Below are 288,358 nucleotides of genomic sequence, written 5' to 3'. Positions count from 1 at the left end.
AACTCTGTCGGATCCAAACGTAGTCAGGCTGTTAAATACAACTGCTCAATTAAACCAGCTGCCAACCCTCAGCCACGTAGTACAAAATAGGCAGTGGCGTAGCCAGATATTAGTGAGTGGGGACTCAAGATTATGAAGGTTTGTGTGTGACTAAAAAACAAACAAAACAAAACAAAAAGTTAATTTGAGTTAAATTGAAGATACTTACACATTAACAAAACACATCCCACTCCGGTTTTTTTTTTTACAAGTAATAGTGTGTCATGACAATCAGTTACAACGTTTACAAGTAATAGTGTGTCATGACAATCAGTTACAACGTTTACAAGTAATAGTATGTCATGACAATCAGTTACAACTTTTACAAGTAATAGTGTGTCATGACAATCAGTTACAACTTTTACAAGTAATAGTGTGTCATGACAATCAGTTACAACTTTTACAAGTAATAGTGTGTCATGACAATCAGTTACAACTTTTACAAGTAATAGTGTGTCATGACAATCTGTTACAACTTTTACAAGTAATAGTGTGTCATGACAATCTGTTACAACTTTTACAAGTAATAGTGTGTCATGACAATCAATTCAGTTACAACGTTTACAAGTAATAGTGTGTCATGACACTCAATTCAGTTACAACTTTTACAAGTAATAGTATGTCATGACACTCAATTCAGTTACAACTTTTACAAGTAATAGTGTGTCATGACACTCAATTCAGTTACAACTTTTACAAGTAATAGTGTGTCATGACACTCAATTCAGTTACAACGTTTACAAGTAATAGTGTGTCATGACACTCAATTCAGTTACAACTTTTACAAGTAATAGTATGTCATGACACTCAATTCAGTTACAACTTTTACAAGTAATAGTGTGTCATGACACTCAATTCAGTTACAACTTTTACAAGTAATAGTGTGTCATGACACTCAATTCAGTTACAACTTTTACAATTAGTAATGTCATGACACCTAAAAGTAAAACTTCCCTCTCCAGACCTTGTGGCAGATGATGTAAAGGTCATCTGTTTCTGTGGCCTAGGTTAACGAGGGTTTCATGTGGCCAGCACAACGACCAACCACCTTTACTTGTCAGGTACCCAATAGAGCTGGGTGGACCCAGAGGCGCCCAAAGATCCCGGAATTAAAAATCCCAGTCTTCACCTGGATTCGAACCCGGAAAACCCGCTTCAGAAGCCAAGCGCTTTACCGCTCAGTCAAGGCGCCTCCCGTGACACCTAACGATTGTTCAATTTTTAAGAGCTATTAACGACCATCTGATATTTCATGTTCTAAGTGCATTCATATATAATCTTTTGGTCCAGCCAGCGAGCTTAGGGTCAAAGAACTTCTTTATGAAATGAGTCGCAACTTTGAAATTCTGATGAAGAAACTGTCAACTATGGATCCACACAAGATCTTGCTACTTCTGTAGCCTCAATTTTCTATATGGATGTGAGATATAGGCACTATACAAAAAGCAATTAAGGCTTATTGAACGCTTTCAACAAAGGTGTCTACGCTCCATCATGTTGGCATAACAGTACACAAAATAGCGATCTTCTGGAGCGGTAGCTGAGTGGTTAAGCGCTTGAATTCTGAACCTTGGGTTCGAATCTCGAAGAAGACTTGAATTTTGAACTTCGGGATTTTTAGGGCGCCTTTAAGTCTACCCAACTCTAATGGGGTACCTGACTTTAGTTGGGTAAAGTAAAGGTGGTTAGTCGTTGTGCTGGCGACATTACACCCTGCTTGTAAACCATTTGCCAAAATAATATCAAATGACCTTAACATCATCTGTTCTATGGACCGCATGTTCTGAAAGAGGAACTTTACTTTTTTTTAACTTTACTGGCAAATGACAGTATTGTTCTAATATGTTAATATTGCGTCATTATTTGTTGTGAATGTTTTTGTGAGGGGTTTGGGGGAAGATTATATATATACATATATATTTGTGGGTATGGGTGCGTGTGTGTACATAATTGATCTTTATTACATTCTGACCACTCATTCTTTTCGGAAGACGAATAGATTCTTCCTGGAGTTAGTGGAAAAATTCTGGGGAAGAGAAGTAAGCTCCCCCAATGGAGTTTTGGGCGAAACCCCGCCACCAAGAACGGTATTAAAAGCCAACAAAAGCTAACAAAATGCATATATGCTGTGGTACCTTACGCAGTAACTGAGGGGGGGGGGACTGCTGTGTGGGCGACATCGTTCCGACCATAAACAATGCACAGGCTTCCATCTCACTTATTCCATTCCCTAACACCAAAAACTTGAGAGGACCAGCTTCGCCTTTGGCGTCGGCCAAAATCGGGAAGTGATAATCACCGGTTATAAGCTCAAATGCTCAATTGACGTAGAGAAGGGCGCCAGGGGCCACTTTCGTCGGTGGGAGGGGTCCTAGGATTCCAATGGACAGCTACCGCCCGTCTCAAGCTGGGCAGCCCACAGCCAATAAGGTGCTGTCCCGTCATGCCTGTCTTCCTCGTTTGGGTATACGAGGATAGGACAAAATCTGAAAAACAGACACAAAGCCAATGTACCAGTCGACCTTACACAGTGCATTATCCTGCTATTAAAAGTTTTATTTCAAAAACCTAGTCTGCTATTCTTACTTACTAAGATACTCGCGCGCCGTTCGGTGCTTTGGGCGGCAAGCTGCTTCCACAAAAATCTGTCACTGGCAATGTCTGAAGCCTCTTTCCATTTGCTCTGAGAACCTGCATGAAAGTGTGGCGCCAAGTTGTACATGTCATCGCAAATCTTGGTATGCGTAATTTATTTTGTCGGAGAACATGTGCAGCAAACCTCATGCGACAACCTTACAAAGGGGTCGACTCCTAATTTGGCATAGGATTTCCTTGATTGAGACTCGATCTAAAAATCCGTCTTAGCCATCATTTGTTGAGTCACATATAGTTCTTTTCAATTTCACTGCACTTTATTAATGGAGCACAGCCACTGGTAGAAATTTGTAACCTCTCTTGTCTACGGTCTTGGAAATAGGTGACTGTAGTTTTCTTGAAATTTTATATCGAAAAGGGAAGTTTCATCGTCAAAATCATCTGTTGGTTTTTTTTTAACTAAAAAATCTCTGGAATTTTTTTAACGAATTCAAAAGCCCTTTAGCTACGCTCATAGAATTTGGTGAATGTAGTTTGCTTTAGAATAATATAATAAGATTTTCAACCTCAAAACTCTTTGTAGGGGAATTTTAAACTCAAAACCATCTGGAGGGGTTTTAAACTTTTAAAAAAGCCCTCTAGTGGAGGGGAATTTAAACTCTAAACCCCCTTGGCTTGGCTACGCTCATAGCTTCATTTAAGGTTTAAGCTATAAAAAGGGTGTATTTGATGTTCCTGCAGTTAATAAATTATTGTTTACAGAAAATAAATTGACTAAAACTACTGAATATTGACATATCTCGCTAATCAGATTCCCATTATAAACAGAAAAACATTACCTTACCACCTAGTGAGTGATTCAGAAAAAAATTTGGAACAACCCCATTCATAATAAGCTTTTGGCAAAAAATATTTAGTAACATTTTATAATACTGCTACTTTCAAGTGGAGATATTGACTCCCATAATTTCTACTTTACCCTCTTCAAAGCAGACTGAAAAAATAGTTGTCAAAAGGTTGTTGATATCACATGACCAGAAAACAGAAATGTGCGTTTCATACGCTACCACATGTTGAAATTTTTATAATTTTTAATTAAACTTATTAGTTTGTAACTAAAAAAATATTAAACTACGATTTTAACTAAACTATTTTTTTCTAGCTAAAATTTGGCCTTAATTAATTTTTTAAAAGTTTTTAACTTTTTAGTTAACTTTTGCCCATCACTAGTGGAGCACAGTTTGGGAAACATTGCTCTAGGAATTTAAGTTTTTTTTTCCTAACATGACTGAGTGTTGGATTAATATCAACAAATGACAAGTATAGCAGTAAATAATCATAAAAGATTGATAACTGAAGAGCTTTAAATTAAGACTTTTTCATATCTATACAAAATAAATCTTATCTTATCTTATATAACATAGACGTTACCTAAAAAATAACTGGTAGCTTGAGCTGTCCGTAATTATGCAGAGACATGCTGACACTGGTGACACATGCTCTTTCTATGAATTGCTTCCATGTGCCTATAGCCCAACTTACCAGACTACAGCGCCGCTAAGATCACCCGATGGTTCTACCCTATTAACTAGCCAGGCGAACCTACTAAATCGCTGGACAGAACATTACAGCCTGCTATTTGGTGATAAAAAGCACATATCGAGGGAATCGCTGGCAAAAGTCCATCAGAAAATTATGAGGAGCTCCCGACATTTGAGGAAAACACAAAGCACCTGACTTTGATGGGCTTCCGGCTAAAATATTTAAAATGGGTGGTGTCACCCTAACCGAGAGGCTAAAAGGTGGTTGATGTAACACAGAGGCGCCCCACGGAAACGCTTCAAAGACCAGCATAGGCGCCAACTTGCCTTGGCTGACATAAAAGAGAGCACCTGGTGGGATGGGTCCTCAGAACGAGAGAGCTAGAGGTCACTCGCAAAGACCGCGTGATACACATTTGAGACCAAAAGAAGATGCCAAGGACAAACGCAGACGGCGAAAAGAAAATCTAAATCGACCACCTGCGAACAATGGTTATGCTTGCCCTGGATATGGCAAAATATGTAGGTCACAGCTGGGGCTGCGCATCCACATGAAATACTGCATTCCTCACTACTCTTCGAACTCGAAGACAATCCTTACAAACCTTATTATTATTCAAAGAAGAAGATGATTACGTCCTACGCGTGTTTCTAGATCCTAGGTCAATATACCGTCATGCAACATTAGACTTAAAAAACAGGCAACTAATTAACTGTAATAAATGAGCTTTTATACGAATATAAACTGCCACGCATTAAGATCATAAATCCCCCCCCCCACCAGGTAGAAGAAGTGACTGATTGTTTGATTTGATTCTGTTTATTTTAGGTAAGATTTTAATACTAAACCATCATTTGAAACAGCGCAGCCAATGATGTTTTGACTTCAAAACCCCTACAAAGGGGTTTTGCGGTTAAAACCCCTCTTTATAAAAAAAAATAATAAAAAGGACTACTATCGCCGAATTCCAAGAGCATAGCTAAGGAAGATTTTGATTTAAAAAAAACCCTCTTAAATTTGTTTATGCTAAAACCCCCTCTTCAATATAAGACTAAAGCATACATCAGGCACTAGATTCTATGAGAGTAGACAATAGCGGTTTTGTGTTTAAACCTCCCTCCAGCAGGGTTTGAAGCTAAAAACTACCTCTTCAATATAAAAAAAAAGCAAATTACACACTCAAAATTCTATGAGCGTAGCCAAGAGAGATTTTGAGAGCCCCCCTCCCCCTGAGGGCTTTTAATTTAAAACCCCTCCGGATGGTTTTGAGTTAACCCCCCCCCCCTCTCCAGCGGGGTTTGAAACTAAAAATAATCTCTTCTATTTAAAAAAAAAGCAAATTACACATTCGAAATTCTATGAGCGTAACCAAATGAATTTTTGAGTTTAAATCCCTTTCCTCCAAAGGGCTTTAAGGTTAAAGTTTAAACCCCTCCAGATGGTTTTGAGTTTAAAATCCCCCTACAGATAGTTTTGAGGTTGAAAACCCCTCTCTTCGATATTATTCTAAGCAAACTACAGTAACAAATTCTATGAGCGTAGCTTAAGGGGTTTTGAATTTGTAATTTAGTTTAAATCCCCCCAGCAGATAATTACGTCCAACATGTTTAACAAATGACTTGAATTCCCCAAGTCATTGGTTTTCCTAGCTGCCTCAGGCAACCCATTCCATGCTCTAATAGCACTAGGGAAGAAGGAGCATTTGTACAAATTTGTCCTAGAATATGGAACGAGGAATGTGCCTTTATCTTTGTGTCTTTCTGAGTATTTTATTAGATTTTGTTTTTGTATTTGAAGATTATGGTTCAGTGTTTATGTCATCCCCGGTCACTTCATCCCTGGTCATTTCATCCCCTGGTCACTTCATCCCCCTGGTCACTTCATCCCCGGTCATTTCATCCCCAATGAAATATTTTATATACAAATATGATTATGTAGAATGCTTTTTGACATTTTATGACTTGTTACTAATCCATTTATTTTGTTTCCTCTTCCACTTTGTTTTCTTAATAAGAAATCTTATATTATATTGTAAATCTGGGTGTGTACTTAGCTAAAGCGCTTCTATTGGATGTGGGGGTTTTAATATCATAATATTATCCGGATTGAAGGCCAAGGTTTGGTGGAAGTAGTGAAAATCATTTGAGAGATAGAAGTGCGAATACAATAATTATGACCGTGACGCTGATAACTTATCATCAATGGCCAAGGTGTGGTGCAAGTAGTGAAAATCATTTGAGATATGGAACTGCGATTACAATTATTATGACTATGCCACTGATAACTTATCAAAGGCCAAGGTGTGGTGAACGTACGACCGTGTTTCACTTTATTTTATTTTTCAATCGCTCGTTCTTGAAAATGGGCGCGTCATTTTAGCCTTGAAATAAGATTTTATTTTGTTCTAATAAAGGCGGAGTTCACCCATCCTCGTGATATCATGTCGCCTGTATAAGTTTTGCTTTAATTCCTTTTAAACATTAACCTGTTACAATTTTGTCATTTAAATAAAAAATGAATACATGAAATATTGCTTATTTCATGATTTTTTAAAATCACAATTTGTTAGATAAAAATGATCAGATGATGAAAATATCAGGGGATGAAGTGACCAGGGGATGAAGTGACCAGGGGATGAAGTGACCAGGGGATGAAATGACCGGGGATGAAGTGACCGGGGATGAAATGACCCGGAACCGTTTTATGTATAATTGCTACTTTATTTTTAAGTCTTTCTAAATTTAGTGATTTTACTAAAGGTGTTACTCTAGTCAAATGTGAATATTCGCTTGTTATGAATCTCACTGCTCTATTTTGTGTCTGTTCCAGTTTCTTAATGTTTTCTTGAGTTGAGGGGTCCCAAACAGAGAATGCATATTCCATTATTGACCTAACCAAGGTTAAATAACATTTTAATTTTATGTTCTTATTTGATTTATAAAAATTTCTTTTAAAATACCCTAATGCTTTGTTTGATAGTTTCATCAATATGGTGATTCCATGACAAATTTTCATTTATTATAACACCTAAGTATTTTGCGTTTTAGTTAATGTTACTTGTTTCCCTTGAACAAGATAAGTGGATTTAATTTTAGTTTTTTGTTACTCTTAATAACTGACATTTTTCTTGTTGGAAAGACATGCTCCAATTTGATTCCCATTTCTGTAACTCATCTATCTATTTCACTTTGTAAAATGTCTGTTGTATCTTGTGTTCTTTTTATTGTTCTATATATTGTTAGATACTTAGTATTTTTAGTTTATTAAAGACGCACCATAATTGACGGACTTTGAAAGCGACTAGTGACATTTTATGTTTGAGATGGGTTGGAGGCTACCTAGAGACATAAAGTAGTTGGAATTTTATAAAGGTAAGACGTATGCTTATTTATCGACGGAAACTCGACTGTGGCTTTTTGTTGGATTAAACCTTCATATGAATTGTTCAACGGTGTTTGGACTTGTCTCTCCACTTGTTAAAATTGTATGTGTCTATTTTTCTTGTTGGTTATTCGCATTGAAATACACCCGTACAAGAAACCCAGACATCTCCAGAGTAATCTGTCGAAATCAGACAGGTATCAGTTTACCACAAGACAGGTAGGCATCATCACAGTATATATTAATCTTATCTTATCTTATATAATACAGACGCTACTTCAAAGAAGATGATTAAGTCCTACACATCATGCATTTAGTCATGCATATTGACCAATAACTTCAATTCTGCCAAGTCACTGGTTTTCCTGGCTAGCTCAGGCAACCCATTCCATGCTCTAATAGCACTAGGGAAGAAGGAGCATTTGTACAAATTTAAAAATTTAAATAGTGATAAATAGTGACTTATTTTGTGTTATAATAAATTAGTCAGTTGGAGGAATGAAAAATAAGAAATACATTTCAGTTTATTGGCACAAACATATTCAAATGAAACAAAAAATACACAGTGAAAATTATTTTGATAACAATAATTTAGTTCTTCACATAACTTCAAATCTAAAAGTATCAATGGCAAGAAATACAAATATATCCTGAAAGTTTATAAATAGTATTTTCAAAAATGTACAAATAGTGAAAACAAAAAGTTTGATACTCTTGATAATGACATTGTTCATTAAAGCATCCTCAGCACTTTCCATTACATATATAGTCTAATATCTACAATAACTCAGAAATGCTGTGTAACAAGGCTATGTCTTACTATACATCATTTCTGTAATCGGTCACTTTCAAATTTGCTCTTTTGATGATGCGCTGAAAAAATGGTTCCGGCTGGTAAATATCTTCTTGAGAATTCAAACTGTTGTCAGGGCTGATGAGTTTGCTACTGCGTTGGCTGTCATTCTTTTTGACTGAAATGAGAAATGTAAAGATTGTCATTGAATGAATTGCATAAATAAAGGAGCAAAAAGTAGCTTCCAAACAACTGGTTTTTGTTCTGGTACTTTATATTGATATCTGGAGGTAGCGCTTGATGCTTTGTAACAAATTTTGTGCTAGACTTGGCATCCTAATGTTTTGATGCTAGACAATGTGGGAACAAAGTTTTGTTTGTAAGTCATTTTGGCAATGTTCATAGTTGGGCTCATTATAAGTCTTTTTTTATCTCCTGTGCTCACTAATTTATTTTAAATTTAATTTAACAAGGAAGTCTATGAAAAAAACAATAACTTTAGTAAAAAAAAAATATTTTCATTCCAAATAATTAGGTTTCATAGAGAAAAAAGGTATTACTGTTTAAAACTTAGAATCTGTATTAAATATTTTAATCATGTAGATTGACAATCACAACAGCAATGTTGTGACTTAACGTATTGGTTTGAAATCTTTTAGTTGTATATAGACAATAGGCCAGTAACACATCAAGAGATATGTAGCTATGAGTGACTACAGAGCAATCTAAAGCAAAACTAACATCTCTTATTCCATGTAAAAGTAGACTTCAAATTATTTCGCTCATTCAATTCATACTATTCAATAACTTATAGGTAGTTAACCATACAAATCAAAATGTGCCTAACTCCTTCTCTCCTAACTGACGTTACCAGCATTGATTCCACCAGAATGTGGTAAATAATTATGGACAGAAAGAGTTAATAAGTAAACAAGATTAGGTCAAGCTTTTTGTTCAGAAAGTAATTGTTGAATTTGCATGTAATTAAAACCAGCAAATGAAAGGCTAAAATTCATAAATATTAGATTTAACTGCAACAAAAAAAGTTGGTGAGTCTATGAATATGTTTTTAGAAAGCAAATGAAGAAAATATATTTACTGGAAGACTCTATAGTGGATTTCTCATAATATTTCACCTTCCGGTTGTAGAATATTACAATGATGGTAATAGTCAGTGCGATGCCTGCAATAACACCTACACCAATGCCAAGTCCAAGGTAATCAAAAATGTTGCCTTCTAATAATGAGGCTGAACTCAATCTGAAAATAAGCAAAATATAAAATACTTTAAAAAAACATACTTAAGGAGAGGAACTCCACATTTACAGCTATATATCTATATAAGGTAGAATTTATTTCCCCTTTTCAATATCAAACAAAATAATTAATAACAAGTAATTAATTGACTAATTAGTTAATTTTTAATTGATTCATGTTCTGTTTATTGCAGTAAATAATCCTGCAAAGTTTCAACTTTATCCCAGAATGGATGTGTGAAAAATAGCATGCATAATTATCTAAGGGGACAAAATCCCACATATTTAGCCATATCTCTTTCTACAGAAGGATTAATTTCCATTTTTGGTATCAAATAGTCAGACAAAATAATTAATTACCAGGAATAAATTGATTAATTGTTTTTATTAATTCATGTCTTGTTAAAATAAATAACTGTGTAAAGATTCAACTTGATTCTAGAATGAGTGTGGGAAAAATAACATATTCAAATTTGTACCAGACAGACAGAGTGAGTTGATATAAGCTTTGTAAAAAAAAAAAAGATTTCAAAGCTAATCTAAACATAAGATATAAATAGAGTACTTGACAGTCATAAGGCAGCATAATTAATTGTAGTCTTCTATGTGTTAGAACTCTTTCTCTACAAGAATATGAAAATCCAATCTATTTGTGTGTGTGTGTTATATCAAATGACAGATAAACAATCATCAGAATAATTTTCTATTCAAACTGGAACATTCATAATCTATAGCTAACATACTAGAGAGGAATGAAGAAAGACAGTCAACAAATCTTGCATGGTGCCCCAACGGTCCAACAGACTAAGGGATAGGCGAAAGGGTAAGACGCCTCTGAGTCCACCCAGCTCTAATGACACATTAGTTTGGGAAACATAAAGGTGGTTGGTCGTTGTGCTGGCCACATGACACCTTCATTAACTGTGGGCCACAGAAACAGATGACCTTTACATCATCTGCCCTATAAACTGAAAGTGGAACTTTAACATACTAGTATATAGAACAACTTTATTTTTCTCATCCTTTTGTTAATATATATTTAATTAAAGTTTGAACTTGTTAGGTCTTAACTTGTACTTTTACAGTTTACTTTTCCTATAAAACTGTTAGTAAGACAGATTTTTTTTTATTGTTTATACTACTGACTTTTAAATTTATCTCATTTTATACTGTTTTTTGTGATGGGTATTCATGTGATAGAAGTTGCACATTGAATGTGTTTAGGATGTCATAAAGGTGTCATCAACTAAGTCACACTTTAAATAGTCTTCAACTATTCACTTTTTTAAGGCCCCACCAAAATTAAAATAAAATATCAGATGCATGTCTTTGCCTTGATTTCAATGTATCTGAGATGTCTAGGGATCACCATTCAATGTCTTTCTAATCAGTCCAAACAAACTTAAGACAACAGAAAACTTACATCTGTATCTGGCAGTAGGAGATGCCTTCATCATCAACATTACAATTTTCATTACTTTCACATGGGTCAATGAGTGCCCTTAGATCACATTGTGGTGTATCTCTTTGGACACCTAGTAATAGTTGAGAACATAATGATAAGTAAACATTTCATCTAATCAAGATAGTCTGTGTCTAAATCTTTGCTTTGCAGTATAGTTTCTCTTTCAACTTATGCATTTTTATGTACTTCAATTATAAGTTAAACTAAATATGAAGGCTATGTATGTACATAAGAGAAAGCTTAACAATAAAAACATGTTCTATTTTTTTTGCCAGTCAGCAGGGAATATCTTCTAAAATAGATGGAGAACTCATACAGCACATAACTTTCCTACTTAAAGACAGAGAAATTTTAAATGCACAGCCAGCAAGCTATAGGCTTCTGCGTTTTTATCAGCTGTGGCAAAATCTCCAGGTATAAGTCTGTGTCTCTAAGTAAAATTCACACAAAAGAAAATGATTTTTATATATCAAGGAAATTGAAAGGCCTTCTATATGACAATTAGCAGAGACATTCCAATCTATAAGTCACACCCTTCATCATTTCTCATACTCTGCAGCTGAAAAAGTTTTATACAACCCATTCTCACCTAATCCTCATCACCTCTAGGGAACACATCTAAAGTGACTAGAAAACAACAGAAAATTTCTGAAACAAGAGTATCCCCAAATTTATTTTAATTTAATTAAGTGAAATGCTTGCCAGAAAGAAATGTATGTATACTTACGTAAAGACTTCACAAAGATGTAAGCGTCAGGCTGTCTAGTTTCATTGATGGTTAATTCTGACATATTCATCATAGTTAAAGCTTTAGTTAAGTAACCACCAAGATTTGTGTAAGCATCTTTGTTCATGTTCACAGTTATCGTAGCTACTAGACTGCCTTTTCTGTGGGATAATATCAAAGTGATTTATTATTATGATTATACATACTGTATTCATGTAGGTAAAATCATTATTTCTTCCTTTGAGTCCTAATAAATCAAATAATAAAACGACTTTCTTTTTGAAAATATAATTTTTTGTGGCCCCCAAAAGGGGAAAAGATGCTATAAGTTTTGTGTGGCCTGTCTGTCCATCCGCCCCCTTTAGATCTCAGAAACTACAAGAGAAAATAAAAATCATAACATCATAATATTTTAGTCCATTCAAAGTTCTGATGCAACGGCTACATTTTTCTTTTCTGTAAGCGAAAAATCTAATTTTTTAAATCAAGTATGCAAGCAGTTTTTTCATAAAAATACACCATTTTTACAACTATTCACTATTAATTTTCATATTAAAGCATGAACTGCAAAGGTTTTCAATAAGAGATTGACCCTTTACAAAACAATTAGAACAATTAGATATTATAAGACATCAGATAGGCCAGGTTCACATCTAACTTCACATTCACTTTCACCTATCCCTTGGTCTGCTCGACCTTTGAGGCACCACACAGGATCTGTCAACCTTCTTTCTCCATTCTTCTCTGCCATTTGCCTTTGAGAGAATTTCATTATGATATTCTTTCTGAAAATATTGAAACCTGCCTTTTTACGTGCCTAGGGGGCCAATTTTGAGTTTGTGTTTCCACACAAACTGTCTTTGTAATCTTGTTATTTTTTTTATTGTATATAATACTTATATTTTTTCAAAAGAGATTTCTAAAGGAAAAAGAAAGTATATAAATTTATCCAAATCAATAATGAAAAATTGATATAATGTTTAAAATAAAATAGAATTAATAAAAAACTGAAATCATAAAGAACATGGCAAAGTGTAGTTTTAAGGTTTGATGTTTTGCAGAGTCTTGTTGAGTTAGACTTAACTTTGCACATAGTCACATACAAAGATATGAAAGTAAACAACCCATTTCTAAAATAAACTATTCTATTTACAAACCTTAGATTTGAAGCACTACAGTCCAAGTAACCTTTTGCAAGTAATTGCAGTTGTCTATTAATCTGAGGAAATAAAATAAATTTTGAGACAATAGTAAATAACATTACTGAATGCATTTCTCACTTACATGTTAGCACACATGATATTGTTTTATGATCTAATATTCTGGCATATGACATTACAAATTAAATTAATAGAATTGCAGTGGCTGAGAGGTAAAGTGCTGGGCTTCCAAAATGGGGATCCCAGGTTCAAGCCCTGGTGAAGACTGGGATTTTTAATTTCGGATCTTCAGATGCCTCTGAGTCCACCCAGCTCACAAGGGTACCTGACATTTGTTGGGGAAAAGTAAAGACGGTAGGTCATTGTGCTAGCCATATGACACCCTCATTCACCGTAGGTCACAGAAACAGATGACATTAACATCATCTGCCTTATAGACCACAAGCTCTGAAAGGGGGAACTTTACTAACTTTTTACTATCAACTCTTGACATAGGCTTTATGTACAGATAAATGCTAAGACTAGATCTATCTATCCTGACATGGATGTTTTGGATAAACAAGACTACATCTATCAATCCTGACATAGGCTTTCTACTGTTTTGTTCAGGATTGATTGAAAGTATATCTATCTAAAAGCATATCATCTATTTAAACAAAAGACATTTTATAGATGAAAGATGAGAATATTCTATGTCATAATGGCTACTCCACACAAGGAGACAGCAATGGAAGACATGAGTTCAGTCATCAGCATCCTTCTGTTTACCTCTATGCCAGTTATGGCAAAATTGCACCTCAGTTGCTTCCAGTGGAGGGGGTGAGACCTCTTTTATTCTTCTTTTTTTAAGTCCACCAAAAATTGTATTCCTGATGTAATGTTTATATGCTTAGGTGTCACAATTTGAGACTGTGACCTATTTCGACCACTTTCTAGAAGCCTGAGGTCAAGCCAGTGCTGTCCAGCGTAAACAATTTAATTTTAGGCATCCAGTTAAGAAAGAGGTTAAGGAAAAAAATAGTAGACGTCAGCTTCTAGAAGGTCAAAGCTACTAAAATAATTAGGGGAGAAGTTTCCATGATTCTGGAATGTACAATCAAGAAAAGTATAAATTAGGGGAAAGTGAGTTAGTCAGGGGTCCTCGCATAGTAATAGTTTTGTAGAGTAATAATTCTTTGTTTAGTAATGGTTATGTGTTTCAATATTTGCGGGTCCATTAGTTAAAGCGATATTAGTTGATGTGACATTAGTTGAAGTTTTATTAGTTGAAATTATAATAAGTGAAGTTTTGTTATATCTTTTAAGTTTCATTTTATGAAGAAGTTGTAATTGAATTGAGAAATTACTAATATGTGAAAGTTGAAGAAGTATTATTTAAGAAGTTTTAGAGACAATACAGATGTTTTTTCTTTGAATTAGCCTATTAAGTTATTAATACAATGTAATGTTTCTGTTTGATCAACACTTAATATAAGAATAATTGACCAGAATTAGATAAATAGATAACGTCACATTAGCCTATTCCTCAATAACCTCCTCACTATAGTGTTTTTTACAGACAGGTACATCTTGTTAAAGACATGTTCAATATACATATATTAGATACAACATTAATTAATCAAAATTTTAAATCAAATCAATTTTTAAAAAAATTATAATAGCCCTTTAACAAATCTACTCACTGTGTTGTATATTTCACCTTGAGTGTTATTATATTCCAAAGAGTTTAAGGTCAAAACATTATCTGATGGTGAAACTGATGGATAGTGAATTTCAAACTCACGTCTGAAGACAGCTGCATAAAAAGGACAATGAGTTATAGCTCTTGACATACCAAGAAAGGTCAGTTAGAAACCCTAGAGATTGATTTTTCTTCACCCCATTCTAAACATAACAGCTAATTTTCTTTTGATTTTTCTGTGTCTGTATTTTCTTAAGTAAAATAATAAATATAATAATAATAATTTTATTTATAAAGCGCTGTTAACAAACAAAATGTAGGCTCAAGGCGCTGTGATCACATTACAAACACAAACAAAAGAGCTAACCTGACAAACTAATCTAAAAAATTTTTTAACAGGTAGGTCTTAATGCTCTTTCTGAAAAATGAGTAGCATGTTGTCTGTCTGAGATCAATGGGGAGTGAGTTCCAAACCTTTGGTCTGTGAACTTAAAAAGCCTGCAGACCATAGCTTTTGAGGGAGAAACCTGGCACCACTAGAAGCGTTGAGTCCATTGAGTGCAGAGCTCTCTGAGGGACATATGGAGTGATCAGTTCACTAAGGTATAGGGACATTTCATTGTTATAAGATGATAAAATGTGGCCACCTTGTAGTCGATTCTTGCTTTCAGGGGAAGCCAATGGAGCAAAGTGCAAAAGTGTAGTAGCAGAATCTTGTCTTGTTTTTCTAAAAAATTTTAAGGACTATTCAAACAGCATTGTTCTGTATACGTTGCAGCTTGGCTATTTTGTCATCAGGTATACCTGCTATCAAGGCAGGAGAGTATGAATGTCACAACTAGCTTTTTTGTTGACTGTGTTGTCAGATATGGTCGGATCTGGCCTAATCTGTGCAGCTGGAGATAAAGACCCTTGCAGAGCTGACTTATGTGTGGGTCGAAAGATAGCGTTGAGTCAAAGAAAACTCTCTTATTCTGTACTACATGGACATAAGGAACCTGGCAGTTTGTGAAAAAAAAATTTGTGCTCTCGACTTTTGCTTGTTGTTCCGAGTGCCAATCTTAATTATTTCTGTCTAGTCTTCGTTCATCTTGAGCTTATTTTCAACCATCCAATTGCTCACCCTTGCAATGGTACCACTGATTTTCTCTCCCAGATGCAACACCTCTGAGGGTACTGAGGAATTTTATAACTGTGAGTCATTGGCAAAGAAGTGATATAAGATACCAGTTGGCCGTATGACACAGCTGAGTGGGTATGTATACATAGTAAACAGTACTGGGCCTAGAACTGATCCTTGGGGTACTCTGTACTTCAAGAGTAAGCTTGTTGATTCTTTCCCATTAACAACGACACTTTGGGACGTTCAGTCAGGTAGGATCCAAGCCACTTTAGAACAATTCTTGCTAAACCAAAAGTTTAGTCAGGTAGGATCCAAGCCACTTTAGAACAATTCTTGCTAAACCAAAAGTGGCAGAGAATCTGGCCATCATAAGTTCATGGTCTAGCATATCAAAGGCTGCGGACAAGTCCAGCATGGAAAGTATTGATATGTGGCCTATGTAGGAATTGTGAATTAAGTCATTTAGTACCCTGATCACTGCTGTCTCTGTGCTACGGCACTTCCTATATGCATATTGAAATTCTTCCAAGAGACATTACTGTATATATAATATATGATTACAGTTACAAAAAGCTTTCTTGAAACAAGTAAAACATTAAAAAATACTTTTTAAAAAAACTTATACTAAGTGTGATTGTTTCAATAGGTTTGGATCAGTCACGTTATTAAATTTTGTGATTGATCATGATCAACAACAATAAATCTGTGCAATTTAGAAATACTTTTATTGCTTGTTTTTGTTTAGTGCTATTTCATGCTTTTAGCTTTCTCAATATGAGCGCTATTTGTATATTTATTTATTGTTTGTTTAAAGCTTACTATACAGTGGCGACCTATAAAGGGGTCTAATTCAGCATATACCATCCTTCAAGATACCAAACAAAATGATTAATTACCAATAGTTAACTAATAAGTTTTTTTTCAAATTTATTCTAGTTTTCTCAGGTAATTGAGCAAAATTTCAGCTTGATCCCAAATTAGGTGTTGGTGAAATAACATGTACAAACCTTTTACCAGACAGACAGACTGAGTGAATTGATTAATATTAGCTTTGTAAAAAAAAATTTAAAAGACCCTTGGGTTTCAAGAGACCCTGCTATTGCTTGTTATGCTATGTCATAAACAATTTTCTGTAAATTTTTTTACAGAAATTTAGTTACATTAACCCACAGAAAAAAAGAACTAGATTGAGTTGTCTATCACAAATAGTAAATACAGAATTGTTTTAAGAAAAAACATTGGGGTACCTATAGGACACTAAGCTTGGTAAAAAAACACAAACTTAAATGCTTGTTATGTTAAGGATTTAAAAGATGGGTAGATTTATTTCTGTAATTTGGAATTTATATAAAGTTTATGTTCAAAATCCAATGCCAGAAAAGCTCCAACAGTCAACCAATTATATAACTACTTGCAATAATTTAGTTGACTGTATATCTAGCCATATGTTTAAATTTAAATGTCTTTCATGCTATACAATATGAAAATTATACATACAAACACATTTCTTGTTTTGGTCAAACATGTAGCCATCTGAACAGCTGCAGATGTAGCCACCTAAAACATTGTGACATGTTTGTGCACATGGATTAGACTGACTGCTGCACTCGTCTATATCTGTCAAATAGAGCAATCACAGTTAAAGAAAAGATGCAATGTAAAATAGATTGATGGAGCTGAAATGACTAATTGTAGCTCAAAATTCTAATTTTTTTTTTTGTACCAAGTAGATCAGAATTGGTAAAATATTTATTTTCTAGAATCGTCTTCTGGGTTTTTCTCTTTTAATAGCTCCAGCCTAAAGCTAATATTTCACAAAGATGTTTAGTGAGTTTTAATATGTAGGGTATATTTTTTCTCAAAGTTCAATTTTAGAGTAATTATTTGAAAAAAGGAAAAGACCCTCCCCCTCCACAAGATGTGAACTATTATCTCCATTCCTTATCACCATAAAACCACCATGTTTCTAATAATAGAGGCATACATCATCAGCTTCAGTTGCCTATGTTTTACAAGCACCTCAGTGCCATCTATTTTTGTTTTTCTCATATATTTTCAAAGTTAAGATTTTCATAAGTATTGAAACCAAGCATTCTACAGTTTAACAAAGTAGTGAACCAAATGTGCCAAAAAATGGCCAATTATTACTATAATAACCAATTGCTAAAGCTTTCTATTCTCAGCCTACTTACCTATGCAGTCACCTCCTGATGATGTCCCCTGATAACCTGGTTTGCAAGAACAGCTGTAGGAACCATTGGTATTAAGACATGCTTCAGTTGCCTTACAAGGGTTAGTTAGACACTCATCTATGTCTGGAGAAAGATTTACACACATTCCAAATTTACAAGTTAGAACAGATGATATAACCCTTTCAATTTTGAAAGATTATGAAAAGTGACATTTACAGTTCAATTAACTGGTTTTATTTTTAAGAACAATGTCTTGTAAATTATCATGATCCACTTATTAGTCAAAATACAAACATGAGAACATACCTTCACAAGCCTTGCCAGATGTGGCATTGATAAATCCTTTTGGACAGGAGCACATGAAGCTTCCAATTGTGTTGATGCAGTTGGAAGCATTTTTACAGAAATCTAGATCTGTTCAAATCAAAGTTATGTAACATTTTTTTTTATGTCTAAGATAAAACATTGAAATAATTATTTAGGTTCACACCACTAATTCATAACATGCTAAATTTCAATCAAACTAAAAAAAATGTATGTTTTAAATGTATAACATCATACCGCTATGTATAGTAAATATATGCCTTTAAAAATGTGTGTATGCAACAAATGGAATAACTCTGATTGATGATATGAACACAGTCAAGTCTGATTTCCCAATCATTTTTGTAGTATATTTTTTGTGTCCTGTCATGTCTCTTTCACATATATTTACACTTACTTGAATTACATTCATTGATGTCAGAGTCACAGGTGGGTCCCTCCCATCCAGTGCTGCACTGACAATTGCCAGTGACACTGTCACACATGGCAGTGTTGTTGACATTACATGCACATGTAAAGGCACAACCTTCTCCATAATGGTTGCTATCACACACTGAAAATCAGTAAAGCGTAATTACCTAACATAATACTGTATTAGATAAATACAACAGATTTATTCTTATGTCATTTACATTGTTTTTGTTTTTTTACAATTTTAATGTATGTTGGTATTGTTTATCTAGCTTAAGCTTATCATCAGAAGGTTGCATAGTCCAGTAGTTTGCACTCTTGACAGCTGACTCAGTGGTCCAGGTTTGAATCTTGCCTGCCTAAACATCTGCCCTCTCTCTCCAGTTAAATGGGATCAACTTTTGTAAGCATAGCTCAGAGGTTATAAACATTTAAATTAAGCATAGCTCAGTGTTTATAAAAATATCATTTATAAATAATTTTCATGCTGGGAAAACGAGTCAACATAAAAAGTTTGAGTCAACCTTTTAGAGGCTATACAAATAAAAAAAAATATACATCTAGTGATACAAACTGAACTCTGACCTCCACATGTCTTCCCATCATTGTTGAGTGAAAAACCTGGCAAACAGGAACAGTTGAAATTTGTCCCCAAATCATTTTCTTTACAATTCTGTTCACATGGGTTGTTACTGCACTGACCCACATCTGTGGTGAAACATTAAGAGATACCAATTACTAAGAAGTCCATACTTTTAATTTAAAAATAAGCTTGAAGACAAGAATGCTTTCCTATTTTCATATACCTCTGCCCTGCAGGGCTGGCCTTAGGCATAGGCAAACTATGAAGACTAAAAACATTTTTTTAGAGAACAAATACCAAAACTTGTGCCAAATGTTAGTGTTGGAGTCACTAGGTTTAAAAAAAAATTACATACTTGTTATTTTTTTGCTGTTTATTTTTTATTTTTAAATTTCATTTGGGGCCACCAAATTCACTTTGCCCTGGATATAAATCCAGAATTCTGTCTGATATATGTTTGTCCTATAACAGTCAATATTTTTTTACTGTGCTCTATAACAAAGCAAATCATATCAGACTACAAATTTGGACACCAAAAGCTAGTGAACATTAAATTAGCTTTCTTTTAGAAAGAATTTAGTGAAAATTACTAAAAAAAAAAAAGGAATTATCTTAGGAGTTACCTTGAAATAAATGTATTAAGTTACATTTTTTTCTTTACAAAAAAAATGGTCATTTTAAACACTGCAACATAAACGTACATTTTATTTATATTAATACAAATACATTAATGTGATCTAGCACCTCAAAACTTACATATAATATCACTAGCAGTTGTAAGATCAGAGAGGCCAAGACTACTTTCTATTCTACACATGTAACTTCCAGCATCATTGGCAGAGATTGACGGGATGGTATAATTGAAGACAGCCTGCCCTCCTTCATCAAAGTAACCATCTGTTGTGTTGTAAAAATTGACGTTGTTTTTATAAAACAATGCCTTGAAAGCTGTGGTGCTGGGAGCCACGCAGCTAATGACACCTGGGGAGCCTCGTTCAGAGAGATTATCTCCTACAATGTCTGGAGTTGCCGGTTTGGTGCCATCTGGAAAAAAATAGTTATCTCTCCCTTTATAAACATCAGGTATTAGTCATTCAACAAAAATGGCTGAGATGGATTTTACTAATTATTTACATGGATCAGGCCTCAAACAAGGAAATCCTATGAGGAACTGTGAGTTAATCACTTGGTGAGGTTGTGACAGAGCGCACGGGACATATTCTCAGACAAAATGAATTGCGCATACCAAGAGTTGCGATGACATGGAGGCCAATACTAGGAAAGCGCAAACAGAGACATCCTAGTATAACTTGGCACCACACTTTCATGGAGGACCTCAGAACAGTTGACAACAGACTTCAGACATTGCTAGTGACAGATCTTTGTGGAAACAGCTTGTCACCTAGTGTGCCTAACAGCGTGAGAGGATCTAAGTCTAATTAAGTAAATTAATTAATTAAGTAAAACATTAGAACAAAAGGAAGACCTTGAAAAACTGTAGGAAAAAAAGGGTGAAGTTAAAATTCAAGGCAGAGAATGTATCTCTCCTGTTAAACCTCAACATTTTATGACTGGCCAGTAGAATAATTTTCCTAGAGCTACAATTAGGCCTAGTTTTTCTTGGAAGAAGAAATGGTTCTGGCTTTATGAATTTCCAGTTGATTCTTTCAGATAAGGAGTGATAAACTTTCTTCATATCTGATTTTTAGGTGAAAGCTTTTCCACAATGTTTTAAGAAACCTAAGCGATTTTTTGATACCCTTATAAATGGCTGGAAAGGGCACTTGTTCTCCCCAAAAATTGTATTAAAAAGAATTATGGTTAGAGACACCTCAGAAAAAGTCTGTTAAATGAACAAGCGGAAATGAATGTTAAGGATCTCCTGAAATCTGATTTGTGTTCACTCAAATGGATGAAGATTATCTATCACTAGCCCAATGGTTTGTAAGTCAAAAATATATTGTCCAAATATTCATTAACTCAGTGGAAGATGAATTTTGAATTTGGGAAATGCTACACTGAGCAACCCTTCACAGAAAAACTCAGGCTGTTTTCACTTCTACCCAGAAACAAAGACCAAAAAGATAATCAAGTTCAAAAGCAAATTTATGAAAATGAAATTAATATTATAACTTTGTTAAATACACAAATCATTTAACAAAAGACCAATGTTTCAATCTTAGTATTTCCTAATCTAAAACATTTTCTCTCCTAAGAAATTCAAGCTTAACAGCTCTCTTCTCCATTCAAGTTTCATTGCCTGTGGAAATCTCTACTACTATTGTTACAAATTTACATACATATAGTTACATACATACATATAGTTATACATTTATTGTGCTACTAAGAACTTGCTTGAGTGCTTAAATCATTGTTCTTAAACTTACAAGCCAGAGCCAATTTTTCACTAGTAGCTAGATAGTATGGTCCAGCTTGCTGTCGACATGAGTAGGTGCCTTCATCTGCCTGTGAAAAATTGGGCATGTTGAGTGTGGTAGACCTCTCTCTGAGGTAGATATTGTTTTTCTTCCAGATGATATCAAAACCATTGCTTGCTTGCTGAACGATACATTGTAATGTTCTTGAGGACGCACTCTGTATGCTCTGGTACAGTATAGGACGAGCTGAAATCACATTTCAGGTAACAGAATTTAATGAACTATTACAGAATGATATTTTAAAAATATAAATGTTTGTTGCATGTTAAAATGAGTTCATATAAACTATAGGCCTACTAGTATATAAACTAGGTAACATTTTTGTCAAAATCATTCACAAAGAAATTTAAGTACAATTAAAATCTTTTTTTTTTTAAAGAAGGACAAATAGAACATTTATATATTTTTTTCTTGAGCTGTGATAGACATTATTTTTTTAAATATTTTATTCAGGAATTATAATTGTTTAATAAATGGAATGTCAATTAAAATCACAACATAATAATGACCTAATTATGGTTTATAAATAGGTTGTATGTTGTAAAAGTGTTTTTTTTTGACAGACTGAAATAGTAAGATGAAATTGTCTATAACAATGAGATTTCTAAATAATGAGCAATCTATACATTTCTCAAGTACAAAGTCTTTACAGTTAAAGCGATCTATTAAACTATAATGTTGGATTATACAGATGCTAGACAATTCTAAAATGTAAGGTTCTGCACCACTCTTTGAAAACAGATAATTAAGACTTCTAAAAACTAAGGCTATAAATTCTATTAACAGTAAAAGCTTACGTGCTACTCTGACAAATAGAGGATAACTCTGATTGGATTGAGAACCACTGCCTTCAGCCAGACAGGTATATGTATAATTGCCTGCAGCAAGATTAGAAATAGCAAAATCCCCACCAATACTGGAATCTACAAGAATATTGTTAGAGATAAGTCGGTAGGTGTACTTTGAGGTCAGTTTCTTGTTTTTCCAGTCTGTAACACTGATGTGCGGAACTTGAGAAAAACATCTGAAGTAAAAAAATTTAATCTTTTGTTTTGAAAAATGTAAACTAATGTAGTAACTTAAATTTAAAAAATTGGCCTACAAATACCGAAAGAAAACAAAGAAACTAACAATTTATACAATATAAATCACAAGGGAATGAACTTTATTATAATTAATTACTTGACAGGTTTGTCTAAAGCAAAATTGACAACGTGAAAAAAATTAATTTAATTAAATAAATACATATACTGCTTTAAAAAAATATCTTGACACAAAAACAATTATAAAGAAATAAACAAATTTATCTTGTTACAATTTGTAGCCTCTGAGTCAGTAATTAAAGGTGTAATAAAAAGTTTTTTTAAAAATAGAATGGAAAGTGGAATTATTACAGAGCAGCAAGAGTATTGTGAAAATTAGACAGTTGTTTCTTTACACCTTCATTATATGTTGACTGTGACAAGTAACTGACAAGAATTGTAAACACTTTGTTTTAAGCACAAACAAAGCAATTATAGCCTCAGCCTTATATTATCACAAGCAGACAGATGCCTAATAATCCTTCATAGATCTACTTAGAATTCTAGCCTCTATGTTTTTTATTACAATTACCACATCATTGTTAGCCTTATATATTATGAGACAAATGTAGATTAACTTCCTTTCCAATTTAAATATATAGTTTGATAAAAAAGCAGAAATTTCTAAAACCAAGTTATGTAACTAAGTAAATAAATTAAGAAAGTAAATTGAATAAGATTTCATTTTAAGAGTTTGTTGTTTTTTTTTAAGAGAAATCTGTATCTTCTTATCTTATCTTACAAAATACAGAAGTTACTTTTAAAAAAAGAAGATGATTACATCCTAAGTATGAACAGTCAAAATATATTTAAAAAACAAACAACAACAAAAAAAAACTGTTTGACCAAACTTTCATGACAGAACAACTACATCAAATTTTTTGACAGAACAGCAAGATTAAATTTCTGAACAGAGGCACAGACCTTATTAATTGACAAAAACTATATATTCTTTGCTGTGTCTTAGGTAGAGTGTTGACTATGTTTAGGTGGAGGTATCAACTAATTCCAATTAACCAATTGAACTCTGGAAAAAGGCCCACAATGAAATGAGGCAATCAATAGTGTTGATTCAAACATTTAATTCAGTAATGAAGGGAATCTGTCTAAGTTGTTGCTATTGCTATCCAAATAACTAAGTCCAAAACTTCTCGATTGACTAAAGTTGACTGTCTCCAAAGATGCTAACATATGAACTGTTTTTATTTGTATACCCAATCCAGTCTTTTTTTTTTAATCATGTTGCTATTATGATGAACCCGAAGTACACAAAATAAAATGAATCTAACTTTTAGGTGCCTAATTACTATTGTAAATTAGCATAACCTAACAATATAGGCCATGTGATTGACAAAAACAACTAAACAAGCTTTTTTTATGTAAACATGTAAATGAACCTCCTTAGCATAGACACCTAGATCAGTCATTAGAAAGTGACTAACTTTCTTCAAGATAGACACTTGATATGACAAATTCTTACTTGACATGGACAATTTCTCCTTGACCAAACACATAATACATTGGTCCATCTCCTAAGTCATAAGTGTCTCTATCAAATTCTAAGTAAGCAGGATCTAAAAGAAGGGATGGCTGCAGAGGTGTGCGTACTGAAACAAAATACATCAAAATCACATTACATAATCCTAATAATTGGATTTGATGAATGTAGATTAAAGAGCAGACAACTGTTAGCTATTGGTCTGGTACATTCCAGGTCGCAAAATATTCTTACATGTGGTAAAATGTAAAGTAAAGTTCCCCTTTCAGACCATCCTGTCTATAGGGCAGATGATGTTAAGGTCATCTGTTTCTTTGGCCAATGGTTAAGGAGCAGGGTGTCATGTGGCTAGCGCAACAACCTATTAGGTACCTATTAGAGTTGTAAAATCCCAGTCTTCACCAAGATATGATCGCAGGACCTCCAGGTTGGGAATCCAAGTGCTTAACCATTCAGCCAAAACATTTGGTAGGGAACATTAATGACTTAATTTTCATTGCCTCCTTTATAAACAAAATGCTTTTGTCTAGAAAGATATCAACATTACAAAAAATTCACAGGAAAAAATTCTTGTTCTATTAGAAGTATGCATTTGTTTTTGAACTGATTGGTCAAATGTGGTCATTACAATAATAGTTATTAATTTATTACTAAAAAAGCTTCAAAACCCTTAAAACTTACATGAAATGTAAAATGCATCAGAGGTTAAGATATTGGTGACCCCTTGATACTGAAACTGGTAGTTACAAACATAGTAACCATCATCCTCTACACCTAAAGAGGTCAAGGCCAATATTCTGCTATTTGCGATGATTGGTTTAAAATCCTTCTGCCAAGTAAACTGATAATCTAATGCAGAAGAGTTGGTAACACTGCATGTCAGTATTACAGAAGAGCCCATTGAAGGATTGGGAACACTTGTTGTTATAACTGGCACTGTGAATGCTGAGAGAAGACACATTCAATAAATATAATAAAATGTATTTCTTTTTAGATCATTTTGATTAACTGTACCAAGAACCCAACAAATACATTTTTGTGACTGCATTTTTTCCATTTCTTATATATATATTAGTCCTAATGAATGATCCAGTTAAACTTTTCCTGTGTTATGAGATGGTATCAATTTCTTTTGGATTCTGTCCCAATAACTGGTTCAATTAAAACAAATATTGATATATACAAATATGATATCCATAATTCATAATTCTTATCTTATCTACCCAAATAAGTGGCTGATCAGTTATTCAGATAAAACAGGATGTGTCCTGAATAATAAAAATGGTATGAATACTTTAGGATTATGTTTGTAAAAAGCACCTGGATACAATAAAGTACTACTCACAAATATGAATTCTTTCTATATTTTTTATCACATATAATAAAAATAAAAATATAAAAAAAAATAGTTATATATGTACTAAGTAATTAAACACTCGAAATTCAATCAATTTAGTAAAATCACATTTTTTAAAAATAATAACTTCAACATCCTGTAATATATATCAAGTATTTTTAGATGAAATATTATATATATATTTTTAATTAAGTGCACATTTAATCCAGGATTATCCCCCCTCCCCCCCCCCCAAAAAAAAAATTATGAAAATACAATAACATATTTGTTTGGTAGCAAATAGTTCATTGATTGTTATATATTACAGACCTTACTTCAAAAAAGAAGATAATTACACCCTGTGCATTTTATGTGTCAATCTAGCCATGCATGTTAATCAATGACATAAACTCTGCCAAGTCATTGGTTTTCCTGGCTAATTCATGCAACCCATTCCATTCTCTAATGGCACTCGGAAGGAATGAGCATTTGTACAAATTTGTTCTAGCATATGGAATAAGAGATGTACCTCTATCTTTGTGTCTTTCAGAGTATTTTATTAGGTTTTGTTTTTCTATTTGTTCTGCTGGTGTAGTGTTTTATCACTAAGCTTCAGTTTTAAACTTCTTAAAGGAAAATTTGACTTGTCAATTAAAATATCCACACAATTACCTGTTGTGTAAGAAACAGAGACTGTCTTGCTTTGTGGTGATTCCCCATTGAAATTCAAAGCAGTACAAGAGTAGTTCCCTTGATTGGCCTGTATGCTAGTGTCTATGGTATAGTAGCGCCAAAAATTAAAACCGTTGTTGAAGCTGCGCACATCTTCATAGGGGACATTTTTTGTCAAATTCCCATTCTGGTAGAGCCTGTTGGAAACATTTTGATCCTTGAAAGCAGATGATTCAATACTAGTGTCATTGCAATTTGAAAACAATACAAAGACTTAGAATGTTTTAGATATGTTAAGATAAATGGTTGCATTTAGAAAACAAGCAAATTACACAAAAATACTTTTAAAAAAAAACAACAAAGCTTATATTAAGTGTATCAATTAGTTTGGATCAGTCAGGTAATAAAATTTTTAATAGATCTAGACCAGCGATGCCCAAACTACAGCCCGCGGGCCAGATCCGGCCCGCGACGTGCTTCTATCCGGCCTGCCAAAACATTGGGAAAAAATGTACAAAATAAATTTAAAAAATTAGAATGTTGCAAAAATATTCTCTTTAAGTTAGGATTCTCACTCATTCTTTGATGAATTCCATCTTTAGGTTTGTTATTCTAATATTCATAGTAAATATTTTTTTATTGTAAAAACACATGAGTTGTTTTTTCAATGACGATAAAACTTGACAGCTATTTTTAATTCTTGGAAAATTCCGCTACTGTCTTGAGCTAGCCGTGTAGTTAACACCTTGTGTGTGCAACACAGAGCATCTTTAGAGCATCATTTTGGGTCGTTTTATTTTTATATCAAAGCGATTGGTACCGTAGTGTTTAATGTTTGTGATTTAATGAAATGAGAGAGCCTAAGAAATGAAAAGTGAACTCTGAATGTAGAAACTTTCAGGAAAAGTGGACAGCTCTTTACTTTTTTGTAAAATATGATAGTAAGCCAATATGTTTGATTTGTAAAGAAAGTGTGGCTGTTTTTTCAAGAACATAACATTCAAAGGCATTATGAAACCAAACACATAAACACATATAGTGGCATACTTGGTGGTTTGAGCCGTGAAGACAAGATTGCCAAGTTAGGACCAGAGATTGGGGAATGGACGAGAATATTTCACTAAAAGAGACTTGAAAATAAGTCGTCGATACGTTCCAGCTACAGAGTTACTCACATCTTAAGTAGAGCAATGAAGACTTCTTCCGATGGCCAAAGGTTTAAAAAAGTGCTTGTTAGCAGGGTTGGAAGAAATGTGTCCTGAAAAGAAGAATGCAGTAGAAGTTGTCATCCTTTCTCGCATGACAATTACAAGGCGAGTGGAAGTTTTGGGTGAAAATCTGCTATCACAATTAAAAGACAGAGCAGCAGAATTGGAAATGTTTTCTATTGCTGCTGACGAGTCCATTGACATCAACTGATACCGCGCAACTCTTGGTATTTATTCGGGGTACAAACAGCAACTGTACCTGACCCTAACCCTATACCAGAAGAGTTAGCAGCTATGAGGAGCATGAATGGGACTACAACTGGAGAAGACCTGTTCATAGAAGTGTCAGCCATCATAGAGGACCTTGCTCTTCCTTGGGAAGACAAATTGATTTCGCATGTGTCTGCAGACATATGTGCTTTCCAAACAAAATTGCAACTCTTCATTGAACAGGTGGAAAGTGTGCATCTTGTCCACTTTCCAACCTGTACCATTCTACGAAATGATCAGCAGCTAAATATGTCTTTCCCAAAACAAAGAATGATCCAACTTCTGAGGCTCTTGGTGAATAATTTCAGTGAAAGATTTGTGGATTTTTAGAATTAAAAAAATGAAATCCGTCTTTTTGAAAATCCGATTGCTGCCGATGTGTCAAGTTCTTCGACAGATCTGCAACTGGAACTGATTGAATTTCAAAGCCAGACATTCCTGCTTGACAAATTTCAAGTGATGCAGACCATTGACTTCTACTCAGTGTTACCTGCAGAAACTTTTCCAAATCTTCGAAAACAAGCGCTAAGGATGATCACAATGTTTTCAAGCACTTATTTGTGTGAACAAACTTTCTCAATGATGAAACAGGCAGAAACTATGTTACTTAATCGCCTCACGAATGAACATCTAGATTCAGTGCTCCGACTTACTGTTTCATCTATGCAGCCTGATATTCAGAAGATGGTTTAGGATAAACTTCATGCATTACATTAATTTAGGTCAGTAGGTCCACAAATAAAACTTTTAAAAATAGCTTATTGTATTTTTTTTTTTTTTGGTGATATGGCCCGCGACACGAATGCCGAAAATTAAAATGGCCCGCAGACCAAATAAGGTTGGGCATCACTGATCTAGACTATCAATAATAAATCTGTGTGTTTAGAAATATTTTTTTTACTAATTGTTTTTGTTTAGTGCTATTGCTCAATACGCTTATCATCCTATCACTTGTCTTGACCAGTTGGAAAGGGGTAGGGGAAGAAAGAATGAGGTATCTGGGTGATAGCTTTTTAAATGTATTTTAAAAAAGGGAATGACCTGGATTTGAACTTATGGCCTAAAGCCTTCTCAGGCTTCTAAAGCAAACAAGGTAACCACTCTACTAGACAACAATCCATAAAGGGGACTAATTCAGCTTATACCACCACTTCAATCAAGTAAAAATTCTTTCCCTTGTTTAAGATACCAAACAAAATAATTTATAACCAATAGTTACTTAACTAATTGGTTAATTTTTTTAAATTGATTCTTGCGTTGTCAGGTAAAAGAAATAGTTGTGTGAAATTTCCAAGATTGAGTGTTGGAGAAATAACATGTACGAACTAAGAGTTGATACAAGCTTTGTAATAACACTCCTTGTTTATAGAGTGAAGTTAGTTTGTACATGTAAAGTTCTTACTTGAACGTTTTTTGCACATCAATAAATAAACTTTGAATGAAGCACTGAACTTGAGCTGTGGCTGATGTCGATGAAGTAATCAGAAGTATGTCAGGCGCAGGTGGTCTATCAACTACAAGGGGAAAATAAAATAAATTAAATCTTCTAATTAATCATTAGTACTATAGATATTACTATATATATTTTGAAATAATTTTTCCGTTTAATTTGTTTTAGTAAAATTTATAACTTAAAATATTTTTAGCCAATGACTCTATCCATATAGATCTAGATCAAAAAAAAAGGTGAAGAAAAATTTAAACATTCTTTTAGTAGTTCTTAGTAATAAACTTCAATGGAATTTGAAGTAAAAATGTGAACTATTTTTTTTTTAATGTAATAACTTTTTAGCAATTTTACCATCTCTTTAAATATAATAAAGTCTGAATATCTCATAATAAAACCTTTGACAAGGAGTAGTCTATCAATGTAAAATCTCAGTCCCATGGCTATATAATGTTAGCAAGTGGATCTTCAAAAAATTATATTAAAAATTCAAACTTGTACAGCTTTACCAATTAGGAAAATGCTCAATTTCATTAAACATTTATTGAAAGAAAAAAATTTATTGATCTTTTATTTATTACTATATAAAAAAATTCCTCTAAAGGTAAACAACCTGACACACATAGTGATATCTTTTACTAATTTTTTTTTTTCACATATTCTCTGGTATGTGTATCTTATCTTATCTTATATAATACAGACGTTACTTCAAAAAAGAAGATGATTACGTCCTACGCGTCATGCATTTAGTCATGCATATTAACCAATGACTTAAATTCTGCCAAGTCACTGGTTTTCCTGGCTAGCTCAGGCAACCCATTCCATGCTCTAATAGCACTAGGGAAGAAGGAGTATTTGTACAAATTTGTCCTAGCATATGGGACGAGGAATGTGCCTTTATCTTTGTGTCTTTCAGAGTATTTTATTAAATTTTGTTTTTGTATTTGAAGATTATGGTTCAGTGTTTTATGTATGATTGCTACTTTACTTTTGAGCCTTCTGTCCTGAAGGCTTTCTAAATTTAGTGATTTTACTAAAGGTGTTACTCTAGTCAAATGTGAATATTCGTTTGTTATGAATCTCACTGCTCTATTTTGTGTCTGTTCCAGTTTCTTAATGTTTTCTTGAGTTGAGGGGTCCCAAACGGAGGATGCATATTCTATTATTGGCCTAACCAAGGTTAAGTAACATTTTAGTTTTATGTTCTTATTTGATTTATAGAAATTTCTTTTAATAAATCCTAATGCTTTGTTTGATTTTTTTGTAGTTTCATCAATATGTGGATTCCATGATAGTTTTTCATTTATTATAACACCTAGGTATTTTGCGTTTTTAGTCTGTGATACTGGTTTGCCATGAATAAGATAAGTGGAATTAATTTGTTTTAGTTTTTTTGTTACTCTTAACAACTGACATTTTTCTGGGTGGAAAGACATGCTCCAATTTGATTCCCATTTCTGTAATTCATCTAATTCTCTTTGTAAAATATCTGTGTCTTGTGTTGTTTTTATTGTTCTATATATTATGCAATCGTCTGCAAATAATCTGACTTTTGTTCCTGAACTAATGCAATTTGGTAAATCATTTATGTAAATTAAAAATAGTAGTGGACCCAAGACTGTACCTTGAGGTACACCTGAGTTTACTGTTATCGGTGTTGATTTAGAGCCATTTATTATTACAGTTTGTTCTCTCCCTATCAGAAAGTCTTTAATCCACTGATGCAGTGGATCATTAATGCCGAAATATTTTAATTTTTTAAGCAAACTATGGTGGTGAACTTTGTCAAAAGCCTTAGAAAAATCTAGTAAGATAGCATCTATTTGTTCACTATTATCTAAACCTTTTGAAAAATCATCAATTAGTCCTATTAGTTGTGTTTCACATGATCTATATTTCCTAAAGCCATGTTGGTATGGTGTGAGGACATTATGTTTGTCTAAGTGGTTTATGATGTTGCTACATATTATGTGTTCTAGGATTTTACATGTGATGCTGGTAAGTGATACTGGTCTGTAGTTCCCTGGGTCAGATTTTTCTCCTTTTTTAAATAGGGGGGTGACATTAGCTTCTTTCCAGTCCTTTGGTACTCTGCCCTGGTTAAGTGAAGCCTGAAAGAGTATTTTGAACACTGGGGCTAGCTCATTACTTAGTTCTTTGAGTAATCTAGCTGGAATACCATCAGGTCCAGAAGCTTTATTTGGTTTGGTGTTGGCTAATAGTTTTTGAATTCCATTTTCTTGTACTACTATATCTTCTATGTTGTCTACTTGGTTCAAATTCAGTAATATGTCTTTGTCTCCTGGGGCTGAGAATGCTGATGCAAAGTATTTGTTTAGAATGTTTGCTTTAGTTTCATTATCATTATGCATTATGTTATGTTCATCTTTTAATGGCGCTACGCCTGTTGTTTCCATTTTCTTAGACTTAATGTATGACCATAGGTTTTTGTTGTTATCTTTAGATATTACATTGTTTATGTATTCACTCTGCAGCTGTCTGCTTACTTTTTGGGTTAAGTGTTTAATTTTTATATACTTTTTGTAAACTCTTTCTGCATTAGTTTCTTTAAATTTTCTATAGAGGTTTTCCTTCTGTTTACAAAGCTTCTTTAGTCTATTATTAAACCAGCATTTATTTATTTTGTTTGATGTGTATTTAGTTGGTATATGATTTTCTATTATGCTTTTAAGATGGTTTTTAATGAAATTCCAGAGGTCATCGACTGGTTGGTTAATGTCTTTTTCTAATAAGAATGTTTGTTGAAAGTTTAGTGCAGCTTGGTGTAGTTGTGTTAGGTTACATTTATTCCAGAGTAAGATTTTTCTTTTGGGTTTTGTATTGGCTACTGCTTTTATCTGACTGTATTTTTATGATCTCATGGTCTGATAGACCAGGGATAATTTCATAATCAACTACTAATCCAGGTCTGTTGGTTAAGAAGAGATCTAATGTGTTGTTTAATCTAGTTGGCTTTTTAATGATTTGATCTAAACTTAGGTTGTGTAAAGTTTCTATGAAAAGCTCATTTATGTCCTTAAGGTTTTGGTGTTTATCTATGGTTAGTGTTTTCCAATTTATATCAGGTAGGTTGAAATCACCCATAATCCAAAAAACTGCATTTTTATTTGTCTCTTTAAGTGTAGTAATCTGATTACATAGTTCCTGCATGTATTCTAAACTAGAATTTGGTGGTCTGTAAATGCTGCCTATTATTAGGGATGTTGAGGTGGTATTAATTTTACAAAATGTTGATTCTACATTTTTTGAGTTAGGTAAGGTAATTTCTTCTGCTATAAGAGTGTTTTTTATTGCTAAAAGAACTCCTCCATGATTATCAGCCCTATCTTTTCTAAAAATTTCATAATTACTATTGAAAATTTCTGCATTATAAATTTCAGGATGCAGCCAAGTTTCTGTTCCTGCAATTATGTCTGATTTCTCACATTCTAATAAAATTTCTAGGTCTGCTGTTTTGTTCCTAATGCTTTGAAAATTTATAACTAAGGTTTTAAGGTATTTTGGTATTACTTCTTTAGTAGGTTTGTTTAGTGAGGCTGTTGTATTAATTTTAGTAGATTTAGGTTTAACAGGAGTGGATCTGGCTAGTGGTTGGTGAGTTTGGTTCGGGATGGTGTTTAGGATGTTGTATGGGTTAGAAGTGTCCGCATCAAAGGAATCAAACAGTCCTGATGTAAACTGAGGTAACCCACACGGTACACAGTGCCATGATGCGTCTTTGTTGCCTAAGGCATAATACATAGGTGTATTCATATGGAGACATGATGCATGGTACCATTCATCGCAGGTGTCACATTGAATGGCTTTCTGTTTCAGGGTGCATATTTTTTTGCAGATGTTGCATCTATCTTTAGATCTAGGCCCTGGATTTGACTCTACATCTCCTGCCATTAATATTAACAGTGATAGGTATTTATTTCTGCTGTGTCTGATTGAGAACTTCCATTTGTGATGGGTAATCTTCTTTAATGTTATAGACAATATAGATGTGTATGTTAGGTTATTTTTGAAGTTGCATTGTTCTAAAGTGTGATGATTGATTATGACTGTTGTTTCCTTTTTAAGTTTAGTGTTGACAAAGGTAGATCTAGTTCTGTGTTCAGCTAGTGTGCATTTGGTGATTATTAGGATAAATAGCCAGAGCAATTTCATGATGACTGTCCTTGATTTTAGTTTTTAAAGGAGTCTAGTCTAAATCTAGTTTAAGGTTTACAATGCCTAAGTTAAGTCTAAATCTAAAGTGAAAGCTAGTTTACAATGACAATTAAATCAAATCAAATGGTTTATTAAATTCAAAATGTGGACCTAGACTAGATCTAGATTCTAGATCTAATTCTAGATCAATATATTTACGTGTATAACTAACTACATAGAATATTACTATTAGTTATTATTAGTAGTATTAGTAGATGATTAGTAGATCTAAAGCCTTAATTAAAGTCTAAGTCTAACACTAGACAGACTAGATCTAAAATCTTAGGATATAATAATAAATATAGACTAGATCTAGATCTAATAAATTATAAGGATTAGTGAGACAAAATAGTCCTAAGCTAAGAATTGTTAATTTGAATTAATTAGTAGAAAAAATGCTGAATTAAGTTAAATATATAATTTAAAGATATTAGTTTATTAGTTAAATAGCTTTTTTAATGAATTTGGTGTAACGCTGTTTGTATATAAACCTATTAACTGATCTTCACATATATCAATAGTAAGCATTGTGGGTATACATGTTCTTTATGCTTTGTTATGTATCACTATTTAGGATACTTTTCATCATTTTAAACTTAACTCTAATTGTGATGATATTTGATGACATAATATTCATTTTGATATGTATAGTTTATTTACAAAACCTACATTTACATTAATTTATTTAAAACATTGTCCTGGTTACTGATTGTTAAATTATGAAACACAAAAAATGAAACACAAGAAATATAGTTCTAATAGATTTTTGTCTAATTCAATATTGTTCTAATAAAGATTTAAATTACATGATGAGATAAAAATATTTAACAGTAAAAAATCAAAATGGCAACTTTTATGTAACAAAATAATTGCAACCAATACAAAGTTTAGAACTAAACTATGTGTCTGCTTAAAACAGAATTGTAAAGTTAACCATAAGACAGAAATAGGACAAATTATATCAGTGTCACTTATAATGATACTACATGAAATTTTTTGTTGGTAAGAAAGTGTTAGATCACTCTTGTTTTATATATATACTTAAAGGGTTTGAATGGATTACAAAGAATGGATTCAATGAAAATGATGCCACACATATTGTAAGTAAGTTAAGTTAATTTTTCATTTGGCTTTTAATTAATAGTTATGTCTAGCATCCAGTAACATGAGTTAGGGTATATTGTGTAGTAACTATAGATTATAATTGACATCAGAATTGGAAGTGAAAAGCTGACAGTATCAGTAGTTTTAAATACCTTGGAGCTATCATTTCTGAAGTAGAACCCAAACCTGAACTACTGGATAGAATTGAAGAGTGCACAACAGCACTTGCAAAGCTCAATAAAAATTTGGAAAGTCAAAGGTATAGCCCTCAACACTAAAACCAGACTGATGAACATGGTCATGGTGACATTATTGTCTGCTTGCAAATCTTGGATGTTAATTGCAGAACTAGACAAGAGGATCCAAGCAATGGAACTGAGATGATATAGATCCTAGGTATCACCTACAAAGTCTGCATCACAAATGAGGAGATTCGTAACAGGGTAGCAATGTCAATTTGGCCTCATGATGAACTAAAGACAACTGTCAAAAAAATGCAAGCTATAATGTTATGGCCCTATCACAAGGTCGTCAAGGCTTGCAAAGATCTTCCTTTAGGAAACAGGACAAGAAAAAAGAAGAAAATGCAGACTAAGAAAGTGATGGGAAGACAACATAGAAAGAGCAAACAGGTTTATCACTGGAAGAGATTATTACTTAAGACAAAAGAAAGAAATGGAGGAAAGATGGTCAACAGATCATGTGTGATCACCCAATGGTTCAACAGACAAAGAGATAAATGAAGTTGATCTATTGATTACAATTTTTATGTATAAAGATGAATTAAAGATATACAAATGTACATGTTAGCCTAACTATTTGTTATAGGATATGTAGTTTTGCAAGTCTGTGTTGCCATTAGATGCAGATGAAGATGCTCTCTTTTATTAGAGAGCAGTCTTTTTTTGGGGGGGTCTGAAAGCCAGTAGCTGCCTAATGTTTTAATCTTTGCTAGTAAGAATAAGCTTACAAGTAAGTTTGGATCACATTCCTTATAGGTGAAAGGGAAAAACAGATTACATGTGGATTGCAATCATCCGTCGTCGTATGTGATGTGTCCCAACCAGCATAGCTCAACACACAGAAATATATTCAGACATTATCTTTTTTATGTGTATTTACTGTATTTATTTTACTGTGTATTTATTGCTTCAATTTAAAGTGTAGGTATAAAAATATAATTGTACTTACAAGTGATTAAATAGTAGTTATCTGCACGGATGATCTGCCCATTGATATTAATCTGACAAGAGTACAAGCCCTTGTCACTATCAGCTAATGACAGCAAAGGTAATGTCTGTGAATTGGATAACACAGAGTAACCAGAGACCCTGAAATTATAGTTGGAAAAAAAAATATTATAAATGGCTGCCTGGTTATAAAGCTTGGGCTCCAGAATGACATCTCAATGGTCAAAGTTTGAGCCCAGTCCTCCACCACGCATTGACAATGACATTTAAAACTTACATTATTTACTCAAGAATTGTTTCTATTTCTGCCTTTTTTAAAACAAAAATTGTATAGTACACCAGCAAAACACATTTATTTCTAAGAAGATAAAAAATTTTATCAATCATAATAATGCCAAATTTGGTGATTTACTTTTGCCAGGTAAACATCACAGTTATGTGGATTAGGCAGCATCCTAAAATCTTCACAGAAATTCAAAACCAAGACCCATCAGTTTTGAAACCAAGTGTTCAGCCGCTTCGCCCTCAATAAAGAGAATATTGGTATGAAATTCTTTTCACCCTTTAAGTTATACTAATACATTTAGGCTTACTTATGAATTGACAAAGCAATGATTAAAAGCTGCACAAATTTATACAAGGTTTTGATTTCAGAGCCTTGGATGAGCACACTAAGTGTGACATTTGTTCCTATTCTGGTGTCATCATCATAATTCTTGAACCAGTACATAGGGCCAGTAATATCCTGGATATGTGTAGAACTGATCTGATGTAGGTGGCCCTGCTGATACTGCCAGTGCAGTAGTTCTGTCTGTAAATGACTTAGCAGAGTTTAAATCTCTAACATACTCTATGCAACATGTTAAAGTTTATATTGTAGAAAGAACTTTACTTGTATATATTCCAAGTATATGTAACGCCTGCTGGTGGATTTTTCATGGAGCAGTCCAGTTTCAGTTGCTGACCAATAGTTTGTGACAGATTGCTTGCAGTAATGTACAGCTGATCTAAAAACATTTTAAAATATTGAAATTAATTAAAGTTTTGTCAAATGTTCAAATTGCAGAAGGGAAAAGCTATGTTATCTCTCTAAAAAAAAATAAGTATATACAATTAAGTAAGTTCCCCATTCAGACTTCAGACCATATGATCTATGGGGTAGATGATGTAAATGTCATCTGTTTCTATGGCCCACAGTTAATGAGGGTGTAATGTGTCCAAAACAACCACCAACAGCCTTTACTTTCTCCAACTAATGTCAGGTACCCATTAGAGCTGGGTGGACTTACAGGTGCCCTAAGATCCTGAAAATTAAAATTCCAGTCTTCACCAGCATTCAAACCTGGAGCCCCCGGTTCAAAAGCCAACAACTTTACCATTCAGCCACCACACCACCAGTATTACAGAACTATAGGCTGGATATGGTTAGAGGGTAGGAGAGAATGAACATTAAAGATTAATTGAAAATATAAATTTAAATAAAATATATAAATATAAATAATTTAATCCAGTCTGATCTTGATTAAAAAAAAAATACTGAATGTTTAAATTTTTTTTTCAAAGAAGGCTTACTTAATCCAGGCACGTAGAGAGAGTTGCTTTGCATTGATTCACCAAAAGCATTTGTGGTTGTGCAAGTGTAAAAAGCTCCATTCTTTCCAATCTTGGTAACAAATGTAACAGTACCATTGCCAGGTTTTTCAAACACTCGCATCCCATCACGATATAACGAGAACGTCTCCCCTGACTCTGTACTGGAGCATGTAAATTTGGTGACGTCTTTGTTTCTGAGGAAAGTGTCTCCCCTATCCATTGTCAAGGTCGGCGTCACTGGTAGAGACGCTAAATATCAATAAAAAAAACCAAAAGCATGAAACGGTTGGTAGGAAGATTATTTATGATTCCCTAACAGAAAACAGGAATAGCATGTAATATAGCATGTAAAACCTTAATAAAACCGTTGAGTAAAGGAAAAAGTAAAGGTACCACCTTTCAGACCTTGCAATCTATGGGAGAAAATGATATCAAATTAAGATATAAAGCCAAGGATTAACAAAACTGTCTTGTGGCTAGCTCAATGACCAACTGCCCTTACTTCCACAACATTTATACATTAGAGTTGGCTGAACTAAGAAGAATCTGAAAAAATTCAGAAAGGTGAAATCCTAATCTTCACAGGGATTAATACTCGATAACCCTGTTTAGGAAGCCAACCCTTTAAGCACTCACCCTCTGGTGTCATCATGACATGTAATGTGTTTCAAAATGTTACAAGACTGCATTTCAAGGCTAGATCTCTAGGCTTGACAAATACTTACAAAATACAGTATAATAGGCGCTTGAGATTTTGAATGTGTAATAGGTCACAACACATTTATACAAGTTTTTTATCTCAGAGCTTCGGATGAACACACTGAGTGTATTGTTTGTTCCTATACTGGTGACATCATCATAGTTCTTGAACCAGTTGATGGGGCCATTAATATCCTGGATACACTGTAAAGCGTAGAACTGATTTGGTATAGGTGGCACTGTTGACACTGGTAGTACAGTTGGTTCATCTGTAAATGAATATTTAATGGAAGTAATATCTTAAAGATAGGATAAATTGGCTATAAAAGTTTATGAAATGATGTTAATGATTACCGCAATGATGTCTATTAGATGTGACTAGAGTTGCCTAATATATGCACCAACATGTACTGGTCGACTTTGACAGGAGGAGCATAGAGGAGCAGACAATTCTATGTATTAATTTTTAAACCTCTTTGTAGTGTTGTGTAATAAAAAAAAATAATTAAAAAACCGGTTGCCATGAGTAGATCATACAGGCAGTGTAAAGCTGACTGGACAACATATAGATTCAAAATAGAATGGCAGAACTTAACACTGCTTCTGATGGGGAGAATGGCAAAACTTATTTACTCTTATATCTTAGCTTATTATCTTATATATGACTGACGTTACTTCAAAAAAAGAAGATAATTATGTCCAACGTATCTCATGTGTCATCTAATCATGCATGTTAATCAATGACCTAAACTCTGCTAAGTCGTTGGTTTTCCTGGCTGATTCAGACAACCCATTCCATTCTCTAATGGCGTTAGGGAAGAAGGAGCTTTTGTACGCATTTGTTCTAGTGTATACCACCAGAGTGCACCTAAAGCACATCCAATGATAAACTATGATGATGATGTGGTGTGTTGGAATCACTTCACCAACGGATGGACTAACTTCTTTATCCGAGTTCTCAATTTTTTCCCCACTAAGCTGCATCAAAGTTTACAAGCTAAATAACGTTTAAGTTTGAAATATCATTAATTAATTCAGAGACATTAAACACTCTAAATGCATTTTTATGATGGTAACCGACTGATTATTTTACAAAGGATGTCTACTTTAATTAAAGGTAAGTCTACTCACCAAAAAACGTGATAGTGTTGTAAGGACTGAATTGTGACGTGCTGGTCAGTGATGACACGGTGCAGTTAAAAGACCCAGTGATACCATGAGGGATCGGGAACACGCAGTCAGCATCTTCAGCATATCTGGAAGCAGAGTAAAATCTTTGAGTTCCTATGTATATTTAATACGTTCAACTTATGTGCTCTATTTTGTGTCTGTTCCAGTTTCTTAATGTTTTCTTGAGTTGAGGGGTTCTAATCAGAAGATGCATACCGGTATTTTATTATTGGCCTAACCAAGGTTAAATAACATTTTAATTCTATGTTCTTCTATAAATCAAATAGGAACATATGGTTCGAGATGACCGCATCCCTTTCATGAACCATGTGACCAGGGAAAGGATTTTATCCCGTGGCAAGGATGAGAAACTGGCCCTTCACCAACCCCCCTGTCTGGAGTCCCCATGCAACTAGATGATTATTTGATCGCATCCGTTTGGTCATGGGACATGGTCACTTAAGCCAACGCAAGGGGTTCCTCCTTCCCATGCGAGGCCAGAGGCCGAGCCCAAATGGGGCCCTCCATATGCCTATAATGTGCCATTGCTTCCCGTAGGAGAGTCATCACCACCCGTATGACCCCCGCTGGGGAACTGTGCAATGGGTGTAGGATGGGGTAGTAAGCCTTTCTCACATCCCCACCACATGCAAGTACACTTGCTAGAGCATAACTGTGGTAGCCTACAGGGTGCCCTGTTTGCTCTCATTCTTAGCCTTTCCACTTCCCTGGGTGGACGTTTCCACTGGGGTGCCACGCAGAGGCGAAGGTAGCATTTCCTCTGTGCGAAATTTCCAAACTTTTGTTTGGTGCAGTGAAGTGTTGGATACATTTATATTTACTTTAGTAATGGATGGGTGAGAAAAATTGTGTAAAAAAATTTAAACTATAGACTTTTTTTAGACTGTAAAAACTTCTGTTTTATAATTTTTTGTATAGCTCTGTGGCTAACCTATACCTAGGCTACATCATAAGTAACTTACTGTTTTTTGTTGAGATACAGTGAGCAATAAAAAATTTGGTTTGTGTCGAAACTTGTGCTACAGGTTACACTTGTGGAGAAAATCCTGGCCACTGCACTGGCTGTGGCGGATATTGTTGGTGCATTTAGAACCAAATCTGTCAAAAAAAGAAATCGTCATAATAAATTTCTATTTTATAAAATTCATTTTTCATTAAGAAATTACATTTAAGATAAGAAAATATTTTAACTTTCAAGTTTTAAATATAAGATTGTTATTAAACTATAAACTACTGTTTAATGAGATAGTTAATTTGATATTGTTTTGTTGCTATCTTCTTGTTATTGTTCACTATGTTTTTTTTGTATGTAAAGTTGTTGATATCTAGTCACAAAACCGATCTTAATCATGATTATTTTGCACGGTGTAGTGTGTATTGTCATTTATCATATCATAAAACTTCACTTCAATTGGAAGTTCTAAACAAGCAATCTGCGAACTTTTATGTGCACCATTCTTTTTTGTGGACCAGTTGGGATGGGGGGAGGAGAGATATCTGAGAGAAGGTTTCCGTGCTGCACTTTAAATATATATATATATATATATATAGCCTATATATATTGCTCGAGTCTGAATTTGAACTCGGGGTCTTGAGCCTCCATGAAAGAAGGCTGACATGTTAGCCACTGAGCAAAACAGCATCTTATAAAAGTAAAAGTTTCTATAGTCTAAAAAAAAATGCCTATAGCTTAATTTTTTGTACACAAGCTTTCTCACCTTAGCTTAGTACATTTCTATATAAAACAAACGTATTTAATTACAACTAATTGGTTAAATAATTGTTTAATTTTTTAAAATGATTCATGTATTGTTAACAACAATGAATAATTGTGCACAGTTTCAACTTGATCCGATAATGGGAGAAATAACATGTACAAGAGTCCACCCTGACAGACAGATTGGCTGAGTAAGTTAATATTTCAGCATCGATCACATCTTTCTTCAAAGTAATAAATAAGTCTCTGAAGCCATGATACTCTTGTTTGTCGAAGTGCACATATAGCCCTATAACTTTTGGTAAGTCCACATGAATTGATCCAAGGCCTTAGAGTTATGATCCATGTCATTAAAATTTGCTGCTATATGTTCACTGTTTGGCCCTTTCAAAACAGACTTATATAGCATGTGGAATGAATGTTGACTACTTACTATTGACTGTAATTGTAATAGGCAAGCTCTGTGGAGACTCTCCTCTGAAGTTAGAGTAGCTACACGTGTAGCTTCCACCCGTCCTGGTCAGAGACACTTCACTGAAGGTTGTTGTTGTAGAGGTCGCTGCTTGCTGGGCAACCCTAACACCGTTTTTAAACAGCTGCGCCCTGAAAGATTCAATCAAGTTTATAAGCTTATATTTCACAGTATCAAATGGTTTCAAAGCTGTTAGAGCCAGAATGGTGTGTGAGGTCATCTCCCACTGCATCTAAGGTATTCATAAATGGTATGTTTCTAAAAAAAAGACTATAAAACTAGTGCCATCGGATAGCATGCTTGATTGTTGTCTCTAAACATGTCATACAATAAGTATAAGACAAGTGATGAACATATTTAGATTAGTAAAAGCAATTATTAGCAGGGTAGATGATGTAAAGGTCATCTGTTTCTGCGGCCCACAGTTAACGAGGGTTTTATGTAGCCAGCACAAAGACTAACAGATTTTACTTTTCCCCAACTAAAGTCAGGTACCCAACAGAGCTGGGTAGACTCAGAGGCACCTTGGAGATCCCGAAATTAAAAATGTCAGGATTCGAACCAGGAGGACCCCCCTTGTTTGTAGGCAAAGCTATTTATCACTCAGCCATAGCGCCTCCTAATACCAAATGGTGCAGTCTATTTTTTAAATATATTTTAAGGGATACTAAAATAATTATGATTAGATTCCAAACGCCAACCTGGCAGCTGTTTGGTGAATACAGATGTAAGAGCCATTACACTAATTAATGTTTACATATCAGTCGACATTGTCAGACACACATGCCACGCAATGTAAGCTGTTTTTAAACACGTTTCACGCATCACGCAATGCAAGCTGTTTTTAAACATGTTTCACGCATCATGCTACAAGCTGTTTTTAAACATGTTTCACGCTTCACGCAATGCAAGCTGTTTTTAAACATGTTTCACGCATCACGCAATGCAAGCTGTTTTTAAACATGTTTCACGCATCACGCAATGCAAGCTGTTTTTAAACATGTTTCACGCATCACGCAATGCAAGCTGTTTTTAAACATGTTTCACGCATCACGCAATGCAAGCTGTTTTTAAAAGATGTTTCACGCATCATGCAATGCAAGCTGTTTTTAAACATGTTTCACGCATCACGCAATGCAAGCTGTTTTTAAACATGTTTCACGCATCACGCAATGCAAGCTGTTTTTAAACATGCTTCACGCATCACGCATTGCAAGCTGTTTTTAAAACATGTTTCACGCATCACGCAATGCAAGCTGTTTTTAAACATGTTTCACGCATCACGAAATGTAAGCTGTTTTTAAACATGTTTCACGCATCACGCAATGCAAGCTGTTTTTAAACATGTTTCACGCATCACGCAATGCAAGCTGTTTTTAAACATGTTTCACGCATCACGCATTGCAAGCTGTTTTTAAACATGTTTCACGCTTCACGCTGTTTCTTAACATACGTAACGCTAAGTAAACTGTCTTTAAACCTGTCACGCAATTTAAGTTGGATCTATTTCCATAAATGAAGTTTATGGTGTAACCGGTCTACATAATACCAAAGTATTGATAAACAATGTAATTTGAAAAGCTGATGATAGTAACATTTGACATAGTTATCGCGCATTTTTCAGCACCTAGCAGGATCAAATTTCCAAACTACTTCGCTTTTAGCACGACTTAATTGTTATTTTCCATTAGGCTAAAGTGATGTTTGAATACAACGTCATTGACACTTTTTCAAAAGCTCTTGAAATTTCGATTTCATCGTGTTCAATAAAATTGCGAACCAGACTTCACATCTTTCTCTTCTACAATATTTCATTGCTTTTGAAAACTGGGGCTTCGTAATCAAAGAATGAAAATCCTAAGTACATTTCTCTACATATCTATGTTATGGCAGTCAATCTGGCCTACAAAAATTGTCAATAGACTACAGACTAGTATAGAGTCTACAGACCAAAGCACACAATGGAATCTGCTAACATAACATAACATAATATTTTTTATATATTTAATTTTAGAAAACAAAAGTTAATATAAGGTAAAGAACTCCGCACTAACAACTATATATGTCAATAATGTAGATGTTATTTCCCTTATTTTATATCAAACAAAAAATAATCACCTCCAATAATTAATTGACTAACTGGTTATTTTAAAAAATGAATTCATTTTTTTGTTAGGTACAATATAATTGTTTAAAGTTTCAACTTGAATCGAGAATGGGTGTGGGAGAAACTTTTTACCAGACTGACAGAGTGAGTTGATATAAGCTTTGTAAAAATACTTAATAATTGAAGTTGTTTATTTATTCATACAGGGGCGGCCTTAGCAGTGCGCGGGGCATTGTGCGAGCGTCATGCGCGGGGCCCTTAGCCGTAGGGATAGACTATATATATACGTAAACTCATCATGCTAACGGGCTCATCCGTCTCTAACGCTTTATCAATACAGTGTGTCCGCCTTTAAGCCTTATTTTTACTACAAAGCATAGAACATTACGTAGCTACATTACGTAAGTACATTATATACTGTAGTGTACTTGTTGTAATTGTTCTGCAGTAACAGAAGCAAATAAAAAGGAACACACTCTCTCACTCTGAAAATTGAAGCCAAACGGACGTTCTATGAGAACAAAGTGGGCTATAAGAGCTACAGTGGTCCCTACACTTTCGCAGACCCGACCTTTTTGGAAGGGCTATACCACGGGTTTTAAAAAAATTGATTAAAAAAAAATACTCCCGCGTTTTTTTTTTGTTTTTTTTTTTTGTTGTTGTTTTTTTAATGTGACACGGATTTTCTCAAGGCAACACGATGTCTATGCACAGTAGCCCATTGGAAAAAAAAAACTACTTAATACGTCATCGCCAAACTTTCTCGAAGCTGATTGGCCGAACTAGCTGTACAAGCACATCAATTGGTTCAATACAGGCTAGGTTACAGTACCAGATAAGGAATCCTTCTCATACACCCTCAACTCTTTTTTTTTCATTGCAGACTAAAGTAACAGTATATTTAATGCATACGTTCCAATTCTTTTTATAATGTAATGCGACATAACAGTGATGCAGGACACCATGACACTTAAAAATTACTGAACATTTAAAGAGTTTTTAAAAGAACATCATGAATAGGTTATTAATGAAATGGGAAATGGTAATCTAGAGGTTTTAAGTGTTTGAGTATGTCCTGTATTACTGTTCATATCCAAAAATAGTGTACGTATATGAAATTAAATACCACACACTCTGACCTTCGCGTGCGGTCTTAGAACTTATCACCAGCGAAAGTCAAGAAAACAATGCATAATTTGTTTATTAATTTTCATTTAAAAAAAATATTTTTTTTCAAAAAGTTACTTTTATGTTACTACAAATGTTATAAATGACTCTTTCATATACAATTTTCATAATTCAAAGAGTAGTTTAAACTTTATCACTACGAATTTTCCTAATAAAATTCGTTTGAACTTCAATGTTTAAATACGAAATATACGATTTGGTTTGGTTGCTTCCACCTACGTGTTTTTAGTGTGAATTGTTAAACGATGATAGCCTCTAAGAATCGGCAGGTCATTAGATGCAGTGTTTGCCGAAACTGAATGGTATTTCGAAACTAAAAATGTCTGTTAAGAGCTTTAAATGGTAATTGGTATCATAAAGATACTGGGAAAATATAGAGTAACAAGCCTAGTTTATGACTAATGATTTGGTTTTCGAAGTTAGTGACAATAAAATCTACGATCGCAGGGCCCCCCTTAGGCGCGGGACCTGGGGCGGTTTCCCCACTTGCCACCTCCTAAGGCCGCTACTGTATAAATATATGTCGGACAATGGAAGTTGTGTCTCTTGAAATGCTGTTCCTCATAAGCTGTCTATATACACAAGATGTTAATCAGGTTATGTCCAACTTACCACACAAGATCATAGGCTGTTGCTTGAGTGATGGTACATTGTAGTACAATAGAGGAACCGTATTTAGAATCATATCCAGCTTGCGTTGTCAATGATGGCCTCGTAGGTGCGTTGACTGGTAATGATACATAGGTAAGGTAATGTTAAACATTTCGTTTGCGTTATGAATAGCATTTTAATGTAATCAATATTACTGTTTTGAAAAAGTTAACGACCCAAATACATGAATTCATAATGAAAATCATGGAGAATAACTGAAGCAACAACAACAAAAATAAATTGCAGACCTTTATCAACAGATGTCTGAGAAATATCTTGAAAATAAACTGGTACGACAAAAAAGAAAACACCAAACTGTGAGAGATGGGCGGACAGAGAAATATAGAGGTGCAGAGAGAGAAAGTGGAGATGGATTGGTCACTTCCTTAGAAAAGATACCAACAACAGAGCTAGACATGCCTTAGACTGGAACCCCCCCAGGGAACAAGGCGTAGAGGAAGACCTAAAAGAACCTGGCTAAGCAGTGTACTAGATGAAGCTGAGATGACGTGAAAGAGCCATTAAAAAACTAGCAATAGACCGTGAAGAGTAGCGTGATTTTACTGAGGCCTTATGTTCCACGAGGAACGCAAAGGTAAGATTACAATAAAGAATAATGAAAATCATTATAAGCTACATTTTTTGTTCGTTTTATTAGAGCTTCTCATCTATGGCGGAAATACTATTTAAACAAGTTAACATTTTGGTGTATGCGGTGTACAGAATCAAAGAACTGTTGTTAATGAATCATTAACTTTAGCAATGAATATAACGTAAACGTATTCAACAAATAGACTTCCTTCAATGTATCAGTTTGTCTGGGTGTTCTAGAAGCAAGTACTGCGTTAAGTAATGACAAATAGACTTCCTTCAATGTATCAGTTTGTCTGGGTGTTCTAGAAGCAAGTACTGCGTTAAGTAATGACAAATAGACTTCCTTCAATGTATCAGTTTGTCTGGGTGTTCTAGAAGCAAGTATTGCGTTAAGTAATGACAACTTCGACCGAAGAGACTTCTTGTAAGTTTGTATATCAAGAGTATCTTCAACAACAAAATCAATCAACATACATTTTACATAAACATGCATACACATGCATCAAATATACATCAACATAACTTCGAATCCGAGGCATTGGAGTGAGGTATGTTACGTGGGTAGTGACCTTCATATTTTGAAACATCTGAAGCAGACAAAGCTACACAGTGATGCATCATGCACATACACAAAATACATTCACGTACGTACACATACATATGGTCAGTCTACTTATAAACTACAATGATGTAATGGTTGTTCTGACGTACATAGAGACAGTCTACTTACAAGCCACAATGACGTAATTGCTGTCCTGACTTGTAAACGTGCCAACTTGTATTCTACATTTATAAGCTCCAGCGTCACTTGAAAGTAAGCCTGTCTTTAAGTATGTTGAAGACGAACTGCTTTGCAAAACTGTGTTATAACTGTGTAGACAAAGTGAAAAGTGATATCATTCATTGGCTAACTTTAAATCATGAGCAGAATAGATGAGAGACACTACACACATCTTTAGTACACTCTTACTCTATTTAAAATATCACTAAAGTTAAGCACAAGTTTCCCTTTCAGACATTGAGATCTATGAGGCAGATGATGGCCCACGGTTAACGAGGGTGTCATGTGGCCGGCACAACGACCAACCGCCTTAACTTTTCCCCGACTAATATCTGGGACCCATTAGAACCCGGTTCGGAAGCCAAGTGCTTTACCGCTCAGCCGCCAAGCCTCACAGATTCGTACTAAAAACACTACCAGCACTCTAGTAGCACACCACCAACAAACAACTAACATACAGTGGCGTAGCTTGGGATTTGGAGGACCGGGAGGCTTGACCTTTTTAGGGGCCCCTGCATTTTGACATTCGACATCTTGGCATGAGATAATGTACTAATAATATCATATTGGTACAGTATATAAGTAAAATTAACCAAAAAACAATCATTAAGATTCTTTTAATAATACAGTTGTTTATTGGCGAGTTAATGCACAAGTGACAAATCTCAATTCATATCGCCTCACGTACTGCTTTCTGTGCAGCAAAGGCATTATAAAATTATCTAGATCAGTGATGCCCAAAATATGGCCCGCGGGCCAGGTCCGGCCCGCAACGTGGTTCCATCCAACCCGCCGAAACGTCGGCACAAAGAATACAAAATCCCCCCCACACACACACTTTTTTTTTCCAAAAAAAAATAATTTTGACAAATTTTATCTTAGCTACGTTAGGGCCCTCTGATGGATTGGCACCACGACCTTAAACATTTATACGTTTATGAAATGGGCGAGTTGAAGTGGAATGTAGAATCTACCAGCAAAAGTGAACTTATATATTTTTTTTGGAATATGATAATAAGCCAACGTATTTGATTTTTAAATAAGTGTGAAACAAATATGACATCATTCTTGGTTTGAGCTGCGAATAAAAAGTTGTTTAATCTACGTCTACTTCTTCTTCCGCGTTCTCATTGTTATGATGGAGCGTTCAGATGACTAGACCAATATATGAGATGAACTGTTGGAGTGTTCAGATGACTAGACCAATATATGAGATGAACTGTTGGAGTGTTCAGATGACTAGACCAATACGTGAGATGAACTGCGCAGTGGTTTCCAAATCAGGGAGCTCTCCATATAGTTTTCTTTCTATTGGGGTGTTTTGGGGCCACTGTCTTGTACGGCCTCGTGGTAAAGAGAAAAGTTTTGAAGGACATGGTCGGCATTCTCTGGTGACACTCCACATGGGAAGATTTCACTGGCTCCAATTTATTGCTTCCGGTACATATGTTGTCTCATTCTGTTGTGTCCGGTCTTGAGTCGAAAGATTAGACGTTGATCTTGTCGGGATTTGGACTATTTGGACTAGCCAAGCCATTGGACTCGAGACAAAAATACACCTTCTCAACACAATCGTCATTCCAACTGCTACATATGCATGTGAGACGTGGAAGTCATCTGTCAAAATTGAGAAAAGACTAAATGTGGCTCAACAGAGATGGCTGAGACGGATTTTAAGAGTCAGATACACAGACCGGATCTCAAACAAGGAAATCCTTTGCCGAACTGGGAGTCGAACACTTAGTGAGGTTGTGACTGAGCGTCGCATGAGGTTTGCGGGACATGTTCTACGTCAAAATGAATTACGCACACCAAGAGTTGCGATAACATGGAAGCCAAAACGAGGAAAGCGCAAACAGGGACGTCCTCGTATTACCTGGCGACACACCTTCATGGAGGACCTCAGAACAGTGGACACCAGATGGGAAGAGGCTTCAGACATTGCCAGTGACAGATCATTATGGAGACAGCTTGCCGCCCAATGCGCCGAACGGCGCGGGAGGACCTAAGTCTAAGTAAGTAAGTCTTGTCGGGATAGCTTATAACAGGCATCATCTTTCTTGTGATTCGGATGAGAGCTTGTCCATTTTTAATGTATTTTATTTACTATTAGTTTCTTCATATCTTTTGGATAGAGTGCAATGTTTAATTGTGAGTTTGTTCTCCCTCTCTTGGCGAGTGTGCCAGTCTTCTCATTTCCTTCTAGTTCTATATGTGCTGGTATCCATTGGATAACAGTCTTTTTGGCTGATGCTGTTGAGCTTTTTAAGTGTTGTCCTGAGACTTTTTATATAAGAGAAATCAGAGTTTTTCAAGCTTTGGAAGATCCACAGATTGCTAGGACAATGAGTTTCATTGAGCTCTGTCGGAATGTAGTCAGATTTTTTAAAGTTATATTTTCAATAGGGTCTCTTATAGTACGTCTAGATATCGGAGGATCGATGGAAATATTTACCAAAAAGAGACAAGAAAATGAGTCATTAATGTCATTAATTAATGTTAGTACTGTAAGTAGTAGGTCTAAGTATTCGATCCACAAGTTTCTATTAAAATTGTTTTAGGTCAAATTCTTTTTTGTTTTTGTACCTTTTCAGTCATGTGGCCCGCGACACGAGTGTCGGAAATTAAATTGGCCCGCAGGTTGAATTAGTTTGGGCATCACTGATCTAGATCAATTTTGTCTTGTATTTTTGACTCCAGTAAATGGCAAGATTACATGACAATGGCGTAATATTTAATGTAAAAAAAAATAGGACATTCATTTTGGGTCCCCCTTAAGTGGAGGTACTGGGGGAACTTTCGAATTCGGACCCCACCTCAGATCACCTAAGCTACATCACTACTAACATACTTTTAACATGCACTCAACAAACAATCGACAAACAAACAAATTGCTTACTTATTATCTTATCTTATGGTATTAGCGACGCATCACAAAGTAACTGAACTAGCAGTATATTATCACGAGCTTCCAACCTAACGTCACCCATTCAAGGCTTTACTCTAACGCCACCTATCCAAAGCTCAACCTAGCTTCACCCATTTAACGTTCAACCTTGCATAATCCACAAAAACTAGAAATTATAAGAATATAACCTCACTTGCGCATATACATTTGCTCAATAATATTCGTGTACTATGACAACAAAAGAAAATCACCAAACATTTGCAATAAGGCCTCTTATCACATCTTGGAGCTATAGTCTCAGATGAAGGAACCGAACCTGAACTACTGGCCAGAATTGCACAGTCCACAGCAGCAAAACTCAAAACATTCTGGACCAACAAAGGCATGGCCTCGACACTAATATCAGACTGATGCACTCCCATGTCACGGCTACATTCTTATATGCATGGGAATCTTGGACGCTGACTGCAGATCTCGAGAAGAGGATCCTATCAATAGAACTAAGATGCTACAGAAAGATCCTAGATGTCACTTACAAAGACTGCATCACGAATGAAGAAATAAGAAGCAGGATTAATACAGCAATAGGATACCACGATGATCTGCTAACCACTGTCAAAAAAAAACTAAAACTATACGGCCATATCATAGGGTCCTATGGGCTCGCAAAGACCTTCCTTCGGGGAACAGTATCAGGAAGAAGAAAGATAGAAAGAGAAAGCGATGGGAAGACAACATCAAAGAATGGACGGGTCTGCCAGTGAACGAAATTCTATCTAAGGCAGAATGGAAAGGAGAAAGATTTGACAGTGCCTGTGTGGTGCCCCAACGGTTCAACAGACTAAGGGATAGGTGAAAGTGGTCTCAACAGAACACTCTGCACAAACGAGACATTAGTCTTAATCATTTACTTGTAGCAGATGTCATTAAATAAATATCCTCCATTATTGTTGCTAATGGTACCAATGGGGGATTTTGCGTGTGCAAAATTGTATTTAATGTAACCACACCGATCTCCTCAATCAAACGTATTGTTTTATTTTATGCCTTTTTTTTTTTAATGAAAGTAGACAGGAACTTACTTGAAGAAGATATATAGGCCAGGATTTTGAATATCTGTAGTACAAGTCAAAATTAAACTTCCACCAAGGGCAGGAAGAGAGTTACTGGACGTAATTGTTGGAGGACCTGTGGCGAAAGAAATTGTACAAACAATAAATTAAGTTTCTTAAAACATGATTATCATTGCTGTGATTGTGATTTTAGAGTAGGCCTATCAATGCTAGCATGAGAGGAGCCTGTTCACGGTAGTAAGAATGAAGGTATGATTTGTAATGTAAAGGAAGAAATGAAGGATTCTCAAAGGGTTGAATGAAGTAGCTGCAGTTGGATTGCATCCTATATGCTTGAATACATGAGAAAAGTGGTATTGACTTAAATGAAAGGAGCACAATGGACCTCATTCACCAATCGTAAACAAACAACATTTAGCCACGTGGTTCTCCATCTCTTCTATACAAATTACGTAATACACAGTCTGTCACGCGACACTTTTTTTTTCATTCTTTTATCAATATTTTCACGTGGCACTCTTCCATTTGCGTGTAGCTCATAGAGTCAGGTCGCTTGTACGGCTTGAGATACGAAGAGAGACATTGAAGCTTTCAAATTGCATCGTGGCGATAAAATGGTCATACGGCACTATGAATCAGCCGCGTCTTGCAGCGAAGCTCAACGGTTGCAGTACGGCGCTTTAAACTCAATAACTTAAGTGACTAAATGCATGCTTTCACACTAAAAGTTTTTTTTTTTATTTTTAATCGTACGCCTTGAGAGATGAACCAATCATCAAACAGTACTTTGAAATGTAATGAACAAAATATGTAGCTACAATTACTGACTAAGCTAGATACGGCAAAGCAAAAATCCAGTCCAATGTGAAAGCTTTAATATGTAAGTACCGTATTGCCAGACTTAGATTGAAGAAAGCTCATTCTAGAGAGAAAAAATCTTTTCTTATTTTTAATCTTTCCTGGTGAGCTGCTAACGTCTTCACTTCGTATTGGTTCTAATTGGATCCGCCTTGTTGACAAGACAGGTAGACCAAATATGAATAATTTTACTCTTAACACTAAGTTTAATTGATTGATAAGGTTGTATGCTACAATAATGTACACACACACACACATACAATGTAGGCCTACTCATCCAATAATTTAAATAATATCAAGCCTTCAGAAACGTTTTTCTAAGATAGATCTCGAAAAGGTCTCGCTTCTCTCTCTCTCTCTGAAATATGCTGCACGTGTATTTTCGGTCATTGTAAATTAATTTCAAAGTGTAGTCCGTTGATTGAAAACTGTTCTTATGGAAAACTGTATAATATGTAAAAGTACCTTTAGTGGCTGCGAACTTATCTATCAAGCAACTATTTCTATGTTGGAGAAGTACCTGATTGGAGGCTTATTAGGAGCTTCCAATTATTGAAAATTACAATCTACATTCAGATCTTTGGTTTTATCGACACCTGCAACAAACAACTGTGATCGACATTTCTAGCATCACATTCCTCAATGGTTGTTGATTTTTCAAGCCAAGTGAACGAATACTGTTGATGGAATCGATTACACACACAGAATCGTCGAGAAACAAATGGAACGACAACATGCCAAAAGTCGAAAACAAAAAAAAAACATGCTGACGTCAGTTTCTAAGAAGAAGGCGTAAACACTCAGGGTCGCAGTGGGCCTCACACTTGCATAGGCCCCGCGCTAAATCTAGGTGTAAATTATTAAATTAAACCTTTATAACATTTGTGTATATAATAACAGGGTTTCCGCGGCCTCCTGGAAATTTCCTAAAATTATTAAAATCTCCTGAGAACTAAAAAAAATCTCCTGAAAAATAGACTAAATTGTCAACTTTGGGGTGCCATTCTAACGTGCGATGAAAAAACATGGCAAAGATGAATGTATTTTCTAATACAAAATCTTAATTATCTTTTGATATTATGCTTATCCCTACCCAGACTGGGCCCCGCACTATCCGTTTCGCATTGGGCCCGGCATTCGTTAAGGCCGGCACTGTGAACACTGACCTGCAACATCACAAACTGTGGGCAATTTAGCTCAATAGCTCGTTGCCACGTCGTACAGGCCTATGGTCTCGCTTTCACTCAGGAGCCTGCTAAGCAAGGATATGAAATAAGGATCAAGAAGAAAACGCCGCAAGGCAGTACTTCTTAATTCTTTCTCTCCTAACTGACGATACCAACGTTGATTCTACCAGAATGTGGTAAATAATTACGGAGAGAAAGAGTTAAGATGAAAGATTCTAAAATAAAAGCGTGACATTGAACATTTTTTTTTTATGAAAGCAGGACATTGGCCTTCCCGCCCCAACATTTTATGAAAAGCGTGGCAGACGGTCCAAATAGGGACTGTCACTTCTATGTCTGGACGTCTGGTCACCTTAACTACAATCAAGATTTTCTAAACACTGTCAGATTGTGGTGTTTAACTAGATTTTACCATCTACTTCAATCAAGATTTTCTAAACACTGTCAGATTGTGGTGTTTAACTAGATTTTACCATCTACTTCAATCAAGAATTTCTAAACACTGTCAGATTGTGGTGTTTAACTAGATTTTACCATCTACTTCAATCAAGATTTTCTAAACACTGTCAGATTGTGGTGTTTAACTAGATTTTACTATCTACTTAAATCAAGATTTTCTAAACACTGTCAGATTGTGGTGTTTAACTAGATTTTACCATCTACTTCAATCAAGATTTTCTAAACACTGTCAGATTGTGGTGTTTAACTAGATTTTACCATCTACTTCAATCAAGATTTTCTAAACACTGTCAGATTGTGGTGTTTAACTAGATTTTACCATCTACTTCAATCAAGATTTTCTAAACACTGTCAGATTGTGGTGTTTAACTAGATTTTACCATCTACTTCAATCAAGATTTTCTAAACACTGTCAGATTGTGGTGTTTAACTAGATTTTACCATCTACTTCAATCAAGATTTTCTAAACACTGTCAGATTGTGGTGTTTAATTAAATTTTACCATCTACTTCAATCAAGATTTTCTAAACACTGTCAGATTGTGGTGTTTAACTAGATTTTACCATCTACTTAAATCAAGATTTTCTAAACACTGTCAGATTGTGGTGTTTAACTAGATTTTACCATCTACTTCAATCAAGATTTTCTAAACACTGTCAGATTGTGGTGTTTAACTAGATTTTACCATCTACTTCAATCAAGATTTTCTAAACACTGTCAGATTGTGGTGTTTAACTAGATTTTACCATCTACTTCAATCAAGAATTTCTAAACACTGTCAGATTGTGGTGTTTAACTAGATTTTACCATCTACTTCAATCAAGATTTTCTAAACACTGTCAGATTGTGGTGTTTAACTAGATTTTACTATCTACTTAAATCAAGATTTTCTAAACACTGTCAGATTGTGGTGTTTAACTAGATTTTACCATCTACTTCAATCAAGATTTTCTAAACACTGTCAGATTGTGGTGTTTAACTAGATTTTACCATCTACTTCAATCAAGATTTTCTAAACACTGTCAGATTGTGGTGTTTAACTAGATTTTACCATCTACTTCAATCAAGATTTTCTAAACACTGTCAGATTGTGGTGTTTAACTAGATTTTACCATCTACTTCAATCAAGATTTTCTAAACACTGTCAGATTGTGGTGTTTAACTAGATTTTACCATCTACTTCAATCAAGATTTTCTAAACACTGTCAGATTGTGGTGTTTAATTAAATTTTACCATCTACTTCAATCAAGATTTTCTAAACACTGTCAGATTGTGGTGTTTAACTAGATTTTACCATCTACTTCAATCAAGATTTTCTAAACACTGTCAGATTGTGGTGTTTAACTAGATTTTACCATCTACTTCAATCAAGATTTTCTAAACACTGTCAGATTGTGGTGTTTAACTAGATTTTACCATCTACTTCAATCAAGATTTTCTAAACACTGTCAGATTGTGGTGTTTAACTAGATTTTACCATCTACTTCAATCAAGATTTTCTAAACACTGTCAGATTGTGGTGTTTAATTAAATTTTACCATCTACTTCAATCAAGATTTTCTAAACACTGTCAGATTGTGGTGTTTAACTAGATTTTACCATCTACTTAAATCAAGATTTTCTAAACACTGTCAGATTGTGGTGTTTAACTAGATTTTACCATCTACTTCAATCAAGATTTTCTAAACACTGTCAGATTGTGGTGTTTAACTAGATTTTACCATCTACTTCAATCAAGATTTTCTAAACACTGTCAGATTGTGGTGTTTAACTAGATTTTACCATCTACTTCAATCAAGATTTTCTAAACACTGTCAGATTGTGGTGTTTAACTAGATTTTACCATCTACTTCAATCAAGATTTTCTAAACACTGTCAGATTGTGGTGTTTAACTAGATTTTACCATCTACTTCAATCAAGATTTTCTAAACACTGTCAGATTGTGGTGTTTAACTAGATTTTACCATCTACTTCAATCAAGATTTTCTAAACACTGTCAGATTGTGGTGTTTAATTAAATTTTACCATCTACTTCAATCAAGATTTTCTAAACACTGTCAGATTGTGGTGTTTAACTAGATTTTACCATCTACTTAAATCAAGATTTTCTAAACACTGTCAGATTGTGGTGTTTAACTAGATTTTACCATCTACTTCAATCAAGATTTTCTAAACACTGTCAGATTGTGGTGTTTAACTAGATTTTACCATCTACTTCAATCAAGATTTTCTAAACACTGTCAGATTGTGGTGTTTAACTAGATTTTACCATCTACTTCAATCAAGATTTTCTAAACACTGTCAGATTGTGGTGTTTAACTAGATTTTATCATCTACTTCAATCAAGATTTTCTAAACACTGTCAGATTGTGGTGTTTAATTAAATTTTACCATCTACTTCAATCAAGATTTTCTAAACACTGTCAGATTGTGGTGTTTAACTAGATTTTACCATCTACTTAAATCAAGATTTTCTAAACACTGTCAGATTGTGGTGTTTAACTAGATTTTACCATCTACTTCAATCAAGATTTTCTAAACACTGTCAGATTGTGGTGTTTAACTAGATTTTACCATCTACTTCAATCAAGATTTTCTAAACACTGTCAGATTGTGGTGTTTAACTAGATTTTACCATCTACTTCAATCAAGATTTTCTAAACACTGTCAGATTGTGGTGTTTAATTAAATTTTACCATCTACTTCAATCAAGATTTTCTAAACACTGTCAGATTGTGGTGTTTAACTAGATTTTACCATCTACTTAAATCAAGATTTTCTAAACACTGTCAGATTGTGGTGTTTAACTAGATTTTACCATCTACTTCAATCAAGATTTTCTAAACACTGTCAGATTGTGGTGTTTAACTAGATTTTACCATCTACTTCAATCAAGATTTTCTAAACACTGTCAGATTGTGGTGTTTAACTAGATTTTACCATCTACTTCAATCAAGATTTTCTAAACACTGTCAGATTGTGGTGTTTAACTAGATTTTACCATCTACTTCAATCAAGATTTTCTAAACACTGTCAGATTGTGGTGTTTAACTAGATTTTACCATCTACTTCAATCAAGATTTTCTAAACACTGTCAGATTGTGGTGTTTAACTAGATTTTACCATCTACTTCAATCAAGATTTTCTAAACACTGTCAGATTGTGGTGTTTAATTAAATTTTACCATCTACTTCAATCAAGATTTTCTAAACACTGTCAGATTGTGGTGTTTAACTAGATTTTACCATCTACTTAAATCAAGATTTTCTAAACACTGTCAGATTGTGGTGTTTAACTAGATTTTACCATCTACTTCAATCAAGATTTTCTAAACACTGTCAGATTGTGGTGTTTAACTAGATTTTACCATCTACTTCAATCAAGATTTTCTAAACACTGTCAGATTGTGGTGTTTAACTAGATTTTACCATCTACTTCAATCAAGATTTTCTAAACACTGTCAGATTGTGGTGTTTAATTAGATTTTACCATCTACTTCAATCATGATTTTCTAAACACTGTCAGATTGTGGACCTTAACTAGATTTTACAATCTACTTCAATCAAGATTTATTTTGAGCAGCAATTAAATTCATTGTGAACTCATGAGTGCTAGATTTACATGTAGGTATGATGTAGGCAACGTAAAATATAGCTTAAGGCTCCAATTTCCTTGTTGCCCCTAATATGGTTGCAGTGACATTTTCAATCCTTCTGAAGAAAGAGCAAAGAAAAGTAGCTTATGTTGATTACAAAGGCTCCTATATTTCAACTAGGGCCTTATCAAGTCTAAAACCGGTCTCGTAAGTCACAGAAAATACTGATTGTTGTATTGCTAAGTAAAACTAGTCGTAGATTGACATTTTTTTTAAGTCTAGCGTTACAAATTTTTGGTTTTGAAGATAAAAATATGTTATTCCGAAAGGGGGTGGGGAATTAGAGGTTTCCTAAGTGGAGTTGTTTTCTAGGTAGAGTTATTGTCTTAGAGTTGGGTTTATTATCAAAAAAGCATCAATCAATGTTGCCTGCTTGAGCAGACGCCCAATAGATCAACGCGTTTGATAAGATTTGTTTACGTGTATTGCGTTACCACGTGTCTGTGTTCGTAAACAACTAACCGGATCTACATGCATTTCTTTGTTTCTATTTCTGCTATGAGAAAACACAAGGAAATTAATGCGCAGAAAGCGGTTAAAACGTTGGTTTACTTCATTCGATTGTAACGTTACTATAAAAAAAAAGTTCCCCTTTCAGGCCATGCGATCTATAAGGTAATCTGCTTCTTTGGCCGACCGTTAACGAGCAGGATATCATGTGGCCAGCACAATGACCAGCCGCATTTACTTTCTTCAACTAAAGTCAGTTACTAACTAAAGTTGGTTGGACTAAGTGGCGCCCTAAAAATCTCAAATTTAAAATCCCAGTCTTCACCGAGATTCGAAGCCAGGATCCCTGGCTCGGAAGCCAAGCGCTTAACCACACAACCACCCGCGCTCCTTAACATTACATAAATATGGCTCAACAAAAATGGCTAAGACGGCTTTCAGGAGTCAGTTATAGAGATCGGGACAAACAAAGAAATCCTTGTGCCTAACTGGGACTCAACCACTCAATAAGGTTGTGAACGAGTGTCGCATGAAGTTTGCGGGACATGTCCTCTGACAGAATGAGTAACGCATAGCAAGAATTGAAATGATATGGAGACCAACTACGACGACAGCGCAAACAAGGACATCCTCGTATAACTTGGCGCCACACTTTCGTGGAGGACCTCAGAACAGTGGACAGCAGGTGAGAAGAGGCTGAAAACATTGCCAGTGAAAGATCTTTAGGAAGACAGCTTGCTGACCAATGCTCAGAACTGCGCAGGAGGAATTAAATAAGTAAGACGTGGACAAACTGAGACGCTTGCGGATGGCCCAAGCCGCCCAAGGTACCCAAAGGGTAATTGTCATACGTTTTAATAATTTAAATGTACATTTTTGCAACATTTTATATTGTGAAAAGATAACAAACATAACCATTTATCCTTCGTAAAAACAAATAACTGGCAATAACAAAGTAAGATGTCGGGAAAAAAATTCTTAATGGATACCTTTTGTTGAAATAAACTCTTGAATTTCACATTACAAACACTTTCATAATGTAAACAAGGTTCTTTCTTCAGCCATGTTGGCTTCCACTAGATGCCCCGTATGTACGAGCATAACTCTTCATATCATATATCTAAAAGGGGGATAACACACAATATTAAGGGAATTAATGCCCCGTGTTTATGAGCATAACTCTTCAGATAATATATCTAAAAGGGGGATAACACACAATATTAGGTTAATTTAAAGCCCCATATTAATGGGCATACCTCTTCATATAATATATCTGGAAGGGGGATAACACACAATATTAGACGAAATAATGTCCTCTTGACACACATCCGTGGTATTTAATATGAGAGGAACAAAGCCAATGTCTCATTACCGCAATTGTTTTTATGTCAAGTGTGATAGTTTTATGTGATGTGGTAATATGATATGCAGACTTTATTGTCACGTTTAAAAGTCAACGAGTATTTCTTAGCTTCACCACAACATGTCCTAAAATGAGGAAGACCAATGACCAGTGTCTGCAAAGCAGGCACTTGATTGGAATCCGTAAGGAAAATGTGCAGACCCAAGCAAAAAAGTTTTAAGGGGACATGTCTTTTATCAGTCACTGTCAACACTTTTAGTTAACAGATATATGATCATTTTTTTAAATTATTATAAATATTGACTTTGTTTAGCGTGGCTACAAGCTTCTATAACATGCTAAGTGCTCTCTAGTCCAATTTCTACTGCGGACTTGAGTGGAGAGTTTTTTTTTTTCAGAGACGGTTTCATTACTACCTTTGATCAAAAAGCAAAAAACTTCAAAGGTCGAGACGAATTTCGGATTTTTTTCTACTTCAGAATTCGATATCAAACAATCGCAAGCTGTTTACTCCACGCACTCAGACTGAACCACTAAAAACTTCTCAAATTATTTTTTGGGTACATGCACCATTTCTATGGGAAGAATTTAATACAACATCACAACCTATGCACAATATAGAGTAGCGGTTCTCAACCTTTTAAGCTCGGCGACCCCTTTTTACAATATACAACTCAACCGCGACCCCCCCCCCCCCAATAGACACACACAGCAATAGAAGAATAGACAATAGCAATCCTAATTTTTGATGGTCTTAGGCGACCCCTGGCAAATCGTCAATCGACCCCCAAGGCGGTCGCGACCCACAGGTTGAGAATCCCTGGTTTAGAGTCCAATAGCTCGTTGCCACGTCATATGTCTGTACTGCCCACAGGTTGCGTTGTGACAATGCAGGTCAGTATTTAGGTCTTCTATGACGAATGGCCTCGCTTGGGTCGAGTGTTGTGTATAGGCGACGCAAGTCAATTACTTAGTTACTAACGCAATACTAATTCTGCAGTCAAAACTAGTATGGAGAAATAAAAGTTTAAATAGTAGCTAAAAATAAATGCATTGGGAGGAGTCGTATTTCTTGGTTGACACTATTTGGACACGCATCTGAGATAAAAATCTAGGTTATTCTGGGGAGAAAAAGGTTACATTTGACTATGTCATTAGGTAGATATCTATTACTCTGGCAAGTATCTGGTAATTCCATATTACTGCCTTTAGTTTATCCTCCTAGAGATAGTTAACAGCGGTCATTATCTGTGTCGAATGAATTAAACAAGGGCCATGCTGTTGATCGGGTGGAATAAGGCATCAGGTGGGCTATTTTCTGTACAGACGATTTCACTAACTAGCCTGCAAGATCGGCAGTATGATGAGATGGCGATGGCTTATCAGGGGAGGCTCTATATTACCTTTAGTTTAACTGTATAGCAAAGGCGGATCTATCTATCTATTTATCTATCTATCTATCTATCTATCTATCTATCTATCTATCTATCTATCTATCTATCTATCTATCTATCTATCTATCTATCTATCTATCTATCTATCTATCTATCTATCTATCTATCTATCTATATCTATCTATCTATATCTATCTATATCTATCTATATCTATCTATCTATATCTATCTATCTATATCTAGCTAGCTAGCTAGCTAGCTATCTAATCTGCTGAATTCTGGCACCCATTGTATTACAAGAAGTTTTCAAACTGCAGTGATAAAGGTAAAGAGAAGTTCTTTTAAAACTTTCCCCCACCTTCAGAAAAAAAAAATATATTCCACCAAGATTTGACTTTTAAAAGTGTGTTAGAAGACTCAATTCTATTCTAAAACTGTTAGCGATGGGCGCAAAATCATGAACACACAAAAATTTAATCGTAAATAGTGAAACGAGTGGAAGGTCGTAGGGAGGGGGGAGGGTGCTGTTATTTACTAGGAACTTAAACAATAAACCTCTACATCTTAAATACAATCTCAGCGAACATTGCTAGTTAGAAGCACTACATTTGAACTATCACTACGTCCATGGCATGAAGTGAAGTGAGGAAAACGCTAAAATCAATTACTCCCCCCCCCCCCAAAAAAAAAAAAAAAAAACTTTTTTCCATTTTATACATATGATTCCTAGAAATATGATTTCCATTGTTTGAATTTGTAAATTAAGGATAGAGGGTGAGAGAGAGAGAGAGAGAGAGAGAGAAGGGGAGAGAGGAAGAGAAAAAGAAAGAGAGAAAGAGAAAGAGACCAGAAAGAAAAAGAGAAAGAGAAGAAGAGAGAGAGATGGAGAGAGAAAAGAAGAGAGAGAACGATAAACAGAGGGAGAATGAAAGAGAGAGAAAGAAAGACAGTTGGAGAAAAAGAGAGAGAAAGAGAGAAAGAAAAAGGGAGAAAAAGAGAGAGAAGGGGAGATAGAGAAAGGGAGAGAGGAAGAGAGAGAGAGGAGAGAGGGAGAGAAAGAGAGAGAGAAGGAAAAAAAAGAAAGAGAGAGAGAGAGAGAAAAAACACAGAAAGAGAGAAAAGAAGAGAGAGAAAGATAAAGAGAGGGAGAATGAAAGAGAGAGAAAGAAAGACACAGAGAAGGAGAAAGAGAGAGAGAGAGAAGGAGAGAAAGAGAGAGGATAGAAAAAGAGAGAAAGAGAAAGGAGAGAAAATGAGAGAAAGGATTAAGAATAGATTTGAACGTCTCAATAAGTAGTATACTTCATTGAAATCAACTCAAGTTGAAGAACTCTTCCACACACACAAAATCAACAACATCCGCTTACATAGCTGGGCTGGGGGTGGAGTGTGCTAGAGAAATTTAAGTAGTAAATGTAGACATATTGTGTGTCACGAGTCTGCTCAGATTGGTGACTAGATCAAGACGATAATCAGATAAGAGACTCAAGAAGTGCTATCTTGAGATGCCTCAATGGTTTATGAGGGTAAAACATGTCAAGGAGATTTGGAACAGGATTAACTTACGCAACTAGGGCTCAGCATTTTCCGATCTTCGGGCCTTATACAATTTCCCACAAGCAGGTCACCTCAACTCAAAGTCGAGTCCAATACAAGTTCTGGAACTGGTTTCATTATGCAGTTGGGAATAGTTTAATAGGGGGTCAGACAAGCGTCACGGGTCAGATATGGACCCCGGGGTCGTAATTTGGGGATCACTGGCTTAATTTTTAGTCCCTTAACTCTCTTTCATCATTTAATACTATGTAAGGCACAGAATCTCCAAGTACTTGAACACATGATAAACCCAAACTAGCTTGCTTAATGTCCCTACCAAGTGCGTGGCAATGGGCCTTTGTTCTTCACGTGAAATCAAGCGTTCTGCTTGAGTTAGTCAACAAATAAGTTCACCGTAACATAAAGAATATTTCAAAAATATATATACTGACCAACGATATTGATAGGTGTAGCACTACTGTTTGAAATCACACTTCCAGCAGTGGAATATGTGCACATGTAATTGCCAGAGACTCCTCCGATTCTGTTACGTTGAGAGACACAAAAAGACAAAAAAAATAAAATACTTCAACAAACAAAGCTTATATTAAGTGTAGTTGTTTAATTTAGTTAAGATCAGTCATGTCATTAAAGTTGTAATAGATGTAGTGTAAATATAATAGATATGTGCGATTAGAAATATTTTTACCAATTGTTTTTTTTTAACGCATTAATTTCATGCTTTAGCTTTCACAATACGCTATCACTTATCTGGGCCAGTTAGAAAAGGGTGAAGGGAGAAAGTAAAGGTTTCTTATCAATGTTACAGTGATCGCTATTTTTTAAAATTAATTTTTGTTTAAATGTTCTACGACTTGAATTCGAACTCGAGGACTCAAGCCGACACGTTAACCACTCTGCTAGCGTAAGTGCTTATGAAAATAGAAAAATTGTATATTTATCTATTGCTAGTTTCAAACTTTTAAGAGACGAATTAAAAAAACAAATGTAAATTCGACTAATTCAACTTATGCCACCACACCTGACAAGTACAAATTCTTTCCCTTGTTCGATACCAAACAAAATAATTAATTACCACAAGATAATTAAATAATTGGTTAATTTATTTTTATTGATTTTATTTATTTTAGGCAAAAAAAAATTATTGTGAGAAATTTCAATTTAATCGGAGACACGGTGTGGGAGAAATAACGTGTACAAACTTTTGGCCACACAGACAGACACACAGACAGATTAAGTTGATATAAACTTTGTAAAAAAATTGGAAGACAATCTGCCAACGAATAAAAGAAAGTAGTCCTAAATGTAATTCCAAAGCATCCTTTTTAAATGCGCTGCCTAGCGAAGGTAGACAATTATTCACTTCACTGCGGAGTGATACTTAAAACTATATTTATGTAGTTTTAAAATTCTTTAACAATCTAGTAGATATTAATAATATTAAATACTATATCTAAAATAAATTTATTAGAATTATAATTTAAAAATAATAATAATTCGGAAACTAAATTCTTATGAGTATTTATACAATTTTAAAAAATGTTTTTCTGTTTATATAAGTTTATCTATAGTGAATATAAAAAAGGATTAGTTGGATGTTTTTATTCAGCAGTAGTTAAAAGTGTATTAGGCGAAACATAAATGTTTAATACTTGGATGTGTATTAAGCATTTGTTGTATATTTATTGCACTAGATTGTATGTCTGAATGACCATATTTTAAATGTATAAAACAACCGTCAGGTGTCACTAACGCGATACTTTCAAGTGCAAGTATTGCTTTTTGTATGTGTATTGCTTGAGTTGTAAATTTGTATGTTCTACTAGTAGTATAGATTAATTTAACACCAACAGATATAGTGGGCAGTTGAATAGTCAATTTCTAGACTTTCTACCTTTATTTTTATCATATCATACAGAAAACTAATGATTGAAGTTGGACATACAGAGAATAAATTCCAGCCTGTTGAACTGCCAGCAGAGTGCTGCCCACATAGAAGCGAAAGACTCCAGCGTTAGTGGCTCCGGGATAGCTGCATATTAATGAGATGTTCTGAACGGAACTGAAGTACTGACCACTCGGGGAAACTTGCAGTGTTACTGGGAAACAAAGAGCAATATTAATCGATTTTGAATAAGGTTATCAGATTTCTATTGAATAAGGTTATAAGATTTCTATTGAATAAGGTTATACGATTTCTATTGAATAAGGTTATAAGATTTCTATTGAATAAGGTTACAAGATTTCTATTGAATAAAATTATAAGATTTCTATTGAATAAGATTATAAGATTCTTTTAATTAGTATTATTTTTGTTCGCAAGACATGCGAGTGTTTTCCATTGATAAATCCTTGTAGCAAACAATGTAGAGTAAAGGAGTTTAACAAATGTTTATAAACTGAATAAAACAAAAGGATAATCAAAGGAGTTTGAGTTACACAGAAACTCGTAAGTGGCTACTGTGGGTCAATCGTAGGTTTTTTTTGTTTTTTTTTGTTGGTTTTTTTTTTCGAAAGATCTTAAATACCTGTAGTAGTAGCATATTTCAAATTTAAGTTTTTAGTTTTATATCGAAACATAATAGTATGTGTTAAGGATAACAAAACAATCTGCTTATTGCACTTTATATTATCCGCGCCTTTAAAATATTGCTGTAAATGGTGTGTGTATAAAAGAAATTGCACATTAAATTTAAATTAAAAAAAAAACAAAAAGCTTTCGCTTTCAAAGGCTAGAATTTATCCAATTTTAAGCAAGTTTCTTGCGCTAGTAAAATCAAAATTTCAATAACCCGATTAACTTTTTAGACCAAAGCGTAACAAACAGAAGTTTAGCTAAACGGATAGGAAGAGAGATGGACAGACGGACAGCACAAAACATAAAAGCAACTTTTCCTTTTGGAGGTCACTAAAAAATATTAAGAAATTGTTTTTAAAAAATACATTTTATTAGTAATTATCTTATTTTTATAGCAACGTCTGTAACTTATAAGATAAGATTTTAAACAGATTTAATATTTGAAAAGTTTAGTTTTTTTAAATTGTTACCTTGTTGACTTTCAGTATTTTGGACAATGAAAAATACCAAATACAAAATCCAAAGTAATCCCATTCTAATGCAAACTGTTGGCTTGAACTCATATAAATTGTCAATAACTTAAAATATATAGCTTATAAATTCTCGAGAAGCAGTTCTTGTGTTTCCATGACTTTAAAAACAAGAAAATAAACCAAACACTGTACAATCTGTACGTCTATAGTGAATGAGCTAATACATATACTAAAATTTTAATTTTGGTTTCAATTTAAAAAAAAAGACTTATTGGATTATTATTTTAATTAAAAAAATATCGGGCAACTTTTTAATGTTTACAAAAGGAATCGAATCTTAAAGTTCAAACCAAACAAAAGCTGGACTACATCAAACATTGTACACTGACCAGTTAAAAGAATGTGGACAATTTATATGTACATATAAGAACTAGACTCCTTTTATGTTTGTGGGGAAAAAGCTTGGCGGGGGGGGGAGGTGTATTTGGAAAGGGGAGTAAAAAGGGAGGATACTTTTAAAAAAACTTAAAAATCTGTTAGTTTAAAAAGAACAGCGCGTAATTTAGAGAGTAATCTGTGACATGCGCAGTCACTCCCTTGATGTCATGACTCCCTAAAAAGGTTTAAGCCACTTTAAGCGATATAAATTTACATGCACATGAAGATAGTTTTTTGTGTGTTTCTCTAAACTCTACGTATCTGATATTCGAGTCCGGGTGGGAGCATAATCTCAGGTCTATCTGTTACATCTACATCTATCGTAGAGAGTCGCATCGACGTCACATGTTGGTGTAGTTTTGAATGTGTGTGCTGTTTCTATTTTGGAATGCTTTTGACATTTTCTACACCTTACATCTATAGACATTGACATTAACATTAATGGTCATAGTTATGAAAGTGAAAATGTGCCATGGACCTCATTCACCAATCGTAAACAAACAACATTTAGCCACGTGATTCTATATATCTTCTATACAAATTATGTAATCCATAAAGGCTTTCACGTGATACGTATTTTTCATTGTTTTATCAATATTATGACGTGGCTAAATGTGTTTATTTACGATTAGGGAATGAGGTCCATTCCAATAGGGACTAGTTAGTAAAACTTTGTGAAATGAGTGTTAGAGTTGATCAGAAAGCGTTTCAATAAGTTTAGTTATTGATGGCTGCTTGGTCGGTTTTGGGTTCGAACCCTGCCTTCTGCCACCACCCGTCGTCCTGTGGGTTAAGATGTTATTGTCTTCAAATCCGACAAACACATCGAAACATGTAAAACATTTTACTATCATTCATTCTACAATTGGAACATATTTAGGAAAACCATTTCCAAAAAGGCTTTGAGTAGCAGTGAATGGGGTTGTTCCCTGTCTCTGACCTACTTTAAGCTACGTCATCGGGTCTTACAAAGTAAACTAAAAGAAAAATATCTTCCAATGATTAGATGAGGACCTAGATCTAGAAATTTACTTTAACAATCATGTTAATTAGTGAATTATTGTAACATTATGTTTTAATTAAAGATTTATAGATCTAGAGTAATCTAAACTATTAGTATTTTCATATTGAAATAACTATGAATGACGGGGCTAGATTTAAAACGTATAATTATCATGGTGGTGACGTAATGTTTGGCCTCCCCCCCCCCTATGGAAAACATTCCAACTGTATGCATAAGAGAATATATGTGCTAGCATCGAAGTAGTCGACATGAAAACCTAGGCCTCAACAACAATTAAAGGTCATCTCAAAGTTATTCTTTTTGTGTGTAATTATTTAATTAACCCTTAAAAGTGCTGAACTGTTTTACAATGAGTGCATACGCAATTCTGATGTTTAGAGGCTAAACTACCAAACGCGTTTTAAGGGTTAATAGAAACGTCCTAGTTTAGATGTTTTGAAACTGGCCAACATGCACAGCATGCTCTTCTGACACTGGGAAGACTAAGCTGAGTGACTTGACAAAATAGCGCCGACAAAATAGCGCCAACAAGCTAAGGGGAGATAAGTACTGTATAGAGAATTAGATCGTTCTCTAAAAATGTAAAACTATAGACTTTTTTTTATAGAAAATAAACCCTCTTTTTAAAATAAGTTCTTAAATAGCTTAGTGGTTAGCACGTCGGTCTTCCATCCTGGAGGTTCATAAACTCTTGGCTGAATTCAAACTAAGAAAAGTAGCAGCAAGGAAACTTTTTCCTAGTACCCCGCCCGCCAGGCAAATGGTTCACATTGGACCGTAGCGCCCTGAGCATGCTATAAACATAAACATTGTGTTCAAAAACAAAACAAAACAAAAAAACATTCATAAATAAATAAATCTTCTTCTTATATAATACAGACGTTACTTCAAAAAAAGAAGATGATTACGTCCTAAGCGTCATGCATTCAGTCATGCATATTAACCAATGACTTAAATTCTGCCAAGTCACTGGTTTTCCTGGCTAGCTCAGGCAACCCATTCCATGCTCTAATAGCACTAGGGAAGAAGGAGTATTTGTACAAATTTGTCCTAGCATATGGAACGAGGAATGTGCCTTTATCTTTGTGTCTTTCAGAGTATTTCCAATCTCACAAATTTATTATTGTAAGTCTAGTTCTATTAGCTTGCATAATGATATTACATTTTTTTTTAAACAACAAAGCTTATCTAGAGAAAGAACACTTACATTTATAAATAAATAATGTAGAAGTTGTTTACCTTATTCGATATCAAACAAAATAATTAATTACCGATAACAAATTGACTAATTGGTTCTTTTAAGTGATTTATGTTTGTTAGGTACAGTAAATGATTGTTTAAAGTTTCAACTTGAGGTGCTGTGGGTGAGCGGTAAACCCTTTGGTTTCTGAACCTGGAGTCCCGGGTTCGAATATCGGTAAAGACTGGGATTTTTTATTTCGGGGATGTTTGGGCGCCTCTGAGTCCACCCAACTCTAATGGGTACCCGACATTAGTTAGGGAAAAGTAAAAGCGGTTGGGTGTTGTGGTGGCCTCATGACACTCTCGGTAATCATGAGACAGAAAATCAGATGACCTTTACATCATCTGCCCCATAGATCTCAAGGTCTGAAAGGGGAACTTTACTAAATTTAGCCTTATCTGTAAATACCAAAAGGATTAATCTCCCTTGTCTGTATCAAACAAAACATTTAATTACTAGTATTTAAGGGATTAATTGGTTAATTTTTGTATTGAGCCATTCACGAAAAAATGATGCAACGTTTCAACTTCATCTTTTACCTGACAACACAAGAATCAATGAAAAAAAGTACAGAATTAGTTGACTAACTATTGGTAATTAATTATTTTGTTTGGTATCCCGAATAAGGGAAAGAAATTGTACTTGACTTAGGTGGTGGTATAAGCTGAATTAGTCCCTTTTATGGGTCGCAGCTTTAAAGCGATTTTGAAACAAACGAAATTGTACTTGACTTAGGTGGTGGTATAAGCTGAATTAGTCCCTTTTATGGGTCGCAGCTTTAAAGCGATTTTGAAACAAACAAAACATAACTATAAAATCATCTTTTATTTTAATACACATCTGAGATGCAGAGTGGTTAGAATGTTGGCTTGAGGAGGCTTGAAACATGAGTTCGAGTTTTTCTTAATACATGATTTTAAACAACGACTACGGTGAAATTCACCCTGATATCACTTTCTTTCTCCCCCCAATTTTCCCAACTGATGCAGAGAAGTGATAGGATCATAGCGTAGTAAGAAAGCTAAAAGAGTGAAATAGTGCTAAACAAAAACAATTGGTAAAAATATTTCTAAACGCAAAGATTATTGTAGTTGGTCTACATTTATAACAAACTTAATAACAAGACTGATTCAAACTAATTAATACAACAGCACTTCGTATAAGCTTTTGTTTTTTTTTTTATGTATTTATTATGATTTTCTTGTTAGTTGTTAATTTTTAATGTCAACATGGTTTTAAATTTCACAGACAAAAAAACCTGAAATAAGCTCTAAGTTGTCAAACCTAACTGGGCGTTACTAAGTCTAAAGTCTCCATGTCAAAATAAGTTGTTTTTTAATACCATGAAATGCTATCAGATACAAAAGAAGGGAAATGGTAGATTTTAGATCTAGATGACACTCGCACTATCACTGGCCAGAACAAAAGAAACAACTTACGACCATCAAAAGATATTTGATCACTAGAGGCTTAGGTCGTTGGTCGTTCCCATGTTTACAAAGCTGATAGAAAGTCACTCTGTCTGGTACACATTTTGAACACGATATTTCTCGTAAAAACCCAGTCTCGGATCAAGGTGAAACAGTGAAACATTTAAAAAATTATTTCGTGTATCGAACAAAGCATGAAATTATTAAAAACTACTACTTACCAAATGGTCAATTAATTACTGGTGGTTAATTATTTTGTTTCATATAAAAAGGGAAATAACAAATACATTATTGAGAAATATATAGTTGTAAATGTGGAGTTAGATAAGCTTTTTTTTACGTATTATAAGTATTTTTATAATTATATAATTATATTTTGTATTTATATATATATATATATATATATATATATATATATATATATATATATGTACGATATATATGTATATACGATAAAAGTCAACTGCCGTGACTCTAATTTTTGTTCAGTTTCAGTTTCTCCTTTAGTTTTGTTTTGCCCACGTGACTAAATCCTGTTATGATGACTGGATTTATAACAAGTAACTAAGAAAAAGATTAATTTAAAATATTGATTCCTCCTTTGTGATGCTGATGCCTGATGGTGGTCTATAATTTCTTAATCAGTGTATTTCTTTGCAATGCTTCAATATTGGGAAGTGTCTTTCAAGTTAATTTTACACACTCAAGTTTTTCTATAGTAGGACAACCAATTTCTATATAAAATACTCGAAATGTTCATGTAATTTTCTTTTTTAGCGGCCCCCGAAAGGGTAAAAGACGCTATTAGTTTTGTGTGGAATGTCTGTCCGTCCGTCCCGTTTAGATCTCGTAAACTAGAAAAGAGAGTGAATATCCGACATCATAATATTTTAGACCATTCAAAGTTCTGAAGCAACGTTTACTTTTTTCTCTTCTGAAAGCAAAACATTTTTTAAATCATTTATGCAAGAAGTTTTTTCATAAAAATACAACTATTCACTATTAATAGTAACAAACAATTAGAGCAATTATACATTCATTATAAGACATTAGTTAGGCCAGGTTCACATCTAACTTCACATTCACTTTCACCTATCCTTTGGTCTGTGGACCGCTTGGGCACCACACAAGATCCGTCAACCTCCTTTCTCCATTCTTCTCTCTCATTTGTCTTTGATAGAATTTCATTCTGATGTTCTTTCTGAAAATATTGAAACCTGCCGCTTTACCTGCCTAGGTGGACCACTTCGGGGGCCGATTTTGAGTTTTTCTCTCCACACAAACTGTCTTTCTAACCTGAATGAAACATTTAAGTTGAGTTCGGGAATACCCAGAGAAAGCGTGCTAAAAATACTATAATTTAATTTAATTTAATTTTAAGATGATTATATTTTGAAAATTAAAACGGTCAAACTAGAGTTTTCACTGTGTGACCAATTAAGTTTTATTTTTTTTTTTACTAAAGGCTTATTCAAGCTGTCAAATTTCTACTAAAATCCTTAAAGCAGACCACCTTTCAGCTCGTGAAACAAAATTGTCTTTGGCATATGGTTGTCCCCATACGGGGTATATGCCTTACACAGCGTAATTGTCGAATAATAAGTAGTCCCTCTATCCTGACTGGCATTCGGTAGAGAGCATAGCTACTTGTGCTGAAGTCATGCCAGCGTATGAACATGATGGAGAGCAAACATCTTTGGTGAATCCGTTCAAGGGGTCATAGCTGCTTTCTGTGTAGTATCCATGTCTCAGATTCATATAGTAGGGTTGAGAGTACAGGTCAGATAACAGATTTTTTGTGTAGAATGGCGAAGCGATTTATTCTGCCAAACTTTTGAAGGCATCAGGTCCAAAACCGCTACTGGCCTTAACCACATGGATATCGACTTCTCTTGAAAGTGATGTGTCGTAGGATATCTCTCGTCCCAGATACGTGAGGTGGTCTACCACGTCGAAGGAGTGTCCATTCATGCTGATCTATGGTGCTGATTAGATTTGGACAATCTAAAACAAACATGTAGGAATGGCTGCTTTTTCTCCAATAACGAAACACATTGGATAGACAAGCTAAATTTTAACTTTGTTTGTAGTAAGTGTTTGTAGCTTACGACCGCCTCACGACCCAAACATCCTCTGTGTTTTAATTGGTCCACCACGTTTTCCTATACAGTTGTTCACCCTTGCAGCAATAAGTCTTTATTTCAGTCCAATATCTAGACTAGTAAAAAGTGTGGACATTTGTTGAACGAAATAAGATTTAGGAAGCTTTTTTTTAAAAAAAATAATTAACAGGTTCATTATAATGATTACCCCCTAACAAACGAATGTCAATATAAAACAGTCAAATGTTTTAATGTGTACTTGTATGTGTAGTTTGTATTCTTGTGTAGTGAGTTAGTAAACTGAGACCATTGCGAATGGAGGTTTCAAATTTGAGGCGTTACTCGCGGGTGTCAACGTCTAGTGTTGCCGTACGCCCCATCAATCTCCTTCAGGGATGATCAACATAGGGGTGGGCTATCGTGGGGGATATCTCTTCCTGTCTCTTGATTTGACATTACACATATCCTTGAAGTTTACATGAAGTTAGCGGTAAGGATAAAATAGTGGATCCCTATATCTGAAGGATACTAAATGATAAACAACAACGTCGATGTTTCATTATTACGGATGTTCCTTCAGAAGATAATCTACATCCTCGCTTAAACTTCACGCAGGACGACGGGGAAATTCAGTGGGCTGGGTATAAACCCGGGGCCATCGAGAAAACCGAAAGACAGTCCAGCGCGTAATCCGCTCGACCAGGAACTATCTAATAAATACTAACGAGATTTTTATTATAGAGCTGAGAGTTGAGAGTTAAAGCTCTTGAGCTTATGTTGGCTCAGAAGATCATCCGAAGACTACCTCCCCTTGCCAAGGAGCGTCTTCTAAAGTGATTTTAAGTTGTTTTTTTCATTTCTTATTTTTAAAGTATTTTACTTTACACTAGCTATTGACAACAATAATAATTAACTTAAAACGCGAATCTGAATCAAATTAACATCATTTCCAAATACTTATATCATCTAAAGGAGTGGTGACAACTGGAATTTTACATATCTTTGAGACCCTGAACATAAAACAGAAATCTCATTCCTACTGCTGAAGATCTTAGCATCAAAAGATTTCTCAGAGCACTGATTCCCTTTCACGAATCTTAATCTGGGCGGTGCTAGAGAATGACTAAGCTTATCTGTTTCATTTTAAATAATAAAACTAATCAAAATTAACTAGAAAACTAGTAACCAATTTTTGCTGTCTGCATCCCAAAAAGTTAGTAAAGTTTCCCCTTTCAGACCAGTTTTAAACAGACCAGTTTAAAACAGATAGGTCTTAATGTTCTTCTTGAAAGCATGTCTGTGATCAATGGGGATTGAGTTCCAAACCTTTGGTCCGTGCACTGAAAAAGCCCGCAGACCGTAGTTTTTGAGGGAGAAACGTGGCACCACTAGAGGCGTTGAGTCCATTGAGCGCAGGGCTCTTTTAGGGACACATGGAGTGATCAGTTCGCTAAGGTACTAGGGCATTTCTCTATTATAGATACACTGACGACAAAGTGTGGCCACCTTGTAGTCACAACGACCAAACCCTTTACTTTTCCCCAACTAAAGTCAGGTACCCATTAGAATTGGGTGGACTCAGAGGAGCCCTAAAAATCGCTAAATTCAAAATCCCAGTCTTCACCTAGATTTGAACCCAGGACCCCAGGTTCGAAAGACAAGCGTTTAACCACCGCCCCCCACCCCCCCTGCACCGTCAATCTTCAATTATAAGGAAAAATGGGGGGGGGCTTTAGACTGCAAACCATTTGCAAATTTTAAATATCAATTCCGAACTGCTTTCCACATTTAATGTTGTAGTTTTCTTCTTTACAAATATAACTCTTGGCAAATATAACTCTTGGCAAATATAACTCTTGGCAAATATAACTCTTGGCAAATATAACTCTTACAAATATAACTCTTGGCAAATATAACTCTTGGCAAATATAACTCTTGGCAAATATAACTCTTGGCAAATATAACTCTTGGCAAATATAACTCTTGGCAAATAAAACTCTTGGCAAATATAACTCTTGGTAAATATAACTCTTGGCAAATATAACTCTTGGCAAATATAACTCTTGGCAAATATAACTCTTGGCATATATAACTCTTGGCAAATATAACTCTTGGCAAATATAACTCTTGGCAAATATAACTCTTGGCAAATATGATTCTTTCACACTTGGCAAAAAGGACTCTGAAGAAAATACAGATGCTGATTTTGGTTTAGAATAGTTTAGATGACAGGTCGTGAGATACGCCAATAGAAAGCACCGAACGGAAAACTAGCTTGATTATAGCGAGATCGGATTACACAAGCTGCATTCTTAATGTGGTTAGAGGATGGACACATTAACCCCATTGTAAACGTATTTTTCCCCATAATTTAATGTCGAGAAATCAGGAGGTAGTAGTAAAGCGCTTGGCTTCCGAACCGAAGAGTCCAGGGTTCGCATCCTGATGATGACTGGGATTTTTAATTTCGCGCCTCTGAGTCCACCCAGTTTTAATGGGAAAAGTAAAGGCGTTTGGTTGTTGTGCTGGCCACATGACAACCTCGTTAACTATCGGCCACAAAAAAAGATGACCTTTAACTCATCTACCCTATAGACCGCTAGGTCTGAAACTGAACCTTATCAGGACTTTACAAAAAGCAGATCGTAAAACTGGATGTTATTGACAAATGTTCAAATTGTATTAATTAGTGGAGCTTTATTAAAGCTTTCAAAAGCCTCCACAAAAATCTGGCCCAGGGGCCTCCCCATACTTAAATCCGGCCCTGGGTAGAGACCTGGTAAAAGTTTGAGAAACACTGATTTTCTTTATTTCTGGCGAACGTCTTTCGAATCCTCGTACAAGGGAGATAATCGATAAAAGAAAAGCACTTGTTAGTGTTATCTCTCTTCAATTTAATTACTGCGACTCATTGAAAGGCAGATTATTTTACTTGTGGTTGTTTTGATTGTTCCTATTAGAGTGATTGGGCTATTTCAGTGCACCTTTAAGGTCTAGGGCTATGTCTTACCAGTAGTCACCATCTATCCCCATAAAGTAGTGACCTCCGCTCTGGAAGACTAGAGTGACAAACAAAAAAAACGGCAGGTTCCTCCACCACCAAACCGAATGCCACCCTCAACAGTGGGAATGACTTTCCAGAATAATGTTCCACAGTGACGTGAAAATAGTGCTCTACGAGATGAACCATAGTCGTTGACGAAAGGAGGCCAACATTTCTGAGTTGGCAGGAATCCTAAAAGCAGAGCAACAAACTAAACTTTGTATTCATGCCTTTCATTTCTCTCTTACATACTCTGGGAACTGAGACCATGAGTGAGAAACATTTTTTATTTGTTGGAATGTTTAAAATATAAACTTATCTTGAAACCGAGAACACAGGACAGAAATACACATTGTTGGCAAGCTACACTATATAATAGAAAAATAATTTTACTGACGTAAAAAAAACTAAGATAAATAGAATTTTGTCATACTGTTGATTGAATTTTGATTTAGTCATTTTTTAAATGCGGGTTTTCCAATACTAAAAATGTCCTACATAATTAGAGCCTTGTAGAAAAAATGGAAATATTTGTGAAAACATAATTGAAGACTTGACATCAGTAAAGAAATTTGATTCTTTCAATCTTTAACACCGCCAACTAAGGTAAGATTGTCTTCTGTATTGAAATAATGATCAAGATTAAAACTGGAATTTGCTGAAACTGATGTGAACGTTAAAATTTCATTTTTTAAATATAATTAATGACATTGTAATAACTTTTAGTAATTCGCAAATTTCGGCCTTTTTCTAACAGTGATATGCGATTGGCCTGTGTGGAGTGTTATAGTTTAATGATCACATTTATGATTAAATAAATGGTCACCTTATTGCTTTTTTTTATAACAAAGTGTAAGAAAGAATTAACTAAATATTAAAGCAAAAAATAAAAATTAACACTACATATATGCTATCTAATAATTTCTATAGAATTAAAAAAGCCTTCAGGGTCGAAGGCAGAGTCGCTGGCAACTTCAGACGCTTCGTCTAAATATTGGTCAAGGAAATCATCACTATTTGTGTCTACTGTTGAACACATTTCTTCTTGGCATTCTTTCATATTATTTGTCTTCTGATTGTTAACATCCATTATTTCTTGCAATGCTGTGACAGACTCATCTTGTGCATTGGTCGCTAGGTCTTCCTCTGCTGTCATACTTTCCACAGACTCAAGTCCACTGTCCCATAATTCATTGTTGTCTTCTAATTTATCGTCTGAATATTTTTGACGCTTAGAACCACTTTCATTTATAGTTTCCTCTCCAAATGTGAACGAATATTTTCTTTTCGTTTTTAAAAATTCAGATTCCTCGAGCTTTTTCTTGGAAAAACAAACAACGTTTTGAGATTGGATATTAGTTTCAACAGATGGTACTGGATTCGAAGGAGTAGAAGTGCTCTGTGCTATACTGTCATATTCTTGTCTAACTGCTGGTTCATGTGTTTGTTTACAAAGTAAATCTTGACTTAAATCACAATCTGATGTTATTAATAAAGTTTCTTGTATTCTTAAATTTTGTGACAATTTAGCCAACTCGGTTTTTAGTTCATTTTGAAGCTCGGGAAGAACTCGATACATTTCGGGGACAAGGAATTTATTTTTCTGTAGATCTTCATTTATTTTTCTCAAAGTTTTCAACTGTTGCTGTCCTTTGATGCAAGCTGCCATTTTGTTATCGTTATTTTCATCGAAAATCTCGAAACGTTTCTTTAATTCATCCGAAAGTAGTTTGCGTTTTTCTGTCTGGGATCTCAACCAACTCAATTTCTTTTCTAATTCCTCCATGGTGTCTTTCGGTGTAGATGTTGGGTTTTTCCATTTCCAATCAGAAGGCCAATCTTCTGGCGTTTTGTTTTTCCCTGACCATACAGTTTGTCCGTTGGTTTTGCCAACGAGAACTCTTGAAAGTTTTGCAACCTGTTTTTGCAAAAATGTTTTTCGATCAAACTGCAAAAAACAGTTGATAAAATCTGCCATTTTGTGACGCGCGACAAGGATGCTTTGTCGTGGCGCTGGTAAGATTTGTTATAAATGAAAGAAGATTTATTTTCGCTGAGAAAATATATAGAAATATCGCTTCTCTGTAAACCTTCATCCGCATCCGCCAGCCATACAGAGAAACGTTTGGCCATGAAGCCGGCAGACATTTTCCATCCCATATTGGCACCAGCCATCCTCCTTACTGCATCATTCCCATCAACATTTGCGACTTCCGGTCTCATTCTGAGGATGGCTGGTGTACTCTGGTGATGACGTAATGACATCCCGGCGTGCCTACGTGTCCCCATCGACACTAAAAGAAAAAAATAATTTAAAGTTACAGTAAAATGGCGTTTAATTTATTTTACAAACAAATTGGTTTAAAAACTTCTAAGAAAAATAATTTATGATTAGGTTGTTAAATAGTGAAATAATGATGTTGTTATACATTGTTTTCTGAGAATATGTAAATTACTGTGTGAGCTCTTGACGAAAAAACATTTAAAGTACCCTGCAATTGTCTATCTTTCTATCTATCTATCTATCTATCTATCTATCTTTCTATCTTATCTCTCTATCTATCTATTTACTATCTATCTATCTCTCTATGTCTCTCTGTTTGATTGTCTGTCTGTTTGTCTGTCTAGTGGAGATCTAAAACAGACTTTAGTTGATATCTTTAATGCAGTCAATGTCTATGATTAATGTACATCTATGTACGCATAGGCTAATACACTTTAAAACTTAAATTACCTAGTACACAAACGATGTCAACAAGTCTAATGTCCACTTAATTTAATCAACAGTTTTAAAAAAAAAACTATCAAAAATCAAAATGTCCTTCACCTTCGTCTTAGGCCTTTGCCAGAGTTTCACTTCATTGTAGGTTCATGGCAGGTTTCTTCCTGGCTGAAATATTTGAAAAAAAAACAACAAAAAAAAACTATTAGTTCAAGTCAATTTTATGATAGAGACTCTTTTTTTCAATAGAATAATTTAGTTTTAAAAAATGCTATCATAAATAGAAAGCCTATAAATGGAAGCTTCTTATCAGAAGTTTTTCATGTGTGAAGCGAACTGCCCAGATAAGGCGGTTATTTGTTTATGGCAATATACGTTTAAAACTTTGATGGGCATTGAATTAGTTATATACAACACTATTCACAGCTAATAGCAAGTTGCTGTCATGTAAGGAAATAGAAAAGCCAGTAGCTGGCAAATGTTTGTAGTGTTGGCCACTGCCTTCACTCATTTTCTAAAGTGAAATATAGAAACCCCAAAATAATTCTCTATTTTTTTATATAAAAGATTCCACCATGTTTCTTGGATAGGTCGTAATTGACGTTTTGAAGTACAGCTGCGTTACAGAAATTGAAACAGGGTTTAAAATTAAAGGAAAGATAATCATCGACTATATCTTTAAAATATTGTTGGTCTCCCGTCATTTAAAAATTGGGTTTCTTGCCTTCATTTTATTTTATTCATATATTTTTTTAAATAACCAAAATGATAATTATTATTCGACGTTCTTTATTAATCAATTGACTTTAAATTTTAATCAATCGAACTTGATGATTATTCCGTCAAAATTGTTGGCTCATCAAGCTGACTTGATAACACTTCATTGGATTAAGTTGTTCGTCATTTGACTAACTTGTTCACTTATATATATATATATATATATATATATATATATAAGTTGTTCATTAATTGAAAAGATGTTTATAAACTTATAAGTTGTTCATTAATTGATAAGTTGTTCACCAATAAATTAGGTTATACATTAATCGAATTCTTCGTACGAAAAAACTATAGATTTTAAATTACTGCCTTTGGATTCAAGGTTGAAAAGGAAAACAGGTAGCAAATCTTGTATTAACTCAGGAAACTTGGGACAGTGAGATACTGTGAACTAAAAAAATCACAAATCAAGACTGTGTGAAAAGCCAATGTTGAACCAGAGTTTTACTATAAAGGAAAAGGCAAGGATGATATTTTTATAATTCATTATATTTTTGTTGTTGTTAATCACCTCTTGAGCACTTCAAATATATTCACTTCTTTTATTTTTTGAGCGCTAATTTTAGATAAAAGTGCAAACACTTTCATGGAAGACCACAGGCTGGGAAGAGTGAGACCAATGGTCATAGAAGGCCTGATAACACTGACCTGCAACGTCACAACCTGTGGAAAGTTTAGACCAATACCGTGTTGCCACGTCACAGGCCTATACGTCGTGACAACGAGCTATTGGTCTCCACAGCCCACATGTTGCGATGTCGCAGGTCAGTGGTGAGGTCTTCTCTAACGATTGGTCCCAGAAAGAGGCTTCAGACGTTGCCAGTGACAGATGTCTATGGAGACAGCTTGCTGCCCAAATGCGCAGAACGGCGCTGGAGGTACTAAATCAGGTCTAATTTTAATACAGCAACCTATATGACTTAGTCAGTATTGCGCCCTTAGCCAGTATTGAGCCCTAATATCTATGTCCCAGACTTCAAGTAACGTGGACAGCGTTCAATCTTCCAGCACTTTCTACATGCTGTTTTGTCAAAAAAAAACAACATTTCAGGCTCAAGAGATCCAGCAAAGAATAAGAACGAACATGAAATAGACTATTACAAATAAAACGTCACACTTGAGATTAAATGTTCCAATTTCTAGATGCTCAGGAAAACGTGCGGACATTTACATAGTAATTAATGTCTACTTTTTCAAAGCACGGTATAGAGCAGGCTCAGTGCGCTGTGATCTTTTTGGACATGTTGGGAGTGGGGATGACTTATCTGAAAGAAGGCTTTCTGTGCAGCCTAAATTTGGCGTTTTGGCAAACACAAGTCAACTTGACCTTTCCTTGATTGTTAGCTAGACAGTTGCCACTCAGTTAAGTGAAGTAAGTTCCCCTTTCAGACCTTGTGGTTTATAGGGCAGATGATATAAAGGTCACCTTTTTCTGTGGCCTAGGAGGTGCGGTGGCTGAGCGGTAAAGCGCTAGGCTTCCGTACCGTGGACCACAGAAACAGATGACCTTTACATCATCTGCCCTATAGACCACAAGGTCGGAAAGTAGTACTTTACTTTTTTTTTCATTGGCCTACGGTTAACCAGGGTCTATGTGGCCAGGACAACGATCAATTACCTTTACTTTTCCCCAACTAATCTCATGTAACAATTAGAGCTGGGTGGACTCAGAGGCGCCCTTAAGATCCTGAAATTAAAAATCCCAGTCTTCACCAGGATTCGAACTCGGGACCCTCCGGGTAAAACAGCCAAGCGCTTTCCCACTCAGCCACCGCCCCTCCTACGCCACTCAGCTTGACATTATAAAGATAATTTCGTCCTAGAAAAGATGTAGTGATGTAGCGATATAACTATAAGAAATAAGAACTATGTAAGAAATATGCAGATTGATGATAGCTGTTTCATGATACATATATAGTATATATTATATACATACGTTTTATAATTATAGACGCATAACTCACACCTATAATAGTTACACTAGGACTATAAAGTTTTTACCTGTTGATTTTGCGGAAACGAAAGTTGTTTTCTAATGTCACTTTTAATACAATGTCAAGGTATGAGCTTGATGTTTCATTCGATAACCTTATATAGCCTGCTAAGCTCGGCTTAAGCCAGTAATCGGACACAGTGCTGCCAACTATCTCATTTTTTAATATACTAACGCATTTTGTAAATTTCAGCTTTAATTAAGGGAAGTTAGTTTTGAAGTTAGTTATATATATATTTTTTATGATATTTTCAGAGTCAATTTCACGTCTAAAGACCAAAGATGACAAATTAGAATAAAATTAAATCTAAAGACCGCAATAACTAGAATCTTACAAACAAATAAATTTTGATGTTGATCTATATGTCTGCCTGGTCGTGCTTTGTTTCGCTGGACTGTCGTTCGGTCGTCTGGATTGTCAAGAGCTCATACCCTACCCACTGTCGTCCTGCGGGAGGTTAGGACTTCGAAGTATATTATCTTCAACTCTTAAGGAACATCGGAAACATATAAAACATATTACAAACAAAAGTATTGAGTGTGATAAATCTCGTTATATCAGTTGCTTAGTTTTTCGTTACAACATTTCATAGATTAGTAAATCTGTTTTGCTTCTACCAAGAATCAAAATAATGTAGAATATAAAAAAAGGATCACCAGAGACTTTATCTTTCGTAAGAGTAAACATTAAAGCTTTCTGCTTCCCAGGTTCCGGCGAAACTGTTATCACTGATAGGAGAAGGGTCAGATGCGAGCAACTAGGGCACCCACCATGACAGAATGAGCTCGTTAGACTTGGCTGGCTACCCATAAGACAAAAAGAACTCTGAATTCAAAACTCTGCTGCTCAAACAGTAAGCTTATGATAACATTTAACTCTAAAAACAAGCAAACATTTTTTTTTATTTAAATGCTTTTAAACAAAGCTTATATTAAGTGTATTTATTAGTTTGGATCAGTCATCTAATTAAATGTATGATCTAGACTAACATTAATAAATCTGAGAGATTAGAAATATTGTTTTACCTATTGTTTTTGTTTAGAGCAATTTCATGCTTTTAGCTTTCCAAGTACGCTATGATCCTATCACATTTAGGTCCTATGCAGGGGGATGCAACGTCCTGACAATTTTTTTGGGGGGTGGGATGGGGGACGAGCCGACAATTTCTTTTCAAGGGGAAAAACGTTGCAGAAGCAATGTAATTGTGAATCCAAGTTTGTTATGTTATTAATCAAGTAAAATGGCATTATTACCAAATGTTTAACATATAAAAATACTTTAAAAGTTGTTTCATCTTCTAATATAGTCCTTTTGACATGTATGTATATTTTAACGTTTATCTATATGCATCTACAATCTAAACCTTTTTTTAAAATTTTATTTCATTTTGTTTTTTTAATATCAGCGGGACAATGTCGCACCGGATGACAGCAACATTAGCGACACTTCTGCAAGGATCTGAAGAGAAAAGTAAAGTCCCCCTTACCGACCTTAGGCAGATGTTGTAAAGGTCATCTGTTTTTGTGGCCCACGGTTAACGAGGGTGTCATGTGGCACAACTAGCAACCGCCCCAACTAACGCCAGGTTGGACTCACAGGCGCCCTAAGATCCCGCAGTTAAAAATCCCATTCTTCACCAGGATGCGAACCCGGGACCTCGGTTCGGAAACCAAGTGCTTTACCGCTAAACCACCGCGCCTCCAGATGATCTGATTATCTCGCTGTATGTTTGTGTCATAGAAATTTTAAAATTCTTTATGTGCGTGGCACATTGTGTCACCACTATAATGGCCGAAGTAGTTAATAGTTTTAAATTTAATTTCACGGGTAATGACCGACAAGTTGACAACTATGGTGACGTCGGATGTTGTATTGTCTTCGGATTTTCCCGATAGTATTACTCACGTACACAACGTTACGAAAATAATATAGACAATTCTTAGTATTATGTGTGTACGTGGACTTAAGACCAATTTGTTTTACTTTTGTTTTTAACTACCCACTTCCATTTTTTTTTCATATACCTCTTACTCTGAGTGCCGCACGACAACATTAGCCACGTGGAGCTGAAATAGTACAGCAGATAATTGTATCATTATCAAAAGTTTACTTTTTAAGTAAATTTTAAGAAACAAGGAAGAAGAAATAATTTTCGGGAAAACATTTTTTGTTTTTGTTTACATTTCGTGTCCTTGACATAAAGATAACATTCCAATGTTTCTATTTCTTTGTAACGTAAAAGTGAAACTGAAAGTTGACATATTCCAGGAAATCATTAGCCACCATCATCCTTATCACCCCCTTTCTCCCTCTCTTTAAAAACAATCATTTATAACACTTTAAAAAATTATTTTTTTTTAAATCTATATGTTACCCGCAAAGAACGAAATCCTTAACATATTTACAGACAAGAATTTTAATTTTTTTTTTTTCAGACAAGGGCGAGTAAGATTAAATCTTCTGGCAATTTAGGTTTAACTTGTTTTAACTCCCTTGTTCACTCATTTCAATTTTATAACCCGAGAGGGGGTGGGTGTGTCCAGACTACTGTGTACTTGTTATTAAGAGTTAGATAAATGGAATTATATGTCACTTACAACACTACCAATAAAGTACAGATTTTAGACCGATGAATTCAGTCATTGTTCTGATAATCAGTGCCTACGGTTGTATACAAGCTTGGAAATATGCACTTCTAACCTTGGGCGCCCGCAGGAATTTTGCAGGGGGGTGCAAGTAACCACCTATGGCTCAAAGTCGTAGCTTCAACTTTTTTTTATTATAGAGAATATTAAAGAAAAGAACTGTTGCCCCCTCGCCCCCCTCCCCCATACCTATGCGATATTAAATTTACTGTAAATACTTGTTTCAGGAAAAAAATAATAGTAACAAACATGTGAACAAACTATTTACTGAACACATTGGTCAGTTTATCCGTGAGGCCAGTGTATTCCAACGGAGATCGAACAAAAAAAACGCAAACGCTGCCAAAACTGTCAATAACTTTACTACTGATCTAGATTGCTTCGTGGCGATGGACAAGCCGGCGATGAACGCTTATCTGGTAGTCTGATATTGTTCTGTACGTTGTAATTCTTGAATCGTTTTAGGGTGTAAACAAAACAGGATTAAACTGAGCATTAGTATTGTTTGAAAAGCGATACGTTATAATGAAGAAACGAACGAATCAGGATACGGAATGATAAGTCACGTGTTCTGTAATTATCCCAAAATCCAAACTTGTGGATTTAGCTCTGTCGACTGCAAATTCTCAGCAACTCATTACCAAGTTTGTCTGCCAGCAGTGTCACCTTACTCAGGATGCCATCCCTGAAGTGTTCCTCAGCATGGTCAAGTTGGTTTTTGATTATGTCATTAATGTGCCTGCTGATGTGCTGTTGATCGGTCACTTATGCTAAGATGGACAGACTGCAACATCACGGAAACTGGTTCAAGAACAGACGAATAATTAACGACAATGACAAGACAATGCGGTGTGGCCAGCACAAAGACGAATAGTCTTGAAACCAGAAACTCTAGTAAAGTCCAGTGAAGCTCTTGACATCGAACCAAGTCTCAAGTCTATCATGAATATCTCCAGACCTCAAACTGGATTTGAACCTTTACCCTTCAGATAAGCATCCAAGCGTTGAATGAATAAATGTTATCTTAAGAACTTTTTTTTCAGGCTTTGCTTTCCTAAAATAGAATGGAATCTCGTTAAATGATTTCGAAATGTCAAAACTATTTGCAATTGTAATGAAATATACATAGTGTCATCATATTTCATGGACCAATGGGAAACCACATGATCAGCTAACCATGTGATCTGTCAACTATGTGATCAGCTAACCACGTGATCTGTCAACTACGTGATCAGCTAACCACGTGATCTGTCAACTACGTGATCATCTAACAACGTGATCTCTTAACTACATGATCAGTTAACCACGTGATCTCTTAACTACATGATCAGTTAACCACTTGATCTGTTAACTACGTGATCAGCTAACCAGATGAACTGTCAACCAACGTCCCCTTATTCCTCTTTGTTTCCCGCCTTGAATTCCTCATCCAATGCTATTTGATAGTAGGGTCTATACAATTCTTGATGTTATCGTTACAAAATTTCTTTGGCCTGCCTCTCTTCTTTTTTCCTGGTTCTGCTCCTTGCAGGAAGGTTTTGACAAGGATTTTAAAAAGTCATACTACTTGAGTTTATACTTTGTTTTCAACAATGTTCGTGATTTCCTTGTGAGGCCCAATCGTTTTTGTCAGTACTGCCCAACATTTTTCATTTGGGAGGGGGAGAAAATAACAACGGAAAAAAAGGCGACTATTACGGAAGTGAGCCTCTGAGGTTTCATTTTGCACTGAGGTCAGGAGTTTTATGGTCGGATAGCAACGCACCAAGAGCTTTGGCCGCCTGAGGATTGTAGTTCGGGGCATCACTGAAGTACAATGTAGAATTTCAGCATCGTGTGTTGATGAAACAAAGATCTCTTACTCTTTGTACCGATTCTACGATGTTATTCCTTGTTATCTCCCTTATTCTTAGTTGCACTTTAAATCACCAATACATTTTATTTGTCAACGTTATTTTAGCAATGTTTCCTAACGTAATACTACAGAAGTGTTGTTTGTTTTTACAATGACAAATTCACAATATATCAATTTTGAAATAACAAATGAATTACCATCCCCCCCTTCTCCCTTCCTTCTTTCCCTGGTTGACTTTTATTCATAATTTATAGAAGATTCTTTAATTCTAATACATTTTTAAAAATCTTTTCATACATTTATAATTTTTCCTATTAGCAGAAGGATTTATTTTTTGTTAACGTTTTATTTGTGTTACTTCCTACTATAACCAGTGATTCTAAATCTTGTGATCTTGACGCTCCCGAAAAAAAATAAAATCTTTCTGGCATCTACGGCGTGGAAGCGCGGAGGCTGAACGGTAAAGCGCTTGGCTTCGGAACCTGGGGATCCCGGGTTCAAATCCTGATGATGACTGGGATTTTGTATTTCAGGGCGCCTCTGAGTCCGCCCAACTCTAATGGGTACCTCATACCTGACATTATTGGGTAAAAGTAAATGCGGTTGGTCGTTGTGCTGGCCACATGACACCCTGGTTAACCACAGAAACAGATGATCTTTACATTAAGGTCTGAAAGGAAAACTTTCTGCTTACACTCCATTATAGTAAATAAAGCGCATGTCAAATAAATAATGTGAGAGAAAGAAAGATTCTGAAGTGCGAGATATCTGTGATGTCAAATGATCTTTATCTTAAAACACACATAAGGGACCTGTCACTAAAAAGACGTTAAATTAACTATGATATCAGAAATTCGACCATTCTGACGTGAAAAAAATACTGCGAGAATCACATTGGCGGAGACGTTTTCTGAATCTCTTATGTAACAAAACATTGTGTAAGGACCAACTTTGAAGGTTGAGAAACGCTGTCCTAGACCTTGGAATTTTCACTCAATAAAAGACTCTTTTACGTGACAGAACGGATTTATTTCAGCTTTCATTGAAACGTGAACCAAATAAATACAAACTTTTTTTTTCATTCTGTAGATTTTTTAAAAAATTTAATCCAGACCGTGTAATAGAATGTACACTCTGAAGTTGTTCACCCATGCGAATGTCTCTGGTGAGATCGAGACGAAGTAGTCAACAATAAAAGAACTAGTTTGTCAGCATTCGAAGAAAAGAGGCTTTCAAATGTGGAATGAAAACCAAAGTAGAGTTAGAATGTTGTAGATAAAAGTACACAATTGCTTTCAGGTGCACAGCGTTTCAAAGTAAACTTGGCAAGGTTAGAGGGAAAAAAGTTTAGTCGACATAGGCATTATCGTATTAATATCCCAGCTGTGTCGGCAAGACGTCAGTGTTATTTGGCGAGAAAAGAAAAGTAATTTCTACCTCTATTTGGTTACAACTTCGAGTGTACTGGTATATGGACAAATGGTGTGTTGAAATACATATACATTGCCACTAAAACTAACAAACTAACGAATACCTTTTTATTTGTTTCAAAAACTTTCTAAATAAACTCAAATTACTATTTTTAGCGACTCCAGAAGATAGAATAGACTCCATTAGTTTTGTGTGGTCTGTCTGTCCGTCCCGTTTAGATCTCTTACACTAGAAAAAATAATGAAAATCCGACATCATGATATTTTCACCTTTCAAAGCTCTGATGCAACGGGTACTTTTTTCTTTTCCGAAAGCGAAAAATGTAATTTTTAAAAACAACTATGCAAACAGTTTTTTCATAAAAATACACCATTTTTACAATTATTCTTTGTTAATAGCTGCAAACACCGGAGGGAGAAGACTATTTATCATAGTATTAACACATTTATACAAACGGTTTTAGATTTTTGTAATAATTATAATTATTTTTAACAATTGTATTGCTAAGCTAGTTAAGTTCTCTCATTCCGACTACTACGTTTACAAAACAAATGTTTACTTTTTGTGAAAGAGAAAAAAATTAAAATATCATTCCGTGAACTGGAAATCATAACACTGTACGAGGAACACAACTAAAGGAAAATAGGAAATAATTTTTTTGTATTGTTACAAATATTTTTTTCTTGAGGCTTTGAATAAGGGATTGACCCTTTACAAAACAATTATATCATTTAGATAATCATTATATGATATCAGTTAGGCCAGGTGCAATCTAACTTTCACTTTCACCTATCCTTTGGTCTGATGGACCGTTGGGGGGCACCACACAAGATCTGTCAACCTTCTTTCTCCATTCTTCTCTGTCATTTGCCTTTAATAGAATTTCATTCTGATGTTCTTACTGAAAATTTTAAAAACCTGCCTTTTTACCTGCCTGGGTAAACCATTTCGGGGGCCTATCTTGAGTTTGTGTTTCTACACAAACTGTCTTTGTAGCCTTTTTATGTTATAATTTTATCAGTATTCGTAGGATACAAAGACAAAATTGTCGATGTTTTATTTACTTTAAATTCTGTTGACAAACAAAAGCAATGAAGTTTTCTTTGAAGATTGCCCTGTCAAGAAGGAAGATGAAGTCAAGATCTATTGCAATGACCAGTGGTTAATAAGTCCAACGTGACCAGCTAAACAGCCAACCACTTTTCTAATTTACAATCAATGACATAATATGTTACAAAAAATGTCTTACGTCGATTAGACTTGTGTATTAAGAACACAAAAGACTAGTATGTTTAGAACTAAATCAATAATGATAATGCTTTACTCAAATAATCTTGCCGATACGTTTTATTAAAAAATAAGTTGATGATCCGGTTGATTATCAAAATCATTCAAAGGAGCTATTTTGTGTAGTTCCATTTTCTAGCAAGTCTCCAGAATACTTTATAGAAGCTCACATGTATTAAAACAAACTCTTTGGTGCAATTTCATACACATTTTGTGTTGACGTCATGTAGCTGTTGAAATGACTTTAGGCTTAGTCGTACATCCTCCTCGCCGTTCTGCGCTTTGGACAGCAAGCTGACTCCAAAGTAATCTCCAGCAATGTGTGCACCCTCTTCACAACCTAGGTCCACTGAAATGACATCCTGCGCGAGGGTACTTTTAAACTCCGTCAAGGCCGGTCCTCAGAGCGCAAGAAGTTTTGCTAAGGGGCTAGCGACAGTATAACGCCAGTTGTTACAGAAAAGTCAAACATTGTAGCTGTTAGAGCCTAAATTTGAGGTGACAACGTTATTTTAAAAATCCATCAAATTTGTACCTTTCGTCTAGAATCTAGAACAATTAAGTCATTTTCATGATCAAAACCACAGCGCTTAAATTGAACAGAAACTAATTTTTTTATTCGTAATTTTGCCTTATTATGTTTCTTTAAACACTTTTATTTGGCAACATCTAGTTCTAGATAACAGTCAATTTTTTGTTGTTGAGATTGCTGAATATCTATAGGAAGTCTTTAGCATCTGAAGTATCTGGATTTTGTTGTGGCTCTTCCGCGGTGTCGAATCCAATCAATGAAATAAACAGGAGATAACCTTCAAACTAATTCAGGAACACCGGCGAAATGTCAAAACAATCATGCGTTAATATGTATTATGGAAATGTTACATATAATGAATGAATGTCCATCATTATCATAGTAGTTCCCCCTTTCAGATCATGTGGTCTATAAAACTGATGATGTAAGGTTCATCTGTTTCTGTGGCCCACGGTTAACGAGGGTGTCATGCTGCCAGCACAACGACCAACCGCCTTTACTTTTTCCCATCTGATGTCAGGTACCCAATAGAGCTGGGTGGACTCAGAGGCGCCCTAATGATCTCAAAAGTGGAAATCCCAGTCTTCAGTAGGATTTGAACCCGGGCAGGGCCGGTCCTAGCAATTGCGGGGCCCTATGCGAAACGGATTTCGCGGGGCCTATTCTGGGTAGGGATAAGGATAATAAGTGAAAATTAAGATTTCGTATTAAAAGATAAATTCGTCTTTGCATGTTATACATTCTTAACTAAGTACAAAATCACGATCAAATTAACTTTACTTTACGAGCATTGTGTGTAGCGAAGTCATACAGTAGATCATCAAAATTCTGTTTCCTACATAGATCACGCTCAATAGCAAGAATTGCCACATTGTTCAATCTCTCTTCGTGAAGTGTTGACCTCAAGTAATTCTTGATTAGTTTAAGGCGCGAGAAACTTCAGCTGCAAGGAGTAAATTGCAGTGTTCACAATTCTGTTGAAGCATTTTTTCCTGTAGCCATCTTCAGCTTTTCGATGTGTGAAGTTTTTCACAGATTTATCATACTGCCTTTTCCTTTGACTTTTGGCTGGAAAGATTGCAACAACTTCCATGTTTCCAGCCAACTTTTTTTCGCTGTCACAAGAAGAAACAACAGGAAGAAACTTAAAACGTTCATACACAACCACAAGCTCTTTCATATTAACCCTTATCTGAGAGATACCGATAACATCTGCTCGTTGTGACTCAAGTCTGGAGTACAATCCAATACCACTGCATTCTTGATGTCTCGAAGGACAAAAGCTTCAGCTACTATAGTAATAAGTTCGTTTTGAATCTTCCCAGGTAACGATCATGAATTTCTGCATTGGTAGACAGTAGAAACAATAGATCTTGTCTGCTGACACAGAATATATCAGCCAAGGACGCAAAACACTTTCACCATTTTTCAGGTTTGGTTTGCAATGCACTTAAGAGAAATGTCTACCATCCTTATTTTTCGGAAAATTCTCCAAAGTAATCTCAGGTGGACCTTTTTGTAATAAATAGTCAATACAAGATCTTTCCATTTTTTCTAGACACATGGCAGGATAATCCAGATTTCTCAATGAATCGACCACATTTAGCTCATTATCTATAACTACATGTTGATCAGTTATTACATTATTGCCTTCACTTCATACAACATGTTGATCAGTTGTTAGTGCTACATCATTTTCTTCTTCTCTTACGACATTCACCTCTGCAGTCTTTGCATTCTTCATAGAATCTGTTTCAGCTGTCTCACTAGAAGTGATTCTGTTCTCATTTTTGGGTTTTGATGGTTTTAAAAAGCATTCTAGTTCTAATGAAACTTTCGTTTCGTTTAAAATTGGCACTATTATTATATTTTTATTTAAATATGAAAGCTGACGATGCTTTTTTTATTCGCGTAAGATTTGTGTTTTTCATATAACAATTTCGTCTAATTTTCAGGAGATTTTAAAAATAATGTCCACGACTTTTTCGTATATTTTGCACCATTATGCAAGTACAGATACACTTAGCGCGGGGCCTATGAAAGCGCGAGGCCCACTGCGGGCGCATAGATTGCAGTGGCTTAAGACCGGCCCTGAACCCGGGACCCCTGTTCCGAAGCCAAGCGCTTTACCACTCAGCCACCGCGCCTCCCATCATATATTTAAATGTTGTATTTAAAATCGTCATGGCTTTCTTTGTTATCTGTCAACATAAGCTCTTAGTTTATACAAGTCTTAGCTCCGACCTTTTGACATAGTTTTATTTTATAAGGTGAAAACTAATTCCGTTCACGCCCATAAAAATAAACATTTTTGCACATACTTAGTGTAAAAATTTAGCCCGAAAACTCCGGCCCACTAGGTTAAGGTCATATTGATTTCTTGTTAATATTCCTACTCTACTTAACCCGTGGTCTCCTGTTGTGTCTCTTTGGTCTCTATTTATTGATATTGGAGGGGGGGGAGTGTAGTTTACAAAGTATTGAAAACTATTTTGGTGTTAAAATACCTAGGCTGTTTTTTTTTTTCGTTCAATAAACTCACTCATGCGTACGCGTAGACGAAACAATTTTATAGGAAGAAATGGCCGTGAAAAACTTAGACGAGCGTTTCTTCAACTGATATTATGCAGCTAGGTGGGCGCGACGTCCTTTCAAGAGAAAGGGGAAGGGGGCGGCCTGGCAAAACAAAAAGGGGGATGAATCCTGTCAATTTATATTTTAGGTGGCAATTTTCAATTTTACTGTAACTGTCAGTCTTAATTTGAATATTAACCTTGTAAATGACATTAAAATTTTTTTTTAAAGTTTATGTATGTTTCTTTATTGTATTTAATAACAATAATAATAAAATTAATAATAATAATAATAATAATAATATTTGTATTTGTATTTATTATATTTGTTATGTTTCAGACTTTCTTTCGGATAGGACGATTAACGGGCTACGTCCTGGGACGGCAGGGGACGGAGGCAGGCAGGGTTTGAACTAGGGTCCAACGCGAGAGCAGTTTGAAGCGCATACAACTCGACCAGACAGCTAGCCTTTTTTTTCCTAGGCTTATTTATAACGTTAAGTATGAGTATACACCGTTTAAAGCTGGTCTTGAGCTTGGTCCAAGCCGTTTAATACCTAAAGTAAAAAATAAATTTTGGGTCTCTCCTCCCTTTTCCTGTAACATTGTCAAGGCCAGAGTTAGACTTGATCAGACCCTTAGCTAATTGAGAAACGGGGCCCCTTGTAATCAACATGAGGCAATTTTTCGCTAGCTCTTCAAAGTGATTGAAAATATCCCACGAACCATTTTGGGGGCCCCAAGCAAGTGGTGGCAAAGCTATAGCTTGTGTTGCCTACAGATAAATCCAGCACTGAACATAATTATGTCATAGCGGATCAATTCTCACAAGCTTTCATTGTATAAAGAGCTACATTTGATTCGGGGACATCAGTTAACAATAATAAATACGCAGAGAAATAATTGGCCAATAATCCATAGCTGTCGATACTGTTTAATTTAAAAATGCAATATTAAAATAATGTTATGGAGTGTATGTGTGTGTTTCCAGAGTTACGTCGAAGAAAGAGGGGTGATAGTTCTTGCTAGTGTCGAATGATAAAATCTTGTGCTGGTCTGTTATATTTTACGTTAAGTAGTCACTTGGGCGAGGGTTGGACGAGTGACTGATCAGACGCAAAAGAGTAAAGACGTGTTTTTGTAGTGAGTTATATTTTCGTCTTTTGTATCTTTATTGCATCTCAAGTTAAATTTTTGAATATTGTTAATAAAAGTTTGTATTGAGTTCTTCGCTCACCAAAAAGTTTGTTCAAGCTAATTAAAGTTCTAGATTAAAAAAATATAATATGCCTACATGGGTTTAGCTATACTAGTTGTCTGGAGCTACAAACCAACGACCAAACATCAACAAATGTATATAGTGTTAGAAGTAGATTTTAAAAAGCAAAAAAAAAAGAAAAACAAATCAGACAAAAAGAGCCATCAAAAATATATGAATTATATTTTCCTGAGCGTTGATCCGCTTATTGCAAGAACCCAAAAGACGTGCAAACAGCACAGATACAATAACAGCTCCATCCTATAGGAAATATAATTAAAATTACATAAATTAAATGATAGCTTTTTAAATTCCATACATTAAAAGTTGTTGAATAAATGAATAAATGATTATCTAGACTATAAAGAATTGTGTCTATTTATCTATTATTAGGAAAACTTGTTAAAGATTCTGATGTATATTAGTTACAAAATGTAAATGTATATCTTTTCTTTTGCGTTATTTACTTTGATGTAGTCTCATAATTCTTAAAAATCACATCATTCTTACCTGAAAAGTTTAGTCACAATTTCTCTGAACGTCCTCTTTCAACATCTCAAACATCTTAATTCCTCTTTCAACATATCAAACATCTTAGTTCCTCTTTCAACATCTCAAACATCTTAGTTCCTCTTTTCAACATCTCAAACATCTTAGTTCCTCTTTCAACATCTCAAACATCTTAGTTCCTCTTTCAACATCTCAAACATCTTAGTTCCTCTTTCAACATCTCAAACATCTTAGTTCCTCTTTCAACAACTCAAACATCGTAGTTCCTCTTTCAACAACTCAAACATCGTTCCTCTTTCAATATCTCAAACATGTCGGGCAATGAACAGAACGTCTAATTAAGGGTTGGGGAGGAAGTAAAAGTTGAATTCCCGTTTCATACCTTGCGATCTATAGGGCAGATGATATAAAGGTCAGTTGTTTTGTTGATAAACGGTTAACGAGCAGGTTGTCAAGAGGCCAGCACTTCGACCAACCACCTTTACTTTCCTCAACTAAAGTCAGGCACTCATTAGAGTTGGGTGGACTAATGGGGGCTATAAAAATCCCAAAATTCAAAATCCCAGACTTCACCAAGATTCGAACACAGGACCCCAGGCCAGGCTTGTAAGTCAAGCTCTTAACTACTCAGCCACCGAGTGAAGAGGAAGTAACAGAGGGAAAAAGCTAACACTTGTCTCTCTTTGTTCCCAATTTTCTCTTCTTTGTTCTCTCAATCTATCACTTTCTTTCCATTTTTTTTTTGTAGGCTCTCACTTCCTCAATCTCTCTCTCTCTCTTTTTTTCACGTTGAGTGGACAAGGTTCAGAGCTATTCAATTCAGCTCAAAATTTTGTTCTATTAAGTTGTCCTCGTGCTCAGCCAACCGTGACCGGCATTAATACGTAAGCCGTGGAACTATTTGAAGACAGGAACAAATCAAACAACTAACAGACTTCTGCACAAATCTTTGGAGTAGTTTTGTATTTATTAACTGGCTCATAGATCTGTGACAGTATTACGAGAAACGAGTTCTTGCGTTTTTTTTTTGTTTGACTATGTCACTGGTTTAGACCCAAAGGTACAGTTTGTGATTATACATCCTTTACAATTTGTCTCTATGTGTTCATTACATGACTGTATCAATATTATTTTTTTCTACATGTTATGTTAAATATTGTATATTAGGAAATTAGAAAATAAAATTTGAACTAAAAAATAATTTTTTAGAAAAAAAACAACAAAGCTGATCAAAGGGGAAAACTCCGCCCGTTAGAACTTTGTCTATCGATAATGTAGAAGTTAGTTCTCTTACTGAATATCAAAACAAAATAATTAATAACCAATAATTAATTGACTAATTCCTTAACTTTTTTTTTTAACATTTTTAACTATTTTTTTTATTCGTGTTTTGTTGGCTATATTCCGTGTCGTGACCTTTGCTATGTGTGTAGTTATTTTCGTCATTCACTGTAATAAAGCTTTAGATGTTAACACTTTTTGAGATATTAAAGTACGGCAGTTTGGTTATAATAAATAGTGAGCTATGATATAAACACGATCGCAGATCGCCTGGTCGTGCGGTTTGCACGCTGGAATGTCGTTCAGATTTATCGATGGTCCAGGGTTCAAACCCTGCCCGCTCCCACCCCCCGTCGTCCTGCGGGAGGTTTGGATTAGGAAGTAAATTATCTTCAACTTTGAAGGAACATCCGAAACATGTCAAACATTTGACAAACAAGCAGAATGCGTGTAGGAGAAATAGCGTTAACATTTATTTAAGGGGACTAGACTCTACAAATTTAGCCATATCTCTGAATACTGAACGATTAGTTTTCCTTGTTGGTATAAAAAAATAATTAATTACCAGTAATTGAGTATTTTTTTTATTGATTCATATATTTTCTAAGCAAATGAATAATTGTGCAAAGTTTCAACTTGATCCGAGAATGGGTGTGGGAAAAATAACATATACACACTTTGACAGATAGACAGACAAACAGACAGACAGAGTGAGTAGATATAAACTTTGTAAAAATACTTTTTAAGAACAACAAAAGGGAAAAATACTTCTTTTTAAAAAAGACAATACCTCCTTATTACATTAATGTTCTCTCTTAATAAACATTCGTGGTTAAGCTAATGTATAAATTTACTAGACTTTATAATATTCCGATGAAAGCCCTTTTATAAGATAGGGTAAGTAAATCAGATCTTGACTTTGCGCAATTTATAAAACTTTTGAATGAATGCGGAAATTCCCGAAGACATATAGTCCGTTCAAGATACATATTTTCTAGTTCTCTAGCTAAATTAAAATGTATTTAATTAATAGGTTGCAATCTCTTTTTGTATTAGGGTGGGTGGACAAGGACCTCGAAAAGGGCTGTAATTTTCCTAGACCGTTATAATCTTCCAAAATATTATCTTCTAAAATTAAATTTGGTCTGGAGGTCTTTGTGGAGACAGCTTGCCGCCCGATGCGACGAACGCTGCGGTCTGCAAGTCCAGACAACCGTTAAAAAACACGTCAGCGGGTATTCCCGCATGTATTCATCGAAGAGTTAAATTTAAAAAAAAATAGACATTTCAGAACGTTTTGAGCGCCGTCTTCTAAGTCAGACTCTATAGAACTATCACTAAAACTAGAATATTCTACTCCATATTTCTAAATCCATTATTGTAGTCTAGACTACCGTCTTTTAATGTTGCCATATCTGGATCTATATCACCAAACTAGAATTCTACATACTCTGAGTACCTTTATTCATGAGCGTAATAATAATAATAATAATAATGTACTGGGATAGGCCTATTCTGACCGACAAAACGGTAGATTTCAATCGCCCGGATCTGCTGTTCATCGATAAAAAAGAAAAAACCGCTATCATTATCGATATCGCCGTACCACTGTCTCATAATTTAAGAAAAACTGAGATAGAAAAACAAAGAAAATATGGGAACCTTGGCTTGGAGATTAAGCGTCTATGGAAATTGTCCAAAATAACAATATACCCCATTGTTATATCAACCGAGGGGATAATAACAACTGACCTCACAGACACCTTCAAGGCCCTTAACATTCCTAGGAACATCTTCGTTGCCTGTCAGAGGGCGGTACTGCTGCAGACCTGCCACATCACCAGAAAATTCCTCAGTGGAAACTGTTAAAGGGACTACGATGAATTTTGTTTCTCTTTAGCGAAACTCTACCCTGGCAGCGCCAGAGAATGACTACTCGTTCATTTCTAACATAATAATAATGATAATAATTTTTATTATCCATAAGAAAATTCGTCTTACAATTTTTGCCTTTCACAAAACAAAACATGATAACTATAATCTTTAAAGTAATCAAAATATATATTCACACCAGACTTACTGGTACTTTAGAGTTTAGATCAACCTGACAGCAAGAACTGAAATGAGAAAACACCTTACTATATTTAGTTTAAACAATATTTTTTACAACGCCTCTATTGAAGTCACAAGTTCGTGGATTGTGAAGTGTGGCTCTAAAGATTTTCTTAAAAATTTAAATTGTTGATGTATACCGCTGAGAAAAGAATTATGAGCTCGTTGGCCGCACGGGGAAAGTTCTAATGCGACCGTTATATTTTTTCAAAGTAAAAAAAATACATTTAAATTTGGCTAGAGAACTAGGTCTAGATTTAGATCCAACATCGGTTTTGAAAGGACTATCTCTTTCGGGAATTTTCGAATGGCATTATAGATTCAAGAGTTTAATAAATTAATGTTCAGGAAAATTTTGCGAATTCGTCTTCTAAATCTAGATCGAATTTGCTAAAGGCCTATAACTGGAAAATTATAAAATTTTAGTAGATCTATACATTCGCTTAACCAGTATTCTTTCTCGAGAGAGAGGGGGGGGGGAGAGTAGATGAAAAACGTTTCATTGTTTTTTATCGAAGATTCCTTATTATAGTTATTAAGAGAAAAATAATTGCAATATAAGTTGTATAAAGGAGGTATTATCTTTCTAATACAGTATTTTTTATGTTTTCTTGTTTCTAACATAGCTCATAAAGTTGATGATAAAATATAATATGAAACATAAAACTTGTTTTCAAATATCATTACATGAAAATGTTTGAAAATCTTATAAACCAAGATCTAGTAGTTTCTCCGTAGGCCTCGTATTTAGGCCTACTTTGATTACGTATAATTCTTTTCTTGCATCTTTCAATATATATGAACTATGTACGTAGCACAAGAAAGTTGTACACAGCATACACATGTAGACAGTCGTAATTAAACATGGGCCTACTCCACACTTTAAAGATCAGAGAATTATTGAAATTACTGGCGAATAGAAATAATATTTCCGAGAGACTTAGATTATTAATAAAAATACTTTAAAACAAGATTTCACACTTTGCCTGAAACGTACGTCATTTGTTACAACGTCTGGGAGAAGTAGGAAATGGACAAGTCATTTCTACCTTTGCCTGAAAGCGACAAACATTCTATAGAATGCCTAGGCATCTAGGCATGACGGATTTTGTACTTTGCTGGTAACACAAACGCACACAAACATACATATCATACGCACAAGATTATATATATATATATATATATATATGATACCGTTACGGATGGCCATTTTTTTTACCGGGACAATTTTTTTCCCGATCTTTCAATGGTTGGCAAGCATTGCAACACACACAAAACTACTCTTTTTTTACCCTTGAACTATAGAAGTGCTCACCTTTTGTTTTGGGGGGGGGCGTGAGGGGTCTGTCATCTTGAAATCAAGCGACCCACTACTCACTAATTTAGACTCTTCAGACTTACTTCTTAGACCTATCAGTTGTAGTCCTTAATAGATTGCTAGCATTCTATCGCCCCCACACTGGCATTACACATGGTTGATTTTTTTAGCATCCACTGTAACGCATCTCCTCCCACGTCAAACACTTGTTTGGCCTTGCGCATTAATACACACACAGATAATTATTTTTCCCGTTAGTCATACTCAGTAAGCTAAGGGCAGGAGGGTCACGTTAGCTTTGGTTGACTAGCCACCTAGAAGAATAAAATCTCAATCTACAATAGCGAGTTAGCAAGTTACGCAACAATGAGTTTAAACATAACAACAACAAAAGTTTCAATGTTACTTAAAACGGAAGAAAGTATAATCTTGTACTTTTGATATGTTGACTATAAAACAAAAAAAAAAGATTAGAATGGGTTGCCTGAATCAGCCAGGAAAACCAAAGACTTAGCAGAGTTTAAGTCACTGACTAACATGCAAGACTAGATTGGCACATGAAGTAGTGTCTCTAATTTATAAGATAAGATAAGACGTCTTGTAACTTCTGTTTATGCAAAAAGACGACAGAACGATGTTACTTTACTCGGGCGAAATGTGTGTCAGTTTGACGTAAGAATGAAGTACAATCGACAATTGTCTTGAAAATGTCTTCTTATGTGGTGGTTTAGGCACTGAAATCAATGACGAAGACTTGTAGGCCAATTTAAATTGTTTTCTTGTAGACTAAAGACCTGGATATAGCAAATAAAATAACTTAAAATACAGTCTCAGCTTCCATATGAAGTAGAGTTCACATTATAAATAATTAGAACAACTTGTAAACACGACATCGAAGTCTAACTACAAAAAAAGGCAAGTTTAAGAATGTAGACTATTATAATGGCAATGTCTTTGATTCGAAGATTAAGGATGAGTACAGTGTTTCACATGACTACGCAAACCCAGTTGCCACCCCCATATTTTCCCGCATCATAGCAGACAAAGTCGTTGTCCGCTGGTGGTCTATTTATCTTTTGGTTCCGTCTTCTGCGCCTGTCTTCAATAATGGCTTTTCTTTGAGTCTCAAATATTTATCCCCCAGCCTTTTTGAGGGCTCTCAAACTGTCTCTTTCAGAGGCCATCTACTGCCAGTTACTTTCCTCTATGCCAGTGAGGGCAAAAAGGCGCCTGGGCAGATCTTAATAGCGCTTACTTGGGGCACTTCTGTTACACTGTCTTTCTTTAAGCTCGCCAAAGAAGATCGCCTTTGGCATGCGATCGTCTCCCATGTGGGATAAGTGTCCGACCCAGCGCAGCTGTCGAATGGTAATTAGTGCTTCTATACTGCCCACGCCGACCTCCAGCAGAACATAGTTATTTGTAAAGTATACTTGCCAGCGTATGCCCATCATGAGGCGCAGGCACTTTTGATGGGAGCGAAGACCATACATATCTCTTATAAGAGCATAAGAGAAATGTGGAACACGTGAAATGAAATAGACGTATAATATTAAAGAAAAGGTAATTCTTTTTAGAAATCAATAATTAGATTTTTAAAAAATATATATTTTAAGTATTCATTCTCAGACATGAAAATCTTAATGACGTTAAATTAACCCAACTACGATTGTAAATGCTGGATTAAAAAAAAATACCTTTACAAAATGACCATATATTCCCCATATATTTTAATCAGACTACTTGTAATTCATTTAAGTAGCACAATAACAAAAAAAATTATTTGCCTGCAGCCATACTTGCAAAGGCAATAATGGGATTCAAACAAAGTGTTAGTTGTTCTAAATGCCTCGGAGTTATCTTCTCAGGGGAGGGAACCAAACCTGAACTACTGGCCCGAATTGCACAGCCCACAGCAGCAGTTACAAAACTCAACATAATACGGAAAGACAAAGGCATAGCACTCGACATGAAAATCAAACTAATGCGCTCCCTGGTCATGGCCACATTCTTGTATGCTTGCGTGTCTTGAGCGCTGACTGTAGAGCTAGAGGGAAGGTTCCTAGTAATGGTATTAAGGATGTTACAGAAGCAAAAGATCCGCCATCAGCAAAAAAATAACAGAAGCAATGACATCAACCTAGCTCGTCCTTAGGAATTAGCGCACAAGCCTATATGATGCATAAAAGAAAACATCACACAAGAAGCAACTCTGGATGCGCACGACACTAGCTACTGTCGAAAAACGCAAACTTAAACTCTATGGTCAAATTACAAGGTCTTCAGGACTCGCAGAAACCTCAGAAGCCTTCCTTCAGGGAAGAGTACCAGGAATAAAAAGAAAGGGCAGACAGAAAAAGCAATTGGAAGACAACATAAAAGAATGGAAAGGCCTGCCATTGAAAGAGAGGAATGGAGAAAGACTGTTGACAAATCTTGTGTGTTGTCCCAATGGTCCAAAAGACTAAGGGATAAGTGAAGGATTTAGGTTTAACGACCTGCAGTAGCAGGAGATGCCGAACAGAAACAGTGACCGCGTACCCGATTGACACGCCGTTTTATGTGCGGGGCCTTACTGGCCAGTCCGGAGCAAGGGTCAACTGGCGATCAGCTGGCCAGGAGAACCCTCAAAATGTAAGCCTACTCTCCTCACAACATTTAAAAGAACTCGATGGAGGAGAGGTTCTTATTTATTTATTTAATTTCGTTGTGGTAATAATGTCGTTTTTACTTCATTAATATTCAGATATGGTATGTAACAACCTGTAGTTTTACATTGGCTTTTACACTTCAAATTGAATTGATTATCAATAATATCATCTACCTTGACTTCGCCTTCAATTCACTAGTCCTACTCACTAGACAGTGACACAATAAAAAAAAATTTATGAAAAATATATTAAGTCCTTCATTCAAATATTTTTGAGTAAAAACAAATATCTCTCCATGACAAGAACATAAATCTAGAAATATGAATAAGTGTAGACATAGGCCTATTCAATACAATTTTCCTAATCTACTTTCACACCAAAAAAACTACGATATACTCTCAAGATATTATATTTGGAAATTCATCAACTTCAAAATCGAAAAATAACTGTATCCTCATCAACAATCGTCACTCTCTCTAGCTATACCACAATGCCCCTCCTCTCTTTCTCTGGGTCTACCTGAAACAAAACCTTAAATCAATCATGCCTTTCAATCATTATTAGCGTAATATTTTGTTAGAGTGCAGTCCCTTTGTTCCATTAATGAATTCATATTGTGTACCAAACTATTTCATAGTCCACTGTGTTGTGTCACCATTGTCACGTGGTATAACTCGCTTTACAAAGTAAATAAAACCATTTTATTTTTGTCCTATAACAAAAGACATACTTCACACACACGCCGTGACACCGTTACCAGCAAATGACGTTTCTGGATAACTGTATAAATAATAATACTAAAATATATACAGATCTAGACTCATATTAAATGTGCATAAGCATTTTTAGATGGGTATCTAGCTACATAATATCTTTGTTTTAAAGTTGTCACTTGGTGTGGCATGGATTCCCGCCCCGCCCCCCATTAATAAAGATCAATATCGACAAAATAAATAACAGATCAATTTAGACATAAATAAGTTGACTTTACCTAAACATTAATGAATCTCAGTATAGACTTTTTAAGATCAATCGACACTATAAAGATCAATCTATAATATTGAATGTACAAGATATATTACAATTAACAATCTATCATTCCCTAATCTTCATCAAACGTTTTTTACACAAATGTTATTGGTGTACAAGTTTGTATTAATGTGACTTAAATATTTTATTTGTTTAATAACTATAAGGTCACTTTATCATATTATAACCCTATAAGCATTACTCTAAAATAAAATTCTCCATAACTTTATATATAATCCATTGAGAGTGTTATTACTAAGCTTATATCAACTCGCTCTGTCTCTGTCTGTCTGGTACAAATCTTGTACACACCATTTCGTCCCTTTCCCATTCTCATGTCAAGGTGACATTTTGCACAATTATTTATTATTGATGACAACACATGAATCAATATAAAAAAGCAAGTCAATTTATTAACCATAATTAATTAACTTTGTTTAACATAAAAAGAGAGATAAGTATTTAGAGATATAGCAATAATTGTGGGACTCTTTCCTATATATAAGCTTTTGTTGTTTTTTCTCCTAAGTATTTTATTTTTGCTTGTTTTGTATGTTATTTCAGCTTGACTGCTACTAAAGCCAACCAGCGAGGACATGGGGACTGCCAGCCTGATCATCCTGATTTGTTATTTGCTGGTGTTTCCAATTCAGATCTTGGCTTGGGATGGCACGGAAATATTCCACAGACACTGTAAGTATAAATTTACTGTTTCTTATAGCCTCAGTTGGTCATTTGGTCCTTCAGTAAATGTAGTATTATTCACGGCTGGGAAGCACTAGTTCTCAATCGCTCCTCATGGCGTGAAGTTGTGAGTTTCGGAGTCTCGAGATTTGAAGCAAGAAGAGTGGCCAGGGTGAAAAAGCGCCGAACCAACGAAAACCTGAGAGAACAATGATCCATCTTACACCCACGTACAAACCGGTTTTAAAAACAACAAAACCCGAAGTACAGTCCATCCAGTCATGGTCTGACGACGCCGTTTTACAGCTACAAAGTTGTCTGGAGCAAACAGATTGGGACATGTTTGTAAACAACTGCCCAGACAGATGAACTTAACACAACTGTTAATTCGTAGATCTAGTTCTGTGAAAACATGATTGTACCAAAGAAGAAAATTAAAACATTCAGTAATAATAGACCCTGGATGACCAACATTAAAAATTAACATTGTATCGTCATCGAGAAGTACATAGAAGTCTATTTATAAGCGCTGGTTATGAGTGTGTATGTGTTTTTCGTGTGTGAATGTCGTTCGTATGTGCATCTTTATTGTGCATCTATATTGTTATTATACAGTAGTTACGCTGAGGTTGTCAATCGTAGTCAAACCTAATTTCCATATGATTGGATCAATAAAGTTATCTTACCTAATCTTAACAAGCAGGCCTATCAGCAACGTACCAAACCCACCCAAGCCACGTATGCGGCCGGCTTTTTAAAGCGAGGATTGGACTTTACAGTCATCTTCGAGTCTATAGGAAATGAGAAATGTGCTCATCTTCGATCACGAAGGAGGATATATATATATATAAATGTAGTAGTTCTCAAAACGTACACAGAACAAATGTTTACCTAACCATGTATATGGTACGAATGAAAGAAATATTATTAAAGGAATTTGCGTCTTTAGGGTCTATGTGTATTACTGTCGGAAGCACGGTGGCTGAGTGGTAAAGTACTAGGCTTCCGAACCGCGATGTTCCAGGTTCGATTCCTGTGGAAGGCTGGGATTATTAATTTCTGGGTCTTTCGAAGGCGTCTGAGGCTACCCAGCTCTAATGGGTACCTCACATTAGTTGCGGAAAAGTAAGTGCGGTTGGTCGTTGTTTGTGCTGACAACATGACACCCTCGTTAACCGTGGGCCAGAGAAAAACATGACCGTTACATCATCTTTCTCATACATCACAAGGTTCGAGAGAGGGGAAACTGTATTAGGCCTGTATTTCTAAATGCCATGTAGACAGTAGAGAGCTTTCTAACGTTACGTTTGTTTGTACTGTTCATTCAAAAGATTACGATTAATGACGTATATATTTCTTAACTTTTTCGGGCGACTTTTCTGATGTGCAATAACTTAAATAAAATAAAAATTCCACACATTTTAATCCTTTCTTCTCTTGTCTGCTTATTTTGGAGTAAACCTATTGAGCCAGTGCTTAATTTATTTCTATTAAGCAAAACAAAATACAATACATAGGCCACAAATAAACGAATCAATTAACACTAAAAAGGCTGTTAGCTAACTAACCTGTCCGATGTTGTTGGTAGGGCTATCAAATACGAGAATACTTCTTACTTATTATTTCTATATCACCAGATTATGTGAGAGTGACTTTCTACGATCCTGACTACGCAGAGGCTGACAATATTATACAAGTGCTAAAAGACTCAATCTTCTTCATTTATGGAGACGGCGCCTTCTCTACAAATACAAGTCTTTTGCAGACGTAATTAAGATTTTATTTATAATTCTGTATGTAATATGTTATCATCCTTGAGGTAATGTGTCTACACGTGTGCTTCTCACATAGCATCACATTTGAAGAGCAAACGAAGTCATTTATAGCATTCAATACGTTCATACGACATTTTAAATATTACATATTTAATTTACGCCATAAAGTAAGATTTTATTCAAAAGTCTATAAACCCAAACTACTGTAAGAAAGAACAAATGTAATCGGCTCGGAGTGTAACCCTTTTAACGGCCAAATGCTATAAGCATGACCCATTGAGTATTTTTTGTGTTAAAATTCTTCATAACATTCTTAATTAAGAATGTTTTTTCTAGACTATGTGTTAGGCAGGCTTGAAGTCATGTGTTAGGCATGCTTGAAGTCATGTGTTAGGCAGGCTTGAAGTCATGTGTTAGGCAGGCTTGAAGTCATGTGTTAGGCATGCTTGAAGTCATGTGTTAGGCAGGCTTGAAGTCATGTGTTAGGCAGGCTTGAAGTCATGTGTTAGGCAGGCTTGAAGTCAATCGTCTTACATCAGCTCTTACATTACAAAGAAAGTTGTTAATTGTTCAGACTTAGAACTCCGTTCCAGACCGCACTGGTGGAGCTGGCAGCGATCATTCCACTACAGAAAGAACTTACTGTAGGATAACTGAAAAGAGCTCCTTAAAAATTTAGCGGACTTTCTGTAATGAACATTCATTTCATACATTTAGAGTATAAATATCTTGTCTTATAAAATAAAGACGTGACTTCAAAAAGAAGATCATTACGTCCTATGAGTGTCCCCTAAGTCAATCTAGTCATTCTTGTAAACCCATGACTTTAATTCTGCCAAGTCATTGGTTTTCCTAGCTGACTCAGGCAACCCATTCCATTCTCTAATAGCATTAGGGAAGAAGGAGCATTGGTACAAATTTGTCCTAGCATATGAAACAAGCAATGTATATATATATGTATATATATATTTATAAATATATATTTACACACACATACTGTGTTATATTATTATAACAATAATAATAGTATTATTATTGTGATTATGTAAAGAAAAAAAAAGTATGTTAGCCCCCCCCCCCCCAACCCCTTACCTTCCGATAAAAAACCTTGGCTACAAATGCAGAAAAATAAAAAGCAGCAACATCCACACACATAAAATAACGAATACAGACAAACAACAGCTTCAGCATCAATACAATGGAAATAACAACGACCAACGTGAACATATAACAAGAAAACATTTATATTTTTTTTACCTTTTCCATAGTTGTTCACTTCAAATATAGCTGTGGGCACTAAGAAATATTCCGTTTTTGAACAGTAAAATGTAGAGTTTTCACAGGATTATACACTTGAATTTTAAAATTCTTGAAGCACTAAAACTAAATATATTCTTTTTTTATATTCTCTGCGAATTTTTTTTTAAATTGACTTCTACAGAGCACAAAACCTATTGTGTCATGGACACATTATAGTATCCCAATGCAATAATTCATGTGAACTATAAGGCTAAATTCGCATATGACGTAATTGTTAATATATGTTATATTTGAGTTATATTCCTTTGTCATTGTTAGTTATGCGTCCTTTGTTATGAACAAGCAGTTTGCCCAAGATGGCGTCGTCGTAGGATACATGAATTAAAATGTGTTGTTTTGATGCTTCAATCCCAAACATCATGGTGGCAGCGGCAAGTGAACCATTTAAGTGTTATCGCCATTTCTATGATTAAAGGACTAAACGCCAGGAAAGAGAATACAGATTCATAGAGATCCACGTCGTGTAGCCTACACCCCAAGGTCACATACGCTCAGGTTCATCAGGGAAGGTAGCCAATAGATTAAAGTGTCAGACAGTAGTGACATGGTTACACAAAGAAAGTTGTCAGAAAATCGACTTACCACCCGATAGCCTAGAACTAACAGAGGGAGAATGTAAGAGAAAACTTAGATAGAAATCTATATGAGACAGGAGCCTACGGAAGGCCCTAAGAAGGTCATCGTACTGCATTGTGCCTGTTCGCAGGCCATAGAAGTCAGTGACCACATACCAGGAGGAGTGGACGACCCAGACTCATTAATGAAAAAGCTGCACAATTATTGCAACCCAAGAGACAATGAGGTACTAAAAACTTTCTTCTTTTAGAAGTTACCTATCTGCTCCCCGTTTGAGACCTTCCTAACACAACTAAAGTCTCAGGCAAACAAATGTAACTTCACAGAGCCAGACAGAATGATTCGGGACAAAATAGTATTCTCATCAGACAGAAAAAGTGCAGGAAAAACTCCTGTCATGCTCAGAGTTGTCCCTTAAAAGAACCATAGAGATTTGCAGAGCTTTTGAGCAATCAACTAACAGTGTTGAAGAAACCCGAGGAGAAGCTCAGGCTCGCATAGATAAAATGGACAGAATAATACAGAAAGCAGCAGCAACAACCCAAGAATGTCGATTTTGTGGACGACACCACGCTTTTAACAAGACATCACGTCCAGCTTTGGGGACAGACATGCAATCGATGCAGAGAGAAAAACCATTTTGCAAGGAAGTGTAACAGAACAAGGGAAATCACAAATGTACACAAGGCATCAAGATACGAATCAGAGTGGAAACACAATCAATGCACTCTATTCAAAAAGAGACAAGCTCACAGCTGAATTCGTGGTGGACTGTGAAAGCGTCTAATTCCAGTTAGACACAGGAGCTGACGTCAATATTATTTGTAAAAGATTTGTCAAGAGATGTCAAGCAGTGGAGACCACACAAACACTAAGAATGTGGAACATGACTGAACAGAAGCGAGAAGGAGTTGCTGATTTACTAATGACCAACCCAAGTACTGGAAACAGCGCTATTAGAGCATGGAATGGGTTGCCTGAGCTAGCCAGGAAAACCAGTGACGTGGCAGAATTTAAGTCATTGGTTAATATGCATGACTAAATGCATGACGCGTAGGACGTAATCATCTTCTTTTTTGAAGTAACGTCTGTATTATATAAGATAAGATAAACAATCGTAGTGAAATGCATCGTCGTTGGAAATAATTTTCAATGCCTCCTAGGCTTGAAAACGTGTCAAGAAATGGACCTCATTTCACTCAACGACAACAATTTCGTCTCTCTAGTAGAGTGACCTAGGAGAAGTGAAACTAACCATCGACACAAGCAAATCTCCAGTAGTGTCGACGTGCCGCCATGTTCCTTTCGCATACAGAGACAAAGTCAAGAAAGCGCTTGATGTACTCGTGAAGAGGAAAATACTGGTCCCGGTAGAGGCGCCAACGGATTGGATCTGTCATTTGCCATTGTTCAGAAAAAAATATTCATAAATGAGCATAAATATAGAAAGACAGATAGGAAGTCTTATAATAAAGCTTGTCTTCGAGTCCGAAGATTAGTGAGGAATACAGTATTTCCCGTGGCTGCGCAGCCCCAGCTGTGACCTACATATTTTGCCACATCCAGGGCAAGCATAACCATTGTCCGCAGGTGGTCGATTTAAATTTTCTTTTCGTCGTCAGCGTTTGTCATCGGCAGCAGAAAGGAAGTCTATAAATAACTGAGAGGGGTTGTCACCACTTGGCCTTATGTCAGGTTCTCCCGCTCCTTCTTAAGATAGACTCTGCTCCGTGAGCCAAGGGTTGGGTCCCATCAGGGCCAGTGTACTAGACACACTAAAACATCATGAGCTTCAAGAAACACAATGATTTTATTCGTCTCTATTTATGTTCTCTACTCCAGCCTCTTGTTCTCTAAACTGACCTCCTTTTACACACAGTCCTGACACACTGCGATTCACTCAACCATGTACACTCGAGGTCCACTGGTCATTTCATACAAAGCACACACACTGCACTACCAGCCACTCAAAACACATACACTTACTATCACAGCCAGCGCTGGGCTCTAAGGCAGGTCGTTGTTTTGTTATGTCTGTAGATGATGCATACACGGGTGCCTCGCGGATTACTGCTTCTATCTTACTATCTACTGTTAAAAAGGAACGTCTGTAAATTATAAGATAAGATAAATCAAATAAGAAATTAAAAAAATATATATATAAATATTATAATTCGGCTATTTTCAAATGCATATGACTTTTTGTTTCTATTAGATGGCCAAGCAAAGTTATAATATTTGATGTAGCCAGCAATGTGGACTCTGTGTGTCCCAATGACATCTATGCACAATCATTCCCACATTACTTAGCGTTGACGACAAAGGAAAATTACAAGAAAGATTGGCTCTTCAAAGTTTTCAATACTTTTGAAAATGCTCAACAAGATAAGGACGCTTACAGTATGTAAACACAAGTTGTTGTTGTTGTTTTTTTTAGAATAATATTTATAATAGTATGTTTCCTTGTTTTATTGCCGTGTTCGCGTCCTGTATGTCCGCTGGCTGCCTTGTTTGGGCGCTCTTCATTTCTGTGAAATTGGAATAGTTGTATAGTATCTATTAAGAATTCTTTGTAGGTATGTTATTTATTTTTGTTAAAACATTATGCTAGTCATTGTAAGTGTCATATACTAATATATATGTAATATAGGCTAGATCTTGTTACTTGTTACGGTTTGAATTACAGTTTAGCTTTATTCTTTTTTTTAAATGAAAGAGTTTCACATCAAAGAAAGACTATACATAATACTTTATAAAGTTAATGTACCACTATGTTATTTAAAAAAAAAGATTCTATTAGGAAAATTGTTGAAAGACTCTTTTGTTGTTGTTTTTTTTATTTTATTATAATTAATATCTAAAAATAATTTTGTTTGTTTGTTTTTGAACAGTAAATATGTAAGTTATAAATACATTTTTAAACGCTTGAAACAACACATTTTTTCTAAACCTTTGACGTTTTGACTTGATATTCTTCCTCCTACATTAATGATCAATTCGCTTCTCTTATATATAGAGCTGAATGTGTGTTCCTTGGGTAATTATTGGATGGATCAACTTATAATAGATGCTATTGTACAAAAATGTGTGAATTCATACTTTCTACCGTCTTTTCAAGGTTAGTGTGAATTCATATTTTGTAATATAAATTATTAAATTAGTTGAATACGTTTCTGACCTATACATTATTTCATCATCATCATCAAACTCCATTAGAGTGAGGGCTTGAGAGGCTCAAATCCTCTCTTGCAAAAGCCCTGGACAGAAACCCTGCTGTCTTGCGTAGTGCATGAATGTCGCCATACAGGTCGAGAATTTTGGGTTTCCCAGACCTGTCGAGACGGAGATCAGCAAGTCTGGGGCAGTCAAACAGAATATGAGGCACGGTTTCCTCTTCTTCCCCGCAGCGAGGGCACCGTGAATCGAAATTTGGCCATAGCCGCGAGAAATATGAGCCAACAGGACAGTGGCCTGTCCTGCACTGTGCTATAATAGCTTGCTCAGGCCTGGACAGCCTCCACCACGGGGAAGTGCGGTCAGGGCGCCTCATGCGCTCCCAGACTCCACGGGCTTTTTGGGACTTGTCCCAGCACTCAAACCACTTTTCCATTTCTGTTATTTGTATTATAGCCAGGGCTTGATGAAAGCTTACAGCCTGATCAGTGGGTGGAATTTGCCCTCCCTGGTGGGCCAAAGAGTCTGCGATTGTGTTGCCAGTCACACCTATGTGACTCGGTACCCACTGCATTATTACAGGGGTGCCATAGCGTTGTTTGATGTTATGTGAAGCCATGATGACAGTGTTGATATTGGGGGGCCATGGTCCGGGGCTTTGCAAAGCATGTAGTACAGATTATTTCATAGAGGTACCCTCATAACACGGAGGTAAACATTTCATAAAGGCACTCTTATAACATTGAGGTAGACATTACGTGAGGTATTCTCATAATACTGAAGTAGACATTTCATAGAGAAAGTCTCACAACATCGTTTCCCTTATTCAATTATTTAAAAAAAAAATAAATGGAAAAAAAAGATGTCTTAATAAATATATTGTTTACAGTTTCTGACCAACCCATCATTATTATGACTAATTTAACCCTTGTCAAAGTAGTTCGGACTAGGATTCTAATTCATGTGATTAAAAAAAGTGTGCCCATCTGTATAAATATGTGTGTATTCTAACTATTGGATAACTTTTTCCCCCATTAATGATTAGGCTATAATCCATAATTACTTTCATTTAAATGTTGACATTTGTCCAATTTGATACCATCGTTTAAAGGTCCTCTCGAAAGCCAAAATACTGGAGCCGCAGTAGATCGGTTCCATTGGACTCAACCATTTAACAAAACAAGACTATGGCTTGAATATTCCTGGTCCATTGGACTCAACTATTTAACAAAACAAGACTATTGCTTGAATATTCTTGGTCCATTGGACTCAACCATTTAACAAAACAAGACTATGGCTTAAATATTCTTGGTCCATTGGTGAATTAATGAGGCCGCCTCTTTGTAATATTGTTTTGTTTTGTTTTTTTTTTTGGTCCTGTCGCGACACGTGTGTCGGAAATTTATTTGGCCCCTAAGTAGAACACGTTTGACTACCGCTAGGCTAAGAGAGAAGAAAATACTTCCAAAATAACTTCCCAACCTGTATCAGAAGGCACAATTTTGTAATAAATGCTGCAAACAAAAATGTTAGTATGTTTTTAAACGCAATCGCCCACAGCTAATTTTTTTCTATGCTGATAAAACTTTAAATTTGGGTATTTTGTCAGAGTACTGTCAAGAAGGCTACCAGGCGACCAATGCAAGCTGTGAGCCCTGTGAGCAAGGGAAGACAACTCTTTTAACAGACATAAACATTCTCCAAATTTGTGTTGGTAAGTCCAACTGCCGAGCGATTTTTATTCATGTGATTAACCGGTCTATGTGAATTAACAGAAACTGTTTTGGGATTCGTTCATTCTCCCTCGTATTCGTGTTGTTAAATACAAGGTACAATTGACGAGTGCAAACTGAAGTGGGTTCCATTGTATGACTATTAGTTTGGAAACATTCTCATTAAACTATTATCAACAAATATGTATGGCCGCCTACAATCGTGAAGCAACTTCAGATCATTTCATAGACATGAGATGAACACCTGGGTGTTAGCTATGGTTGGAACAATGTCTCCCACACTGCAGTCGACTCTACTCTCCACCAGATTTTGTGCCAAATAAAATGTGTCCATTTGGGATCAGCGGCGTCACAGGTTTAGCCAGGATGTAGATTTTGTGATTAAAGCTGCCTGGGGGGTCACAGGCTCCAGCAAAAAAAAAAATTAAAATAGTAAAAACGATTAAAAATGGATGTCGATTATCATTTTTATTTTTATTTAAAATAAAAGAAACTATTAGTCCATTGCCAGGATTGAAATCAACTGAAAGAAACACATTTTTATTGTAGTCTCTTAACAGGGTCCAGTAAGGAATTTTCAGGTCCTCTGACAGGTCAAGAGAATCTTTCTAGAAATAGGCTATATCTTTAAGAGGATAGTGAATATAAGTGGAAGGCCCATTCAAGACAAAATCTATGTGTTACTTGTTCTGTCATGAAATGGCGGAGAGAGTCGCGAATGTTGTTCGTGGTTTTCTGGCTGTGGTACGTAGGCTATTGAAGCGAGACCAATCTGTACCACGTGGCATCGAGCTATTGGTCTAAACTGCCCTCAGGTTGTGACGTTGCAGGTCAGTGTTGAGGCCTTCTATGACGAAGGGTCTCGATTGAAGTCACAGTAAGTGTAGACCTCCATTTTGTGTAAGTGCGTGTATGTGTGCGAGTGTGTGTATGTTTTGATTTACTGATTTTCCAAAACTCGTCTGCTAAGTCAATCGAAAGTTCAGGGTTGCGTTCCCTTTGCGCTTTTTGATATCCTCTTGTATGGACAGGCAGGGCCGGTCCTAACAATTGCGAGGCACTATGCGAAACTCATTGTGCGGGGCCTCGTCTGGGTGGGAATAAGGATAATATGTGAAAATTAAGATTTTGTATTAGAAAAAAAATTCGACTTTGAATTTTATTCATTCTTTTCTAAGCACAAAATTGCGATCAAATTAATTTTACTTTACGAACCTAGCAACCTATGGCATATTTATATGCCAGTGACTAAAGAAGAAAGTATTGGACCTTCCGATCTAGATGAAAATTCGCCCGATTATTACATTTTATTACATGAAAGCTGACAATGTCTTTTTTCTTTTATCGTGTAGGATTGACGTTTTCCGCAATGAATGACACCCACAAATGACAATTTTGTCTATTTTCCAGGAGCGTATTGTACGTTTTCAGGAGATTTTAATAAATTCATGAGATTTACAGGAATTTTTCATATACATTTTGCAATTTAATAATTATACCTAGAATTCGCGCGGGGCCTATGAAAGCGCGGAGCCCACTGCGACCGCATAGGTTGCAGTGGCCTAAGACCGGCCCTGTGGACAGGTCATCTTGGATTGAAACCCAGGTAACAGATTGGTCGTCAATTTGTATATGCCAGTCAGTCGCACACCCAATATCATATAAACCTGTGATGCCCAATCCAATTCGACCTTCGTAACATTTTCTTTTCCGACGATCGAGTCACGGGCTACATTACCGAAAAGGTAAAAGAAAAGGAAATTGATCTGAATTCATTTTTTTGAGAAACACGTGGGTCTACTACTTACATTAATAAATGGGATGTTTGAAGTTTAGCTTTTTTCTTTTACGCAGCGAAAAATGGCTTCATTTCACTACTTAAAATGTGAGCAACCTTCCAGCTAGCTTTACCACCAACTCATTTTCTTGTCTCTTTTTGGTAAACATTCTCATCAATGCCGCTATATTTATTTCATCATGCTGTTTATATGTTGTTATTTTTTAAACAGTCACCCTTCTGTACCAAACAAATATGACGCTTATTACCATGCCCAAAAAAAAATAGATGGTAGATTTTATATTTAAAGTGTTAAAGGTCATGAGAAGGTCGTACACAGAACTAAAAGCATATTTTAGAGACGAAATAGTGAAACCTGTGTCCAATGGTACTGTTGTAGTACATGTGTGTTATGGTACTGTTGTAGTACATGTGTCCAATGGTACTGTTGTAGTACATGTGTCCAATAGTACTGTTGTGGTACATGTGTCCAATAGTACTGTTGTGGTACCTGTGTCCAATGGTACTGTTGTGGTACCTGTGTCCGATGATACTGTTGTAGTACATGTGTCCAATGGTATTGTTGTAGTACATGTGTCCAATAGTACTGTTGTGGTACCTGTGTCCAATGGTACTGTTGTACTATATGTGTCCGATGATACTGTTGTAGTACATGTGTCCAATGGTACTGTTGTAGTAGATGTGAACAATGGTACTGTTGTAGTACACTAGCCTGACTTGGTTTTAATCAAATTGCGTACTTTTATTTCTTTCGCTCCTTTTTTTATTTTTATTTTTCTATTTCATTTGGGGCCACCAAATTCACTTTGCATAGGGTCTCCAATTATCTAAGGCCGGCCTTGATTGCACCAAAGCATCAGAGAAAAAGTAAGGACCCTTATAGAGGCAAAGATACATTTTTCACCTTTTTTGTTTCGCGGGATAGGGTTTCTTCGTTTTGTGCAGACGTTAGGGCAGGCCGAGTGGTCGGATCTGGCCCGCGAACCGTATTTTGTGCACCACTGATATAAACTTTGAATAAATGCTCTTCTATCCTCCTCAAACCCCCTCCACTTTATTAGAAAAAAAATTCATCCGAACACAAAAAAGAAAAAACCTAAGGACATTCTCTCATACATACACACTCAATTGAATGATATATACACAATTGGTAAAATTGAGTTTCTCCGTGGATGTTATTAATTTTTGTTCATAGTGGACGGACGTCTGCATGTGTTCAAGGACGTGTAACTTATAATGTGTTGGGGTTACACAATGTGACAGTGTTCATAGTCATTCAGAGCTACACTCACTCTTGTTAATCTTCTATTCGTAGACAAAAAAAAACTCACAGCGCATGACGGTTCTAAAATGAGTCCGTTCTTTGCACTACACTGAGCCCAGGTGCTTGGATTTAGTTTTCACAGCGCTTCCTCTACTTCGCTGACCGTCACATGTCCAGTTCACAACTGGACTGTTGCTACACTTTGTCTTCCAGTGATTTCTACCAACTTTGTTGTCATGATGTCCGTCTTGCTTAACCCTTAAAACGTGTGTGGTAGTTTAGCCTCTAAACATCAGAATTGTGTATGCACTCATTGTAAAACAGTTCAGCACTTGAAAGGTTAAAAACAAAAGAAAGGAAATTATCGCTGATGTTGAGTCGTGATTTTTTTCAATGAAGGTTAGTAAATGTGCACTTTATATTTTATACAAGAGGCCCTGTCCCTCCTCTAGACACTTTCGATATAGAGGTCACGGAGGTCACCCTCCACCCCTCCCAAAATAAAAAGGATAAGACTGTTAGGACATCTTATATCAGTGGTTCTCAAGCTTTTCTACCCAGTAACCCCTTTAAATAGTCAAAACTTGTCCACGGACCCCTAAGTGAAAAAGGTACATAAATGAATAGTATAATTAGTATGTGCTACAAATGTAAACAAAAACATTGTATTGTAAAAGCATTAATTAAGATTAACTTCTTTTGTTTAAAATTAAAATGTGAAAGATTAACTTTGATGTGGCTGATGAGATGTTGAGAAGTAGCAACCTCAAACCTCAACGTGTACACATTTCTAGTCGATTTCTTTTATTTCATTACTGCAATGAATTCAAGTTGTACCTGGGAAAACAGTCAACAAACTTGTGGCCAATAATCCACAATGCACGAGTTAAAGTTGAGATCTGTTTTTGTAACAAAAATGTATTATCCTTCTTAGGTCCTCAACTGTGGATATTTCAATACTCTGCGACTCTATTATTATGGACTGTGTTTGAGAGCTGAGTTTGCCCACGCACAAAAGAGTTCCATTCCCATCTGGGAATATCCTAGTCAACAATACTCCCAAATCTCTGGTTTAAGTCGTCATAGAATACTACGTAAAAGACATAGTAAACAGTAGAGAGGGTTGAGTTAGTTATTATTAACAGATCAGATAAACTGACTTTTAGCGAAGACGATATTTTAATAGTATACAATTTTCCCCTTTCGTCTGGAAAACCATGGGGGTCCGCGGACCACAGTTTGAGAACCACCGCCAAATCTTTTGGTCTTGAGAGTTTACACATGTATGTATGTACAATGCGAGAAAAAGAGGGAGATGTCACAGTTCATAATTTATAAAAAGTGAAAAATAATATTTAACAAAATAGGGTCGGAGAAAAGAGTCTCAGAACCGAAGTTCGGGTTAGCTATGCTGGACATTGAACGAAGCGGACATCTGCGCACAAAGACGTACTTGTGTACTTGCAACTATAGTTTTTCGATTATCTCAGTACCCCACAATCTGAATGGTCTATGACCCGATCCGATATTTCATTTTCTTACAAATCAGCATACAGATATCTCATCTAAAAACAAAAGACTTAAACTATAAGTTATTGGTTTTCCTGGCTGATTCAGGCAACCCATTCCATGTTCTAATGGCACTAAGGAAAAAGGAGCACTCGTACACATCTTTCCTAAAATAGATTAAGAAATTTATATAATCCATGTGTCTTTCTGAGTATTTTATTATGTTGTTTTTTGTTGTTGTTGTTGTTTTTTTTGTATGAAAAATTATGGTTTAGTGTTAAATGTATTCATGCCATTAAAATATTTCTGCATAGTGAAGTCTAATCACAAAGTTCATTGAAGTAGACAATTATCAGCATACCCGTAAGTAGTTCAAGTAATTAGGAGTTTCCTTCAAATGACTGTACTACGGTCCCGTCATATCAACCATGTATATACATTCTGTTATTTGAAAATTACAATTTTGTTACAGACGACTGCAGTCCTGGCTACTTCTATAGTCTTCAAACTCTAAGTTGTCAACAATGTCCACGTGGAACATATTGGAGTTCTTTTGACAAATTGTGTCATCTGTGTCCAGACACTACATCCATCAACTACAACCCATCACTATGTCCGAACAACACGTAAGATACTTTTAAGCAAGTATAAAATCACTCCCTTCTGTCTGGTCAAAATCTTCTACACATTCTTTCTCCCGCTTCCCATTCTCGGATCAAGTTGAAATTTTACACACTTATACATTATCGATGACAACTAATGAATCAATAAAAAAACAACATTTTGTTGTCTTAGATCTGAATGAAATATCTTTAAATTTTAAAATTATTGTAACTTTTAATTTTGAAATGTAAAAAAGAATTGCTTTGGCTATTGCTCGACTAGGACCTATGATAATGTGAGATGTAATAGAATTTACACTAGAACACGGATTGTCTATGGACTTCCTTCAGTCGCAAAAGCGTCTAGGTTCATCTCTTAGAAAGAGATTACAGTCTATACATCAGCTATGGTCGTAACGATGTCACCCACACAGCAGCCCGCCTTCTTCTCCATACAGGTGATGTGTCCAAAGAAACGGCAGTATTCAAAGCATTTTTAGATCAGCAGAGTCGCTGGTTCTGCAATATTCCTCAGGGTCTCCTTCTCCTTCAGGGTTAACTCCTAAAGTTTTTTTTCCTTGTTTTTGGTAGAGTCGAAAGGCAGCAGAGGTTTGGATTCCACTCTACTAGTGGGGTGGTAGCCAAATAAGGCTAATGACCCTCTCATGGCTGAAGAGAGAAAGACTATACAGCTGTGAATGCAATAATGGGAAAAGTTTGAAGAATACAACCAGAACCATCACAAGTTTTCTTTGTCCTTGATAAAAACAACGCCAAAACTAACGACCAAAACAAAAATTAAAAGATTGTAAAATTACATTTTAGCTCTACGTAAAATCCACGCATACATTTGACATTTCTTTTAGAGAGGTGATCACAAATAGTTTGGTGAACATTGAAGTTGACGTCTCTATCAAGACCACGTACTGCCTTCAGGCTGGAGGATACCCGACAGCAGCAGAAGCAGAAAAGGAAACAAAATCTTACTGGGATCAACTGATGGGATGGTTCCGTGTATCTCGGTACGCTTTTATTAATTTCCGAGATATAAGAAACTTGTTACAAATGCATAGGATAAATTTAGCGTTCGATCATAAATTAACAGTAACAGTGCCACTCTGATGTCTTGTAATATCTATATAGAGAAATCTGCCCCTGGGCTCACTGTTATCAAAAACATGTGTTCGCAATCTCAAATGAAACCTGTACGCCAGACCCCAGCTGTACAAATGGAGCACCTTGTAATCTTTTTCGAATACGGTACCGAATAGGTCTTTATCATGTGAGGTACGTACACGGAGCATAGTAATGAGTACTAGGTCACTTTGAAATGTTATGTTGCATGTAATGTATAGATATTATAAGCTTTGAAACAATAAAATATCACACACACTGTATTTTACGTTTACTTATAACTTCACATGAAGAAAAATAAATAGTTGTAATTCAATACAGATACAGATCTATATATAATGATTGTTTTGCGTTGTCTTATAACTCAATTAACAATTAATTAACGATAGTGCAGACACTTCACGTACAATTGCAGTTCTGGCATATTTTCCTTCATTCATTAAAAAGTTTTTTCAAAACTATTGTAACACTGCCTGTACTTTAAATATAAATGTCAAATATATTGATTGTCATACTGTACATTGATTTCAGACTTTATGAGAATGCATCGAATGGGCACATAATGGTCAACACTTTAGACTATTTATTACAGTTTTTTACTGCTATCGCTACTTTGTATCCCCAGTGGGTAAGTCTAATAAAGAAAATCTGCATGCTGTTTGTATTCCTTCTTTGGCGTAAGGGATGTATAGGCTGAGTGGTGAGGCGCTTTACTTCCGAACCGAGGGTTCTTGGGTGCGAATCCTGGTTTGAATTTTTTTTTTATTTTTAGGACGCCCCTGAGTTCACCCTACACTAACGGGTAACTGACATTAATTGAGGAAAGTTAAGACGGTTGGTTGTTGTGCTGGCCATATGACACCCATGTTCAACGTTGGTCATAGAAACAATTGACCTTTACATCATGTGCCTTATAGATCGCAAGGTCTTAAAATGGTTTTTCTTTTGCTTAGTTTGTGTAAGTTATTGTCTTTTGTTGTTGCTTGAAGATGTCATTTGTTTGTAAATGTTGTTTGTTGTTTGCTGTTTTTGTATTAGGCTGCTTTTATTTGCTTGTTGTTCATCCACGCAGCTGTAAATTAATAAGTAAATTTCATCCTAATTCTAGCAATTTATATTTATTTAAGGCCAAAAGCCCTGGCTCTCTGGACCAATCACCGCTTTTTTACCGTTACCTATCCCTTAGTCTGTTGGACCGTTGGGGCATCATGAAAGATTTGAAGACCGCCTTTGTTAGAATCTCTTTCAATGACAGGCCTGTCCATTCTTTTATGTTGTCTTCCCATCGCTTTCTCTGTCTGCCTCTTCTTTTTTTCTGGTACTGTTCCCTGAAGGAAGGTTTTTGCGATCCACGAAGACCTTTTAATATGGGCAATACATTTTTAGTTTGCGTTTTTTTTTTTTTTACAATAGTTAGCAGGTCATCGTGGCATTCGTGAGGTCCAATCGCTGCAGTGATAAAATTAACTAATTTTTATCCATCTTGTAATATTTCAAAAACAAAAAAAAATAATTTTGTGTTGGTTTGTTTTTTTAATAAGAAAGGTGGGGGGTCAAGAAGCAGGTAAAGTTTTCTTTTCTTGGGGGGGGGGGAGGGATGGCAGTGCTACAACTTAGAGTAGAGTGTATAATATCTTTCCGATTTTCTCTTTCACGAGAGAAGCAAAGCAAAGGTTGTTTTTTTTTTTTCTAAAGGTCTCGTTCGAAATAATATGCAAATACCATCATTTCCAATGTAGAAAAACACGGGTTTAACTGTTGGTTAAAATTGTAATGCATAAGTATAATAAGATGTACCTAGTTATTAAATACTGTTTGGCAATGTCGACCCTGGGAAAATACTGGGCTTTATCAGGGAGGTTGGGGCTTACTACAAAACTTTGATTTGTGATAGAGCAAAGAAATTGTGAACAAATAATAATTGCAACAGACTTTTATTAAATTAATAAATTTTTACTATTTTTGCCATCCGAACTGTGAAGGGACCTTGTTTTTAAAACTGGGAAAATACTGGGCTTTATCAGGGAGGTTGGGGCTTACTACAAAACTTTGATTTGTGATAGAGCAAAGAAATTGTGAACAAATAATATTTGCAACAGACTTTTATTACATTAATAAATTTTTACTATTTTTGCCATCCGAACTGTGAAGGGACCTTGTTTTTAATTAGTTGTAATATAGCTCTTGAGATTGAAAGGGGGAATAACCCTTGTGGGATTAGGGGAACGACATGGCCTAAATTTTGCCAACGTGCCAAAATCCCAAGTACCAAATATCTAGTTGTTGATTCTACTGAGTTTTTATAAATCAAAATTGTTTGTGTGATAATTACGTGCTGTTTCTTTTGGTCTACCGGAAATGAATTAAAGCAATCTTTAATGAATTAAAGTAATCTTATCTGATGCACAATGTATTTACTTATGATGAATTAAAGCAATCTTTAATGAATTAGTCATCTTATCTGATGCACTATGTATGTGCCAGTGATACCTTGTAGTTATCTTATCTTATATAATACAAACGTTACTTCAAAAAAAAGAAGATGATTACGTCCTACACTTCATGCATCTAGTCATACATTGTAACCAATGACTTAAATTCTGCCAAGTCACTGGTTTTCCTGGCTGACTCAGAAGAAGAAACAAGTCCTTTTAAGTATAAACTGCCTTTTATTGTGCAGCATTCAAACATAACAAGGTGAACATTATCTACAGATAACCAACTCCACTAGACAGACTTCCTTCTGCATATCTTAACACACTCGTCACGTCCCCCAAGTCCCCTAACTCTGCGATACCCAACACCTGACCGTGTGTCACGGTTGACCACACACAGTAACCGTGTCACACCACCATTCCGTGCTCTAATAGCACTAGGGAAAAAGGAGAATTCGTACAACTTTGTCCTAGCATACGGAATGAGGAATGTGCCTATATCTTTGTGTCTTTTTTTGGTATTTTATTAGATTCTTATAAGAATTATGTAGCCTTGTAATAATATTTAACAAGAGATTGAGATTAATCTTTGTATTTTCTGCAACAGGAATATGAACAAAACATATTGGAGCTTCCATTTCATCCAACTGTATCATTTGTTGGTAAGTAAACCCTAACTTTTTTGTAAAGTAGTTTGTCTTTTTATACGCTTTAAAGGCCAGCTTAGGTGCCATCTTGCCTTAGCTCACATAGAAGAGAGCACCTGGTTGCATGCGGCTTCAGAACGAGACAGCTGGAGGTCACTCACAAAGGCCGCAGGATACACATTTTAGACCAAAATAATATCCTCTGCCTAGGACAGACGCAAACGGCGAAAAGAAAAATTTAATCGACCATCGGCGGACAGTGGTTATGCTTGCCCTGGATGGGGCAAAATATGTAGGTAACAGCTGAGGCTGCGAAGCCACGGGAAATACTGCACTCCTCATTAATCTTCGGACTCGAAGACAAACCTTATTATTATTATTATTATAATTATTATTGTCTTTTTATAGAAATGTTACTATAAATAACAGAAACGTTGATTTACAGTTAGATAAGTCAAATACTTTAGATATCAACCGAACCGCTTATTGTTATGTGAATGAATGCTTAAACACGTCTTCGGATTGACAATATAGGTTTGTGTGACTATATATTAGAGAGTTTCATTAATAGTTTAAAAACTATAAATAGCTATCTTTTTTTTTGGTGTATCCGGTGTACAAAAAATCAAGATGGAGTTGATAAGCTAGGCTTTTTTTTGTAAAGTTATATCATTTTTTTTTGCACTATACAGGGCCTCAGAGAGGCGCGCTAAAAATCCCGAAATTGAAAATCCCAGTCTTCACCAAAATTCGAACACAGGACCCCAGGTTCAGAAGTCAAGCGCTCTACCTCTTAGCCACCACACCCCTCATTTCTTAGACATTCGTCTCTATTGACTACACGAATGTCATTTGATCAGTAGCTATTGAATTTGCTTTAGCGTTTGCTTTGAATAAGCGGCTTAACTTATAAGGATGGCTGCCTGGTCGTGCGGTTTACACGCTGGACTGTCGTTCAGATTTATCGATGGTCCAGGGTTCAAACCCTGCCCGCTCCCATCCCCCGTCGTCCTGCGGGAGGTTTGGACTAGGAAGTAATTATCTTCAACTCTGAAGGAACATCCGAAACATGTAAAAAAACATTTTACAAAACACATTTTACAAGTTACTAATCATTTTACTCAGGCGCCATTTTGTCTTACTTGTGTAGAGGACAGTAGCAGGCAGCATATGGCATCTGAATGAGACAGTTGGAAAACTTTTACACATTCGAGACCAATCGAAACCCAAAGAAAAGTTTTAGTTGAAGACGAAAAAAAAACTTAAATAGACCGTCGGCGGACAACGTGATGTTTTGGCGCCGCCGTTTTGGTCCCGCCGTTTTGGCGCGAGACGTTTATGCGCTGGGGACGTTTTGGCGAGAGATATAATTTGACGATAATTTAATAAGCACGTAGCGTTTATAACGTATTTATAGCGTATTTATTTCACTCTACCATAATACAGAATGTATAGTATGAATTCTAACACTCCAGCGACTTGTTTTTTTTTTATAAATATAAAGGTTTTGCTTATTTCATGAATATAGACCTATAATAAGTCAGATTCCTGAATGGTAATGATATACTATCCCCTCCCCTTTATTTATATGCGAGTTCTGCTAATTGCACTGGATGACATTTTTCGATTTCTTTCCAATAGACAATCTTTTTATTTGACATTAGTGTAATACTTTCATATAATAAAAACCATGTTAACATCTAAAGCTCTATTACGCTGAATGACGACAATAACTCCACACATAGTAAAGATCAAGACACGGAATGTGGTCAGTACAAACTCTGACGTGAATCCACCAATGTAAACAAACACAAGGGGCGACAATTGATAGAAACAAATTCACGACACTAAGATACTTTAAAAAGATATATTTTGAGAAGTTGGGTAGGGGTGATTTGGGTGACACATCTCGCATTGACGCAGGTAGAGTTAAACAAATGAAGACAAGACCAGCACCGAGCACTGGTCGTTGGTTTCATGCGTTTAGCGATCATTCCTTGGGACTGGTCATTACCTGTGACACCTATCCCGCCCCCTCTCTTCTGGGCACATTTCACTCCTCGTATATACTCTTTCCTCCACCCCTCCCCTCTCTCACGCGTAAGACGATAATCTGTTTCTAGCACTCCACTTGACATCCCTAGGTGCGAATTTATAATCCTTAATCTTAAATTCTGAGAGCGGCCCAAGAGAAATTAAATCAGCTGAATATACAATTGCAAGGAAAGGAAAACCCATCCTATGTTTTAGTAGAAGAATTGGTTTGTTTTGAAGAAAAAAAAATTCTTTTTGAAGAAAATATTCAGAGCGGTCAATACATCATATTGAATATATAAAGCAGTATCGCGATAAAATCAGTGCAACTTTTGACACGCATTACTCAGCATTTATAAAAATTTAAAAAAAGATGAATTTCTTGACAGATTTGAGCAGTTCAAAACCAACAAAGCCTTTTTAGCATTCCTAGTACACCATCTCAACACAAAATATAACGAAATCCACATTGATTCATTTGGAATTGATACTGGATCTTTCGATATATACTTGATCGATTCAAAAAGTAAAGCTTTATGGGGTGGAGAATTTACAGAGCAAGTTGCAATAGTTGGAAGTCCAGTAATGTACGTAACGAGACAAAAGTGGAGAGCTTTCAAAGAAATGTCGCGAGATGATTCGGCGCATGCAATAATCTTCCAGATTGGCTACAGTGAGGTGAAGAAGTTGGCATTATGAGTACTCTCTTCGGATCGACATATTTGTGTGAGAAAGAGTTGTCATACATGAATTTTATTAGAAGTAAGAAGCCATCATACATGAATTTTATTAGAAGTAAGAAGCCAACTAACAAATGAAAATTTAGAGTCGTGTTTGAAACTAAAAACAAACTATGAGCTAAATGTATCTAAACTTCCTAAAACCAAAGCAATCGCTCCATTGAATTAGTTTGCTCAAATTTGTGTTATTGAAGTACAAGTTAGTGTTGTATGTAAATGTTTAACTGCTATAGTTGTTACGAAATGAAAAATAATTATCTAATAATGCCATATTCATATATTATTTAATTTGTTGTGAAAAACACTACCTAAATATGAATTCTTTTTTTTTTCCATAAAAAAAATATTGTGTGAGAACTATTTATAGTTGGGAAGAAAACACTTTGTGGCTCTTTAAAAACTTCGAAATTTTGTAAATTGTAAATTTTTGGCTCTTCCGACTCAAAAGGTTGCCGACCCTGTAAATGAACGTTGAATATTAGAGACTGATTGAATGGTGTAATACTGGGTTCTTACTTCCTGAAGTACTCTAGACACGTGACGAGACAAACACTATACGACTGACTCAAGTCCGTTCAGCAGACAACATGAAGTTTATTTACAACATAATAATAATATACTGCACTCCTTGTTAGTGCTACAAGTCAAGAAATAATAATCCTATCCGCATAACAGCGGTATCAAAAGTATCAATCACGTCCGCATCTCAGCGGGTAACAATAAGAACAATTACTACTAGTGACACTGGAGCTTCAACTATAGATATCCATTGAAATACGAATAATACCTTAATATCCAATAAGCACATTATGAAATCAACTCTCAAATATTATTAATCAACAATGACTAGTCCATCGACTTTCATGCTATATGCATATATAGTGTCCAGGAAGAAACGTCCAACCTTCCTGGACCGGGAGCAAGACCTTACTGACTTGACTTGACTTGACTGAACTCAAAGTCAACTCTATTCACTCTACTTCCTGTTTTCTACATCAGGAATTCCACGTGTCTTTTAAACTCTTAACATGACGTGAACTTTAGATCATGCAATGTCAACTAAGCCTGTGACAGACCCCTGTGCTAGGACAACCTAGTACAATCTTCTGCTATTAGAGTATGGAATGGGTTGCTTGAATCGACCAAATAAACCAAAGACTTGGAGGAGTTTAAGTCACTTATTAATATGAATCACTAGATTGACCTAGGGATTCGCGTAGGACGTAATATTGTTTGGTATTTTTTAATTAACGTCTGTATTTTTAAAGATAATATAAGAATTGCGCATTTGCTTTGGGCAACCTCGTTAACAATGGTCTATAGAAACAGATGACCTTTACATCATCTGGTCCATAAATTGCAAAGTCTGAAAAGGAATCCTTTAATGAACTGTAATCCGTGATAAAGCTAGAGTTTATGATGACGGCTATATTTGTGCTGTAAATGATTTTCAGATGACGTCAATAAAAGAATAGTGTATGCTTCAATCTACACCAATCATTTGTATCCGATAGATACGGTATGTGATTTTTTTTTTCAATTTAATAAATTTGTAATTTATTTGAGCTGATTGTAAAGTAGATTTAGTTGTTTTTTATCTGATATTTCGTAATGCGGCCTTCTACTGCGTTTTTAGATCAAACACCGGACTGGTATCGTAATGATAATAATTAATAACATTTTTCAAATTCTGATGCTTCACATGTTAGACATCTGAACACCATCCACGTTAACACCAAGCAACTGTATGTCTAGTCTTGTCTGCCTTTAACAATAAAGTTTTTCCAGACGATTGAAACCTTGGAATGTCAACATTTCCAGGGTAAAGTTTGCCTTCTAATTCTCACAGGTCTGACGTGACGACCTGTGAAGAGGCAACGAGCTATTGGTCTAAACTGCCTACAGGCTGCGACGTTGCAGGTTAATGTTCAGGTCTTCTATAACGATCGGTCTCGGTAGATATCAGAGAAACTAGAAATAAAAGTATAAGAACTTCCCATAAGAACTTCCCGCTTATCTTGCTTGTAAAACTGCTTATAATTATGCACCTACAAAAATCATTCTTACTTTTCTCAAATACAAATATTAGTATTTAGTAAACTTTCGTAGCTGTTATATAAAAGAGAACACATCCTTTAGTAATGTATTTTTTTTTATATAAATGAGATAATTGTATGCATAAATGCCCTTTCGAGGGACTACTATCAGGGACCACCCCTTATATATATTATATATATAATTGAAAAAAATGCATTATCGGTTTCAGTACAATTATGCAATAGCCAAGAACATGCCAGAATTCATACCAGTTCTGTAAGTATTTAAGTCAGTCACTAACGTATAGGCCTACTAAGTATCTAATAAGCATTTTTTTTTTCTGGGGACGACTCCTAACCTCTATCTTTCTTGAATGTTAATATTAGCCAATCCTTTAATCTTTCACTATATTTTTAATTGGTTATGCTTGCCCTGGATCATGCTAGATGTGGTAAAGTATTTGGATCACAGCTGGGGCTGCGTAGCCGGGGGAAATACTGCATTCCTCATAAATCGTCGGACTCGAACACAAGCCTTATTATTATATTTTTAATGTCGAAAATATCGATTTTAATCAGTTGTATTGAACATTCAAAAATCATGCGTATCTACATACATAATGTATACTCATACAAAGTGCATTCTTAGTTGTTATTTTTTAACTAAATAAATTTTATTTGTAAACTTTTACTAGCTAATACTTAAACGAACACATAAATACATTGTAATCAATTTTTTTTTCCAATGTTTGGTATAAATGTTAACAAAAATAGTATTCTCTCTTTCTGGACGTTGTGGTTCCGGTCATAATTATTATTAATAGTCCTACATAATAGTCATTCAAGTTATGTGTTAAAAATGGTTTATTTTGTATTTTAATAGCTTTTCTAGTTTTCGAGATCTATCTAAACGAGACAGACGGAGAGACAAACGGACCACACTACACTAATAACGGCCTTTCCGCTATCGGGACTTGTTAGCTCTTACGTTATCTCATTAGAGTCTCAAACATGTTGTGACACTTTAATTACTCTTGGGAACATTCTAGAGAAATGCCAACTGCAATGAACACATCGATGTGGTTCAAGAAAGATGTCAATGATGATTTGCTTTACCGCTTCCTGGAAACGGAACTCAACATAGACCTGGATAGTAACATTCCATATAGCATGTTTTATATAATACTTTACAGAAATATACAACATACACAAGGTAAATTGTATTTTTTTGTATATTTTTTGTAAAAAAGAAAGTTAAATACTAAGTAATTTGGTTGTTCGTTTTATTTTCTAACAAGAGATAAGCTTTCTTTCATCGTGTTACAATAAGTTATACCCATTTACTTATCTTGATCTCATTTTTGAAACATCTTTGAATATAGTTCTGAACATAGATGTATGTGCCGTGGCCAATCAGTTGAGGCGTTCTTCAAGAATATGTACAACAGGAAATGTTTGTATTCAACAAATCAATGGGACATTTTCGTGTTATGATGATACTGGTACTTGAATTATTTAGATAGTTAGATAGCATTTTATTTTATATATATATATATATATTTATTTATTTATTTATATCCACCCATTTATATTATTTATTACTTTCTAATAGCACTATAGCCTAAAACCAAAATCAGATAATGATTTAATATCAACATAGTAGGCCCATGATGTAAAGTAATATCCAGATCAAGCACTATTCTAGCCAAACAAAGAAAATACTTTTGGTGGCTTACCAAAAAAAAAAATTACCTGTCACAATATCGTTTTGGAGGAACGTCTGTAATTTATAAGACAAGATAAATAAATTTTCAAATGTTTTACATATTATATTGTTTTCTTACTAATAATTGTATCTTCTCGTGATATTTACATTTTTAAAAATTGTATACGAAATAGTTTATTATTGAGTACTGTGAACAAAGTATCATTGCAATATGCTTAGAAAGCATAGAGTCTTACAAAAAATGTTTACCTTAATTTACCTTTCTGTGTTGTTCACGTGTCCGGTGTTACCCAAAGTTACGATTAACAAAGCGCGGCCACAGCTGTACAAAGTGTTTCCCTACAGTGTTCAAATGACATAGCACTTGTTTTTTCGAGCTTCCCACATTTATTCCTTTACTGGAAGCTCCGATCCAGTGTTTCGCACTGCCATGATGTTTGCTGATTTTGGCCGAGTATTGCTAATTCAGCCTTTTCCCCGTGTAATTATCATTATGGTATTCTAGCTGGTTTGGACAAGGTTTTGTCATCCTTATCGTCCAGTTATTTTCTGGTTAGAGCAGGGCATGGATTTTGTATTCTTGAGTTATGTACTGTCGTGTTCTATAGGTTTCTGGTGGGTTCTGCATCAGTTTGCCGTTTGAAATCGTTCGTATCAACTCATGCTCAAGAACCGATGTAAGAAATAGTCGACAATATCTAGTTATTTTTAGAACTGTCTTGTTCTTTCGTAACACTTTAATTTAAAAAAAAAAACATTTAAATTTTGGTTATATTCAAACAGAATGTGGTAACTGGAACTGGGGAACTAACTGTTCGACTCCGTGCGACTGCTACAGAAATGGCACTCAACGGTGTGGGAAAACGTACGGTACCTGTATCTGCAAACCTGGATTTCATACAACTGTGAACTGTGACAAGGACATCGATGAATGCCAAGCATGCTGGGTGGGAACAAGATGCGTTAACTTTGAAGGCGGTTATGAATGTGTTCCCTGCGACTGGAGATACGGAATTGATTGCTCACACAAGTGTCTTTGTAACCAGACCAACACTGAGCAATGTAACGGAGATGGCTCGTGCAGGTGTAAGACAAACTTCAGGGGGACTTACTGTGACGAGATTATCGATTTCTGCTACCAGCAATGCCAAGGTGATCACGAGTTCTGCATGGCGAAAGAATCCGGCTTCGAGTGTGGCTGCTATACTGGCTACATCTTTAACTCCAGCGCTGAGCCCAGATATTGTCAAGGTAACCTTAAACATAGTGTACTTTATTGAAACAGTTTTCTATTATAGATACATTAGCCATCATAATGCCCTTTTTTTTCGCGGATCATAAATCAATCTATGTGCCAAAAGACTGAACATGCAAAAGTCCAGATGTATTATTTGAGACACTTTAGGCTATAGGAGGCTGCCAAAGTATCACTAGATGCTTCTAACCATATATTTGGTGCCTAGGTGCGAGACCATTCTTCATACAGACCTGTGACGTGTCAACGAGCTATTAGTCTCCACTGCCCTCAGGTTGCGACGTTGCAAGTAAGTGTTCAGGCCTTCTTTGACGGTTGGTCTCGCTCGGTGTATGGTAACGAGAAGCTATGCCCTTTGCCATTATGATGTGTTTATAGGCCTACTTTTTAACTCTACAAATTTTACCGCTGGTAATTTGAACGTAAAGATCTAATACGGCAGTACAACTGGTTTCATCATGAAAGACTACTCAGTGGCATATACCATTATGGCTTCTGAATGTTTTAAACAGGGTTCGTTATTGTACTGTTTTCTCTGAATATTTTTTTAAATTCCTTAAGATTCGGGACGCTATATTGATGCATGCAAGATAGTTAAATAAAATTAACTTGACAATTTAAAAATTAAAACAGATAACGTGACTTTTTAAAAATCTTCTTCAAGCCTGTCCAAATTGGACATGGAACACTGACTGTACAAGTCCATGTGAATGCAATATAAATACTACACTGGAATGTAACACTGTGACTGGGACATGCCTATGTCAACCTGGGTTTCAAGATACGCAGTGCGACATGGACATAGATGAATGTGCTGTACCCCACGCCTGTGCTGATAACTCAGAATGTGTCAATACATACGGCAGCTATAAATGTAAGTTGAAAATAACTTTATTTATAAAGCACTTATGTTAGGAGTATGCCTATATACTTATGTAGGTGTGTTTTGCCTTAATAGGAACATTCCAGATTATTACCGAGGCCGTAAGGACCCCTCACCCCTTTTTTTTTCCACAAGGCTGGAAACTACACTATGGTTTCAAATGCAAATAGATCAAATTAATTCAATTGTACTGGCTTGTTTTGATTCCCATTTAAGGATTTTGTAGGTTTACTTATATAGGCCTATATACAGAATCATTATTTGTGTAATCAATGTCCTTTCTATTAGTTCTTTATTGAGATGAAATCTATTTTTTAAAAGACAAGAAAAAAGAATTTGAAGCTATACTAACTAAGTGCAAATAGACACATTTTCGCACCTGGAGGCGCGGTGGCTGAGTGGTAAAGCGCTTTGCTTGGCTTCTGAATCGGGGTACTGAGTTTGATTCCTGGTGAAGACTGGGATTTTTTATTTCGGGTTCCGTAGGGCGACTCCTCTGAGTCCACTCTGCTCTAATGGGTATGTCAGGTCTTAAGATTTAATTTACTAAATTATTAAATTGTCTTGGTATAAAAAATAATATTAATTGCAATGTGTGTGTGTGTGTTATAATTAATTTATAATTTATTATTACTTTTAGTTCCAAGGTTCAGCCCAACAGACACACCATACACACCGAGTTGTACATAAACTAATAAACGATGTGTATGATGATTTAAATTAAAAGTATAAATTTAATCTAATGATATTTATACAATGAAATGACATATATGATTAATGGTAATGGTAAATCAATACAAGTACATATAGATTTAATATGATATGAGAAATTACTAAATCATAATCTAGTTCCATTAACTGTATAGCTCCTCCTTCGTGGTCGAAGATGAGCACATTTCTCATTTCCTATGGACTCGAAGATGGCTGTAAAGTCCAATCCTCGCTTGAAAAGCCGGCCGCATATGTGGCATGGGTGGGTTATGTCAGTTGCAGATAGGCCTGCTTCTTCTCTCAGCTTTTTTTGTTGATCCGGCGCTCTTTCGCCCTGGCCACTCTTCTTGCTTCAAATCTTGAGACTCCGAGACTCACAGCTTCTCGCTTTGAGAAGCGATCAAGAGCTAGTGCTTCCCAGCCATGGATGTCGATATCGCATTCCTTGAAGGAGCTCTTGAGAGTGTCTTTGTAGCGCTTGCATTGCAGTCCTTGGGAGCGCTTTCCTGCACACAACTCTCCGTACAGAAGTCGCTTGGGAAGGCGATTGTCTGGCATGCGGACTGCGTGTCCATCGAAGTTGGGACCTTTTTACTGTCGCATTGAAACTGTGCATGTTGGACAGCTTTAAGATTTCTGTGTCTGGTAGGTGGTCAGACCAACACTCCTTAGACAGCGTAGATGGAAGGAGTTTAGCTTTTTGGTGTGGCGGGAGTATAGGGTCCAAGTCTCTGACGCATATAGGAGTGAAGGGAGAACTACAGCACTGTAGACTTTCCGTTGCCACACTTGTTCTTGAAGTCTGCCAAAAGCAGCACTGGCACGAGCAATATAGAAGTCTAGGTTGGCGTTTGCTGATATGGTGCTTCCCAGATAGACAAACTTTTTGACATTAACTACTGAATTACTATTTCAAATACAATGATAACCACCTTGTGATATGGTATCCGATAGTATTGTCCTCACAATATTTCATTCCAAGACAAAGATTCTGTAAGAGGACGATTCACTTCAATAAGCCGATCAAGGTATCACAGGTGTCTTCTAGCCAAAACAAATGTTCACCACGATGAAGAATGTCAAAGTTAAGAGTAGCACCGAAACTCACAACGTCACAATGTAACATCAAGTCTGGATATAGAAATCTGAAATCTGGATACTGGAACCTCAGACTCGAAACCTAATACTTGGAACCTCAGACGAAAAATCTGAGACGAAAACCTGTCCTGAAACCCGAGACCCTATAGAAAGACAAATAACAGATTCTTCTAATCCTCTAATCTTCTAATCTAATTATAAAATACGAATACGACCGAATATATATTAAGAATAACTTTACAATTTGAAAATAAAACTCACCCTAAACAGGGGTCAAATAATCCTTCAAGAATATATACCAAGGCCAACGATAAGGCTATCCGATAATGAAGACACAAGTATAATTCAGGAACTCCTAAGATACAACCCGCTTCAGTCTAGCAACATGGCCTGAATGCACCAAACGATCAAAAAAGAAAAATTTGACGTCATAATAGAATTTACGCCGAATCGACAAGGGGAGAGCAACTAGTACACAAGAACAAAATAACGCTAATGACGTCATCACCTATTGATGAAAGCGGCGCTATTAAATTGTCAACAAATTAACTATGCAACTAAATAGATAGTTGCGACAGGGTACTCACATAAGTTTGAGAAAGGTGAAGGCGGTTGGCCTTTGTGCTGGCCACATGACATCCTTGTTAAACGTGGGCCACAGAAACACGATCATCTTCCAACTAGGTCTCGAAAAAAGGGGAACTCTTTGCGCCCCTGGTTGGTACGTTTCTTCCCCGTTGGATAATCGCGCCACTCTTGGGAGGTGAAAATTGAAAAATATCATAGAGAACAATAGTGGAATTATGTTTTTACTAAAGAAATATGGCAATGGTAACGTACCGAATTGTTTTTACTACAACAAATGGATTGACCTTCCCCCCGTCCTTTTCGTGGTCGAAGATGATCATAATCTTGAAGGTAGCTTTTAGTACCACATTGACTTTGAAGATTTTTTTTTAAAGTGTAACCTATAAAACTGTAAGACGAAATTATTTAGGCACTTTTATTTCAACTCTAACCTTAACTTGAAAAACAATTTATAGTAGGTAAAACACATCAGTTCAGTGCTGTGTTACATGGTTACGTTTACTTTATTTAGCTTACTTTTTCGACTTCGTAATTGCAGGTTTAAGCCCTGAAGGTAAGAACTTTCTTTTTTTTTTTACAAAGCTTTTATCAACTCTGTCTGTGCACCCATTCTCGGATCAAGATGAAACTTTGCACAATTATTCATTGGTATAAAAAAGATATGCATCAATAAAAAAAAAAACAAATAAGTCAATTAATTATTAATAAGCAATAATTTTGTTTGAAATTAATCCTTCAGTATTCACAGATATAGGAACATTTGTAGGGTTTTGTTCCATTAGATAATTAATGTTATTTCTCCCAAAAGCTTTATCGGATGGAGTAGAAACTTTAAACAATTACTTATTGTAATAAACAAAACATAAATCAATCAACAAATTAACCAATTAGCCAATTAATTATTAGTAATTAATTATTTTGTTTGATATTGAATAGGGAAATACCTTCTACATAATTGGGATATAAGAGCTGTAAAGGCGGAGTTCTTCCCCTTAAATAATCTTTATTTTTATTTGTTCCTTGTTGTTACCCTGTTAACTGAATGCAAAGACACACACACACACACACATCACACACCACTCACACACACCACTCACACACACACCACTCACACACACTACTCACACACACCACTCACACACACCACACACACTCGCGTTTCGACTAACGTTTGTTACCTTTGCATATGACATACGATTTAAGGCAGTTCAATTTAAAGAATTTCAGTTTATCGTCAAGTTGTTTTTCTTAAATTGAACACATCTTCAGTAGGGACACAACATTTTGGTGACATTCCTTTAAAAATGACTAAAGCTCAGGACATATCCAGAAAATACGTTTTCAAATACTTTTATTCATTAATCTAGCAAGATTAATCACACAAGATTTATTAGAGTGTATCCCTTTTCTTTTTCAATTTCATCTCATCTTAGTTTTTTTTTTATTAGCTTTATTTTACAACAGTTTTAAATACGAAACTTGATAGAGATGTACATTGTTTTACTGGATAGAATTGTAATGCATTAAATTTTTCTTGTCTGTTTCAATGGGAGAAAAGTATATATGAAAGTATCTATTCTGCAAACCATTCCCGAGGAAAACATTCAACTACTACTTGATGGCCTTAAAGGGAGAGTACAAGAAGTTAGCGATTACTATTCTTACAGTTCTATTGACAACACATTGAAACTGACATTTTCCTTACATAGAGCCAAATATGAGTAAGTGAACTTTAAATAATTTTAAAGTATATGAATAACATGATCACATTTAACTCTTTCCCTCCTAATTAACGACACCATTGTTGATTTGACACCATTAAATAAAATTGTTTGTTTTTATAAACTTTAATTTGTGTTATATAAAAAGAGCATTCTCCTATAATTCTATACTAACAGTAACGTTTTCTGATTACATACAAAAAATGTTATTGGAGTTTAATCATAACAGGGTAGAATGTACAAATGTGAAAAAATGAACAATTCTGTCAGAACGTGGAAATAATTAAGGAGAGGAAGAGTTAAATAATACAATTTAAATACGTGACTAAGGAAGCAAATTATTGATAAACATCGCTCTCCATATTTGATTTATTCATTTTTTATTTTTCGTGTAATCTTTTTCTCCTATAGTGAGGGTATTATTTTCTCTAAGGGTAGCCATTTCGCCACAATAGGAGATTTCCATGGACGCTAAATTGTTCATTATTGCCAACTAAATAAAAGCTACAAACAGTAGACCTTGGTTTGATTTTTCAGTGCTAGAAAATAACTCAATATTAGTATAGAAGTTTTCACAACAAAAAAAAATGTGTATCTACACTTTCTTTATTTTTTTTTTTATTTTTATGGATTTTCCGCCTCATATAAAAACCTCCAATATCTATCTGCATCATAAAATTTTTGCTCCTCGTCGATCATTCATTCATTCACTCACTAATTATCCCTCTTGCCGTGGACAATAAATTACGGTTTTTGAAGATGGATAATTCTGAAAATTCTGAATAAGGTGCCCCTCTCTAGATCAAGACCCATGACTAACTAAATAAACATAAACAAATAAATAGTGGCCATGGACTTGAATGCAAATAGTGATGTTTAATCTTTCAAACTTCGTTTGTAGGATGAAAGGGACCCCAAAAAAGGGACCTAGAATTTTGGGTTAGAAATTTGTTTTGTGGTTGGGGAGGGGGGAGGGGATAGTTGTAATGCTGGCCGTTTTATTGACGGGTTTAAGAATTTCCGGGCAAAATAAACATATATAGCCTACTTACTATTTTAACCGTAGCGTAGCACGGGTATCAGCTAGTTAAAATATAAATTTAATTATGCAGGACTCTTTTTCTGATTTCTATGCAAACTATGTCCGTATCTTATGAAATGGCGGTATAGCTCTTTGGATGTTTATTTCATACTTTAGTTTTTGCTAGATGATATAAGATAAAAATATCACTTACGAACTAGATCTAAATTTTAGCTAGTCTAATTGATACGTAAATTGTCTTTATTTTATAAAAAAAGGTTGTTTATTTCTCTACCTTATCAGCATGACTGGAACAGATGTCATTGTAATAATCAGCCTCGCCCAATCAGGTGTAATAAAAAGTGATATGTTGGTGATGGATTTCTTGGACAGTTTTCAAGCTTCAAAGAGAGTGACGTCGAATGAAGTAGCGTTTGAAATTGAGTCCATTAGAGTGTATAAGAGCTTGACTGATGCTGATCTTGATGTATATCCGATAAGTGAGTAACACTTGTATTCCTTTAAAACAAAACAAACTATACGTATATATCTCATTTTATAAATTACTTTCGTTACATCGAAAGAGAAGATAATTGCACAATGCGTGTATTAACCATGCTAATTTAGTCCTGGGAGTAAAACCCTGCTAAGTCATTGATTTTTATGGCTGGTTTATAGCAACCTGTTCCTTGCTCTAAACACTCTAGAAGGCGATAAAGAAGAAGGAGCACTTGCACAAATTTGTAACGCCTATAGTAAAATCAATAAATTTAGAAAGCCTCCAGAATAGAAGACTTAAAAGTAAAGTAGTAATAATACATAAAACACTGAACCCTAATCTTCAAATACAGAAACAAAACCTAATAAAATACTCAGAAAGACACAAAGATAAAGACACATTCCTTGTTCCATATGCTAGGACAAAATTGTACAAATGCTCCTCAATTCTTCACAAGTACTATTAGAGCATGGAATGAGTTGCCAGAACCAGCCAGGAAAACCAGTGATATGGCAGAATTGGTTAACATGCATGACTAGAAGCATGACGCGTAGGACGTATTCATCTTCTTTTTTTGAAGTAACGTCTGTATTTTATAAGATAAGATTTCTCTTAGAGTGCATTTATCTATATGTCTTCCAGAGTATATTAGGTTGTGTTTTTGTATTTGTAAGCTGTTTCTTTTAGAACGGTCATGTTAAAGGTCAAAGTAGCAGTGATGGTGACGCACATGGATTGGGGACACAGCATTTTCACTTATAATAGATTTTATAGAGAAGTATTGATCTAGATCTACTTATAACAGCGCAAGAATTCCCAAAGTATAGAATGAGTGCACTTTGGACATATTTACACCGTTATAAATTGGTTCGGTAAAGCATACAATAAAAAATAATAATTTTAAAGGTAAATATCCTATTTTAAGATAATTTTGCCGAGATGGCCATAGCTCAGCTCTTCTCAACCTGTGGACCCATGAGTCGCAATGTGCTGACTAGAAGTGACGCGAAGCTCTTTTTTTTTTCAACAAGATCGACTCTAAACTTTCTTTTGAAGAATACATTTTATTAGGCCTACGTCTTTGTCAATGTTCTAGAGCTAGAGACTTCTCGTCTTAGTTACGTCAGAACGGTCAAAGTTTCTTCCGAATGTCGTAGCATTGTTCTATTGATGCCATCTGCATGGAAAAGCTACCCAAGTACCTTGGTGTAACTTTAGATCGCAAACTAAAAATGTGTGAGCACATCCAAGAAGTTGTAAGAAAGGCCTCAGGGAAACTTTGCATTGTGCGGGAGCTGGCATCCACGATGTGAGGAGCCCTAGAAGACATGCTCCGATCGCTGTATTTAGGAGCAGTCCGATCACTAGCGGATTCAGAACTTTGGAGTGGGGAGGGTGATTTTTTTCCAAACCCTAACCCTAATGCCCCCTAAACCCTAACCCTATGCATAAACGTGCATACAACATATCTCTCTCTCTCTCTTTCTCACTGCAGAAACGCATCCTCCTGAAATCTACAGCTCATTATTTATCAGTGGGGTTCGGGGCGAGGCCCCTACGCCAAAGGCGTTTTCTTGCATTTTTAACTGCAGAAACGCATCCTCCTGACATTTTCGGCTCATTAATTATTAGTGGGTTCGGGGCGAAGCCCCGACGCCAAAAGCGTTTTCTTGTATTCTTCACTGAAAAAAACGCATTCTCCTGACATTTATAGGTCATTATTCATCAGTTGAATTCAAAAGCGTTTTCTTGCATTCTTCATTGCAGAAACGCATTCTCCTAACATCTAGAGGTCATTATTCATTAGCGGGGTTCGGGTCGAAGCCCCGATGCCAAAAGCGTTCTCTTGCATTCTTCACTGAATAAACGCATTCTCCTCACCTAAAGCTCATTATTCTTCCTATTATAAAGTACCTTTTGAATAATGTTGAAAAATATGAATTTATAGGCCCTTAATACATTGCAAATAAAACCGATTTGTTCATTGAAAAGATAAGATACCCCACATATTTAGATTAAGGCTTTGAGGATCGCCGCCGATAAAAAAAATATTCGATAAATAATACTCAGGAAAATTCAAGCATAAATTGTGAGTTACAGTCCCAAATTTATTTAACTAGAAAAATATCATATTGAGTAAAGGTTAAAAAGGCGACTAGGAAAAGATCATCTGGGTATAGAACTCATCTTAATCGTGACTCTTATACTGAAAAATTTCGTTTGAATTATAACTTTTCAAAAGCTAAGTCTTTTCCATTTTATATTTACTAATCATAAAATTTGAGATTAGATTGTGGTGCGACATAATTTACAGTGGATTCACATATCAATACGTAGTTTATATTATATAGATATTTGCAGTGGCGTAGCTAGAGTATATGATGCCTGGTGCGGTACCTCATCTTGATGCCCCCCCCTCCCAAAAAAAAAAACAACTAACTAATTAATAACATTGCAAAACCTGTTCAAAATAATATGTATTCATTAATCAAATATTGTTAATTCAAAAAAAAAAATCACTTTTATATAAACTTACTACAAATGAATTTTACGCGCTTTCTTGCTGGCCAAAGTATCAATAATTTTATCGAAATCCATTTTTTTCCACCAGCTCTTGTTCAATGGACAAAATGGCCAAATTAGTGAGTCGTAAATTTGTCATCGTTGATCGCAAGTAATTCTTGATCAGTTTAAGTTTGGAAAAACGTCTCTCGCATGTATCTACGCTTACCGCAATAGTCAAAAATATGCGAATCATGATGACGATATTCGGGACTGAATCATCTAGGTGATATTTGTTTTGGAAATTCGGAGGCTTCTGATGAAACTGTTGAAGCCTCTTTCACTCCAGCAGAAATTCGTTTTTATCAATGTCGCTAGGAGTACTATTGAGATAGATTTCGACCTGAGGATTTAATAGATGGGAAGGCGACAAAAATTCATATCTATCTGCTACATTATGAAGTTGTTCGAATCGGGTGATTATTTCTTGAACAATCCTGTCCAAGGTAGAATAAATTCCCCTTCGTAGCTCTTCTTTGTGTGTAATCACTTTTCTCACCAGGCATCTTTTTCTTATGGCCCATACGTTTTTGAGGTTCTGTACTGATTTTCAGATCTGAGAACACGCTTTCGGCAGAGGTAATGCTGGCTTCAGCGATGTCCTCTCGATTACTACTTTAAAATGTCTCTAGTGTTTTTAGTTTGAGTGAGCAGTCTCGAATAGACAATCCTTGTTTTTGAAGGTAGAATTGCGCATCATTAATTTCAGTTAATACAGGAGCCCAAAATCCAAGACAGGTGACAAAATGAAAAGACTGAACAGCAACCAATAATCCACCTGCTTCAGATCTAGTCGATGAATTTTCATCTCTGCTAGTTAATGTCTCCAGAGTTTGAGCAGGCAATGAATAGTGACTTCTAGAATACGTTTTTGGACACCGTAGTTTTGACCTTTCATTGTCGTAGCATTTTATAGCCTTGACCTCTGCAGTCCATTATGTCTAAGCCATCCAAACGCAATTTCTCTAGAATCATCTCAGCGATTCCAGCAGCATGCGTGTCCTTTGTGTCGATGAAGTCAACAAAAGACTCACGAACCTGCAACCCGTCATTCTTCATGACAACATACCGTAAAATTTGGGAAGTTGATCCAGCTTTAAGATGTCAGGTGTACTGTCAAAAATAATACAGAAATATTTGGCTTGTTTTACTTATCTTATCTTATATAATACAGACGTTACTTCAAAAAAGAAGATGATTACGTCCTACGCGTCATGCATTTAGTCATGCATATTAACCAATGACTTAAATTCTGCCAAGTCACTGGTTTTCCTGGCTAGCTCAGGCAACCCATTCCATGCTCTAATAGCACTAGGGAAGAAGGAGTATTTGTACAAATTTGTCCTAGCATATGGGACGAGGAATGTGCCTTTATCTTTGTGTCTTTCAGAGTATTTTATTAAATTTTGTTTTTGTATTTGAAGATTATGGTTCAGTGTTTTATGTATTATTGCTACTTTACTTTTGAGCCTTCTGTCCTGAAGGCTTTCTAAATTTAGTGATTTTACTAAAGGTGTTACTCTAGTCAAATGTGAATATTCGTTTGTTATGAATCTCACTGCTCTATTTTGTGTCTGTTCCAGTTTCTTAATGTTTTCTTGAGTTGAGGGGTCCCAAACGGAGGATGCATATTCTATTATTGGCCTAACCAAGGTTAAGTAACATTTTAGTTTTATGTTCTTATTTGATTTATAGAAATTTCTTTTAATAAATCCTAATGCTTTGTTTGATTTTTTTGTAGTTTCATCAATATGTGGATTCCATGATAGTTTTTCATTTATTATAACACCTAGGTATTTTGCGTTTTTAGTCTGTGATACTGGTTTGCCATGAATAAGATAAGTGGAATTAATTTGTTTTAGTTTTTTTGTTACTCTTAACAACTGACATTTTCTGGGTGGAAAGACATGCTCCAATTTGATTCCCATTTCTGTAATTCATCTAATTCTCTTTGTAAAATATCTGTGTCTTGTGTTGTTTTTATTGTTCTATATATTATGCAATCGTCTGCAAATAATCTGACTTTTGTTCCTGAACTAATGCAATTTGGTAAATCATTTATGTAAATTAAAAATAGTAGTGGACCCAAGACTGTACCTTGAGGTACACCTGAGTTTACTGTTATCGGTGTTGATTTAGAGCCATTTATTATTACAGTTTGTTCTCTCCTTATTAGAAAGTCTTTAATCCACTGATGCAGTGGACCATTAATGCCGAAATATTTTAATTTTTTAAGCAAACTATGGTGGTGAACTTTGTCAAAAGCCTTAGAAAAATCTAGTAAGATAGCATCTATTTGTTCACTATTATCTAAACCTTTTGAAAAATCATCAATTAGTCCTATTAGTTGTGTTTCACATGATCTATATTTCCTAAAGCCATGTTGGTATGGTGTGAGGACATTATGTTTGTCTAAGTGGTTTATGATGTTGCTACATATTATGTGTTCTAGGATTTTACATGTGATGCTGGTAAGTGATACTGGTCTGTAGTTCCCTGGGTCAGATTTTTCTCCTTTTTTAAATAGGGGGGTGACATTAGCTTCTTTCCAGTCCTTTGGTACTCTGCCCTGGTTAAGTGAAGCCTGAAAGAGTATTTTGAACACTGGGGCTAGCTCATTACTTAGTTCTTTGAGTAATCTAGCTGGAATACCATCAGGTCCAGAAGCTTTATTTGGTTTGGTGTTGGCTAATAGTTTTTGAATTCCATTTTCTTGTACTACTATATCTTCTATGTTGTCTACTTGGTTCAAATTCAGTAGTATGTCTTTGTCTCCTGGGGCTGAGAATGCTGATGCTAAGTATTTGTTTAGAATGTTTGCTTTAGTTTCATTATCATTATGTATTATGTTATGTTCATCTTTTAATGGCGCTACGCCTGTTGTTTCCATTTTCTTAGACTTAATGTATGACCATAGGTTTTTGTTGTTATCTTTAGATATTACATTGTTTATGTATTCACTCTGCAGCTGTCTGCTTACTTTTTGGGTTAAGTGTTTAATTTTTATATACTTTTTGTAAACTCTTTCTGCATTAGTTTCTTTAAATTTTCTATAGAGGTTTTCCTTCTGTTTACAAAGCTTCTTTAGTCTATTATTAAACCAGCATTTATTTATTTTGTTTGATGTGTATTTAGTTGGTATATGATTTTCTATTATGCTTTTAAGATGGTTTTTAATGAAATTCCAGAGGTCATCGACTGGTTGGTTAATGTCTTTTTCTAATAAGAATGTTTGTTGAAAGTTTAGTGCAGCTTGGTGTAGTTGTGTTAGGTTACATTTATTCCAGAGTAAGATTTTTCTTTTGGGTTTTGTATTGGCTACTGCTTTTATCTGACTGTGTATTTTTATGATCTCATGGTCTGATAGACCAGGGATAATTTCATAATCAACTACTAATCCAGGTCTGTTGGTTAAGAAGAGATCTAATGTGTTGTTTAATCTAGTTGGCTTTTTAATGATTTGATCTAAACTTAGGTTGTGTAAAGTTTCTATGAAAAGCTCATTTATGTCCTTAAGGTTTTGGTGTTTATCTATGGTTAGTGTTTTCCAATTTATATCAGGTAGGTTAAAATCACCCATAATCCAAAAAACTGCATTTTTATTTGTCTCTTTAAGTGTAGTAATCTGATTACATAGTTCCTGCATGTATTCTAAACTAGAATTTGGTGGTCTGTAAATGCTGCCTATTATTAGGGATGTTGAGGTGGTATTAATTTTACAAAATGTTGATTCTACATTTTTTGAGTTAGGTAAGGTAATTTCTTCTGCTATAAGAGTGTTTTTATTGCTAAAAGAACTCCTCCATGATTATCAGCCCTATCTTTTCTAAAAATTTCATAATTACTATTGAAAATTTCTGCATTATAAATTTCAGGATGCAGCCAAGTTTCTGTTCCTGCAATTATGTCTGGTTTCTCACATTCTAATAAAATTTCTAAGTCTGCTGTTTTGTTCCTAATGCTTTGAAAATTTATAACTAAGGTTTTAAGGTATTTTGGTATTACTTCTTTAGTAGGTTTGTTTAGTGAGGCTGTTGTATTAATTTTAGTAGATTTAGGTTTAACAGGAGTGGATCTGGCTAGTGGTTGGTGAGTTTGGTTCGGGATGGTGTTTAGGATGTTGTATGGGTTAGAAGTGTCCGCATCAAAGGAATCAAACAGTCCTGATGTAAACTGAGGTAACCCACACGGTACACAGTGCCATGATGCGTCTTTGTTGCCTAAGGCATAATACACAGGTGTGTTCATATGGAGACATGATGCATGGTACCATTCATCGCAGGTGTCACATTGAATGGCTTTCTGTTTCAGGGTGCATATTTTTTTGCAGATGTTGCATCTATCTTTAGATCTAGGCCCTGGATTTGACTCTACATCTCCTGCCATTAATATTAACAGTGATAGGTATTTATTTCTGCTGTGTCTGATTGAGAACTTCCATTTGTGATGGGTAATCTTCTTTAATGTTATAGATGTGTATGTTAGGTTATTTTTGAAGTTGCATTGTTCTAAAGTGTGATGATTGATTATGACTGTTGTTTCCTTTTTAAGTTTAGTGTTGACAAAGGTAGATCTAGTTCTGTGTTCAGCTAGTGTGCATTTGGTGATTATTAGGATAAATAGCCAGAGCAATTTCATGATGACTGTTCTTGATTTTAGTTTTTAAAGGAGTCTAGTCTAAATCTAGTTTAAGGTTTACAATGCCTAAGTTAAGTCTAAATCTAAAGTGAAAGCTAGTTTACAATGACAATTAAATCAAATCAAATGGTTTATTAAATTCAAAATGTGGACCTAGACTAGATCTAGTATTCTAGATTCTAGATCTAATTCTAGATCAATATATTTACGTGTATAACTAACTACATAGAATATTACTTATTATATTAGTTATTATTAGTAGTATTGGTAGATGATTAGTAGATCTAAAGCCTTAATTAAAGTCTAAGTCTAACACTAGACAGACTAGATCTAAAATCTAAGGATATAATAATAAATATAGACTAGATCTAGGATTTAATAAATTATAAGGATTAGTGAGACAAAATAGTCCTAAGCTAAGAATTGTTAATTTGAATTAATTAGTAGAAAAAATGCTGAATTAAGTTAAATATATAATTTAAAGATATTAGTTTATTAGTTAAATAGCTTTTTTAATGAATTTGGTTTGATTTAATACAACAAAACGAAAAATTTAACTCATCTCTGATTACAGTAAACAGGGAGCAGCCATCTTGCCAAGAGCGCGTAACTCTTGCTGTATGATTTGTTTTTTTAGCGTGATCCCCCAATTTTGTAATAAATTCATTTTGTATTTGTGGAGACATGTATATATTCGGTCTGGAACAAAGCTTAGTTCGAAGCACATGCTCCCTCAAGAGTGGATCGTATGTTGATAGTAATTTTACTAACTCTCCAGGTTTTCGTCTCTTGTTTAATCAAATCTTGGGCCTTGTTGTCAATACTGTTCCCTACTCTCAGGCACACTTCATGTTCCCTCCAAGCAAGCGATGACTGAATGTGAGCTCTGCTGGTCTCATGTTATTCTATTTTCGGGGATAACCTCCACCACTCATTGAATCCATCTTTGAATTTAAATGAAGATGATGAAATCTTAACAAACGAGGCCCCTTTACTTTTAAGGAGGAAGAGGGCGGTACTTACGGCCTACGAGCGCTACAAAAGGGGCGACTCTAGGCTACCCACCACAATCTTAGTGCAACAGTGGAGAGAGAGGAACCGCATGAAAATGCAATCGTTCCTCCACATTGCGGCCAATTTGTCAAAATCATCTGGGCTCTCCACTGATAGAATTCCTATTAGAAGAATTAGTACTTGCCCTCCGTGGAGGAGAATGCCGGCCCCACCAATAAGCATGTCACTTATAGGGCAAGAGGGAGCTACCAAGAGGCGATTAACACCTGCCATACTCCAAAACGTGGCATCAGATACATTAAAGTCCTACCCATCAGATGCCATTTTCTGCTATACCGATGGGTCGGTAATGAGGGACCCCGATAGATCTGGGTATGGGGCCCTTATAGACTACACAGACCGGACAGAACCAGAGATGCCGATTTCTCCGTCTGAGCTTAAAAGGGTTTTGAGGCGCCAGCCAGACTATTCAGTCTTGAGCACTGTTCATCATTTTGTTTACGTTACAGTATTACATTAACTAGTTAGTTAAAAAAAACTCGTAGAAAACAAAGGTTAGCTTATTTTAAAAAATGGACATTACAATAGAATTATTTCCAAAATTAAACTATTAAGAATCATAAAGAAATGAATAAACTAAGACAATTGTTTAGAGCTAGAGTTTAGAAATATATTTGTAAACTCAATATCTAGATTAAACCAATGGACTAAACAATGAAGTAAAAAAGGTTGGCCTATCTTCTTCTTCTTCTTTATATTACAAAGCATTGATCAGTGTAGTAACAACATGTACCGTGTGTCCGAAAAAAATCTTGTAAATTAGATTCAAACTGTTCTATAGCTTACATTGTATGGAAGAAATAGTCAAGGAGATGAAACAAAATAGCGACATGACTAGTTTATAAATCGTTAGTTCATGTTTAAAATACACTAGTTTATGTTTGTTCGTGTCCATACAATTAGTCGTTTTTACTGAAACGCTCAGGGAAATTGGAAATTAATACACACTGGGGGAATTTTGGTGCCCCTCTCCACTTGGTGCCCTGTGCGGCCCGCACCACCCGCACATTGATAGCTACGCCACTGGATATTTGACTAATTTCGTTCACATACTATGATTTCTCCATAAAAATAAGACCGCCCCCCACCCCACTCAGAGGGCTAGTGTGGGGAGGGTAGTACATGCCATCGGCCCCCCCCCCTTACCCCACCGAATCGGCCCAAATACCAGAAGGGGAGAGACATAATATAAAATTCATATATTAATTCAACTAATTTTGTTCACAAACTATGATATAAAAGTAGGACCGCCCCCCCCCCCACTCAAAGGTTTTAGGTGGGAAGGGCAGTAGAGGCAATCGGCCAACAGGGGAACGACATAATATAAAGATCGGTTAAAATACTAATAACAAGTTTTAATCATATTTAATTGATTTTGTTAGCAAGCTGTGATTTCTACAAATAAATTTGACCGCCCCCCCCCCAACTCGAAAGTTTAGGGGGGGGGGCGGGATTGATGCCATCGCCCCCTCCCGACTCCACCATATCGGCCAACATACTAGTGGATGGGCGAAATAATCTAAAAATAGGTTGAAATATAAATAATTAGTATATATTATTAACATAAGTAATAAATTCGTGTACAAATTGTGTGAAATGTATACTAGAATGCGTCCGCCTCCCCTATCGCCCCCCCCCTCCTGGTCCTGGATCCGCCAGTGAGTCTGATCACAGATAGACTACAGCCTACCTGTGCAAATTTATGGCTCTAGGACAGCTCTTGAACAACTTGATAAAATAGAGTCCCAAGCCCTAAGATTTGTCTGTGGAACCTTTAGGACAAGCCCAGTAAATGCGGCTGAAATAATGGCTAATGTAGGTCCCACTAAACCTTAGGAGAGACAGGTCAGTACTGACCTGCTTTGAGCGGTATAAAAGGCTGTATGAATACCTCCCAGCTAGAAAATTAGTGGATAGTAGGAAATGCAGAAGACGTATCCAGATGCAGTCTTTATGCATCGTGCCACTAGACTATCTGATAAAGCTGGCCTCTCTACCAACCGACATAACATTCAACGTTTTCATCACCTTCCCCCTTGATGTCGCCCAACGACACCAGAAATACGATTGAAACAAGTAGGCCATAATGTAACCAAGCTTAGTCGTTCATCTAACGACTATCAAATTCTAGCACTGGAGACCATTAATGGCTTCAAGCCCAGTGCTATTTTTGCATATACTGAAGGGTCGGCATTGATAGATTCTGGAAGAGCAGGCTATAGAGCCTACATCGACTTTCTGGACTCTTACTCAGTAAAAATCTTTGGACTATGGGGTCTTGTTTGCAGTTTTGATGCGGAGACCATGGCAGTCTGTAAGCCTTAAAGGTCATTGACTCTCAACTCTCAACTCAGCAAGGGATATTTGAGGGCAGCACATATTGTTGTGGTCACTGACTCAAAATCTGTATTACAGGCTTTGCAAAACCCTGGACCATGGCCCCACAATATCGACTCTGTCATCATGGCACCCCTGTAATAATGCAGTGGGTACCGAGTCACATAGGTGTGACTGGCAACACTATTGCAGACTCCTTGGCCCACCAGGGAGGGCTAATTCTACCAACTGAACAGGCTGTAAGTTTTCATCAAGCCCTGGATATAATTAAAAAAACAGAAATGGAAAAGTGGTTTGAGTGCTGGGACAGGTCTCAAAAAGCCCGTGGAATCTGGGAGCGTATGAGGCGCCCTGACCGCACTTCCCAGTGGTGGAGGCTGTCCAGGCCTGAGCAAGCTATTATAGCACAGTGCAGGACAGGCCACTTTCGTGTTGGCTCATATTTCTCACGACTATGGCCAAATTTCGATTCACGGTGCCCCCGCTGAGGGGAAGAAGAAGAAACCGTGCCTCATATTCTGTATGACTGCCCCAGACTTGTTGATCTCCGTCTCGACATGTCTGGCAAGCCAAAAATTCTCGACCTGTATGGTGACATATAGGCATTATACGCAAGACAGCAGGGTTTCTGTCCAGGGCTTTTGCAAGAGAGGATTTAAGCCTCTCAAGCCCTCACTCAAATGGAGTTTGATGATGATGATAATGATGCCATCTGCAAGAACAAACCACACCCGTCTCGCAAGACGTCTTGCTAAATACGATAATGACTTTCCAATGATGCGAGAAAGGCTGATACTGAAGTGTAATAAGTAAGAGCATTTAGGATACATGTATAGTAGGCCTACTTTATGGTAAGAGACATATTGATATATATGTGTAAAGTAGTAAAATCATATTTGTGTTACGCAAAACTTTTTGTAGAGCCGAGGAAGCAGAGCATGCTTTTGTCACGAAAAAAAAATAAAATAAAAAGCCTAACATAGGCTACCTTACATATAAATATATATATATATATATATATATATATATATATATATATATATATATATATATATATATATATATTCTGCTACTATTACTACTACTACCATGGGATTTTTTTTTCTACCCCCCCCCGCAAATATATATATATATATATATATATATATATATGTGTGTGTGTGTGTGTGTGTGTATAAAGACACATAATTAATCTTTATTATTCTTTCGGAAGACGTTAATTGTACCCTACAATAGGTTCTTCCTGGAGTAAGTGGAAAAATTGTGGACTTTCCGACCATGCCAGCGCTTTGAGCTCCCCCAGTGCGGGGCGGAACCCCACCGACAAGCACTATTTCGGTATTGAAAGCTAACAAAATACATATTCTGAGGTATCTACAGTGCATTATCATGCTATTCAAAAGTTTTATTTCAAAAACCTTATGTGCTATTCTTACTGACTTAGATCCTTCCGCGTCGTTCGGCGCATCGGGCGGCAAGCTGCTTCCACAAAAATCTGTCATTGGCAATGTCTGAAGCCTCTAATTCCTACCTGCTCAAACTCAAACCTATTTGGCTACGCTCATAGATTTTTGAGTATGTAATTTGCTTTTTTTTTATATTGAAGTTGTATTTTTAGCTTCAAACCCCTCTGAAGGGGGGTTTAAACTCAAAACCCCCTTTGGCTACATTCATAGATTTTTGAGTGCGTAATTTGCTTTTTTCTTATATTGAAGATGAATTTTATAGCTTCAAACTCCTCTGAATGGGGTTTAAACTCAAACCCCATTTTGGCTAAGGTCATAGAATTTTGAGTGTTTAATTCACTTTTTTTTTAATTTAAGAGGTGGCTTTTAGCTACAAACCCCGCTGGAGGGGGGATTTAAAGACAAACCCTCTTGGCTTCGCTCATAGAATCTGGTGACTGATGTATGGATTGTCTTATATTGAAGAGGGAGTTTTATCGTACATTTCGGAAAACTTCCTTAGCTATGCTCCTGAAATTTGGGTATAGTCGTTTACATTTATTTATTTTTTGTTTTGTGGGGGGGTTTAACTGCTAAAACCCCTATAGCACGGTAGGGGGTTTTAAATTCAAAACCCCTTTGGCTGCGCTGGGGCAATAAGTGATGGTTTAGTATTAAAATCTCACCTACAATAAACAAAATCAAGGAAAAAAAAAAAACAGTCACAAAAATTCATTTCGGGGGTGGGGGTTGAATCCCAAACCCTACCCCCCTGACTACGCCCCCTGACTACTACTACTAAATATGGATTCCTTCAGTCGCAAAGCGACTATGGGTCATCTCATTTCAATGAGATGAATGCTTGGGCATCAGTTTTCCCCTCTTTTTGCAGCTGATGTATCCAAAGGAACGGCAGTGCCGATACTATTTGGGGGTCAGCGGGGGATAGGACCGTTTCTTTCCCCACCCTTCCTTTTTTTAAGGTTGAGCTCTACATTCGTTCGCCGATGTTTTCAATTTAAAAAAAAAATGAATTCAGGTCAATTAGCTATTTTTAGCTCCATTCGTAATATTTTTTTTTAAACGTGAATGTATGCATTCGCTTTACTTATAACATTATTATTTTCTTTAATTGTTTCTAATGCACTACTAGATCTATATCAGTGACTATATCAGCAATACGCAAGTTAAGACCCGCGGGCAGGGGGTAGAAATATTTGTCTAGTTATAATCTATAGGCCTAGTATATTGATACATTTCTCTATTAAATCTATAGATATCTAGATCTAAAATCTAAAGAATAAGTTATCACTAAGCACCTGTCTCGTTGTAAAAGTAAAAGTGATGACCATGACCTTCGTTTCACGTATATCGTCTGCTAGAAAACAAACAATGTACTCTATGTAGTATGATCTAATCTAGAATCTTGAGGCTATTACTTAGTATTAGATCTAAATATTATTATCTAAAGATAGGTTCTAGGTCTAGATTTCTAGATCACGAGTCTAGATCTATCAAAATATGTATTATAGATCTAGATCTAGAGTCGTTAATAGGCCTACTAACGTTAAACTACTCTTAGCTCTAGAATCGACTAGAATAGTTACAGTAGATCTACTATCTAGAAAATAATCTAGATTTAAATTAAATAAATGTATAACTCACTGTATAGTCAGTATAGATTTAGATCTAGACTAACCTAGAGTATTCTAGTTCTAGACATAGAGTGACAGTCTAGATCTAGTCATTCTAATAGTACTAAATTCTAGTCATATAGACATAAACGACAGTCGACATAGATCTACTCACTCAATATCTGAGTATGTGACATATATAAATATATTCTATTATATAATTATAAATCTACTCATCTAGATATAGATCTAGCTAGATATATATAGTAATATCATAGTTTCTTTGTTATTTTGTGTGTGTGTGTTAATTCTTCAATTCTTTGTTAATGACTATATATAGATCTAAATGAGGACAGTATATAAAAATATATGCATGAGTATGTGATTAAAATTATACTTTAAAAAAAATAAAAAAAAAAATAATAATAATAATAATTTTGTTTATTGTAGGTGAGATTTTAATACTAAACTCAGGTGTACCTCAAGGAACAGTATTGGGTCCACTACTATTTTTAATTTACATAAATGATTTACCAAATTGCATTAGTTCAGGAACAAAAGTCAGATTATTTGCAGACGATTGCATAATATATAGAACAATAAAAACAACACAAGACACAGATATTTTACAAAGAGAATTAGATGAATTACAGAAATGGGAATCAAATTGGAGCATGTCTTTCCACCCAGAAAAATGTCAGTTGTTAAGAGTAACAAAAAAACTAAAACAAATTAATTCCACTTATCTTATTCATGGCAAACCAGTAACACAGACTAAAAACGCAAAATACCTAGGTGTTATAATAATTGAAAAAACTGTCATGGAATCCACATATTGATGAAACTACAAAAAAATCAAACAAAGCATTAGGATTTATTAAAAGAAATTTCTATAAATCAAATAAGAACATAAAACTAAAATGTTATTTAACCTTGGTTAGGCCAATAATAGAATATGCATCCTCTGTTTGGGACCCCTCAACTCAAGAAAACATTAAGAAACTAGAACAGACACAAAATAGAGCAGTGCGATTCATAACAAACGAATATTCACATTTGACTAGAGTAACACCTTTAGTAAAATCACTAAATTTAGAAAGCCTTCAGGACAGAAGGCTCAAAAGTAAAGTAGAATCATACATAAAACACTGAACCATAATCTTCAAATACAAAAACAAAATTTAATAAAATACTCTGAAAGACACAAAGATAAAGGCACATTCCTCGTCCCATATGCTAGGACAAATTTGTACAAATACTCCTTCTTCCCTAGTGCTATTAGAGCATGGAATGGGTTGCCTGAGCTAGCCAGGAAAACCAGTGACGTGGCAGAATTTAAGTCATTGGTTAATATGCATGACTAAATGCATGACGCGTAGGACGTAATCATCTTCTTTTTTGAAGTAACGTCTGTATTATATAAGAAGATAATAATCTAACTACACTATGTACAAGCTAGATGAAAAATTTTAATGGGCCCTCAATTTATTATATCTATCATTATCTAGATCTAGAGTAGTTTATGCTATTCGGGCACCTATAGGCCCAAATTTGAAAGTTTGACTTTGACAGCCCATTATTTTACAATGGTTCGACATAGAAAAGAAAAAGACGTATCAAAATCTTCTTTAGCTAAGGGAGAATAAGGATGACTACTTATATTTGTACTCCTAACCTATATTTGTTATTATATTTAAGGTCAAAGAGGCCATGTGTTTTCATTTTATTCGGACAAATTTGACCCACATTATTTGATTCCGGACACCATAATTCATAATTTATTTCGGACAGTCTCTATATTTAGGCATCAATAAATACTCAGATTATAATTCTATATTAACATTAACTAAATTTTAAGATCACCAGGCATAGCCCCTCACATGAAATCATTAAGATGTTTTCAAATTATGCATTAGAATAAAAATTGCTGGGCTCATAGTATAGACTTAGCCAATCAAAAAATATAGTCTTAACCCTAGGAAGAGGTAATGTCATCCGGGTAACATAGTAAAAAACAACAACCTGACTAACAAATTTGAAATTCGTTTTTCGTACATAAAAAGATAGCTAAATGGAAGGAAATTGGGTTAGAATCATTGGAAAAAGGACAAGCTTATTATACAGCGCGCTAGTTTTATAATAAATATTAAATTATTTAATGACCACAAAAACATCGAATGTCGAATTCATGTAATGTCCAAAATAAATAAACTACTATATATATGCAACATTTTTACTTTCATCATATACATATAATAGGCCATCTTTTACACTCATATATATGTCCCTAGGTTAGCCCCATCCACAGTTGCTTATCTGCTTAAATTAATATTAATAGTAGTCCAGATGTGTAATTAACATACATGATTCCATCAAGCCGTTATAGTCAACCCTCTTTAGGGTCATTCTCTACCTATACCTCCCCCCCCTTTTTTTTTTTAAATCTACCCATTCAGCTGGATACTCTAGTTAACACCTAGTTGAGTTCTAGACAAATTGGTGGCTCTAGAACTAATAGCCTATGACTGTATGGGACAGGGAACCAATTACTTATACAATTATCCGAGAAATGGTTCATTGACAAGTCTTTGTTTTTTACATTTATCTACGGCGTTTGCAAAAAATTGGTAAAATTTTTTTTGTTTATTGTTATCTTTGAGTATTTTTAAAAAATATTTTGTTATTTATTTTTATTTATTTTCATTACGTATTTATTCATTTTTTTCACCTAACTTAAATTAACATAATATGCCTATTGGACATTTTTAATATAAAGTAAACAATGAACAAAAAAATTTTTAATTAATAATATTAACAAAAAAACTCACATTAGGCCAGATCTCTAGCAATCAAATTTTTTTTTTTGAAATAATAGCTACAAAAGTTTTAATGTAAACAAATTAAACACGAGATGAGAATAAAACATATTAACATTATGTTACTATCCAGTGAACGATTTGTCGTGAAGCAATTGTCGGTGAACAAGTTATCTGTTAGCAAGTAGTCAGTGAGCAATATTTCGGCTGAACGAAATGTTAGTGAGCGAATTGTCATGTCCCCAGCCTACCAATATAGATTGTAACAATAATATTCATATGTTTAAACTTCATCTCATTTTTAAATTCCTGTTTTTATTACAACTAGTTTACAAAATGTGCCAAAATTATGGAAAATGCTCTTCGATTACCAAATGTTTAAACACAGAGTTTCTACCCATATGCCAAGGTAATTACATAAAAACATATTTTTTAATAACGCTATACATCTAAATATAGATGTATAAACATTTTTTTGTCCTTTGTTTCAATGCAGGAGAATAAGACCTATCTGCCATAATCTTTAAAGTAATCATATATATTAAATATTACTTTATAGCATATATTTCAATGCTGCTTAAATATTTTGAACATATTATATAAGCTTGCATTTTTTTTCTCTCTAAATATTTCTATATAGGCCTATATTATTAGCTAGTTTAAACTAACTTGGCTTGATAGATATTTTTGTTTTTTCAACAGAAATATGTGATTATGGCATGTATGCTGATAAGAAGGATTGTCAAATATGTAGTGATGGGAAAACCACTTTAGTCAGAGGAGCTGATTCACAATATTATTGCATTGGTATTGTTTTGTAGGAATCAGATCATGGGATTTTTTTTTATTTGAGAAACAGAAAAAAAAAAGATTAATTAAATCTAAGATTTGCAAACTGAAAATGTAATAAAACTTTTTAAAACAAACTAAAAATAACCATAAAAGAATATACCAGAAATGATAAATTGGTCATCACAATGAGCTTTACAATAATATTTGATGAACATGGGAATAATGTACACAATTGCTATTATTTCACTCAACCTATTAACCTTAACTTACTATTTACTTACTTACCTTTTTTTTTTTAAGTTATGGGAGAGTGAAAAAATGGATACTTTATAAATAGTGTAAAAAAAGTTGTTGTTTTTTAAATTACATGACAGTATAAGTCAAAGACATGCTTATGGGAAGGTTAAACACATAAATGGCAGTTGCAGAACATTGTGGACCTTTTTATAAGTAGACAACTAAGGAAAATGTTATATATTTAGTATTAGTGAAGAAGCCCTGTTAATGTTTTATCATTCTTATATATGTAGTATTTTAAGTTTCAAGTTTTAAGTCTCTTCCTGGCTTGGCAATTAACATTAACATTGAACATACAAAAAGAAACTGAAGTAAATACTAAATACTGCTAGTAGTAAAGGGAGACAATAACTGTTTAGGCCTATATATTTTTGTAATTTTCCCTAACAGTTTTCTTTTTTCCAGAAAAAAAATATTAAAACATGTATTAATAAATATGAGCATTTGTTATATTACCTACACAAAATTTACAGAATGCTTTTTTTTTTAAAAGAAAGATTGCATTTTGTATGTTCATAATTTACACAGTTTAAAGAAATAAAATTTAATAAGCAGTGTTTAGAGTTATTTACTTCTATAATAGAGCATTACCAAAGATGAGGGGTACTTTCACAGAACTTATGTATGAGAAGGATCTATTCCCTAACCCCCAATTGTTAATAGGTCTATCAATAATTAAATGATGATCTGAACCATACCATGATATTCATGCATAAAGAATTATATATTTAACTGCAATGCTCATCAGTCACGCCAGTAGACTCATCTAGGACTGCGTATAAGTGTGTATGAAACACAAACTCTGTGTGTATTTTTTTTTACTTTTGATACATTACTGCTTCACTTACAAAAATATATATTTGTTTACAGAAAGATGTAATCCTGGATATAATTTTGCTCTTGACAAACTAACCTGCGAACTGTGCCCACAAGAAATGTACTGGAGTGATGCAGATAATGCATGTCATGTCTGTCCATACATTTCATTTAACTCAACCTCTTGTTCAAATGGAGAATGTAAGTAAATTAGATCTTTAACACCTTAATTTAGTAGAATGTAATCTCACAATATTCTAATATTAACAACTTTTTAAAAGATTTTAGTATATCCAGTGTTGCAATCTTGTGAAGTTACTTTTACCTGAAATAGGATAATTGTTGTAAAGAGTAACATTTACAGGAAGAAAAAAGTGAATAAGTCTGGTAAAACATGATTATTTGGATTGGCTTATCCCTTTTCAATTAATATAACATTTCTTTTTTTAGACTTCACCAGATTTTTTAAAACATTTTAAAACAAATATTATGTTTTAGGGAGGACAGTCAATAACCCATTTATCAACATTGAAATGAATGTTACCATTGTGACTCCGAAGTGCCTGAAAGATGATCCTCAATATTTCAACAGTGTTGATGAAAGAGAACTTGTTCGTCTTATGATCACACAAAGCAACCGTTACTCTAAGTAATTTTGCCTTTTTCCTCTCATAATGTGATAGTTGTTATGTTTTAGTATGAAGAAAAAAAAAACTATATAAATCACATTTGTGTAATATTGATTATTTGTTTTCCCTTTTTCAATACTTTTCAGTCGCTTTTGCTCACCCTATTATGGCTGCGAAAACATACTTACCAACTATGTTGGAAATGCTGTTTGCATTCCAGATCCTAGCTGCACTGTAAATACAACATGCAAGTTGTTCCACACAATTATTCAAATTGGCATCTATCACACCAGGTAATATGTTAAAACTTAGAGGTTTTGTTCAACTGTTCTTCAACATGTGTTGATGTCTCCATCATAAAATCTTAATCTTGGTATGTTTCCATTTTATTTTTAGGATTTATACATCATCTGTTAGTTCCAGTAATAATCATGATCAAAGCACGGTAGACTTGCTTTTGAGAAGTCTTCACGATAGTACTCAACTAATTCAATGGCTACCACTTATGGTATATTATAACTGCAAACTGATTTAAAGAGCATGAGAATGTTTATATTAAAGAAACTAATTGAATTTCTTTAGTTCAAAAGAAAATTTTCATTCCAAAGTTGTTGTTTTTTAACCATTAACTTAAAACTATTATTTTTGCCTTGCTTATTTAGAACTACCCAGCCATCAGATTGGAACAGCCTTTCAAAATAAGTGTTACAACCATAGGTATGTTATTTTTCTAAAACATTCATTATGTGTTTGCCTTATTTTATATACATAAAAAGGTTTCTTTAAAATGACAGAAAAATATTTGTGTTTATTATTGCTTACATATTCAGATAAAAGACAATCTCATTTTTTCTAACTGCACTATTTCCCCAGTTCTGAATTAGAACATCTCTCATCAGCATTAATTTTCATGTTAAAATAGTTCAGTGCCATATAAAGAAGACAATATTGTTTTGTGCTTTTTTAAAAAACAACAACATGCTTTGCTTTCAGAGGATGTTACTAAACATATTTTATATATTTCACACACGGCCTGGAATACAAATAACCCCTATGGAGTACTTCAGGTAAAAACATTTTTTTTAATGGAAAAAATAATTATAATTGTCACATTTATAGATACATTCTGTCTTAATTAGTTTTTGTTCTCTTCCACAGGTTTTAAACTCAATGTTTCAAAATATACCAGAGTTTATTAAGGCCTTCTTATACAGTAATAACAAGTACGTTTGTTTAAAAAAATAGGAAATTTTATGTCAAAAATGTATTTATCATTTTTGGTTTGTTTTTATACATGCTGATTTTTTTCCTCTAGCAATTATTACTCCTACCCCTACAACTATCTATACCATTCTGAATATGAAATCTGGCTTCGGAAAGATGTTGATGACAAACTACTCAGAAAAATTGCAGAAACAATGGTTTTATCTCATGAAAAGCTTCAAGGAAACCTAACTGGACCATTGTATTTGTACAAGACACAACAAGATAGAGCTGATGAAACTATGGGTAAGAAAAAGAAACCAACACTTGAAATTTATAATTTACTATGTATAGTAAACTCAGATTAATTACTTCTCCTATCAGTATATTTAGAGTGCATGGTGGCTGAGTGTTTAAGTGCTTGGCTTCCAAAAATGGGGTCCTGGGCTAGAATCTCAGTGAAGACTGGGATTTTTAATTTGGGGATTTTTATGACGCCCCTTGGTCCACCCAACTCTAATGGGTACCTGACTTAAGTTGAGGAAAGTAAAGGCAGTTGGTCATTGTGCTGGCCACATGACACCCTGCTCATTAATCATTGTCTAAAAAACAGATGACTTTTACATCATCTGCCCTATAGACAGATCAGTGTATTACCTAACAAATTGATATTTTCTCTTTACAATCAGCTGTAAATTGGAGTGAAATAATCAACAGTCTTTCTGTTGCCCAATACTTCTGCAATGGAGGAAATTTCATCATCTCTAACAGCAACTCATTGAATTTTGACTGTGTCGAAAGTAATGTACAATTAAAGCTATATAGTTTACAGTAAAAAAAAAAAAATTAAAACTATTATTAATTTATTTTTTCATACAGAAATCATATTTCAAACTTACAGTAACATTGATTTTTTATTTTTTTTTTATTTTCAAAATGCAACAGCATGTGGAAATTGGATGTGGGGAGAAAACTGCACAGCAGTATGCAACTGTGCACATAACAATACAGTAGTTTGTGAAAAATATCAAGGAGCTTGTATTTGTGCATCCAATTTTGAAGGTTCAGACTGTGAAAAACTCTTGGATCGCTGTTCAAGATATTCTCCTTGTGACCAGTACTCTGACTGCATCAACAGGTTGGGTGATTATGAGTGCAAATGTCATGATGGCTACAAAAGAAATCCAAACAATCCCAATATTTGTGAAGGTATATATTTGTGTTTCATTTCAAATGCGTATGACACCTAATGGGACATAAAGTTTCACTTTGTAATTAGAGTTTGTGCTTTCAAATCATACATAAATGCATTGTTGTTGTTTTTTTGTTTTTCTTTGTCTTTCTGAGTAAAATAAGTAATTTAAAGTATATTGTTAGTAACTCTGCTGCTTCTTTCATTTTCTTTCTTTACAGCATGCAGTAGCTGGACATTTGGCTCTGACTGTAACTCTTCATGTAGTTGTCACACTGATAATACAGAGAGCTGTGATGGCTTGACTGGAAACTGTACATGTAAATCTGGATTTGAATCAACATTGTGTGATGTTGACATGAATGAATGTCTACAAAATGTTAGCCCTTGTGCTGAAAACTTGCAGTGTTACAATACATATGGAAGCTATCTGTGTGAGTGTCACTTTTTTTTAATTTGTTAAAATTTATTTACTTACTTAACCTATGGACAATCCATTGTAATAATTTTTTTTTTTAAATACAACTAATATAATTTCTTTAACATATTTTTATTGTAATAACTGTCATTTTTAATAACATGTTGATTTTTTAATTTTTTCTTTACATGTTCAACGTTCTCTAAAATCTTTTTATTTTTCACAGGTTTTGAAAAATTAGGTGAGTAAACATTTTGAGATAACATATTTGGCATACCTAAATATAATTGCTTTACTGAATGCTTTGTAAGAAAAAGAATTTCTCTTTCAATTTAACTATTTGATCAAATACCATTGTTTAATGATAGTTCTGTGGCCTTAAAAACATAAAATTTCAACTTTAACTATTCATTGAGATCTTGACATTTGAAAAAAAAGATGAGTGGTCACTATTTTATTTATCTTTTCAGTCTACACAAAATTGACCTTAGCTCAAACTAACCTAGGGATCTACACAGATCAAGTCATTAACACCTTTCAACAAATATTGCAGTCTTGGATGGATCAATATTACTGGGGAAGCATAAAAGTTATTGTTGCATCCTATGACATTAGGCACAGGTAAAGAATGTCTGTACATAAAATTGTGTGTGTGTGTGTTCATTATCTCTATTAATGTTGAAATAACTGCTCTTCTAGTTTATCTGTTGTGTGATACTAATTTTAGACTCTTTTTTTTTTTTCTTCTCCTTTTTGTTCTTTGCAGCTCAAGCAGTACAGATATTTTCTATAAACTCATTACTCTATATGGAAGTCAATTCCTAGACTCTTATTTGACACAGATAATTTACAATCAGTTAATAACTCAATCAAAACAGTTTTCAGTCAATGGGACTGACTATGAGATTTCATCATTTAAAGTGTATGAGACGGCTGAAGGAGCAACGTTTGACATGAATCCTAAAGGTAACATTGAAAAAAACAAAACAATAAATGTCCAATTTAATATGAAGAAAGGACATTCTGAAAGGGCTTAAAAATGATCTGTATCATAGTGTGAGAATATACAACTATGTGTATCTCTTGTAAAGGTTGCATTAGTATTCATGGTGAAAATCTTTACTAGTGTTGTATTTTATTTTACAAAAAGGTTGGATATAATTTGATAAATCAAAATTGTAAAATTCATTTGGGTCCTTTGAAAAAAATGGACATGCATACCTTAAAATTAATGTATATTTATATGTACTGGCTTTGTAAGTGTAATTATTTCTGTCTGCAGTATACAAAATGTGTCAGTCTTTTGGGATCTGTCCATCAAACAGCACTTGTTTGAATTCAGAATTTCTTCCAATCTGTCAAGGTAATAAGAAATGTTTTTACAACTGTTATAATTCGCTTACATTATCATTATTATCATATAGCTTAAACTTTATAAATTGGATGAGATGCATCTTTATATATAAGATGAAAATCTGTTGCTTCAGATATCTGTGACTATGGTTTGTATGCTGAAAAAGAACATTGTGTGGCCTGTGAGATAGGAAAAACTACTTTAATTCAGGGAGCAAATTCACAACGTTACTGCATTGGTTAGTCTTATTAATCCTGAGTCTTATTTAGTATTTAAAAAAAATCGAGAAACCTTTTTGTTGTTGTTTTTTTTTTCAACATATGATTTTGTTTATTACCAATATTTTGTTTTGTTTTTTATTTTTATTTGTCTAAATTCTTGTGTAAAAATATTTATAAATGAGTATCAGCCTTGGCTTTTTATTTGCACTGACAGAAAATTGCAAGCCTGGTTACTACCTGTCTCTTGACAAATTGACCTGTGAACCTTGTCCACAAAACATGTACTGGAGTGATGCAGATAATACTTGTCACCTCTGTCCATTCACTTCTTACAACTCAACCTCTTGTCTGGATGGAGAATGTAAGTAGCTTAAGACTAATTTACAATAATAGCCCATCCTTATCTTCTAAAAAATGTCTAAAATAATGAAAAGACCTGCTTAGAAATCATAATCGTGATTGTTAGTTAATGAATAACAACCAATGAGGAAGTGCTCCAAAGAGCAGGGTGCCAGGACATGCCTTGGCTGGCTTGGTCACATTCATAGAATGCCACAAGGCCGACTTCCACAAGACATTCTGTATGGTCATCTAACAGAAGGCAAGAGAGCCACTGGTCGACCACTTTTAAGGTATACTGATGGATGTATGCAGATGTGACATGAAGCTCTTCAAAATCAACACTAACAGTTGGGAAAAAGTGGCACTGGAAAGATCCACATGGAGAGTGAGCATAAAGGAATGGTCCCAGATTGCAGATGCCATACACAATAGTAGTAGCGTGAAGGTGCAATGGCACCTGGCGATTACAGATGCCCAACCTCTGACCGCAGCTAAGTATTAAGGACTGGCCTGTTTAGTCACACAAGAAGTTGCAAAATGAAAAAGATTGTCTCTTGAGACATAAAATGCCACAGAATGTTGGTTTCAGATAATCTGATTAGCATTGTCAAAGTAAGAAATATTAAGATAAGTAATGAAACATTTCAAGAACTTTAAAAACATATTGTAATGACGCACGGTTATAGGCAAAGAAAACCAAGGAAGGCACATCAGAAGATGTGCAGATGACTCTAAGATGGACCTTTTGTAGACTTATTTTTTAAGAGCAGGGGACAGAGCAAAAGTTGTACAAGAGATTGCAATCCATATTTATGGTATTTTGAAAGGAGACAAAGAAGTCCTTTAATACCATACATCCATAGAATAGGTTATGCAAAGTTCTACAAAAGATTAGAAAGAGAGTGAGCAGCAGATTATCTTTTCACATTTACTTTCCACAGCTTAATTAAGTAAATCCAGGTACATACTAGTGATCACTTGTTAAAATTCAAGCCTGTAACATTTGGATCTGAAGCAAGCATTTCACTCAACCTTCTCCTATTGTCTATAAAGTATAACCTTTAAACAAATATTTGAGTCTACGCCAGTTCTTTTCATCTCTTGAAATAAAAATAACTTTTATTTCAGGGAGGACGGTCAATAACCCATTTATCAACATTGAAATGAATGTTACCATTGTGACTCCGAAGTGCCTGAAAGATGATCCTCAATATTTCAACAGTGTTGATGAAAGAGAACTTGTTCGTCTTATGATCACACAAAGCAACCGTTACTCTAAGTAATTTTGCCTTTTTCCTCTCATAATGTGATAGTTGTTATGTTTTAGTATGAAGAAAAAAAAAACTATATAAATCACATTTGTGTAATATTGATTATTTGTTTTCCCTTTTTCAATACTTTTCAGTCGCTTTTGCTCACCCTATTATGGCTGCGAAAACATACTTACCAACTATGTTGGAAATGCTGTTTGCATTCCAGATCCTAGCTGCACTGTAAATACAACATGCAAGTTGTTCCACACAATTATTCAAATTGGCATCTATCACACCAGGTAATATGTTAAAACTTAGAGGTTTTGTTCAACTGTTCTTCAACATGTGTTGATGTCTCCATCATAAAATCTTAATCTTGGTATGTTTCCATTTTATTTTTAGGATTTATACATCATCTGTTAGTTCCAGTAATAATCATGATCAAAGCACGGTAGACTTGCTTTTGAGAAGTCTTCACGATAGTACTCAACTAATTCAATGGCTACCACTTATGGTATATTATAACTGCAAACTGATTTAAAGAGCATGAGAATGTTTATATTAAAGAAACTAATTGAATTTCTTTAGTTCAAAAGAAAATTTTCATTCCAAAGTTGTTGTTTTTTAACCATTAACTTAAAACTATTATTTTTGCCTTGCTTATTTAGAACTACCCAGCCATCAGATTGGAACAGCCTTTCAAAATAAGTGTTACAACCATAGGTATGTTATTTTTCTAAAACATTCATTATGTGTTTGCCTTATTTTATATACATAAAAAGGTTTCTTTAAAATGACAGAAAAATATTTGTGTTTATTATTGCTTACATATTCAGATAAAAGACAATCTCATTTTTTCTAACTGCACTATTTCCCCAGTTCTGAATTAGAACATCTCTCATCAGCATTAATTTTCATGTTAAAATAGTTCAGTGCCATATAAAGAAGACAATATTGTTTTGTGCTTTTTTAAAAAACAACAACATGCTTTGCTTTCAGAGGATGTTACTAAACATATTTTATATATTTCACACACGGCCTGGAATACAAATAACCCCTATGGAGTACTTCAGGTAAAAACATTTTTTTTAATGGAAAAAATAATTATAATTGTCACATTTATAGATACATTCTGTCTTAATTAGTTTTTGTTCTCTTCCACAGGTTTTAAACTCAATGTTTCAAAATATACCAGAGTTTATTAAGGCCTTCTTATACAGTAATAACAAGTACGTTTGTTTAAAAAAATAGGAAATTTTATGTCAAAAATGTATTTATCATTTTTGGTTTGTTTTTATACATGCTGATTTTTTTCCTCTAGCAATTATTACTCCTACCCCTACAACTATCTATACCATTCTGAATATGAAATCTGGCTTCGGAAAGATGTTGATGACAAACTACTCAGAAAAATTGCAGAAACAATGGTTTTATCTCATGAAAAGCTTCAAGGAAACCTAACTGGACCATTGTATTTGTACAAGACACAACAAGATAGAGCTGATGAAACTATGGGTAAGAAAAAGAAACCAACACTTGAAATTTATAATTTACTATGTATAGTAAACTCAGATTAATTACTTCTCCTATCAGTATATTTAGAGTGCATGGTGGCTGAGTGTTTAAGTGCTTGGCTTCCAAAAATGGGGTCCTGGGCTAGAATCTCAGTGAAGACTGGGATTTTTAATTTGGGGATTTTTATGACGCCCCTTGGTCCACCCAACTCTAATGGGTACCTGACTTAAGTTGAGGAAAGTAAAGGCAGTTGGTCATTGTGCTGGCCACATGACACCCTGCTCATTAATCATTGTCTAAAAAACAGATGACTTTTACATCATCTGCCCTATAGACAGATCAGTGTATTACCTAACAAATTGATATTTTCTCTTTACAATCAGCTGTAAATTGGAGTGAAATAATCAACAGTCTTTCTGTTGCCCAATACTTCTGCAATGGAGGAAATTTCATCATCTCTAACAGCAACTCATTGAATTTTGACTGTGTCGAAAGTAATGTACAATTAAAGCTATATAGTTTACAGTAAAAAAAAAAAAATTAAAACTATTATTAATTTATTTTTTCATACAGAAATCATATTTCAAACTTACAGTAACATTGATTTTTTATTTTTTTTTTATTTTCAAAATGCAACAGCATGTGGAAATTGGATGTGGGGAGAAAACTGCACAGCAGTATGCAACTGTGCACATAACAATACAGTAGTTTGTGAAAAATATCAAGGAGCTTGTATTTGTGCATCCAATTTTGAAGGTTCAGACTGTGAAAAACTCTTGGATCGCTGTTCAAGATATTCTCCTTGTGACCAGTACTCTGACTGCATCAACAGGTTGGGTGATTATGAGTGCAAATGTCATGATGGCTACAAAAGAAATCCAAACAATCCCAATATTTGTGAAGGTATATATTTGTGTTTCATTTCAAATGCGTATGACACCTAATGGGACATAAAGTTTCACTTTGTAATTAGAGTTTGTGCTTTCAAATCATACATAAATGCATTGTTGTTGTTTTTTTGTTTTTCTTTGTCTTTCTGAGTAAAATAAGTAATTTAAAGTATATTGTTAGTAACTCTGCTGCTTCTTTCATTTTCTTTCTTTACAGCATGCAGTAGCTGGACATTTGGCTCTGACTGTAACTCTTCATGTAGTTGTCACACTGATAATACAGAGAGCTGTGATGGCTTGACTGGAAACTGTACATGTAAATCTGGATTTGAATCAACATTGTGTGATGTTGACATGAATGAATGTCTACAAAATGTTAGCCCTTGTGCTGAAAACTTGCAGTGTTACAATACATATGGAAGCTATCTGTGTGAGTGTCACTTTTTTTTAATTTGTTAAAATTTATTTACTTACTTAACCTATGGACAATCCATTGTAATAATTTTTTTTTTTAAATACAACTAATATAATTTCTTTAACATATTTTTATTGTAATAACTGTCATTTTTAATAACATGTTGATTTTTTAATTTTTTCTTTACATGTTCAACGTTCTCTAAAATCTTTTTATTTTTCACAGGTTTTGAAAAATTAGGTGAGTAAACATTTTGAGATAACATATTTGGCATACCTAAATATAATTGCTTTACTGAATGCTTTGTAAGAAAAAGAATTTCTCTTTCAATTTAACTATTTGATCAAATACCATTGTTTAATGATAGTTCTGTGGCCTTAAAAACATAAAATTTCAACTTTAACTATTCATTGAGATCTTGACATTTGAAAAAAAAGATGAGTGGTCACTATTTTATTTATCTTTTCAGTCTACACAAAATTGACCTTAGCTCAAACTAACCTAGGGATCTACACAGATCAAGTCATTAACACCTTTCAACAAATATTGCAGTCTTGGATGGATCAATATTACTGGGGAAGCATAAAAGTTATTGTTGCATCCTATGACATTAGGCACAGGTAAAGAATGTCTGTACATAAAATTGTGTGTGTGTGTGTTCATTATCTCTATTAATGTTGAAATAACTGCTCTTCTAGTTTATCTGTTGTGTGATACTAATTTTAGACTCTTTTTTTTTTTTCTTCTCCTTTTTGTTCTTTGCAGCTCAAGCAGTACAGATATTTTCTATAAACTCATTACTCTATATGGAAGTCAATTCCTAGACTCTTATTTGACACAGATAATTTACAATCAGTTAATAACTCAATCAAAACAGTTTTCAGTCAATGGGACTGACTATGAGATTTCATCATTTAAAGTGTATGAGACGGCTGAAGGAGCAACGTTTGACATGAATCCTAAAGGTAACATTGAAAAAAACAAAACAATAAATGTCCAATTTAATATGAAGAAAGGACATTCTGAAAGGGCTTAAAAATGATCTGTATCATAGTGTGAGAATATACAACTATGTGTATCTCTTGTAAAGGTTGCATTAGTATTCATGGTGAAAATCTTTACTAGTGTTGTATTTTATTTTACAAAAAGGTTGGATATAATTTGATAAATCAAAATTGTAAAATTCATTTGGGTCCTTTGAAAAAAATGGACATGCATACCTTAAAATTAATGTATATTTATATGTACTGGCTTTGTAAGTGTAATTATTTCTGTCTGCAGTATACAAAATGTGTCAGTCTTTTGGGATCTGTCCATCAAACAGCACTTGTTTGAATTCAGAATTTCTTCCAATCTGTCAAGGTAATAAGAAATGTTTTTACAACTGTTATAATTCGCTTACATTATCATTATTATCATATAGCTTAAACTTTATAAATTGGATGAGATGCATCTTTATATATAAGATGAAAATCTGTTGCTTCAGATATCTGTGACTATGGTTTGTATGCTGAAAAAGAACATTGTGTGGCCTGTGAGATAGGAAAAACTACTTTAATTCAGGGAGCAAATTCACAACGTTACTGCATTGGTTAGTCTTATTAATCCTGAGTCTTATTTAGTATTTAAAAAAAATCGAGAAACCTTTTTGTTGTTGTTTTTTTTTTCAACATATGATTTTGTTTATTACCAATATTTTGTTTTGTTTTTTATTTTTATTTGTCTAAATTCTTGTGTAAAAATATTTATAAATGAGTATCAGCCTTGGCTTTTTATTTGCACTGACAGAAAATTGCAAGCCTGGTTACTACCTGTCTCTTGACAAATTGACCTGTGAACCTTGTCCACAAAACATGTACTGGAGTGATGCAGATAATACTTGTCACCTCTGTCCATTCACTTCTTACAACTCAACCTCTTGTCTGGATGGAGAATGTAAGTAGCTTAAGACTAATTTACAATAATAGCCCATCCTTATCTTCTAAAAAATGTCTAAAATAATGAAAAGACCTGCTTAGAAATCATAATCGTGATTGTTAGTTAATGAATAACAACCAATGAGGAAGTGCTCCAAAGAGCAGGGTGCCAGGACATGCCTTGGCTGGCTTGGTCACATTCATAGAATGCCACAAGGCCGACTTCCACAAGACATTCTGTATGGTCATCTAACAGAAGGCAAGAGAGCCACTGGTCGACCACTTTTAAGGTATACTGATGGATGTATGCAGATGTGACATGAAGCTCTTCAAAATCAACACTAACAGTTGGGAAAAAGTGGCACTGGAAAGATCCACATGGAGAGTGAGCATAAAGGAATGGTCCCAGATTGCAGATGCCATACACAATAGTAGTAGCGTGAAGGTGCAATGGCACCTGGCGATTACAGATGCCCAACCTCTGACCGCAGCTAAGTATTAAGGACTGGCCTGTTTAGTCACACAAGAAGTTGCAAAATGAAAAAGATTGTCTCTTGAGACATAAAATGCCACAGAATGTTGGTTTCAGATAATCTGATTAGCATTGTCAAAGTAAGAAATATTAAGATAAGTAATGAAACATTTCAAGAACTTTAAAAACATATTGTAATGACGCACGGTTATAGGCAAAGAAAACCAAGGAAGGCACATCAGAAGATGTGCAGATGACTCTAAGATGGACCTTTTGTAGACTTATTTTTTAAGAGCAGGGGACAGAGCAAAAGTTGTACAAGAGATTGCAATCCATATTTATGGTATTTTGAAAGGAGACAAAGAAGTCCTTTAATACCATACATCCATAGAATAGGTTATGCAAAGTTCTACAAAAGATTAGAAAGAGAGTGAGCAGCAGATTATCTTTTCACATTTACTTTCCACAGCTTAATTAAGTAAATCCAGGTACATACTAGTGATCACTTGTTAAAATTCAAGCCTGTAACATTTGGATCTGAAGCAAGCATTTCACTCAACCTTCTCCTATTGTCTATAAAGTATAACCTTTAAACAAATATTTGAGTCTACGCCAGTTCTTTTCATCTCTTGAAATAAAAATAACTTTTATTTCAGGGAGGACGGTCAATAACCCATTTATCAACATTGAAATGAATGTTACCATTGTGACTCCGAAGTGCCTGAAAGATGATCCTCAATATTTCAACAGTGTTGATGAAAGAGAACTTGTTCGTCTTATGATCACACAAAGCAACCGTTACTCTAAGTAATTTTGCCTTTTTCCTCTCATAATGTGATAGTTGTTATGTTTTAGTATGAAGAAAAAAAAAACTATATAAATCACATTTGTGTAATATTGATTATTTGTTTTCCCTTTTTCAATACTTTTCAGTCGCTTTTGCTCACCCTATTATGGCTGCGAAAACATACTTACCAACTATGTTGGAAATGCTGTTTGCATTCCAGATCCTAGCTGCACTGTAAATACAACATGCAAGTTGTTCCACACAATTATTCAAATTGGCATCTATCACACCAGGTAATATGTTAAAACTTAGAGGTTTTGTTCAACTGTTCTTCAACATGTGTTGATGTCTCCATCATAAAATCTTAATCTTGGTATGTTTCCATTTTATTTTTAGGATTTATACATCATCTGTTAGTTCCAGTAATAATCATGATCAAAGCACGGTAGACTTGCTTTTGAGAAGTCTTCACGATAGTACTCAACTAATTCAATGGCTACCACTTATGGTATATTATAACTGCAAACTGATTTAAAGAGCATGAGAATGTTTATATTAAAGAAACTAATTGAATTTCTTTAGTTCAAAAGAAAATTTTCATTCCAAAGTTGTTGTTTTTTAACCATTAACTTAAAACTATTATTTTTGCCTTGCTTATTTAGAACTACCCAGCCATCAGATTGGAACAGCCTTTCAAAATAAGTGTTACAACCATAGGTATGTTATTTTTCTAAAACATTCATTATGTGTTTGCCTTATTTTATATACATAAAAAGGTTTCTTTAAAATGACAGAAAAATATTTGTGTTTATTATTGCTTACATATTCAGATAAAAGACAATCTCATTTTTTCTAACTGCACTATTTCCCCAGTTCTGAATTAGAACATCTCTCATCAGCATTAATTTTCATGTTAAAATAGTTCAGTGCCATATAAAGAAGACAATATTGTTTTGTGCTTTTTTAAAAAACAACAACATGCTTTGCTTTCAGAGGATGTTACTAAACATATTTTATATATTTCACACACGGCCTGGAATACAAATAACCCCTATGGAGTACTTCAGGTAAAAACATTTTTTTTAATGGAAAAAATAATTATAATTGTCACATTTATAGATACATTCTGTCTTAATTAGTTTTTGTTCTCTTCCACAGGTTTTAAACTCAATGTTTCAAAATATACCAGAGTTTATTAAGGCCTTCTTATACAGTAATAACAAGTACGTTTGTTTAAAAAAATAGGAAATTTTATGTCAAAAATGTATTTATCATTTTTGGTTTGTTTTTATACATGCTGATTTTTTTCCTCTAGCAATTATTACTCCTACCCCTACAACTATCTATACCATTCTGAATATGAAATCTGGCTTCGGAAAGATGTTGATGACAAACTACTCAGAAAAATTGCAGAAACAATGGTTTTATCTCATGAAAAGCTTCAAGGAAACCTAACTGGACCATTGTATTTGTACAAGACACAACAAGATAGAGCTGATGAAACTATGGGTAAGAAAAAGAAACCAACACTTGAAATTTATAATTTACTATGTATAGTAAACTCAGATTAATTACTTCTCCTATCAGTATATTTAGAGTGCATGGTGGCTGAGTGTTTAAGTGCTTGGCTTCCAAAAATGGGGTCCTGGGCTAGAATCTCAGTGAAGACTGGGATTTTTAATTTGGGGATTTTTATGACGCCCCTTGGTCCACCCAACTCTAATGGGTACCTGACTTAAGTTGAGGAAAGTAAAGGCAGTTGGTCATTGTGCTGGCCACATGACACCCTGCTCATTAATCATTGTCTAAAAAACAGATGACTTTTACATCATCTGCCCTATAGACAGATCAGTGTATTACCTAACAAATTGATATTTTCTCTTTACAATCAGCTGTAAATTGGAGTGAAATAATCAACAGTCTTTCTGTTGCCCAATACTTCTGCAATGGAGGAAATTTCATCATCTCTAACAGCAACTCATTGAATTTTGACTGTGTCGAAAGTAATGTACAATTAAAGCTATATAGTTTACAGTAAAAAAAAAAAAATTAAAACTATTATTAATTTATTTTTTCATACAGAAATCATATTTCAAACTTACAGTAACATTGATTTTTTATTTTTTTTTTATTTTCAAAATGCAACAGCATGTGGAAATTGGATGTGGGGAGAAAACTGCACAGCAGTATGCAACTGTGCACATAACAATACAGTAGTTTGTGAAAAATATCAAGGAGCTTGTATTTGTGCATCCAATTTTGAAGGTTCAGACTGTGAAAAACTCTTGGATCGCTGTTCAAGATATTCTCCTTGTGACCAGTACTCTGACTGCATCAACAGGTTGGGTGATTATGAGTGCAAATGTCATGATGGCTACAAAAGAAATCCAAACAATCCCAATATTTGTGAAGGTATATATTTGTGTTTCATTTCAAATGCGTATGACACCTAATGGGACATAAAGTTTCACTTTGTAATTAGAGTTTGTGCTTTCAAATCATACATAAATGCATTGTTGTTGTTTTTTTGTTTTTCTTTGTCTTTCTGAGTAAAATAAGTAATTTAAAGTATATTGTTAGTAACTCTGCTGCTTCTTTCATTTTCTTTCTTTACAGCATGCAGTAGCTGGACATTTGGCTCTGACTGTAACTCTTCATGTAGTTGTCACACTGATAATACAGAGAGCTGTGATGGCTTGACTGGAAACTGTACATGTAAATCTGGATTTGAATCAACATTGTGTGATGTTGACATGAATGAATGTCTACAAAATGTTAGCCCTTGTGCTGAAAACTTGCAGTGTTACAATACATATGGAAGCTATCTGTGTGAGTGTCACTTTTTTTTAATTTGTTAAAATTTATTTACTTACTTAACCTATGGACAATCCATTGTAATAATTTTTTTTTTTAAATACAACTAATATAATTTCTTTAACATATTTTTATTGTAATAACTGTCATTTTTAATAACATGTTGATTTTTTAATTTTTTCTTTACATGTTCAACGTTCTCTAAAATCTTTTTATTTTTCACAGGTTTTGAAAAATTAGGTGAGTAAACATTTTGAGATAACATATTTGGCATACCTAAATATAATTGCTTTACTGAATGCTTTGTAAGAAAAAGAATTTCTCTTTCAATTTAACTATTTGATCAAATACCATTGTTTAATGATAGTTCTGTGGCCTTAAAAACATAAAATTTCAACTTTAACTATTCATTGAGATCTTGACATTTGAAAAAAAAGATGAGTGGTCACTATTTTATTTATCTTTTCAGTCTACACAAAATTGACCTTAGCTCAAACTAACCTAGGGATCTACACAGATCAAGTCATTAACACCTTTCAACAAATATTGCAGTCTTGGATGGATCAATATTACTGGGGAAGCATAAAAGTTATTGTTGCATCCTATGACATTAGGCACAGGTAAAGAATGTCTGTACATAAAATTGTGTGTGTGTGTGTTCATTATCTCTATTAATGTTGAAATAACTGCTCTTCTAGTTTATCTGTTGTGTGATACTAATTTTAGACTCTTTTTTTTTTTTCTTCTCCTTTTTGTTCTTTGCAGCTCAAGCAGTACAGATATTTTCTATAAACTCATTACTCTATATGGAAGTCAATTCCTAGACTCTTATTTGACACAGATAATTTACAATCAGTTAATAACTCAATCAAAACAGTTTTCAGTCAATGGGACTGACTATGAGATTTCATCATTTAAAGTGTATGAGACGGCTGAAGGAGCAACGTTTGACATGAATCCTAAAGGTAACATTGAAAAAAACAAAACAATAAATGTCCAATTTAATATGAAGAAAGGACATTCTGAAAGGGCTTAAAAATGATCTGTATCATAGTGTGAGAATATACAACTATGTGTATCTCTTGTAAAGGTTGCATTAGTATTCATGGTGAAAATCTTTACTAGTGTTGTATTTTATTTTACAAAAAGGTTGGATATAATTTGATAAATCAAAATTGTAAAATTCATTTGGGTCCTTTGAAAAAAATGGACATGCATACCTTAAAATTAATGTATATTTATATGTACTGGCTTTGTAAGTGTAATTATTTCTGTCTGCAGTATACAAAATGTGTCAGTCTTTTGGGATCTGTCCATCAAACAGCACTTGTTTGAATTCAGAATTTCTTCCAATCTGTCAAGGTAATAAGAAATGTTTTTACAACTGTTATAATTCGCTTACATTATCATTATTATCATATAGCTTAAACTTTATAAATTGGATGAGATGCATCTTTATATATAAGATGAAAATCTGTTGCTTCAGATATCTGTGACTATGGTTTGTATGCTGAAAAAGAACATTGTGTGGCCTGTGAGATAGGAAAAACTACTTTAATTCAGGGAGCAAATTCACAACGTTACTGCATTGGTTAGTCTTATTAATCCTGAGTCTTATTTAGTATTTAAAAAAAATCGAGAAACCTTTTTGTTGTTGTTTTTTTTTTCAACATATGATTTTGTTTATTACCAATATTTTGTTTTGTTTTTTATTTTTATTTGTCTAAATTCTTGTGTAAAAATATTTATAAATGAGTATCAGCCTTGGCTTTTTATTTGCACTGACAGAAAATTGCAAGCCTGGTTACTACCTGTCTCTTGATAAATTGACCTGTGAACCTTGTCCACAAAACATGTACTGGAGTGATGCAGATAATACTTGTCACCTCTGTCCATTCACTTCTTACAACTCAACCTCTTGTCTGGATGGAGAATGTAAGTAGCTTAAGACTAATTTACAATAATAGCCCATCCTTATCTTCTAAAAAATGTCTAAAATAATGAAAAGACCTGCTTAGAAATCATAATCGTGATTGTTAGTTAATGAATAACAACCAATGAGGAAGTGCTCCAAAGAGCAGGGTGCCAGGACATGCCTTGGCTGGCTTGGTCACATTCATAGAATGCCACAAGGCCGACTTCCACAAGACATTCTGTATGGTCATCTAACAGAAGGCAAGAGAGCCACTGGTCGACCACTTTTAAGGTATACTGATGGATGTATGCAGATGTGACATGAAGCTCTTCAAAATCAACACTAACAGTTGGGAAAAAGTGGCACTGGAAAGATCCACATGGAGAGTGAGCATAAAGGAATGGTCCCAGATTGCAGATGCCATACACAATAGTAGTAGCATGAAGGGTGAAGGTGCAATGGCACCTGGCGATTACAGATGCCCAACCTCTGACCGCAGCTAAGTATTAAGGACTGGCCTGTTTAGTCACACAAGAAGTTGCAAAATGAAAAAGATTGTCTCTTGAGACATAAAATGCCACAGAATGTTGGTTTCAGATAATCTGATTAGCATTGTCAAAGTAAGAAATATTAAGATAAGTAATGAAACATTTCAAGAACTTTAAAAACATATTGTAATGACGCACGGTTATAGGCAAAGAAAACCAAGGAAGGCACATCAGAAGATGTGCAGATGACTCTAAGATGGACCTTTTGTAGACTTATTTTTTAAGAGCAGGGGACAGAGCAAAAGTTGTACAAGAGATTGCAATCCATATTTATGGTATTTTGAAAGGAGACAAAGAAGTCCTTTAATACCATACATCCATAGAATAGGTTATGCAAAGTTCTACAAAAGATTAGAAAGAGAGTGAGCAGCAGATTATCTTTTCACATTTACTTTCCACAGCTTAATTAAGTAAATCCAGGTACATACTAGTGATCACTTGTTAAAATTCAAGCCTGTAACATTTGGATCTGAAGCAAGCATTTCACTCAACCTTCTCCTATTGTCTATAAAGTATAACCTTTAAACAAATATTTGAGTCTACGCCAGTTCTTTTCATCTCTTGAAATAAAAATAACTTTTATTTCAGGGAGGACGGTCAATAACCCATTTATCAACATTGAAATGAATGTTACCATTGTGACTCCGAAGTGCCTGAAAGATGATCCTCAATATTTCAACAGTGTTGATGAAAGAGAACTTGTTCGTCTTATGATCACACAAAGCAACCGTTACTCTAAGTAATTTTGCCTTTTTCCTCTCATAATGTGATAGTTGTTATGTTTTAGTATGAAGAAAAAAAAAACTATATAAATCACATTTGTGTAATATTGATTATTTGTTTTCCCTTTTTCAATACTTTTCAGTCGCTTTTGCTCACCCTATTATGGCTGCGAAAACATACTTACCAACTATGTTGGAAATGCTGTTTGCATTCCAGATCCTAGCTGCACTGTAAATACAACATGCAAGTTGTTCCACACAATTATTCAAATTGGCATCTATCACACCAGGTAATATGTTAAAACTTAGAGGTTTTGTTCAACTGTTCTTCAACATGTGTTGATGTCTCCATCATAAAATCTTAATCTTGGTATGTTTCCATTTTATTTTTAGGATTTATACATCATCTGTTAGTTCCAGTAATAATCATGATCAAAGCACGGTAGACTTGCTTTTGAGAAGTCTTCACGATAGTACTCAACTAATTCAATGGCTACCACTTATGGTATATTATAACTGCAAACTGATTTAAAGAGCATGAGAATGTTTATATTAAAGAAACTAATTGAATTTCTTTAGTTCAAAAGAAAATTTTCATTCCAAAGTTGTTGTTTTTTAACCATTAACTTAAAACTATTATTTTTGCCTTGCTTATTTAGAACTACCCAGCCATCAGATTGGAACAGCCTTTCAAAATAAGTGTTACAACCATAGGTATGTTATTTTTCTAAAACATTCATTATGTGTTTGCCTTATTTTATATACATAAAAAGGTTTCTTTAAAATGACAGAAAAATATTTGTGTTTATTATTGCTTACATATTCAGATAAAAGACAATCTCATTTTTTCTAACTGCACTATTTCCCCAGTTCTGAATTAGAACATCTCTCATCAGCATTAATTTTCATGTTAAAATAGTTCAGTGCCATATAAAGAAGACAATATTGTTTTGTGCTTTTTTAAAAAACAACAACATGCTTTGCTTTCAGAGGATGTTACTAAACATATTTTATATATTTCACACACGGCCTGGAATACAAATAACCCCTATGGAGTACTTCAGGTAAAAACATTTTTTTTAATGGAAAAAATAATTATAATTGTCACATTTATAGATACATTCTGTCTTAATTAGTTTTTGTTCTCTTCCACAGGTTTTAAACTCAATGTTTCAAAATATACCAGAGTTTATTAAGGCCTTCTTATACAGTAATAACAAGTACGTTTGTTTAAAAAAATAGGAAATTTTATGTCAAAAATGTATTTATCATTTTTGGTTTGTTTTTATACATGCTGATTTTTTTCCTCTAGCAATTATTACTCCTACCCCTACAACTATCTATACCATTCTGAATATGAAATCTGGCTTCGGAAAGATGTTGATGACAAACTACTCAGAAAAATTGCAGAAACAATGGTTTTATCTCATGAAAAGCTTCAAGGAAACCTAACTGGACCATTGTATTTGTACAAGACACAACAAGATAGAGCTGATGAAACTATGGGTAAGAAAAAGAAACCAACACTTGAAATTTATAATTTACTATGTATAGTAAACTCAGATTAATTACTTCTCCTATCAGTATATTTAGAGTGCATGGTGGCTGAGTGTTTAAGTGCTTGGCTTCCAAAAATGGGGTCCTGGGCTAGAATCTCAGTGAAGACTGGGATTTTTAATTTGGGGATTTTTATGACGCCCCTTGGTCCACCCAACTCTAATGGGTACCTGACTTAAGTTGAGGAAAGTAAAGGCAGTTGGTCATTGTGCTGGCCACATGACACCCTGCTCATTAATCATTGTCTAAAAAACAGATGACTTTTACATCATCTGCCCTATAGACAGATCAGTGTATTACCTAACAAATTGATATTTTCTCTTTACAATCAGCTGTAAATTGGAGTGAAATAATCAACAGTCTTTCTGTTGCCCAATACTTCTGCAATGGAGGAAATTTCATCATCTCTAACAGCAACTCATTGAATTTTGACTGTGTCGAAAGTAATGTACAATTAAAGCTATATAGTTTACAGTAAAAAAAAAAAAATTAAAACTATTATTAATTTATTTTTTCATACAGAAATCATATTTCAAACTTACAGTAACATTGATTTTTTATTTTTTTTTTATTTTCAAAATGCAACAGCATGTGGAAATTGGATGTGGGGAGAAAACTGCACAGCAGTATGCAACTGTGCACATAACAATACAGTAGTTTGTGAAAAATATCAAGGAGCTTGTATTTGTGCATCCAATTTTGAAGGTTCAGACTGTGAAAAACTCTTGGATCGCTGTTCAAGATATTCTCCTTGTGACCAGTACTCTGACTGCATCAACAGGTTGGGTGATTATGAGTGCAAATGTCATGATGGCTACAAAAGAAATCCAAACAATCCCAATATTTGTGAAGGTATATATTTGTGTTTCATTTCAAATGCGTATGACACCTAATGGGACATAAAGTTTCACTTTGTAATTAGAGTTTGTGCTTTCAAATCATACATAAATGCATTGTTGTTGTTTTTTTGTTTTTCTTTGTCTTTCTGAGTAAAATAAGTAATTTAAAGTATATTGTTAGTAACTCTGCTGCTTCTTTCATTTTCTTTCTTTACAGCATGCAGTAGCTGGACATTTGGCTCTGACTGTAACTCTTCATGTAGTTGTCACACTGATAATACAGAGAGCTGTGATGGCTTGACTGGAAACTGTACATGTAAATCTGGATTTGAATCAACATTGTGTGATGTTGACATGAATGAATGTCTACAAAATGTTAGCCCTTGTGCTGAAAACTTGCAGTGTTACAATACATATGGAAGCTATCTGTGTGAGTGTCACTTTTTTTTAATTTGTTAAAATTTATTTACTTACTTAACCTATGGACAATCCATTGTAATAATTTTTTTTTTTAAATACAACTAATATAATTTCTTTAACATATTTTTATTGTAATAACTGTCATTTTTAATAACATGTTGATTTTTTAATTTTTTCTTTACATGTTCAACGTTCTCTAAAATCTTTTTATTTTTCACAGGTTTTGAAAAATTAGGTGAGTAAACATTTTGAGATAACATATTTGGCATACCTAAATATAATTGCTTTACTGAATGCTTTGTAAGAAAAAGAATTTCTCTTTCAATTTAACTATTTGATCAAATACCATTGTTTAATGATAGTTCTGTGGCCTTAAAAACATAAAATTTCAACTTTAACTATTCATTGAGATCTTGACATTTGAAAAAAAAGATGAGTGGTCACTATTTTATTTATCTTTTCAGTCTACACAAAATTGACCTTAGCTCAAACTAACCTAGGGATCTACACAGATCAAGTCATTAACACCTTTCAACAAATATTGCAGTCTTGGATGGATCAATATTACTGGGGAAGCATAAAAGTTATTGTTGCATCCTATGACATTAGGCACAGGTAAAGAATGTCTGTACATAAAATTGTGTGTGTGTGTGTTCATTATCTCTATTAATGTTGAAATAACTGCTCTTCTAGTTTATCTGTTGTGTGATACTAATTTTAGACTCTTTTTTTTTTTTCTTCTCCTTTTTGTTCTTTGCAGCTCAAGCAGTACAGATATTTTCTATAAACTCATTACTCTATATGGAAGTCAATTCCTAGACTCTTATTTGACACAGATAATTTACAATCAGTTAATAACTCAATCAAAACAGTTTTCAGTCAATGGGACTGACTATGAGATTTCATCATTTAAAGTGTATGAGACGGCTGAAGGAGCAACGTTTGACATGAATCCTAAAGGTAACATTGAAAAAAACAAAACAATAAATGTCCAATTTAATATGAAGAAAGGACATTCTGAAAGGGCTTAAAAATGATCTGTATCATAGTGTGAGAATATACAACTATGTGTATCTCTTGTAAAGGTTGCATTAGTATTCATGGTGAAAATCTTTACTAGTGTTGTATTTTATTTTACAAAAAGGTTGGATATAATTTGATAAATCAAAATTGTAAAATTCATTTGGGTCCTTTGAAAAAAATGGACATGCATACCTTAAAATTAATGTATATTTAAATGTACTGGCTTTGTAAGTGTAATTATTTCTGTCTGCAGTATACAAAATGTGTCAGTCTTTTGGGATCTGTCCATCAAACAGCACTTGTTTGAATTCAGAATTTCTTCCAATCTGTCAAGGTAATAAGAAATGTTTTTACAACTGTTATAAGTCACTTACATTATCATTATTATCATATAGCTTAAACTTTATAAATTGGATGAGATGCATCTTTATATATAAGATGAAAATCTGTTGCTTCAGATATCTGTGACTATGGTTTGTATGCTGAAAAAGAACATTGTGTGGCCTGTGAGATAGGAAAAACTACTTTAATTCAGGGAGCAAATTCACAACGTTACTGCATTGGTTAGTCTTATTAATCCTGAGTCTTATTTAGTATTTAAAAAAAATCGAGAAACCTTTTTGTTGTTGTTTTTTTTTTCAACATATGATTTTGTTTATTACCAATATTTTGTTTTGTTTTTTATTTTTATTTGTCTAAATTCTTGTGTAAAAATATTTATAAATGAGTATCAGCCTTGGCTTTTTATTTGCACTGACAGAAAATTGCAAGCCTGGTTACTACCTGTCTCTTGACAAATTGACCTGTGAACCTTGTCCACAAAACATGTACTGGAGTGATGCAGATAATACTTGTCACCTCTGTCCATTCACTTCTTACAACTCAACCTCTTGTCTGGATGGAGAATGTAAGTAGCTTAAGACTAATTTACAATAATAGCCCATCCTTATCTTCTAAAAAATGTCTAAAATAATGAAAAGACCTGCTTAGAAATCATAATCGTGATTGTTAGTTAATGAATAACAACCAATGAGGAAGTGCTCCAAAGAGCAGGGTGCCAGGACATGCCTTGGCTGGCTTGGTCACATTCATAGAATGCCACAAGGCCGACTTCCACAAGACATTCTGTATGGTCATCTAACAGAAGGCAAGAGAGCCACTGGTCGACCACTTTTAAGGTATACTGATGGATGTATGCAGATGTGACATGAAGCTCTTCAAAATCAACACTAACAGTTGGGAAAAAGTGGCACTGGAAAGATCCACATGGAGAGTGAGCATAAAGGAATGGTCCCAGATTGCAGATGCCATACACAATAGTAGTAGCGTGAAGGTGCAATGGCACCTGGCGATTACAGATGCCCAACCTCTGACCGCAGCTAAGTATTAAGGACTGGCCTGTTTAGTCACACAAGAAGTTGCAAAATGAAAAAGATTGTCTCTTGAGACATAAAATGCCACAGAATGTTGGTTTCAGATAATCTGATTAGCATTGTCAAAGTAAGAAATATTAAGATAAGTAATGAAACATTTCAAGAACTTTAAAAACATATTGTAATGACGCACGGTTATAGGCAAAGAAAACCAAGGAAGGCACATCAGAAGATGTGCAGATGACTCTAAGATGGACCTTTTGTAGACTTATTTTTTAAGAGCAGGGGACAGAGCAAAAGTTGTACAAGAGATTGCAATCCATATTTATGGTATTTTGAAAGGAGACAAAGAAGTCCTTTAATACCATACATCCATAGAATAGGTTATGCAAAGTTCTACAAAAGATTAGAAAGAGAGTGAGCAGCAGATTATCTTTTCACATTTACTTTCCACAGCTTAATTAAGTAAATCCAGGTACATACTAGTGATCACTTGTTAAAATTCAAGCCTGTAACATTTGGATCTGAAGCAAGCATTTCACTCAACCTTCTCCTATTGTCTATAATGTATAACCTTTAAACAAATATTTGAGTCTACGCCAGTTCTTTTCATCTCTTGAAATAAAAATAACTTTTATTTCAGGGAGGACGGTCAATAACCCATTTATCAACATTGAAATGAATGTTACCATTGTGACTCCGAAGTGCCTGAAAGATGATCCTCAATATTTCAACAGTGTTGATGAAAGAGAACTTGTTCGTCTTATGATCACACAAAACAACCGTTACTCTAAGTAATTTTGCCTTTTTCCTCTCATAATGTGATAGTTGTTATGTTTTAGTATGAAGAAAAAAAAAACTATATAAATCACATTTGTGTAATATTGATTATTTGTTTTCCCTTTTTCAATACTTTTCAGTCGCTTTTGCTCACCCTATTATGGCTGCGAAAACATACTTACCAACTATGTTGGAAATGCTGTTTGCATTCCAGATCCTAGCTGCACTGTAAATACAACATGCAAGTTGTTCCACACAATTATTCAAATTGGCATCTATCACACCAGGTAATATGTTAAAACTTAGAGGTTTTGTTCAACTGTTCTTCAACATGTGTTGATGTCTCCATCATAAAATCTTAATCTTGGTATGTTTCCATTTTATTTTTAGGATTTATACATCATCTGTTAGTTCCAGTAATAATCATGATCAAAGCACGGTAGACTTGCTTTTGAGAAGTCTTCACGATAGTACTCAACTAATTCAATGGCTACCACTTATGGTATATTATAACTGCAAACTGATTTAAAGAGCATGAGAATGTTTATATTAAAGAAACTAATTGAATTTCTTTAGTTCAAAAGAAAATTTTCATTCCAAAGTTGTTGTTTTTTAACCATTAACTTAAAACTATTATTTTTGCCTTGCTTATTTAGAACTATCCAGCCATCAGATTGGAACAGCCTTTCAAAATAAGTGTTACAACCATAGGTATGTTATTTTTCTAAAACATTCATTATGTGTTTGCCTTATTTTATATACATAAAAAGGTTTCTTTAAAATGACAGAAAAATATTTGTGTTTATTATTGCTTACATATTCAGATAAAAGACAATCTCATTTTTTCTAACTGCACTATTTCCCCAGTTCTGAATTAGAACATCTCTCATCAGCATTAATTTTCATGTTAAAATAGTTCAGTGCCATATAAAGAAGACAATATTGTTTTGTGCTTTTTTAAAAAACAACAACATGCTTTGCTTTCAGAGGATGTTACTAAACATATTTTATATATTTCACACACGGCCTGGAATACAAATAACCCCTATGGAGTACTTCAGGTAAAAACATTTTTTTTAATGGAAAAAATAATTATAATTGTCACATTTATAGATACATTCTGTCTTAATTAGTTTTTGTTCTCTTCCACAGGTTTTAAACTCAATGTTTCAAAATATACCAGAGTTTATTAAGGCCTTCTTATACAGTAATAACAAGTACGTTTGTTTAAAAAAATAGGAAATTTTATGTCAAAAATGTATTTATCATTTTTGGTTTGTTTTTATACATGCTGATTTTTTTCCTCTAGCAATTATTACTCCTACCCCTACAACTATCTATACCATTCTGAATATGAAATCTGGCTTCGGAAAGATGTTGATGACAAATTACTCAGAAAAATTGCAGAAACAATGGTTTTATCTCATGAAAAGCTTCAAGGAAACCTAACTGGACCATTGTATTTGTACAAGACACAACAAGATAGAGCTGATGAAACTATGGGTAAGAAAAAGAAACCAACACTTGAAATTTATAATTTACTATGTATAGTAAACTCAGATTAATTACTTCTCCTATCAGTATATTTAGAGTGCATGGTGGCTGAGTGTTTAAGTGCTTGGCTTCCAAAAATGGGGTCCTGGGCTAGAATCTCAGTGAAGACTGGGATTTTTAATTTGGGGATTTTTATGACGCCCCTTGGTCCACCCAACTCTAATGGGTACCTGACTTAAGTTGAGGAAAGTAAAGGCAGTTGGTCATTGTGCTGGCCACATGACACCCTGCTCATTAATCATTGTCTAAAAAACAGATGACTTTTACATCATCTGCCCTATAGACAGATCAGTGTATTACCTAACAAATTGATATTTTCTCTTTACAATCAGCTGTAAATTGGAGTGAAATAATCAACAGTCTTTCTGTTGCCCAATACTTCTGCAATGGAGGAAATTTCATCATCTCTAACAGCAACTCATTGAATTTTGACTGTGTCGAAAGTAATGTACAATTAAAGCTATATAGTTTACAGTAAAAAAAAAAAATTAAAACTATTATTAATTTATTTTTTCATACAGAAATCATATTTCAAACTTACAGTAACATTGATTTTTTTTTTTTTTTTTATTTTCAAAATGCAACAGCATGTGGAAATTGGATGTGGGGAGAAAACTGCACAGCAGTATGCAACTGTGCACATAACAATACAGTAGTTTGTGAAAAATATCAAGGAGCTTGTATTTGTGCATCCAATTTTGAAGGTTCAGACTGTGAAAAACTCTTGGATCGCTGTTCAAGATATTCTCCTTGTGACCAGTACTCTGACTGCATCAACAGGTTGGGTGATTATGAGTGCAAATGTCATGATGGCTACAAAAGAAATCCAAACAATCCCAATATTTGTGAAGGTATATATTTGTGTTTCATTTCAAATGCGTATGACACCTAATGGGACATAAAGTTTCACTTTGTAATTAGAGTTTGTGCTTTCAAATCATACATAAATGCATTGTTGTTGTTTTTTTGTTTTTCTTTGTCTTTCTGAGTAAAATAAGTAATTTAAAGTATATTGTTAGTAACTCTGCTGCTTCTTTCATTTTCTTTCTTTACAGCATGCAGTAGCTGGACATTTGGCTCTGACTGTAACTCTTCATGTAGTTGTCACACTGATAATACAGAGAGCTGTGATGGCTTGACTGGAAACTGTACATGTAAATCTGGATTTGAATCAACATTGTGTGATGTTGACATGAATGAATGTCTACAAAATGTTAGCCCTTGTGCTGAAAACTTGCAGTGTTACAATACATATGGAAGCTATCTGTGTGAGTGTCACTTTTTTTTAATTTGTTAAAATTTATTTACTTACTTAACCTATGGACAATCCATTGTAATAATTTTTTTTTTTAAATACAACTAATATAATTTCTTTAACATATTTTTATTGTAATAACTGTCATTTTTAATAACATGTTGATTTTTTAATTTTTTCTTTACATGTTCAACGTTCTCTAAAATCTTTTTATTTTTCACAGGTTTTGAAAAATTAGGTGAGTAAACATTTTGAGATAACATATTTGGCATACCTAAATATAATTGCTTTACTGAATGCTTTGTAAGAAAAAGAATTTCTCTTTCAATTTAACTATTTGATCAAATACCATTGTTTAATGATAGTTCTGTGGCCTTAAAAACATAAAATTTCAACTTTAACTATTCATTGAGATCTTGACATTTGAAAAAAAAGATGAGTGGTCACTATTTTATTTATCTTTTCAGTCTACACAAAATTGACCTTAGCTCAAACTAACCTAGGGATCTACACAGATCAAGTCATTAACACCTTTCAACAAATATTGCAGTCTTGGATGGATCAATATTACTGGGGAAGCATAAAAGTTATTGTTGCATCCTATGACATTAGGCACAGGTAAAGAATGTCTGTACATAAAATTGTGTGTGTGTGTGTTCATTATCTCTATTAATGTTGAAATAACTGCTCTTCTAGTTTATCTGTTGTGTGATACTAATTTTAGACTCTTTTTTTTTTTTCTTCTCCTTTTTGTTCTTTGCAGCTCAAGCAGTACAGATATTTTCTATAAACTCATTACTCTATATGGAAGTCAATTCCTAGACTCTTATTTGACACAGATAATTTACAATCAGTTAATAACTCAATCAAAACAGTTTTCAGTCAATGGGACTGACTATGAGATTTCATCATTTAAAGTGTATGAGACGGCTGAAGGAGCAACGTTTGACATGAATCCTAAAGGTAACATTGAAAAAAACAAAACAATAAATGTCCAATTTAATATGAAGAAAGGACATTCTGAAAGGGCTTAAAAATGATCTGTATCATAGTGTGAGAATATACAACTATGTGTATCTCTTGTAAAGGTTGCATTAGTATTCATGGTGAAAATCTTTACTAGTGTTGTATTTTATTTTACAAAAAGGTTGGATATAATTTGATAAATCAAAATTGTAAAATTCATTTGGGTCCTTTGAAAAAAATGGACATGCATACCTTAAAATTAATGTATATTTAAATGTACTGGCTTTGTAAGTGTAATTATTTCTGTCTGCAGTATACAAAATGTGTCAGTCTTTTGGGATCTGTCCATCAAACAGCACTTGTTTGAATTCAGAATTTCTTCCAATCTGTCAAGGTAATAAGAAATGTTTTTACAACTGTTATAAGTCACTTACATTATCATTATTATCATATAGCTTAAACTTTATAAATTGGATGAGATGCATCTTTATATATAAGATGAAAATCTGTTGCTTCAGATATCTGTGACTATGGTTTGTATGCTGAAAAAGAACATTGTGTGGCCTGTGAGATAGGAAAAACTACTTTAATTCAGGGAGCAAATTCACAACGTTACTGCATTGGTTAGTCTTATTAATCCTGAGTCTTATTTAGTATTTAAAAAAAATCGAGAAACCTTTTTGTTGTTGTTTTTTTTTTCAACATATGATTTTGTTTATTACCAATATTTTGTTTTGTTTTTTATTTTTATTTGTCTAAATTCTTGTGTAAAAATATTTATAAATGAGTATCAGCCTTGGCTTTTTATTTGCACTGACAGAAAATTGCAAGCCTGGTTACTACCTGTCTCTTGACAAATTGACCTGTGAACCTTGTCCACAAAACATGTACTGGAGTGATGCAGATAATACTTGTCACCTCTGTCCATTCACTTCTTACAACTCAACCTCTTGTCTGGATGGAGAATGTAAGTAGCTTAAGACTAATTTACAATAATAGCCCATCCTTATCTTCTAAAAAATGTCTAAAATAATGAAAAGACCTGCTTAGAAATCATAATCGTGATTGTTAGTTAATGAATAACAACCAATGAGGAAGTGCTCCAAAGAGCAGGGTGCCAGGACATGCCTTGGCTGGCTTGGTCACATTCATAGAATGCCACAAGGCCGACTTCCACAAGACATTCTGTATGGTCATCTAACAGAAGGCAAGAGAGCCACTGGTCGACCACTTTTAAGGTATACTGATGGATGTATGCAGATGTGACATGAAGCTCTTCAAAATCAACACTAACAGTTGGGAAAAAGTGGCACTGGAAAGATCCACATGGAGAGTGAGCATAAAGGAATGGTCCCAGATTGCAGATGCCATACACAATAGTAGTAGCGTGAAGGTGCAATGGCACCTGGCGATTACAGATGCCCAACCTCTGACCGCAGCTAAGTATTAAGGACTGGCCTGTTTAGTCACACAAGAAGTTGCAAAATGAAAAAGATTGTCTCTTGAGACATAAAATGCCACAGAATGTTGGTTTCAGATAATCTGATTAGCATTGTCAAAGTAAGAAATATTAAGATAAGTAATGAAACATTTCAAGAACTTTAAAAACATATTGTAATGACGCACGGTTATAGGCAAAGAAAACCAAGGAAGGCACATCAGAAGATGTGCAGATGACTCTAAGATGGACCTTTTGTAGACTTATTTTTTAAGAGCAGGGGACAGAGCAAAAGTTGTACAAGAGATTGCAATCCATATTTATGGTATTTTGAAAGGAGACAAAGAAGTCCTTTAATACCATACATCCATAGAATAGGTTATGCAAAGTTCTACAAAAGATTAGAAAGAGAGTGAGCAGCAGATTATCTTTTCACATTTACTTTCCACAGCTTAATTAAGTAAATCCAGGTACATACTAGTGATCACTTGTTAAAATTCAAGCCTGTAACATTTGGATCTGAAGCAAGCATTTCACTCAACCTTCTCCTATTGTCTATAATGTATAACCTTTAAACAAATATTTGAGTCTACGCCAGTTCTTTTCATCTCTTGAAATAAAAATAACTTTTATTTCAGGGAGGACGGTCAATAACCCATTTATCAACATTGAAATGAATGTTACCATTGTGACTCCGAAGTGCCTGAAAGATGATCCTCAATATTTCAACAGTGTTGATGAAAGAGAACTTGTTCGTCTTATGATCACACAAAACAACCGTTACTCTAAGTAATTTTGCCTTTTTCCTCTCATAATGTGATAGTTGTTATGTTTTAGTATGAAGAAAAAAAAAACTATATAAATCACATTTGTGTAATATTGATTATTTGTTTTCCCTTTTTCAATACTTTTCAGTCGCTTTTGCTCACCCTATTATGGCTGCGAAAACATACTTACCAACTATGTTGGAAATGCTGTTTGCATTCCAGATCCTAGCTGCACTGTAAATACAACATGCAAGTTGTTCCACACAATTATTCAAATTGGCATCTATCACACCAGGTAATATGTTAAAACTTAGAGGTTTTGTTCAACTGTTCTTCAACATGTGTTGATGTCTCCATCATAAAATCTTAATCTTGGTATGTTTCCATTTTATTTTTAGGATTTATACATCATCTGTTAGTTCCAGTAATAATCATGATCAAAGCACGGTAGACTTGCTTTTGAGAAGTCTTCACGATAGTACTCAACTAATTCAATGGCTACCACTTATGGTATATTATAACTGCAAACTGATTTAAAGAGCATGAGAATGTTTATATTAAAGAAACTAATTGAATTTCTTTAGTTCAAAAGAAAATTTTCATTCCAAAGTTGTTGTTTTTTAACCATTAACTTAAAACTATTATTTTTGCCTTGCTTATTTAGAACTATCCAGCCATCAGATTGGAACAGCCTTTCAAAATAAGTGTTACAACCATAGGTATGTTATTTTTCTAAAACATTCATTATGTGTTTGCCTTATTTTATATACATAAAAAGGTTTCTTTAAAATGACAGAAAAATATTTGTGTTTATTATTGCTTACATATTCAGATAAAAGACAATCTCATTTTTTCTAACTGCACTATTTCCCCAGTTCTGAATTAGAACATCTCTCATCAGCATTAATTTTCATGTTAAAATAGTTCAGTGCCATATAAAGAAGACAATATTGTTTTGTGCTTTTTTAAAAAACAACAACATGCTTTGCTTTCAGAGGATGTTACTAAACATATTTTATATATTTCACACACGGCCTGGAATACAAATAACCCCTATGGAGTACTTCAGGTAAAAACATTTTTTTTAATGGAAAAAATAATTATAATTGTCACATTTATAGATACATTCTGTCTTAATTAGTTTTTGTTCTCTTCCACAGGTTTTAAACTCAATGTTTCAAAATATACCAGAGTTTATTAAGGCCTTCTTATACAGTAATAACAAGTACGTTTGTTTAAAAAAATAGGAAATTTTATGTCAAAAATGTATTTATCATTTTTGGTTTGTTTTTATACATGCTGATTTTTTTCCTCTAGCAATTATTACTCCTACCCCTACAACTATCTATACCATTCTGAATATGAAATCTGGCTTCGGAAAGATGTTGATGACAAATTACTCAGAAAAATTGCAGAAACAATGGTTTTATCTCATGAAAAGCTTCAAGGAAACCTAACTGGACCATTGTATTTGTACAAGACACAACAAGATAGAGCTGATGAAACTATGGGTAAGAAAAAGAAACCAACACTTGAAATTTATAATTTACTATGTATAGTAAACTCAGATTAATTACTTCTCCTATCAGTATATTTAGAGTGCATGGTGGCTGAGTGTTTAAGTGCTTGGCTTCCAAAAATGGGGTCCTGGGCTAGAATCTCAGTGAAGACTGGGATTTTTAATTTGGGGATTTTCATGACGCCCCTGGGTCCACCCAACTCTAATGGGTACCTGACTTAAGTTGAGGAAAGTAAAGGCAGTTGGTCATTGTGCTGGCCACATGACACCCTGCTCATTAATCATTGTCTAAAAAACAGATGACCTTTACATCATCTGCCCTATAGATAGATCAGTGTATTACCTAACAAATTGATATTTTCTCTTTACAATCAGCTGTAAATTGGAGTGAAATAATCAACAGTCTTTCTGTTGCCCAATACTTCTGCAATGGAGGAAATTTCATCATCTCTAACAGCAACTCATTGAATTTTGACTGTGTCGAAAGTAATGTACAATTAAAGCTATATAGTTTACAGTTAAAGAAAAAAATTAAAACTATTATTAATTTATTTTTTCATACAGAAATCATATTTCAAACTTACAGTAACATTGATTTTTTATTTTTTTTTTATTTTCAAAATGCAACAGCATGTGGAAATTGGATGTGGGGAGAAAACTGCACAGCAGTATGCAACTGTGCACATAACAATACAGTAGTTTGTGAAAAATATCAAGGAGCTTGTATTTGTGCATCCAATTTTGAAGGTTCAGACTGTGAAAAACTCTTGGATCGCTGTTCAAGATATTCTCCTTGTGACCAGTACTCTGACTGCATCAACAGGTTGGGTGATTATGAGTGCAAATGTCATGATGGCTACAAAAGAAATCCAAACAATCCCAATATTTGTGAAGGTATATATTTGTGTTTCATTTCAAATGCGTATGACACCTAATGGGACATAAAGTTTCACTTTGTAATTAGAGTTTGTGCTTTCAAATCATACATAAATGCATTGTTGTTGTTTTTTTGTTTTTCTTTGTCTTTCTGAGTAAAATAAGTAATTTAAAGTATATTGTTAGTAACTCTGCTGCTTCTTTCATTTTCTTTCTTTACAGCATGCAGTAGCTGGACATTTGGCTCTGACTGTAACTCCTCATGTAGTTGTCACACTGACAATACAGAGAGCTGTGATGACTTGATTGGAAACTGTACATGTAAATCTGGATTTGAATCAACATTGTGTGATGTTGACATCAATGAATGTCTACAAAAAGTTAGCCCTTGTGCTGAAAACTTGCAGTGTTACAATACATATGGAAGCTATCTATGTAAGTATTATTGACATTTAAGAAAGAAGATTAGAGCACTGAACTCCTTTATTTAAGGTGTACCTTTGGCACAAGTGCATCTTCCCATGAGGATTTATTTATCTGGATATCAGTGTGACTTACTTTTCAAATCAATTGTATAGCTATGTTAATAGTTCTTTTAGCTGGAGCCCAAAAGAATGTATTTATTTATTTATTTATTTATTTATTTTAAACTTTTGTTTTACAGGTGTTGAAAACTTTGGTGAGTATCAGTGTGTTTTCTTTAAACAATTACAACACATGCAGCACTCTATGTGATTGGTTAGAATTAACTGTGTGACAGATGTTAAAGAAAATGAAATATAATTACCCCATCAACAGTTGCATTATCAAGAAGTTATCTCATGACATGTTCAAGTCCTAAAAGTGAGACTTCGATGATTTTACATTTATCTTTTCAGTCTACTCAAAATTAACCTTAGCCCAAGCCAACTTAGGGAATGACACAGATAATGTGGTGTATACTTTCCAGCAAATGTTGCAGTCTTGGTTGGACCAATATTCCTGGGCTGGAATCAAAATTATAGTTTCCTTCTATGACATAAAGCATGGGTAAAGTTTGGCAGTACTTTAAATAGTGTGCAATTTTTGTTTTTGTGTTCATACAATTCTTACTTAGGATTTCTTCTACATATTACTAATTAAGATTTTTTCCACCCCACAGATTAACCAGCACAGATCTATCCTATAATCTTATCACTGTTTATGGAAGTCAGTCGTTAGACTATTACTTGATGCAAATCATTTACAGTCATTTCATTGCACAATCAAGACAACTGACAGTTAATGGTACAGACTATGAGATATTAGCATTTAAAGTCTATGAGACTTTTGAAGAAGCAAGACTTAACATCAATCCCAAAGGTTCGTATGATAAAATAGCAATTACTACTAAATAGCAAATACATTAAACAAATTATTCTAACTTGTGCTAAAAGGAAATTCAACTACTATTTGAAATATGCTCCAATAGCTCTATTTTATATTATCTATCATGGAAATGTTTTTGTGTGAATCTATACACTTTTTTTTCGCATTTTATTTTTTAAAAAAGAGTGGGGGTTTTTTTTTGTAAAGAAATAAATGTATGTTTATACTTGACTAATGTGACATTATTTTTTCACAGTATATCAAATGTGTCAGTCTAATGGAATATGTCCATCTAACAGCACTTGTTTAAACTCAGAGTTTCTGCCAATCTGTCAAGGTAATCAGAAACTTGTTAACTAACTCCTACATATTAACATTTCTATCATTATCATCAAGTTCATTAATTTTCTTCATTGATCAGGATGCGCCTAATTTATGTTTTTATAAATGTTTGCTTTAGTCATTTGTGATTATGGCATGTATGCTGAAAAAGAACATTGTGTGGCCTGTCCATCTGGAAAATCTACTTTAGTCCAAGGAGCTGATTCGCAGCATTACTGCATTGGTAAGTCTGGAATGCCCTGTTTTTTTTGCTCAGTATTAAGGAGTATAAAGTGAAGCTTCTTCTTTAAAGGCATATATGACTATGAACACATTTCCTATAAATCTAAAGATGGCTGTGGACTCTATTCTGTGTTTTTAAAGCCTGTTACATTTATATCAACATCTATAAAGATTGGATCAAAGTCTACTCAGCCTGCGATTTCTCTGATAGTCCTCTTAAATCTGTTTTGATTGATTATTCTCTTTGTTACAATGCAAAAATCTCACCAATACTAATAGCCCCATTCCAATATTATCATTTCAGAGTTTCTTGTAGTAGAGTTAGATTTCTTGGTATTTAAAGAAAATCTTGTTATTTTTAAACCTTTTAATTTTTTGTGCCACTGTGCTTCACTAGAGCCTACTTAAAAGTGCATTGCTATGCATGCTAAAACAAGAATAATGTTTATCTTCTCTAATTATATCCAACACATGTTGTAAAATAAACAGTTTTAAATATTTGATTTAACCTTTGTGTGTGTGTGTGTATTATAGAAAACTGCCAACCTGGTTACCACCTGACTTTTGATAAACTGACCTGTGAGCCTTGTCCACAAGACATGTACTGGAGTGATGCAGATAAAACATGTCATGTCTGTCCATACACTTCATACAACTCAACTTCTTGTCTTGAGGGAGAAGGTGAGTTAATCAGTTTTTAGTTAGTATGTGCAAATATATTCTGAGGAGCAGTTAAACAATAATCTTTAAACTTTTTTTTTTTTTTTTTAGTGAGGGCTGTCAACAATACACTTATAAATATTGAGTTGAATTTAACCATTGTTACACCCAAATGCCTGAATAAAGACCCACAGTATTTTAACAATGTGAATGAAAAAGAATTGGTGCGACTCATGATCTCACAAAATTATTATTCAAGGTACAATTTACTTTAAATATGATACAATACTCTTAGAATCGACACGGTTGAAATGTTTCTTCCAGTGGTATTTAACTCTGTTCTTTTGATAGTTTTTTTTTTCACATTGTTTTGCTTGATTGTACCAAGTCCATTTTAATTTCCAACAGATTCTGTGTATCATACACTGGCTGTGGCAATGTAATTACCAACTATGCTGGCACTGAAATTTGTGTTCCAGACACTTCATGCACTTTAAATGGGACATGTACACAATACTACAGCCAAATTCAACTTGGCGTTTATCATATTGGGTAATTTGTTTTCTTTGATTGTTTTTAATATTCTAATGAGATAAATGTTTTCCATAGGTTCTTTTTTTTTTTTTTATGGTTCAAGCCAAAGATACCAAAGTTTGCAGTCAACTGGTCTAAATATTCTGAGTAAAGATGATCACCTTTCTCATAAGTAGTTTGATCATGCTGCACACTATTTCTTCATGGTCATCACTTCAAAGAATATAAGAAGCTAGCTATTTGTTGCTCTTGTTTGTTGCTGTAATACATTTGTATCTTTTAGCAGATTAGTAAACTTTATATTCATCCAATTGTCATATAGTTTCTGTTTTGTGTTCTAATGTCCATATTTGCATTTATTTTTAGAACCTATGTACCATCTTCAAGTCAGACCAATAGCCATGATCAAAGTTCAGTAGAGGCACTAATGGTGGCATTATATGATACTTCAAAATTATATCAATGGATTCCAATAATGGTACTTAACACTGTATGGCTACTAAATTTGGCCCTTACTAGCTTTATATTGCAGTTTTATTGAATGCTACATTAAGATTTTTAAAACATTTTTTTCTTTCTAGAACTACCAACCCATTAGACTGGTGCAACCTTTTGAAATCAAAATAACTTCTATAGGTTAGTATTTTTAGACTTGTCATCCTACATCTTGTTGTTGTAGTTTTCTTTCTTGCTCTAAAATTAGCTTTCTTCTTATGGACAATAATGGTGTATTTCAAGTGGTTTATAATAAAAAGAAGAAACATTATTTAATGATAAAAATGCTAACTTATCCTCAGATGATGTCAGCCAACAAGTGTTGTACGTAACAAATATCTGGTCAAGACAAAATTACTGGACAGATCAACTGCAGGTTGGCTACCTTGTTTGTTTAAATGTTTGAATCGGACAATGATTATATCCTGTTCTTTTTTTTTGTCTATAATTGTAAAGCACTGCAATTTTGTCTTTTCAGGTTTACAACACTATATTCCAAAATATACCAGAGTTTATCAGCACCTATTTACTTAGTAGCTACAGGTAAGAGGAACATTTTTGTAACTGGCAAGACAAGATAAAAGGTAAATTGTAAATCTGAGTATCAATTGTCTTTTTTTTTTTTTATTTGTTCAGTCCATCCTATGACACAACCATCTCTTATTATGAAATTTGGCTCCGAAAAAATGTGGATGACCTTCTGATTGAACGCATGGCTAAAACTATGGTATTGTCCCATGAAAAATTAGGAGGCAATCTAACAGGACCACTACTTTTATACAAGACACAGCAAGATAGAGCAGATGGAAAGATGGGTAAGTAGCTATTACAATCACAATTGTTTTGTAGTCTTATACATTTTATGCATCATTAGCTGTTCTGTTCTTAATATGTAATTGTGTTTTTACAGCCACCACTTGGAAAGATGTAATCAACAGTCTTTCAGTTGGCCAGTATTTTTGTAGTGGAGGAAACTTTATCCTTACTGATAGAGGCAATGGATATTTTGACTGTATTGAAGGTAAGCACTAACTTTTTATATACATAAAAATGGTAAAAATAAGGTGGCACTTGTTGAGGTCACTTCACTCTAAAACTAGTGTTTTTTTCTGAATGTTTCTTACTTTACTTAAGACATAAAATGAGTGGCATTTCTCTTGATAATATGCATAGTAATTTACCTTGCATATGAATGTTTATTTTCCTAACAGCATGTGGAAAGTGGACATGGGGAGAAAACTGCACAGAGCAATGCAACTGCACCAAAGGCAACACTGTGGTGTGTGAAAGAGAAAAAGGCTCATGTATCTGTACATCCAACTTTGAGGGATCATCCTGTGAACATCTCATTGATCGTTGTGCATTGTATTCTCCTTGTGATGAACACTCTGATTGCATCAACCTTCTTACACATTATGAGTGTAGATGCCATGAAGGCTACAAGCATAATCCCTACAACACAAATATTTGTGAAGGTATTTATGAATGTATAAAAGTGCTTTGCATTTAATGGATTGAATCCACCAAACTACCTAACCTTAAAACTACCTAAACTTTGACTCTTTTGTTAGCACTTGGTCATTTTCATTCTAAACAGCATGCAGTGGCTGGACATTTGGCTCTGACTGTAACTCCTCATGTAGTTGTCACACTGACAATACAGAGAGCTGTGATGGCTTGATTGGAAACTGTACATGTAAATCTGGATTTGAATCAACATTGTGTGATGTTGACATGAATGAATGTCTACAAAAAGTTAGCCCTTGTGCTGAAAACTTGCAGTGTTACAATACATATGGAAGCTATCTGTGTGAGTATTATTGACATTTTAGAAAGAAGATTAGAGCACTGAACTCTTTTATTTAAGGTGTACCTTTGGCACAAGTGCATCTTCCCATGAGGATTTATTTATCTGGATATCAGTGTGACTTACTTTTCAAATCAATTGTATAGCTATGTTAATAGTTCTTTTAGCTGGAGCCCAAAAGAATGTATTTATTTATTTATTTATTTATTTATTTTAAACTTTTGTTTTACAGGTGTTGAAAACTTTGGTGAGTATCAGTGTGTTTTCTTTAAACAATTACAACACATGCAGCACTCTATGTGATTGGTTAGAATTAACTGTGTGACAAATGTTAAAGAAAATGAAATATAATTACCCCATCAACAGTTGCATTATCAAGAAGTTATCTCATGACATGTTCAAGTCCTAAAAGTGAGACTTTGATGATTTTACATTTATCTTTTCAGTCTACTCAAAATTAACCTTAGCCCAAGCCAACTTAGGGAATGACACAGATAATGTGGTGTATACTTTCCAGCAAATGTTGCAGTCTTGGTTGGACCAATATTCCTGGGCTGGAATCAAAATTATAGTTTCCTTCTATGACATAAAGCATGGGTAAAGTTTGGCAGTACTTTAAATAGTGTGCAATTTTTGTTTTTGTGTTCATACAATTCTTTCTTAGGATTTCTTCTACACATTACTAATTAAGATTTTTTCCACCCCACAGATTAACCAGCACAGATCTATCCTATAATCTTATCACTGTTTATGGAAGTCAGTCGTTAGACTATTACTTGATGCAAATCATTTACAGTCATTTCATTGCACAATCAAGACAACTGACAGTTAATGGTACAGACTATGAGATATTAGCATTTAAAGTCTATGAGACTTTTGAAGAAGCAAGACTTAACATCAATCCCAAAGGTTCGTATGATAAAATAGCAATTACTACTAAATAGCAAATACATTAAACAAATTATTCTAACTTGTGCTAAAAGGAAATTCAACTACTATTTGAAATATGCTCCAATAGCTCTATTTTATATTATCTATCATGGAAATGTTTTTGTGTGAATCTATACACTTTTTTTTCGCATTTTATTTTTTAAAAAAGAGTGGGGGGGTTTTTTTGTAAAGAAATAAATGTATGTTTATACTTGACTAATGTGACATTATTTTTTCACAGTATATCAAATGTGTCAGTCTAATGGAATATGTCCATCTAACAGCACTTGTTTAAACTCAGAGTTTCTGCCAATCTGTCAAGGTAATCAGAAACTTGTTAACTAACTCCTACATATTAACATTTCTATCATTATCATCAAGTTCATTAATTTTCTTCATTGATCAGGATGCGCCTAATTTATGTTTTTATAAATGTTTGCTTTAGTCATTTGTGATTATGGCATGTATGCTGAAAAAGAACATTGTGTGGCCTGTCCATCTGGAAAATCTACTTTAGTCCAAGGAGCTGATTCGCAGCATTACTGCATTGGTAAGTCTGGAATGCCCTGTTTTTTTTGCTCAGTATTAAGGAGTATAAAGTGAAGCTTCTTCTTTAAAGGCATATATGACTATGAACACATTTCCTATAAATCTAAAGATGGCTGTGGACTCTATTCTGTGTTTTTAAAGCCTGTTACATTTATATCAACATCTATAAAGATTGGATCAAAGTCTACTCAGCCTGCGATTTCTCTGATAGTCCTCTTAAATCTGTTTTGATTGATTATTCTCTTTGTTACAATGCAAAAATCTCACCAATACTAATAGCCCCATTCCAATATTATCATTTCAGAGTTTCTTGTAGTAGAGTTAGATTTCTTGGTATTTAAAGAAAATCTTGTTATTTTTAAACCTTTTAATTTTTTGTGCCACTGTGCTTCACTAGAGCCTACTTAAAAGTGCATTGCTATGCATGCTAAAACAAGAATAATGTTTATCTTCTCTAATTATATCCAACACATGTTGTAAAATAAACAGTTTTAAATATTTGATTTAACCTTTGTGTGTGTGTGTATTACAGAAAACTGCCAACCTGGTTACCACCTGACTTTTGATAAACTGACCTGTGAGCCTTGTCCACAAGACATGTACTGGAGTGATGCAGATAAAACATGTCATGTCTGTCCATACACTTCATACAACTCAACTTCTTGTCTTGAGGGAGAAGGTGAGTTAATCAGTTTTTAGTTAGTATGTGCAAATATATTCTGAGGAGCAGTTAAACAATAATCTTTAAACTTTTTTTTTTTTTTTTTAGTGAGGGCTGTCAACAATACACTTATAAATATTGAGTTGAATTTAACCATTGTTACACCCAAATGCCTGAATAAAGACCCACAGTATTTTAACAATGTGAATGAAAAAGAATTGGTGCGACTCATGATCTCACAAAATTATTATTCAAGGTACAATTTACTTTAAATATGATACAATACTCTTAGAATTGACACGGTTGAAATGTTTCTTCCAGTGGTATTTAACTCTGTTCTTTTGATAGTTTTTTTTTCACATTGTTTTGCTTGATTGTACCAAGTCCATTTTAATTTCCAACAGATTCTGTGTATCATACACTGGCTGTGGCAATGTAATTACCAACTATGCTGGCACTGAAATTTGTGTTCCAGACACTTCATGCACTTTAAATGGGACATGTACACAATACTACAGCCAAATTCAACTTGGCGTTTATCATATTGGGTAATTTGTTTTCTTTGATTGTTTTTAATATTCTAATGAGATAAATGTTTTCCATAGGTTCTTTTTTTTTTTTTTATGGTTCAAGCCAAAGATACCAAAGTTTGCAGTCAACTGGTCTAAATATTCTGAGTAAAGATGATCACCTTTCTCATAAGTAGTTTGATCATGCTGCACACTATTTCTTCATGGTCATTACTTCAAAGAATATAAGAAGCTAGCTATTTGTTGCTCTTGTTTGTTGCTGTAATACATTTGTATCTTTTAGCAGATTAGTAAACTTTATATTCATCCAATTGTCATATAGTTTCTGTTTTGTGTTCTAATGTCCATATTTGCATTTATTTTTAGAACCTATGTACCATCTTCAAGTCAGACCAATAGCCATGATCAAAGTTCAGTAGAGGCACTAATGGTGGCATTATATGATACTTCAAAATTATATCAATGGATTCCAATAATGGTACTTAACACTGTATGGCTACTAAATTTGGCCCTTACTAGCTTTATATTGCAGTTTTATTGAATGCTACATTAAGATTTTTAAAACATTTTTTTCTTTCTAGAACTACCAACCCATTAGACTGGTGCAACCTTTTGAAATCAAAATAACTTCTATAGGTTAGTATTTTTAGACTTGTCATCCTACATCTTGTTGTTGTAGTTTTATTTCTTGCTCTAAAATTAGCTTTCTTCTTATGGACAATAATGGTGTATTTCAAGTGGTTTATAATAAAAAGAAGAAACATTATTTAATGATAAAAATGCTAACTTATCCTCAGATGATGTCAGCCAACAAGTGTTGTACGTAACAAATATCTGGTCAAGACAAAATTACTGGACAGATCAACTGCAGGTTGGCTACCTTGTTTGTTTAAATGTTTGAATCGGACAATGATTATATCCTGTTCTTTTTTTTTGTCTATAATTGTAAAGCACTGCAATTTTGTCTTTTCAGGTTTACAACACTATATTCCAAAATATACCAGAGTTTATCAGCACCTATTTACTTAGTAGCTACAGGTAAGAGGAACATTTTTGTAACTGGCAAGACAAGATAAAAGGTAAATTGTAAATCTGAGTATCAATTGTCTTTTTTTTTTTTTATTTGTTCAGTCCATCCTATGACACAACCATCTCTTATTATGAAATTTGGCTCCGGAAAAATGTGGATGACCTTCTGATTGAACGCATGGCTAAAACTATGGTATTGTCCCATGAAAAATTAGGAGGCAATCTAACAGGACCACTACTTTTATACAAGACACAGCAAGATAGAGCAGATGGAAAGATGGGTAAGTAGCTATTACAATCACAATTGTTTTGTAGTCTTATACATTTTATGCATCATTAGCTGTTCTGTTCTTAATATGTAATTGTGTTTTTACAGCCACCACTTGGAAAGATGTAATCAACAGTCTTTCAGTTGGCCAGTATTTTTGTAGTGGAGGAAACTTTATCCTTACTGATAGAGGCAATGGATATTTTGACTGTATTGAAGGTAAGCACTAACTTTTTATATACATAAAAATGGTAAAAATAAGGTGGCACTTGTTGAGGTCACTTCACTCTAAAACTAGTGTTTTTTTCTGAATGTTTCTTACTTTACTTAAGACATAAAATGAGTGGCATTTCTCTTGATAATATGCATAGTAATTTACCTTGCATATGAATGTTTATTTTCCTAACAGCATGTGGAAATTGGACATGGGGAGAAAACTGCACAGAGCAATGCAACTGCACCAAAGGCAACACTGTGGTGTGTGAAAGAGAAAAAGGCTCATGTATCTGTACATCCAACTTTGAGGGATCATCCTGTGAACATCTCATTGATCGTTGTGCATTGTATTCTCCTTGTGATGAACACTCTGATTGCATCAACCTTCTTACACATTATGAGTGTAGATGCCATGAAGGCTACAAGCATAATCCCTACAACACAAATATTTGTGAAGGTATTTATGAATGTATAAAAGTGCTTTGCATTTAATGGATTGAATCCACCAAACTACCTAACCTTAAAACTACCTAAACTTTGACTCTTTTGTTAGCACTTGGTCATTTTCATTCTAAACAGCATGCAGTGGCTGGACATTTGGCTCTGACTGTAACTCCTCATGTAGTTGTCACACTGACAATACAGAGAGCTGTGATGGCTTGATTGGAAACTGTACATGTAAATCTGGATTTGAATCAACATTGTGTGATGTTGACATGAATGAATGTCTACAAAAAGTTAGCCCTTGTGCTGAAAACTTGCAGTGTTACAATACATATGGAAGCTATCTGTGTGAGTATTATTGACATTTTAGAAAGAAGATTAGAGCACTGAACTCTTTTATTTAAGGTGTACCTTTGGCACAAGTGCATCTTCCCATGAGGATTTATTTATCTGGATATCAGTGTGACTTACTTTTCAAATCAATTGTATAGCTATGTTAATAGTTCTTTTAGCTGGAGCCCAAAGAATGTATTTATTTATTTATTTATTTATTTATTTTAAACTTTTGTTTTACAGGTGTTGAAAACTTTGGTGAGTATCAGTGTGTTTTCTTTAAACAATTACAACACATGCAGCACTCTATGTGATTGGTTAGAATTAACTGTGTGACAAATGTTAAAGAAAATGAAATATAATTACCCCATCAACAGTTGCATTATCAAGAAGTTATCTCATGACATGTTCAAGTCCTAAAAGTGAGACTTTGATGATTTTACATTTATCTTTTCAGTCTACTCTAAATTAACCTTAGCCCAAGCCAACTTAGGGAATGACACAGATAATGTGGTGTATACTTTCCAGCAAATGTTGCAGTCTTGGTTGGACCAATATTCCTGGGCTGGAATCAAAATTATAGTTTCCTTCTATGACATAAAGCATGGGTAAAGTTTGGCAGTACTTTAAATAGTGTGCAATTTTTGTTTTTGTGTTCATACAATTCTTTCTTAGGATTTCTTCTACATATTACTAATTAAGATTTTTTCCACCCCACAGATTAACCAGCACAGATCTATCCTATAATCTTATCACTGTTTATGGAAGTCAGTCGTTAGACTATTACTTGATGCAAATCATTTACAGTCATTTCATTGCACAATCAAGACAACTGACAGTTAATGGTACAGACTATGAGATATTAGCATTTAAAGTCTATGAGACTTTTGAAGAAGCAAGACTTAACATCAATCCCAAAGGTTCGTATGATAAAATAGCAATTACTACTAAATAGCAAATACATTAAACAAATTTTTCTAACTTGTGCTAAAAGGAAATTCAACTACTATTTGAAATATGCTCCAATAGCTCTATTTTATATTATCTATCATGGAAATGTTTTTGTGTGAATCTATACACTTTTTTTTCGCATTTTATTTTTTAAAAAAGAGTGGGGGGTTTTTTTTGTAAAGAAATAAATGTATGTTTATACTTGACTAATGTGACATTATTTTTTCACAGTATATCAAATGTGTCAGTCTAATGGAATATGTCCATCTAACAGCACTTGTTTAAACTCAGAGTTTCTGCCAATCTGTCAAGGTAATCAGAAACTTGTTAACTAACTCCTACATATTAACATTTCTATCATTATCATCAAGTTCATTAATTTTCTTCATTGATCAGGATGCGCCTAATTTATGTTTTTATAAATGTTTGCTTTAGTCATTTGTGATTATGGCATGTATGCTGAAAAAGAACATTGTGTGGCCTGTCCATCTGGAAAATCTACTTTAGTCCAAGGAGCTGATTCGCAGCATTACTGCATTGGTAAGTCTTGAATGCCCTGTTTTTTTTGCTCAGTATTAAGGAGTATAAAGTGAAGCTTCTTCTTTAAAGGCATATATGACTATGAACACATTTCCTATAAATCTAAAGATGGCTGTGGACTCTATTCTGTGTTTTTAAAGCCTGTTACATTTATATCAACATCTATAAAGATTGGATCAAAGTCTACTCAGCCTGCGATTTCTCTGATAGTCCTCTTAAATCTGTTTTGATTGATTATTCTCTTTGTTACAATGCAAAAATCTCACCAATACTAATAGCCCCATTCCAATATTATCATTTCAGAGTTTCTTGTAGTAGAGTTAGATTTCTTGGTATTTAAAGAAAATCTTGTTATTTTTAAACCTTTTAATTTTTTGTGCCACTGTGCTTCACTAGAGCCTACTTAAAAGTGCATTGCTATGCATGCTAAAACAAGAATAATGTTTATCTTCTCTAATTATATCCAACACATGTTGTAAAATAAACAGTTTTAAATATTTGATTTAACCTTTGTGTGTGTGTGTATTACAGAAAACTGCCAACCTGGTTACCACCTGACTTTTGATAAACTGACCTGTGAGCCTTGTCCACAAGACATGTACTGGAGTGATGCAGATAAAACATGTCATGTCTGTCCATACACTTCATACAACTCAACTTCTTGTCTTGAGGGAGAAGGTGAGTTAATCAGTTTTTAGTTAGTATGTGCAAATATATTCTGAGGAGCAGTTAAACAATAATCTTTAAACTTTTTTTTTTTTTTTTAGTGAGGGCTGTCAACAATACACTTATAAATATTGAGTTGAATTTAACCATTGTTACACCCAAATGCCTGAATAAAGACCCACAGTATTTTAACAATGTGAATGAAAAAGAATTGGTGCGACTCATGATCTCACAAAATTATTATTCAAGGTACAATTTACTTTAAATATGATACAATACTCTTAGAATCGACACGGTTGAAATGTTTCTTCCAGTGGTATTTAACTCTGTTCTTTTGATAGTTTTTTTTTTCACATTGTTTTGCTTGATTGTACCAAGTCCATTTTAATTTCCAACAGATTCTGTGTATCATACACTGGCTGTGGCAATGTAATTACCAACTATGCTGGCACTGAAATTTGTGTTCCAGACACTTCATGCACTTTAAATGGGACATGTACACAATACTACAGCCAAATTCAACTTGGCGTTTATCATATTGGGTAATTTGTTTTCTTTGATTGTTTTTAATATTCTAATGAGATAAATGTTTTCCATAGGTTCTTTTTTTTTTTTTTTTATGGTTCAAGCCAAAGATACCAAAGTTTGCAGTCAACTGGTCTAAATATTCTGAGTAAAGATGATCACCTTTCTCATAAGTAGTTTGATCATGCTGCACACTATTTCTTCATGGTCATCACTTCAAAGAATATAAGAAGCTAGCTATTTGTTGCTCTTGTTTGTTGCTGTAATACATTTGTATCTTTTAGCAGATTAGTAAACTTTATATTCATCCAATTGTCATATAGTTTCTGTTTTGTGTTCTAATGTCCATATTTGCATTTATTTTTAGAACCTATGTACCATCTTCAAGTCAGACCAATAGCCATGATCAAAGTTCAGTAGAGGCACTAATGGTGGCATTATATGATACTTCAAAATTATATCAATGGATTCCAATAATGGTACTTAACACTGTATGGCTACTAAATTTGGCCCTTACTAGCTTTATATTGCAGTTTTATTGAATGCTACATTAAGATTTTTAAAACATTTTTTTCTTTCTAGAACTACCAACCCATTAGACTGGTGCAACCTTTTGAAATCAAAATAACTTCTATAGGTTAGTATTTTTAGACTTGTCATCCTACATCTTGTTGTTGTAGTTTTCTTTCTTGCTCTAAAATTAGCTTTCTTCTTATGGACAATAATGGTGTATTTCAAGTGGTTTATAATAAAAAGAAGAAACATTATTTAATGATAAAAATGCTAACTTATCCTCAGATGATGTCAGCCAACAAGTGTTGTACGTAACAAATATCTGGTCAAGACAAAATTACTGGACAGATCAACTGCAGGTTGGCTACCTTGTTTGTTTAAATGTTTGAATCGGACAATGATTATATCCTGTTCTTTTTTTTTGTCTATAATTGTAAAGCACTGCAATTTTGTCTTTTCAGGTTTACAACACTATATTCCAAAATATACCAGAGTTTATCAGCACCTATTTACTTAGTAGCTACAGGTAAGAGGAACATTTTTGTAACTGGCAAGACAAGATAAAAGGTAAATTGTAAATCTGAGTATCAATTGTCTTTTTTTTTTTTTATTTGTTCAGTCCATCCTATGACACAACCATCTCTTATTATGAAATTTGGCTCCGAAAAAATGTGGATGACCTTCTGATTGAACGCATGGCTAAAACTATGGTATTGTCCCATGAAAAATTAGGAGGCAATCTAACAGGACCACTACTTTTATACAAGACACAGCAAGATAGAGCAGATGGAAAGATGGGTAAGTAGCTATTACAATCACAATTGTTTTGTAGTCTTATACATTTTATGCATCATTAGCTGTTCTGTTCTTAATATGTAATTGTGTTTTTACAGCCACCACTTGGAAAGATGTAATCAACAGTCTTTCAGTTGGCCAGTATTTTTGTAGTGGAGGAAACTTTATCCTTACTGATAGAGGCAATGGATATTTTGACTGTATTGAAGGTAAGCACTAACTTTTTATATACATAAAAATGGTAAAAATAAGGTGGCACTTGTTGAGGTCACTTCACTCTAAAACTAGTGTTTTTTTCTGAATGTTTCTTACTTTACTTAAGACATAAAATGAGTGGCATTTCTCTTGATAATATGCATAGTAATTTACCTTGCATATGAATGTTTATTTTCCTAACAGCATGTGGAAATTGGACATGGGGAGAAAACTGCACAGAGCAATGCAACTGCACCAAAGGCAACACTGTGGTGTGTGAAAGAGAAAAAGGCTCATGTATCTGTACATCCAACTTTGAGGGATCATCCTGTGAACATCTCATTGATCGTTGTGCATTGTATTCTCCTTGTGATGAACACTCTGATTGCATCAACCTTCTTACACATTATGAGTGTAGATGCCATGAAGGCTACAAGCATAATCCCTACAACACAAATATTTGTGAAGGTATTTATGAATGTATAAAAGTGCTTTGCATTTAATGGATTGAATCCACCAAACTACCTAACCTTAAAACTACCTAAACTTTGACTCTTTTGTTAGCACTTGGTCATTTTCATTCTAAACAGCATGCAGTGGCTGGACATTTGGCTCTGACTGTAACTCCTCATGTAGTTGTCACACTGACAATACAGAGAGCTGTGATGGCTTGATTGGAAACTGTACATGTAAATCTGGATTTGAATCAACATTGTGTGATGTTGACATGAATGAATGTCTACAAAAAGTTAGCCCTTGTGCTGAAAACTTGCAGTGTTACAATACATATGGAAGCTATCTGTGTGAGTATTATTGACATTTTAGAAAGAAGATTAGAGCACTGAACTCTTTTATTTAAGGTGTACCTTTGGCACAAGTGCATCTTCCCATGAGGATTTATTTATCTGGATATCAGTGTGACTTACTTTTCAAATCAATTGTATAGCTATGTTAATAGTTCTTTTAGCTGGAGCCCAAAAGAATGTATTTATTTATTTATTTATTTATTTATTTTAAACTTTTGTTTTACAGGTGTTGAAAACTTTGGTGAGTATCAGTGTGTTTTCTTTAAACAATTACAACACATGCAGCACTCTATGTGATTGGTTAGAATTAACTGTGTGACAAATGTTAAAGAAAATGAAATATAATTACCCCATCAACAGTTACATTATCAAGAAGTTATCTCATGACATGTTCAAGTCCTAAAAGTGAGACTTTGATGATTTTACATTTATCTTTTCAGTCTACTCAAAATTAACCTTAGCCCAAGCCAACTTAGGGAATGACACAGATAATGTGGTGTATACTTTCCAGCAAATGTTGCAGTCTTGGTTGGACCAATATTCCTGGGCTGGAATCAAAATTATAGTTTCCTTCTATGACATAAAGCATGGGTAAAGTTTGGCAGTACTTTCAATAGTGTGCAATTTTTGTTTTTGTGTTCATACAATTCTTTCTTAGGATTTCTTCTACATATTACTAATTAAGATTTTTTCCACCCCACAGATTAACCAGCACAGATCTATCCTATAATCTTATCACTGTTTATGGAAGTCAGTCGTTAGACTATTACTTGATGCAAATCATTTACAGTCATTTCATTGCACAATCAAGACAACTGACAGTTAATGGTACAGACTATGAGATATTAGCATTTAAAGTCTATGAGACTTTTGAAGAAGCAAGACTTAACATCAATCCCAAAGGTTCGTATGATAAAATAGCAATTACTACTAAATAGCAAATACATTAAACAAATTATTCTAACTTGTGCTAAAAGGAAATTCAACTACTATTTGAAATATGCTCCAATAGCTCTATTTTATATTATCTATCATGGAAATGTTTTTGTGTGAATCTATACACTTTTTTTTCGCATTTTATTTTTTAAAAAAGAGTGGGGGTTTTTTTTTGTAAAGAAATAAATGTATGTTTATACTTGACTAATGTGACATTATTTTTTCACAGTATATCAAATGTGTCAGTCTAATGGAATATGTCCATCTAACAGCACTTGTTTACTCAGAGTTTCTGCCAATCTGTCAAGGTAATCAGAAACTTGTTAACTAACTCCTACATATTAACATTTCTATCATTATCATCAAGTTCATTAATTTTCTTCATTGATCAGGATGCGCCTAATTTATGTTTTTATAAATGTTTGCTTTAGTCATTTGTGATTATGGCATGTATGCTGAAAAAGAACATTGTGTGGCCTGTCCATCTGGAAAATCTACTTTAGTCCAAGGAGCTGATTCGCAGCATTACTGCATTGGTAAGTCTTGAATGCCCTGTTTTTTTTGCTCAGTATTAAGGAGTATAAAGTGAAGCTTCTTCTTTAAAGGCATATATGACTATGAACACATTTCCTATAAATCTAAAGATGGCTGTGGACTCTATTCTGTGTTTTTAAAGCCTGTTACATTTATATCAACATCTATAAAGATTGGATCAAAGTCTACTCAGCCTGCGATTTCTCTGATAGTCCTCTTAAATCTGTTTTGATTGATTATTCTCTTTGTTACAATGCAAAAATCTCACCAATACTAATAGCCCCATTCCAATATTATCATTTCAGAGTTTCTTGTAGTAGAGTTAGATTTCTTGGTATTTAAAGAAAATCTTGTTATTTTTAAACCTTTTAATTTTTTGTGCCACTGTGCTTCACTAGAGCCTACTTAAAAGTGCATTGCTATGCATGCTAAAACAAGAATAATGTTTATCTTCTCTAATTATATCCAACACATGTTGTAAAATAAACAGTTTTAAATATTTGATTTAACCTTTGTGTGTGTGTGTATTACAGAAAACTGCCAACCTGGTTACCACCTGACTTTTGATAAACTGACCTGTGAGCCTTGTCCACAAGACATGTACTGGAGTGATGCAGATAAAACATGTCATGTCTGTCCATACACTTCATACAACTCAACTTCTTGTCTTGAGGGAGAAGGTGAGTTAATCAGTTTTTAGTTAGTATGTGCAAATATATTCTGAGGAGCAGTTAAACAATAATCTTTAAACTTTTTTTTTTTTTTTTAGTGAGGGCTGTCAACAATACACTTATAAATATTGAGTTGAATTTAACCATTGTTACACCCAAATGCCTGAATAAAGACCCACAGTATTTTAACAATGTGAATGAAAAAGAATTGGTGCGACTCATGATCTCACAAAATTATTATTCAAGGTACAATTTACTTTAAATATGATACAATACTCTTAGAATCGACACGGTTGAAATGTTTCTTCCAGTGGTATTTAACTCTGTTCTTTTGATAGTTTTTTTTTTCACATTGTTTTGCTTGATTGTACCAAGTCCATTTTAATTTCCAACAGATTCTGTGTATCATACACTGGCTGTGGCAATGTAATTACCAACTATGCTGGCACTGAAATTTGTGTTCCAGACACTTCATGCACTTTAAATGGGACATGTACACAATACTACAGCCAAATTCAACTTGGCGTTTATCATATTGGGTAATTTGTTTTCTTTGATTGTTTTTAATATTCTAATGAGATAAATGTTTTCCATAGGTTCTTTTTTTTTTTTTTTTATGGTTCAAGCCAAAGATACCAAAGTTTGCAGTCAACTGGTCTAAATATTCTGAGTAAAGATGATCACCTTTCTCATAAGTAGTTTGATCATGCTGCACACTATTTCTTCATGGTCATCACTTCAAAGAATATAAGAAGCTAGCTATTTGTTGCTCTTGTTTGTTGCTGTAATACATTTGTATCTTTTAGCAGATTAGTAAACTTTATATTCATCCAATTGTCATATAGTTTCTGTTTTGTGTTCTAATGTCCATATTTGCATTTATTTTTAGAACCTATGTACCATCTTCAAGTCAGACCAATAGCCATGATCAAAGTTCAGTAGAGGCACTAATGGTGGCATTATATGATACTTCAAAATTATATCAATGGATTCCAATAATGGTACTTAACACTGTATGGCTACTAAATTTGGCCCTTACTAGCTTTATATTGCAGTTTTATTGAATGCTACATTAAGATTTTTAAAACATTTTTTTCTTTCTAGAACTACCAACCCATTAGACTGGTGCAACCTTTTGAAATCAAAATAACTTCTATAGGTTAGTATTTTTAGACTTGTCATCCTACATCTTGTTGTTGTAGTTTTCTTTCTTGCTCTAAAATTAGCTTTCTTCTTATGGACAATAATGGTGTATTTCAAGTGGTTTATAATAAAAAGAAGAAACATTATTTAATGATAAAAATGCTAACTTATCCTCAGATGATGTCAGCCAACAAGTGTTGTACGTAACAAATATCTGGTCAAGACAAAATTACTGGACAGATCAACTGCAGGTTGGCTACCTTGTTTGTTTAAATGTTTGAATCGGACAATGATTATATCCTGTTCTTTTTTTTTGTCTATAATTGTAAAGCACTGCAATTTTGTCTTTTCAGGTTTACAACACTATATTCCAAAATATACCAGAGTTTATCAGCACCTATTTACTTAGTAGCTACAGGTAAGAGGAACATTTTTGTAACTGGCAAGACAAGATAAAAGGTAAATTGTAAATCTGAGTATCAATTGTCTTTTTTTTTTTTTATTTGTTCAGTCCATCCTATGACACAACCATCTCTTATTATGAAATTTGGCTCCGGAAAAATGTGGATGACCTTCTGATTGAACGCATGGCTAAAACTATGGTATTGTCCCATGAAAAATTAGGAGGCAATCTAACAGGACCACTACTTTTATACAAGACACAGCAAGATAGAGCAGATGGAAAGATGGGTAAGTAGCTATTACAATCACAATTGTTTTGTAGTCTTATACATTTTATGCATCATTAGCTGTTCTGTTCTTAATATGTAATTGTGTTTTTACAGCCACCACTTGGAAAGATGTAATCAACAGTCTTTCAGTTGGCCAGTATTTTTGTAGTGGAGGAAACTTTATCCTTACTGATAGAGGCAATGGATATTTTGACTGTATTGAAGGTAAGCACTAACTTTTTATATACATAAAAATGGTAAAAATAAGGTGGCACTTGTTGAGGTCACTTCACTCTAAAACTAGTGTTTTTTTCTGAATGTTTCTTACTTTACTTAAGACATAAAATGAGTGGCATTTCTCTTGATAATATGCATAGTAATTTACCTTGCATATGAATGTTTATTTTCCTAACAGCATGTGGAAATTGGACATGGGGAGAAAACTGCACAGAGCAATGCAACTGCACCAAAGGCAACACTGTGGTGTGTGAAAGAGAAAAAGGCTCATGTATCTGTACATCCAACTTTGAGGGATCATCCTGTGAACATCTCATTGATCGTTGTGCATTGTATTCTCCTTGTGATGAACACTCTGATTGCATCAACCTTCTTACACATTATGAGTGTAGATGCCATGAAGGCTACAAGCATAATCCCTACAACACAAATATTTGTGAAGGTATTTATGAATGTATAAAAGTGCTTTGCATTTAATGGATTGAATCCACCAAACTACCTAACCTTAAAACTACCTAAACTTTGACTCTTTTGTTAGCACTTGGTCATTTTCATTCTAAACAGCATGCAGTGGCTGGACATTTGGCTCTGACTGTAACTCCTCATGTAGTTGTCACACTGACAATACAGAGAGCTGTGATGGCTTGATTGGAAACTGTACATGTAAATCTGGATTTGAATCAACATTGTGTGATGTTGACATGAATGAATGTCTACAAAAAGTTAGCCCTTGTGCTGAAAACTTGCAGTGTTACAATACATATGGAAGCTATCTGTGTGAGTATTATTGACATTTTAGAAAGAAGATTAGAGCACTGAACTCTTTTATTTAAGGTGTACCTTTGGCACAAGTGCATCTTCCCATGAGGATTTATTTATCTGGATATCAGTGTGACTTACTTTTCAAATCAATTGTATAGCTATGTTAATAGTTCTTTTAGCTGGAGCCCAAAAGAATGTATTTATTTATTTATTTATTTATTTATTTTAAACTTTTGTTTTACAGGTGTTGAAAACTTTGGTGAGTATCAGTGTGTTTTCTTTAAACAATTACAACACATGCAGCACTCTATGTGATTGGTTAGAATTAACTGTGTGACAAATGTTAAAGAAAATGAAATATAATTACCCCATCAACAGTTGCATTATCAAGAAGTTATCTCATGACATGTTCAAGTCCTAAAAGTGAGACTTTGATGATTTTACATTTATCTTTTCAGTCTACTCAAAATTAACCTTAGCCCAAGCCAACTTAGGGAATGACACAGATAATGTGGTGTATACTTTCCAGCAAATGTTGCAGTCTTGGTTGGACCAATATTCCTGGGCTGGAATCAAAATTATAGTTTCCTTCTATGACATAAAGCATGGGTAAAGTTTGGCAGTACTTTAAATAGTGTGCAATTTTTGTTTTTGTGTTCATACAATTCTTTCTTAGGATTTCTTCTACATATTACTAATTAAGATTTTTTCCACCCCACAGATTAACCAGCACAGATCTATCCTATAATCTTATCACTGTTTATGGAAGTCAGTCGTTAGACTATTACTTGATGCAAATCATTTACAGTCATTTCATTGCACAATCAAGACAACTGACAGTTAATGGTACAGACTATGAGATATTAGCATTTAAAGTCTATGAGACTTTTGAAGAAGCAAGACTTAACATCAATCCCAAAGGTTCGTATGATAAAATAGCAATTACTACTAAATAGCAAATACATTAAACAAATTATTCTAACTTGTGCTAAAAGGAAATTCAACTACTATTTGAAATATGCTCCAATAGCTCTATTTTATATTATCTATCATGGAAATGTTTTTGTGTGAATCTATACACTTTTTTTTCGCATTTTATTTTTTAAAAAAGAGTGGGGTTTTTTTTTTGTAAAGAAATAAATGTATGTTTATACTTGACTAATGTGACATTATTTTTTCACAGTATATCAAATGTGTCAGTCTAATGGAATATGTCCATCTAACAGCACTTGTTTAAACTCAGAGTTTCTGCCAATCTGTCAAGGTAATCAGAAACTTGTTAACTAACTCCTACATATTAACATTTCTATCATTATCATCAAGTTCATTAATTTTCTTCATTGATCAGGATGCGCCTAATTTATGTTTTTATAAATGTTTGCTTTAGTCATTTGTGATTATGGCATGTATGCTGAAAAAGAACATTGTGTGGCCTGTCCATCTGGAAAATCTACTTTAGTCCAAGGAGCTGATTCGCAGCATTACTGCATTGGTAAGTCTGGAATGCCCTGTTTTTTTTGCTCAGTATTAAGGAGTATAAAGTGAAGCTTCTTCTTTAAAGGCATATATGACTATGAACACATTTCCTATAAATCTAAAGATGGCTGTGGACTCTATTCTGTGTTTTTAAAGCCTGTTACATTTATATCAACATCTATAAAGATTGGATCAAAGTCTACTCAGCCTGCGATTTCTCTGATAGTCCTCTTAAATCTGTTTTGATTGATTATTCTCTTTGTTACAATGCAAAAATCTCACCAATACTAATAGCCCCATTCCAATATTATCATTTCAGAGTTTCTTGTAGTAGAGTTAGATTTCTTGGTATTTAAAGAAAATCTTGTTATTTTTAAACCTTTTAATTTTTTGTGCCACTGTGCTTCACTAGAGCCTACTTAAAAGTGCATTGCTATGCATGCTAAAACAAGAATAATGTTTATCTTCTCTAATTATATCCAACACATGTTGTAAAATAAACAGTTTTAAATATTTGATTTAACCTTTGTGTGTGTGTGTATTACAGAAAACTGCCAACCTGGTTACCACCTGACTTTTGATAAACTGACCTGTGAGCCTTGTCCACAAGACATGTACTGGAGTGATGCAGATAAAACATGTCATGTCTGTCCATACACTTCATACAACTCAACTTCTTGTCTTGAGGGAGAAGGTGAGTTAATCAGTTTTTAGTTAGTATGTGCAAATATATTCTGAGGAGCAGTTAAACAATAATCTTTAAACTTTTTTTTTTTTTTTTTTTTTTTTTTTAGTGAGGGCTGTCAACAATACACTTATAAATATTGAGTTGAATTTAACCATTGTTACACCCAAATGCCTGAATAAAGACCCACAGTATTTTAACAATGTGAATGAAAAAGAATTGGTGCGACTCATGATCTCACAAAATTATTATTCAAGGTACAATTTACTTTAAATATGATACAATACTCTTAGAATCGACACGGTTGAAATGTTTCTTCCAGTGGTATTTAACTCTGTTCTTTTGATAGTTTTTTTTTTCACATTGTTTTGCTTGATTGTACCAAGTCCATTTTAATTTCCAACAGATTCTGTGTATCATACACTGGCTGTGGCAATGTAATTACCAACTATGCTGGCACTGAAATTTGTGTTCCAGACACTTCATGCACTTTAAATGGGACATGTACACAATACTACAGCCAAATTCAACTTGGCGTTTATCATATTGGGTAATTTGTTTTCTTTGATTGTTTTTAATATTCTAATGAGATAAATGTTTTCCATAGGTTCTTTTTTTTTTTTTTATGGTTCAAGCCAAAGATACCAAAGTTTGCAGTCAACTGGTCTAAATATTCTGAGTAAAGATGATCACCTTTCTCATAAGTAGTTTGATCATGCTGCACACTATTTCTTCATGGTCATCACTTCAAAGAATATAAGAAGCTAGCTATTTGTTGCTCTTGTTTGTTGCTGTAATACATTTGTATCTTTTAGCAGATTAGTAAACTTTATATTCATCCAATTGTCATATAGTTTCTGTTTTGTGTTCTAATGTCCATATTTGCATTTATTTTTAGAACCTATGTACCATCTTCAAGTCAGACCAATAGCCATGATCAAAGTTCAGTAGAGGCACTAATGGTGGCATTATATGATACTTCAAAATTATATCAATGGATTCCAATAATGGTACTTAACACTGTATGGCTACTAAATTTGGCCCTTACTAGCTTTATATTGCAGTTTTATTGAATGCTACATTAAGATTTTTAAAACATTTTTTTCTTTCTAGAACTACCAACCCATTAGACTGGTGCAACCTTTTGAAATCAAAATAACTTCTATAGGTTAGTATTTTTAGACTTGTCATCCTACATCTTGTTGTTGTAGTTTTCTTTCTTGCTCTAAAATTAGCTTTCTTCTTATGGACAATAATGGTGTATTTCAAGTGGTTTATAATAAAAAGAAGAAACATTATTTAATGATAAAAATGCTAACTTATCCTCAGATGATGTCAGCCAACAAGTGTTGTACGTAACAAATATCTGGTCAAGACAAAATTACTGGACAGATCAACTGCAGGTTGGCTACCTTGTTTGTTTAAATGTTTGAATCGGACAATGATTATATCCTGTTCTTTTTTTTTGTCTATAATTGTAAAGCACTGCAATTTTGTCTTTTCAGGTTTACAACACTATATTCCAAAATATACCAGAGTTTATCAGCACCTATTTGCTTAGTAGCTACAGGTAAGAGGAACATTTTTGTAACTGGCAAGACAAGATAAAAGGTAAATTGTAAATCTGAGTATCAATTGTCTTTTTTTTTTTTATTTGTTCAGTCCATCCTATGACACAACCATCTCTTATTATGAAATTTGGCTCCGGAAAAATGTGGATGACCTTCTGATTGAACGCATGGCTAAAACTATGGTATTGTCCCATGAAAAATTAGGAGGCAATCTAACAGGACCACTACTTTTATACAAGACACAGCAAGATAGAGCAGATGGAAAGATGGGTAAGTAGCTATTACAATCACAATTGTTTTGTAGTCTTATACATTTTATGCATCATTAGCTGTTCTGTTCTTAATATGTAATTGTGTTTTTACAGCCACCACTTGGAAAGATGTAATCAACAGTCTTTCAGTTGGCCAGTATTTTTGTAGTGGAGGAAACTTTATCCTTACTGATAGAGGCAATGGATATTTTGACTGTATTGAAGGTAAGCACTAACTTTTTATATACATAAAAATGGTAAAAATAAGGTGGCACTTGTTGAGGTCACTTCACTCTAAAACTAGTGTTTTTTTCTGAATGTTTCTTACTTTACTTAAGACATAAAATGAGTGGCATTTCTCTTGATAATATGCATAGTAATTTACCTTGCATATGAATGTTTATTTTCCTAACAGCATGTGGAAATTGGACATGGGGAGAAAACTGCACAGAGCAATGCAACTGCACCAAAGGCAACACTGTGGTGTGTGAAAGAGAAAAAGGCTCATGTATCTGTACATCCAACTTTGAGGGATCATCCTGTGAACATCTCATTGATCGTTGTGCATTGTATTCTCCTTGTGATGAACACTCTGATTGCATCAACCTTCTTACACATTATGAGTGTAGATGCCATGAAGGCTACAAGCATAATCCCTACAACACAAATATTTGTGAAGGTATTTATGAATGTATAAAAGTGCTTTGCATTTAATGGATTGAATCCACCAAACTACCTAACCTTAAAACTACCTAAACTTTGACTCTTTTGTTAGCACTTGGTCATTTTCATTCTAAACAGCATGCAGTGGCTGGACATTTGGCTCTGACTGTAACTCCTCATGTAGTTGTCATACTGACAATACAGAGAGCTGTGATGGCTTGATTGGAAACTGTACATGTAAATCTGGATTTGAATCAACATTGTGTGATGTTGACATGAATGAATGTCTACAAAAAGTTAGCCCTTGTGCTGAAAACTTGCAGTGTTACAATACATATGGAAGCTATCTGTGTGAGTATTATTGACATTTTAGAAAGAAGATTAGAGCACTGAACTCTTTTATTTAAGGTGTACCTTTGGCACAAGTGCATCTTCCCATGAGGATTTATTTATCTGGATATCAGTGTGACTTACTTTTCAAATCAATTGTATAGCTATGTTAATAGTTCTTTTAGCTGGAGCCCAAAAGAATGTATTTATTTATTTATTTATTTATTTATTTTAAACTTTTGTTTTACAGGTGTTGAAAACTTTGGTGAGTATCAGTGTGTTTTCTTTAAACAATTACAACACATGCAGCACTCTATGTGATTGGTTAGAATTAACTGTGTGACAAATGTTAAAGAAAATGAAATATAATTACCCCATCAACAGTTGCATTATCAAGAAGTTATCTCATGACATGTTCAAGTCCTAAAAGTGAGACTTTGATGATTTTACATTTATCTTTTCAGTCTACTCAAAATTAACCTTAGCCCAAGCCAACTTAGGGAATGACACAGATAATGTGGTGTATACTTTCCAGCAAATGTTGCAGTCTTGGTTGGACCAATATTCCTGGGCTGGAATCAAAATTATAGTTTCCTTCTATGACATAAAGCATGGGTAAAGTTTGGCAGTACTTTAAATAGTGTGCAATTTTTGTTTTTGTGTTCATACAATTCTTTCTTAGGATTTCTTCTACATATTACTAATTAAGATTTTTTCCACCCCACAGATTAACCAGCACAGATCTATCCTATAATCTTATCACTGTTTATGGAAGTCAGTCGTTAGACTATTACTTGATGCAAATCATTTACAGTCATTTCATTGCACAATCAAGACAACTGACAGTTAATGGTACAGACTATGAGATATTAGCATTTAAAGTCTATGAGACTTTTGAAGAAGCAAGACTTAACATCAATCCCAAAGGTTCGTATGATAAAATAGCAATTACTACTAAATAGCAAATACATTAAACAAATTATTCTAACTTGTGCTAAAAGGAAATTCAACTACTATTTGAAATATGCTCCAATAGCTCTATTTTATATTATCTATCATGGAAATGTTTTTGTGTGAATCTATACACTTTTTTTTCGCATTTTATTTTTTAAAAAAGAGTGGGGTTTTTTTTTTGTAAAGAAATAAATGTATGTTTATACTTGACTAATGTGACATTATTTTTTCACAGTATATCAAATGTGTCAGTCTAATGGAATATGTCCATCTAACAGCACTTGTTTAAACTCAGAGTTTCTGCCAATCTGTCAAGGTAATCAGAAACTTGTTAACTAACTCCTACATATTAACATTTCTATCATTATCATCAAGTTCATTAATTTTCTTCATTGATCAGGATGCGCCTAATTTATGTTTTTATAAATGTTTGCTTTAGTCATTTGTGATTATGGCATGTATGCTGAAAAAGAACATTGTGTGGCCTGTCCATCTGGAAAATCTACTTTAGTCCAAGGAGCTGATTCGCAGCATTACTGCATTGGTAAGTCTGGAATGCCCTGTTTTTTTTGCTCAGTATTAAGGAGTATAAAGTGAAGCTTCTTCTTTAAAGGCATATATGACTATGAACACATTTCCTATAAATCTAAAGATGGCTGTGGACTCTATTCTGTGTTTTTAAAGCCTGTTACATTTATATCAACATCTATAAAGATTGGATCAAAGTCTACTCAGCCTGCGATTTCTCTGATAGTCCTCTTAAATCTGTTTTGATTGATTATTCTCTTTGTTACAATGCAAAAATCTCACCAATACTAATAGCCCCATTCCAATATTATCATTTCAGAGTTTCTTGTAGTAGAGTTAGATTTCTTGGTATTTAAAGAAAATCTTGTTATTTTTAAACCTTTTAATTTTTTGTGCCACTGTGCTTCACTAGAGCCTACTTAAAAGTGCATTGCTATGCATGCTAAAACAAGAATAATGTTTATCTTCTCTAATTATATCCAACACATGTTGTAAAATAAACAGTTTTAAATATTTGATTTAACCTTTGTGTGTGTGTGTATTACAGAAAACTGCCAACCTGGTTACCACCTGACTTTTGATAAACTGACCTGTGAGCCTTGTCCACAAGACATGTACTGGAGTGATGCAGATAAAACATGTCATGTCTGTCCATACACTTCATACAACTCAACTTCTTGTCTTGAGGGAGAAGGTGAGTTAATCAGTTTTTAGTTAGTATGTGCAAATATATTCTGAGGAGCAGTTAAACAATAATCTTTAAACTTTTTTTTTTTTTTTTTTTTTTTTTTTAGTGAGGGCTGTCAACAATACACTTATAAATATTGAGTTGAATTTAACCATTGTTACACCCAAATGCCTGAATAAAGACCCACAGTATTTTAACAATGTGAATGAAAAAGAATTGGTGCGACTCATGATCTCACAAAATTATTATTCAAGGTACAATTTACTTTAAATATGATACAATACTCTTAGAATCGACACGGTTGAAATGTTTCTTCCAGTGGTATTTAACTCTGTTCTTTTGATAGTTTTTTTTTTCACATTGTTTTGCTTGATTGTACCAAGTCCATTTTAATTTCCAACAGATTCTGTGTATCATACACTGGCTGTGGCAATGTAATTACCAACTATGCTGGCACTGAAATTTGTGTTCCAGACACTTCATGCACTTTAAATGGAACATGTACACAATACTACAGCCAAATTCAACTTGGCGTTTATCATATTGGGTAATTTGTTTTCTTTGATTGTTTTTAATATTCTAATGAGATAAATGTTTTCCATAGGTTCTTTTTTTTTTTTATGGTTCAAGCCAAAGATACCAAAGTTTGCAGTCAACTGGTCTAAATATTCTGAGTAAAGATGATCACCTTTCTCATAAGTAGTTTGATCATGCTGCACACTATTTCTTCATGGTCATCACTTCAAAGAATATAAGAAGCTAGCTATTTGTTGCTCTTGTTTGTTGCTGTAATACATTTGTATCTTTTAGCAGATTAGTAAACTTTATATTCATCCAATTGTCATATAGTTTCTGTTTTGTGTTCTAATGTCCATATTTGCATTTATTTTTAGAACCTATGTACCATCTTCAAGTCAGACCAATAGCCATGATCAAAGTTCAGTAGAGGCACTAATGGTGGCATTATATGATACTTCAAAATTATATCAATGGATTCCAATAATGGTACTTAACACTGTATGGCTACTAAATTTGGCCCTTACTAGCTTTATATTGCAGTTTTATTGAATGCTACATTAAGATTTTTAAAACATTTTTTTCTTTCTAGAACTACCAACCCATTAGACTGGTGCAACCTTTTGAAATCAAAATAACTTCTATAGGTTAGTATTTTTAGACTTGTCATCCTACATCTTGTTGTTGTAGTTTTCTTTCTTGCTCTAAAATTAGCTTTCTTCTTATGGACAATAATGGTGTATTTCAAGTGGTTTATAATAAAAAGAAGAAACATTATTTAATGATAAAAATGCTAACTTATCCTCAGATGATGTCAGCCAACAAGTGTTGTACGTAACAAATATCTGGTCAAGACAAAATTACTGGACAGATCAACTGCAGGTTGGCTACCTTGTTTGTTTAAATGTTTGAATCGGACAATGATTATATCCTGTTCTTTTTTTTTTGGCTATAATTGTAAAGCACTGCAATTTTGTCTTTTCAGGTTTACAACACTATATTCCAAAATATACCAGAGTTTATCAGCACCTATTTACTTAGTAGCTACAGGTAAGAGGAACATTTTTGTAACTGGCAAGACAAGATAAAAGGTAAATTGTAAATCTGAGTATCAATTGTCTTTTTTTTTTTTTATTTGTTCAGTCCATCCTATGACACAACCATCTCTTATTATGAAATTTGGCTCCGGAAAAATGTGGATGACCTTCTGATTGAACGCATGGCTAAAACTATGGTATTGTCCCATGAAAAATTAGGAGGCAATCTAACAGGACCACTACTTTTATACAAGACACAGCAAGATAGAGCAGATGGAAAGATGGGTAAGTAGCTATTACAATCACAATTGTTTTGTAGTCTTATACATTTTATGCATCATTAGCTGTTCTGTTCTTAATATGTAATTGTGTTTTTACAGCCACCACTTGGAAAGATGTAATCAACAGTCTTTCAGTTGGCCAGTATTTTTGTAGTGGAGGAAACTTTATCCTTACTGATAGAGGCAATGGATATTTTGACTGTATTGAAGGTAAGCACTAACTTTTTATATACATAAAAATGGTAAAAATAAGGTGGCACTTGTTGAGGTCACTTCACTCTAAAACTAGTGTTTTTTTCTGAATGTTTCTTACTTTACTTAAGACATAAAATGAGTGGCATTTCTCTTGATAATATGCATAGTAATTTACCTTGCATATGAATGTTTATTTTCCTAACAGCATGTGGAAATTGGACATGGGGAGAAAACTGCACAGAGCAATGCAACTGCACCAAAGGCAACACTGTGGTGTGTGAAAGAGAAAAAGGCTCATGTATCTGTACATCCAACTTTGAGGGATCATCCTGTGAACATCTCATTGATCGTTGTGCATTGTATTCTCCTTGTGATGAACACTCTGATTGCATCAACCTTCTTACACATTATGAGTGTAGATGCCATGAAGGCTACAAGCATAATCCCTACAACACAAATATTTGTGAAGGTATTTATGAATGTATAAAAGTGCTTTGCATTTAATGGATTGAATCCACCAAACTACCTAACCTTAAAACTACCTAAACTTTGACTCTTTTGTTAGCACTTGGTCATTTTCATTCTAAACAGCATGCAGTGGCTGGACATTTGGCTCTGACTGTAACTCCTCATGTAGTTGTCACACTGACAATACAGAGAGCTGTGATGGCTTGATTGGAAACTGTACATGTAAATCTGGATTTGAATCAACATTGTGTGATGTTGACATGAATGAATGTCTACAAAAAGTTAGCCCTTGTGCTGAAAACTTGCAGTGTTACAATACATATGGAAGCTATCTGTGTGAGTATTATTGACATTTTAGAAAGAAGATTAGAGCACTGAACTCTTTTATTTAAGGTGTACCTTTGGCACAAGTGCATCTTCCCATGAGGATTTATTTATCTGGATATCAGTGTGACTTACTTTTCAAATCAATTGTATAGCTATGTTAATAGTTCTTTTAGCTGGAGCCCAAAAGAATGTATTTATTTATTTATTTATTTATTTATTTTAAACTTTTGTTTTACAGGTGTTGAAAACTTTGGTGAGTATCAGTGTGTTTTCTTTAAACAATTACAACACATGCAGCACTCTATGTGATTGGTTAGAATTAACTGTGTGACAAATGTTAAAGAAAATGAAATATAATTACCCCATCAACAGTTGCATTATCAAGAAGTTATCTCATGACATGTTCAAGTCCTAAAAGTGAGACTTTGATGATTTTACATTTATCTTTTCAGTCTACTCAAAATTAACCTTAGCCCAAGCCAACTTAGGGAATGACACAGATAATGTGGTGTATACTTTCCAGCAAATGTTGCAGTCTTGGTTGGACCAATATTCCTGGGCTGGAATCAAAATTATAGTTTCCTTCTATGACATAAAGCATGGGTAAAGTTTGGCAGTACTTTAAATAGTGTGCAATTTTTGTTTTTGTGTTCATACAATTCTTTCTTAGGATTTCTTCTACATATTACTAATTAAGATTTTTTCCACCCCACAGATTAACCAGCACAGATCTATCCTATAATCTTATCACTGTTTATGGAAGTCAGTCGTTAGACTATTACTTGATGCAAATCATTTACAGTCATTTCATTGCACAATCAAGACAACTGACAGTTAATGGTACAGACTATGAGATATTAGCATTTAAAGTCTATGAGACTTTTGAAGAAGCAAGACTTAACATCAATCCCAAAGGTTCGTATGATAAAATAGCAATTACTACTAAATAGCAAATACATTAAACAAATTATTCTAACTTGTGCTAAAAGGAAATTCAACTACTATTTGAAATATGCTCCAATAGCTCTATTTTATATTATCTATCATGGAAATGTTTTTGTGTGAATCTATACACTTTTTTTTCGCATTTTATTTTTTAAAAAAGAGTGGGGTTTTTTTTTTGTAAAGAAATAAATGTATGTTTATACTTGACTAATGTGACATTATTTTTTCACAGTATATCAAATGTGTCAGTCTAATGGAATATGTCCATCTAACAGCACTTGTTTAAACTCAGAGTTTCTGCCAATCTGTCAAGGTAATCAGAAACTTGTTAACTAACTCCTACATATTAACATTTCTATCATTATCATCAAGTTCATTAATTTTCTTCATTGATCAGGATGCGCCTAATTTATGTTTTTATAAATGTTTGCTTTAGTCATTTGTGATTATGGCATGTATGCTGAAAAAGAACATTGTGTGGCCTGTCCATCTGGAAAATCTACTTTAGTCCAAGGAGCTGATTCGCAGCATTACTGCATTGGTAAGTCTGGAATGCCCTGTTTTTTTTGCTCAGTATTAAGGAGTATAAAGTGAAGCTTCTTCTTTAAAGGCATATATGACTATGAACACATTTCCTATAAATCTAAAGATGGCTGTGGACTCTATTCTGTGTTTTTAAAGCCTGTTACATTTATATCAACATCTATAAAGATTGGATCAAAGTCTACTCAGCCTGCGATTTCTCTGATAGTCCTCTTAAATCTGTTTTGATTGATTATTCTCTTTGTTACAATGCAAAAATCTCACCAATACTAATAGCCCCATTCCAATATTATCATTTCAGAGTTTCTTGTAGTAGAGTTAGATTTCTTGGTATTTAAAGAAAATCTTGTTATTTTTAAACCTTTTAATTTTTTGTGCCACTGTGCTTCACTAGAGCCTACTTAAAAGTGCATTGCTATGCATGCTAAAACAAGAATAATGTTTATCTTCTCTAATTATATCCAACACATGTTGTAAAATAAACAGTTTTAAATATTTGATTTAACCTTTGTGTGTGTGTGTATTACAGAAAACTGCCAACCTGGTTACCACCTGACTTTTGATAAACTGACCTGTGAGCCTTGTCCACAAGACATGTACTGGAGTGATGCAGATAAAACATGTCATGTCTGTCCATACACTTCATACAACTCAACTTCTTGTCTTGAGGGAGAAGGTGAGTTAATCAGTTTTTAGTTAGTATGTGCAAATATATTCTGAGGAGCAGTTAAACAATAATCTTTAAACTTTTTTTTTTTTTTTTTTTTTTTTTTTAGTGAGGGCTGTCAACAATACACTTATAAATATTGAGTTGAATTTAACCATTGTTACACCCAAATGCCTGAATAAAGACCCACAGTATTTTAACAATGTGAATGAAAAAGAATTGGTGCGACTCATGATCTCACAAAATTATTATTCAAGGTACAATTTACTTTAAATATGATACAATACTCTTAGAATCGACACGGTTGAAATGTTTCTTCCAGTGGTATTTAACTCTGTTCTTTTGATAGTTTTTTTTTTCACATTGTTTTGCTTGATTGTACCAAGTCCATTTTAATTTCCAACAGATTCTGTGTATCATACACTGGCTGTGGCAATGTAATTACCAACTATGCTGGCACTGAAATTTGTGTTCCAGACACTTCATGCACTTTAAATGGGACATGTACACAATACTACAGCCAAATTCAACTTGGCGTTTATCATATTGGGTAATTTGTTTTCTTTGATTGTTTTTAATATTCTAATGAGATAAATGTTTTCCATAGGTTCTTTTTTTTTTTTATGGTTCAAGCCAAAGATACCAAAGTTTGCAGTCAACTGGTCTAAATATTCTGAGTAAAGATGATCACCTTTCTCATAAGTAGTTTGATCATGCTGCACACTATTTCTTCATGGTCATCACTTCAAAGAATATAAGAAGCTAGCTATTTGTTGCTCTTGTTTGTTGCTGTAATACATTTGTATCTTTTAGCAGATAAGTAAACTTTATATTCATCCAATTGTCATATAGTTTCTGTTTTGTGTTCTAATGTCCATATTTGCATTTATTTTTAGAACCTATGTACCATCTTCAAGTCAGACCAATAGCCATGATCAAAGTTCAGTAGAGGCACTAATGGTGGCATTATATGATACTTCAAAATTATATCAATGGATTCCAATAATGGTACTTAACACTGTATGGCTACTAAATTTGGCCCTTACTAGCTTTATATTGCAGTTTTATTGAATGCTACATTAAGATTTTTAAAACATTTTTTTCTTTCTAGAACTACCAACCCATTAGACTGGTGCAACCTTTTGAAATCAAAATAACTTCTATAGGTTAGTATTTTTAGACTTGTCATCCTACATCTTGTTGTTGTAGTTTTCTTTCTTGCTCTAAAATTAGCTTTCTTCTTATGGACAATAATGGTGTATTTCAAGTGGTTTATAATAAAAAGAAGAAACATTATTTAATGATAAAAATGCTAACTTATCCTCAGATGATGTCAGCCAACAAGTGTTGTACGTAACAAATATCTGGTCAAGACAAAATTACTGGACAGATCAACTGCAGGTTGGCTACCTTGTTTGTTTAAATGTTTGAATCGGACAATGATTATATCCTGTTCTTTTTTTTTTGGCTATAATTGTAAAGCACTGCAATTTTGTCTTTTCAGGTTTACAACACTATATTCCAAAATATACCAGAGTTTATCAGCACCTATTTACTTAGTAGCTACAGGTAAGAGGAACATTTTTGTAACTGGCAAGACAAGATAAAAGGTAAATTGTAAATCTGAGTATCAATTGTCTTTTTTTTTTTTTATTTGTTCAGTCCATCCTATGACACAACCATCTCTTATTATGAAATTTGGCTCCGGAAAAATGTGGATGACCTTCTGATTGAACGCATGGCTAAAACTATGGTATTGTCCCATGAAAAATTAGGAGGCAATCTAACAGGACCACTACTTTTATACAAGACACAGCAAGATAGAGCAGATGGAAAGATGGGTAAGTAGCTATTACAATCACAATTGTTTTGTAGTCTTATACATTTTATGCATCATTAGCTGTTCTGTTCTTAATATGTAATTGTGTTTTTACAGCCACCACTTGGAAAGATGTAATCAACAGTCTTTCAGTTGGCCAGTATTTTTGTAGTGGAGGAAACTTTATCCTTACTGATAGAGGCAATGGATATTTTGACTGTATTGAAGGTAAGCACTAACTTTTTATATACATAAAAATGGTAAAAATAAGGTGGCACTTGTTGAGGTCACTTCACTCTAAAACTAGTGTTTTTTTCTGAATGTTTCTTACTTTTAAGCATTTGATTTACTAACTTCTAGTATTTTGGCTGATTTATTTAGGCTTGGCTTCTGAACATGGGGTTCTGGGTTTGAATCTCTGTGAAGTCAGGGAATTTACAATTTGTGGATTTTGATACCTGACTTTAGTTGGGGAAAGTAAAATAGGTTGGTTGTTGTGCCCTTCTTGTTAACCATTTGCCAAAGAAATAGATGACCATCATCTGCCCTATAGATCACATGGACTAAAAGGAGAACTTACTTCCTATTTTTTTTTATTTGTTTTTCAGTTTGTGGCAACTTTACTTGGAATGATAGCTGTGATATGGCTTGTAACTGTATTAGGACTTCTTCCTATGAGTGTTATAAAGCTTCAGGAACTTGCATTTGTAAAGATGGTTTTAATTCTGACACATGTGGCACTGATATTAATGAATGCCTTGAAAAACCCTGTGGGGAAAATATGAAATGTTTAAATACATTTGGAAGCTTTCAATGCCAAGAATGTGAACTCTGGACTTGGGGAGATGACTGCAAACAAATATGTGAATGCAATCACAACAAAACTCAGAGTTGCTCCTCTGGAACTTGTTTCTGTCTGCCCAATTACACAGGTGCATCTTGTGATCAAGTTGTAGATATGTGTTTGGAATACTCTCCATGCAGCAATAATTCATTCTGTGTCAGCACTGATGTTAACTCTTATGTATGCAGATGTGATAATGGATATAAGAGCTCAGCCTTAAGTACAAATAGGCCTATCTGTGAAGGTAGCATGTTATTTTATTTCTTCTTGTTAGTACACAAATTATTTAAGTTTCATAATATTAATACATTTTTCATTTTAATATGAAAGTAAATGGTCACTAATTTATGAGATTTCAATTACTTATATATTGTTACATCTGATTCTATCAGGCCTTCTGCAAACACTACTCAACAACACAACACAGCACATCTAACTCAAGAACTTGACAACAACAGCTTCAATAAACAATGTGGCGATTTTATTTTAAAATACATCAACAGCCAATAAACACAATTGGCTACACTAACTTGAAATGCTTTCTTGTACTTAACAGAACTGCCTAACTAAAAATTTTAAGTCTCTCTAGCTCGTACAGCTACATTCAAAGGTACCACACAGTCCTTACTGCTTTGCTGTCCTGGACTCAACTGTCCTTTCTAACACGCTCTGTCTCTGGTCCGTGATGGCTCTCGTCACATGACAACAGCACGTACTCTCCCTTGTTCAACAGCCATTGACCTGTGTGATTTGCCTTGGTCTCGTGTGTCAGTAGGTCACACACACATTAACCCTTTCAGTCCGCCACTAGGGTTATAACAATATAAATATATATGGCTCCTTATGTCTCGGAAGACAATGGATGCGCCCAGGTACCTACTTGTATAATATAATTGACAAATAACAAGGTTTTAAAAGATCTAACACAACAAATGCCTAAATTACATTTTCTTATCTCTTACACTTGGATAAATACATATATATTCTTAAATTCAAACTGCAACATTTGTGTCTACCAAAGCTTTTGATGCTGCAAGTGTCTTTTTCAAATCCTAGTGCTCTAAACACTTACTCTTTCTTCTTACCTAATTATGGCTTCATATCCTAGTCCCCAATTTATGTCAGAATCTCTAAATGGCTCCCTTTAGGTACTTAGAAACACTTTGATCACTGCTGATTAAGGATGAATTCCAATGCACAAGACATGGCTGGCAGGACCAGCATCATTAACATGTAATACTTGCGCTGTGTGTACAGTCCTGAGACTTGTTAACTACAATGACTGGAACTACTTTAAAGTGACACATTTAGTTGACTTGAGAACTGGCTTGAACAAAATGTTTGTTTACTTTAATGTACAGGTGATGTAAAGGTACCAATTAACAGTGGTGCAAGATAAATCCAAAAATAACCCAGTAGTATAATTCATAAACATATTCCAAGACTTGAAATACAGAGTTAGGACTTGTTCCCCACAAACTACATCTTCTCTTCTGGAGGAATAATTATTGACTTGACTAAACTGACCTACTTTCAACTTCTGCTTTCATGACTGCTCTACTGAATAATTTCTGATTAAAATCTCATTATCTTTCAACAATACTTTCGGACATCTGCTAACTACTATTCACATATTCATGCTTTCATGCTCTAGGTTCAACAAATTCATGTTATATATAATTAAGTACAACAAGGCTATTAATTGATCTGTGACAAATACACCAATTAACACAACAATTTTACTAAATAAATCCACAAAAACTACACCGATCAAGGAAAGAACAAGTTTAATATCATCATCATCATCATTCCTTTGAGTTCCTCATGGAACATAGGGCCTCGACATAAACACGCCACTCTCCACGGTCTCTTGCTAGCTTTTTGATGGTGTCCCAGCTCTTCCCGGTCTTCTCTGCTTCTTCAAGTACACTGCGTCGCCATGTTCTTTTTGGTCTTCCTCTGCGTCTTGTTCCCTGGGGGTTCCACTCTATGGCCTGCCTAGCTCTGTTGCTGGTATCTTTTCTAAGGGTGTGACCAATCCATCTCCACTTCCTCTCTAAGATCTGCACTTCTATATTTTTCTGTCCACTCATCTCCCACAGTTTGGTGTTTTCTACTTTGTCATACCAGTGTATTTTTAGGATATTTCTCAGGCATCTGTTGATGAAGGTCTGTATTTTTTTTGTTGTGGCTTCAGTTGTTCTCCATGTTTCAGAACCATACAGTAGGACAGCCTTGACATTTTAATTTTAATTTTTAATTTAAGTTTAATATACCAGTGTATATTGAGAGAGAAAAAAAAGAAAGACTCAATGACAACAAATTGCCTTTTCTTTTTCACTCTGAAGAAACAATCACCTCCAACCACTCACAAAACTCCCCTTTTCATGTAACAAACTCAAAACTTTCAGTCCATATTATGTGCATACTTTTCACTTTCATACACTGAGATTACCTGTATATAAAAAAAAAAAAGAAAGTAACTCTTTAATACCTAGAAGTAAATAACAACAAAGAAACAAGATATTCAGTCTCACCATACATGCTAATGGACAGTCTCTCCTTGTCCAAGTCTCCCTGATTCCCTTCATGCAGGAATAGAAATAATTTTGAAATAGCCTTATGAAGAAAACAGTATGGCCTTAGGTTAGTACCAAGACAAGTTTCTTTGATGTCATGGTATAGATCTGATCTAGAGACATAAATTTAATACTATCCTTATTCTAAATGTGAGGGCGAAATGGCACCTGAGTTGATCTTTATAGTGCTTATTGGGGGGGGGGGGCGCACCTTTGTTACGCCGTCCTGGCATGCAGTCGTCTCCCATGGGGGATAAGTGTTCTACCCAGCGCATCTGTGGAATGGTAATTATTGGTTCTATACTGTCCACACAATCCTCCAGAAGAACAAAGCTATTTGTAATGTAGTCTTGCCAGCGTATGCCCATCATGAGATGAAGGCACCTTTGATGGAAGCGTTCGAGGAGCATTAAATGCCTTCGATAGAGCACCCAGGTCTCACTGCCATACAACTTACAAGAGTGTAGTGAGAACCATTGCTTTATTAACATTGATTTCTTGCTAAATGAAGACATATTCCGCCATACTCTCTGTCTGAGGGGGCCAAAAGTGTAGGTGGCCTTTGAGAGAGACAGTTTGAGAGTTCTCACAAAGGCTGCTGGACAAACATTTGAGACTCAAAGAAAAGCCATTGCTGAAGACAGGGGCAGAAGACGGAAAGAAAATAGACCGAAGCTTTGCCTGCAAGAAATGCGGGGATATATGCAGGTCGCAACTGGATTTGCGTAGTAATGTGAAACACTGCTCATACTAAATCTTCGGAGTTGAAGATATTGCCATTATTATTATTATTCTAACCCTAAACTAAAAATAAAATGTTTGCTTAGCCAACATCGACAAGTGTTTGTTTTTTAATTTATTTATTTATGTTAGGGTTAACCATGAACTATAACCAAGGAACTCCTATCTCTTATTACAAAGAGCTCTTCTTTAAATTTTTACCTTGTAGTCCAAAAGAGTTTCGTCTAAATTCTAAAGCGACCGCATCTATGATCTAGCGTTCACAGTTTACCATACCAATCTTTATCTTTACCAGATTAAATCTAGATCTAGATCTACGACTTGGGATATTTCGGAATGTAGACTTTATTCTTTAAAGAGCTTAATAAAGTTATATTTAGGAACATTTTTTGTACTGTCTTTAAAGATTATATCTAGATCTAATAATAAGTTTTAGATTATAAATAAAGTCTAGATTTAAAAAAAAAAAGGGGGGGGTGGAATCACTGGAATGGGGCGGGGTACAAAAATACAAAATAATAAGTGCTCTGTAAGTTGTATAAAAGAGGTATTGACTTTATTTTTTTTAAAGACAGACACAAACACTCTTTTGTTCCCCTGGCAATCAAATCATTAAATAAGAAGTCTGGTATAAACTTTGTCACATGTAAATTATGAGTGAGTCTGGTGTGAATGTACACTTTGGTTTCTTATAGTTATAATGTTTTTTGTTTGGTGTAATGCACAAATTGTAAGACAAATTTCCTTACGGATAATAAAGATTATTATTATTATATAATATAAAATATTCCTCTCCTTTCTGGATTACATTAAATAATATATTTATTCAATCAGATTGTGGAAATTGGACATGGGGCTATGAGTGTAGTCAAAACTGTCAGTGTAACATTGACAACACTGTGAGTTGTGATAAAGCCACTGGTTACTGCTACTGTAAATCTGGATTCCAGTCAATATTTTGTGATCAAGATATCAATGAATGTGAGATAGCACAGGACCTTTGTGCTAGTGACAAATACTGTCTCAATACTTATGGGAACTACACATGTATGTTTTGAAGTTGCTCTAGTTCATAGTTCAAATAATACATTTTAAAATTTTGATTTTAAAATCTAGTTAGACATTTTTATTTTATTTTGAGCAAAGAAATACTACTCAGTCCCTTTGTATTAAAAGATCTTAGCTAATAATACACAATGATTTTTTAAATTTTAATTTGTTTAAAATTAAGATTAATTATTTTTGTTAGTCATAATACAAATAAATGTTAATAGTTGCTTAATGCAAAGCAATATTTTTTTTAGGCATCGACATAAATGGTAAGTTTATTACCTTTTTTTTTACAAAGCTTCTATCAACTCCCTCTGTCTTTCTGTCTGTCTTTCTGTCTGGTAAAAAGATTGTACACATTATTTCTCGCAAACCCAATGTTGGATCAAGCTGAAATTTTGCAAAATTATTTCTTTTACCTGATAACACAAGAATTTAAAAAAATAAAAAATTAGTTAATTAAATATTGGTAATTAATTATTTTGTTTGGTATCTCAAACAAGGGAAAGAAATTTTACTTCACTAAAATTGAAGTATAAGCTGATTTAGTCCCCTTTATTGGTTGCCACTCTAACTTGTAATAAACAATATATAAGTATACATCTTCTCTAGTCATATGTATCTCACAAGCAGATGGTTAGCACGTGGGTCCAGTGAGGTGTGAGCTACGAGTTCGAATTCAGGTCGTTCCCTTCACATAGTATAAGCTTTGTTTTTTTAAAAAGTATTTTTTAGGTTTTTCTTATTTTCATTTCTTTAGTTGTTTTATTTTATTTATTACAAAGTTATAAAGATGGAATTTAGATCATGAAAAATTGTAGACATATCAAGGGGGGTGCAAAAGTAGGTATAAAAAAGCATAAAACATGTATATATTTACTACATTTTTTATATCAGTACTGAAAGAATAAAAAGAAATGATTAAAAGTATCTACTTGCTTAATGAAGCATAATTGATGCTTTAATTGAAAGGACAGTATGCGACATTAGTTTGTATAATAAATGCAGTAAATATATACGTTTTCTGTTTTTGTATGACTGTATAACTACTTTTACACACCTCAGTATTGCAATGTCCATGCATCAATCAGCAATTTTCAAATTATGTAAACCTTGTGTTTTTTAATTTAAATGTGTGTCTTTAAATTACATAGAACCAAAACTGTATATTTAAAAAGTGAAATTATCTGGACAGTCAAATTATATTTTTAAGAACATTATATATTTTAACAGTAAAAGAAAAAGAGAAACTCATAAAAGTCTCTTACAAGGTCCTCAATAATCTGATTAGGAAAAATATATAACAGGATGTTGTTTAAAAAATATTTCTTTGAAACTGTCAAAGTTAAAAATCTTTACAATAATTTATCAAATAGAGTAATTTTATTAAATTATCACCCTGCTTTTTACTATTAAGTGAAAAAAAAGCTTCAATGTAAAGCCAAAGAAACATAACCCCTGTTCGTATCTTTTAAATTACAGACAGTAGATAATTATATCTTATACTTATCCATAAAATGGTTGAAATGAATAATAATAACTTAGTAATTTTTTCCAATGCACAAAGTATGATGTTCACCAATCATAAACAAACAACATTTTGCCACCTGGTTTTCTATATCTTCTATACAAATTACGCAATCCATAAAGGCTTTTACGTGATAAGTAATTTTCATTGTTTTATCAATATTATCACGTGGCTAAATGTTGTTTGTTTACGATTGGTGAATGAGGTCCATTAAAAGATATTAAATTCATCTAATTTATTTTTTAATTAATTTTCTTCAGAAAAGATGTTTCTTTTTAAACTATTAAAAAAATTGTATCTCAATCCAGAGTTGTATCCATATGGTCCTATTGCTGGTGATACAGTTGTTGACAAAACTGAAGGATCCAAAATACACTTTACTCCAGGAATACCATTTGGGCATGAAAGAAGTAAATTTGCCTATGTAAGTTTAATCTTCAGTCTCTATTATTGCATGGTCCATATATTGGATCTTGAAGGGTTTCTTTTCAAAAATTAAACCTAATTGAAACTGTCTAATTATATTTTTTAAAGAGATTGATTTGAAATGATAGTTATTTAAAATGATAGCAGAAATTTTGTATCTAGTTATTCTATTATATAGATATATAATTTTAAAAGAAAATTAATCCATTTAATAACATTTTTGTCCTAAATCCTACCACAAAAATAAATTAAAAATCTTAACATTTCAATGAAACATTTTTCTCCAACCATAAAATATTACATACTTGTTTTTATTAGAAGATTACTGAATACTAAATTAATGTATTTCATTATGTTGTTTTTATGTCTTAGCTATATAGTCAGTCAATGTTTAGTGCTTTTAGACATTTGTAGGAGCCTTTTCCTACAATTCTTACCATCAAAGACACTTCAAAATTTATTTTAAGAAGATTCTGATCAATGTTTTTTAGAAGATTGTAGACCACACTAACCTTTCTTGAAGTTTGATAATATTAAGTTATACTGCTGAAAATTCTTACAGTCATCAGAATTATTATTTCTTTTCTGTTTCCCTTTAAAGTTATTTATTAGGCTTGAAGTGAAATGCAAATAGATGATTGAGCTCTACTCTCTATTAGATTTCATTATGAAACAATTAACACAAAATAGTCTTAAGTAAACTTGTTAATTGTTTGTCTTTTTTTGTTTATTTTGTAGCTGATGAAGGCTTTTGGCCCAAACATCCTTTGCTTTACTTGGTCCCACAGGGTCACATATATGCATGTTTATTGTATTTTCTATACTGTTCTGGCTTGCTTGCTTTTAGAAATATTTATCCCTATGTGCTAGCTCTTAAACTATAAAAACTATTTTTATGTTATAAACACTTAAAGATGTTTGTGATTCTTCAATTCAAATAATGGGTCTATAATTCTCATCACCAAGCAATGAAACACAAACTTTTTAGTCATATAATAAGACATTTAAATATGTCTTCTTAAACTTTCTTTTTAAAATTTCAAATTCACATTTCTAACTCTTATATCTATTAAAAATGTTTTATAGTTACATTTGTTCTTTTATTATTATATTTAATTACTACTTATCTAGATTTATTTCAAACAATTTTTTTTTAAGGTTATGCCCAATGGTGCCATTTTATTTAATCAAGAAAGAGTCTGGTATCCACATTTTGAATATACTTTATCACTGCTACCAAGTACTAATGTACTGGCACCATTTTGGTTTGACCAAAATCCTTATCAACCTGGTCAAATATTTTATCATCTTTATGAAAAAGGCTCATCAAAATATAATGAAAATATTATGCTGTCAAATGAAATTTTCAACAGAGCCATTACAGAGGTTAGTTTACTTGTTTTATGATAATTGTTTTTCATTAAAATATTTTATATTGTCATGTTTCTCTCAATTGGGCTTTCTGTAAACACTGATCAACACATCTAACTCAAGAACTTTACAAGAGTTCCAAAATAATGTGGTATTTTAATGACTAACAACCATTACTACACAATTGGCAACACAATTTACTGACTATAACTGCTTTACTGCTCATCACCATACTGTCTTAATCAACACAACTGTCTCTCTATCTTATCCTGTAATGCTTCACCCGAGGACTCACTGTATCCTGACTGACTTCAAAGTAGACTAACAGTCCCCAATCTCTTCTCTGTTCTCAACTGTACTGCCTCTCTTACACACTTTGTCTCTGATCCCTGAAGGCTTTTGATCACATTACCAAAGCATGGTTGATATTTTCATGTAATGCTCTTACTAGTACTGTCTCTTTTAATTTGACAGTTGACTGCTAGGTAGCACAGTTGACCTGTGTCACTTACCAGTTGGTTGCATACAGTTACCCCTATTGTGTCGCCAATACAGTTTGAACATTTTCTTCTTGTTTTTTGTTCATTAATTTTTGTTCTTAAAAATATTTATATTTTCTACTATAATTATGTGCCTTTGGTTATTTTTTTTTTACTTTTCTTGTTTCATGTAAATTTTGTTTTTACTGATCTATCAACTCCTCTTGTTTTGGGTACTTAAAACATGCAATTGGTAACTGATAAGATGTCTTAGTTTATTGTAGACCTTTGAAAATTTGATCACAACACGGGACAATCTTTTATGCCCATTATTTGGATAGCTGTCTCACTAAAGACCAACTGAAGAGGTTTTTGGGTCAATCACAGAAACCGTTTACTTGTTTTCTATAATATAGTGCTTAAAAAAACATGTTTGCAAAGTATTTTCCATAACTTTTAAGCTGTTATTTAGATATTAGCACTTTAATGTGGGTTTATGGGGCACTAAATCACATATCCATTCAATATGTGTTATCTGTTTCACTACATGGGTCATTGATGTCATAGTGTGGAAATTAAGTCAATGTTTAAGACTTAGAATGTAAGCTAATTACTGTTATCCAGCTGGTTTAGCCAAGATCCATTGATTTATGCATTAGTCCTCCCTACAATGCCTTTCTGTCCACCATATCATTCAGTGCATCTTTATTATTTTAAATCATCAAACCTTTTGACTACAGTACTATTCATTTTGATAACAATGATAGTAAAATAAATCTATCTGCTAGAACTTTTGGTTGCAGAAACAGTGCCTTGACTAATGGCATTCACTTATTGAAATTCCCTAGGAATGATAATGTGTGTGTGTATGCTGGAGTGTGTGGGAAGGATAATTAAGACTTAAAAAGACAATGTTATACCAAGTAGGCTAGGACATAATAATCTTCTTTTTTTTTTTTTTGAAGTAATGTCTGTATTTTATAAGATAGAAGGGCAGTTTTTTACAGTGAGTATTTTAAGGAACCCAATCTTTGGTCCTCAAACATTTATTGTCTTCAGAAAACATCTAATGTTACTCCTAGACAGCTCCCAGGTACTGTGCTCAGTAAATTTCACATTATTCATGGGGGTGGGGAGAAACATGTCAAAGCAAGATAGCTTAGATACTTGCACACTTAAAATACAAAACCAGCTTCTTTAACTTTTATAATTCAAGTGTAATCTCCACATTGGAAGCAGTTAGCTTAATGGAAAGCTGATATCAAAGAAGACCTCAATTATGTTTTTTGTTATGTCATGCAGTTTGGAAGCAAAATTACAATTAATGATTAACTTTTTTTCCCCATTATATTAACATATTTTTAAACTAATTGCATTATTTATAAAGATAATTTAATTTAAATAAAATTGTAAGAGCAGGAACAGCTGAGGTGATCAGTTAGTTGGTGTTAAAGTATCAACCTATAAATATTTTAAGTTCTAATATTAAATTTTTATCTACCTTTTAGTTGATTTTTTTTTTTAGGAAACAGCTTTGTAAACTGTGTTTCTGGAAATGTTTACATTACAGTAACTAATTTATAAATGTAAATATAAGCCAATTATCCATTCTGCATATTAAAATTAGCATTTTCTTTTATCATCTGTGCATGTCATCAACAAAGGTTCACTATAGGTCCCAAAATGTGTCCTGCAACCTTTGTGGGAGCTTTACAGTTGTTTCTTTCAAAGGCAATCTACTTCATGCCAAAGAGAAGAATCGCTTTTTTGCATAATACATTAGATGTCTTTCAAAGGCAATCTGCTTTATGCCAAAGAGAAGAATGGCTTTGTTTGCTTAATGCATTAGATGTGAAAAAATTTGCAAGTTGAAACTGGGTTTGTGAGTTCATGGGAAGTACTTCATTCTTCCGTAATCTTCAGAATCGAAGATAATGTCTTAAAATTTTATGTATTAAATATAAAGGGAATGTCCCAGAAAGTTTAAATTTATCCAAAAGACTACTTTTGCACTTTTGAGAAAATTAAACAACTTGTTAATTCTAAAAATTTTTGACATTAGCTTAAAATAAAACAAATGAAAATATAATATGATGGCATGTATAAGACTTATTTATTTAAAGATTATTGTCATGACAAAAAAAACATAGTATTTCTTTTAAGCGTTTGAGTGTCTTAGCATCAGCATTTAGTTCTGTAAGTAAAACAGTCTGCAATAAGTTGAGTCATAAGATGTTTCAAGGATAAATTAACATGGAGAGAATGTCCTTAGGGAATGCAACACTTTTTTAAATGTTTGTTTTTTAAAATTGCCATAGATGGCATAGAGGATAAAATTTTGTCAGTTGCTTCTGAATTCAACCATTGAAGTTGATTTTCAAATCTCTTTATTTATTACACTTTCAAATGAATTTTTCTAATATAAATACACTTTTTTTTAGAAACTAACTTTAATACCATCTACTAAAAAAACCCTCTTCAGTTAGTCTTTAGCTAACATTGCAGCATGAGCTGATTATTATCTTGTTCTATTTAATTTCGAATAGTTTCCCTTTCTTTTATGCATAGATCTAGGAAATGTAATTATTTTCTATTAAAAACATTTTAGGTAAAAGAACGCTATAACTTGACTAGCTTCTTGGCTATGTCTGTTCTGGTTGCAACATGGGAAAACGTTGAACCAGAATATTGGTACACATGGTACTGTCAGAATTGGAATAACTATTACAATTCTTATTATTTCAACTATAATAACTATTATAATTGGTGGAACATATACAAAAATTGCTATCAAAAGGTAAGTAGCATGATTTACATAGGTAGTTTAATATATGCATAGAACATGCATTGCCATTTTGTTAGTTATTGCTTAGTAAGATTAATTTGAAAAAAAAAATTGTTTGGGAATGTTTGTGTAGTACTTAACGCCAAAAGTCACTCTTTTTAACCTCCCCCCTTCCAACCTTTAACAAAACTCAATACCCCCCCCCCCTCTTCCCCAATCATCCCAGTAGTTTAACATGATAAGAAAATTCAAATTTTATAAAAGATTTATTTATTAGATATCCTTTTCCCAAATATTTTTCACCATGGTATGTATAGAAATATATTAACTTCTTTTTACGCTTTCAGTTTTTTCCCCAATACTGTACATATACATCAGGTGGCCACCAAAAAAAAAAAAAAAGCAGATTTTTTTCCATTAATATTTCTGGAAAACCCGTGGTATAGCTCTTCATGAAAGTTGGACCATTAAACGTCAATGGACCACTGTACCTGTTATTTCATTTTAATATATTTTATTTTTTTGTTCTATTATGTTGCAAATTTCAGACCCACCCCCCAATCCCCTTTAATAAATATTTTGCCTCTCCTACTCCTTTAGTCGTCACATAATAGTCAAATATTCCCTTTTGGTTTTTATTCGATATTACATTTCTTTTGTTCAGCCAGGAGAAACCAACACTTTTCAGGCTGTGCTTGTATCAGATGGCCAATCCTCGTTTGCTGTAATCAACTATAAAATTGGAGCTATGAAATGGAAACTGGATTATGGAAGAAGGATTGCAGTTGGTTTTGTCTATTCAGAGACAATCAAAGATTATGGTGTAACATATACAGATATCACAACCAAAATGGATACTACCATTTGGAATACAGGTAGCATTATTGTTTGTAATACAGGTATCACTATTATCAACAATTTCATTATCAGATCACATATTTAATGCATAATTATAATAAATTTATACATTTAAATACTTCACATTATACAAAGTGATCTCAGCTTTAAATCATGTATGTAATTCCATTTATGAACACAATAATCTCATCGTATGAGAAGTTATGGTTTCGCAGCAATTTTTTTCATTAGCTAAGGTAATTAGCATTTTTCATTAGCAATATATATACAGGGTGCGTCAAAAACATGTATACACTGTCATAGATAATTTATTTCCCATTCTACAATGCTAAATTTCTGGACATGGAAAGCTTAATGTCCAATAGGAAAAAAAGAAGTGATTAATGTGAGTAATGTTCAAACTGGTGGCCTTCAGCATCAATACATTGCTGAATATGAGTCAACACTGATTCTGTACATCATACCAAAGTGTCCACTGAGATTTCTGCGCCCACCGCCTGAATCTCACTCCACAGTGTGTCCAGGTTACTTGGTTTACGTTTGTACACCTCATCTTTAACTGTGTCTCATAAGAAGAAATCCAGCAGCGTGAGATCTGGAGAGCGTGCAGGAAACTCGATTGTCCCCTGTGTCTTATCCACTGGCCTGACACATTGTGATCCAGGTATGCTCGTGCGTCCCTATGATAGTGCTGTGGGGCGCCATCTTGGAAATAAAACTCATCATTACCGTATAATGCAAGAATGGCAGGGAATATGGAGTCAGCAAGCATAGTTAGGTACATTTCTCCAGTAACAGTACCTTCAAAGTGGAAAGGCCCAATGAGTCCCCTTGCAGACAAACTACACCACACATTTACACCAGGCAAATTCACACAGACTTTTCAACTGTAATGCAAGGATTATCTTCAGCCCAGTACACACAATTGTGCCTATTGACAGTTCCATTGATTTTGAATTGGGCTTCATCCGACCAAATTATGCCACCCTTAAATCCGGGTTCACGTCTCACCATCTCCTGAACCCATTCACAAAATTCTAACCTTTGATCTGGATCATCATCACTTAGCTGTTGCACCAGCCTTGGCATGTACACACAAAACTTGCCTTTCCTCAGAATTATATACTATAATTTATGTCTATCATATTATGATGACATCTGACATTATTTTAAGAAGTTAAGCCTTTACATGAAGTGAATAGAAATAAAGTGTAGAAATAAAAGTGAGCGGGGGGGGGGGGGGGGTGAAAAATAAGTATAAAAGAAAGTCAGTACTTACTCTGTATTAAATAAATTGTCAGATAAAAATATGGTTACATGAATGAAAATTTAAAGTTTACAGACATTTACATGTTTTGCCCAACCATGAAAAGTGAATATCGCTTACACACCCCACCCCACCCCTTTTTCTACTTACAAGACTTTATCTTTCTTAACTATTACCCTTTTGCGTACAATTTTTTACTATCTTATTTTTTTTAGATAAAGACATTTATCATAATAATGTGTCATCAATTTGAATGTCTATTTGACATGTATTAGCTGAACCTATTTCTTTGGTTATAGGTAGCTATGGCAAGTGGATAGAACAAATTGGTTTTCAAGAAAATCCTGACAGCAAGTGTCTCAACTTTTATTTAGCCAATTATCATCTGATTGGTGATTTTGTGCATCAAGAGAGAATACAGGCCTTATTTCAGTGTCCTTGTAGCTTAGATCAAGGTATAGGAGCTCAATGGTCTGAGTATAACTGGCTTGAAGAATTAACCACTGATGAAGAAGAGAACATTTTCTGTTTAATGGTGTCACCGTTAGCCAAAGCACGTTTGGAAAGATTCAGTGGAAACCCTTACAATGAGGTAAGTAAATTATTGTTGAATTTAAAGTTTTATGTTTCGCTCTGCATTTTGATTTGTCAAAGTAAGAATGGATACACTATTTCTAAAATAATACATCAAAATATACAGCTAGGCTAATAATAATAATAATAGCAATGTCTTCAATTCCGAAGATTAAGGATGAGTGCAGTGTTTCACATTACTATGCAAACTCAGTTGCGACCTGCATATTTTCCCGCATATGCAGACTAAGCCGATGTCTGCTGGTGGTATATTAAAGTTTTCTTTCCTTGCCTCTGCACCTGTCTTCAATAATGGCTTTTCTCAAAAGTTTGTTCTGCAGCCTTTGCTAAACACAGCTATGTTTTCATCATAAATTCTAGAATGGTCTTTAATCTTCTAACTTGAAAATAATTTTTAAATGCCATTATTGACATAGGTATGAGTATTTGATGAGTATTAAAAAAAAGTTGTTTTGGAGACATTGTCAATAAGTATACTATTTTGCTTTATAAAAAAATCATATTGTTAAAAATAAATGATATGTACAGCTTCTTATCTCTTTTATTATATCTTGAAATGACGAACCACAAGATGGGATAAAACATTAGGTATTTGTTTACTATATGGCATATATCTTTCTTTATTTAGGGATAGTGCTAGTTGGATTTTCAGCAAAAATACAGAGCTTTTATGACAATAGGATATATAAAAAAAAACTTTCAAATACATTAGTCTGCTTGGAGTGATTTGTACAAAGTTTCCTAAAACAATAACTTCAGATTTAATAAGTAATAAATAAAAACATACATATGTACAATTCTCTTTATAAACATTAAAAAAAAAAAAGTTCTCTAAACTTTTCGGATTCAAAGATGTAAATAATGTGAAAGTGAATAAGAAAAATATAATATAATGTTATAAATATTTATTATATTATATGATACTTTGCTGTTAATTTTATTACAAAAACCTATGTTTTTCACAAAGCTTGGGCAGGATCAGTTGTTACACTAGCCATCTTGTTCCATGCCAACTCAACACTTTTCAACACAGTTCTTCTTAGCATTAAATGAATATTGGCCTGAGTTTGCATCTTTGACTGATTGTTTTGACATATTGCCAATTAAAATAATCTTTGTTTTTCTTTAAACTTTTTAGAATGACTTGAATGTTTCTTTAGCCTCTTCATCATAAAAATCATAAGTTTCAATCATTTATTTAAATACCAGTATTTAAAATGATTTATTTTTAATATAAATGCATTTTTATATATATAATCTGTAACCTATAACCCCACTTCTTGTTCGTCATTATCATCATCATCATTCCTTTGGGTTCCTCATGGAACATTTGGCCTCGACAAAAACATGCCACTCTCCATGGTCTCTTGCTAGTTTTTTTATGGTTTCCCAGCTCTTCCTGGTCCTCTCGGCTTCTTCTAGTACACTGCATCGCCATTTTTTTTTGTTCTTCCTCTGCGTTTTGTTCCCTGGGTGTTCGACTCTAAGGCCTGCCTAGCTCTGTTGCTGGTATCTTTTCTAAGGGAGTGACCACTTCCTCTCTAAGATCTGCACTTCTATATTTTTTGTCTTACTTCTTATTCGTGAACACCTTGTATTCCACTGAAGTACAGTTTATGGCCCTCTTCTGTTGTTATTTTGGCTATGTTTTTCCAGTGCATTTCATACATAGAGTCCAATGATGTTAAAACAAAGTCTTTTCAGTACGTATGTGAGCTCTTCAACTTTTCCTTTATCTCTAAATGATCTCACATTCCATTTTCTTATGGAGATTTTATTTCTGGTATTTATTTTATTTTTGCATGAACCAGTAGTATACTTTTCACCTCTGTCCTGGTCTGTGGCGGCTAGCGCCCTTGGCAATCTGGGCGATGGCTGAACCGGTATGGGTAGTTTATGGCCATAATTTCATGTGATGTAACGACACCACATGAAATAGACTTACTTACTTATTAAATAAAAGAAAAAATCTACTCTACAGTATGACCAAAAGGGTGGCAAATGTTTTCTGTATATATTGTCTAAACAAAATATCAAATATTCTAAGTAAATTTAATAATGCTAAGGCATAGCGTGATGGATTTAATAATTAATTAAATTAATAAAAATAAATATATAGACTACATATTAAATTTATTTTTTTTCACTTTATTTTTCAGCTCTGTTGTTACAGAAGATACAATGAATACTCAGAATATATTTATTACCGAGCTCCCAATGCTGGCTACATTTTGTTCAATGACCCATGGGTGAATAATGGTCGTAACCACAAATTGGAAGATTACAATCCTCATAAATGGTGTTGTCAAGAAAGTAGCTCCCCTTCATACTATTGTACTCTGTTTAATGCAGTCAAACCTAGTCCTAGATGTACTTTAAATCCTGAAATAATATCAGGTAAAAAAGCAAGGAACTTTCAAGTCTATTTTGCAAACAATATTGATTTTTTTTTTGCATTTATATTGTAAAACTACAAGTATATCTAAAGACAAGGATGATAAACTTGCTTTTTGGATAATTTTTTTTGCTAAGCATTTAGACAAAAAAAAACACAAAAATCTACTTGTAAAGCCCCAAATCATGACTTTAAGAGATGGGGTGAAAAAAACATAAATTTATAGCCAAAAAAATTTCTTTATTTAAAGCATCATTACAAAATGAGCTATATTGGAAATATGCTCAGATCAAATTTAAAATCTACACATAGTTTGGTTAATGCAAGAATATTGGCCTAAATGAAGTAACTTTTTATTAAGAGTTTGATCAAGTATTTTAAAATAATATATAAAAGGATAACTTTAGAAAACTCAGATATTTTTTATCTCGTTAGGAGTTACTCCCAAATAAGCAATTTAATTAAAACTGTGAAACATAAAAAATTGTTGTTTAAGTTTAATGGTTATGCCATTAATAAATTTTTAAAAAGAAATTAAAAAAAAACTGTTTATAGTGTTTTGAAAATGTTTTTCTTTTTCTTGTGTAGCACGAGCACTGGGTGATCCACATATTCAAACTCTCGATGGTCATATGTACACATTTAATGGCTTGGGAGAATACATTTTACTGTCCCTACCGGAACAAGACTATATGCTTCAGGCCCGAACTAAACAAGTCCTCACCAGTCAAGGAAATAGAAGCTTAGCTACTCTTTTTGTAGCTTTTGCTGCTGTGGAGGGAAATTATTCTAAATTTCAAGTGGAGCTGGATTATGCTGAGACAGGTATTTGTTGAAAGCTTTCATTTGTATGCATTTGTTAAATGTTGATATTTTTAGAAATGTATATACACAAATTTCCATGTAGCAAATTGTACAATGATATAGACTTGTCAATATTTGAAGGAATGGTCATAGTAGCCAACAATCAGGATGTCACCCAAGAATTTTACATTGCAACGAACTTCAGTCAAACTCTTGGAAACAATGCTATTAGTCTGCATAGGGATGACAGATCTAACAGAACGACTTTAATAGCCACATTTCCTTCAGGTTTGTTTAAAGTTAAGAACAAAATTATGAACTATTGGTTCTAGAACATTCATGAAATATTACATTGTCATGATAAGCAGTAGGGGCGTGGTGGCTGAGCGGTAAAGTACTTGGCTTCCAAACCGGGGACCGGGGTTTGAAGACTGGGATTTTTAATTTCGGGATCTTTGGGCGCCTCTGAGTCCACCCAGCTCTAATGGGTACCTGACAATAGTTAGGGAAAAGTAAAGGCGATTGGTCATTGTGCTGGCCACATGACACCCTTGTTAACCGTAGGCCACAGAAAAGATGACCTTTACATCATCTGCCCTATAGACCACAAGGTCTGAAAGGGGAACTTTATGATAACCAGTGTTCATTTGGATGCACCAATACATCTATTTGAGGTGGTGATAGGCATCTTTCATTTGAATGGTAAAAATAAACTCTTTTGACTGCCTTAATTTGAATGCTTATATTATACTCTTTTAGATACTTGGCAGTTTTCATTTGAATTGCACTAATACATCTCTATGACTATTTTTTTATTTGCAGGAATTTCTCTCAAATTTTTTGTTGGTTTTAAAAATCTGGAGTTTGCTGTGGATGTCTCTGTGTCTTACAAAGGCAAACTAAAAGGACTTCTAGGCAATTTCAATGATGATCCTAATGATGATTTCATTTTGCCTGATGGCACAGTTCTTACTGGAGATAAAATTAGCACAGAGCGAAATCTTTTTGAAAACTTTGGGAAAGAATGTAAGCAGAAACTAATCTGTTTTTAACTTTTTATCAGTTGTTTTTTTTAAGTTCTTAATTGATTGTCAAGTTATATATGCCATAAACAAAATTAGAATTGACTTTTGATAGTTCACCACTTAAAAATCCAACACACTGTAATCTGATGCAGCACCATTGCAAATTCATGTAAGACTAAAGAAATTAAATCAAAAATATACTTTTCTTAACATATACAGTTAAATTCTGTTAAGTATAGCTAATCTATGATAATCCAATGTTTTAGCAATCCAACAACCTTCCAGTCCCATAACATTTGACTATAGTAACACCTTTAGTAAAATCACTAAATTTAGAAAGTCTTCAGGATAGAAGACTCAAAAGTAAAGTAACAATTATACATAAAACTCTGAACCATAATCTTCAAATACAAAAACAAAATTTAATAAAATACTCAGAAAGACACAAGGATAAGGGCACATTCCTTGTTCCATATGCTAGGACAAATTTGTACAAATGCTCCTTCTTCCCTAGTGCTATAAGAGCATGGAATGGGTTGCCTGAGCTAGCCAGGAAAACTATTGACATCAGAATTTAGGTCATTAGTTAATATGCATGACTAAATGCATTATGCTTAGGACATAATCATCTTATTTTTTGAAGTAATGTCTGTTTTATATAAGATAAGCCTCAGACTATCATGAGTCAACTGTATATATAAGGCACAATTTATTTATTACAATAGAATAAAGCATTAGTTCAATTTCATTCTTTTGTTTTGTTTATAATATGCTTGTTTTGTTTTTTTTCACCAAGGGCAAGTTACTAGTACAAATACTATATTCAGTTATCTACCTGGAGAATCAGCCCTAGACTACCAACATCCAGATTTTAAACCCCTATTTAAAGAGGAAATAGACTCTACCAGCTTAGCAAGGGCTCGTTCAAAATGTAATGATAATGATGCTTGCATCTATGACTATGTTCTCACTGAAAGTGAGCAGTTTGCATTGAACAGTAAAATTGCTAGTCAAGAAGCTGAAGCTCTCAAAATAATTCAAAGTAAGTTGACCTGCAGACTCACAGTGTAATAGAACAAAACAAATGTTCCAAACAGAATTATAGACCTGCACTAATAGTGCCATATATTTGCATCTATAACATTGGAGGAGTCAAGAGGAATCTGTTCTAAACTATGCATTCATTTATTAGATCTATAGCATTTATCCATAAGGTATTTACCAAGCTTAGTGGTATACAAAATTGAAGTGTTGGCCTTTTCTAGAGTAATATATTGCTCGTTGTTTCCACATCCTGTCATGTTTCATTTTCCTGGTTTAGCATGGGAGCTGGAGTCCATTAAAGAATTATCTTTTTCATTTTGTTGTTATATTGGTTGAGCAGTTTAATACTTAGGCATCTGCAGTTTGAAGAACAGTTAAGACATCACAATATAAGATAAATTGACTGTTGTGCATAGTTTAATTGTTGCATAGTTTAAATGCTTCAATATATCTATTACTTATGTGCAGCAGCTGTAAGATTTGTTCTGCACTAATAAAAGTTTCTAGTTGTTCTCTATTTGATTATTCTAGAGAATATATATATTTTTAATGTCTATCTTAGATGATTAATGTAAAAGTATTTTTTTTCTCTTAAAACCTTTTTATGAGAAAATTTTAATTTGTCTTGAATGGATGACAGTATGTAAATAATTTGCCTCTGTGTGAGAATTCTCTTTCTGACCTAATACTGAATGGCTTTCCTATAAATAATGCCAAAAAAGAAAATTCAGTAAGCTTGAAAATGTGGTTTTAAAAAACACAAAAAATGATTTATAATTAAACTAGTACTAGTGAATTGTGCTTTCAACATTTTGTTTAATGTTTTTTGGAATCAATTACAGCCTACCCAAGAGTTTTAGTTTTCTTTGTTATGACCTTTAAGATCTCTAACTTTATTAACTGAGTTAATTTTTAAATAGTTTTCATTTAAAATCAATATTGAATCAAACATATTACTATTTTATAAACTATAAATAGCAGTCTTTTTTTTGTTGTTGTTGTATTGTCACAATGTAAGTCATGGCTTGGTTTTTAGCTTTTTTATTTTTTGCTTAACAATTTAATTATCAAAAGAAAAAAAATACACTACGAAATTAGAAAGTATTTACTATTATAATACATTTTAATATCCTTTATTCTCTATATTTGGCATTGTAAATATGCTGTATTTTCTTTGAAAATTATGCTCTAAACTAATTTAAAAAATGTGTCTCTTAAGGAAATATACTTCCTGTGATAACATTCAACACAAGTCAGTTGAACAGCAAGCAGCAATGGGAATTGACTCATGGTAGAACTTCTGTTCTGACCTTCAAGGCCACAGACACAGATGTGGATGACAATATAACTTACCATTTGACAGGAACCTTGCACAGAAGTGTTACCCTAGACTCTAACAGTGGCCTTTTGACTTACACACCTAATGCCAGCTTGCCTTTGACTATTGGGTTAGTTTTTTATTTTTCTGTCAGAAATGACAGCCGTAAAAACAAATATGTCTTTGCATTGTTAAAGCAAATGTAGCTTAGTAGTTGTCATTAAATATAATTAAATCAAACTTCTGTTAGTTTCTAACTAAGTAGGCACCTATCTTTTATATTTCTATAATATATAGATGCATGTGGATTAACCTTGCATTGGGAATTTTTTTTTTACCAAAGCTGAATGAATTTTAAAAGAAAAAACATTTGGTGTAAAATATTTATTTCACCTTTTCTTTTATATATACTTCCAAAAGCATGCAATCTTCAGAGTCTGACTTTAAATGTCTTCTTTCAGGATGACTTGTGTGGCTATTGATGTCTTATTGGTGACCAACATCTTCCAATTATTTTTTTTTTGTCTTCCTTCTTTCAGTTTGCTTAATGACTATATCTGATGTCGTATGTTTTGTCATATAATCTCTGGCTTGAACATAACCTATCCAGTTCCCCTTACAATTTTGCTGTTCTTTATGTGTATGTTTCTGTTGTGTTGTCTTTATATGAGAAAAGAGTCCTTTAATTTACAACAAATTTCCATAAGGATCAATAAAGAAGTCTTAATATCTGGTTCTCTCCTATTGATATTAAGTGAAGAAACATAATTGTCTAAATGTTTGCTTGTTTAATCTTTACATTATTAATTAATATTAAAATTGTTAAAAACATCTTTTCCATTTATTTCTTTTTTTTTAGTGTCAAGGCCATGGACTCAAAAGGTGGTTCATCATCTGTTATTTATTTGGATTTAGTTGTTTGTACAAGTTGTAACAATTTTGGAACTTGTGATTGGAAAGCAACTAGACAGATTGAAAGAGAAAATGGAAGATTTCTTCTTGGATTCTGTCAATGTTTTCCAGCCTATACTGGTAATTTTAAATTTATTTTATATTTTTATTTCATGGCAACTAAATGAACATCAGTATGAACAAGAACTAAAGCTAATGTTTTTACTATCCTAAGATGTTTATAATTGATAAAATTAGTGTTAGAATGTGATAATTATTAGATTAAATTTGATTTTATTTTTCCAAACTATATACCGCTACTTGTAGAGATTTTTATAAATGACATTTGTTGGTGAAACTGAGCGTTTCACTTTTTTACATCCTTCTACCTTCCACTGACCAAAGCACATTATTCTTTTTAGAATAGTCATTATTGTCCCTTAACACCATAGAAATGTTATTGTGTTACCACTGATGCTACTTTCTCACCTTTACGCTTCAATTTCATTCATCTGCTCATTTGACTGAATTAGGAAGTATAAGGTTGTAGAATCCGATCATTGACACTTTGCTTTCTTTGAACTGTTTGTAGGATTGTTTTCATTTGAGAGGTCTCTGTGAACATATAATTTATACACAATCAAAAAACATTACTAATTACAATATTTATTATTGTTGTGGTGTTGTTTTTTTTATAAGAATACACATTATATATATATTTGAAAAACTAGAAATAAAAGAATGCAAATATTTAAGTGATCATTTAAATTCAGACCTGATTTTATTAAACATTTATTTGGAAAGCTGTTACTAAAACAAGAGACGCTAGATAGCCTAATGTAAATCATGATAAATAAATTAAGATTATTAAGTTCAGTTATGTGCATTTTTATGTGTAAACTTTTTCTCGTGATTTTGAATCAGTTCGTTCTGCCATTATATGGTCATTTCATGTCAAAATTATGTATGTTATAAGGATTTGAATATTATTCATTAAGAATTTATTAACAGTCTATGTGAGTGTGTTTGTTTCTGTTTTTCTAATTAGTCTAATTTTATCTTCAAAATATATATCGATAGATTGTCATTGTTTTGCAAATATTATTTATTTTTTAATGGAATTTATAAAACTTAATTAAAACAATTAAATTATTATTTTTTATTACTGTTAAATTATATTTTCTTCCCAATAAAAATACTTAACACAAAAAAATCACACATCAGATTCAAAATAGAATCTTAGTGCATGTATAAGTAATAAGAGGTAAGTTTACACAATTGCATAGGATTAATTAAAGCTTAAGTTTTTTTGGGTTTTGTCTAGTCTCCTCTTCTAACTTAGCACTATAAAGAAGGAAGGGGGTGTAGGCCACTTCAGGTTGGGACCTGACCTGAACTGTAATGTGATATCAATGGGGTTGCTTCAAAGTGTGGTTTAGAGTACTATTGCTCTCTACCTGAAAATTATGTGTTTGGGAAGTAGCTTCATTAATTGTTCATTCATTGTGTTCTCAGGTATAAATCTCAGTTGTTTTAGTTAACTCTATTTATTCATTGAACATTTAAACTTTTTAAAAATATAAAGTGAATTTTTGGGATCTTTTTAAATATTTAGATCCTTTTTTTTATATAAAATATGTTTATTAGAAAATCTTTAGTCTTTTCTAAATGATACTGTTTTGCAAAAACTTTAATTAGTTAAGATAAGTATAACTATTAATTATGCAGTACACACTTGACACTGTTAACCACTGACCACACAAAACAAGAAAACGTGACTTATCTCAAAGAAAAACTTACTAGTATAAAAATAAATAAGTTTCAAGTTCTGTTGCAGACCTATATATTTTAATTACTTGGCTGTATTTGATAAGACTGCTATTATCAACCACTATCTAAAGGTGAAGACTGTGAATCTGAATTAGATGCTTGCAAGCCTAACCCATGTCTCCCTGGTCAGACTTGTATTGACAAAGCTGCTGTAGAACAAGGAAACAGCACACTAGGATATACTTGTGAATCTTGCCCTGATGGCTTTCTGGACATGAATGGTACATGCATAGGTCAGTGCACACATATTTATTTTTTTTAGTGTGTATTGAATTCCATTAAGAATCAGAAGAAAGTGACAAAAAAATTGACCTTAATAAATCTTATGATGTGCCTTGTACACTCTCTTTCAATAGTTTAAGCACTGGTGCAGTTCATGTTGAAGGGGTGTGGTGGCTGAGTGGTAAAGTGCATGGCTTCTGAACTTAGGGGCCTCAGGTTCAAATCTTGGTGAAGATTTTTAGGACATCCCAACTCTAATGGATACCTGACATTAGTTAGGGAAAAGTAAAGTTGGTTGGTCTTTGTGCTGGCCACATGACACCCTCATTAACCATGGGCTACAGTAAAAGATGACCTTTACAGAGGTACCTTTACTATTTAAGTACTTGGTGAAAATATGATCATTTACACAACAGCTGTGGTTTCTTGAATTAAAAAAAAAACACTTTCTCTTACTGGCATGCAGTGTATTACTTTTCAATCTAAAAAATATACCAATAATTCACAGCATCAAGTGATGTATTGTATACTTCATATGCTCACATATTGTTATATACTTTTTTTTCTTGTGTTTTCTCATTAGATATCAATGAATGTTTCACAAATGAGACATGTCCTGAAAATTCTGAATGTGCCAATTCTATAGGATCTTATCAATGCACTTGTCTCCCTGGCTATAGGCTTGATCTAGTCAATACTTCTAGATGTCAAGGTAACTATGTGGTCATAAGCAGAGTTCTTGCTTTCAAATTGTAGTAGACAAGTTTAGATACTACATAAGGACAGAATATTTGATTTATTTTTATTTGTCAAAAAAAAAGAATATTTTCTTTTTTCCTTTTTTTTTTTTTAATTACATATTTTACTATCTATCTTAGACATCTGTTAAAGTAATAGATTTGAACGTATAACTAGAATTTACAAATACCTGTGGTAGTTTTCTATATAAAGCACACTTTCTATCACACAGATATTGATGAATGTATTGAAGGGACCAATAACTGTCAACAAATCTGTGAAAATAATGATGGCAACTACACGTGTGCCTGCTTACCTGGCAATCTACTCACAACTGATAAATCAACTTGCCAGCTAGGTAGGTTTTCTACTTCTGGAAATCTTTTCTTGAAACTTTGTTGGTTTTTTTTATATCAAGATTTCTCAAAAAGACCTTGTCCATAAACAAAACAAGAAGATGTGTTAATTATTTGTAGCAGAAGCTTTCTCTGTTGTGAATAGATCTTTGTATCAATCAAAGATACTTATTAAGTTATATATTTAAAAGATATATTACAACTATTTTTTTTTTGGGGGGGGGGATTATTACTTTAAATTTTTCTTGCATTAAAATTTTGTAAGGGAAATTAAACATGTTTTAAATAGCATTCCACCCAACACATGCCATTTAGATCACTCTTATGTCCTGAAAGGAGTTTCCTAGATCCTATACTATCATCTGTTCTGGAGTTGGTAAAAGTTTTCAATGTTATAAAGTTAATTAGAAAAAAAATTGTGTACATCCTCATCTGTCTTTCTTGGTTAATGAGCTTTATGGTATATGAAGGTTGTGCATTTTAAATTCTACAAAATTCTTAAATTGAAGAGGTTTTCAATTCAGTGGAGTTGATCTGCATTCATCATCATGTGATCACTGACCCATCTGAAGCCCACCTTCATTCCTTCACACATGTTGGAGCCCTTGCTTCTTCCTAAGACTAAAATGCAGCAGATTTATTTGAAACATATTTGGAGACATTTTCCCTGTTGGTCTTTCTAATGCAAGCTGTGTTTTGATTCCCTCTTTATTCAATGCTGATTTTAATGTAGGCCTTATACTTCAAGCTTAGTTCTTTGTCATCTAAAATAATTTATGTAGGCTTTTTTTTTCTACTTTTTACATTTTATCTATATTTATTTATTTTTTTGTAGACTCAAGTAGTTTTGAACTGTGCTCTGGTAAATACTGCAGTCAGACTTGTACTGTCACAAATGGAACAGCTGTTTGTGGTTGTTTTAATGGTTACACACTTGATAATGACACACAACACTGTATAGGTGAGTCTACCTTGTTTCAATTCAGAGTAAAGTCATTTTGGTTTTTATTGCTTACATTCTTGATAATGACACACACACACTGTAGAAAACATTCTATACCACATCCACTCTTTTGCAACTAAGATATGTCTGTTATCAGTGTTTGTTACACTTTGTCCAATTTTGTTAATGTTGTATAGTCAAGTTCAACATTATATAAACATAAACTGAGTCTCAAGAATTTGTGAAAACCATAAATAACTCTCTGAACTTAGTAGACATTCAGTGTATAAATAGAAAGAATTACTAGCTTGAAGTAGTATATCCATGTTTTTTAAAGGTTCAATCTTTTTTCTTTTTTTTTTGCAAGGTAGTCATAGATATTAATATATAGAGAGAGTAGTCTAAAAGGAATAATTTAAAATGTAATTCTTACGTCCTATAAAGGACATCTTGGACTTTCTCACTTATTTCTTTTTCTAAATATAGCCAACTTGTGGTGTAGCTTTAGCACTTTCTTTTTTTTCTGTAAACATATATATTTAGATTTCAGTATAACATCTTTTATTTAATCTTTGCAGAGCTGTCATTGTGAAAATGGTCCATTTCATTTCCTATGATTTTGCATTTTACTTTTTTTTTTAGCTAAAAATCTCTATATGTCTATATGGAGCATCTCTTTTCATTCAGAAAATAACATATTTTAACATTCTATAAAATTCCAATTAAATTTGTAAGTCATACAGAATCTTCACTTCATAAATTAAATAAAAACACTACTATTTATAATATATTTTTTCTCAAAATCTAATAAAAGCAAAAAATTAATTGCAATTTAATAGACTATGAGCTTCTGTCTAGTAGCTCTGAACAAAAAAAAACAGCTATGTGAACACATTACCAAAAATAAGAAGATTTATATTTTTTTTACAAATGAATACTTACTGTTACTATTCACATTGTAAGCTGACATAACATAAAATATGTTAACTACACTAACTTAATTAACAAGTCAGTCTAAATATAGAAAATAAACATAATTTTCAGTTCTGACAGAGCATCTTAAAATTTACAAATGTAAATAAGATCCTTGAAACAGTTGGTGTTTTAGTTTCAATGTATTAGTCATCATTTCTTATTCTTTTTAATATAGATTCCTCTGTAGTTGTAATCTGACTAAAATGGTTCTTCAGAAACTGAAAAACTTTTAACTAAAATACATATTTGTAAACATTTGTTCACAGATCTCAATGAATGTACACTTGCCAATTCACCTTGTAGCCAGTCTTGTGCTAATACCAATGGAAGTTTCCAATGTTCTTGTTACCCAGGCTATAAACTGAGTAATGATGGCACTACCTGTACAGGTATATACACATTATAGAAAACCTTCATTTATCTTTAGTCATTTTTGTTTGATTCAGTCATAATAAAAAATATTAATCTTATAACATTACAGTTTGTCCAAAACCATATTATGGTAGCAACTGCTTAAGCATGTGTATTTGTAATGGCCATGGAACCTGTGACAGTGTCAAAGGTTGCAAGTGCAGTGAGGGCTGGAAGGGAGACAATTGTAACCAGGATGTCAATGAGTGTGATGAGAATGGAGCCTGTCCTTTAGGCCAGATATGTGTCAACACACTTGGGTCATTTCAGTGCAAATGTCCATTGGGCTATGAATATGTCAGCAACCAATGTCAAGGTATTTATATCTACATCTTAAATTAATTTATTTTTCAAAGATTATTTTTGCTAGCAAACAATAAACTTGTGTATTAGTATTACATTAATGTAAGCAAGTGTACCTTGCACTTTATCTGCAATAGTTTAACTCTAGAACATATGGAATATGTGTAGAATATAATTTACTTCTTGAGGAGATCTACATTTGTAGATAAGTATCCCTTTGATATCTGTGATCTATAGGGCAGATAATGTAAAGGTCATCTGTTTCTATGGCTGACAGTTTATGAGGGTGTCATGATACCAGCACAATGACCATCCTCTTTACTTTTCCCATCTTATGACAGGTTGTGTTGGGTGGACTCAGGAATGACCTAAAAATCCTGAAATTTAAAATGCCAGTTTTCACTGGGACTTAAACCTGAGCACTTTACTGTTCAGCCATTATGCCTCCAAATTTTAGGATATAATGTGAAGAGTGTCAAATTTTAAAACTGACTAAACATTATTCTATGTTGAGCACATTCACATTTTATTTCTGTATTGTTTAATTCTCATCTGTAATAAAGTTTTTTACTTTCTTTTGATATACTTGTATTCTGAATGCTTCATCTTTCAGATATCAATGAGTGTTTGGATATTTTAGACAACACCTGTGATTTTTCTACTCAAGACTGTGTCAACAATCAAGGCAGTTATACTTGTGAATGTAGCTCTGGTTATGCCAGGAATGTCAACAATGTTTGCACAGGTAGAATACAAGATTATTGTTTTGTAATTTCCAAAATGAGTTTTCTACTTTTGTAATAGACATCAGTGAGTTCATTCAAGATTTACTAGTTATTTCTATGATTTGAAGATTAAAATTTGATCAGTGTTATGTTTAGTATTGTAAAATTTAGATTTGATTAATCAAGCCATCGCTCATTCACAATGATACTTTTCTCTCATATATTTAATAATATAGATTTGTAGGTTTGTTAATTCATATCTACCTTTCTTTTAACTTGCATGTACTTGTATAAATGCTCTCACCCTATTTAGTAAGTTTTTTCTCCAGAATGCTAGTTCTACTCCATAAAAGTTTAACTTCTTCTTTCAATAAGTGCATCAGAATACACAGATTTATCAATATGTTGGATATAAATATAAAAATTGACCTTTTAAAACTGACTTATGTCCTTTTGGTAAATGTCAACATTAAAAAAATGTGGCTTGAAAAGTATTGTTGCTCTGACAAATTATAGAGAAGCAGAAATGGACAAAAGCTGTAACCTGATCAGAAACTGAAAATCATGGAGCTCTGAAATCAATCTGTCTGAAGTTTCTAATATTTCAATTGAAATCATCAGTTGGTGGAACCTTCTTTGTTTGTAAGTGGCTGAATGCCTTATTTCTCTGTCCTAGATATTGATGAATGTGCTGCTAAAACCCACAACTGTGAACAGATCTGTGAAAACACTCCTGGGAAGTACAACTGTAAATGTAACTATGGTTACAAGCTCAGCCTAAACAGAACAGCATGTATTAAAAGTAAGTACGGAAGTTGTTTTGGGGATCTTAGCATTGGTTCAACTTTTATTTATCATTGTAATACTGCCCACCACCTAACTAGGTTTTGGTTAAAGAGTGAGAAAAATCAATTTGTTAATTTAATCAGACAATTAAACATTATGTGCTTATGTCATTAGTCATTTACAGTATTAGTTTGAAAAGCTTAATATTACCTATCCCTTCTATCCCTTAACTCTTTGTTTGGTAGGTGGGGGAGGTCTAAAATGTACTCTTAAAGGTACAATGAACCCTTTTTACTTTGAAAACTATTTTTTGTTACACTTGAAACTACAACTCACAATTAAAGTCGTATTATAAATTACTTTTACCAGTGTAATACTTCTTCAAATCTTGTTGAAATGATTGCCTGTATCTGTTACTTTTAATTTGATGATGTTAATCCCAATAGATTTAGATGTGTGTTCTGGATCCAGTTTAAACTGCAGTGATATCTGTTCTGTAAATCTGATCACCAATACACCTTACTGTCTATGTAAGACTGGCTATATTCTTCAAGGAAACAATACATGCATTGGTGAGTAAATTGTAGGAACAATAATGTATAAATTGATTAGTTTAAAATAATGTTTCATCAATTTATAGGTGTTGTTTTTTTTTACAATCACTCTAGAAGAAATAACTGCTTTCTTGTTTAATAGAAAGTTGATAAAAATTTAAGCATTAAGTAAATTATAAAAAATATGCTACTATGAAAATGTTAGTTCCTACTCTAATAATTTGTTTTTTTAGACATTGATGAATGTCTGTATGAGCAACTGAATTTATGCAGTCAAAAGGATAGCTGCTTGAATACTGAAGGTGGTTATTCATGTAGCTGTCAATCAGGATACTATATGGATAACAATGGTCGAACTTGTATCGGTAAGAGTAATGACAGTATTGTATTATTTTTGTAATTAATTTTTAGTTATAAAGTTTTTAGGCATATCAGATAACTTGTACATTTTAATTACAAAATATCACAGCCTGTGCTGAAGGTAAATGGGGACTGGTATGTTCCAATGACTGTGCCTGTAGCACTGGAGCTGACAGATGTGACCCTCAGAATGGATGTATATGTAAACCTGGATTTACTGGTTGGTTAATGTCATTTGCATTTTTAGTTAAACTAAAATAGTCTGCTATTAACTGATAGTTTTGTGTCAGTCTTTAGTCTGTATAGTATAATGTTTTGTTTTGTAGAATTGCAATCTATAAAGCTGCTATAATTGATTTGATTTGTACATTAGTTTGAGAATTCCATCAATTGAAGTATATGGTGTATGTATTATTAGACTACAATGTTTATACTTTATTCACTTCTATAGGAGTCCACTGTGACAAAGACTTGGATGAGTGTTCCACTGGTCTTTTGACTTGTGGTGTCCGTGAGCATTGTGTTAATACCTTTGGCAATGCCAGTTGTCAGTGTCTAGATGGATATACCAGTGTTGGTGGACAGTGTCAAGGTATAAACTAGATTTTTTTACTTTGTTACTGTTATTATTATTAGATGCAGTAAATGTGTGAATTATCAGTTTGATACTTGATCACTAAATACATACTGTACTTGCAAAGAAATATAACCTTATGAGTTACAGTCGAACATTATTAATACAAGTAACTGAGCTAGTTTAAATGGTGTTTCTAGATGTGAATGAGTGTGCTAAAAGAGAGACTAATAACTGTAGCCAAGAGTGCAGAAACTATGAAGGAGGATTCTCTTGCAGCTGCTTCCCAGGATTCAAGTTTGACCCACTTAACAAAACATGCACTGGTGAGTGTGCTGAACTATTTGGTACTAGACTGCAAACATCAGCTGTTATTTTATTTGTATTTTATAACTTGAGGGAAAGAGCTAGAGCAAGACCATTTGTTATAGAAGGCCTTAACACTGACCTGCAAGGTCGCAACCTGAAGAGTTTAGACCAAAAGCTCATTACCCTATCGCAGGTCAGTGCTGAGACCTTCTTCGTTCTCATTTTTCATGTCGGAGGGTTCAGATCAGTAATCCTTTATTTGGGATAAACCATGCAGTGATTTCCAGAGGCAGTTCTCGATTTTCCTCTATAGAAGAGTTTTGTGGCCAGAGTCTTAATTTGGGTCTCTTGATAAAGTGTGCAGGTTTGAAGGACATGGTCAGCATTCTCTGGTGATGTTCCTTAAGGGCAAGTTTCACTAGCCTTGACTTTCTATAATAATTGTTTTTGGTTAGTGACATTAAATTTTGTTTAGTCATTTGTTTTGGGTTAGTGACATTAAATTTTGTATAATCATTGGCCTATTTTTTTTTTAATAGTTATTGTTCCGAGACACGAATTTCATTTTGTCCTTCTTATTTGTTCTACTAACTTTTTTTTAAATATTTTGTTTCAGTATTTTTCTTTTTTGCAATTGCTTTATGTTTTATATAAGGCGTATTTGTGTTTCATTGAATACTGGTAGTTAAAATGTGTCTGTTACATAAACTTTTTTCTTTTTGCTTAGATGTTGATGAATGTCAAATTGGTTTACACAACTGTAAACAATTATGTCAGAATACAGATGGTAGTTATCGTTGTTCCTGTCTTGATGGTTGGAAGCTAACTACTGACAGAGTTTCTTGCATTGGTAATTAAACAATATGCTCAATAATGTTGTTTCTATACATTACATAATTGGAAAGAACAGATGGGAAACTTTTGTCATTTAAATACACTTGGGAATTCCTCTAAATCAATAACTTTAATTTTTTTTTTACTTTTGAACTATTTTTACAAAGCTTTTATCAACTCTGTCTGTCTATCTGTCTGTCTGGTAAAAGTTTAAACATATTTTTTTCTCCCATTTTCAATTCTCGGTTGAAACTTTTCACAATTATTCATGGTACATGACAAGACATGAATCAATAAAAAAAATTAACCAATTAGTTTATTAATTATTGGTGATTAATTATTTTATGATATTGAAATATGGGGAATAACTGCTACTTAATAAAAGATTTGGATGTATATATGGATTTAATCTCCTTATTACGTTTTGAAACTTTTTTTTTCCCCACTTCCCTTTCTTGAATCAATTCGAAATTTTGCATAATTATTCATATTTGATGAAAATACACAAATCAATCCAAAAATTAATCTATTAGGACTTATTAATTAATTATGTTTTATATAGCAGAAAAGGAGCTAAACCCTGCTATTTTCAGAAAATGGCAATAATTAGAGGTTCTTTCCCTTCAATAAGCTTTGTTTTTCAAAAAGTATTTTTTTTCTTTTGCTTTTTTCCTTCTTATTTTTTAAAGTTTTTCCTAAAACTTTTCCACAGAAGCCACAAAATGTCTTAACAAAACATGTTCTGACATCTGTGCTACTGTTGATGGGGTGGACACATGTTTTTGTCCTAAAGGAAAAGAATTGGATCCTAAAAATAAAACACAATGCATTGGTAAGACAATTTATCTGCCATTTAGGCTTTTTCATTCTTCATCTACTAAAAGTTGTGTCAAATAATCAATCATCAAATTTGTCTACATGTTCCAGTATGTTTCTATTTGTCAAGATGTTCCTCATTCATTTAGAGGGTTAATGTTTCATAAATTGTTTGCTTTGCTTAGATACATTTAGTTAAAATAAAATGTTTAAACCTAAAAAAAATATATTTAAAAATCTACCTGTTTTTTGTTTAAATAACTACATCCATTCCCAAAGGCACCTGATTAACTTTAGGTTATACCTTTTCTAGTGTTTAAAAAATAGAAACATGATTTAAGATTTATGTGATCAAAAACCTATTAGAAATATTAATGTATTGACCTTTCAATTGGATTTTGGTGATAGATGTAGATATGTGTAAAGGAAATCCATGTACAGATGGCTGTGTTGAAACAGAGGAAGGAACAGGTTTTCTGTGTACATGTCCCATTGGCAAACTGCTTGCTGCTGACTCCATCACTTGTACAGGTAACTTCATTCTACTCGAGCCTACTCTGCATGAATATCAGCTTACATTATTCTAACAAGTCCTCTAAGTTGCAGCCTATATTTTCTTGTTTCAATCAAGTTTCCATACACCTGTATACTCATGGGCTTGTTTAGATGTAAACTCAATGGTTTGCTTAAGACTATTGAAGCTAACATGCAAATGTAGCAATATTTTGCATATGTTAAATCAACCTTGTTGCAATATATGGCATGATACATCTCAAAAAAGGTCACTTCCCCTTGCAACATCTAATGTAGCTGAAGAGGTCGATTTGTGAGACACAGGCACAGACACAAGTTGTGCATTTAAAATAATTAGATGCTATTACATGACTAGACTATAAATATAAAGAGGTGTGGTGGCTGAGTGGTAAAGGACTTAACTTCCAAGTTGGTGGGTTCAAATCCTTAAGACTGGGATTTTTAATTTTGGGATCTCTAGGGCACTTCTCAGTCCATCCTTCTCTCACATTAGTTGGGGAAAAGTAAAGGGGTTGTGCTGGCCACATGACACCCTTATTATCTGTGGACCATAGAGTTTGCATCATGTGCCCTATAAATTGCAAAGTGTGAAAGGGGAACTTTACTTTTTTTTTACTATTAATATGCTATTTTCTAGAAATGAAAGAAAAGAGCCTTGAAGTATAACAAATTGGGGACTTATATGTTGTTTTTTTTTATGCTTTGTTAATAGGTTATAAAATATGTTTGCTTAAAATGTGTTTTTTTAAATAGATTGTTTAGAAGGCAGGTTTGGCAGCAACTGTTCCAGTCACTGTACCTGTGATAGCACAAATACCATAACTTGTGACAAGGTAAGAAATGTCCTGTTCACATCCTTTCAGCTGTCAGGTTTAGGCATGATAATAATAACAAGGCTTGCCTTCATGTCCAAAGGAAATGGTTGAATAGTCCTATGCATTGGAAATATTGTATAAATATATTTTATTAAATTTGTTATTTAATATTTGAAATAAATTAAGTGTGTCATATTTTATACTTTTCTTACTAGGTCAATGGATCTTGTATCTGTAAAACTGGATGGACAACTGCATCTTGCCAAGTTGATATCAATGAGTGTCTACTAAATCCATCCTGTCCACTTCACTCCCATTGTGTCAATACTTTGGGCAGCTACATATGTAAATGTGATGTTGGCTACTACAGTACCACTACACAATGTCAAGGTAACTCTCACATCATATATAAGTTTTATATCAAAACATCTCTTCTTATTTAGATTCAAGTTAATAATCTCTAACTAGGTCAGGTGATTGTGGGAACTGCTAAGCAGATTTTTATTTTTGTTATAGCTTTTTAATATTCATTGTCACTAGTTTACAAGCTACTAACACTCTTCAAAAGATTAAACTTACATCATAGATTATATATTTATTTCATATTCCTTGTTGGCCTCCTTCCATTTATGGAAGAAAATGATTTATCTTAAAGGTAAATTTTCTTTCTGAGCCTTAGTGGTCAATAAAGCACATTACCTATATTTTCTGTTTATATATCCCACTTTTAAAGAGTTTTTCTTGTGGTCAGTCAAAACAAACAATCATCATTATTTATCTGACTATTGTGCTTCACTTAGGAATCAAAAAATTCCTTGATTCCTTTCGTTTTCTAAGCCAATTCAATACCTCTCTACCTCTATGCCCCCATCTTCATAGTAATTTAAGTCAAAATAAAGTGGTGAATATTGTGCATTGGAGATAAGACTTGACTAGCGCAATGGGAAATGTGAATTTCTTGGTCAGATTTAATTAATTTTTGTTTTCAAACAGTTCTATTTTTAGTGAACATTTTTTTTTTATTTTAATTATCTAATACTGTAAAGACATCGGACAAAGGATTCTTATGTCCTATACTTATCTACGTTTTAATATATGATATAATCACCTTCTTTTTTAAAGTAACGTCTGTATTATATAAGATAAGATCTATTTATACTTAGAAGCAGTAGTTGTAGTTTTTATTTGAAAAAAATAATATTGATCTCAATCTAGCATGCTCTCCTGGCACATATGGTGAAGAGTGTAAGAACCAATGTCAATGTGACATGACCCACAGTACATGTGACCTTGCAACTGGACAGTGCACCTGTCACCAAGGATGGACAGGAAATCTGTGTGACACTGATATTAATGAGTGTGAGAGCAGTGTATGCGCAGTAACCAGCACAGAACACTGGGTAACTTATTTTTTTAATTTAATTAGTACCTTTAGTCTGTAGATATACTTTTTACCTATATGACATATAGTCATTAATATAGAAACTCTACTATATTCTAGATTTGTCTGAATACCCCTGGCTCATTCAAATGCACCTGTGCCGTAGGCTATGCCATCAACAAAAACAACACATGTGAAGGTAAGGACAATAGGTTAACTTTTTTTTTTTTTGCTCATAGTAACTGAATACATCTACACTGAACCATTAAACATTTGTGACAAGTCAAAAACTCGCTGTCAGAGTCACTCTAAATTATCACAGCATTAATTATTATTTTTCATTATTTATTTATTTTATTTTAATTATTTCCCCATCCAACCCCTAAATCATTCACCCGCCACACCTTTTCCTCTCTACCAGGCTAGACTTAGTCCACCACCTTGGAGAAAATTAGGCCAGTCCTTTCATTTATCTTCCCTTGACCGGGGCAAAGATACGCTCAGACCTTGATCTTATCGACAGGATGTCTGACAGCCGCGGTTGACACCACCTTGGTTTGAATACAAGCTAATCCTTCTCCCCCCCCCTTCTCTCACGTCTCTCTTTGATCTAAGAGATTACCCTGGTCAACATACCGCGTGATACACCAAGGTGCGTCGCTTGTCGGACTCCACCCACGTGTAAGCTAATTCTTAGCCTAGGACGTTTCCTGTGTCCGCCCACATTCTCCAGGCCTGTATATAAGTAGATTTAAATCGGGCCAGACCCTCTTTCATTCTCATACGAGCTATCGAGTCTGGACTATATCACTCATTCTTTCTCCTAGAGGAATACCTGGTGGTAAGCCGAACTTAATCACAAGTTCCATCTTAATTACTCTGTGTATATTTCCATTGGATATTATCATGTGTATTTTGCTTAGTTCATTTATATTTAATTAGTGCACTGTGTATTTCTCACTGGCGTAAGTAGAAAACATAAACATGTCCTATGTATTTATTTATGTATTGCATTAATCTATTAATGCTATGTTGCTCGATTGATAGTTGATGCAACCATGTATATACTTGTACATCTTATTTTATTTTCTTTATCTCGGCTGACAACCGTGATAATTTTACTAGCGCACTGATACTGCGTTTAGAGAAGATATATGAATTATCTCCCCTTTACTCATTTTACTCTAAGGAGAGTTGCGCCGCTTGAAGGGACATTCAAGCACGCTCCATTGTTCTCGACCCACGGTCATATGCAAACAAAGCGTCTCGGTCACTGACCACCGCCCAACTCACCCCCCCCCCTTTTCTTTCACTATCCACCTGTGGTGTTTATTTGAGATTATTATTTCCCCTGCTATGTACATTTTTATATTATTACTTTCCCTTTTATGTACATTTTATATTGCTACTATCAGCCATCTATTATTCCAAACCCCATTTGTCATCTTCTCCCAATTATGCTCTAAAGCAATTTTACCAATCTGACGAATGCACCTCAGTAGAGGGCATCGATAAGATGCATGAGAGACATGTCCTAACTTGTCTTTGTTTATCCGCAGCCTCCCTCAGGTGTCTGCCTATTTATTTGCTGTTGCGGTTCAGTGTCTACACGACACTACTCAACTCTACTACTTGGCGCTATCGGCATTGCCCGCCTATTCGACAGCCCACCTGTCAAGCTATTAGGTGCGACGTCCCTATGGGCTCAGGTCTGTGTGAGACGTCATAGCTACGCCAACCCTCTGCAACTCACTGGACATATCCTGTCAACTACGCTGCCCACGGCAGATCCGCTCTGCCCGCAGTAACCTTGTGCCCACGGTAGCCGGACACCCGCCCTACTGTGCCCACTACAGATAATAGATTTTGGGAATTGAGACTCCACAAGAACTATATCGCCGGCGTCCCTCTATCCGCTAGAGCGCCACCTCCAGCTGCAGAACCTCAAGCCAGGACACAGCCAGCTGCGACATCAACAGGAATACCAGCTAAGTCAGAGGACAAAGTGACATACTCTCTTATTATGTGCAAGAGTGATGATTAAACATAGGATATACTAGAGATAGATGCAAACCCTCCCCCTTTTATTATTATAATATGTATATTTATGTAAATAAATATCCTTTATTTTAACTTTTGTATCTATCTTTCATTGCTTTGTCTCGTTGCGTGTCTGCTCCCGATTCACATGCTGATAAGTGGGGGTGTGATTGCTTTAAAAAATAATCATCCCCTAGACATAAAACGTGCCAAACACACGTCACATTTCCCCACCTGTCACAACATTACATGAATAAAAAGATTTTTTTTACAATTTTGGTCATATTTTTTCCATACTATTCCTTCATGTTATAATATTTTTTATTTGTGAAATAAACATAAAATATCAATAATTTTAGTGTAATAAACATAATTTATTTGAATTTCAATGCTAGAGATCTAAATAAATTTAACTATATTATGTTAAATTATATCATGTCATCTCATCTCTGCCTGTAGCCCCTTCTGGGACATAGGTCACCAACCAGCTTCCTCCAGCTGTCTGGGCAAGTCTCTCCAACTGTCCCCATGTCTTGCTCATCTGCTTGGCATCTGCTTTCAAATCAAGTCACCATGCATTCTGTCCCCTCTCCCTCTTAGGGCTTGCCTAGTTATGTTGGATGCAGACTTGGGAAGGGAATGGCTTATCCATCTCCAGCGTGTCTGAAGGATAACTTCTGCTTTGTTCTTTGTTTGGCCAGCAAATCTTAAGAATCTTCCTCAGGCAGGTATCGAAATACCTGGATTTTTCTCATGGTGGTTTGGTGGTTCTCCAGGTTTCTACTCCATAAAGTAGTTTACAAACTACAAAATAAATGGTAGGTAAAGGTTCCCATTTCAGAACTTGCAATCTATGGGAGCAGATGGTCATCTATTTCTATAGCTGACTGTTAACAAGGGTGTCATGTGGCCCACAAGCCAAGTGCTTAACCACTCAGCCACGCACCACCAAGTAATTATTTACTTAATAAAATCAATGTCTAGCTTCACACAGAATAATGAACAATGAGTCCTGCACAATTACTTTTATGTATATATATTTCTTTGAATACACCTTATATAAGTTTACTACAATAACATTGGAAAATATATTTTTTACATCACAAAATCAATATCCTTCTACCTTGTTCTTACTATCACTTTTTCATCAAAGCACACTCTGTATTGTCACCTCTACTTTTAATTTTACTTAATTGCTATTTGATCAACAGTTCTTGTTATGTTTGATAATAATTTAATCCTGAGTTATTTCCTTTAATTACAAAAGCTAGGAGTCTTAATGTAAACCAGCTTGTTATGGTCTAATAAATTATGTAATATTTTTAAAATCAAAACTTGCTAGCATCGCAATAATATATTTTTTTATAGTCTTTTTATTTCCTTCTAAGTAACTCACAACTAGAATTTGAATTAAAAGGACCATCATACCTCATTTTTTTGTTTACCAATATTTACACACACTAATGAATTTTTTTCTTTGAAATAGTTGTCCAGATTTTTTATTTAATTTATTTAATAATTTTCTATATCCTGATCCACCCCCTCCAATGGATGCAGATAGCTGAAACGAAGGAATGCTGTAAGCAAGTTCTATATAAGCAAACTTTAGCATTTAATTGTTGCATCTTTTTCTCTCTAGATATCAATGAGTGTACACTTGCCATAAATGACTGCCAACAAGTCTGTCAAAATAAAGTTGGAAGCTACTCTTGTCTGTGTAACTCAGGCTACCATTTAAATCAGACTGATAAGAGAACATGCTATGGTACATTTTTTTTTAATACATTATTTTATAGTATTAAAATGTGCCTTACTAAAAAAAATTTTCATTTGTGTAACTAAGATATATCTTTTTTTTAAATACATAATTCTTTATTGTTATACATAGTAGTTGTATTTTTAAATCATATTGTTTTATGTGCTGCAATGTTGTTAAAGCATGTTGGATAGTTGTTCAGCTATATTTCTTCAACTCTTGAGACAAAGGTTTAGAGTTTGAAACATTTCTACTTTCCTTCACTGAATGGCAGCCTGTTGTGTGTAATAGAGAGAAAATATTAAAATATGACTTTACTTTAAGCATAGTTGATCTTCCTTTGAAACAGATATCAATGAATGTTCCTCTGGCTCTACAACCTGTCAACAAGTATGTAACAATGTAGATGGGGATTTCTTTTGTTCATGCCAAGTTGGCTATCAACTGAATGATACTGATAAGAGAACATGTTACAGTAAGTAGTCACTAGGCTTGAATTTGTCATCACATTGATAGAGAGATGTAGTTTTTTTTCACTTTGTCTTTAGCAAATCAAAATAGCATGAATATATTGTCAAACCTGAACTGAGACAAGTAGTCTTCTATTTGTTTCTTTCAATCAGATTTAGCCTAAAAGTTTGAGGTATCATGATACTTGTTTTTAGTTCTAAATATTTTTTTGTTTCTTTAACAGAAGCTAAAGAGTTCCAGTTTCAACTTAAGATAATGTATAATGCTGACGGTAAAAACCTAAAAGAAAAAATGTCCAAAGACTACATTGAGTTGAAATATTTAATAGAAACAATAGTAAGTTAGCATTTAATGGCAGCTACTTTTTTTTTTACTGTGGACATGCTGAGAGCAGCTGTTGTGTTGTCTGTCATGTTCTTATTTTAAAAAATATAAAAATGTTTTTGAAAATTAAATGTTTATGTAAGATTCATTAAGATCAGAATAAGTGTAACAGCTCCTGAAAGTCATTCCCCAAAAGTGCTCTTTTAGAGAGCTAATTCATGGAATTCAAAATGTCAGATCTTATGATATTTTGATCAAATGTTCAAGGTACAAATATTCTTTATTTTTTTCACAATGAACAAATCTTGGTTTTGATGACATACAATGATGTCATTCAATTAGACCATGGACTCATGTTAATAGCATCCATCCTCTAGTCTAGCCGTGGCCAACCTACTTGACTGGCAGCTTTGTAAGTGTGGCACAAATAGAGAATTACTACAGACTCCCTATACCCCACAAACTCTGACTGCACTAATTAACATTATGAGCTTGAATTCAAAGGATTCATACAGTATTGCAGTGAATGACCCCCAACACATACAATAAGACTGAAATAATGGTCTGATTCAACTGTCCACAAACTTTAAAAGAAAAATAGAAATAGCTTTGAAAATGAGCTTAATATTAATCCCTCTTATTGCAGTAAATCTTGCATCATTTAGGAAAAGGTTTTGAGGATATATTTAAGCATAAGCTATGTTTCTAGAATGTAACGTGTTTGTTTGTTTTTTAATACATCTAGTTTGTAATTACATTGGTATGTGATAATCACTGTTAAAGAGTTTTATTTTGTTTTGACAGCTGAAAGAGACAATCAGTGCTTCACTTAAAAGTTTAGCCAAAATCAATGTTCTAAACTTGAGGTTTGTGCCACAAGAAAAACTAAAGATAGTTTACCCTAAACAAATAAACTAAAATTTTATGTTTTCTAGATAAATGAATCTATTATTTTATTATTGAAATAGGCTAAAAAAAAAATAAATGTGTAAATGTATGTACCTATTTCAGGCCAGGAAGTTTAATTGTAGACTTCCTCTTGATATTGATGGATACTAATGAAACCAGCGTAGTTGGCAAAATGATAGAATCATTTGTACAGATTGAGGAATCTGGCTTAATGTTAAATGGATCAAAACTAGAAGCCTTTATTACAGTGGGAAATGTGACAGGTATGAGTTGATCTGAAAGCTGTAAGGATTGTTACATAATCATGGTATTCATATCTAATTAACTAGTTAATTTATTAATATTTGAAACCATTAGAAATGCTGTAATTTTATATATGTAGGCCTATACTTTTTTTTGTCAACTCTTGGATTAAATACCGATAACTGAATTTCTAAGTATAGGTTCATGACCCACATTTATTTAAAAGAAAAAAAACATATATTACCATAGCTTGAGAAAGGTGCAATGCTATGTTGTAGATGCCTACGTTAAATAATTATGTGAAGGTACTTAACACTGATAATGTTTAATAACGTCATCAAATAATGTTTTTTTATCACTTCTCGGTTATGTTTATGCATTATGGTCTGAAGAATAAAGAGTGCAGTTTATTTGATTATTTATTTCAATTCTTCTAACAGTGACACCAGCTGCAGATAAATGTTATGTTCTTGGTCTGATAGAACAGTGCAGCTCAGATGAATTTTGTCAGATAGATTCAAGAGGAATAGCAAATTGCAAGTAAGAGTATTTTCTGTGTAAAAAAAAAGCAACTACTAAATTGCTTCTCTGAGATACTCCTCCTTCTCCCCCCAGTCAAACTGGCCCACAGAAGCCATTAGACAAATGTGCATGCTAAAAGGATTAAATTTTGCTAAACAAAAACAATTGGTTAAAAATGATAGCTGAAAATGCTTATATTTTTTAAGATGTATGTATTGTAAAATTGACACACTTACACTATAGTGTTTATGTAAAAAAAAAAAAAATGCATGATTATGTCATAAAAAAATTAGTATGGTGATATTAACAAATCTATTTTTATTCCTTTTTCAGGAATGTGGCAGAATCTGAAGGTAATAAAATGGTTATTAAGAGTGTTTAATTGAAGAGATTTTCACAAAATTAAGATATTAAAAATAAAGCAAAATATCATTGCATTTAGACCATTTCATATTTTAGTTACATAATTAATTGTTATTTGAGTTTAAGTCTGTGTTAAAATAAGAATCAAAACTTTCAATTTGTGCAGGTAAAACGTTTCTAATACTTGGACTCACCATGGGATTAACTTTAGGCATGGCCTTACTTATTTCCCTTGCATGTTGTATCAGATACAGGAGACGATTTAACAAATTGAAAAGGTATATTGGTAAATATTTATATATATATATACATTTGTACTTTATGTAGTCATATTAGTCAAGATTATTTCAGCAAATGTTATTCTTTATGACTCTATTTAGAGATGATGCTAACAGCAGTGAAAGAAGTTTTAACATTCACCACCAAGGATATTTGTCATATCAAGATATGTATTCCAATGCACCTCCTGCAACAAGGGTCAATCTGAGAAATGATAGAGAAAAACTTTTCCCATAACTTAGTTATAGACAAGTAATACGTATCTGTCATTATACAATTTCTCTTAGAGATTTATAGACAAGCAATACAAATATGTCATTATACAATTTTTCTTAGAGAGTTATAGACAAGCAATGAAAATCTGTCATTGTACAATTTCTCTTAGAGAGTTAGATCTACAGACAAGGAATACAAATCTGTCATTATACAATTTCTTTTAGTTATAGACAAGCAATACAAATCTGTCATTATACAATTTCTTTTAGTTATAGACAAGCAATACAAATTTTTTAGTATACAACCAATTTCTCTCATTTTTAATATTCATTGTTATCAAGTTAATGTTTGTTATTTTAAGTATTAATGTACCTTTACATGATATACTGGAAAAGATGTTATACAAACATATTTTTTTTATAAAAAATCATTTTGAAATATTTGAATTTTTTGTTTTCCTAATTGAATGAATGTTTTGAAAACTTTATTGTGACACATTACACACCCTCCAGTAACACAATGATTACGATTACATACAAACCTAATAGGTAACCACAAAATTTGATTTAAGGGTTGAATTTTTTTCAAATCATTGTTATTATACACATTTCTAGAAAGATATTTGGATGCTAGGATTTTGTTCATGAGATTCCCTTACATTGTAAGATTTAGTCTGAATGAGTTAATTTTAACATAGTATTTTATGCAAATTCTTCATTTTAAAATTGAAACATTGTTATGACATTATTTGTCAAATATTTCATTACTTTCAGGATAATGCAAAATATCTGAATGTGTTAATAAAAAATATGTTAAAGAGTATGAATTTAACTTAAAACCAAAAATTGTTTTTGTCATTGTGCATTTATTATGAAGTAAAGTCATTATTTGTAATGCCTTTTGTTTAATTGTTATGTTCACATCAAACAATGGTCACAGCAAAACAATATGTACAGGTTAATAGAGAGTAAGATATATGGGTTGAGGTTCTTGTCTTATTACAAATTCTTGTTTGTTTTATAAATAGAATTCAATATTTTCATTTGATCAAACAGGCATTGTCATTCTTAGATTATGAACCAAATGAGCAGTTTGTGATGAATAGTGAATCTGTCCTCGCTACTTTTATAATATTGTTTCGAGTGCGAATTTAAATTTTAATTTAGTAAATCCATTACGTCACTTTCTACTCAGAATAATTGACCACACAGATGTCTAAGACAAGTAGGCCTACTGATGTGATATTCATTGAGTAAAAGAGGCAAAATATTATTCTTTTTTAGCAGCCCATGAAAGGGGAATAGATGCTATTCGTTTTATGTAGTCTAGATCTAGTAAACTAGAAAAGATATTTAAAATCCGACATCATGATATTTTAGACCATTCAAAGTTCTGATTCAACGGCTACTTTTTTTCTTTTTTGAAAGTGAAAAATTAATTTTTAAATCAACTATGAAAGCAGTTTCTCATAAAAATACACCATTTTTAGAACTATTCACTATTAAAAGAAACAAACACGGGACGCTATTTAGTAAGGGAGACGATTATTTACCATATTTTTAACACATTTATGCAAATGGTTTTAGATTTTTGTCAAAAAAAATTTTTTTACAATTTTATTGTTAAGTAAGTTCTATCCTACTAACTACTACATTTACACAAAAAAATATTCACTTTTATTTTTAAAGAGAAAAAAATCTATTTAGTATGAATATAAGTGGAACATAATTTTAAACAATAATTAATAAGTAGTTTTTCATATTCTCGCTTGAGCAGCAGCATCCTACAACATGAATGGAACACTGAACTTAAGGAAGGGGAGAATTTTTTTATTTTTTTTAAACGGAAATGTGTTGTTTTTTTCTGAGTCTTTGAATACGAGATTGAACCTTTACAGAACAATTAGATCAATTATATAATCATTATTTGACATTAGTCCAGGTTCACATCGAATTTGTTCACTTTCACCTATCCATTGGTCTGCTGGACCGTTGGGACACCACACAAGATCTGTCAACATTCTTTTTTATCCATTCTTCTGTGTCATTAGCCTTTGATAGAATTTCATTCTGATATTCTTTCTGAAAAAAATTGAAACCTGCCTATTTACATGCCTAGGTGGACCACTTTGGGGGCCGATTCTGAGTTTGTGTTTCCACAAAAACTGTCATTGTAACCTTGTTTTATCTCAAATGCACTAGAAACTGTAGTAATGTTCAACAAATGTCAACTATCTCGGGATTTTGTGATACATCAACAGGCATGATAATGAAAACTTTTAACGGAGAATATTTGATCAACACAATGCTAGATGAGGTTTTAAAAAAATTGTTTAATATTCAAAACTAGTATGTTCAATGAAACAAGAATGTTGCAAATAGGCGTGTCATTGTTTACAAATAAAAATTTGACAGTTTAATGCTTTTATAGTACAAAGGAAGGCTTCGCAAAGTATGATGCGCCCACATCAAATTTAGGTCTTGAGCCGCCACTGGACCTGTGTAAGCACATCTTAATGGAATATCTCTATCTTCTACATATGTATGTTCATCTACATAGAAGGTCTCTGTCATTGTTGTGTTAATAAGGCTTGTCTTCAAGTCCGAAGATTAATGAGGAATGCAGCATTTCCTGTGGCTACGCAGCCCCCAGCTGCGACCTGCATATTATGTTCAGTGGCGTAGCAATGTACCCGTGGGCTCGGGTTCAAGAATATGTTGGTTGGCCCCCCTCCCCCAATAAGATGAATGTAAAGTGAGACAAAACAAGTAATCTGAATGTATCGGTTCATTTACTAAATGACATTCCAATGCAAGTAGTGTACCTTTTTTTTTTTAATAAGTAATTAGTAACAATGTCATTACGTTTGATTCAGTTAGAACTCAGACAAGTAGGCCTAATAGTGTCTTAAAAGTCAATGTTTACAAAAAGACTTAAAGATGTTACAAATGAATAAAGAAATGTTTTGTGAGTACTAAATTCAACACATTTACATGCCTAAAACACTTCTAGGTGAAAACTTTTAAATATTGATACAAATTATAATCTAACTCTACTTCCATTATTTAACAGAAAATAGATCGAACATTTTTCTGGCCTTCTAAGTAGAAAAGTCAGTAACCAGTGCATCTAGTTTTTAACTTTTGGCTGTTTCTCGCTCAACCAAGAACACAAAGTGAAGCCAACCTTCTCTCTCTGTGTCATAGAAATTCTTACATAATTTTGAACCATCGAAATTCTGAAACTGACCGCTATGCTGAACAAACTGATACAAACAAAGTGAGAAATAAGATGAATGCTGTGACATTGTTTGGAAAACATGATGATAAAATGTAGCTGTCTATGATAAAAACAGCCAATTATCATGTAGCTGTCTATGATAAAAACAGCCTAATCTCATGTAGCTGTCTATGATAAAAACAGCCAAATCTCATGTGACTGTCTATGATAAAAAAACAGCCAAATCTCATGTAGCTGTCTATGATAAAAACAGCCAAATATCATGTAGCTGTCTATGATAAAAAAACAGCCAAATCTCATGTGGCTGTCTATGATAAAAAAACAGCCAAATCTCATGTGGCTGTCTATGATAAAAACAGCCAAATATCATGTAGCTGTCTATGATAAAAAACAGCCAAATCTCATGTAGCTGTTTAAAAGAAAAGAAAAGAAACATCAAAATCTCGCACACAGACTTTTTATGTCGTTATGAAAGGTTTCTTTAAAGGATTGCATTCATGAACAATGTCCTATGGCAATATCATCTGGGTCTAATGTGACTGGAAGAATGGTGTCATCATACAACTCTTTGTCTTTGCACTTGAAATGAAACTGGGCATTAACGCCTCAAACATGATGACACTATTTTAAGTTCATACAATCTGCCAAGTAATTGTGAAACAATGACAAGGATAATCCCGTGAAATACGTTGATTTTGAAAGTCTTAAATCTTGAATTTGATTTTTTTTCTTCACAGTAGACCTAATAAGTGGTAAGCTTATCAAATTTTCTAATAACTTTCAGTAATGGTGTAGTGTGAAAAGACTGTATCGACAGCCCAAGATCGAGCTACTTCAGTTCAGCAGCTGCATTTATTACTCATTAAAGTAATTTCTTAAATGATTAACTTCAGTCTAGTTCTTCTTCAATGGACTTTCTGTGTAATGTAGGCCTTGCTGCTCACTTTCAGACATTTTTGACATAACTCTCACATGACTTCGCTTACAATTGTGTACTCAACAATAAGCAGAACAATATTATCGAATGTTTTTAATTTACCTCTACTGTAGTTTCCAGGCGATTTTTTTTTTCTTTGAGGAGCACAAAGTAATTTGCGTTAACAGCTTTAGGACATCAAGGTATCTCATAACTGTTAGAAAATGATTCCTAGATGATCATCTTGTGGGCAATCTTTTTTAAGTTTCTTATAATTTATACTCACCCCATTAGGCTCAAGACGCACCCATATTGAGATTCTGTGAGCAAAAAAAACACAAACTAAGTCAAAGAAAACAGTTGACGGAATCATTTCAGACCAAGTTTAAGTCGTGGTTAGCACAGTGAACATAATGCGGAGCGGCTTCTTTGGATGAAGCAATACTCGAAGACCATTGTACTATCCACTCTTATTGGAAGCACCAGTGTAGCTTTAGCCTCGCAGTTTATTTAAGGATAAATGGAGATAATTCATTACTTGAAGCATTTGTTCAGCCAATTCTGCAGACGTCTGGTCTCACAAATACTCTTTAATTTCTATTTGTTTGTGGTATTCCCACATCGAAGATCACCAAATAAAAATCATGCTAATTTGATTAACTTTTGATATGTCTTGAGTGCTCTTTTCTTAATGAAAGAGAAAAATGGCGCGTATTGGACTTTCTATAAATAAGTATTTTTGTCGTCCGAACTGCATCGCTCAATGTGTATTAGTTCGTTTTGAATCTGTGGGGCTTTTGTTTTCATGTCAGATTTCAATGTTCATAGCCTAATTTGAGGTTTTTGATAAATATAATGGTTGAAACTTCCTTTAAGAACTGTGAACCAAACTAAGCATTGGTCAAAGAAAGACAATATTTAATGATTAATTTAGACATTTTTCTATCATGTAAATCTTTGTTATAAACCTGCTCTCCAATTCGGTTTCGACATTCATTGTAGGCCTAATAGCACAAGCACGATACATATGAAACATACTCTGGTGTTTCTTTTGCTCGCTTAAAATTTAATGATAATTTTTTTTTATTTGTTAGATTTCATCTCCTTTTTTTTCACATTTTGTACACACTACAGAACAATGTGATGAAAACTTGTTTTGTCACAGTTGTAAGACATTTTTTTTAGTAAGTTAAAGTTTCAAACTTGTATAGAAATGTCAATTTTTTAAGTGATTATAGAGAAATACATATTTAAACATTTTAAATACAAAAAATAAAAGAAACAGATTAAGCTTTGAAAAAAATGAATAATTAGCAGATGTGTCGAAATATAAATTCTTGATCATCCCTATAGACTCTTATCTTATATAATACAGACGTCGGTCAAAAAAAAAAAAAGAAGATGATTAATAGACCTAAATGTAATTGTTACCTATGCCGAACTGGGAGTCGAACTCTTAGTGAGGTTGTGACTGAGCGTCGCATGAGGTTTGCGGGACATGTTCTACGTCAAAATGAATTACGCACACCAAGAGTTGCGATAACATGGAAGCCAAAACGAGGACAGCGCAAACAGGGACGTCCTCGTATTACTTGGCGACACACCTTCATGGAGGACCTCAGAACAGTGGACACCAGGTGGGAGGAGGCTCCAGACATTGCCAATGACAGATCTTTATGGAGACAGCTTGCCGCCCAATGCGCCGAACGGCGCGGGAGGAACTAAGTCTAAGTAAGTAAGATATTTTCTAAACCAAACTCCCCCCCCCCCCTCTCTCTCTTCCCATTAAAACTAATAGGCCTACTATCAATGGTTTATGAACATACATGGATAAAGAGAATGGGACTATCTGGCAACCATAGTCTCTTTAAACATAGCCACCGTTACAATAAACCTGATGGAGGACAGTGCCTTACATTAGGCCTACATTACAGTAATCCAAGCCGCTGATATATTATATAAACTCAAAACTTAAGACACGGGTTGATATTTTAAAACTAATATAACGTTTAGGATATTCTGAGGGAGCTTTCCAGATTCTTTGTTATATAACTTTTTACAAAAGTGCAATTACTTTTTTTTCCTTTAGGACCATCCCTATAATAAGTTCTCACGTGGGCCCCAACACAAACGCAAATCAACTCCTTTGCGCTATTGTTGCTACGCCACAGGCTGTGGGCCCCTAATGGTCGTGGGCCCGGTTTCATTGAACCCTTTCGTGCCATGGATGCTACGCCCCTGATCTTGCCACATCTAGTGCAGGCATAACCGTTGTCCGCCGGTGATCGATTTAGATTTTCTTTTCGCCGTCTACGCCTGTCCTCGGCAGCGGATTTTCTTTTGGTCTTAAATGTGTATCCCGCGGCCTTTGCAAGTGACCTCCAGCTGTCTTGTTCTGAAGCCGTCAGCAACCAGGCGCTCAGTTAAAGCAAGATGGCGCCTAGGATGGTCTTCAAAGCGTTATTCCACGAGGCACCTCTGCTACGTCGACCACCTTTCAGCTCACAAACGGTCAAGAAAAGGATACAACCAATCGTAATTCGCAAAGTGTCGACCAGTCGAATCCTCAACATATTAGTTCAAAGTAAACAAAGAAAAAGTCGTGAAGTATCTATAATATATCGATGATCTAACAATGTCCCGAAATACGATTACAATGACAAGTTTGTACAATGACAGATTTCGGATGCTCGTTCAAAGATCATCTAGGCTACTTCCTTGTCTAACTGGGGATGTCAGCGGGCAGGGTATGAACCCGGAACCACCGAATGACAGTCCAGCGCGCATACCGCAAGACAAGACAGCCATTCTACGTCTCATGTATAATGTAATTAATATTTTTGTTGTTTGTTTTTGCTCAGAATATGCGTGTAACGTTTTTGGCTTTCATGATGTTTATCTAGGTCTGATTTAGTTTTGTTTTATACCCCCCCCCTCTTTTTTTTTTAATCCGCACCAAACTTGCTAGTTAACAGTCCTATTAGGTGCTAATATTCTTAGTCTTATTTAGTCTTATTATATACAGTACGTATATACAGTACATAGGAAAAGAAAGCCCTGTGAAGGAAGGGGACAATGTAGGACGATGACACGTGACAAGAAAGCACAACGATGGCTCTAGTTCACACAACTACAAAAAAAAAGTGTTTACATTTTTTATATTCAACATTTCTCCAAATGCGTAACCCAGTTGAATGGGCTATAGACACAGTATAGTGTGGCAACAAGTGACTGAACGTCAGAGCCTTGAAAGATCATAAGTGAAGAGGTCTCAAAGTGAGGTCAAAGTCAAAAGGACATCAGCAGCACCCCGGTACAGTGTAAAGTTTTTAAGCGTAGCGAAAACATATAGATCTACAATTGGCAATTTTCTCTTTAAAACTTATACCTGGCACACAGGAAATGACGTTCTAAAAAAACATCGCCAGATATCAACAACAAGCAAATTGAGAACTGAACTGAGGTAGATCTCTAAATCTAATTGATCAATTCTAAATTTAGATTCTAGATTATTATTATATCTATATAAAACTATATTAGAATGTATATCTAGATAGTATACATAATATAGAGAGCAGCTAGCTACTACAATTACTAGACTAAACTTAAAATCTACATTAGAAGACGAGACAGTCACAGTGAAGTTGACTTAGAGTTGAGTGAAGACGAAGACTAGGCTACCTACCGTCACTACACTACTACTACTAGGACTAGACACTTACACTAGTCTAGATTAGAAGTAGAAGATAGTTACTGATAGTAGATCAGTAGCTCACTACTAGATCTACACTATTTCACTATATGACTAGATGAGATCTTATCATCTAGAAGTCACTAGTCTCACTAGTGACTAGATCTAGATAGTATAGATAATCTAGAACTTACGTCAAGTAGAAGTCTAGATTATTAGAATAATTAATTACTAGATAATAAGATAGCCGTCTATATATTTTAAATAATAGATCTATAATTATTATAATAATAAATCTATTTTATATTTTTCACAATCTGTCTTAAGAAGTTAAGTGTCTATAGTAATCTATACTAGATACTATTTATAACTATACTATAGAGTATAGTAATCTATAGTCTATACCTAGCCCCAGTAAGAGTAGATGCCTTAGCCTGCCTTAGGCCTTAGGGGGTGGCAAGTGGGGCAACCGCCTCAGGCCCCTTGCCTGAGAGGGGCCCCGCGATAGGAGATTCCCTTGACACTGTCAGATTCGAAAACTGGACCAGTTCTCATACACTAGGACTTATTACTCAATAATGAGTCAATATTTCCTGGAATCTAGATCTGTATATAGATCTATATATGATACCCATTACCATTTGATTTAATAAGCTCTCAACACAGCATTTTTGTTTTCGAAATACCGTTCAGTTGCGACAAAGAAAGCATCTTATGACCTGTACATTCTAAGCGGCTATCACTGTTTTTAACAGATTTCCATGGCATAAAAAAACATGTAGCTGGAAGCAACCAATCCAAATCGTTTATTTTGTAAATAAAGAGTATTACAATACTGTTATGTCACATTACAGTATAAAAAGAATTGGTACGTATACTGTAAATATACTGTTACTTTAGTCCGCCATAGACAAAAAGAGACGAAGGTGTGTGAGAAGGATTTATTGTTTTGTACTGTGGCCTGGCTCGTATAGTTATTTCGGCCTATCAACAACCATTTTTTTCTCCAATAGGCTGCTGTGCATATACATTGGGTGGCCGTGTGAAAACCTGTTTTACAGTTGAAAAAACAACAATACTGAAGTATTTTTTTCATTAGACAGTCGAATCTGCGAAAGTCAATTGATGACTCTTGCTCCTTTAGTACACTATGTTCTTATACTAAAGACTAAAGTTGTTTGGCACGATAGCGACTGGATACTAAGTAATAAAATTCAGCTGCACAAGGTTTCTGTAAATCTGTAAAATGTATTAAATGTTTCGGATGTTCCTTCAGAGTTGAAGATATCTACTTCCTAGTTTAAATCTTTCGCATGGCGACTGGGAATGGCAGCGAGCAGGGTATGAACCCGGGACCATCGAGATACCTAACAACAGTCTTCAGATGTTCTCCATGTTTCAGAACCATACAGTAGGACAGCCTTGACATTAGAGTTAAAGATATGTGACAAGATCTGTCTGTTTATCAATTATCAGAAACACAATGGAAATGTAGAATGGAAAGTGTTAAAGCTGTAAGAATCCAAACTGCAGAAGTGTGTGATGCTTTATATTTAGAAGAACTAGTAGGAAGTACAGATGGTACTCAAGGTAAAATGAGGCTGAATTCTTAGTAAGCCAAATGAGAATTTATAGATTTTTGGTTGCATTTTTTTTCTGGTACTCTTTACTGTTTGAAGTAAATTTTACTAGCAAGAAACTTCAAAGTAACACCATGGATAATTGCCACAGAGCTGGCTTCATTTGAAAAATTGTGTGATTGGTTATAAAGAGATAGGTTTTGAGGCTGCTTTGGTTGATGCCAATCGGCTTGCTAATGAGGTAGAAGTTGAGCCTTGTGTTTCAACAGAAGTGAGGATGAAAAAGAAAATGTTAAATGAATCTTCTAATGAACCCTTTTCAGACCCCAAGACAGAAATTAGAGTTATCAAGGCATTGCAATCTCTTCAACCTTGTTTTATGCAGCTGAAGGAACATCACAAACTCTTTGGATTTCTGTATAAATATATAATTTTCTGAATATAACAAAGGACAATATCAGAAAATGTTCAGCCAACCTGGAAATTACTCTAACATACACCTCAAACACATAGATGGATATATGCTTGTCAAGAAATAGAGACAATAAATCCAATACTGCCTGCTCAGCAACAAAAGCCCAATGAACTGTTTCAATATGGATTCACTGATGGGTCTACTTCATTCCTTAATTTGTTCATTATCCAGAGAATATTGATGATTCCAGTGACAGTCGCTTCTGGTGAAAGAAGCTTTCCCAAACTCAAATTGATCAAAACCATAGGTCAGTCATTCACCAAGAACAATAGAACAATTTAGCACTTATATCTATTGAATCTGCTATAAGCAGAGACATTAACTATGAAAAATTTTGTAACAGACTTTGCTAAGAAGAAAGCAAGAAAGGTCCACTTTTAAATTATTCTGTGTCATTATATATTATAGGTAACTGTTGTTGTTTTTTATCCATTTTAAAACTTTGTTATTATAGCTTAGATATACAACAATTTGCATGTGAAGTTATGTTTAGAGTTGCTTTCTATGCGTGTTGTTTAATAAATGATGTAATTAGTAGTTGTAAAAAAAAATTAGAAGAGGCGCCTCGCATTAAATCGGGCCCTGCAATTCATAAGGCCGGCCCTATCCATAGAGGTGGTATTGAGTCAATATTACCTCTGGGTAAAAACTACATTGGAACAACTGCAACTAAATTCCCTTTGATTTTATGTAACTTAGGGATATTCCATCCTTGGGCTTTAAATCCTCTCGAGACCGTGAAATAACAGTTGAAGCTAATTGCATCTTTTTTATTTTCTTCTTTTTCTTACTTGTTGATATTTTCTGTCCGCATTATGGACAAGGAGTTTATGGAGTGGTATCAGGCTCCCCCCCAAAAACATGTTTTTTTTACATAAATCTTAAGTTTTCTTATACATATTAAATAGTTGCTTAAAACTCATTAAACAATTTAACAACACCCCCTCCCCCCTTTCCCAATTGAGCTATCTGCTTAATAAAACTGATGAGTTGAGGAATAATTCATGTTTAACAGAAGCTAGGATGCATAAAAACAATATTTATAGTTACATTACTTTTATTTCAAAATTTCAATCCCATGGCTTAAGTCTGAGTTTGAGATACATTCTTTACAACATAATGAAGTTCTTCTTTATAAAATGTTTATTTCTTTTACCTTATAACATCAGAGCAGATGAACTATTGAAAATTACTAATCCAGTTATCAATTATTTTTTTCTCCTATTAAGGTATTATCTTTTGTGAGAAATTTAACAAATATTTGAATGAGTGAATCCATATATATATATGTAGCTAGGTTTTTAAATCTCTTACATTTTTGGCATCATTTTAATCATTAACAAGTTCGTCTGATTGATTAGTGAACATTGTAGTGTTTATTCTTGAAAAATAAAAAAAAATAAAAAATTTTATATGAAACTTTTTTCAGCCTGAATAAAATACAAAATATAAATATTTATTGAATCAAGCAATGTGTACCTTCATTGCAGTCTGTTTAGAGTTGAAGCTGCTGACTATCCCTGAAAAACCCTGAGACTACTTAGTGGTCCAACCCCATCCCCCCTTCTTGTCTGAAGGTTCCTTCATGGTTAAGACCTTTTTGGGATTGGGTCATGCCATTTAGCAGTGTCAATTTCTAGGCACATTCATGGCTTAAGGTACCAGAAAGAACCAATAAGACAATAAAGTGCAGATAAATCAGTGATGCTGTTTTCTTCATTATTTGTGCTATTCAGTAATCTTTAATTCCAATTAACATAATCCTTCTTTTTAACCCTCTTAGTCACACTTATTTACATACTTATTTTAATTGTAAATAAATCTACTAAGCAATGAGTTAAAAAATACAATTTATATATTTTTTTAAATACTGGTAGTTAAATTATTCCATTTAAAAAATTATTTTAAATAATTTTGTACAAGTTAACATTTTTTGGTTATTTTTAATTTCATTAATAAATTAATGAAAACAGTAAAAAAAAAAAAAAAAAAAAAATTGTCAGTTTCAGTATATGAAACATTTTAAATGCAAACAAAAGTGTTTTTAAATAGTAAGTTGCATCTTGTTAAATCAATGCTCCCCTCAGAGCGGTGTCTGCATTCAGCTATGCAGCTACAACTCTCATACTTTGGTCTGCATCTCAAAAATAGTTTTCTGGGTAATTGGGTTATAGAGAAGGCTGGGTCAACTATCTATTGATTTTTGTTTCTTTAACTAGAGAGATACACAAGATTGTCTTTGCATGTTTCTTTTCTTCTTTTTCTTTTTTTTTTTCAATTTTAAAGATTTTTTTTTTTTTTTGCTGTTGTAGTCAGTTATAAAACCTTTATAAACAGTGTCAGTTTCTCCCCTTCAATGAAACTAGCTGCAGTTGATACAAACAACTTTAAGTTGTTATGCTACAGACAAATTTTCCAGTTTAACAGAAAAAAGTCTTTGATGGATTTATTGATACTTATATTTGTGTTAGTTAAATTAACAAAACAGAGCAGTTTGAATTTGTTCAGATTTTACATTTGAAGCTAAAGTGTAAATTAAGCTGTTTTTTTTAAATTTCATATGATAAATCTAAACAAGTGTTTTCACTAGTACAAGAGTCACCTTATTTAAATGAGTGTGACAATGCTGTCCAAATCTGTTCAGTCGGATGTTGATAGAGTTAGTGTCTTCAGTAGACCTGACAATGTTACTGATGAGAAAACTGTTTTGGGGAATAATAACTTGAGTGGGAATTCAGAGCTGAAGTTTTCCAAAATGCATGGTGTTGATTTTAATATTCCTACTTGGTTTGAAGATCTCTTTGATTCTCATGGGCTACAAATGGTAATATCTATTGTCATTAGTGAACTTTTGATTTAATAGTGTCTTCATATTGTTTGGAAATTTCTTGACCTTCCCACGTGTTTAAAAAATGTATAATGTATTAGGTTGTTGTTTTTAATAATAATCTTGTTCTTAAAATATTCATTAATTTAAAGGATTATTTTAATGAGAGATTTAAATAAATTAAATCATTGCTTATCTTGCAATTACATGCAATTTTTTCTGTGCCCCAAATGAGATAAAGGGAGACAAAATTCATTTTGTTCTAATTAAGGCTTTAGGAAAGACAGGATGTGTTTTCAAATAACATTTCCTTCTTTGACACCTCTCCTCCGCCCCCCCCCCCCCTCCTGTTCTGAGATTAAAATTCTTTATGTTAAAGTTTTGATATTCTAAAATTTAAGAAGAGAACCGAAAAAGATACATTTTTAAAAAGCTTTTTTTGTTTTTTCACTATTAGCCACATCTTGATAGTGAACCTTCAAGAGAGCAAGTATCATATAGTGAATCTTGCAGAAACCATAAGAAACAACATTTAGGGCTATTTCCTATTGGTAGGTTTGTCTGTTCATGTCTAATGTGAATTGGTGTCCCTTTTTTATGTCTACTAGTTGACCCACAGCGTAGCATATGCTGCTATTTTGCAGGGACCTATGTGACCGCACTTTCATGGGGCCCGCGCTAATTCCAGGTGTAAATTATTAAATTAAACCATGTTATAACTTATAACAGATTTTCCAGCTTCCTCCTGATTTACCAGGAGCTCTTGGAAATCTCCTGAAATTGCAAAATATTCTAAAATGTCCTCTAAATCTCCTGATATTGCAAAGTATTCCAAAAGTCCTGGAAATCTCCAGAAATTATTAAAATGTTTTGAAAACTCATAAAAATCTCCTGAAATATGTAGACCAAAATTGTCATTTTGGGGTGTCATTCAATATGGAAAACACCAAAAAAAAATAAATGGCATTATGCAATACAAGTAATTGTGAAATCTGGTGAAAGCAGCTTCTCACGCCTCAATCTAATGAAGAGTTACTCAAGTCAACAATTCTCGAAGATAGATTGAAACCTTTGGTAATTCTTGCTATTGAGCGTGATCTATGTAGGAAACAGAATTTTTATGATATTCTGTATGCATTCGCTACACGCAAGTTTGTAAAGTTATTCTGTACATAGTAAAGAATGAATAAAATGCAAAGATGAATTTATTCTCTAATTCAAACTCTTAATTTTCACTTATTATCCGCTTCCTTTCCCATACTGGGCCTGCGAAATCTGTTTTGCATAGAGCCCCACAATGGTTAAGTCCAGCCCTGCTATTTAGTGAAAGGTGAATACAGAGAAGATTACTTGTTCTTCACCCTGCTCCCTCTTTTTTTTTTCGCCGCTAAAGTTACATGGGGTAACTCTAGTCCACCTTGAAGAAATAAAAGAGTGATCTTTCAATTACTTCTTGGTGTCCAAACTGTTGAGCCATGAAGAGAATTATATATATAGATACTTTTTTTTTTAGCATGCAAATATTAGTAAGATGAAGTCTTGAAAAACTGAAATTGATACCAAATCATTACTATCTTGGTCGCCACCAAAAAGGCAGCTAAGGCATGAGACTCTATATACATTATTTGTGGTGTATACATGTCATAGAGAGTAGTCAGTTGATCTATCTAACTCTCAGTTGGCCATTACCCCTGAGACCCAAACTGGACAAAAAACAACTTCCAATCTGTAGAGTTCTAAAGAAATGTTGACCTTTAACAGCCTGCTAGAAATATAAATGTTGCTTGCTTCAAATAATTAATAAGTAAAATTTACCTTTTGAGACTTAGTTGTCTTTTTGGGGTAAGCATTTTTGGGGTAAGCATTGTAAAGCTTCCCTGTTTTATAAGTCATTTGTTAATAAGGGTGTCACATGGCCAGCACAATGGCTGAGTTTACCTTCCCTAATAGAGTAGTTATCAGTGGTGAGTGGTCCCAAAGATATCCAAAATACAGATAGTATTTTTCGAAGGGGATCATTTCACCACCTGCCCCCCCCCTCCAATCAGAACATCTTCAGCTAAGGCTAAGAGATAATTACTTCTTTTTAATTGAAAATGAACTGCTCTAAAAATAATTAGAAAAGTCGTAATGAGTACCACTTGTTGAACACTTATGTGAAGCATTAGTGCTAAATGATCATTATCTGCGTGCATGATCCACCACTTGGACCAAATTACAGCTGTAATGCTTTGAACACCTTGACAGACAGAGCTCATTCAAAAGAAACATTGTTTCTCAATATCCCACAAGAGCTTCAGTCAAGTATAATTTGGTCTAGTTATATATTATGATACATTATATATACTTGGCACAAACCAGTTCATACATCAAAATTGATCAAACTTCTAGTCATTCTGCAGTGTGGTAATCCATTTCATATATTTTCCACAACCTCTTAAAGGTATTCTAATTTTAGCTCTTCTGATACCCTAGCACTCTACCTTCAATGAAGTTAACTTTTTCTTAGAGCAGTAGAGATCCCAAATGGTTAACCATCCATGCTTGTTTCTTTGAAAACAGTTACAAAGATGAATTGTATCAAAGGTGACTCCATGTCCAGCCCTACAGCAAGTCAGAAGTTTTCATTTTCAAGAACAAGCAGCACTGGCTCCATCCCCACTGCTGGCTGTACATCCTCAGCTTCTTCTGCCCAGAACACAGGTCAGCTGATTTAGTCTTACAAGGTTCTCAATCACTTAAAACAGAATATTTTTGTGTGGATTGTAACACACTGGGGGTTTATACATGTGTTATAAACACGATAAAGAAGATCATTGGTTCAATATTAAGTTAGCAACAATTAGTTTGAAAACAAAACTCTTTGGCAGTTGTTTGGAATAACACACTCTTTACCTCTATAATCTGCAGATGGTGTAAAGGCTATCTGTTTCTGTGTCCAACGGTTAACAAAGGTGTCATGTGGCAAATCGACCAGCTACGTTTATTTTCCCCAACTATTGTCAGCATCCATTAGAGTAGGATGGACTCAGTGGCTCTCTAAAAATTCTGAAATTCAAAATCACCAGTCTTCACCAGGAATTGAATCTGAGACCCCTCAGTTCAGAAGCCAAGCACTTTACCAGCCACCACGCCCTCTACTCTATGTCATTAGTCTTACTTAAAACTCATTGTCTCTGTAAAATGGTCAAGTTAAAAATCACTTTCTTTCTGTAAGTTTAGTCTAGCTCATTATCATTTTGTACTCACTTTCTTTTTGTAAGTTCAGTACATTTAAACTCATTCATTCTTTCTGTAATTTTCTTGATTAACTTCAGTTAGTATTCAACATCCCTTGCAGAGTTCACCTTCTGAAATAAAAATAAGTTCATCTAAAAATGTCTGGCATTAGTGAACCTTTTGCTGATCACCCGTCCCCTGCCTGCTCTGGGCATGATTCTCTGCATCCTCCTGCCTGCTGATTGTGAGGATGAATCAATATATTGTGATGGTTTTAGTGTATGCTCCATGCTGTAACAGATTGATTGGGGTCGGGGCAGTTTGTATTGGCTGATGAAACATCATAGGCATTTCTTTTTTAATTTTGTAACAGTTGTTTGCGCATGATTGATTAGTTAGGGATGTTAATCTTGAGCACATTCAAGTGCTAGTCTAACAGTTTTAAAAAAAAATCACCATCTTCTTCCCTCCCCTAATAATTCACATCTTGTAAAGGTCAGAAAAGCCCAACATTCCATTTTTATGTAAACATTTCTTTAATTTTTTTTAAACTTTCTATAATAACCCCATTGATTATATTTTTTCACTAGTTTCATTGTCTAGTGTTAGAAATGAGATATCTAGTTCTATTAGGTCAAATAACTGTGAAAAGTTTAGTTCTCATGTCCTGGTAGAACAAATTGATTATCAGTTGACCCAGATTATTGTGAAACTGTGGACTGCTTTTAACTATAGTCTTTGCAATGTTTTTATATATCTAGTCAGACCTCTTTGTATTGAACAAGCTGCATACATATTGCAAATCACAAGACTCAGTTGAATGTCCTTTGAAAAAAAAAATCAACTTTGACTTAAATGAGATCAATATAATGAGGTCTTGCTTGAAATTGTATGTGTCTGATAATGTTTCATATGTTAATCTAGTCAGACCTCTTTGTATTGAACAAGCTGCATACATATTGCAAATCACAAGACTCAGTTGAATGTCCTTTGAAAAAAAAAATCAACTTTGACTTAAATGAGATCAATATAATGAGGTCTTGCTTGAAATTGTATGTGATAATGTTTCATATGTTAATCTAGTCAGACCTCTTTGTATTGAACAAGCTGCATACATATTGCAAATCACAAGACTCAGTTGAATGTCCTTTGAAAAAAAAAATCAACTTTGACTTAAATGAGATCAATATAATGAGGTCTTGCTTGAAATTGTATGTGATAATGTTTCATATGTTTGTGTTTTTAGATCTTTTTGACATTTTCTTTCTAGATGATGAGGACAGTGAGTCAAGTAAAGTTCCCACATACAAGGACAGGCGGCGAGAGGCTCACACAGTTGCTGAACAGAAACGGAGAGATGCTATAAAGGTAGAAAATTGATTAAAATTAGGTAAGAGGAAGTTGAATCCTCCCAAAGCTAAGGTTAATCATTTCTGAACCAGCAACGTATTGAGAATTACCTTGGTTATTGCAGTTAAATAAAAAGAGGGGGAAACACATTTTTTGGGAAGAATGATCTAGTTATTAGAAAGTCTAAATGTTTCCTTGGATTGTTGTATATAACATCATGTGCTTCCATTTTGACAGAAAGGTTATGATGAACTTCAGTGCATTGTGCCTACATGTCAGCAGCAAGATACTCTGGGCTCACAGAAAATCAGCAAAGCCACGGTGTTACAAAGATGTGAGTCACTCGGTAGTTCTTTGTCAGAATTTTAGTGAACAAAATTTGGAATTCTGATCATTTTTTCACATAGATGTCACCATTTGTGTGTGCATTATTATATGTGTGTTCAGTGCAGTCCACACACTGACCAACCACTTTCAATCCTCCATGTTTGTACCTGGGGAGAGGATTTTTTTAAAGTCCCAATGCTTTCTGAGATTTGCATCCTGAACCTAACTGCTAATGTATGCCAAGTCTTAACCCAATAGCACCTTCTCATCTCATCTCTGCCTTTGGTCCTGTCTTGGGCATAGGCCACCAACTAGCTTACTCTAGGCGCCTTGTTCTGGGTGAGTCTCTACGACTATCCCAGTGTTTTGCCCATCTGCTTGGCATATGCTTCCAAATGGTGGCGCCATGTATTCCTGTGCCATCCCTTCTACCACCTTAAGCGATTGCACCTATTACTGTTTTTTTTTTTTTAAATCCTGTTAACTAACAACTGTTTTTGTGTCTCACACCTCTTTATATCATCAACTGTAATAGGCTTACTCATGGTTCCATCAGAATCTGTTCAGTTATGGAAACATACATACACTTCATAACGTCAAGTCTTGCTTACTGTTTGTTTTACAATTTGATAACCAATTGATTCACATTGCCAGTAAATATGTTGTACATAATTGGGATTTACAAGTTGTTCACATTTCTGTTCTCTCCTTCCAGCCATTGACTACATGCAGTTTCTAAGCAGTCAGAAGAAGAAACAGGAAGAGGAACTTGAGTCCTTGAGAAAAGAAGTTATGGCCCTGAAAATCATGAAAGCGTAAGTACTTTCCAGTACATATACATTTTTTATTACTTTATTGACTCAATTGGATGTTAGCTTTGTCCTTGGGTCTTTCTCACTAGCTAGTTTGTTGTGAGTTAGTTTTATTGGGTTTAAGTGGTTGGGTATTTTGTGTTGTGGAAATGATTGTATTTCAGTGTATCATTTTCTGATACTTAGGTTCGAAATGGTTGACACTATTCTAGACATGGGTGCTTGGGTTCACATTGCATTTATAGACATTTCTCTGAGAGGTTTCCATCCTCTCTTAGTTTCTAGTTCAATCCTGAATCTAATGTTTATAATCTCCATCAAGATATGAACCTGAGATGTTTGAATTAGTACTGGTACGATAGCCATTACATTAACACTAATATTTATTTCATTCAATTTCTATTCATTAAAACATTGTATACCCATGTTCAATGTGAGAGTTTTAATTTTTTTTTATGCAGGAATTATGAACACATTGTGAAAACACATCAGAGTTCTCCTTCTCTTGGACAGAACCAGGTCTCAGATGAGATCAAGTTTCAAGTGGTGAGTATTGCTGATCAATACAAGAGTGTTAAACTTTATAGCAGCTAATTTGTATGGAAAATATGTTGATTAATAGAATTTTTAATTTACGAACTTGCTACCTGCATAATACTGAACTTTTGATCAATCTTGGGTGGTTCGTAAAAATGTTTTTGACTAAGTGTGATGTGAACATACATATTTTTCAGAAATATTGTTTCTTTTAATATTTCATCTTTTTTTTTTCTTGTATATGGTTTCAGTTCCGCAACATGATGGATTCCTTATTTCAGTCTTTCAATGCATCAATATCTGTAGCCAACTTTGCAGAACTCTCTGCTTGTGTTTTTAGTTGGCTGGAAGAGTATTGCAAACCTCAGGTACTTAGTGATTTGAATTTTACCTGCTATGTTAAAGAAACATAACTCAAGATGTTATTTATAGCATATCAAATGTTTAAATGGTTATTGAACTTTGTGTCTTGTTTTGGCTCCATTTAAATCTAACATAACAGAATGACATTGTTGAAACTTAGTCATTGGGTTGTAACTCCCAAAAGCTAGTTCAACAACTGGTGTAAGGGTATTATATGCATAATGTAAAACTTGAAATAGACTGTGACAATTTCTTTTTAAACAAAACTGAATAGAACTTTTGTTGTTGTTTTTTTGCAAACATACACAGCTGCCAACTTCACTGTATAAACACAGATTAAAAATAATCTTGAACATTTTTTTTTTTAAATATCACTCACTAACAATATACAGTATGTCTCATTGTCACATGTACGTCTTGTCACACCTATGTCTTCTTGTCACACGTCTGTCTTCTTGTCACACATCTCACATATTCTTCCATCTTCAACTTTGACAACATTATTTATTAACTTGACAGACCATCTCGTGGTTTCATCAAAATCTTTTCAGCCTACACAACCAAACCATCCACCCACCTTTACACATGGTTACAGAAACTCACCGACACACAGTCAATAACAGATGTGTTCATCAAACCATGTCTGTTGGTTTGTTTTATTTTGTTTAAATTTTTTTTAAATTTTATTTCAGACACTGAGAGAACTTGTTTTAGGAATACTTCGCCAAGTGAATGCCACTATCAATAATCAATAAATTATTTTTACTGTTCTTTGTAAATAGAGCTGTAAATAATAACGCATTTTATTTTAACTTGTTTGTTTTATCATGACTCATTAAATGTGTGTGGCCATATTTCATTATTTTAACAGAGCCTATTAATTTTTCTATTAACCCTAAAGTTTCAATTTTACCTTTAAGCTCCTGAATGAAGGGAGAGAACTCTTTCTAAAAATCCCTTATATTATTTTGCCCTTGTTTAAATCTAGGAGACCCTAAACACTTAATGACATTTACACTGAGTTATAGGATCTTTTCATTCTTGTTTAAAGAGTAAAGAAATGTCAAAGAGCTATAAGAATGTATTTTCATTGTGTAAAACCAAAAGGTTTGAAAATTATCTTGTCTTTATTTGACTCTGACAGGAAGAGTTTTAGTCTATATAATGTTATCAATAGGAGCTTCCCACCACATTCTATCAATCTATAAATTCTTGAAAGGAGCAAGTTAAACTCGCAGTACTTTAAAAAGTCAGATTGCATAGAGATTATTCATATATTTTTTTCTAAAAGGAAATTTCCATTTGGTTTTCTTATCTTTGTAAAAATCTGCAGTGCACTAGTTTTATTTTGAAAAAAAAAAGGAAAAATTTTGCTGCTCTTTTCTTAATTTACAATTTTAAAGATCATTAGCTTGTTCTAAATTCTAGATTTGGTTCATTACAAACAATAGTATTTTCCTTTTTTATCAGTAAATTTGAAAAAATAAAATTAAATAAAAACTTTTTTATTTTCATTATTCATTGTGTTATATTTGCAACAATAAAAGTTTCTCTTGAAAAATAATGATCCTCATGTCTTTTGAAACCAACTAGTTTGGGTCTGTGCAGAGTGAAATGTGCCCACTCATTTTTTGTTGTCTAAATCTTGAAACCAATAGTGCATTTTGTTTATCATGACACTTGCCAGCATTGTACATAGATATATGAGTTTATCTGGGGATTTTATTCAACACAGTCTTGTTGTTATTAAGTCCTTGCAGAGACATAAGGAATATATTTCAATGTTTTATTATTAGTAATGATAGCTTTGATGTAGAGACCATGGTGTGAAAGATCGGTGAATTAAATTTGTATGAGTTTTATACTTGTTGACATAAATTTTTTTTTTATTCCCTTCAAATGCTAGATATAATTATGTATTGCTATTTGAATTGTGTGCCATAGTGGAATGGATTTCAGGATACATTATAGTTAAAACATGAAATTTTATAGATTATTTTTTCGTATAATGTCCTGAATTGGGATATTCTGGAGATGAGAAAGATTTTCTTCATATTTGAAAGAGTCCCAGGCTGCTATGGTACCAAATTCAAATTTTAACTGAAGATTTCTAGTTGTTATCAAGAGCTTAGTCCCTTAAATAGATGATGACGTCTCTTACTTTTTACATCCTGTATTCTAATTTAGAGAGCTGTATACTTATAATGATTCCATGGGCAGTGGTGGACAAATGTAGGTACAAAGTTCATTATTCACAAAGTCTCAAAAGTTAACGACAGCTGTAGATCATAGCTTTTAAATGGAAGCTTTTTATTGTCTTTTGACCTTTTAAAATGTGTAAAAAAAAAATAAATCATCTTAATAGGTTTTAATATGCATTGACTTTTTTATATTTATGGGATTTTTCTTTTATTAAGATGAGAATCTCTGACCTCAACTCGTAGAATGTCAGCTAATAGCTCACAAGCCATACAGCATTTGGTTTTAACTTTGAAATGTCAAGTTCTAGTGTATGTCACAAAATCCCTTCATATGTCAAAGCCTGAAATAAAATGTTAATTGTTTCAGAAAGTTGCTAATCAGTTTTTATGCAGACTTTTTAATATAATGTACATTGTTTGATGTAAGACCAAGATTGTTATGTTTTAGTTAAATCTACAAAATAGGAATGTTTTACTGTAATATTATCTTCTTGTTATTGTAGGGTATATTGTGACTCATGAATTATCAGTAGATGCTTATGTGTACATGTAATAGGGATGTATTTAGGTGCAAGAGGTTGAAGTCCATTATAACTCACTAACTCAACTGCAATGAAGACACACACAAGATTTAAAGTAAAAAAAAACTAAATCCTCTAAAGATGAAGACCTTAACTTTTAATACAAAATGGGAACACTCTAGTCTCTGTTCTTTTTAAAGTAAAATGACCAAGTCCACAAAATACATATACAAGATTTAAAGTAAAATGACTTAAGTCCACTAAATACATACACAAGATATAAAGTAAAATGACAGTCATCTATAGATTTTCAAGATTTAAAGTAAAATGACTTCAGTCCACTAAATACATACACAAGATATAAAGTAAAATGACAGTCATCTATAGATTTTCAAGATTTAAAGTAAAATGACTTCAGTCCACTAAATACATACACAAGATATAAAGTAAAATGACTTCAGTCCACTAAATACATACACAAGATATAAAGTAAAAGAAGTAAAAGTCATCTAAAGGTGAAGACCTTAACTTTTACTGCAAAACAGGAACAGTCTAGTCTCTGTCCCTAAAGAAGATGTTTATTTAGTGAAGGTCCTACTCTGTAACTATGCTTTCTAAAGTCTCTGCTATAATGTGACGAAATCCGTCTCTTATGGTGAGTTGCTATCTCTAGTATATTACAGTACTAAAACTGATAGGAGTCAATAATAGTTGAACATTTTATGTACATTTATTCTGCAATTATTGTTTGGAAAACAATATATTCAACTTTTTATCCTCTTTTAAAATATTTGATTGCATTTTGTAACTATGTTACACTAGTTTTGAGCCTACTGCCATGTGTTGATAGAATGAATGACTTTGAAGAATAAAGGAGGTTTAATAAAATACCCCCAAAAAATGTTTGGGAAAAATATTTGGTCTCATCTTTTTTTTTTTTTTTGAAATAGAAGGTGTCCAACGTTGTTGTTTTTATTTGATTTTTTACTTTTTTTTTTCAGTTAACAGCAAATTTTATCTTTAGATGTAGAGAGTTGGCTTCATTGCCTTTCCTTGTGGAATAGGAACAGTTGATTCAAATTCAATGGCTACTGAATTGTAACCAGGAAGAACTGAACCTTCCCCTGCATATGAAATGTTTTGTCCAATGATCACTTTATTCTGCTAATGGTGTATCCAATATATATATATATATAAGTGTGTCTACTCTCAATAATTGTTCTGTTATTTTTAGCTAGAAAACTCTTACAGCTTTGCATTAACTCGTAGGAAATCTATTTCATTGTAGATATATCCTTCTTTGAAACACACGCAACTGTTCAATGCTTTGAATACATTGTTTCTTACAGACTTGCCTCCGCATTTCAATTGAACAAAAAGAGATTTGGTCCAAATATTTTTATTTTTTTTTACCCCGTTATAAATTTCAGGGAAAAGCCATTGGAAGGGAAGTCAGATTGGTGAGTAGGCCTACGTATCACTGAGACATAAGACAGCTTTATTGATCCTTATGGAAATTTGTTGTGATTACAAGGACTCTTCTCATATAAATACCACACAACAGAAAAATACACATAAATTCAAAAGACGTAACATAGAAAGTTCATTCAGCGACTACACACAGGCATCTTGGTCTTATTCATGTTTCCTGATCAAGGAGTGGTGTTGAAATAGCCTGACCGAGTGAGGTACAAACAAGTTTTTGTATCGCTCTGTTCTTGTTTTGATTGACAATTATCGCCCACTTCGCGACGACCTGACGTAGTTCTGATGGAGCGGGTGGCCGTTGTCTTCCAAGATTTTTTCAATTTTCCTTAGACACTTTTGTTCAAAAAGTTCCTTTAAATGTGGTAATGTTGTGTAATTTTGTATGCCCTTTTTATGATGGTTTCTAGACGGCACAACAGGTTAGATGAAGCGTTGCCTTGCCAACAAGTTATTCCGTATGTAAGCAGATTTTGTATAGTCGCGCCGTAAAAAGTATTTAGGATCTTCTTATTTAGTTTAAAGCTATTGAGTTTGTATAGAAAAAAAAGTAAGGACGTAATAATCTTCATTATGTTTTTGGTGGGGGGGGGGCGACTGGTAGTGTTTGAACTCGGGACCATCGCAACGGCATTTCAGAACGCGTACCAGACGACAATTTTATTCTGAAGGAACGTCTGCCACTTGTAAACCCACGCACACACACATTTAAACAGGATCCATGTTTGTTTTTAATCCTCAGCCACGAGAGCACAAAATTTGATCAACAGGAACATGGTTTATGAAAGGCACCATTCAAAACTCTCGTGGGTGGCGGATGTTATTGAACTTTAAGAATTGTGCTATTTGAAAAGACTCCCATCACCGAGAACAGCCACTAAACAACTAATCTGGTATTTATACGTATGGCCTAATAAAAATTCTCTTTTGCTGATTGGCTCAGCTGACAGTCTACTGTCCTGGCATAATCGTAGGCTAATACATGAAACTATCGATTGTTTGGTTGGTTTTTTTTTTAAGTCTTATCTCACACTTGTTTTGTAATGTCTCAGTGTGTCGGCTACATTGCAAAGTCGGCGCCAGTTGTGATGGGGCGGAAGGGCGTCTATAATGCGGTATGCGTTTTAAATACAGTTTATTGTGTGAGTTTGTCTTGATAGTTCCTTATAAGCCCATAGTAACATCATCATATGATAGTTTCATATATGCTCACAGTAACATGATCAAATGATAGTTCCATATATGCCCATAGTAACATGATCAAGTGATAGTTTCATATATGCTCACAGTAACATGATCAAGTGATAGTTCCATATAGGCCTATGCTCACAGTAACATGATCAAGTGATAGTTCCATATATGCCCATAGTAACATGATCAAATGATGGTTCCATATTAATTCATTCATGGCTTCCTTCAGCCGCGAAGCGACTATGGATCATCTCATAGAAATGAGATGAAGGCCTGGGCATTAGATGTGGTCGGAGAGATGTTGTCCACACATCATTTCTCCCCCCCCCCTCTCCACGCAGCTGATGTATCCAAAGGAACGGCAGTGCCGAAACAGTTTGGGGTCAGCGGCGTCGCAGGTTCTGCCAGGGTGTATCGCTAGGTGCTGCAAACTGCCTTAGGGTCGCCTCAACGTTGACTCCCGAAGACTTTCCCTTGATTGGGTATAGCTGCAAGGCAAGAGAGGTTTGAATTCAGAGTTTTCCTTCTCCCAGATGGGTAGCCAGCCATGGCTAACGAGCCCCTCCTGCCAGAAGCTTACTGGCTAAGGCGCCAGTTACTCGCCTTTGCCCCTTCTCTTGTTAGTGAGAACAGTTCCGCCAGACTCAATATCTCAGCCACACGTGAAGGCCAGGATCGAGTTGAACTGATTGTCAGAGGCTATTTGAGACGCATGCCATTAGGAAGCATTTTATAGGTAGTTGAGTGCTTACATCCATTACCACTTCCGCAATGACAACCTTGCGATTCCATATATGCCCATAGTAACATGATCAAATGTGTTTTTTAAATCTAAATGTATATATCAAAAAGGTTTCAAAACATGCATGACTCGTGAGACGTTATAAGACGTAATAAGTAACGTCTATATTTTATAAGATAACCACAAGCTAGTAGAAAAGGACATTACTATAATAGAGCTTCGAGTGTAACCTGCTTTTTAAAGATCACACGTCGACGTCACAGTCATCTTCAAGTTCATAGGAAATGAGATTGTGCTCACCATCGAACGCGAAGGATCAATATGAAGTTAATCAAATGGGCTTTCCCTACCTGGAAGCTTGCAAGCTGTGATAGATCAAGTCCTCGGCACGTCTACTACAGCCTAGACAGGGCATTTATTTCAAGTTTCAAATATTGAGTAATTTTAGACTTGACAATAGCGTAATTGAAGGGTCTCTGTAACAAAAACAAACATGGGACAGTATGCCTACACCTTAGCAGTTGCGTATCGAGGGTGCCAAGAGTCCAGGTCAGTAAGGTCTGCGGGCGCCCGCAGGAAAACTTCCATTAGTGAACATTGGCCTACGTCAGTATTTGTCAAAATTTTAACCAGTGGCACCCCTAGATGAAAAAAAAATGCGCCCCACCCCCTAAGCAACAGGGGGTTTTTGAGAGTGCGGTGTAGGCTGTTTTTTAAATGTTTTGGCCCTATATGAAAAAAAAATAAATTTACAGTCATAAAATTATAACACAGATGTACGTTTTTTTTTCTTAGCATATTTTACAATACGTTTGAATCAGTGGCGCGAAGGAGTTCAATGAACCAGGCCCACGACCATTTAGGGGCCCACTCCCGTTGGCGCAACAACCATTGCGCCAGGGTCAGATTTACCCCTATGCAACATTAGGGCCCCCAAGAAATATTTAGTAGTTATATATAATATCTGGACTTATATGAGGCACCATTTCAACTCTAAATACGGCACTGCATGGCGCGTAGGGGTTTCATTGCGCCTGGGATTATGGGCTATGTATAAGCGGCTTGAACGGTTTTGATGTAAGGAACTGCTTTCATCAGGTTTATTGTAATGGTGGTGAAGAATCGTTGGTGGTGACATGTGGGACCCATTCTTTCATTTGTTTTTTCCCATCTATTTTAATAAAACCGTTGATAGTGTCACCTTATTTTTCTGCTTTTTTTTTTTCATTTTTCTATTACCATAAATTTAGTCTAAACAATATGTACTACTATACAAATGGCGTAGCATCATGGGCGTAGCCAGGATTTTTTTTCGGGGAGGGTTTTGGGGGGGGATTTCCGCGAAAATAAAATATATATCTGTGTGTATGTGTGTGTGTGTACATAATTAATCATTTATAACATTCTGACCCTTTCGGAAGACGTTTATTGTTTATTGTAGATTCCCCGCCCTCGCTAGCAAGGGGGTCTGGGGGAGTTCGCAGCGCTCCCCCAGCGCGGGGCGAAGCCCCGCCGCCGAGCACTATTTCTGGTATTGAAAGCCAACAAAATGCATATTCTGAGGTATATACAGTGCATTATCTTGCTATTAAAAAGTTTTATTTCAAAAACCTAATGTGCTATTCTTACTGACTTAGATCCTCTCGCGCCGTTCGGCGCATTTTCCGGCAAGCTGTTTCCGCAACTCTTATTTTGGGTAATTCATTTTGTCGGAAAACATGTCCGCAAAACCTCATGCGACGCTCTGTCA

At 34.0% G+C, this 288,358-nt stretch overlaps 5 protein-coding genes across 10 annotated transcripts in view; 3 read left to right on the top strand and 2 right to left on the bottom strand.

Annotated features, from left to right (window-relative positions):
• Positions 1-65,065, bottom strand: part of LOC106067472 (uncharacterized) — an 86,349-nt gene extending 21,284 nt beyond the window's left edge. Inside the window, exons 1-31 of one of the 2 annotated variants that reach the window (XM_056003729.1) lie at positions 64,680-65,065; positions 63,577-63,730; positions 62,063-62,154; positions 50,716-50,821; positions 46,675-46,814; positions 45,312-45,426; positions 41,366-41,535; positions 40,178-40,313; positions 39,156-39,280; positions 38,051-38,293; positions 37,305-37,574; positions 36,625-36,739; positions 35,734-35,873; positions 29,179-29,290; positions 26,299-26,495; positions 24,972-25,235; positions 24,273-24,399; positions 22,508-22,734; positions 21,660-21,896; positions 20,029-20,316; positions 19,275-19,397; positions 18,676-18,831; positions 18,261-18,368; positions 17,955-18,077; positions 17,260-17,379; positions 14,641-14,753; positions 12,956-13,017; positions 11,799-11,959; positions 11,030-11,141; positions 9,450-9,610; positions 8,064-8,528 (exon numbers count right to left, since the gene is read on the bottom strand). In XM_056003729.1, the coding sequence (XP_055859704.1) occupies positions 8,377-8,528; positions 9,450-9,610; positions 11,030-11,141; positions 11,799-11,959; positions 12,956-13,017; positions 14,641-14,753; positions 17,260-17,379; positions 17,955-18,077; positions 18,261-18,368; positions 18,676-18,831; positions 19,275-19,397; positions 20,029-20,316; positions 21,660-21,896; positions 22,508-22,734; positions 24,273-24,399; positions 24,972-25,235; positions 26,299-26,495; positions 29,179-29,290; positions 35,734-35,873; positions 36,625-36,739; positions 37,305-37,574; positions 38,051-38,293; positions 39,156-39,280; positions 40,178-40,313; positions 41,366-41,535; positions 45,312-45,426; positions 46,675-46,814; positions 50,716-50,821; positions 62,063-62,154; positions 63,577-63,730; positions 64,680-64,743 (4,713 nt within the window). In that variant the 5' untranslated portion in view covers positions 64,744-65,065 and the 3' untranslated portion in view covers positions 8,064-8,376. Of the gene's footprint in view, positions 1-8,063; positions 8,529-9,449; positions 9,611-11,029; positions 11,142-11,798; positions 11,960-12,955; positions 13,018-14,640; positions 14,754-17,259; positions 17,380-17,954; positions 18,078-18,260; positions 18,369-18,675; positions 18,832-19,274; positions 19,398-20,028; positions 20,317-21,659; positions 21,897-22,507; positions 22,735-24,272; positions 24,400-24,971; positions 25,236-26,298; positions 26,496-29,178; positions 29,291-35,733; positions 35,874-36,624; positions 36,740-37,304; positions 37,575-38,050; positions 38,294-39,155; positions 39,281-40,177; positions 40,314-41,365; positions 41,536-45,311; positions 45,427-46,674; positions 46,815-50,715; positions 50,822-62,062; positions 62,155-63,576; positions 63,731-64,679 lie in introns of those variants that run through there. The other variant, XM_056003730.1, reaches the window with a different exon arrangement.
• Positions 65,066-74,231: 9,166 nt separating this feature from the next.
• On the bottom strand, positions 74,232-79,624 carry LOC106050526 (uncharacterized). The gene is made up of 3 exons (XM_056003892.1): positions 79,466-79,624; positions 76,790-76,852; positions 74,232-76,256 (listed from the first exon to the last, which is right to left on the bottom strand). The coding sequence occupies exon 3, from the start codon at positions 75,938-75,940 to the stop codon at positions 74,873-74,875; it is 1,068 nt and encodes a 355-aa protein (XP_055859867.1). The 5' UTR covers positions 75,941-76,256; positions 76,790-76,852; positions 79,466-79,624; the 3' UTR covers positions 74,232-74,872.
• Positions 79,625-100,514: 20,890 nt separating this feature from the next.
• On the top strand, positions 100,515-195,086 carry LOC106050532 (uncharacterized). The gene is made up of 145 exons (XM_056004991.1): positions 100,515-100,633; positions 102,262-102,391; positions 106,511-106,695; positions 107,312-107,413; positions 109,079-109,183; positions 114,246-114,399; positions 115,242-115,397; positions 115,519-115,662; positions 116,041-116,137; positions 118,552-118,606; positions 122,820-122,884; positions 123,632-123,678; positions 124,451-124,614; positions 124,784-124,903; positions 125,911-126,378; positions 127,047-127,256; positions 130,201-130,215; positions 131,221-131,383; positions 132,708-132,904; positions 149,738-149,818; positions 150,112-150,216; positions 151,369-151,515; positions 151,813-151,963; positions 152,090-152,236; positions 152,340-152,451; positions 152,606-152,660; positions 152,937-153,010; positions 153,102-153,166; positions 153,259-153,452; positions 153,836-153,946; positions 154,092-154,355; positions 154,560-154,772; positions 154,983-154,997; positions 155,227-155,377; positions 155,523-155,722; positions 156,039-156,119; positions 156,244-156,348; positions 156,546-156,692; positions 157,802-157,952; positions 158,079-158,225; positions 158,329-158,440; positions 158,595-158,649; positions 158,926-158,999; positions 159,091-159,155; positions 159,248-159,441; positions 159,825-159,935; positions 160,081-160,344; positions 160,549-160,761; positions 160,972-160,986; positions 161,216-161,366; positions 161,512-161,711; positions 162,028-162,108; positions 162,233-162,337; positions 162,535-162,681; positions 163,791-163,941; positions 164,068-164,214; positions 164,318-164,429; positions 164,584-164,638; positions 164,915-164,988; positions 165,080-165,144; positions 165,237-165,430; positions 165,814-165,924; positions 166,070-166,333; positions 166,538-166,750; positions 166,961-166,975; positions 167,205-167,355; positions 167,501-167,700; positions 168,017-168,097; positions 168,222-168,326; positions 168,524-168,670; positions 169,787-169,937; positions 170,064-170,210; positions 170,314-170,425; positions 170,580-170,634; positions 170,911-170,984; positions 171,076-171,140; positions 171,233-171,426; positions 171,810-171,920; positions 172,066-172,329; positions 172,534-172,746; positions 172,957-172,971; positions 173,201-173,351; positions 173,497-173,696; positions 174,013-174,093; positions 174,218-174,322; positions 174,520-174,666; positions 175,776-175,926; positions 176,053-176,199; positions 176,303-176,414; positions 176,569-176,623; positions 176,900-176,973; positions 177,065-177,129; positions 177,222-177,415; positions 177,799-177,909; positions 178,054-178,317; positions 178,522-178,734; positions 178,945-178,959; positions 179,189-179,339; positions 179,485-179,684; positions 180,001-180,081; positions 180,206-180,310; positions 180,508-180,654; positions 181,764-181,914; positions 182,041-182,187; positions 182,291-182,402; positions 182,557-182,611; positions 182,888-182,961; positions 183,053-183,117; positions 183,210-183,403; positions 183,787-183,897; positions 184,042-184,305; positions 184,510-184,722; positions 184,952-184,966; positions 185,166-185,316; positions 185,429-185,628; positions 185,891-185,971; positions 186,095-186,199; positions 186,733-186,879; positions 186,970-187,117; positions 187,267-187,410; positions 187,759-187,870; positions 187,974-188,028; positions 188,190-188,263; positions 188,366-188,430; positions 188,524-188,702; positions 188,798-188,908; positions 189,099-189,362; positions 189,485-189,697; positions 189,927-189,941; positions 190,141-190,291; positions 190,404-190,603; positions 190,866-190,946; positions 191,070-191,174; positions 191,706-191,852; positions 191,943-192,090; positions 192,239-192,382; positions 192,731-192,842; positions 192,946-193,000; positions 193,162-193,235; positions 193,338-193,402; positions 193,496-193,674; positions 193,770-193,880; positions 194,071-194,334; positions 194,457-194,669; positions 194,898-195,086. Exons 1-145 carry the CDS (start codon positions 100,537-100,539, stop codon positions 194,966-194,968), a joined length of 19,017 nt encoding a protein of 6,338 aa, XP_055860966.1. The 5' UTR covers positions 100,515-100,536; the 3' UTR covers positions 194,969-195,086.
• LOC106050527 (uncharacterized) lies at positions 195,006-262,006 on the top strand. Its single transcript, XM_056045581.1, has 121 exons — positions 195,006-195,030; positions 195,112-195,262; positions 195,375-195,574; positions 195,837-195,917; positions 196,041-196,145; positions 196,677-196,823; positions 196,913-197,060; positions 197,704-197,815; positions 197,919-197,973; positions 198,135-198,208; positions 198,311-198,375; positions 198,469-198,647; positions 198,743-198,853; positions 199,044-199,307; positions 199,430-199,642; positions 199,872-199,886; positions 200,086-200,236; positions 200,349-200,548; positions 200,854-200,889; positions 201,013-201,117; positions 201,649-201,795; positions 201,885-202,032; positions 202,182-202,325; positions 202,676-202,787; positions 202,891-202,945; positions 203,107-203,180; positions 203,283-203,347; positions 203,441-203,619; positions 203,715-203,825; positions 204,016-204,279; positions 204,402-204,614; positions 204,844-204,858; positions 205,058-205,208; positions 205,321-205,520; positions 205,783-205,863; positions 205,987-206,091; positions 206,623-206,769; positions 206,870-207,017; positions 207,167-207,310; positions 207,659-207,770; positions 207,874-207,928; positions 208,090-208,163; positions 208,266-208,330; positions 208,423-208,601; positions 208,697-208,807; positions 208,998-209,261; positions 209,384-209,596; positions 209,826-209,840; positions 210,040-210,190; positions 210,303-210,502; positions 210,765-210,845; positions 210,969-211,073; positions 211,605-211,751; positions 211,852-211,999; positions 212,149-212,292; positions 212,639-212,750; positions 212,854-212,908; positions 213,070-213,143; positions 213,247-213,311; positions 213,405-213,583; positions 213,679-213,789; positions 213,980-214,243; positions 214,366-214,578; positions 214,808-214,822; positions 215,022-215,172; positions 215,285-215,484; positions 215,747-215,827; positions 215,951-216,055; positions 216,587-216,733; positions 216,834-216,981; positions 217,131-217,274; positions 217,621-217,732; positions 217,836-217,890; positions 218,052-218,125; positions 218,229-218,293; positions 218,387-218,565; positions 218,661-218,771; positions 219,152-219,631; positions 223,542-223,754; positions 224,012-224,026; positions 225,594-225,709; positions 226,870-227,097; positions 230,170-230,358; positions 231,011-231,221; positions 232,771-233,063; positions 235,225-235,462; positions 236,049-236,285; positions 236,406-236,552; positions 237,087-237,290; positions 238,086-238,331; positions 239,553-239,781; positions 240,511-240,683; positions 242,444-242,605; positions 243,178-243,306; positions 243,565-243,690; positions 244,524-244,649; positions 245,873-245,995; positions 246,088-246,333; positions 246,934-247,065; positions 247,722-247,847; positions 248,278-248,403; positions 248,619-248,750; positions 248,855-248,965; positions 249,197-249,337; positions 249,520-249,645; positions 250,356-250,478; positions 251,175-251,294; positions 251,687-251,809; positions 252,566-252,645; positions 252,843-253,017; positions 253,843-254,027; positions 254,129-254,207; positions 257,688-257,813; positions 258,154-258,279; positions 258,499-258,611; positions 259,404-259,465; positions 259,611-259,771; positions 260,192-260,291; positions 260,607-260,626; positions 260,803-260,914; positions 261,017-262,006. Exons 1-121 carry the CDS (start codon positions 195,006-195,008, stop codon positions 261,150-261,152), a joined length of 16,530 nt encoding a protein of 5,509 aa, XP_055901556.1. The 3' UTR covers positions 261,153-262,006.
• Positions 262,007-268,594: 6,588 nt separating this feature from the next.
• On the top strand, positions 268,595-284,108 carry LOC106050525 (max-like protein X). 5 transcript variants are annotated; one of them, XM_056004062.1, is made up of 9 exons: positions 268,595-268,750; positions 274,318-274,411; positions 276,423-276,563; positions 278,350-278,447; positions 278,667-278,763; positions 279,472-279,571; positions 280,030-280,114; positions 280,357-280,473; positions 281,161-284,108. In XM_056004062.1, exons 3-9 carry the CDS (start codon positions 276,431-276,433, stop codon positions 281,221-281,223), a joined length of 693 nt encoding a protein of 230 aa, XP_055860037.1. In that variant the 5' UTR covers positions 268,595-268,750; positions 274,318-274,411; positions 276,423-276,430; the 3' UTR covers positions 281,224-284,108. The 5 variants fall into 5 exon arrangements, with proteins under 5 accessions (XP_055860037.1, XP_055860040.1, XP_055860039.1 ...); XM_056004064.1 differs by lacking the exon at positions 268,595-268,750 and adding an exon at positions 269,823-269,846; XM_056004063.1 differs by lacking the exon at positions 268,595-268,750 and adding an exon at positions 271,303-271,441.
• Positions 284,109-288,358: the final 4,250 nt, after the last annotated feature.

Source organism: Biomphalaria glabrata, chromosome 11, assembly GCF_947242115.1.
Source record: "Biomphalaria glabrata chromosome 11, xgBioGlab47.1, whole genome shotgun sequence".
NCBI lineage: Eukaryota > Metazoa > Mollusca > Gastropoda > Planorbidae > Biomphalaria > Biomphalaria glabrata.
Note: the sequence above shows the minus strand (reverse complement) of the source record. Positions and strands in the feature narration are given on the sequence as shown.

Bases quoted from the DNA above. Each gene is read 5' to 3' on its own strand.
- LOC106050526 (XM_056003892.1), bottom strand. From the start codon at position 75,940: ATGGCAGATTTTATCAACTGTTTTTTGCAGTTTGATCGAAAAACATTT.
- LOC106050532 (XM_056004991.1), top strand. From the start codon at position 100,537: ATGGGGACTGCCAGCCTGATCATCCTGATTTGTTATTTGCTGGTGTTT. The intron at 126,379-127,046 runs GTAACCTTAAAC...ATCTTCTTCAAG, and splicing joins TGAGCCCAGATATTGTCAAG to CCTGTCCAAATTGGACATGG. The intron at 163,942-164,067 runs GTAATTTTGCCT...AATACTTTTCAG, and splicing joins CAAAGCAACCGTTACTCTAA to TCGCTTTTGCTCACCCTATT.
- LOC106050527 (XM_056045581.1), top strand. From the start codon at position 195,006: ATGAAATATAATTACCCCATCAACA. The intron at 199,308-199,429 runs GTATTTATGAAT...CATTCTAAACAG, and splicing joins CAACACAAATATTTGTGAAG to CATGCAGTGGCTGGACATTT. The intron at 247,066-247,721 runs GTAGAATACAAG...TCTCTGTCCTAG, and splicing joins TGTCAACAATGTTTGCACAG to ATATTGATGAATGTGCTGCT.
- LOC106050525 (XM_013205501.2), top strand. From the start codon at position 273,645: ATGAGTGTGACAATGCTGTCCAAATCTGTTCAGTCGGATGTTGATAGA. The intron at 273,858-274,317 runs GTAATATCTATT...TTTCACTATTAG, and splicing joins ATTCTCATGGGCTACAAATG to CCACATCTTGATAGTGAACC. The intron at 274,412-276,422 runs GTAGGTTTGTCT...CTTTGAAAACAG, and splicing joins TTTAGGGCTATTTCCTATTG to TTACAAAGATGAATTGTATC.